This window comes from Antechinus flavipes, chromosome 5, assembly GCF_016432865.1.
Source record: "Antechinus flavipes isolate AdamAnt ecotype Samford, QLD, Australia chromosome 5, AdamAnt_v2, whole genome shotgun sequence".
NCBI classification, from domain to species: domain Eukaryota; kingdom Metazoa; phylum Chordata; class Mammalia; order Dasyuromorphia; family Dasyuridae; genus Antechinus; species Antechinus flavipes.
Window position 1 is genome coordinate 262,417,074 of NC_067402.1, and position 288,358 is coordinate 262,705,431.

At 35.5% G+C, this 288,358-nt stretch overlaps 1 protein-coding gene across 3 annotated transcripts; it reads right to left on the reverse strand.

Moving 5' to 3' along the window:
• Positions 1–40,004: 40,004 nt before the first annotated feature.
• On the reverse strand, positions 40,005–166,873 carry ATP2B1 (ATPase plasma membrane Ca2+ transporting 1). Of its 3 annotated transcripts, none has more exons than XM_051963637.1 (22): positions 166,764–166,872; positions 98,050–98,488; positions 86,532–86,729; positions 80,071–80,325; positions 79,851–79,976; positions 77,433–77,573; positions 75,134–75,172; positions 71,056–71,217; positions 69,363–69,577; positions 65,130–65,372; positions 63,793–64,034; positions 57,034–57,271; positions 55,416–55,595; positions 54,689–54,776; positions 54,221–54,327; positions 52,965–53,156; positions 52,539–52,752; positions 52,070–52,281; positions 49,729–49,836; positions 47,849–48,031; positions 47,403–47,489; positions 40,005–41,451 (listed from the first exon to the last, which is right to left on the reverse strand). In XM_051963637.1, the coding sequence occupies exons 2-22, from the start codon at positions 98,255–98,257 to the stop codon at positions 41,140–41,142; spliced, it is 3,750 nt and encodes a 1,249-aa protein (XP_051819597.1). In that variant the 5' UTR covers positions 98,258–98,488; positions 166,764–166,872; the 3' UTR covers positions 40,005–41,139. The 3 variants fall into 3 exon arrangements, with proteins under 3 accessions (XP_051819597.1, XP_051819598.1, XP_051819599.1); XM_051963639.1 differs by having other exon boundaries at positions 41,346–41,451; positions 47,338–47,489; positions 166,764–166,873; XM_051963638.1 differs by lacking the exon at positions 47,403–47,489.
• Positions 166,874–288,358: the final 121,485 nt, after the last annotated feature.

A 288,358-nucleotide genomic window follows, 5' to 3' on the forward strand; every position in this document is an offset into this window, starting at 1 on the left:
ACCACAGTTGATAACCTTATTGTTACTGTGTACAGTATTCTCTTGGTTCTGCTCATTTCACTCAGGATTAGTTCATGTAAGTTATAAAGCACTTTTTCCATGTATTCTCTTATTTAATCCTCACAATAGCCCTGTAGGGTATCTCATTTAAGAGGGTACTGAGAGTAGAAAGGATTCTCCTGGAGTCAGCTCTTGTTAACTGAGGAGCCTATTGTTCAATTTTCAGTGTGAGCACATCTCCCTCTAAATTTGCCAAACACTACAAATGAGGACTTGGTTTCTTGTTTTATTGATTGCCTGAACTTGAGGAGAAAGTGAAAATGATGGAGAAAATGTTAATAATGTCTATTAAATTTAAAAGTGTGTCCTATATACAATTTTTTCCCTAGAGAGAGAGCTGATTGTCAAACATTTACTAGCACACCTCCGAGAGTAGGCCGTGGAGCCGTGAGACTGCTTCTAACACATCTGGGCTGTGTGATAGTGGGTAAATCATATAAAATCTCAGTGTCTAAACTTCTGACAAAGTATTCCTTTAGAAGAGGCAGGAGGGAAAAAGGGGTCCTTTCCTGGTCTCAATCTGTGACCTCACTGTAAATCCTGCTTCCAGCACTGACTGCACTTATGGCTCTGGGCCAGTCACTTAAATCTGTGGGCTTCAGTTTTCTGCTTTGTAAAAAGAGTCCATCTGATCTCCTTTCATAGCCAGAGCTATGATCCTGTACTTTCTTCACCACAGAGCCCAGGAGGCAAAAAAGATGACAGATAGTATTATCCCCACTTGACAGATGGGTAGACTAAGGCCAGGTTGAGTAAGTGATTTTCCACAATTGGCAGAGATGGGACCAGACCCCATGAATCATTTCTTATTCCTTCACTCCACTATGGATCAACCTGCCATTCTTCAGGGCTTGAAAAATAATTTGATGGGCAGATTTTTGTTCATTTTTTGATTAGCATCATTTAAATAACAATGGGCTGATTTTTGTTTCTTTTTCCCAGCACATCAATGAATCCTGTGATCATACACACACTCTGTCTCTGTCTTTCTGTATCTCTATTTTTCCTCTATGTCTCTTTGTGTTTTTCTCTGTCTCCTGTGTGTCTCTTTGTCTCTCTGTCTCTCTCTTTGTCTCTTTCTGTCTCTGTCTGATTACCTGATGGAGTTGTGTGTGTTGGCTTGATCCCAAATCATCCATACATAGATTTACAGTCTTGATTGCATAGGAATTAGCACAAGCTTTTAGTGGTCCATTCCTATTTCCCAAAGGCACTTAATCTTAATTTGTTGAATATGCCATTTTAGCCAGGGGCTTGTCTCTGGTGGACATAGAATAGATCTTCAATGGCTTCCTATTGCATGGAAGGAGATGGGAAAAGGAAGGAGAGGGAGGAGAGATGGAGAAGAAGAAAAAGTCAGTAGGGGAGAAGAGAGAAATGGAGACTGTGAGATGGGTCATGCATGGATATTGAATAAATATCCAGGCTTCTACCAGAATCCTCTTAATTCCCATCTAGAATATTAGCTTTGGGCTATATACCGGGTTGGTCCAAACCATCCCACAGTAGCAGAGTGTGGTCAAACTCCAAGAGAAATCTGTGGGCTGTATTTTGACTTAGAAGACTACAAATTAATATTATCTGTCATATTTTATTTTTGTTTTGTTAAACATTGAAATTACATTTTAATCTGGCTTGGGCCATATTAGGGAGTTTTCGCTGCTGGATTTTGACACTTTTTGCTCTACATTTAAAATCTAAAATTACCTGAGTTCAAATCTTGCTCTAGATGCTTATTAGCTATGTGAAAGTGGATGAGTCACAACCTCCCAGCCTCAGTTTCTTCCACTATAAAATGAAGATAATAATCGTTGTTCAGCATGCCCAATTCTTTATGATCCCATGGAATGCCAGTAATGTTTATGGGATTTTCTTGGCAAAAAGGAGTAGTTTGCCATTTCTTTGTCTAGTGGATTGAAGCAGACACAGTTGAGTGACTTGACTAAGGTCACATGGCTAGTAAGTAACTGGGGCTGTATTTGAACTCAAATCTTCCTGACTCCAGTGCTCTATCCTCTGAGTCATGGAGCTGCTTCCACAGGTAAGAATAGCGTCTCCAAAATAGGGATAATAATAGCAACTGCTTCAGAAGTTTGTTGTGAGTACAAAGTGGTCTGCAGACTTTAAAGCTTTATATAAATATTAGCTGTGTTTATTTGTAAGCCTCAAAGCCCTATCATTTGGTATTTGCTATCATTGTTATGGCAACATTTTTTCTGATAGCAAAAAAAAATTCCAAATCTGGAAACAAAATGGCTGCTCATCATTTGGAGGATGGTTATAGAAGAATATCATGTGATATTTATTACCTTATAAGCAATGACAAATATGAGGAATTCAGAAAATTCAGGGCAAAGAAAACATGCACTGTGAAACTTTTAAACAAGGAAGATGCTAAAAAATAAATTGAATTCAGATTAAATTCACTGAGCAGTTTTGGGACTAGAGAACTGATGATGGAGCTCCCCAGATCTAAGAGCTCCCCAGGATAATCATTAAAATTTTCAATAGGAGAACTTGTGCCTCAGAAATGAGCAAATAAGGCCTGATTTCTTCTTCTATTGATTGTCTAGACTTAAGAAAGTGGTGGAGAGAATGTTAATATGTTGGTAAAACTTAAAAGTGTGTTACATGTACAATTTCCCTCCAAGAGAGACCTGGTTATTAAACATTTACTAGCACACCCTTGTATTTCTCTATGAACATTGCTTGAGCTCATCAGGAGGACAGTAGAAGGCTTAGGGAATGAAGTCATCCCTAGACTAGAGAGGCATGATGCTGTCTTTCAAGGACTACTTTCTCAATCTCACTGGATTAACAAATTGGATTCCCAGAGGAGGCTAATTACTAACTGCTTCTCCTTCCACGGTTCTAGGGATACCCTGGAGGGGCTGGGGGTATTCTCTGATATGTCACTCACTCTCAGCCCTACCTTGCTGAGCATGCCTGTAGAGAGGCTCAATCGATGAAATAAGCCGCATTTGGTAATAGCTCCTTTTCAGAATTTTCCAAGGACTAAAGCTCAGCTTTATGGCACCCCAAGTTCCATGTTATATCTTTATTAAATGTGGCAGTGTAAATTCATTCTCCCATCTCCTGTGTCAATCACTCAGCAGGCTTAATTGCCTAAAATGGAGAGCATTGTATTATGAGGAACTTCTAATTTACCAGGGGATTCAGTGCACAAAATTCAACGCAGAAGAAACAAGTAACAAGAAATAGGTAAAGACCTAGTAAAAGGAACATATATATCAGCCCTGCCTTTGCCTGCCTCCATGATCTTTACAGAACTTTGGATCATTCCCTGCTTCCCTCCAAGAAAATGGAAAATTAAGATTTCCTCATCTCTTTTTTATCCCAGTTAGATACTGTTACTTTTAACTTCTTAAAATAAGATAATTTCCCAACTTTTCTGATATCTAGAAGGATGAAGGGAAGCAATAGCAGTATGGAAAGAAATAAGCAGCATGGTCCAGTTTAGGGGAAGAAAAAAAAAAAAAGAATTCTGAATCTCAAGCCTGGAATTTGAATCCTGGTGTTTTCATGGGACCTTGGTCATCACTTGACCTCCTCCTCTGTAAAATGGGAGAGTGGGGGGTTTGACTGGATACCTCTGGGTCCCTTTCCAGCTCTGGAGAACTTGGATCTGGGTCCCTAGCTCTGTCACTGACTAAAATCATAGCTTCTCAATTCCTGTATCTACAGGATTAAAAAAAGGGGAGTAGGTAACTTCTAAAGTCCTTTCCAGCTGTAACTGTATGCATTGAAAAAACCCAAGGCATTGATATATCATCCCGGCCCACTTAATTAAGTTATACTTGGCTCCTCAGGGAACTTCAGGGTGAAGGAAGAGCCCAGCCCTCTCCAGGAGCCCAGAAAACTGCCACATGCGAGGAATCTGCTCAAATGGCCTGAGCCGCCTCCCTCCAGTTCCTGTACACCACCTACCCTTTGGGTCTGGGCCAGAGACCCCTCCCAGCCTCCCCCGGGACGTGGGGCGTGGCCTGCTGTCCCCACTCATCTCCTGTCCGCCGCTGGGGAAGGGTGAGTCACTTGGGGATGACTAGGACCGGCCTGCTTTCCATTAGAGCCTCCCCCTGGCAGAGGCAAAGTCGCCTTGTCTGGCAGCTAGCAAGGAAACGGGGGATACTTGGGGATAAATGTGCAGATTTCAGATTAGACCTCAAATCCTAGTGATTTCTTTCTCTGTTCCATTCTCTCATTCTCTTACGCTACTTTCTCATTTTCTCACTGTCTTTCTTTCAGTTTCCCATCTCCTACTTTCTTTTTCACTCACATTTATTCTGTATTACTGCTTCTTACTCTGTGTTCTTTCTGTCTCTGCCTCCCTCCCTCCTTCCCTCTCTTTCCTCCTTTTCCTCCTACTTCTACCCTTCTATTACTTCTTCTTCCATCCCCTCCTTCTCCCCACCCTTCTTCCTGGTCCTTCTCTCTCTCTGTGTCTCTTCTCTTCTTTGCTTCCTCTTTGTTTTCCTCTCTCTTTTTCTCTCCCCATCTCCATATCCTCTATCTCTCTTCCTTCTCCAGTCTTCACTCCCATCCCCAGTTCTTTCTGTTTGGGTCTCTCTTGATCCGTTTCTGTCCGTCTGTTTCTGTTCTTTGTCTCTGTCTCTGCTTTCTGTCTGTCTCTGCTCTCTGTCTCTCTGCCCTATATATCTGTGTATCTTTCTTCTTAGGGTCTGTCTGTCTGTCTATGTATGGATCTCTGTTTCTGTTTGTATCTTTCTCTTTATCTCTTTTTCTCTCTTTCGCTCTCTCTCTCTGTCTCTATCTTTATGTATGTATGTTTATGGGTCTCTGCCTCTGTCTCTCTGTCTCTGTCTCTTTCTCTGTCTCTCTCTGTCTCTGTCTCTGTCTCTATGTCTGGGTCTCTGCCTCTCTTTGTCTCTTTCTTTCTCTCTCTCTTTTTTTTAATAACTTTTTATTGACAGAACTCATGCCAGGGTAATTTTTTACAACATTATCCCTTGCACTCACTTCTGTTCCGATTTTTCCCCTCCCTCTTTTCACCCCCTTCCCCCCTCCACCCCCTCCCCAAGATGGCAAGCAGTCCTTTGCATGTTGAATAGTGTCTCTTTCTTTCTCTCTCTCTCTCTAGCTCCTTCTCTCCATCTCTCTGTCTCTTTATCTTTGTCTCTCTGTCTCTTTGTTTTTGTCTCTGTCTCTCTATGTCTTTCTGTCTCTGTCTCTTTCTCCCTCTCTGTGTCTCTATCTCTCTGTCTCCTGTCTCTCTTTCCCCTCTCCTTTCATCACATCAGTTGGAAGTTTTGTTAGGTAAACAAGTCCATATTTAGACTGAAGTCCTTTGATGAATGAAAACAATAATAACTGGCATTGACATGGAGCTTAAAGTTTTTCCAAGCCCTTCTTCATCTCCATAATCTCATTTGAGCCTCATAACAGCCTGTGAAGAAGGCAGCATAAAGGGCAAGGAAAAGAATATTAACCCTGGGTCAGAAACCCTCAGACCCCCGTGTGACTTCCTGTACCTGTAGTGGGGCTGTCTGGGCTAGCAGATTTCCAGGGTTTCCCCACATTGAAATCTAATCTGTGTCCTTATCTGAAACATAAGCGAGAACTCTGAGAGGAAATGCTGGGTTCCACATGGGCTCAGATCCCTTAACCTCTCTGAGCCTCGGTTTCCAACTCCGTGGCCTCTAAGTGTCCCCCAGCTCTCACTGTGATCCCTAGTTTTTCTCACAGTCATGGTCTCATAGCCGTAAGAGCAAGGGGTGGAATTGAATCCAGGGGTACGCCTAACTCCAAGTGCAGAATGCTAACAACTACGTCACCATATCTCTCAAGGAAGATGGTGGCTGAAAAGAAATGATGGAAAAGGAATTTAATAGAGTCTTCTTTATGAAGCTGGAACTCTTGATTATGTTCTGATTCTGCAAGGTGGGTGAATATAGTCACATATACACATGCAAACATACATATAAATGCACAGAGAAACACATACATATTCACACACAAACACAATCCACACAAACGTGCATATATACAAACACAGATTTAAAACATTGTACACATGCAGGACACATACGCAAACATAAACACATGTAAAACACATACTATGTTCAATTTTTTCTTTTTCTTCTTTTTTTTTTCTCTTATGGTTTTTCCCCTATTGTTTGGATTTTTCTCTCCCAACATGATTTGTAAGGAAATATGTAAAAAAAAAAATGAATGTACATATATAACCCCCCAAAATGTTGTTTTTGCATGTAATTGGGGAAAAGAAAAATTAAAAAGCACATTTGCACAATACAAAAATATATACAAACAGAGAAACACAGGCACACAAATATATAGATGAACCTAAACAAAAATACCTATAAACAGAGAAACACGTGCACAAAATACATACATGCATAGAGAAACACATGTGCACAAAACAAAAATACATATAAACAGAACACAAACACAGAAATATTATGATGCACAGAGAAATACACAAACACAATACACATATGCACATATACATACAAACATAGAAATACATATGTATATAGCCACACATGCAGAAACCCATTTGCATACACAAACATACAATATTCATGCATATTCATATTGTGTATATTTATATACAAACACAGAAACACACAAGCACATGTAGAAACACTACCCAGAAGTACACTTTCATATATATATATCATGTACATTCATATACAAATACAGAAACATAGAAGCATATATTGCAACTGTAGAAACATATACATGCATAGTCATATATATGTATATATATTTATCATGTACATTCATCTATAAACACAGAAACATAGAAGCACATATTGCAAATGTAGAAACACTATACAGAAATACACTTGCATACATGTATATTCATATATACATATACATATTACACATATTAATATACAAACACAGAAATACAAGTCTATATTGTAGCTATAGAAATGCTACATAGAAATATACTTAGATACATACTCATATAACATTTACATATTATGCCCGTGCATATACATAAGCACATAACGCATACACAGAAACACTCTGGTACACTAAAATGTACACGTATGCATCCACACATACTCATATACACCCATAATTAGCTTCGGAGCTAGGTGAAACCAGGTTAGCACAATGCCTCCACTGTATTGAAGACAACCTATCCTGCAGCATTATGCTATGGAATATGTGGAAATGTGAGCTCTGTTCCACCACCCACCAAAGCAGAAAAGGGCTTACATCAGACAAAAGGGTGAAGGGTTAGAAAGTGCTGTGGCAATTGGAAGAGAGGAAGGAGAATGGGCGCTTTTTGAACTGTTCCTAGGTAGATTTCATTCCTGTCTCAAGTGAAGGCTTATGGGAACCCGAGTTTCAGTTCTTTGTGGCAGCTTGGGAGCATGGTAAATGGAAAAAACAAATTCCTGGCAAGCAGCAACTTGGAGATGGGACAAAAAAAAAAAAAAAAAAAAAAAAGCCTAAGCCCTCAAACCTATAGCATTATTTCCTTCTTTGCTGAATCCATCTGAACTTGTCCCTGGAGGGAAGAACCAAACCCAACTTTCTTTAATCCTTTACTGATTCCCAAACTTATTTTTAATTTCTGCCTTTCACTTTTTATTTCCTCCACCACAGATGGCACCAGGGACAACAGAAGCCTGTAAAAGTGAGACTTAAAAGGCTTTCTTTTCTTTTTTTGGCTTTTAAAACGTTGCGCGTGATTCCATGCTAGTCCCACATCCTCCTCCCACTCTTACATTTTTCCTCCTGGTGCATTAATAGGACGCAGCTTTGGGGAAAGCAGGAAACTGAGTAGAGACTTCATCAATCATACTGCTTGCTGCCTATTAAAAAAAGCTTTGAAATAATCCTGAAGATGGCACCACTCTTTAAAAAAAAAACTTAAAAGCCACCTAGGAGAATATAGCTTTTATTCAATTTTCCTCTTTATTATACCTGAGGCAGCAAAACTGTTTAAGTAATGGCGTGGACCATTTAATGTCACTATTGTTTGCTCGTGGCTAACCGACACAGCGGGACCCATGAAACCCGAGTCTTACTGATCTGGAACAGATAGCTCAGTGGAGAGGAGAGGCTATCACAGAGCTAATGGCTTAGCCTAACCCTATTATTTAAAGGAACAAAGAGGACATTCAACCCTTAATGGCAGTATTCAGTCAGTGAGACAAAGGAGACACGCTATATTTTTAATCAGCCTTTCCTGAGTCATGTTCCAAGGTTTTTGCCATGTGAGTACAGGAGGATGTGTTTAAAGGACCGCATCCGCTGACTCTGAGGTCCTTGGGCCACAATCAGATTACAGATTTACAGCTGGAACAGACTTAGAGTCCATCCCCTTTCTTTTGCTGAAGAGGAGGCAGAGGCTGAGAGAATTTAAAGGGCTTGACCAACACCTAGAACATGTATTAGTGCCTCACGCACAAGAAGTGCTTAATAGATGCTTGTTGAGTTGACTAGATCTGCCCAAGATCACCTAAGTTATAAGTGATAGAAGTACGATTTGTCCTTTGATTTCAATTGATTTGTTGTACCCTTAGAAGCAACTCACTTGGAGGCCCCTTCAGAAGAGCTAAGAGAAGAATTGTCCCTCCAGAAGAGCTCAACAAACAAGAGTGCAGGGTCCTGACTTCAAATCCTCTACCCAGAATCATTGGGACACCCCTTCCCTTCTTAGGATAGTATGCTATTTCTTTCATTCATAGTAGTAATTTGAGGCTCTCTAGTTCCTCAGATTTGTTTGGCAGCCAAAGGGCAGGGAACAGAAAGAGAGATAGAAATAAGAACGTAGTTGGTAGAATGTTTTCAGGATCAAGGCATTCAATGCCAGAAAGGGAAAACAAAAATAAAAATATCAGCTTGCTTAAGTTGGTCTCCAGGCATCTCAGCTGAGATTCAATCGGATTGCTTTTAGAGGTTGGCCAAGGACAGGGGTGATAGGTGAGGGAGACAGGGAGCAAAGAGATCCCTGGACCGTAGGGAAGCATCATTTGATAGCAGCAGGAGTAGTTCTGCACCTACTCTGGGGATGCCAGTGAAGGAAGTGCCAGGGGAAGTCTAAGCTTTACCCAAGACCCTACCCCTGCCCTTAAGATCGGTTGGCTGTCTGCCAGGAAACAGGTAGGAGAAATTTGTGCTTTGGAGAAATATCTGGATTAGGTGACTTTTAGCTTATAGCCTAACAGTGCCAGATTTATCGATAAGGACAGAGATTTTAAAATTGACATTAGCTGTGATAAGGCAAAGTTCAATGGAAATAAACGTTCACTATGTGTACACTGTGGGTTTATGCTATCTCTGTTTCTGTTTTTGGTAATCAATCACTACACAAAAAATAAATATTTATCTTCTAGCAGGAAGGACCCCTTTCATGCATGTCCTGCCACCTCATGGCATGGGCTACCTCAATTTTAAGGAATGTTTTGGGTCAGCATCTACTCAAAATCAAAGACTAAAAGCCCCCACTGGTGTTTTTCTTTTGCCGGTCAACCAGAATGAACCAATAGTTTAAACACTTGATTAAACAGTGAAACAAAATAAAAGACAAAGGAAGGCCATCCATACACCAGGTTGTACTCTCTTCCATGGGTTAGCGTGACATCTGGAGAGGGCACAAAAATAGGAAACTAGCCTAGCCAGGGTAATTAATGAGAGTAGGCTGTTTGTGCCTGCTAGGACACATCCCTGGCTTTAAGCTATTTACTTATTTCCCTGAAGCTCCCTGGATGGCATCTGCCGGTCTGCTGAGGTCATCTGATTGTGAGCTGCTTTTTTGCTACTGTACAACTGGTTTGCAGTTCTGTTCTCTCTGCTAGGTAGCTGGAAGTCATGAGTTCAAATCTGGCCCCAGATATTTAGTAGCTGTGTGATCCTGAGCAAATCACTTAACCCTATTCCCTCATTTGTAAAATGTGGATAATAATAGCAGCAACTCCTTATTGTAAGGATCAAATGCAATAACATATATATATATATACATACATATATATGTATATATATATATATAAAATGCTTGTAAGTTTTAAATTGTTATAGAAATGCTAGCTATTATTATTATTATTTGTGACTCAGATCCCATGTCCAAGCAACCAACTTGTTGCTAGGCATCTGAGAGAAGCCTTGAGGCAGTAAATCTGTCTTTTGAACTCCCTTTCTTCTACTTCAAGTGAAACACTAAATTTATTTTACTCTTCAACTTAGGGTGAAAAAATCTCTTTTAACTTATATCATGTCCTGCTTATTCTAAGGATCCATGAAAATCACTTTTCATCAATTTCACATCATAAGTTGAAGGAGGTGAGGATGGAGCTAAAAAAAACCTATGTATTCCTGCTGGCAATAAAATTGTTGTTCTGTCTAAACCTATATCTCTATCTGTATCCATATCGGTATCAGTATTCATATATCTTTTTGTTTAAAAAAAAAGAATTTCTAAATTAATCTTTCTTCTTTGTCTTACACCAACCACAATGTATTTGTTATATACAACAGTTGTTTTGCTTTCTTCATAAAGCCTTCTAACTGCCTTGTTTAATAAGTTTTTCAGTCCTGGACAATTCTTTGTTACTTCATTTGACTTTTTCTTGGCAAAGATACTAGAGTAGTCTACCATTTCCTTGACTTGCTCATTTTACAGATGAGGAAACTGAGGCAAACAAAATTAAGTGACTTGCCCAAGGTTATACAGCTAGTAACTGAAGTTGGATTTGAACTCAGATCCTCCTGACTCCAAGCCCAAGCCTCTTTCCACTGAGCCAGCTAGCTGCCCTGGTCCATGCTGATTTCTCCTGGCTCTAAATTTCTCTTGTTTTTAGTCCAGGTCTCTCTATTTAAGTACTTAGAATCAGCAGTGACCTTAGAGGCAATCCAGTCTAAACACATCTCTGGCCTGTATACCCTGCCTCTGATGGAGATCTCGCTTATGACGTGACCTGACAGATAATCATGGAACATATGTTTTAATATTTCTAGTGATTAAGAATGACAACCTCATAAAGAAACTCATTTCATTTTGAGATCATTGTAATTGTAGTAAACTTCCCTATTTATAGCCAAGAGAAGACTATTGATTGCTGGTATAGCTTTCCAAGTCCCTTCCAGTCTTGTCTGTCTGTCTCTTCTCTGTCATCTTTCCATTAAGCAATCAATTAATAGATGTCTGAGAAGAGAGAGAGGCTGATGATTCTGTACAGTTCTGCTTTACTTAAATCCAACTCACTTGCAAGTCAAGACCTCATCATCATGATGTCATTGGTCCCCTTTGAGAAGAACAATAACAACAGATAGATAGATAGATAGCTAACTCCTCGAAAAAAGCAGGAGACATTCTATATCATGTCGTGGGTATAGAGTTGTTACAACTTACCAAAGGAGGAATTTCTAGAAGACCACAGAAGCCTGTGGTCATCATGGAATATAGGCTGCATAGGCTAGATCCGAGACCACTTTGTATTTGTTTTATCATGATAGCTAGAGATGATAATCATACAAAATTCCTTGAAAGATATAGCACCACAGATAACTTTGTTAGGCAACTCTGATTATTAATATTTAATGAGGCACAAAACAGGGAGATCCTGCCCACCGAAAATCTTCCACCGCCAGCATGGAAGACATCCGACAGAATCGAAGCTGAAGTTGGTGAGCGAGTTTTCAGAAGTGATGAATTCCTCCCTTCTGAAGACGATATTGTGGCTGGCTGTGTGGAACCCTCAAATCTTCTAAAGGAGATCCATGATCACTAAAATGAAAACCAACCTGACTCTTCACATTAGAAAAGGTGAATAGATGAATGGAAATTGTTTCAGACTCTTTGATATGGAGTTGGATGGATAATCCACAGAGCTCATCCATTTATACACACACACACACACACACACACACACACACACACACTCAGTTTGGATTAAGTGTTTTATTTCATTCATAATTGATGATAAGGCTTGACTCTTCTCAGCAATTCAGTGATCCAAGGCAATTCCAATAAACTTTGGATGGAAAATGACATCCGTATCCAGAGAGAGAACTATGGAGACTGAATACAGATTGAAGCATACTAATACTGGGTTCCAATCCTGGCTTTCTCATTTACTATTTGTGTGACCTAGTAAACTTTCTGGGTAAATGAAATCTAAATGACCTTGAAAATCTTTCTCAGCTCTCCATCTTTATTCAGATAATAAACCCTATCTAAGGTAAGCCTGAGGGTGGAGGAGAGAGCATGATTTAATGTGAGTTTATGGTTATAAAATCTGTGATTTGGAGCTGGAAGATCCCACTGGACTCATGATGTTCCACCCTCTTGTTTTACAAATCAGGAAAATTGAGACCTTGAAAGGTTCAGCAAATTACTTGAAGTCACACAAGGACTCTAATGAAGGCTTTCTGATGATCAAACCCATTGTTCTTTTTAATTTTCTTTTTCCTTTCAATTAATAATATCCATAAATGGAAATGTTTAAACTTCTAGCTGGTGCTGCAATGGATGGAGCACTGGGCCTGAAGTCAGGAAGAGCAGTGCTCAAATAGGGCCTCCACACTTATTAGTTGTGTGACCCTAGGCAAGACACTTTATTTTTGCCTCAATTCCCAACTGTAAAATGAGAATACTTAAAAGTACCTACTTTGCAGAGTTGTTGTGAAGATCAAATAAGATAGTAATTGTAAAGCATTTAGCATGGTATCTGGGATATAGTAGGTGCCACATAAATGCTTATTTCCTCCCCTGAGGCTTCGAATACCCCTTCACTGATGATTTCATATTTCACTGGCTCTGTGCCTTCATTGGTATGGATTTAAGAGGAAAGTGTCATAGAGATGATCAAAGATAGATGATGGAGTACCTTTAATCAAATATTAGGAAAGCTAATCTTTTAGCAACCGGGAGCATGATCTGCTGAAAAACCAGAATATGGAATATATTCCCTAGAAACTGAAGTCAAGGAGACTACTTGGTAAACTATTGCAGTATCCCAGGTGATAAGAATTTGGCATAAAGGAGATTATATTCTTAGTATAAAGGGGAATTTTATTTCTTTCCAACTAAAATGATTGTAATAACAAGTAAAGAGGTGTTAATGTGTTAACAGTGAGTTCCCAGGTGATTCTTTTATGATATGCAAACAAGCTGCTTTTGAGAATTAAAGGGAGCAACCGCATTGGTTAAGCAAACAAATTAGCCACACCCTTGAGGTCTCTAAATGACTAAACCTTTGGGATTGGAATGAATGGCGAGGTGAGCCATAGTGCCTAGCCTGTGGGGTCTGGTGTCAGGACTTCAGTGTGGTCTCAGACACTAATTGGGTGGCCCTGCTCAAGTCGTTTTACTCTACTTACTTTAATTTTCTCATCTATAAAGTGAGCTGAAGAAGGAAAAGACAAATCACTTCAAAGTCATTGCCAAGAAAACCCTAAATGGGATCATGAAAACAAAACAAAACCTGGGAGGAAGTATGGGCAGTATGGATGGCTTGTGGAGTAGATCCCAAAAGGGCCAGGAAAAGTAGGATTTCTCTTCCTTTTCCTCCCCTAGCCCAACCCTGGCCGTGGTATCCAGCCACCGAGTGGGGAAATATACCCATTTCTCTTATCCAGCAGTTTGAAGAAGTTCAAGACACACTTAAGCAAATAGAAACAGATGTAGAAAAAAGCCATGGTTTCAAGGAATGACCCCTGTCTGCAGAGAGGAGAGCCAAGTTTGGAGAAGAGGGGAATTCAGTTCTACAGCCAGCCCAGCCGAGATGCTTCCCTCAGAGAGAGCTGCTGGAGGACTCTGAACTGAGAAAGGACTTCTGGAACTGCTGTACCCTAAGTCATGAGTTACCTTTGCCACAGATGTCTCCACACACATTAACCTACACTCTAAGTTAGAACCCACTCTCCCCTGACATTGTGTATATACATTGGTAGATGTGCAGCTACTGACTGATTGCTAATGGAAAACACATGGGTGGTAGACCATAAACTTAAGTATTAAGAGTTCAAACAGCCAGGGTTACTCATGGAATCTACCTTTGTAGATCCAACCCATAAAGTTGAATGTCCATTGGGGAAATAATCTAGATGAGATGTTACATTGATTTTCATTCTCAGTGGATTATTTTGAAAAGTTGCCTTAAAAAAAAGATAAAAATATGGATAAATATTTTTTCTAAAAAATGTTCTGGGAAAAATGTGTATGTGTGTTTTTAATATATCATTCCCTAGTCAAATATATAATCTCTGGTGTGAATTATGTGAGCCCCATCTGGTTATATCACTTAGCAGCTCAATAGATCGTAAACCTTTTGAGAGCAGGGCTCATAGTAGCAAATATTTCTTAAGCACCTATTATGTGCTGTTTACTTTTTTTTTAGATTTCTATCTCACACAGCAGAACCTCGAGTATATGTTGGTGATCAACAAATAATTCAATAAATTCAATAAAAAGATAAAATATTTATTTGAACAAATAGATGCAGTTGCATTGCTTGCAGTTTTATCAGGCTCTTAGTTTTAACTTTCTTTCATTTGTGAGGAAGTGAATTGAAGGGGAAACTCAATTTAAAAAACATTAATGATCAAAATTTTGTGCTTAGAAATTTTTATTTAAATCCTCAATGACTGACATGGGGAAAATATAGATGTGGGGATCATCCTTTTTATTAGCAATTTATAAAGAAGTAGGATTTTACTCAGCTGTGTAAACCACAAAGATGGGCTAAGCAAAAAATAAATTTTTGACCCACAAATTTTCATATAATTCAGAAAGCATGGGCAGGAGATACTTGGAAAGGAAATGAAGCTCTCCTCCGCTATGGAGAATTAATAGATAATTTAATAGAGTAGGCTACTGAGTAGAGCAAAAAGAAGGCCTGAACAGTAACACTAGGGCTGGGATTCCTTATCTTTTTTTTTTTTTTTTTTTTTTTTTTTGGTGGCAGGGGTCATGGATTCCTTTGACAATGTGGTGGAGCCGATAGAGTTTTCTTAGAATAATGGTTTTGTATTATTAAAGGAAATATTAAATTTCAGTTGGAGAGTAATGAAAATAAAGATGTCCCATTTTCCCCCCATCCAAATTCACTGATCCTTTGAAATATATTCACAGATTTTTTGAAAGTCTATGGTTTTCAGATTACGTACCCTTGGTTTGGTTAAATGGAGATTTTGAATCAAAGGGAAAAAAATCAAATCTTGGCTCTGTCATTTATTACTGATGTGATTTTTAACATATCATATAACTTGTTTCTTCATTAGAGAGGGTGGCCCTCTAGGAAGGGAAGGAAAGAGGGATATATTTGGAGATGAAGGTGATGTTATTATTCAGTCGTATTTGACTGTGACTTCATTTGGGATTTTCTTGGTAAAGATTCTAATGTGGTTTTCCATTCCTTCTCCAGCTCATTTTACAAATGAGGAAACTGAGGTAAACACAGTAAAAAGACTCATCCAGAGTCACACAGTTAGTTATTTGAGACTGGATTTGAACTCAATTGAGTCTTTTGGACTTCAGGATGAGTGCTCTACTTTGTCACCTAGCTGCCCCCTAAAACAAAACAAAATATTATACATTTACCAAAAAAAGGGTTGTTGTTTTTTTTAGTGAGTTGAGATAGGTTTGTAGAAGTGAAACATTTCATATCCCTGATAGAACCATTCAGAATTTTGAATGCTCTAACTTGCATTCTACAGTTCCCGCTATCCATTCCTTTCCAACTTCTTGACTGACTGTTTGTAGCCAAATATTTATGTTAGACTCAGGCCTTGGCATCAAATCCAAAGAAAAACAATTAAGGCTGCCCAGAGCTTCTGTATCGGGGGCCTGATATTTTAGGTCTCAATTAACCTTTTGAAAAGGTTAGGAACAGAAAGCCCTTCTTGAAAAATAACTGTAAGAGGCAAAGGAAAGGGGAGTCTGTGAGTCTGTTTGCCTTTTTGAGAATGCTTGACAAAGAAATAAACAGGCCATGTGTAAATTATGAAATGAGATGCTGCCTCTATTTCACAAAGTTGGCTCACTGGGGTAGGGGTGGAGGTGGGGAGCTAGCTCTCCTATGTAATTAGAATGCTTGGAGTAAAAGTAATCAGGAAACAATTTGAATTAAGCAGTGATCCAGACTCCTGTGTAATGAGTTGTGTAGGCATTGAACAAAGGGCTACTTTTAGAAACTGCTGTTTGATCTACATGTGGACTCAGGCATCAGGAACCAGAGGGGAGAGCTCGAGGGAATGGCTTCCCAGACTCCCTTCTTCAAAGATCAAGCATCATTCCTCCTCCCGAGGAAAAACACCAGGAAGACTTGGCCAGGGATGCCAGCCACCCCTGACGCTCGCCTCAATGGCACCAGCAGCCAACTTTGTTCATTCCCATCCTTTCCTTCAGGTTGCACTAACAGGGTGGAGGAGGGGCCTTGTAGGATGTAGTGCAAAAAGATTTGGAGTCTCAATCAGCTGCGAGGGATCCCAGAGACCATCTCACTCAACTCCTCATTTTACATTATTTTTACATTCATTTACATTATTAACAAATTAACAATAATTTACATTATTTGGGGAAATGCTAGGGGCATTCAGGAACTTTCCCTAAGGCTATAGGGTAAGATGATAGGATTTTAATTTAATTTTTTTAAGAATAGCTTTTTATTTCCAAAATATACAGCAAAAATAGTTTTCAAACTCCACCTTTGCAAGACCTTGCTTTCCAATTTTTTCCCTCTTTTCCCCAGCCCCCTCCCCTAGATAGCAAATAATCCAATATAGATTAAACATGTGCAATTCTTCTAAACATATTTCCACATTTATTATGCTGAACAAGAAAAATGGAATTTTAACTTTAAAGTTGGAGGGTTTCTCCTAAAGGTATATATATGAGGAAAGTGAGGGATTTATTCAGTCATACAGGTAGAAAGGGGGTGGTGTATTTTCTTCCCCTTACTGCATCCCATGGTCTGACTATGCTACTGAAGGCCTGTTTGACCATTTCATTTGTAAACTAAGGGTAAAGTTGGATCGTGGGATCCTCCATTTAGAGCTCCAGAGGTCCTCAGAAACCATTTTACAGATGAGGCAACTGAGGGACTTAACCCTCAATTTAGAACTAAAAGGCACTTCAGAGCCCATCCTTCTCTTTTACAGACAAGGAAACTGAGTCCCAGATACTCTTAGGTGACTTGTCCAAAATCACCCAGGTCAGTCAGTGACAGAGGCAAAAGCCAAGGTCCCAAGTTGTTGTTAGCACAATAAGGCAGGTCAGAGGCAAATTCAGGACTGACTGAGCACTTTTAATGGCCCAGCGTGGGCTTTGTGGTCCTACTACCTAGGACCCGGGCATCCTGCTGAACTGATGGAGAGCTGCCACCCAGGCTGTCTACTTCTGCTTAATTGGCAAATTAGAAGTGAAAAGTTGCAAGAGGAATTTTTAAAATAATTGAAAGCAAACTGTTTTCAATCATCCTAAGCACTTTAGAAATACTCATTTTGTGAACTTACTGCTGATACGCTAATAACAGTTTCTTTTGATTTAAAGCAAGTTGCCTATGGTTACCTATTAGGCAATATCCAGTTGCTCTAACTAGTCTGAATGCCCCTGTGTATTGGAACACAATAGTTACCATCCTCTAAAAATATTTTAATTCTAGCTTTTCATTGATAATTTAGTTAGAAGAATTAGTGGTGATTTTTTTGCAATTTCATTTCTAACAGGGGAGTCCCCTTGAACTGCTGATTTTTCTTGAAGGGTCGATGTTTGATTTCTTTCTAAAAGACTTGTCTGATGTAGCAATCCCTAATCTATCTGTCGGTCCTTGTCATTGGGGTGTTTTGGAGATGATTGGCAGCTGAGTAAGGAAAAATCTCTCCCCTCAGGCTATAAATGCTCTGCAAAAGTTTGTCTTTTTTTTTTTTTTAATAGAGTTGTAAGATTCCTGACAGCAAGAGTGTGCCAGAGCCAGCTTTAACCGGCTTATAATTGATTGTTCTCTTTTCCATTCAGCATTTACACCTCTCCTACAAACCAGGGCTTGATTTATTATTTTCTTGATTGTCTAGGGTTAAGAAAGTGTTAATGATGCAGACTGAACTGAAAAGTGCTTTTGCATACTTTTTTTTTTCTTTTCTGAGAGTCTAATTGTTTAACATTTAATGACATACTCCTGCTGCCCGCTCTCCCTTAGACTTTTGGTACCTACCTACCTCAGCAATAATGGCCACCACACATCCATCCAAGAAGCGGATACTGTTCTGACTTAGTCTGGCTGAATTTGGATCTCCAGTCCCCAACTTTGTCTTCTGCTTTATGTTTCTTTCCCTAGTTATAGGGTTGTAACCAGCATTAAATGAGGAGTGATCACTTTAGTGGTCACTTCAGGTGGTCACAGCAGTGACCACTTCAGTGGTCGATTTAGGTGGTCACTGTGAGTACTTCAGTGATCACTTCAGTGGTCACAGCAGTGGTCATTTCAGTGGTCGTTTCAGATGGTCACTTCATTGGTCACTTCAGTGGTCACCTGATGGCTATCTCCTGAGTTTGAGAGGTTCTTAAACCTTGAGTCTGGTGCTGAATAACCCTTCCTCTTCCTCAGAGGCCAAGGTAAACAATGCAAATTGTTACTCACCCTTTGTTCTCAAAGAGCACCAATGACATCCATCAGGAAGGTGATACCTTGACAAGCTCCGGAACTGGATTTCAGTGATGTAGAGCTGCAGCAAAGGTATCAGAGTTACTGAAGGTCAGTGATGGAACAAAAGTCAGAACAACTAGCAATAATGGCCCGTAGAGTGCGCTCAGGAAAGACATTTCTGTGCCTCCGTTTCTTCATTTTTAAAGTGAGGACAATGAGAACAGCTACCTCACAGGATTCTTGGCAGGAGCAAATGAGTTTGTATTTGTATATGTATATCCTATGTACATGTTAGCTGATTAACCGTGAAGATGGCCCTTTGGACAGGATCCTTCTAATCCTGAAGGGATTAAAGTGCCATGCCCAGCTAGACTTGGTGAGCTCCTTCCTATGTATGTGACATATCCCTACCACAATTCCACAGAGTTGTTCTTGCCTTCCAGAAAAAAATAAAGGTATATCGGGTTTTTTGTTTTATGTCATAAGCATTTATTAATGCACATCTATAAATCTTATATCTTAAACCTTTCTTTTGTGGGGGAGGACATAAGTAACTGTCCTGTGATACCTTTTCTAGATTGAGCATTTTTCCCACTGACGCCTTCCAAAACCCCAGGCTGTATCTCCACAAGGGTTGGATGATGCATGAGGGCACTGGACTGGAAGCATTGCTATTGCCAAGATTCTTGGAATAAGGGTTCTGAGCTGTCCCCATTAGGTTTGAGAGAGATGGTCATTGGGGATTATATTATTTTTTATTTGCCTGACATATGCTGCCTCATGTCTCTTCCTCAGGATACCCTGCTGCTTCCACTAGTTTGATTTGTGTGTCTCGGTGATGAAGGACAGCAGTTGGGCAGACCTAATAATATATTCAAATAGTTGATGAGCGATTACTGTATGTAGGATACCATGCTAAACACTGAGGTAATAGACGTGTGAGACATATCATGAACTTAAGTGGCTTAACAGAGTGCAAGGGGATCACAAGATATAGTATAGTAGAGCTATAATAAATTAATTTGTTCAATTAAGCATTTATTTTTTCTCATTCTTCTTGGCCACATAATCAAGCAAGACAAATTCCCACATTGGGTGTCTAAAAATGTCTCTACTTCTTGACTCAGTTTCTTTAACTGAGGATTAAAAAGTTAATATTGCAAAGTGCTTAACAGTGCCTGGCACATAGAAGGTATTTAACACATGCTTATTTGTTTGTTTTCATTCTACATTTTGAGTCTAATCACCTTTTTGCCAGGAGGATGGTCAGTATGTCTCATGGTTCCTCTAGAATTGTGATTGCTCATTGTGTTTTAAAGTCTTCCACGGTATGTTCATTTTTACAACATAGTTGTTATATAAAATGTTCTTTTGATTCTGCTCAATTGTCTTTGCATCAGTTTCTATGAGTCTTCCCAGGTTTCTCTGAAGCCTCTCATCATTTCTTACAGCTCAATGTTATTTCATCATATTCTTATACCATTATTGTAAAGCCTTTGCCCCATTGATCCGCAGTCCTGAAATCCACTTTCTTATGGAGCCCCAGGCTGACCTGACCAGACCTGGTTGGGCTAATGGAAGAGCCCTTATTGGGGTCTTTGGAGCAGATCCAGATTGCCTAGAATGGAATCTTTTTTATTTAGATACTTTTATGCAATATAAGTTGAATTCAACAGCTTTTTTTTTTTTTTAATTCAGTATCCTGGTTATTTTAAATGTAGTATTGAGTTTACTGCCACATTATAAGTTTAGATTTCCAAGACCAGCCCGGAGGAAGCTGTTAATTATCTCCAAGTTATTTTGCATGAAATCAGCCTTTGTTACTCCTAGATGAAGTGTAGTATCTTGATTATGACCTATTGCTTAAAATAGTCAAACCTCCCAAAGGCATCATTAACAGAATGGCACATTTCTTAGCTAAAATAAAGAAATAAATAGGGCTTTATTTGATACAGCTGTTAAAACACTAGCTTATACTACCAGTCACTGGTTATGTGAAATACTCACTGACAGCAAATTTCAAAAAAATCAAACAATTTAGATACCAGTTAGTACCTTTCTCTCTAATACTCAACAAGTTACAATCACTTAATTTTTTCTTTAAATTCTCAGACTGGTGTATAGCCTTTCTAAGTCCTCAGCCTTTTCCTAATAGCAAAAGTCTTTAATATTTCTATCTATGGCTTCTTCTGTATAAGGAATTATTCCCATAATATCAGATGAGATACCATGAAAACCTTAAATCCATCTGCTTGTTGTTCAGTAATTTTTCAGTCATGTCTGAGACCTTATAAGTTTTTTTTTCATTTTTGTCTTCTTTTGTTTTTTGCAAAGATACTGGAGTATGTGCCATTTCCTTCTCTGTCTTATTTTCCAGAAGAGGAAACTGAAGCAGACAAGGTGAAATGAGTTGCCGAAAGTCACACAGCTAGGAAGTGACTGAAACCCAGTTTGAACTCAGGAAGATGAGTCTTTGCTGTTATTATGGTAGTCCCCTTTTATAGCCTACCAATGCAGTGATTTCTGCACAATTTAACTTTCATTTTTTTTCTGCAAACACTTCCTTTCTATCCCACATAAAATCATAGATTTAGAACTGAAAGGGATCTTAAAGATCATTGAATCCAACTCTCCTATTTTATAGATGATAGTATTGAGTTCCAAGAAGGCTAAGGGACTTGCTTGAGAACTACAATTGAGAACCACAGTATAGAGAACAGAATCCGAACCCATCTTTTTTAGGATCCCTCCCTCCTCCCTTTGAATCCCTTCCCCTATTACTTTTTCCTTTTCTCTTTTTCTCTTCCACTTTTTAATGAGGTGAGAGAAGATTCTCTGTAAAACAAATATGTCGATTATTTTCTCTTTGAGCCAACTCTGATGAGAGTAAGATTCACACAATGTTTCTCCCCCTCTCTAAGTTCCCTCAGATATGCTAGGTTCCTTTGTCTCATTGTGGGATGTAGTTTCCCTCTTTTTATCTCCCCTTTTCTCTTTTTCTGACACTATCCCCTTTCCTTTTTTAAAAATATTATATCAGTAAAATCAAATACATATGGTTTTTATGTATACCCACAACAGAAATACATTTCTCTTTTTTTTTTTTAATTTATATATAAATTTTATTTTATTTAATAATAACTTCGCATTGACAGAATCCATGCCAGGATAATTTCTACACGACATTATCCCTTGCAATCACTTATGTTTCGTTTTTTCCCCTCCCTCTCTCCTCCCCCCCCCCCCCCAGGATGGCAAGCAGTCCTATATATGCTAAACATGTTGCAGTATATCCTAGATACAATACATATTTGCAGAACCGAACAGTTCTCTTGTTGCACAGGGAGAATTGGATTCAGAAGGTAAAAATAACTCGGGAAGAAAATCAAAAATGCAAATAGTTCACATTCATTTCCCAGTATTCCTTCTTTGGGTGTAGCTGTTTCTGTCCATCATTTCTCCAATGAAACTCAGTTAAGTCTCTTTGTCAGAGAAATCCACTTCCATCAGAATACATCCTCATACAATATCGTTGTCAAAGTGTATAATGATCTCCTGGTTCTGCTCATCTCACTTAGCATCAGTCCATGTAGGTCTCTCCAAGCCTCTCTGTATTCATCCTGCTGGTCATTCCTTACAGAGCAATAATATTCCATAACATTCATATACCACAATTTACCCAGCCATTCTCCAATTGATGGGCATCCATTCATTTTCCAGTTTCTAGCCACTACAAACAGGGCTGCTACAAACATTTTGGCACATACAGGTCCCCTTCCCTTTTTTAGTATCTCTTTGGGGTATAAGCCCAATAGAAACACTGCTGGATCAAAGGGTATGCACAGTTTGATAACTTTTTGGGCATAATTCCAGATCGCTCTCCAGAATGGCTGGATTCGTTCACAACTCCACCAACAATGCATCAGTGTCCCCGTTTTCCCGCATCCCCTCCAACACAGAAATACATTTCTCAAGAGTTCCTTTTACCTTTTTCTGCTTCTCTTGAGTCCTATGGTTGGAGATCAAATTTTTTGTTTAGATCTGTTTTTTTCCTTAGAAACAAATGGAATTCCTTTGTTTCATTAATTGTCCATCTTCTTCCCTGGAAAAAAAATGCTCAGCTTAGCTGGGTAGTTTATTCTTGGCTGCATTCCAAGTTCTTTTGCTTTTCGGAATATCAGATTCCAGGCCCTTTGATCCTTTAATGTTGAGGCAGCTAGATCTTGAATGACCCTTATTGTGGCACCTCAGTATTTGATTTGTTTTTTCCTGGCTGCTTGTAACATTTTTTCTTTAGTCTGATAGTTCTGAAATTTGGCCACAATATTCCTTGGAGTTTTTATTTTAGGGTCTTTTTCAGAAGGTGTTCGATGAATTCTTTCAATGCCTATTTTACTTTCTGGTTCTATTACTTCTGAGCAGTTCTCTTTGATAATTTCCTGTAAAATCTAGGCTCTTTTTTTCATCATAATTTTCAGGAAATCTAATGATCCTCAGGTTATCTCTCCTAGATCTATTTTCCAGGTCTGTTGTTTTTCCAAGTAAATATTTGACATTTTTTTTCTAATCTTTCATTTTTTTTTTTTTTTTTGGTTTTGCTTGACTGATTCTTGATATCTCAATGAATCAGTCAGTCATTTCTATTTGTTCAGTTCTGATTTTTAGTGAGTTATTTTCTTCATTAGCTTTTTTTACTTCTTTTTGTATATATTCAATTGAGTTTTTAAATGAGTTGTTTTGCTCTATGGAATTTTTTTCCATTTCACTAATTTTTTTTTTTTTTAGTGAGTTATTTTCTTTTTCCAATTCACAAATCCTACTTTCTTGGAAATTCTTAATCTTTTCCAATTCATAAATTCTGTTTCCCTGCACTTCTTGGGACTTTTTACCTTTTCCAATTCACATTTCAGGAAGTTGTTGCTCTCTTGCATAGCTTCTCTTTTCTTTTCCCATTTTTCTTCTAATTCTCTTTTAAGGTTTTTAATAGTCTCTTCTAGGAGAGCCTTTTGTGTTGGGGTCCAATAATTGTCTGGAGATTGTCTGCTATTAGTCTCCTCGGGGTTGAAAACCTGCTCTCTTTCTGTATAGAAGCTATAGATCTTTCTTTTGATTTTTTTACTCATTTTTTAAAAAACCTGTAGGGCCTGCCTTCAGGGCCAGAAAGTTACCAGCTTCCTCTGCAGAGCAAGGGTAGGTGTATGGACAGGTAGCTGTCCTGCCAACCAGCTACAAAGAGCAGGGAGGCACAGGAGTTCTCTGGGAAAGAGTTCCCCACAGGAAGTAGCTCAGGCTCAAGTGCCCTTCAAAGAACCCTGCTGTGTGGGTTAATGACTGTCCTGGGGGTAGAAGCTGAGCAGTGAAAGTGTCACCACCCCAGGCCAAAGCCCGCCCTGGGGCTGTGGGTCTCAGTGGCTGCCTAGTGAATAGCCCCATCAGAAGTGTCCTGCCCAGGGAAGCACAGTGGGCTGTGAAAGTTCTATTGCCCCTGGCTAAGCCCCACTCTGTGCAGATTAGAGGCTGCCCGGGGCTGTTTCTCCTTGCTGTGCAGATTTGTAACTGCTGCCTCCTCCTCCTCCTCCCCCCTGCACAAAAGCCCCGTACTGCAGGATGTGGCTGTGCTGAGTCACTTCCGGTTTGTTTTGTTTTTGTCTGGGTGTTTATAGCCAGATCTCGTTAGATTCTGGCGTTTTTTAGAGAGTACCCTCTGAATTTGGCTTTAATTTCTCTGCCAGTTTACTGCTTTATAATTAAGGCAGAGCTGTTAGCCTATAGCAGAGTTGTCTCTAGCCGCAGAGATCACCCCCACCCCTGGTCTGCTCAGGACGCTAGTCTCTCCCTACCTGTGCTGGTCTGTTCCTGGCCCCTGAGGACAAACCTTTCCTGGCAATCTTCCAGATTATCTTCGGCTGGTGAGTTCTTGTGCTTCTGAACTTCGTAGGTTTTACCAGTCAAGTGCTCCTTTTGAGGCTGAATTTAATAGTTGGTTGTGAGGGCATGAGAGGAGCTTAGAAAGTCGCGTGGGCTTTCTCCGCCATCTTGGCTTCGCCCCCCAAACCCATCTTTTGATTCCTACTCCAGTATCTCTCCTATTGTGGCAGAAGTAAAAAAAGAGAAAAATAAGAGATATTTAGGAGTTCATATTGATAGCATTGTCTACCCTGCTTTCTTTTCCCCAGTCAATCAACATTTACTAAGCTTCTAATAGATGCAGAGGACTGTGCTAAGTGCCAGGGATCCAAAGAAAAGTCATAGACATTCCCTACTCGTCCTCAAGGAGCTTACAATCAAATGGAAGAAGATACCAAACCAACAAATAAAAAAGCCATGACAGAGGGAGTGGGATGAGGGTGGAGATGATCAAAGTCCAGAGAAGTACAGTCTGGTGGGAAATGCAGGGATACCTGGCCTAGGCACCTTCCTAAAATGCAGATTCTGGGAGGAACTCCCTCCAACAGAGGCAGAGCAGAGAATACTAATGCAGGTTCTTGTAGGATGAAAAGTCTCCTAGGGCACAATGCAAAAGCGCAGAGGATGACAGCCAGGGTGACATCAGAAGATTGTTTCAACCTGACTCCTTGTTTTTCCCCATTTTCTTGTTCTCTTTTTCTTTTCTTTGTTTTTTGAGACTGTTTCAAGCTTTTCTACTTCCCTTCTAATCTTCTGGGTAGAGTATGAAATAACATTTGCATTAAATATTCCCATAGCAACCATCACACATAGTACTTCATACATCTGTCCTCTGATGTAGATTGTTGGCTGAAAAAAGCTTGCAGTTACAAAATCTTGATGCACACCAGAGCATAAAATTCAAAAAGAAAAAAAAGAAAAGAAAACTCCAACACTTTCAAACATAAAATGGCATAATTATGCCCTGCTTAGGAAAGAGATTAGATGACTCAATATTACTTAAGGAATAGAGACATCCCCCCAAGGTATGTGAGGAACTTTTTTCTTTGGAAGCAGCTACTGCTATATCTCCATGCTCCACAAATCCCTCTCAAATAAATCAATTAATAAGCATTTATTAAGTGCTTTCTGTGTGCCAGCACTGAGAGAATCCTTGTCAGACTAATAAACACCAGAGATCTGTGGTTTCCATGTGTGGTCTCATATGTAGGTTACTCTTTAATTAGGAAATTTGGAAAGGATGAGAGAATTCTAAAGATGTTTCTGGATATTTTAAACTAATTTGGGAGTCCTGGTTTAATCTGGCAATCCTCTTATTTGCCCCTGTGTCAGAAGGTCTTTGGGCTAATTCATTCATTAGCTCAAGAACTTTGCTTAATAACAAGTTCTTCCCCTAAAGTCAATGGAATTATCACATTTGGACATTAACAGCTTGGATTTGCTTATGGAGCCAATAGAAGTGGAATTAAGGAGAAACAAACAAACAAAAAAAAAAGATAGGAAAAGCAATCAAATTTGACCATGCATAAATGGAAGAGGTATGTGTTGGGGATAATACAATTGTGAGGGTGTGGAGAGACCAATGTACAAAGTATCTGAAGAAAGGAAGATATCAAAGTTGTAGAGAAGACCTTATCAGTGACTAAGAGGACATTAATAACAATTGAGCAATATGCCTATTCTTCCATATATGCAAAATCATCATGAGAATCAGCTCCATGTGAATCTAGGGCATCCTTAATGAGGGCAGTATAAAGGGAAAAGCAGGTTTATTGCAAGTGATGTTTGACAATGCATTCTTTTTTTTTTTTTTTTTTTGTCATTTCACAATTGATGAAAAGATGTACAGAACGTGGAGTTCCATTGTGCTTATTATTTGTTGAATTAAAAAAAACAAGTCAGAAGAGAAATTATGGCTAGAGATACAATTGAGGCCATGTTCATCATGTTTAAAACTGAGAGAAGGAAGGAGTTGATTGAGGGATTACAAAAAGAACATAATGTTAAGAATAAGCTTATCAAAGGATATCTAGAGTTAAGGAGCCCCAAGATACAAAAAGGGGATACAGCAAAAGTAAAGAATGATAGCCAGGGCAGTGGTCCAGAAAAACAACATCATGGAAGTCAAGATAATAATAATAATAATAATAATAATAATAATAATAATAATAATAATAATAATAATAATAGTTGTTGTGCTTTAAGGCTTTAAGGCTTATAATATAATTATCATAAGATAATTGACTGCATAGTGGGGATGGGGTAAGGGAGTGGGATGGATTTCTAATCACGGTAGGGGAACTCCCTGTATGGAACTCCCTCTGCCAATGCATATTGACAACTCATTTATAATTCATCATTAATGCATAAGGCATTGAAAGGTTACTTATTATGCCCATGGTTGCATAGGTGGCACATAGCAAAGAAAGCACTTCCAGATTCTAAGGCCAACCCTCTCTCCATTCACTCTGCTATGATTCTTCTCATCCTCATTTAATAAATGAGAAAACTGAAGCTCAAAATGGTTATTTCAGGACAGAATTTCAAGGAAGGGGCATCTAAGCCTCAAAAGACTCAAAATGATACTTATTTAGGACTATAGAAACCTCAGTTTTGGTCACATAATTACAGAACTTGAGAGCCAGGACCTTAGTGACTATTAAGTCTAACCCATACATGAAAGGAATCTTCACTATAATATATCCCCAAAGTCCCATCCTTGTCACTAATTAGCTCTGTGATCTTGGGCAAATCATCCCTCAAAATTTTGTCTTAGATGTCATTATTGTCCTATACAATATTTGACACTATGGCCACACCCTCCTCTCTTAGTTTTTGTGATGTTGTTCTTTCTTTTTTTCTTCCCATTTTTCTTATCTCCTCATCCTTAGCTTTATCAACCTATTTGTCCTACCCTCTAGCTCAAGGTTGTTTGGTTTCCTTCCTTCCTTCCTTCCTTCCTTCTTTTCTTCTTTCCTTCCTTTCTTCCTTCCTTCCTTCCTTCCTTCCTTCCTTCCTTCCTTCCTTCCTTCCTTCCTTCCTTCCTTCCTTCCTTCCTTCCTCCCTTCCTCCCTCCATTCTTTCTATTACTCTTTCTCTTTTCCTCCCTCTCTTCCTTTCTGAAATTTTATTTTTTCAATTAGCAAAAATTCTACTTCCTTCTTTCCTGCTATTTAACTTCTTTTCCTCCACACTAAGAAAAATGAAAAGCAAAATCCCTGTTAGAAACCACATAGAATCAAGCAAAACAAATTTCTGTTTTGGTCAAGTCCAAAAAATATGTTTCATTTTGTACTCTGAGTCCTTCTCTTTTCTGTCAGGAGGTGAATAGCATGTTTCATTAGTCCTCTGAAATTATGGTTGGTTATTTTGCTGATCTGTGTTTCTATTTTTTCAACTGTTTATCTTTATTATATTATTGTCATTGTATAAATTATTCTCCTGGCTCTCCACTTCATTCTGCATTAGTTCATGTCTTTCCAAGTTTCTCTTAAACAGTCTGGTCCCCTTCATTATTTCTTGTAGCACAAAAGTATTCACGTTTATATACTGCCACTTTTCTAGCCATTCATTTCCTTATTTATGGGAAGGCACTGCAGGCTTTCACTGCTCTCAAAGTGATCTAATTCAGAGCAAAGTCTGATTGCTCTTCCCATGCTTTGTAAGTTTCTATCCTGGGGTTTGGGTCAGAGCAACAGCAAAAGCAGGATAGTTAGACTTGGCCACTATTAGCCAGCTGGAAGTTTTGCTACTTCTGAGCTACAGAACTTCAGAGTCCTTTTAGTCAAGAATTCTTGCCCTGATTATTTCTCTGTAGGCTTCAGATTGGGTTAGAAATTGGAACTGAAGCCCTGATCTGCTCCTGGGATGGGGACTGTTTGCTTCTGAACTTTCTCCTCTCCACCAATGGCCTGTAGGAGCTTCCAACTGCCCTTCTCAGTCTGCCCTGAATCTGGGACTCAGTAGGCAACAAATCCAGATAGCACCTGTCCCTATGGAGATGCTGGGAGGCCGATTAGAAGTTTATGTGGTACATGGCCTCATCTTCCCTGTCCAAACTTCACTGTCTCCCTATTCAGACCTGGGCTAGAAAAGTATCTCTGATTTTTTTCTTTATAATTCTAAATTTATAAAGGATTTCTTCTTTATAATTCAGCCTAGTGCATTTTCTAAATGTGTTTGGAGGCCTTATAGAGGGAAAGAGGGAACAGTGTCCACCATACTCACTGCTACTGAATCATTTTGGTTCCCTTTCTTCTCTTTTTCTATATCCTCTATCAGTGATCCCATCATTTTCCACAGATTCACATATTATCTCTATGCAGATGACTTCCAGATCTGTATTCACAGTCTATCTTTAAGTTCCAGTCTGTTATCAGTTTGGCTCTTGGGCATTTCCAGCTAGACAGGTTGTCCTTTGGGCATTTCAAAGTAACCTGTCCAAAACAGAAGTCATCCCCCATTCCTTTTCATGCTTCATTATTATAGTCAAGCTTACAAACTCAGGGAATCATCCTTGCCTGTGCATCCCTTTCCTATCCCCTTCATTCCTTACCCTGAACCACTAATATAATACATTATATTGATTTCCTTTTTTCACAAGGTCACTACCCTAGTTCAGCTGGGGAACTTAGGGTATGTTATAGAGGAGATTTTTTTTGTCCTCTCTTGCTTCCTAATTAGTCCTTCTGCTTCAAATTTCTTCACAGAGCTGCCAAAATATTTTCTCTAAGGCACTAGTCTGATTGTTATTTTCCTGACCAACAACCATCAGTGGCTCCCTGTTGCCTCTTAGATAAACTATAAACTGCTCTGCTTGGCATTTAAAACTTCAAAATGTTGCTCTGCCTATCTTTCCAAACTTATTTCACATTATTTCCACTTCATACATTCTTATGTTTCAGCCAGACTGGCCACTTGCTCTTCCTCAAACTCAGAAATCCATCTCTTGGGGAACACAAGAATTTCATGTTTGGAATACTTCCCTTTTTCCCCTCCCAGTTTGTTAGAATCCTATTTTCTTTTAAGGCCCAGCTCATGTGGAAGCTACCATATCCTCCCTAAAAGTTTGGGATTCTCTCTTGTTTACACTCGAAATATCATATACTTATCTTTTTTTACACCTGGTGTTCTTCCAGTAGAATGTAAACTGCCTGCTGTCTCTTTTTCCTGCTTGATATAGCATATAAATACTTCCCTTTTTGAACTTGGTATTTCTCTAGAACTGGCATTCCTCCAGTAAATTTTGGAACTGGAATTCCTCCAGTAAACTGCCTGAGGTCAGAGACTAGTGTTGTTTTTTGTAGTCCTAGCATCTAACAAAATGTCTTGTACATAGTAGGTGTTTAATATTAATTCATCTATGCATTTATTAGATGCTTGCTGAATTGGAATAATTTCCTTATCTGAAAAATGAATAACAAGTTCATAACAAAAAGGGAAATTTAAAAATAATGAAACCCAGGATTGGAGTACATGACATTTCAGTTTTCTCTTAGCTCTAAAACTCTGATTGTGTGAAAAGATCATTGACTTTTTGCAATTAATCAGATTCTGGTGCCCATGGGGAGTAGTTTTGTTAAAGTTGATAGGGGAGAAATCAGATTAGTTTTGAACAATGAAGAAATGGATGGTGAATGCAATCCACTGGCAAAAGGAAGGATTGAAATAGGACAAAAGCTTGCTGGTTACTAGATTTTAAAATAAAGATTTCTTTCTTTCTTTCTTTCTTTTTTAATAGAGGGGACAAGCATATTTATGAACCGAGAGGAAAGAGCCACTTAAAAGGAGTTGATGAGAGTGAAGGTAACCAGTTTTTACCTCCTACCTACAAATCTTTCTTCTCTGTGCTAAATATCTCCAAATCTATTCATCCATTTCCAAAAGACACAGATTTAAGACCACTGACCATCCTGGCTGTTCTTCCTATAGATATATGAGTAACAGTGGAGTCATTTCCAGAACTCATCATAAAAGGTGGAAATAAGTTGAGAGCAGTCGATGAAATGCAATAGAAAGGCTGGTATAAGGAGATAATACATATTTATTGAAGTTGAGTGACAGAAGCAGAATGTGATCTGGAATGACCCTGGAGAGCAATAGATGGACTTCTGCCCTTTTCTTATGGAGGAAAGAATAGGAATTGAGGTTTCTCCTGCAAGGCATTGTGGGAGGGGCTCTGGAGAGTCAATTGTTAAATTTTTTTTCAGTGTGATCATTTCCGCTTTTGGTGAAATTGGTTGAAAGCTACACATCAGGGCTTGAATTACTGTTTTACTGATTGTCTAGTGGTAAGAAAATGATAGAATGTTAATAATAATGCAGATTGAACCTTTAAATGTGTCATTTTCTGAAATCAGCTGCTAAACATTTAACAGGTGCCCCTGGATATGGGTCATCTGCAGAAATCAAGATTTTAGTTCTGTGAGTGAGGGATTAGGTTAAAAAAAAAAAAAAGCCTAGGATAAAGGAATTTTGCACATTTGTAAATTTGGCTCAGGAAGGACCGGAGATCCAGTAGAAGAGGTGAGAATTTTAAGGGAGGGGATAGTAGATTTGGATAATAAAGATAAAGGAAGCAGTTTGGTGGGAAGCTGACTTGCATTGGGCTGTTGATGAGAGGAAGAGGAAAAATTGTTGTCATCAGGCAAGATTAAAGTTATTTCAGTGGGACTGGTGAAGAGGATAGACCATTGTTCCCTTTTTTCACCCTGTGGTTCAGGGACTTAGCTGGTAAACAGATAATAAACATTTCCTTAGGGCCAAGAGGATTCATTTTTTTTTTTTTAATAGTGTACCATCCTCTTTTTTTCCCCACCCCTTAAAGTATACTATTGTCTGATCCCAACATTACAATTTAATAATATGTAATCAGAATATTCTGATTTCTAATTTGAGTTTCTTGGGAAATCTTGTTATCTTTTGGACTCCTTGATCTACTTTTCCTCTTGACAGCATAAACATATCAAGTTTGTAAAGCACTTGTTTTTGGACATGGCTTTCTTCTGATTTCTTTGAACTTCTGGGAAGGAAACTACCAACTAGGGCAGTACTTGCTTTGCAAGTTATAATCTGAGTGAGTTACCTGGATCACTGACAGGTTAAATGAATTGTCCCACATGAGGCAGGACCACCCAAGTTTTGACACTAAAGCTAGCTACCACTTAGCTTAGGCCACATTACTTCTTCACTATTAACACTTCCATTTTACCTGGGAGGAATTGAAGTTTAAGCATCAGAGGCAGAATTTAAAATAACAATTTATCAATTAATAGACATCTATTAAATGCCTACTATGGGCCAGGCACTGTGATAAGTGCTGCTCTAGTTCTCCAGGCTTCACTGTTGAATCTGCCTCCCTCACCTTCCCCAAGAGAAGGCCAAATTTGGTCTCCCAAAGCCAAATTTACAAATGTGCAAAATTTTCCTTTATCCTTGGCCTTTTTTTTTCTTTTCTTTTCTTTTTAAACTTAGCCCTTCCACTCACGGAACTAAAGCTTGATTTCTGCAGATGACCCATATCCAGCGGCACCTGTTAAATTGCCAAGTCTGGTCTGTTCTGCCCTATTGTCTGGCTCGCACATTGTCCCTGTTCTACTCCTTGCAATTGTTAGTAATAGCTTGCATCTTAATATTAAAGTGTTTTCCCTGGGTTATCTTACGGGGCCTGTATAACACATGAAGTAGATGCTATTTTTTACCATCTTACATCTGAGTAAGTTGAGGTTTAAAATAATTAGGGGTTTGCTCAGAGTCATGATGCTAAAGTCTGAGCACTCCAGCTACATCTACAATTCTAATAATCAAAAGACAGGAATTCTTAATTTGGAAAGAAGGTTTTGTTTGTAGATGGATTCCAAGAGGTAGTTGTACTTGATGGGATCTAATAAAATGAACGATCAATCAACAAGTATTTGAATAATCATTGTGCACCAGGCACTATTAGGTGCTGAGGATATGAAGCCAAAATGAAGGCCTTGCCTTCAAGGGATTCATGTTTTATTGGGGAAGCAATGTGTATACACAGCCTGAGTACAAAGTGATTTTAAAGGGGAAGCATCTTTTAGAGGCTCAGCGAAGACGTAACATCTTCAAAGGTGGCTTGTTATCTTCAGACGGGTAGAAGGGAGGACATTTTAGCAGTAAAGTGGGACAGCAGTCACTGGATGTGTGACTTTGGGCAAGTCACAACTACTGTAGGCCTTAGCTTTATCATTTGTAAAATGGGGAGAATAACAGCACCTGCGTCACTGGAGTTTTGAGTGGATGTAAAGTACTTTGCAAATTGTAGAGCTGTAAATAAATGCTAGCCCTTATTGTGAAGGAGGCACAAATAGGAAGTAAGCCAGTTTGGGAGGTAGAATTCCTGGTGGGGAATGGTATAGAGTAAGGTTTGGAAATGGAGCTCAGAATCAGAGCAGGAAGAACTTAAAAGATCAGAGTATTTGCATTTGATGCTAGAGGCAAAAGGGAGGAACATTTTTGGAGCTTTGACCTGTGCTTTAAGAAAATCATTTGAAGGGATACTTATGCATCCCAATTCAGGTGAGAGGTAATGAAGGTCTGGGCCACGGTGATGGCCACGTGAAAAGGGAACAGATGTAAAAAATATTATATAAGTGGAATCAATAAGGTAAAAAAAAATTAGCTAAAAGTGGGGAAGAGGTAGGTGGGAGAACAAAATTTGCAGGGGACTCCAACGCTGCAACCATGGGTGAAAGGGAGGATGATGTTCTAGTAGGATTAAATTAGATAGGAAGAAATAAGGACAGTCATAAAACCAAGTGAATGAAGAATTTCAGATTATGATATGCAGTTGAAAACACCATTTTTGGAGCTTGTCCAGCAATACTTAAGTGGTTCAATGTTTTTCCTGGAGTCAGGAAGATCTGAGTTCAAATCCAGTCTCAGACACTTATTAGCTGGGTGCCTTAACTGCTCTATACCTCAACTGTAAAATGGGGATGACTAATAATAGTACCTACAGGTTTGATGAGGATCAAACAAGTTATTTGCAAAGTGCTTTGAAATGCTAGTTGCTATTATTGTTGAATACCGGCAGATGAGCACAGTATTGGATAGAACGATGGCCTAGGTTGCTTCTCAAAAACTGCCAAGTTCTTTTATTGACCTGGAGCTTCTCACTGAAATACAAGTACTCAATTTGGGCAGGAATTATTCCAGTATTGCCTTCTGACTGCAAATCATGGTATCCTGTTGTTCTAAGAACTGAAATTGATCATCTGAAGTTCAATGGAGAAGCTCATGGTGGACAGGACCAGGCCTCATCACATTATAAACCAGGGAAGAGTGGAGCAGCAGTATAGGAAAAGTCATCAGAGATACAGTATAGAAACTGAGGAAGCCCTGGTCCAAGAGAGAGGGGTAACTGGTGAACAGCCATGTGCTCCACTGGCACCCTCCCACGCAAATGGAGGCTCCTAGCACCAGTGCTGACGGGAGATACGGGAGAACGTGGAAGAGTTGACAGGCAGACATGGAGCAACAATTCCAACATCACTGAACCACAGACCTGCCTTATTGCTGCTCCCCACCTATGACCCTCCCATCTTCTGACCCCTCATTCCTGGAATGCTATTCCCTCCTCACTCCTACCTATTGGTTTCCTTCAAACCTCAAACAAAACTCGACCTTCTGCAGGTCATTATAATGCTGCTCCCCAAGTATGTTCCTCTGCGATTACTATTATCTACTCTATCTTGTATGCTGTCTCTGTTATCCTGCCTATTAGAATGCCAGCTCCTTGAGGGTAAGAATCTTATTTTTTCCTTTTTGTATCCCTAGTATCTAGCACAGTAACTGCTATAAGACTAAGTTTACAGTGCTTTTTACTGACTTGACAAGATCCAACATCCAGGATCACTGGAGAACTTGGATAAATGTAAATAACTGATATTTTTAGAAGCTAGCCACCCAACAGAAGACAGAACATGTACTGTTGTAAATATACCACAGAATATATAAAATTTATAACTCAGGAAAACAATCCCTTAAGAAAATTGAAGGAGGCAAAAATGCCTTTTAGCTGACAAGATGAAAAATCTCCTTTAAAGAAGATGGCAAAAGGTAGGCCTTCAAGGAAGAGGATTTTGAGGGACGAAAAACAAAATGTAGAGAGCATGTATCCCAGGCATCGGGAGCAAGCTATAATCAGTGGTGGAGGAAAGGACAAGAACAGAGGGAAATCAATAGTCTGTCTTGAAATGTAGCATTTGCAAAAGGAAACAATAGTAAGTAATAAGGCTAGAAAGGTAGAATTGAGGGCCTTAAATACCATGTTAAGAAGGGTTTATTAAAAGATTTTTGAATTTCATTCTTAAAAACTCAAGCATGGGAAAAGTCAGAAACAGGGACACTTTATATGAAAGATGAATGGGTAAAGGGTGAATAATACAGGGTCTTCCATTTTTGGAGTACTATAACTGTAGTCCAATTGAGTGGTGATGACTATGTTGGGGAGAGAGGGGAGGTGAGTGATATGAGAAGGGCAAGTTTTGAGTTCAGTTTTCAGTAATTCAGTATGCAGTCAACCAAGGTGGTAGTGTCCCATAGTTGGAAACACAGAACTGTGTGTTTAATAGAAATCATCTTTAAAGAGAGAAATGAATCAAAGCAGCAAGAGAGCTTAGAAAAAGAGAGCAATATTTCTGAAATGGAGGGAGGAGATAAGAAGAAAGGAATGGAAAAACTTTCAAATGATTCAGAAGCTTCAAGGAGGAAGGCTGGGAAATTCTCATCATACTCATTATTGGTGGTCAGACTCAAAAGAAGTGGAGACTAAATCCAAACTATAACAATTTGAGGTATTTCTCCATTACTGGAAATCTTCAAGAGGCTGTGAAATAACCACTTATCAGGGATAAGAGCATCTTTTCCACCTATCATATTCTGTCTTTTCCAATAATTATTTGTGTACATCTAATGTCTTAACTCCTTGAAGGCTGTTAACTGACTTAAAACCAGTTCTGGCCCTTATCAGTCACTTTAAATGTAGTTATCTCTGCATTTGTCTACAATTCAGAGCAAATACTTGTTTTTTAAAAGAGTCCTGTGAATTTAAAAAATGACGGCTTTGAAAACACTACTCATTTTTGACAAAAATGTAACTTGGAACTCAAGGAAACATTTAAGTTTTAAATATCTAATTTCCATATTCTATAACAAACATGATAATTCACAAACTAACAAATACTAACATGAACGTTGCTTAAACAATAGACCTAAATGATGGCTGTAATTGTTCATTCTCTCAAATGGATAATTTGAAAAATTATGTACAAGTCAGCCCTCCAATTAAAATCATTATAAAGCACCCAGAATTTGAATTAAGGAAAACATTACTAAATTGACCAAAAAAAAAAAAAAAACTTAATTGAAGATTTCAGTGCACAGAATGTTCTAAATACAAAGAACCATTCTTTTAGTTCATTAAGTAAATATTACCAAATAACTTCAAAGGCAAAAACCCTAGTTGTAAGGCACCTTCTAAATAGGGTAATATCAAACATTTTCCTTCAAAATTTGACAACAAGCCTGGGTTGTTAATGTGCCCTGGGTTATATCAGGTGGGATCCTAAACAAGCTTAGCTTTACTCTTGCTCTTTTTGTTGGCTGATAACTTTCCCTTCTTCATTCCCACCCTATACCTTCTCCCCCACCTTTCCTGTTCTAGAGAGAGAGGGACAGAGCCTGGAACTGTGAATAGACATGGAACTCCCAGGTAACACTATTCTTTTTTTTTTTTTTACCATGGCAGACTGGCACCTTTAGCTCTGAAAAATTGTGACTTGTCTTACTTAGGTAACACAGTCACTATGTATCAGAGAGAATTCAAACTTCCTAGGTTTGAGGCTAGCTGCCCACTAAGCAAAACTACCTTTCTAGCTTTGGAATCACGGTCACATACCAATCTGTTCCCCAAATGGCCCCACTCTCCATCTTGGTCAATTTCCAAACCAAAATACTTGTTTTTCCCTTTAGTTCTTCCTCATATGGAACCATCTTCCCCTTTTAGAATGTAAACTCTTCTCTGTGGAGCCAAACTTGCTTGAACCTCAGATTTATGCTAACAAAATAAAGATGCACTAGTATGTTCAGTGTAGCTTGTAATTAATAAGCAATTATTGCTTGCCCACCAAATGGGAATGCCATAATCTTTAACAGGATAAAAGGCTCAACAAAAGAAATTACTAAAAAGGGAGTGAAGTAAGCAACCTTTTGAAAAGAACGTTTTGTTAAAAAGTTACATCTATAAATCTCTCTCTATATAAAAAAAAAAATATATATATCTATACACACACACACACACACACACACACACACACATATATATACAAAAGCCATCTCACTTATTTCAGAATCTCTCAAAATAAAAAAGAGTACAAAGCAAACTAAACTAGCAGACCACCTTTTTTTAAAAAAATTTATTTTTAACCAGGCTCATTCTAATAGCATGTTGGATACATCCTTGGCAAGATATTTGGAAGTTAAGATTGTGAAATTACTCTTATATATACTTGATAAATATCTTATTCTGCAATCTACAAATACATACAACATAGCCATCAAAATAGATTGCAGTGGCCCATTCACTGATGCCAAAATGCCACCTGGCCTATAAAGTTTAGGGAGGAAAAACAGAAAGGCAAAAGGCAGAAGTTTACAATAGAATTACAATTCACAATATGTAATAAATAAAACACATTGCCATGAGATAACAATTAATGGTTTTTGATTTTTTTAAATTCTCATTTTCTTAATCTAATAAGCTCTCAAAAGAAATTTCATTTTTAAATTCCAAATGAATTGTGTGAAGTGTACATACAAATTCTAACTGGACAGAATAGAAAAATATCTTATTAGGATGATAAGAGCAGCTGATATATTTTTTTTTTAAATAATTTTGTGGTTTATAAAGCAGTTTACACAAGTACTCCTTTGAGCCTCACAACAACCCTGTGAGGTAGGCAGGGCAGATATCATTATCTCCATTTACAGATGAGGAAACAAGAGGTTGAATAATGTGCCCAGGATCATGGCAGTATATGCCAGAGCTGGGGTTCAAACCTGGTCTTCTGAATCCAAATATAATGCTTATTCCCTCAGACAACAGGGCAACCAGAAACAGCTTTATGACCAATTTCTGCTTCTTGCATGTATTCAGAAGAAACCCTCAGATTCATATAACATACTATATAATATGAAAAGTTGAGCCCATTTAAGAATTACGAACATAAAAAAATACTATTGCCACAAAGCTGCTAGCTAGGTGAATTATGCATAAGCAGAGCTTATAAGATAAATTTGTTAAAATTTTTTTACAGAAAGACCAGCTACTTACTGTTGTATGAATTTTATAACCTTTCAGCATTAGTTAAATGAGAAAATATATTCTTTCAAGCTTATAACACTAAACACTAAAATCCAAGTTGCAGTAGCAAGGAGAGCAGAACTGTGCTACCCAGGAGTGAGGACAGTGCTTGTGATGGAAGGTATACTAATATTTTAACCTGGACTTAGCTGACATTGTGGTTTCACTACAGTGTGAATTATTATACATTTCAATGCTGTGACCCATGGATTTTTCATATGGCTGATTAAAAAAACCTGAAGATTTCAGCAGGAAAATTGTTTGACTTCAAAATTTGATATATAAATTCTAACATTTAAAAAGGTTAGTCCCCATTCACAAAGATAGCAGATTTATGAAATTAAAATGAATTGACAACTTTTACAAAGAGGTAAAAACCAAAAGGCTCAAGTGGCAAAAATAGATGGTAAGCATCATTAAAAAAAATCTCAACATCATTATGACAGTTCAGTTGGCTTGTACATATCAAAAGAAACCATGAGAGTAATAGAAAGAATGCATAAATGCTTAGAAATAATCGCTATTTCTCAATTGAGCATTAATGTGTCATGAAAATTACCATATGAGGCATTATTAAGATGGTGATGACTCATGCTTGACATACTCCCCCTTTCCCTAACTTCCATACAAACACTAGGAAATGCATGAGAAAATTAAAAAAATATATAGGAATAATTCAAAATATTCAGCATGCAAAATTGTTTGTTGTTTGTTTGTTTTTTGGTAGGGGTGATTAGAAGATGAGATAAAACAGCTGAGTTTCAGTTGTTTTCAGCTCTAGGTATTGTCTTTCTCCAGCCCACTTGCATTTTTCTGGTTGATACATTGCTCTCGGAAGCTCTAGCAGAAAACACTGAGTTAGAGAGAACGACATATATACCAAGAAGAAATGTCTTGCCCCTGCAACAAGACAGTCATAAATCTGATTATTAGGAAAGGCTATTGTCTCAAATTTAAAAAATCTGAATATTTGCATAAGAGCTGAATACAAATCTTCCTCAGAAGTAGATGCATTGCTAAGCCTGTGGAACTGCGGATATCACCTCCAGCCGATTCAGATTGAAGCAGAACAACTAATTTTTCCTTTCTGTCTTGTTTCCTAGACTTGACGCTTTCAGTAAGTAAGTAGAAGTGCCAGAAGAGACTCTGGAGATCATCTAGTCCATCACCTCATTTTCCAGAAAAGGAAAGAGGAGAGAAGGTGAAATGATTGGTCTGTCCAAAGTCTCACAGAAGTTAGCAGAAGAGGTGACTGAGAACTTGGCTTTTCTCATTACAACTCCAGGGTTCTTTCTACCATAGCCTGCAGCATCGTTCTGCATTATTGTTGTCAGTAAAACTTTCTGAAGGAAGATAGGCTTATACAAAGTGGCAGAGCCAATGTATTTCCAGGACCTGAGGATGGTGATTACATAGGTTTGATGAAATACAAATCCTATTCTAACGAGTCCTCATAATTGCAAGCACCAGAAGTTGAGCTATTCATCAGCTCCATCAGTTGTGGTAATTCTTGTAAACAATGGCAGCTGACAATGCTTTCATGGATACCTCTGCCCTGAGCACCAACATTGGCTCACAAATGGTGAAGAGTGAGATGTGAGGGGGTGGGGATGGGGAGGGAAAGAGAGGGGGACCTGGCAGAAAAGACCTACTAGGTAGGTAGAAGAAAATAGGTTTAAGAAATTAACATCCACTTAGATTGTCAAATCTGTTCAGCCAGACTCACTGTCCACTTACTGGTGATATTTAACATAACAAAAGAAAAGGCTTTTCATTACTTAAACAAAAAAACAAACCAAACATGAGTTGATTTTAGGTAAAAATGAATTGTCAGAAAATCATGTCAAATGATGAACTCTGTACACCTTTACTTCCTTCAGACTCTAGCATGTGTTTATACTTAAAGTACTTCACAGGGCTGCTGGCTGCTATCATAATGCTATTATGTCAATGAGGTTAATGAATCACATTCTGAAGAACTAACTTTTCGGAACTGTTCCCATAAAAAAGCTGAAAATTGTGTAAAAAAACATTGCTACATATTTATTTAATAAAAGGGCGTGTTTATTTATGTTTACAAACAGGTTTCAAAAACAAAAGGAAAACATGTATGCTACTACTAACCTTTTTTTTCAAAATGCCAACAGCCCTCATGCCGTATGAAGGTTTCTTAAGATTTATTAGAAAAATCAACACAATTCACTCACAGTTCACCAAGACATCACTAAACTAACAGGTTTAGACAAAAACAAAAAGGACTAAGGTTTTGTTGTATTTTGATTTAATTCAATTTGCCTGAAATAACAAAAGCATTTCAAGCAACTTTCATTACGTAATTGATGTCCCGCATTAAACAATCTACTAAATTCTGAACAAAAAGTTATTTAGCAAGTTTTTCAAAATCTTTAAAAATTAAACAGTTGTTTTCAAAACCATTAAGTAGTAAATGTATTTAAGAAACTAATTAGGACAGAGGCCATAACTTCATTAGGACACCGCTGCTCATGTTTTCACAAAGCATTAGTGTTATCTATTTGGCTATCAGTATTAGCAATTTATCTACAATATTTAACAAGGTAAATTGTAGGCAAAAATTTAGTACAGTTTCAATAGAAACACCCTTTTTCCTGAAAATACAGCAGTATTTGAAGGACTAATTTTTCTCTGCATCAGTTATAAGGAAGCTTCCCATCTATGAACAGGAACAATAAAGTATCTACAAACCTTGTAAACAGATCTGTATCATTTATAAACATAAATAATCCAAATTATTAACAGCCAACAGCAGAAATTAAAGTATCAATCAATGATCCAGGGCTCCATTGTCTCTCAGCTTTCCTCCTCCCTCACCCCCTACAAGGATCAAGAGAAACTAAAGCTTTGCTAAACACACCTTTCAGGACCATTCTTAAGTACGATCGATGATCCACAGGTCACTTATGCCGAGTTACTGTTTTTTATCAGTCAGAGTTCATTACTCCCCACCCCCCAAAAAGCACCCTCAAAGTCTGGCGGAAAGCTTTTTTGTTTTAAAAAAATAAATCTACATTCGTACAAGTATGTCTTCTGTTGAAGTCCAAGACAAGAATACTATCTTGTCCATCACAATGTGTGAAAAGACCCAGTTTCAATTGGTTTCTTTACAATGCAGCTAGTGTGTTAACATTCAGCTTACGATCAGAGTGATGTTTCCAAGCTATGTAGTGGGCTTCCTGGGGATGAAGAGGTAGCAGACTTGTTCATTTCTATTATAAGATGAATTCCGCTGTCCACGGCATTATTATTTTTGTTGGGAGAGGGTGGAGGACTTGAGTTACGCTTTGTGGGGGCATCGTCTTCAGCATCAGTGTCATCAATAAGGGGAATATGAGGCTCAGAGTCCTCTATCCTAAACTCAGGATGTGTCATAAAGTTGTGAATTGAACTTCGTGACTCTGGTTTTTCTAGCCCTTCATATAAGGAACTACGAAATGCATTCACCACTCGAATCTGCAAGGAGAGCAAAGAGAGAGTGGTATTAGAAGATTACATATGGCTGCCATGGAAAATGGCTTATTTATGAGTCTGAATCCACAAACAGCAAGGTATGAGTGAGTCATATTTGCATGTAATGTGCAGTGGGACTTGCAATAACACTGTAAAAAAACCAAACATTTTAGTAAGACACTGCAAGAACAACAAAACTACACACTCTAACAATCAAGATGTCTAGAGTTTAAAATTGTGTTAAAATAATCACATCATTGGCCAATGGCTAAGACTTTAAAAGTCAATGTCAGAATGAAGCCATTTAAAAAAGAGATTAAAAAAAAAAAAAAAGCACAACAAAAACTTAACTATACATAAGCTTAGCCCATTTTTATTACAATGCTTACTGGAAACCAATCAGAAAATGCTGAACAAACTCAAGCACAAAGGGTTACTATTCATCATGCTAGGAATTGGGGGGGCACCAACTATGAAAAAGCCAAGCAAATATTAGCTGAATGCAACAATGAATAGACATCTATTCCTCTTTGCCCTTAACTTGAAAAAAAGAAAAAGAAAACAAATCCCTTTAAAATATGCAAAATGTGCCATATTAACAGATATAAATATTTGAGTATATGCCCATTTCCCTAATGAGTTTGAATATTTCATTCAAGAAACACATCCTAAACAGCAAACATAGGAAGAAAAAAGATTAATGTAAAATGCACTGTGTTTTCTCTCTCTGGCACAATCTTGCTTTTTTTTTTTTTGAAAGAACAATATATAAGTAAACTTTTCTATCACTTTTTTTCACTGAACCCAAAAAATAAGGCTATGTTACAAACTAAGTGACAAATTTAGCAAAATTCTTATTCCATAAGGTTTTCTGAGAAGAATTAAAGCAGGTTTTAACATGAAAAGAATTTGACCATCTTATTAGCCAAGTCTCAGCGTGGCTTTCAATAAAAGAAAATTTTCAAACACTTTATTTTTCATTATATCTTAAATAAAAGCAACCTAATTTAAAAGATATCCTTTAACATCAGGTTTTTCCTCTCTAAAAGTCTTTCCCCCAAAACTCCAAATTAATACAATTCTGTAATGATTAGATACAATACTCCATGCAGTCTCAACAATTAAATATACAATGCTATATCAATTTACATTTGTGTTTACTGCTTTATAAATTATTCTCTAGCTGATATGCCCTATCATCATTATTGTTTTTATTTCTTCTAAGATGAGGCACTATACACTCTTGTGCATGCAATAATTTGTTTCCTGAATGAATAAGGATAATGATTACAAATATATATATATATATATATATATATATATATATATATATATATATATATATATATATATATATATATATATATGCCAGGTGACTAACATTACAGAACAATACAAAATTTTCTAGTCAAGGTTTAAGATTGGCTTAAATTCTATAAGCCTACAGGCTTTCAAATACCAATCAGAATTGCACCTTTCTTTCAACTACATATCCAAATGGTTTGTACACTACAATCTTTGGTAAAGCTAGATGAAATTATTAATAATTACAAAGGACTTAGCACACTTTCTGGCACATAGTAGGTGCTATAGAAATGTTAGCTTTTATTTATTATAAAGAACATTTACATAAAGATAAGAAAGTAGAGGAAAAAAACCACTAAATTTTCATAATACAGTACAAAAAAAAAGCAAAAAGGTAGATTTACAAATTAAAATTAATTATAAATAAAATAATGTGCTCTGTTCAATAAAAAAAATTAATGGATTGTCACTGGAGCAAGTTCATGGTTTGAAATTTAATATTTCCTTCGAGAGAGGCAATGCATTTATTCTTGGTTGTATTCAGGGATTAGAAATTAGGATCCCTTAATTCCAGGGATTATTAAAGAAGAACCTAAAATTTGTTTAGGTTTTCTTTTGAAAAGCATACTTTTTTAATGTAATACTGCATTTCAAGTACTAATTATGGTATTTCTTTTACAGAATCTTGATGATGCTTTGAAGGTAAGGAACCTTTTGAGTGGAATATATTGTTTAATGAAAAGTATGGCAGTATGGCCAAGTGTAGTGTGGGAGCCCAATTTATCAGTGAGAATGGCTAACAGAGGACGAGATCCTCCAGGGATGAAAGAAAGGCCTACAGACTGAAAAGTCTCTAACAAGGAAGTGGAGGAAATTCTTTTGTAAAAATAAAGCACTTTAAAGGCTGTGCCACCTAGCATGTCATGGGGCCAGGGCATTTACCTTAACCATCATGTCATCCGAAGTTACCAAAATTTCAGTGTTAAAGATTTCTTCTATGGAATCATTTTTCAATTTCAAGTCCAAAGTCAATGGAAAAAATGAAAAAAAAAAAAAAATATATATATATATATATATATATATATATATATATATATAAAAAAAATTTGGTAGCTGTGATTACCAAAAACATTGGTAGCTGTGATTACCAAAAACAGAAGTCTATTTCCTAAGCGATTATGTAGCTTGTTTTTCCTCCAAAGGTCATAAAGAGGAACCAAATATAGCACAATCATTAGTGCCTTTCATCTGATTACTTTTGACTTTTTAATACTTCCCCTCCCCACTCTCCTCTCATCTCTGAATCACCTGAGAGCCAGAATTTTGGTGTTGAAGTTCTTCAAACTTAACAATGCTAGCCCTTTCCAGATGGTGAGGTCCTGCCAGAGCTTGGTTCTGTTGGCCTAGCTTCTGATAACCCAGGCCTACTGACACAAAGATGCAGAGTAGAAGTTCATAGGAAGGCTGTGTTTCACATATTACAGTGATAGTTGCGTCACATAGCCATTTGTGTTATGCTGAGTTTGAAGACAACAAAAATTCTTACCAATTGGGCTGATTAAAGCAGGCCTCTTGCATCCTTTATAGGGTAGTGCTTTTTATCTCTATTCAATTTCTTGTTAATTTGGGTATATTTTCCCCTCCTGTCAAGATCATCTTGGATCCTAATTTTGTCACCAAGTACATTAGTTCTCTCTCTCACCTCTCTGTCATCAGCAAAACATGCCTCATTGAGTCTTTGTCACAGGTAAAACTGTTACACAAACAGTGTTTAAAATAGTGCCCTGTGGCAAGTTACTAATGAACTCCTTACTGATTAATAGTGATCTATAATTTACGATTATGGCTATTCAATTAATATAAATACAATGAAATTACCATTATCCACTCTCTAATTATAAAAAATATTATAAAAGACAAATGTGATGTTAAAAACCTAGAAGTGTTTGTAGCATTGTCTTGGTCTCCCCACTTAGCAACTCTTATTAAAAAAAAGTGAAAAGTTAGTTTGGATCTTTGGTAAGTTGTGCAAACTCCCCCTGGTCACTATTTCACTAACTGCTGAGAAATCACTATTAGAATTTTGACTAGTATCAAAGGTTAGTCAGTGGTCCAGTTTCTATAATTTCCCATCTTTTTCCACTTCTTGCAAAAGTGGCATCTGCTCGTCTCTAGTCTCTTGGAAGCTTTTTGGTTTCCATAACCTTTTGGAGGGTTGCTCAAGCAAGTGAATAATCAGAGGAAGACCTTTTCCATTCTATGGAAAATAACTCATTGGACCTTTTTGAGATATGTATTTGAAGCAATTCTCTTAGTATTCCTTTACTACCTTGGGCTTTTTTCTCTCTTCATCATTTATATTCCGCTCTTTTTAGTTTGAAGGTCATCTTAACAGAAAGGATACAAGCAAAGTAGGGGGTCTGAGGAAGAAACTTAACACACACACAAGAGAAGGCTTACCACTACCTAGAGAAATTCCTGAATTGCTTAAGATCTTAGAGAAGGCCCCAATAAAAGATTATGCCATTTATCACAAAAGTTGGTGTATGATGTACAAAAATCAGGGATACCTTTCATCTTAGTAGCCAAAATGTGTATAAAACATTTTTCAAACATTTAGGTGCTATACATACAGATGTTGACTATCAGCCTTATTTTCAATAGTGAATAGAATTTTGATTTCTTAAATGAAATATTCAAGTGGTGACAATCTAGGAAAGCTTTATTTTACTTGACCTAGATGAAAATTCTATAATCCTTGAGTTTGCTTATGCTGGAAGAATATACAAAAATAAACTTTGAGTATATTAATTAGTGATAGGTACTGTTAAAAAAAAAAAAAAGTAAGGAAGAAGACCATAATGGGGAAAAGATGTGTTAAACTTGTAGCTGAAGGTCTTGCTGAGGACATCTAGAGCCTTTGGACTAAGATGGCTTATTAAAGTCATAATGCATCTAAGATTTTATTTGTAAGAATGGAATGAATTTCAAAGAAAAAAATTAGAAAAACACTGTCATTTGTAATTATGCTAGCTGTCTTAAATGCATTCAGCTTTAGAAACATTACAGTTATCACTAAATTCTCTTTGAGAAGGCCAATCTTCACAACACTCCCAAATAAAAAAAGTAAAAATGCTTTTTTTGATAAGACAGTTATTAACATGGAATGTTCCCTATGAAGGGAAGCACACAAGATCCCACAGGGTGGCAGCATGATACAGTGCAAAGTGGATTTAGGGGAGTAGGTTTGGATCTTGGCTCTTATTAAATGTGACTGAGGTAGTCATTGAATCTCACTTTTGCTTGTTTCCTCTCCATGGTAAATGGGGGAATAATAGTATTTTACTTTAATGAGAATAATATATGTGAAGCATTTTAAAAATAAGTATAAACTATTGAACAAAATACTAATATGCTCCTCCTCTCATTTCTAGATGTACTTTTGAGCTCTGCTAATAGAAATAGGGAGAACATTAAAAAGTGCAGTGCTCAAACAGAACAATCTCCTCTCTCTCCTTCAACTCTCCATCACTTTTCGCCTCCCCTCCTCTAGTGCTTCTGGCCCTTTGGCAAGAGAAGAAAAGATTTTTGCCCCAGATTGAACAGAATCCATTAGAAGTCAAGAACTTCTTTGGGATGAATGTGAGTAAGAAGGATGTTAAATATTTGTGAAATAATCTTAATTTCTCAATATCTTGAGGACAATTCACCATGAAATCTGGACACCAGGAATTCACTGCAAAGGTGAAATAATTAAATCACAAGATTTTTAAAAAGAGTTTGTTACTTTCTGAAACCCTGGGGGGAGGAAGGGAACAATTATAGAAATATAATTGTCAATGAAAAGTCCATAAAAATTTAGCATATTTTAACCTTCTAATCTATTGTATCATTTGAAATGACTTTAAATAAGATCATTCAAATGAAATAAACATATCAATACTACAGAACCCTGAAGTTTAGAAAAACATAAAAATACCTCAAATAGACCCAGCAAGAGTACTTTTCAGAAGCCACTCATGTTCAACTGGCTCTTTTATTCCAGTTGGCTAAGGACTCCAATCCCCAAAGTGAGCAACTTAAAAAAAAAAAAAAAAAAAAAAAAAGATCCCATTGATTTTCAATTTTTAAAATGCTCTTTCTTGGAACAGTGGGATCAGTTTTAGATTGTATGCTTCTGGGAACAGTGCAGTATAAACATGTTTAAAGGCATATACTCAAACACTTATAGCAGTTTTTTTTTTAAAAACACTAATTTCATACCCCCAAATTATTCCCTATGTGAATAAAGCAAGGTTCAGCACATAGGGAAACTCACAAGTTTCATACTCAGTCTCACAGTTGATTGTAACTGTTTTATCTTTTATCTAAGTCATGAAAAAATTGCCACCCCCTCCAAAAACAAACAAAACAAAACAAAAAACCTTGAATTCTCAAATCACTTTATGAAAAAAAATAAATAAATAAATAAAGCTTTATGAAAGGCCTGAACAATGAGTTTAAACATTAAGGAGAAAATGAGAAACGTCAGGTGTGTGAAGGAGGAAATGTTAATTTCATGCACTTAGGAACACACACTCACACCCCACAGTAGTAGAAGCGGTAGTAGAGGAAAACACTACATGTGTAGGGGTAGAAATATTTGTTACATCATGGTGCTGGCTGGCGATGGAGGGTTGCCGCCTTAGAGCCCCCTGAATGGTACTTCCACTCTGGAAAGCATTCACTACATCCATCTGCAAGGAATCAGAGATTGTGACAGCTTGCTCAGCAAGAGAGAGAGAGAACAAGAGAAAGGACCATCCCATCTATAAACACATAAAAGTAAAGAAAAAGGCACTTTTTATAGAGCAAAAGGCAAAAGTAGCATTTAGAGAAGAAGAAAATGAAAAATAAATAAACAAAGGAGCATGAGGGATAGACACAACTGCACACCAGCAATACATCTGAGTAATCTTAGACTCTTCTTCCAAGGCCCGAGTACCATGGCATGGGAAGGTCAGAGTGAGCGAGGGGCACATTCTAATCCCCTCCCCCAGGTGGAGCAGCCCACACCTCCTTCCTAGCAGCCCACAGTTCTCCTTCCCGCCCATACCTGAGTTTGTATTCGGTTCAGACCCCTAAACCACAAGATTTGTCCTCGTCGTAATTCTCGTTCAGCATGATCAATCTCTTCAACATCTTCGGCTAATTCTTCCTCAGGTATTTCTTCTTTCTGTGTTCCATGACCAGCTTCTTTAAGGAATTTTAAACGGCTAGTTGGAATTGTTGAAATGAGCTATGAAGTAGGGGGAAGATCTCTAAGAATAACTCAAGTACATAATTAAACTGGTCAACTTTACATAGGAGATACTTTTAAAATGACAAATGTAAGCCAACTGATCAGATTAGTATCTTAACAATCAAGTTATACATTTATCATTAATTAAAAATATTTACTATTATCTTTTCTAAATGGGTAGAAATATGATTACAAGTTTAGTATTTTACTTAATTGAGCATTTCAGTCTAGTTTCAAACTCAACAAATATACTATAACAACATCACATTTTGTTTTCAAATAAAACAATTTTAGTTTTAGTCCTATTTGCTGTAGATGAAAACAAATGTATACATATAAGTTCAACAGCAGAAGAAAATTATGATTTAGCAAGCAGTGGAATAGAAGATAAAAACTAAGATTGGTAAATAACATTATACATAAAATAGATTCATGCTCCTGTCACACTTCAAAGCAAAGAGAACAGTAAATATATGTGATATTTGATATAGTAAGGTCACTAGAACTCATTCAGTAATAACCTTAAGGAAGATCAGAGGAAGAGTCTTCTTTGTAAGATGATGTTATGTATAGAGGATTTGTGGAGAACTACCAGGATAGTGACCCAAAGCAAAAAGAAAAACTAAAAAAAATTTAGCTCCAACTTAAGGATAGGTTATCTGAAAATAGATTTTAAAATTATTTTTTAAAAAGGGCAAACCATGATGAATAGAGATTATTTCATATGGATATGTGCTTGTATGTTAAATATGTATCCATGCATGGCTGTATGCAAGCTTATGTTAAAGGCCTCTGAAGAAAAGTGAGCTAAAACTATAAATGCTGGTGGAGGGCAGCAGATAAGTACTGCAAGAATAAGTTCAATCATACTACTTATAACCTATGTATATTGTTATATTGATAACACATTATGCTTATAATTTATGCATTAACATCACCCTTAAATTTTTATATGTTGAGAAAATAGGATACTGATTAAACATTAAGAATAAATACTAATTACAAATAGATTTCACCTCTGCGAAGGGGGAGCGGCGGAGGGAAGGAAAGAGAGTGACAAGCAATGATATCACAAAAACACATTAAAATGTTTATCATGGCTTGGCATTTCTGTTTAGGTTTCCCAGACTAGAGACATTAATTCTATATTCATTATTATTTCTGTAAAGGAAAAAAACCTGTCATTGAAACAAAATCATCAGCAAGTTGAGTGTTATAGGTATCCAGGAGCTCATCTTCAATAATTTTCAATAAGGCTTGTTCCATAAACTGCTTTTAGCTTCTCACAAGAGAAGTTTAGAAAGTTTTATAATATAGATAAATTTGTGAAGCAGTGGGGCCTTATGATTAGAAAGATGGTGGTGGCCAACACCAGCTGGCCCATTGGTAAATCACAACCTCTCTCTCTTCTCCAGGAGTGGCGGAGAATGGGCTGACCTGCACTGGAGGGGGGACTTCTGTCATCTGCAGAGTTCCCCACAACAATAAAACTGGGTCCAATTCCTACATAGGTATATTTCTCGTCAAGATAAAGTGAGAAACTGAAACAGACCTTAAATCTTTGTGAAAGATTCCCAGAATGACACCTACCTGGAATCAAGTAGCAGACAGTTAATGTAAAAAACAAAACAAAGATACAAGCAAAAAACTTTAAATGATTTTAAGACTTAGTCAAATAAAAGTGAGATTTTTACCTGGCCCCAGAGTAATGTTCCCATTCCTAGGAATATTGACCACAGCCATTGTTCTATTGAAAGTTCTGAACAACTGAAAGGTTTTCCACCAAATTGCACAATTATTATCTGGGGAAGTAATAAGAGTAAATTCACTGAGTAATGAAAGTTCTCTTCTTAAAGGAATATTTAACTCTTTAAAATAAGTAATTACTTTCCTTGTAATTCTAAATTGGAAAAAAAAACCCAACTTTTCTTAAAATCTTTCCAAAAACAATATGCTAATTATAATAAAGTGGTTTGTTATTTGCTGTAGGTGGTTACCGATGTAATTTGCAAAAGCATTTGAGAAAAAACATATTTGTAATGAACTTTTGCGATAACGCTCTTTTGCCAAGTTGAGTTACATGCCTATTTTAATAAGTGTTTAAAAAGAAATGAAAATCTAATTCTTAGTAATTAAATCAAGACTAGATCAAAATATACATCTAAACAAAATCCTAAATAACAACTCTTTGTTACATTTGTGGAACTTTAAACTAAACACAGCATATTTTCTACTGAGTTTTTTTTAAAATATAAAATATACAAAGAAATGGCTATGTTTATAGATTGAACCTATTAAAGTACATAAGAAAAACGGAATAGGACATAAAAGTTTTATAGTTTTTTGTTCAAAAATTGCTCACATTTAAGTATTAGAATGTGTCAAAAGGGCTTATAATTTCAATGATATGGAAACTCTCAAAATGAGAACTCATATCTAGATAAAAACTTTACACCATTATTTAGGAAAGGAGACTGAGGTTCCCAAAGATTAAATGATATACGAATACTTGCACAGCCTTCTTAACATTTTAAACAACCTAATGCCCAATAGCACCTCATGTGATCCTCATGATACCTAGGGAAGGCAGGAAGTACCGAGAGCTTAACTAAAACTCAGAGAAATAACTAGAGCAAGCATTCTTATCCTAATTTGACAGATGGGGAAACAGAAGCTCAGAGGTGCTCAGTGTCTTGCCAAAAGTTATCTGGCTCCTAAGTGACTAGGGGAGAATTTGAAATCAGGTCTTTTGGCTTCAGGCCCATTGTTAGATCTCCTGAACCATAACTGCTATTGCATGGTGGTTTTTTAATTGCACAGCTGACTAATGGCAGAAGAAATGAACCTCATTTCAAAAATTAACTTCATAAGTGTATTTGGAGTATGTTTTAGATTTTGTTATGTTTTTGCATAATACATATTAACCACTGCAGGAAAACTAGATGCTAAATTTACACAATGACTTATATACATATCTAAATTTTATAGTTCTTATGATAAAAACAAATTTTAAAAAATTAAAACTTAAATTTAAACATAAAAGTTTTGTCATGTCAAGAAACAAATTCAAAATTTATGATGATGTATACATGAATTGTTCTAAAACTTATAGGGTAATATTTTCAGAAAGAAGCAATACCTCCTTCATGTTGTTTGATACAAGTCCAAATTATTATTAAATAGAGTTGTATAAAACTATTTTCCAGTGCCCAAATTACAAAAGTAAATGGTATATAAACAGTCAAAAGCTTTTAAAATTTTATTTTTAATTACTTAGTATTATTGGTAATCACTGAGAATACTGGTTCTATGGCTGAAAATGCTCACTTTTTAATTCTAAATCTTACTGTGTTCACTGACTTCCTGTGTGATCATGCACAATTCACTTAATATTTGTCTTGGTCCCAGATTCTGTCATCTATAAAACAGAACAGCACTACTAATAATCATTTGCAAAAAAAGCCACAGGGCCAAATGCTACAAAGACATACACAATCTATATCAGTAAATGGTATCCCTTACAAAGTCATCTGACATTTTGATTATCTCAGAATTTCCCCTGAAAAATGAAGTTTCTACTTTTCCTATTAAAACATTTCCCTTTAAAAAAAAAAAAAAGCATTTTATTTTAAAATGGCATTTTAAAATCTAAAATATACTGACAACTTAAAAAATTATCTTGAAGGTACTGAATATAACAAAAATGTAAAACTATAATAATTAAAAAAAAATACTGATGCAGAACATATTAAGCTAGGCTTACTAATGAGAGCATCAGATATTTTGTGCCAGCACTGCAATTAAGATTCATTTTGCACTTATAATACCTAAACAAATTTGACTCTACTTTTAAAAATGTGAAATTTCAGACTAGGTCAAATCTCTAAATTTACAAACGTAAAGCAGCCTTTTGGTACAATGAAGGATTTGATAAGAAGGGCGTGGCTATCATCTCTAGGTCATTTCTATGACAAGCCTAGCAATTAGCTATAACTGATACAATCATCAAATTTGGAATTGTCTTCAGTCACCTACCTGTACCACAAAAGTGCCCAGAACAATTGTACAGAAGATGGCATTATTGAAGATCCCTTCAAACACATTTCTTTCACCATGAATTTTTCGGGCATTTATTTCATTGAAAAGTTGCATGAGGACGAAGGTGTTAAACACAATAGTATAATGTTCTGAAGGTGGAGCATGCAAAGGGGCATTTCTTCCACTGTCAATATCGAAAAATTTTTCCCCTGAAATGATCAAAAATTGGCATTTTGCAATCATATATTAAACACACTGAATGCATTTAAATTAAGTGTATAAGTTATTTTAATAATCTTTTGTGTGGTTTCAAGGGAGATGGTGATAAGTTAACATTTTAAAAAGTGCCTGCTGTCTGAAAAAATTTTAAGGCTAACTGCCTGAGAAAATTTGTTACATCAAAAACATCAGGAATATTATAATGGAATAAGAACATTAACATATATTTGATAGTTCAATGTCTTACCAGCAAATAAGAGTGTAAAGACTACCACAAGTTGATAGAATGCATGACCCAAGATATTCTTCATCATTGTGCGAGAGATGAGCGGCTTATTTCTACCATAAGGTTTTCGAAGCAAGAGAGATTCAGTAGGTGGTTCAGTTGCCAAAGCCAGGGATGCCAGTGTGTCCATGATGAGATTTACCCACAGCATCTGCACAGCCTTAAGTGGTGAATCCTATTTTTTTTTTAAAAAAAGGTTTCTTTATAGATATTCAGAAATATTCAGTAACTTAGGAACGTACTGATGTTTTCCAGTATTTACAGATTAAGAAACAATACAGCCTCAAACCTGATGCTATGGTTATTGTATTTTTGTCTTTAACAAAAAACAAAACAAACAAAATCCCCCAACAAAAACAAAACCAGCAGACTGTCCTCCACACCTACCTGAGTAATACAGGCTCCTGTGAAGGCGACGATCACTGCTACAACATTGACTGTGAGTTGGAACTGAAGGAACTTGGAAATGCTATCATAAACATTTCTTCCCCACATGACTGCTTTGACAATGCTGGTGAAGTTATCATCTGTAAGAATGATATCCGATGCTTCTTTCGCAACATCAGTTCCAGCAATTCCCTAACAGGAAAAGCAACACAGTTGCACAACATTTCAGAGTGTTTTGTAAATTGGGCATTCTAGTTAAATGGTAAAAACTCAATAAAGACATTATTAGATAGCCAATGATGTTCGGGGAGGCAAACCTAGGGCTAGGTAACCTTTAGAAGACAACTATATTAGCCTCTATAGCGACTCCTTCTTAAAGACTCGAGGAACGCAGAGCCCCAGTCTCACTTCTGAACATTCCAAGACCATGTGGCAAAGCTTACTGTTATACTGCTGATACAAAAGAAAAGATGGCCACCTGCCTTTGGAAATGATCCTAACTGGACCCCAGGTTCTGTCAGTTAATGCTTGGGTGACTTCTGTCAAGTCACCAAAGATCCCCCACTCTAGGAGCCTATAAATTCAATCTCTTGGATCATACAGATCCATCTCCTTTCTGTTCATACATGCGAGTAAAATGCTAGACAAGCTATGGAAAAAGTCACATTTGATGCTCTGTTTGTAGAACTATGAACAGGAACAAACTTTATGGAAGGCCACCAGGCTCCAAGTTACCTAACTATGATAACTTTTTGACTGTGTCTCATGCTTGGAACTCTTTCTTTTATCATCACCTCCTGATTTTCTTCAAGTCTTAGTTGATATCTTACCATCTGGAAGAACTTTTCCCAGTGCTTTTCCTCTGATGTGACCCTCATTTTATCCTGCCCATATCTTATTTTATGCACAATGGCTTGCATGGTGTCTTGTATAGCAGACTGTGAGCTATCTGAGAACAGAAATGTTTGGGGGTAGGAGGGGTCTCTCTTTGTACAGCATGTCCTCAGCACAGTACTTGGCATATAGCAGATGCTGATATGTTAACTGACTAAATCACCAATATACAGAATGAGACGTATTTCTGGACATGCCTAATAGGAAGACTGGTTTTGCCAGACTATGCTTATTTATTACAAGGATTTTTTTAAAATATATTTTTCAAGTCGGGGAGGGAAAAGAAAAAATGTATGCTAATTGGAAAAAAATCCCCATTACAACCATTACATTTTATACCAAAATATCTTTTAAATTCCTACCATAGCAAATCCAACATCTGCTTTCTTTAGTGCAGGGCCATCATTTGTACCATCACCAGTCACAGCCACAACTTGTCGTTGTTCTGAGACAGTGCTGTCAATTATACCTGAAATCAAACAAAAACTATTTTCTTTACTTTTCAAGATAAATCACCTTCCAACCTATAATGCAAAATGTTTTATGCTATCAGATAAACAGGAACTCAAAATGCTAAACAAATTCAAAGGTGAAATGGACAACACCACATTTTCAGAGCAAGCTATGATAATTAAAAATCACTATTAAGAACAACAGAATTCAGTTTATCAAAAAAAGGAATTGTTTATTTTGGACAGGAAAAGAAAAAAATAGTGTTAGTTTTATACAAGTCAACAACCTAATTTGTATGTAAAAAATGACTATTTTAGAAATGCTGTATTTTTTAATCACCTAAAAAGCTAAGCATTTTTAGTTAAAAACCTGATTACCTTTAACCAGTGTGTGCTTGTCAGTGGGAGATGATCTAGCAAGTACTCGAAGCTTTGGCCAAATCTTGTCTATACGTTCTTGTTCAATCTGTAAATTTAATCAGGGTTAAAACTAGCCAATGCTATTTTAGTAAGCGGTCATTCTGCCCATCCCCCCCCCCCCCCCCCCCTTTCAATCTACCTTCTATTCTCATTCCCGGAATAATAAAATACAGTCTGAGTCATTTCATTTCTCAGTTTCAAAAGCTTCAACTACAACATTTCAAATGCCTATTGAATAAAGTCCAATCTCAATAGGCCTGGCCTTTGGAGTCTTTGACAGCTTATCCCCAAACAGTATCCCTGGCTGTTGATTTCATGAATTACCTTTAACAAGTTTTTTTTGTTCATACTTCTTTTTCTTCCCTCCCCTATCCCTCCATATCTAGCAGTTGAGATCCCAAATGTCCTTCCCAGTTCAGCTCAAATGTCTCTGCCATGAAGCTCCTTTCCTGATTCCACAAGTTGTAATGGACTTTCCCACCTAAGCTAACGTAAAAGTTAGGCACAATAATATCCTTAGCATAGAACTTGCTAGAGAACAGAGATATGTTTCATTTATCTTTTTGACCCCTCTTGTGCCTGGGACAATGTACTGCTCATAGGCGGCAATAAATATTTGCTAAATATTATTTCCTTAGCTGAAAAATATTAAGAATAAATTCAGTGAAGGAATCAAATAACATACCTCTCCTTTTTCATTCCTTATTCTTCTGTTGAAATCTTTACCTTCTAGGCACAGAAAATCTTCCCCAGGATGCAAAATACCACATTTAGTAGCAATAGCACGAGCAGTATTAATATTATCACCAGTGACCATCCGCACAGTAATTCCAGCCCGCTGGCATTTTCTTATTGCATCTGGTACCTGGTTTGCATGGAAGAATCTCATCATTACATATATATGTAGACAAATCTATTATAGGGAGTAACCCAATTCCATCTGAGATAATACGTCTACAAAATTATCAAAATATATGTGTGTATATCAACTGTACATAGGTGCTCACATGCACATGCCCACATTAAATATGTACAGAAGGATGCTGTACTTCCAAAGCAAAAATTCACTTATCTTAAAAAAAAAACTCTTTTGCAACATTCAAATAATGAAAATTTAAAACCAATCACTATATAGAAGCTTGGTTTTATAATAGAGAATAATTACTTCTTCAGGATCCTTGCTAGGGGAAAACTGTCCTGATTTTAGCTGATTTTTAAAATCTAAAACTTAAATGAAATTGATTCCCGGGTGTAGTTTAGCTCAGAGGCAAGTATTATGTTTATGGTTATAATGGTTAATTTTGGGGCAGTTTTCAAATTCAATTATCCACAACAATAAAGAATAATAAAACAGTAAAATAAAGAAAAAGTAAAGTAAAATAGATAATCAAAATCATCTCTATTTAGCTTCTGAAGAAATATGATTTTTGAGGGGTCGTTGTTGCATATTTAGCCTCCTGATAACTTAGGATGGAAAAACTATGATAAAATATTCAATTAATTTGCATTGCCTCAGAAAATTCTGAATTGGTAGTACCTCCACCCAGAACATGTTGGAGAGCAGGTAGGGAAGAAGGAAAATATAGCTTTCTGAATTAAAATCTCATAAATGATTCATTTATGAAGAGTGAGACTTTCCTTTCACCCACTAATACCCAATTTTCATATTCTAAAATGGTAAAGCAGAGAATTCACATAAACTTTTCATGTTAAAAATATATTCTGTAAAAAAAAAATGGAAGAACTTTCATTTTGCAATGCTAAATAAAATTCAAATGAACTTTAATGTTCCTTCCTAATATGAAGAACATGTCAGCAGTGCACCATCAACATAAAGGGCAAAGCAGGCAAAAACTGTCTGCACCTGTGAAACTTCGACAAGATTTCAATTTAGAGGGGGGAGGGAAGGAGGAGGAGAGAAAAAGTTAGAATGGTTTTCCTTTACAAAGAACTGGTTTGAGAGGGAAAAAGAGTCAATAGGATGTATGTGTATTCATAATCCATGGAACAAAGATCATGAATACAAGAAATAACCTGAGAAAGCTAAGAAGTATATGTATGTCAATACCTCAAACAGAAACAATCTGCTTAACTCTCTGAAAACATATCAACATGTTTAAAAGATGGAACTTTTTGCCAACAATCTCCCAATCATTCTTTACCTAAGTACAAAGAAATAATAGCTTTAAATAGTTATATTCCCAAATACTTTAAAATGAATTATTCAATTATGTTCTTTGATTTCCTCTCAAGGAAGCAAAAACACTATGCAGTTTAACTAAACTGACAGAAGCATTCTCTACCTCAGGTCTCACGGGATCTTCTATCCCTACAACAGCAATGCATGTTAGGCCTGTGACAATATCATTTTCATTATCCCACTCTGGTTCAGGCTCTCCTGCTGGGAAATCTCTGAATGCAAGACATATAGTTCTTAGTCCTTCAGATGCCATTGGTTCAATCACAGTTTTAACAATATCATCTCGGTCTCTTGGTCTGAATACCTTTGCTTCACCATTAGCACTCAAGATTTTGAAGCATCTGCAAAGAAATGTAGAAGAATCACAAATAAATAAAAGCAAAAGCCAAACCCTCCATGTTAGGTAAATTTTAAGGAATGTGTTAAACTATTAATGAATTATGTGCCCTTGGAACAAATTATTCAAAACTTCTGAATATCAGCTTTTTCACCAATAAACGCCACGAAAAAGGCTTCTTTTACCTCTGGAATTCTATCCTTTTATGAAATTGGTTTTATTTGGATCATGCCTGAAATATACTGGGCCTGGGATTATGTAAAATTCTTTTAAGCAACACAGTTTAGGTCAAGTTTTTTTTTTTTTTTTAAATTGGAGTTTCTTTTCTAAAAGAGATATTCTGTTTATACCACTGACACATCTTAAGGATGACAATCACCCTCACTGTAACCAAATTCTATTGGTCAGTTGTTTTTTTTTTCAGTCAATCCCAATTCTTTGTTATCTCACTTAGGGTTTTCTTGGCAAGGATACTAGAGCAGTTTACCATTTCTTTCTCCAGCTCATTGACAGATGAGGACTTGTCCAGAGTCACACAATCAATGTCTTGAGCTGGTTTTGAATTGAGGAAAATGACTCTTCCTGACTCTAGGCTCTATTCTTCATCTATTATGCCTCCAAGCTGCTCCCAGCAATGATAAGTAACCAAGTATTTTTATTCATTCATTCATGCATTCATTCATTCATTTACTTGTTTTGCTGAGACAACTGAAGTTAAGTGACATCTGAGGTCAAATTTAACTCAAGATCTCCTGACTTCAGGGCTGGTGCTCTATCCACTGTGCCACTAGCTGCCTCATGACCAAGTATTTTTAAACAAAACCAACTGTCCACTGCCTATATTTGAAAATATATGAAATTTATTTTCTAAGGATGTCAATCTAATAATGAGCTCTATTTTCTCCAGTACTTTATTAAGACAGTAAGGGCTCATTCACTTTCATATCATTTGGAAAAGAACAAGATGATGAAAGTTATTTTGCCATATGAACTTTCGGGTCCATCTGGCCTAGAATTGTTCCAATCTCTTCTTTATCAGGTGAGGATGATCACTCCTGGTTTGCTGAAGGCCTGGTTATAATCTCTGGAGTCTTAATAACAGATCCTTCTGCCTTTTTACTTTTGTGTTTCTGGTCATCGGGTTTTCTCTTCCATCACCATGAAGCCAGGGCTTATGTTCAGAGTTAATTTTCTGCCTAAATAGTAAAAATCTTCAGGGTTTGGGAATCTTGACTGTAGAATTCTAGGGAGTGACCCTCAAGGAATGGCTTAGTAAGTTGTGCCTATGTATGCAATAGCTTGTTATCACACTGTAAGATATGATGAAAGGGATGAAATCAGATAAACCTGGGGAAAGTGAAATGAGCAGAACTAAGAGAATGATTTATATGATAACACTGAAAAGAATGAATAAATAAAAAAAGCACTTATTAAGCTAAGTGCAAGGGATCTAAATATAAAAAGAAGCCTGTTCTCTAGCAGCTGATACTCTAAAAGGGAGAGAACACATAAAGGTTTCATCTTCAAGTCATGCAAAAGCCCCATGATCCTGCAGGTGTAAGGGCAAGGCAGACTATGCTTTATCTTCTATGTTGGTTCCACTGCTAAAACCATGGACAGAGATGAACCACTTTCTTTTCACCATGCCCAGTAGCTTTGGGTGCTGAGAAAGCAGATGCTGTGACTTTTGAAAAGCAGATTCTAGGTGACATTGCAATAAAAGCAGATTCCCTGGCTGATGGCTACAGGGGTTGGCATAGTCTCCAAGGTTTTTTGGCTCAGGAACTTGGTCCTTCTCTCCTCAGGTCTGAAGGGAGGTAGTGGTGGTGGCTGGACATTCCTAGCACAGGCTGCCTTCTGTTTCTCCTCTTTCGATGCTCTGAGGCTTTAGCTAGCCTGATTTATCTGTCTTATTGGTAGCAATTGGCCCACAATTAGCAGGGCTAGCAAGCTCCTTCTCTAAACAAGGTATTCTCTCTCTCTCTCTCTCTCTTTTTAAAATAACTTTTTATTGATAGAACCCATGCCAGGGTAATTTTTTACAGCCATTATCCCTTGCATTCACTTCTGTTCTAATTTTTCCCCTCCCTGAGATGGCAAGCAGTCCTTTACATGTTGAATATGCTACAGTATATCCTTGATACAATATATGTGTGCAGAACCGAACAGTTTTCTTGTTGCACAGGGAGAATTGAATTCAGAAGGTATAAATAACCCGGGAAGAAAAACAAAAATGCAAGCAGTTTATATTCATCTCCCAGTGTTCTTTCTTTGGGTGTAGCTGCTTCTGTCCATCCTTGATCAATTGAAACTGAATTAGCTCTCTTTATCGAAGAGATCCACTTCCATCAGAATGCATCCTCAAACAGTATCGTTGTTGAAGTGTATAATGATCTCCTGGTTCTACTCATTTCACTTAGCATCAGTTCATGTAAGTCTCGCCAATCCTCTCTGTATTCATCCTGCTGGTCATTCCTAACAGAACAATAATAGTCCATAACGTTCACATACCACAATTTACTCAATCATTCTCCAATTGATGGGCATCCATTTATTTTCCAGCTTCTAGCCACTACAAACAAGCCTTCCACAAACATTTTAGCACATACAGGTCCCCCTTTCCCTTCTTTAGTATCTCTTTGGGGTATAAGCCCAGTAGAAACACTGCTGGATCAAAGGGTATGCACAGTTTCATAACTTTTTGAGATAGTTCCAAATTGCTCTCCAGAATGGCTGAAACAAGGTAGTCTCTTAAGTAGAAGGCATCATCAGTGGTCTGAAGGGGGACTACTTGTCCATCAATGATAACTGATCAGTGAATGCTGGTGGTAGGGTTGATGGATTTATTCTCCAGAAGGTTTGGTATTCTCAATTACAGCTATCTGGGATGGATTGGAAGCAAATGTTATAATCTGGAGGGACTGCTCCAAGGGTTTGTTGCCTTTCAGTTCAAGGCTGGGAAGTAGAGATATGGCAGGAGAGGTATAACTTAACTGGTCCATACCATCTCTTTTTTTCTCTCACAAGATAGCTTTCCACTTCAGTTTGGCTGCTTGCCTACAGGTAGCAACTGGTCCACATTTGAAGAAGTAGCTGATCCTTTTTCCACAAATGTGTTTACTGTAAAGAACCTTCAGGTTCAGAAACTTAAGGCCTACAATCCATGAAATGAAGACTAACAATGAAGCATGCTATCTGGCTCCTATAAGAATGGTGACTGGCTAAAGATGAAGAATAAGACATGCATTTCTGGACATGGCCAAGATGTGAATTTATTTTGCTTATCTATATTACATTTGCTATAATGGATAACTTCTTTTAGCGGGGGGAAGAGCAGGAGACGAGAAAGATAAAGTTTTGGAGAGGGGAAAAGATGATAGCCAATGAAGAAGATCCCAATAAGTCACTGAAACATTAAAAAAAAAAAAGTGGAAGCACAGTCAAATGGCACAACTTTGAAACTAATGTGTTGAATTTATTATAATTTTACAAATACAAGCTTTAAGTATTAGATTGTGTTCCTCATATATAGAAATGTTCATGTTTCTTAATACCAGTTGGTACCATATTTGTTAGAATAATTTTTTTTTTAAGTGAATGTACCACTAACTACTTTGAAGCCTGTCCCTAGATGACACCATAGATATAAAAAGTGAAAATTAACTGTAAAAATGCAGTGCTCATTCCATAATCATGAATGGGGGAGAAATTATCTAAGTGTCCCAGGACACACTCTAGCAGTCTTCACATTAAAAATAAACATTCTTTAAATCTTATCAGTTTTCCTCAAAACGCTCATAAGTAAATCACTCTCTTGAATGAGGATCCCTCTAAAAAAAAGTAGTTGAACCTGACTTGCAACAATTGTATTTATGAAGATTTTTTAAAAAGAAAAATGCTACATATCAGTTTGTGTATAAAGCACAAAAGGAGAAAGATATTGATGGAATAACCATCTGGGTTTGATAAGTAAGAAAATTTCCCTTTGTAATTTTCTATGATTTAATAAGATGCCAGCAGACAAGAATCACCACACAAAAGAAAAAACAAAAACATGTTTATATGAGGAAGAGGGAACTTGCAGTAGACTTGATGTGACCTAAAAATTATCTAATATACAATCATTCAATGATCTAAATATAAAAGTACAAAAAGTGAATAATTACTTTTAGGGACAAAGACAACAGTTTATTTAAGCTACAAGCTCCTACCATAGTAGCTTAACGTAAAAATATTTCAAAACGCTTTCCACAATGTTGTTGGTGTTTCACAATAATCTACTGAGACAGTTGATATAATAAAGGACTTTCCAAGGATCATCCAGCTAAAGATCCAAGGCAGGATGCATATGTAGCCTTCCTGATTCCAAGTCTAACACTACTTCTCCCTTTTATGGCCTACTGTGTCTTAAATCTTTATACAATAAAGGTAAGCATATCTATCTATTAGTAAATATAAATATAGAATTTAGAGACACAACAAACTTTCTGTGAAATGTTTTGAATGCCTCTGTTGCAAGGAATGTTGGTCTCCCATACAAAAATCCAACTTTAATGCAATGCTAAAATGGAAATGAGCTTTTGTTAGAGTTTGGGATAATTAATACTTCATTTGGATGATGAAATTCATGTTGGTATTCCCAGCAACAGGACATCGCTCAGTACTCATCCTGGGTGGCTCTTGTGGGGATGTTAGAAGTCTTTTGATAGTTCTGGATTAATAGTGAACACAATCAAGCTGTCAATCCAGCTGTTATTTCTCACACTACATGGCCAGAGCACCTTCCTTTCTCAGTCATATGATAATATCAGTTAAATCAAATGAAGCAAAATACAAAAAGCCTTTTACAAATCTCAACAACCCTGGGCAACAAAGTCCTTTTTTTGGGTTGATCAGATCTGTGATTTAATCAATGGGAGGGAACTCCCTTTACCTATGCAGACCAACACAGTTCTACTACCTGCAATTACTCAGGGCACTGAGTTAAGTAACTTGCCCAGAGTCACACAGCTGGCAAGCAGGAGTTGGGTTTGTCTGAAGTCAGCCTGCTATCTCTTACATCTTGTTGCTTCTGAATTCATCGTTGTTATGCCCATTATGCAGATGGAAAAACCCCCAAGATTCACCATACAGGTTAATGATATCAGAGGGAGATTTGATCCAAAGTTCTCTGTGAATCACACCATGACAATGTCCTTTGTGCCCATTTTTCACATGCAAGTGCAATGAACCCTATTTATAACTTCAATCTAATTGTATTTTCCATTCCATTTAGCTCAGCAAAGCTGAACTCTTTCAAGTTATCACAGATTTCACTAAGGATGTCATAGAGGTCTAGGAATATCTGAATGCAAATCTAGTTTCAAATCTCTCTAGAAGCAACAAGTAATTCTCAGGTTTATCTCCTAAGTTCCAACTCCCATAAAAATCTTAATGTATTGGTGTGTGCGCAAGGAGCCATGTGAAGCAATTTCTCTACTGACAGAAAGAATCCTCATTTATTTGGACATAGCTCAGGACTTTTTCCATGACTCCAATAAGAAATGCTGACTCTGTGTACTTACTGGTTTATACTTCATTTGATGCTGATACACAAAGCATCCAAAAGAGAGAGGGACAGTATATCACCATGCTTTCATGTATCAGAATTTCATATGACTTTACCATATGTATGGGCAAGAGATCTTTCTGGAAGTCTTTAAAGCTACATTTTGCTGAATTTGCTTATTTTTCAATAAATAATAGCTATAGTAGGACAGGGAGAGGGAGTGTGTGTGTGCACGGCGCATGCATGCATACATGACTACACATAGCCTACTATTCATCAACTCTATATGTCTTATACATTTTTTTAAGAGCTTGGTAGTCTCAAATGCTATTATAAGGATTTACTTCAGTATCTTCTCAGTGGTTTTTGCGATAATGATACTGATAGTTTTCCCTCTTAATATTTCTCTTTTTGAAGTATAACTAAAATTTCAAAGTCTCCACTTTATATTTCTTCCAAAATAATGAATCAAATTTATCTATCTTCTCAACAGTCTTAAATTCTAAGTCTAATCTTCAAAATAAGTAAAAAGATTATCTAAGAAGAGGTCACTAATATGATGCTGGTTGAACTTGTCTATTTCACACCAGAAATAGAAATAAACATTTATAAAATGCACAACAGTGGTATTAAATTCAAATACACATTGAGGCTATTAAACTGTATATCAAGATTTCTGTGGATACACGATGATTTAGAAAACCACATAGTAATGCTATCTCTGTTCTAGTACATTTATTTTATTAAATATTACCCAGTTATATTATAATCAGGTTTGGGCCATTCTCAGGATTATTGTGGGCCCTATGTTTGACACCTCTGGTATGGTCCTTAAATGATAGTAAATAATAAAATACTGAGATATAAAAAGTACTGAATTATCAAACAACCAATGTACACAAACAGTACCAACCCAGTAATTCATATTACATCATGCCATCATAATTAGCAAGTGATTAATCCTATGCTGGTCTTACTTTTTAAGAATGATCTCTGATGCACCTTTGCTGAATATTCTATAGCTTCCATCTGAATTTTTCAAGACAGTGCTCATGGATTTCCTAACAGAGTTGAATGTGTAGACTTTGTACAGAGCTTCTTCAGGGATTTCATTCCTTACATCCTGATAATCTCGTTTTAAATCCAAAACAAGTCCCAGCAAGGCACATTCAGTTTTATTGCCGACATGACGTGGTAATCCACCTTCTCTCTCTGGTGGCTGTAAGAGAAGGAAAAAAGTCAGAACCTAGTTTTTGTCAAGAGTCTTTGTTTCTTTATCAAAGGAAATATAAAAGATTACTATTTAAAAAACAACACTAATAAAAACCAAAATCAAAAAAATTCTCAAATTTTCAGAGAGTACAACAGTTGCTATTGAATATTATATAAATTTACAAGTTCATAATAAAAGTCACTTAAACATATATAAGATAAGCATCTTATTTGCAATATACTTGTAAATAGACTGAAACTGTTGGCAAATATCAGGGCTGAAAAAGGAGTAGTCTCTTACACTTTAATCTGTTACTCCTACTCTTTATAATAACACTGTTTTTATTTTTATAAAGAAATAACAAAGAAAAAAGAAGTTTAAAATCCAAATCATTGTCTTGCATTATTCAGTTAAATGATTCTTTGGGAAGGTAAGTCATTTGTAGTTTTTTGTGTCCAAGAGCCAGCTAGTGCAGATGGTATAAGGTCTAAGACAGATAGGTTTATATCCAAAATATTGTAAATATTATTACAATGAGTTTTTAATGCATTTTTCTTTTAAATAAAAACTACTGTCTAGCCTCAAAATTTTCTTAAAAAACAAAACAAAACAAATCATTATTAGACAACTAAAAATTGAGCTTTTCATAAAGCTTATTTAAGAAAAAAAAATGATGAGAAATTAAATTTACCAAAATTTTTTAAGCAGGTGAAATTAAGAATAAAAGTTGAGAAATAAGCACTATGTATTATGGAAAATATATTCTGATTTATGAAAACAAATCTATTAAAAGACAAATAAAATAGATTTCATACTTACTTGTCTTTAAATTTCAAAAAAGTAAGACTATCAATTTCTTAAAGCGTTTGGATGACAGTTCCAGAAAGTTGTATGGCTGCATTTTATTTAATACTAAGGCTTCAAGGCCCTCTAAGGTCCCTTCCACTACTATATCTACAATTCTATTAAATGTGCAAATGTGATATTAGCCTGTTTGCAATATCCTTAGGTTTGATATAACATACATTTGAAAACTCACTTTTTAATGACTCATAGAAACACACACATTATACACACATATATGTATATAATAATTCTTACCAATATTTTTGATGTATAAGCACAGTTCACAGAAATTCCAGTTACAAGACAGGACAAAATATTTGCTGGAATAGCATCAGGATCAGGAACTTTTTTATAATGCTTTTCATTTATGTATGCTTGGACAACTGTCATTCTATTCATAGTCAGTGTCCCTGTTTTATCTGAACAAATGGCTGTTGCATTTCCCATTGTTTCACAAGCATCCAAATGTCTTACAAGGTTATTATCTTTCATCATTTTCTAAAGAGTAAAAAACAAAATAAGTAAATTTATAAATTCATCATTACATTTCAAATATGAAAACTAAACATTGTCATTTAATATTCTTAAGTATGCAATATCAAATATTGCATTTGCAAATATTGCAAATACAGCAAGACTTTAACTTGATAGCAGGAGATAATGACTTTGGCCTACTGAAGAATATGACATGAAATCCTTCGTTTTGTTGCATCTATCATTTGCTACTCCGTAAAAACCTACTTTAATTTCTTGCTATTTTAACCCATGTTATTTTATTATAATACAATAATAATATAATAATTAATATAAATATAATAATGTGTAAACAAAGAAATTAAACACACTGGAGAAAAGAAGGATCTGTAATACAAGTTCATATCACTTTATGATGAACTTTACAAACTAATTAATTTCCAATAAAGAATTGTGTTAAACCAAAAAATAAGCACCTATATGAATAAATTGCTGCAATGATATAGTAATTCAGCTTTATTAAATTTTTTAAAAACTTAAACAAAAAAAGGTACAGCTGTATAATACCAAATGTTTGTGCTAACAGTTCTTGTATGAAGTCATTTGATATCTGGCAAGTTAGCAATTAAAACTCAAAAAATAAAAAAATAAAGAAGATTTATACATTCTAAGGCCTCTCATTTATTTAATGAAATATTTATTTTCAATAATTATTCCCTGGTATATGAAAAACATGCTGCTACTAGGCCAGGGTACAAAAAACCCTCATAATCACTGCCCTCCAGAAATGAATACTCTTAAGAGCCAAGAGAAAGGGGAGGAAAGGAGAATTAGAAGAGCAATCAGAAATCACTTCATTGTGAAGCTCTAAGTCACAAAGAAAGGCATGAGCCTGAAAGTTGGCAGGAGTTGAAGAATTGCCTTCTAGGAATTAGATGGTCTGTGTGATTTCATGGAGGTGAGATAAAAAGATCACATTCAGGGAATAATTAAAAGTTTAGTTGGTTGATAAATAACATACACAAAAGAGAATAATGTGAAAATGTAATCTATAGTTAAGGTATTGCAGGGTTGGAGAAAGCCAGGTTAAAGATTTTGTATTTTGTCTTAAGGGCAACAGGAATCTAATGAGGAGTTTGGAGCAGCCATTATGTTACAATCAGATCTTAGAAAGACTATTTGGGCAATTATCAGAAGGATAGATCAGATGAGTGTTAAGACTAAATGTAAGTATATTGTATTTAACATACATTTTAAACATATTTAACATGTACTGGATTCCCTGCCATCTGGGGGGCAGGGGGAGAAGGGAAAAATTTGGAACAGAAAGTTTTGCAAGAGTCAATGTTGAAAAATTACCCATGCATATGTTTTGTTAATAATAAAAAAAAAGATTAAATGTAAGGAGAATAAATAGCAAATTGTTATCACAGTTCAGATAAAAGGTTGATTAAAGATCCTTTCAAATTCTAAAATCTTTATCTTATAATATAGACAGACTGCTATGCTTGAAACTTGAAGGATGGCTAAATCACTTTTAACTTGGTGAGGGAACTTTTTTTCCAGACTGGAGATAATTCTACATTGAGCCTTAAAACAGAAATCAGAGCAAAGTGAATCCATGCATAGATTAAGTAGAATAGAGTAGTGAGAGACAGCTGGAGAGCAACATATGCCTTCAAGGACTGATTCAATGGTTTCTCCCTTGTCAGGTGTGAGTTTTTCAAGCAAAGGAGTGACAATCAGGGGCAGTGAATTAGGAAGGAAGATTTTTGTGGGTAGCAATATGAGTGCTGTATTACTGAGGGGATGGGCTTGAAAAAGAGGAAGTTTTTTGGGTGTGAGAAATTAAAGTTCAGTGTGGAAAAAGATGTGGAAACATCTAAGTTATGTGATTTGCTGAGGTCCTCAGTCTTTGGCATATATATATATATATATATATGTGTGTGTGTGTGTGTATAAATTTTCTTTATTATCTTCTGTAATTATTTGCTGTATGTGTATATATATATATATATATATATATACACACATACAGCAAATAATTACAGAAGATAATAAAGACAATTTCTAACATTGACCTTATTCAAATAATACAGAATTCAGTTAATTTTAACCAATGGGCATATACACCATGAAGAAAAATAGCATAGAAAACTTGGAAGATATATGGGAATTAGATACCATATAAAGCTCATTATTAAAAATGACTAGTTTGGAAGGAAAATGGTTTTAAATTCCTTTTGTGATACTCAATAACACATGTTAACTGTTGTCTTCTCCAACCCCCATCATCTACAAAATCAATCTCTTTTTTACTGTACATCAGACAAACATTGGATTGGCTTAAATGCTCAGATGTTTAAAACTTTAATAACTAAACTTTCATATCCTTAAGTAGAATGAAATTAAATTACATCTCTAATTCATCATCTTTCCCATTTTCATTTTAAAGCAACACAAAATTAATATATTTGGAAAAAAAAATTTTAAAGGAGATTCCTCCCATGTCAGGACTTACTATAAACATGTTAGATTTTAAATTATAGAATCACAAGGGAGAAGTTATAATTATTTTTATATCACATTGTTATCACTTAAATTTTAAGGAGAAAATACTGATAATTATTCAGGTGTCAAATACACATATGTCATTTTTCTAATAACAAAATTTAGGTTACAAAGATTTCTTCCTAATCATCCTTTTCAATATATCAAATATTTGTGTAACTATTGTGTGCAACTACATTATATGCAAAGATAAGTGAGAGAGATTGGATTCCTGTTTATAATCTGGCATGTGCAATCTAGTACGGATAAGATATACTTAACATAATAACATAATGCAAAGGGGACTATGGACTATAACATAAAAGGGAGCAAATGCTAGGAGAGATCAGGAGAAGAAGAGTGTTCTTTCAACATATATCTTTACCTTTAGCAAATGACAAACAGGACAGTTACAAAGTCCACAATAAAAGTAAAGAACAAACCTGGAATTTTTTTTTTTTTGAGGCAATTGGTGTTAAGTGACCTGCCCAGGATCACACAGCTAGGAAGCAAGCCTGGAATTTTAAAGCAATTCTTTTCACTTCTAGATTTTTTCCCCCAGTTCTTATTGGTAGGGAGAGATGTGTGTCAGGTTCTTTACAATAATTATTTAATCTTTATAATATTCTCACACAATAATGACTCTATGACAGAGAAGCAAGAACACCTCCCAGGAGACCTGAGCAAGCTTCGGGAGAATCCAGCGCTTGTCTTATCTTATAAGACAACATTGATAGGTCCTCTCTAAATGAAACATAGAATATATATTTCCAAGTAGACTATTAATAATATAGATTATTAATAGTCCAGTTCAGCATGAAAAGAACAAAAGCTTAAGATAAAAATCACATCTTATTCAGTGTTCTCAGATTTCCAAAACCATTTCAGGAAGTCAAAATCCTTTTGAAATACAAGACTATGTGTCAGGGAGACAGCATAGCACAGAGGAAAGATAGCACAAATGACTTGGGAGTCATTGGAACTTACTAACTTCTCCTACTGACCTTGAGCTAATCACAACCACTCTAAGGCTCAATTACCCAACCTGTAAAATGGGAGAGGGAAGAGAAGAAAAAGTGGGCTATCTCAGATCTTCTCAAATTTTTTGGTGTCATGACTTTGTACAATCTTAAAAAATACTGAGGGCACCTCCCTCACAAAGAGATTATATTAATGTGGATCAAAGCTATTGTTATTTACCAAATTTGGAAAATAAAAAAAAAAAATCTTATAGCCCCCCTGTAAGAGTCTTGATGGACTGACACATCAGCAGTTCAGGGATCATGCTTTGAGAACTACTGGACTAAATGACCTGTGCGGTCTCCTGCAGCTCTAAGTTCAGGTCCTGTGATTCAAAATCTAGAAAGGGTAAACTCGATTTATGAGTCTTTTACAAATAAATTTTACAAGTAAATTACAAATAAAAAAGATTTATCAATTCTAAGTCATTACTATAGTACTTACCTTTACAGAGTAAGCAAGTGAGATTGTTACTGCAAGTGGAAGACCTTCTGGCACTGCTACCACCAGGACTGTGACCCCAATAATGAAGAATTTCACAAAATATTGTATATAAATAGGTGTACATTCAGCAAGCCATGGTCGTTTCTGAACCCAGAATGTGTCGATTACAAAATATAACACAAGGATGATAACTGTGATCGCAGACATCAATAGGCCTTTAATTTAAAAGAGTCACAGAATTACTTAAAGAAATAAGACATTTAAAAAACATAACTCTCTCTCGATATCTGCTCTATCTCGATAGTAAGTTAGCACTCTGTGATGTGCATGTTAAGCTTCAAAGCTTGAAACCATCTCAAGCTATTTTCTTGAACTTCTGATTTGTTCAGTTTATTTACACATCCCCAAAAGGGAAGGGGAGAAAGTTCCTAAAGCAAGTCACTTTTCTCTTCTGTTTTTCAGAAAGCAAATGACACAAAAAACAGCAGAAAGAGAACATCGGCAAAGTCTTCAGTTTTATCTCTCTCTCTCTAACAAGAACTAAAAGTCATGAAAATGAAAAGAATACAATGGGAGAAATGTAAGGCAAAACAAAATTTCTTGGCGTTCTCTTGTAATTATGTTTTCCAGATTATTTCATTATTTTATAGATTGGGAAATCTTAGTTGAAAAAATTCTATATTGAAGTTCATTTCAACATACAAAATTAAACAAAGCATGACTTATTTGTAATTTTAGAGTCACACATTTAAGTGATATGGAATTTCCTCTCAGATCCAAGTTTTCAATTCAAATCCATCCTCTCATTTAGAACTCTGAATTACTGCATCCAAGTACACATGTTTATATAAATTAGTTCCTTCCAAAGAACTCCATGAGAAAAAATGCTTTTTAACCCCAAAGCACTATTCAAATGACTTATGTAGTATTCATATTCAAAGGTGACATTAAGATGGCTTTGTATTAAGCATCTTTCTGCTTCAATATGGTCCCTCTTTTGATATCAAATATTTTCAAAATTATAACCAGGGCTAGGAATACAGTGTATTACTGATATAAACTAATGTGACCAAACCAGGGACTGAAATAAAAATCTTATCTTCATGCCAAAAATGGCCCAGTCTGGGGAATGGGGATGGCAAGGGAGAGGACCAAATCTGAATCATGTGAGGAAAGCAGGTTGTAGCGACTGTCTTTTTGGTTACCTTTTGTGGCTAGCTTTAGCTCTGTGAGGTACATCAATCACTCTTAAGCAACTCAAAAGGCCGTAAGAGAGTGCATTGAGCACAGAAAAATTAAGACTTGCCAACAGTTAGTCATATTATCACTGTGTCTCAGAGGCAGGGTTTAAATCCAGCCTTCCGTAAGCCTTTATGTGAAGTTAAGTCTCAATTACAAATCAAGCAGAAAAAAAATAACGGTGAAATCTTTTTTTTAATTCAATATAATTAGAGGGCCTACACAGGTACACAAAGAGTTTTGAAACACCCTATATATGGCTATTTCCTCTAGTTGAGAAGGGAAATAAAAAAAAAAAAATGAGTATAACAGGCACATTCATTCTAAGTTTTTTTTTTTATATCCTCAACATAGAACAGTTGGCTCCAAAAAGGAAGTGAAACAAGCAATTTTTAAAAAGAACAAAATAGATACAACATTAAAAAAAAATCTTAGTTTTTCCATTACTTCATACCTGCTTTTCCAATCTGAACTGCCAATTTTGTAAGTTTCCCTTGTAAAACTGACTTTTCTTTCTTTGGCAAATTTGCTTTCTTTTTATCTTTTTCATCCCCATCTCCTCCTTCCTCACTCTTCAATGGCTGCATTTCCATGGCTGCTCCATCCTGAGCTTTTGCTAAGATTAAAAGTAAACAAATTTAAAAAGCATTATAATCATGTTAATAGAATTTTTAATTATTTCTTATAATTAATCTAGAAATGAAATATAATTATATATTCTACTCATATATAAAAATTATATAATTATTCAATACATATACAAATATAAGTAACATAGATTCATATAATCAAATAATTAATATAGAAATGAAATCTAGAAAATGCTAGAGTTCTGATTAATAATCTACTCCTTTTGCATGAAATACAATAAATGAACATTTATCATGCAACTATTATGTGCAGATTACTGTTCAAGTCACAGGGAAAGATACATTTAAATGAAACCCACCCTCAAGGAATCCATGTCTAGTAAGATCTCCTTCCTGCTCCCCTATCAATTTCCCAAAGGACCTTGTATAGTATCCTATTTAAGTCCAATAGGACAAAACACAAATATTATTTAAATATATTAAATTACTACAAAGCAAAATGGTAAGTCCTAAGGAAAAAGGCCATTACTAGGGCAAGGGAAAAAATTTAAATGAGAAAAGATTACTTTCAGGAAGTGATGGATTTCAATAAGCAAAAAGAGACAATAAAAGCATACAGGAATGAAAAGCATATTGGTATATCAAATAAAATAATGTTAGTGAATGTTCAGAAGGCAGACTTACCCCATTTTTAGCTAAGGGATATGGAGGATGTAATGGAGGTAAAGTAATAAAAATTAAGTCTGGGAGGATGATATGGTATCAGGGAATACTGGGCTTTAACAGCCAATAGAGAAAACTGAAGAATTTTTTTAGCAGAAGGGTGACATTTATCTGACCTATAGTGTCAGCCACTATAAAATGGAGAACTTCTTTAGGATTTGAAATGATGCCAGTGCCACCTAATTTAACTCATGTCCAAAAAAGAATCCCTTATAAAAACACATCCTAATAAGAAATCATCTGGTATTTCTGCTTGAAGATCTCCACAAGGGAAGGCGTCCCTGAGTCAGTTCCTTCCCCTTTCAGTCCAAATTTGCTTTTCTGAAATTTTTACCTGTTGCCTCTTGGTAGCTATCTTGTCAAACTATACTCAGAAGAATTCTCTCTACATAGTATAAAATAGCTCCCTAGTCTTGGCCCAAGGTCCGGCCTATTCCAGGCATAGGGAATCCAACTAAGTAGGTCCTTTCTTTTAAGTAGGCTTGTTAGATGTTATTTCTTACATTAATCTGCCTTCTATCTGTTGTTTCAAGTTCTGTCTTTGGAAGCCACAAAATAGCCTTTGAACTACTTGATAATATCTCCATCCACTTCAATCTTCTTATCTCCAGTGTGAGACTCTCTAGTTTCTCCTGCTAACTGACTAAATATGAGAGACACCAAATTTAAAAATCATTCCAAGTGAGTGTATGAGATAGGAACAGAACCTAATAGAACATCACTATTAAAAAGCAATGAAGAAAAGGAGGAAACAGGAGTTCATAATGGGGAGGTAAGAGACTAGAAAAATATATAATTAATAGTGTATTTCCCCCAAAAAGGAGTCAACATAAGCTAGGGAGGCAGCAAGAAAGAATAAGAATTTTTCAGTCTACTGGACTTGGCAATTGTATGATTGGTAAGAGCCAACTTCTATTTTCAAGGGATGGAGAAGAAAGTGGGGAATGAAGAAGTAAAAATATAGGTTACAGATATCTTTTCTAAGTAAAAGGGAAGACTAACTAGATGGGACGAAAGGAAGATTTTCCTTTTTTGCAACAGAGAACAAAGCATGTAATAAATAGATGAGAAGGAGCCAGAGACGAGTAAGTAATTTAAAATACAATGGAGGGAAAGGCAAGTTATGAGATCAGGGACACAAGGAAAGGGTATAACCTGAGTTAGGAATAAAAATTCCACTGTGACTGTAAGCAAGAAAAAGAGTTTAGTCAATGAGGGAGTGTGTGGAATGACAGAAGTGGAGGGAGTTTGTATGTATATTCTGATCAAAATCTTTGTGAATTAGGATTCAGAGTTTCCTTTTCTAATCAAGAGTGCTGAAGAAATAGTTGAAGCAAGAGAAGATAAGAGCTGGGATGTGAAGCCAAGATGGCAACTTGACAGGAAGCAAGCAGATCAGCTGCCCCTTACCCACTCATGCAAAATCCTGAACAATGCGTTAGACTGAATAATGACCAAGAAATCCAGTGGGATGCTACAGGAAGTGATTTCTTTCAACCCAGAACTCCCCAAAAGTCAACTAGAAGTCCGCAGACAAAAGGAGGAGCTGCCAGCAAAGCCAGAGTCAGCTCGGGCAAGCAAGCCAGCCATCTCCCAGAATGGCGGGGATGGGCCAAAGATATGTGTGCGCTACAGAGCTCTCAGGTGAAAGGCAGGAAGAACAGAGGAGAGCTTCCAGGAAGGATCCCAGTGTAAGGATATAAACCCACAGTAGGGTATGCTGGAAGCTATCAGGCGGCAACTTGGGCAGGAACACTCAGACCAGAATACATCCTAGCAGTCTGAATCTCAAAGATCAGGTGGCCTCAACTCCAAGAGAAAGAGGTCAGCACAGAAACCCTGGTCCCTTAAATCAAGGCCTATCAAGGCTGACCATTCCAGAAGACAGCAAATACACACATAGTTTGGTAGAGGAATATACCAAATTTAATAGAAAAACAGGTGGGAATTGAGAGGAGGGCAAAGAGAAAAGATAATACTGTGAAAGAAAAAGTCACAGGCAGGCAAAACAAACATCCTAATCATGAAGAAGGGATTAAACTAGGGGAAAAAGTCAAAGGACTGAAATCTAAGGGGATCCTATCAAGTGGAAGAATGTCTGAAGAAACTATGACATATAAATGTAATGGAACAGTATTGTGCCAGAAGAGAAACTTTGGAATATGATGCAGATAATGAAGTGAATAAAACCTGGAGAATCATTTATCTAAGGACAACATTGTACAGGAAAATAACTCTGAAAGACACTGCAACACTGACCAAACAATGTGCAGCCAGCCCTCCAGAGGGCCTATGATGAAGTCTGTCACTGCCCTGAAGTCAGAGAGCATTGGATTCAAGATAGAGACTTTTTGTTTGTGGAAATAGCCATTGTAGGAATTTAAGGTCTTTTGTTTTTTCTTTAATTGGGGAGAGGGAGTAACAATAGGGATTTCTTCAAAAAGAGGGCCACAAAAGCAATTTACAAATGTAAAAATTACAAAATGTACAGAAAAGAACAGAAGAAATTCAGAAGAAAGAAAAGATAAACATGGACATTTCCAAAGAAATGTGTGGAATTTATTATATAATATTTTAAAAGAAGTGGTATTAAGCAGAAACTCCTGGCTTTGTGTATAATTCTATTCCTTGTATTCTCCTGTGTATACGAAAAGGCTTTTTTATGGCATTTAAGTCCAGAATTAAAAAAAAAAAAAAGATTTGAAAAATACTTTGTGATTATTAGATATACAGAAATGAGAGTAAGATTAGAGGACTGATAAACAGAATAGAAAGTATGGGTAAAGTTGTATCTCATGAAATCTGGATGAGTAAAATTAGCCCAGATTCTTTTAACAACGGAGCCTAGAGTGAGAGTAGGTTACACCCAAGGAAAATGATTTATAAGGTGAGAAGAGTATATGGTCAGAGGGCAAGGAACAGACAGCTGATGTATTAAAAGGATAGATCAGTTCAAAATTGGGCAGTTAAATATATAATCCTAGAGGTGAATTTACAAAAAGATAACAATCTGAAAACATATTTATACTGATTAAGCCACCAACTACTTCAAAAACCCTAGCTTTTGTTGACCTTCCCATTCTCATGATTAATAATGTGTTGGTTAAGAGACATTGTTCAGTGCTGTATGTTGAGATTTAAATATATATATAAACTAAATGTATTTCTAAAGATGATATGGCAAATAACTGCTTGGTTGCATTAGGCTTCGAAGTTTACCTTTGTTGCGGTTCTCAACAGCTCCATCTTGTTTCTTATCTGTAAGGGAAAAAATGAAAATTAAGCTTTTCAAGAAGCAGTATTTGCAAACACAAACTACAAACACAAACAGTAACATAAAATTCTTCCTATAACAGCATTATCATTTTAATAAGAGTACTCACATATTTTGCTTTATGTCTTAGTATGACATTTTGCTAAAAAAAAAAAATGACTGATCTGCTGGTCATTTTCTAGATTTGAATTAATGAAAATATATTATCTCTTGTTATCTATAATTCTTCACACTTTTTTCAAGTTTTTGATGTTCTATATTTATTTCTTTCCTATGTTTTAGAAATCTTCTGTACTGCACATATACTTGTATATCTAAAAGTCTAATTACACAGATAATTGTAAAAAAGCTAGACGGGATCTTAGAAATCACCTAATTCAAATTCCTCTTATTATCGATCAGGGCACTGAGTCCAAAGCAGAAGTGTCTTTTCCAAAGTCAAACAACTAGTCAAGAAAAGAACCAGTTTTCCTAAATCCCAATCCAGTAATCTTTCTGCCTACCTACTCTATTTCAACTGTAGGTTGATCAATATTTTAATTGCTATAACTTTAAATGGTACAAATTTACACTGCCATAGTTGATTGTATACTACCTTAACAACTGCTAGATTTCAAACACTGCCAGAGATGGCTTAACAATTCCTATGAAAAAATTAAACGAAATATTCCTTAAAAAAAAAAAAAAGTTCTGAATTTAACAGCAATAATCATTTCAATATACTGTCCATTAAGTGGACTGTACAGAATATGCCTGTTCTACAGCTGACTTTAAAAAAAAGACAAATTCCCTGTTATTCTCAAAACTGTCCTGTTTGCTTGTGATTCCTTAGGAAAGAAATGTTCTCTTCTATGCTTTATGTAATAGCTCTTTTCTTCCTTGGGCAGTTTTCATTTTTGAATTCTTGAAATCTAGTTCCTGGCTTCCCACTGAATTTAAACTGTCACTGTTCAAAGTTGAGGCTCTGAGATTTTTTCCAGGAATCAAAAAGATTTCAAAGGCTATGTAGTCTAGTCTTATTTTACAGATGAAAAACTCAACCTTGAGAGGCTAAATGACTTGTCTAAAGTAGCACAGAGGCAAAATTCAAACCAAGGTTTTTTATTACCATTCTGAAGAAATAAAGTATCAGGGATCAAAGGATAAAAAATACAATATAAATTATGACTTGCTCATGCATTTGTCTTTTCTTAATAGCTATCTTTTTACTTATTCCCCAGCCTCAGGCCTCTCTTTTTAAACATGAGGCCTGACAGGTCACTTCTTTATTCAAACTCTAGTAGCTCCAAGTCACCTCTAGGAGCAAATATAAATTCCATTACTAGCAACTGAAAGTGTTTCAAGATCTGTCTGATTCCAATATACCCTTTGACCTTTATTACTCTCATTCCCAGATGATCTGACCAAACTGGTCTTTTTACTGTTCTATGGTTGAAGATCCTGAAAAGTCCACTATGGAGTAGTCAAATAAATGGGAAGAAAAGAGAGAGTGGTGTTATAAGAACAAAGGAGAGGAGATTCAGAAAGAAAAGGGTAGTCAACAGCAAAAGAAAAAAAATGTTGCATAGAGATCAAGAAAGATAAAGATTGGAAAAAAGTCAATAGAACTGACAATTATGAGATCAATGGTACCTCTGGAAAAAGCACTTTTACAGCTGAAAGATGAAGTGTGAAGGCAAATAGCAAGGTGTAGGTGAGAAAGGAAAAGAAAGGAAGTAGAAGCAACAAAAACAGACAGCTTTTTGGCAAAGAAAAGTGAACCCAGACAGGAGGATAGCATGAGGGAGGAGAGGAAGGAAGAAGGAAAGAAGGTGAAGTGAATGCTTTTTAATGGGCTGGGGAAACTCTGGGCAACAGGGAAGGAATGAATAAACAGGGAAAGACTAAAAACGAGAGAGAAGAGAGGGAGGGGTCAGGAAGGATGATTTTGGGGACAATTTGATAGCGACAAGGGAGGATGAGCTGAAGGGTTATAGAGAGGTATTTCCTTGATAAGAAAGTACCCCCTTCTCCTCCTGCCTAATTTGCCTTCTATATTAAAATTTCATATTAAAATGTTTAATGGGTCCTTCTTCAGTTCTATATTCAAAAGAAATTACTGTGCATTTTATAAAATATGAATACTAAAAGGCATTTTAATTTGATGCATCAATTTTAAAAGTAAATCCAGTTTCCACAACTATTTTCAAATATAAACAAGTTTTTTTTTTTTTTTTAAGATTGAAATCAAATTACTGCATTTACTTTTCTTTTCTTTTTTCTTTTCATCTTTCTTTTCTTCTTCTTCACCTCCAGCTCCAAGTAAAGTAAAAATAATTCCAGTTTGGGAGTTGACACCCACAGCTGTAACTACCATTCTCCCAGAGCCTTCCATCACATGGGTACCTAAAACATAAAAGTTTCCTCTTTGTAAATAATGCTATTAAATAAGAACTGTTAAACTAACATTTTACTAAAAAACAAAAAAATGTAATTACTAAAGAACTTTACAGATGAGTAGTCAAGATAAAGCTATCAAAAGTAGGCACTTAATCCTCAAGAAAGTTTTTATGAAAAACAGATATATTATTAAAAGTACTTTCAACCAGACACTTATTTCAATAGTGATATAGTTTCCTGATTAGTTAAACACAAAAATTAATGACAGGTATAAGACTCTTTGTATAAAAGCATTAATAGGTGAATTTTAGCACAAATAGCATGGCAATTCTTATAGCTTCTAAAAAATTTCATGGAACATATCTATTAAATCTGACTAACTGGTCACTATAAAAGAAAGTCAAATTAAAGTGACTTAAATTATTTCTCTTAAGTGAAAAAGGCTTAGCCACTCTTTTTATTTAGATCCAAGTAACCTTGTCGATTCTATATATGTTTAGTAAATATTTGTGACATTAAGTTACACTTATATAACAAATTATCTATCTTGGGAAAGTAATAGGTGATAGTAACTATTCATCATCTGCAAAATGAATGGGGAGAGTGATAGGTTGGATGTGTGCAGAGATCTCTGATGGTTCTCAGTCTGTGATTGAAGGATTCCACTCTAAATTCCTGAAAGCTCACACAGATGACCCATGTCCCTTCTCTCTGCTGGTAACCTTCCCTTCTCAAGTTCCTAAATGTGCTTCTTCAAACTAAAAAAAAGTCCCCTCTTGAAACTTCTCCCCCCACCAAGTTATTATTCTGGATTGGTTTTCCTCAATCAGTGCTGAAATTTATAGAGGAACTGCCAATTCTTCACCCCCTCCCTACTCTTCAGACATTTGCAATCCAGCCTCAGTCCTCCCCAACCCACTCTCAGCCAAGAAACAAGTACTTGACAGAAAGAAACAATGTATCTTCTCAAGAAGTCAAAATCTACTGAGATGCTAAAGATCTAAATCAGAGCCTCCTTATACTTAAACTAATATAAAATCCTCCTAAATTCATAAAGCTTCAATCTTTTTCTTTCAAATTACAATTTTACATACCAGACAACAATCAATCTTCTGGATGTGAAAAATATGTATTGCTCTCTAAGACAGCAGTAAGCTCTGGGTTTCAATAAGCTCAAGGTACCGTACCTCACACACAGCCTCTGCATATGCACAAAGACCATTCCACAGAGCTGAATCGGACCAGCCCCATTTCTCTGCCAGTGATTGAAAAACCTTCTGCAGTGAATACTGATAGAAGTTCCCTGAAGGGAAGAACTTTTATTTCTTATTTTCTTATCTTTATACTTCTAATAATTAGTACAGTATCTGATATATAGTATTTAATAAATATTGAATTATCTTTTTCCCCCAATACTCAATGCAAATGCCATTTAGTTCATGCAAACCTTCCCTTATCCTATCATCTTCAAAGATCTCACCTTCATTCAATTTTTAAAAGAACTTTATCTTCTTCGCAGCAGATTTATGTGTATGTTTTAATTGTCCTATTTGATGTTAAGCTTTCTTAAGGCAGAAAGAGAATGCTCAGTTTTTGTCTCTATAATTTCAGAATGTGCTTAAAATAATTGCTGAATTTGTTTAATTGGATAGATTCATATTTGGACACTCAAATACATGTCCAAAAATGAGAAGAAAAATACAAAAATTTAAAATAGGTTAGAAAAAAAATTTAGATAAATTTTTTGGCCTGGACCTTCTCATATCTTCATCCCACAATACTCTGTTCTCTGTTCCTCAAAGATAGTGCCCCATGTTTCATTTCGTGCCTTGGTTTTGGCTTCTAAACATACAGCATCCTTTATGCTTCCTTTAAAACATAGCTCAAGCAAGCACCATTTTCCATGTGAAAATGATTCTTTCACCTCAAACACTATGAATTTCTTGCTTAACTACCTTACAAGGTATATGTGGCTTCCCTGAAAGGATATTAATCTCAGCTCCTTAAGAGTAGTAACTGTTTTGTGTTTCATACTGGTATCCTAAATGCTTGGCTCACAGTAGACGTTTAAATGTTTGTTAACTGCTTTTCTAATGTTGGTCAATGCAATGGATTCTTGGAGAGCTGGGCTGAGCCCTGAGAGAGTAAGTGACTTGAATTCAGGTTTTCCTGCGACTGTAACCAACTCTATACTGACTAGACTACACTTCTTTTAAGTCATGACAGTTTAACATCATCATCTAACACTTTTAAATTTATATAGCCTTTATAAAGAATGCAGACCTGATAAAAGCAAGGGATCTTTATCCAATGTCTTTTTAACATGATCAGATTCTCCAGTCAGTGAACTTTCATCAATTTTGAGATCATTTCCTTGAATAAGTATACCATCGGCTGGAAGAAGATCACCTATAACATCAAGCAAAGAAGGAATGCTTTGTAAATGAGATCGATACTCAGAAAAAAGCCCAGGGTGAAGCTCTCTTTGGCTGAAGACGCTTACCATATTTCACTTGAGCAATATCCCCAACAGTAATGTCAGCTACCGGTATCTGAATGACTTGTCCACCTCTTATGACTGTGAACTTCTGTTCTTGTTCAATTCGACTCTGCAGACCTCGAAACTGCTTCTCTTTACTCCAGTCATTGAAAGCCGTCACTAACACAACACACACTACTGACAAAAGGATGGCAGCTCCTTCAATCCAGCCAGTTTCACCTTCACCTTCTTCCTCACCAACAGAAACTTCTCCACAAACTATCGGGAAGAAAATATATTGAGAGAGGCAAAATTAATTGGTGTTGTTATCATGGCAATATATCAGTCAGTAAATAAACTGAGACAGCTAGGGAAACTATAATGCACAGAGCACTAGGTCTGGAATCAGGAAAACCTGAGTTCAAATCCTTCCTCAAACACTTCCAAGCTCTGTAACACAGGGCAAGTTACTTAAACTGTGTCTGCCTCACAGACTATAAAATGAGAATAACAGCTCCTACCTCCCTACAAAATTGCTGAGGATCAAATGAAATAATAATTGGAAAGCATTTAGCACGGTGCCTGGCACATGGCAAATGCTATATAATTTTTTAACTATTGTTATTGTTAAATTCCTATCATGTGCCAGGCACTGTGCTAAATGCTAGGGATACAAAAAGGGCAAAAACAGTCTCTATCTCATAAAATAATCTAAAGTGGAAGTACTTATTTGGTAGCATGATATTCTATACTAAATAAAACTTGTTAAAAAAAATCATTTTCTGAAAATTTATTAGTTTCCTCTGATTTGTATAACATACACCACTTAGAGAGATTTTGTGAGGATACAAGAAAAAAAAGAAAAATCCCAGACTTGAAAGATCTTTCTTTTCCCCCAAACTGTAAAAACAAGAAATAGGAAAAAGATCACATATATAATTAAACTTACCTCCACTCCCCCAACCCATAAAATGAAGCTCCTGGTAAGGAATTTCTAGATGGGTAGATTGTTCCCTTTTCTGTCCTGGGACCTTTAAAAGTTCAGTGAATAACAGAGGACCACATCATTTGTCTATGTCAGAGGCAAGGCTTGAAGCCAGGGTTTACAAGACCAGCCCTTTCTATATGACATCCAAATGTATGTACATAATTAATGGCAATGGGACTAGACCTGGGGTTCATTCAAGGGCATAGGAAACTCCCTTTAGCAGTGCTCACCCATATTAAAGAGCTAAAAAGAGAGGATCTAGACCTGGGATTTCACTGATTTATGAACTTTTGGTTCAGCAAAGTCCCTCTACTCAAGCAGACTGGCATCTTCTCTTCCAATATGTAGTCACAGTGCTGCCCAGAGTTGAATATTCAGGGTCACACAACCAGTACATATCTGAGGTGGGATTTAAATCTAGTCTTTCCTAATTGGAGAGCAGCTTTCCATCCACAATGTCATACTGCCTCCAAAAACTAGATGTACACAATACAGAGAGTATGTAACTTTAGAGATTACAGTGTCCTTTCAGCCAAGGAAGAATTGAGATCAACACTGAATAGTATAGATGCTGGGCACTACAGAGTAAATAGTCAGGAAGAATGAATGCTAGTGGGATTTGGTGATAAGAGCAGTCCTTGGCAACTATGGGGAAAGCAGTTTGAGTAGAATGTAGGAGAGAGAAGCCAAACTCCAGATGTCTGAAGAGAGAGACAGGTGAGGCTGAGCGGGGTAGAGAGATGAAGAGATTTTTTTTTTTTAAATAGGAAAGATCTCAAAACAATCAAGAAGAGTAACAGAATAGTCACGGACTGGCTTATTAACATTATTTTTGAAAAAGAAAAAAAACAACAAAGAATAGAATTGGTAAAGCAGAAACCATATACCCCATTTAATGAAAGTGATTGTGTTGGCAAAGCACAGGATATTTAGAGAACAAGGCTGCAACAGCTTGAGATTTACTTGAAAAAAGCAGATTTTTAAAGTTGGGTGATAACAGATTATGTTCCCAATGTCTGAGGCTCTAAAAGGTAATTAATGTCATTGTCTGGAATGTGTTCTATCCATTTAGGTTGCTTTTCAATAATCCCTGAAAATCTATTAAAATCCTAATCTACCTTCTAAATAAAATCTTTAAACAATAATATCCCCTAAATGATCAACAACCGTGCTTTGTATTTTGCCAATACAGTGACATAAAGTTACTTGGGGTGTGTCATCCCTCCAGAAGAGCAACAATTAGTTACATGAAATCAGTGACCAGCTCTCATATATATTTTACATGTATTGGACCCACTCTTGTTTCCTATTTGTTGTAATTAATCTAGCTCATGAGACAGACAAGAGATTCCCAAGAAAGATTTTGATAATGAAAGTGATTCAGATTAGAAGAATAGGGCCTGGAACAGAGGAAATAGTTAATGAAACCAATATGCATGGGGAAAATCTGAAGAGCAGAGATTTCAAAAAGGAATTTTTAGACGATAAGGGGGCACAACACCAAGAATGAGAGAAATTCTATAATCAAGATGATTAATCCTTGTGAAAAATGTAATGAACAATAATGTGGGTTTTTCAAAGTTTCGTTACAAAAAAACAAAATGGTAATGGATAAATAAGGAGAACTATCAAATTCTTATTTGGCTTCTGTCTTCTTGATCTAAGAGGATTATTCTAAAACTAGGCAGGACAGTACAGAGACAAATGAAATTCAAACTAAGGTAACTCATAATTCTCTTCCATGAGTTCTAATCACCTGTTCCTAACAACTGCAATCAGGATCTTTGAAGCAGTTTGTACAAGGAGCTGTTGAAACGACGGCAATCTTTTTGCCAAACCATGGAGAATAGGAGAAGGATGCCAAGACAGAAAAATTCATGTGGTTTTTCAAAAAGATTGCTGAAAACTTTCAGACCAGTGATCCTGACATTCCAATCAAAATCCTAGGAAGGGACTATCAAAAGAACAATTTATAAGTACTCAGAAAGAGGAAGAAGATGGTCATCATTAGCAAGTATGCGTCTGTCAATAAAATTAATCCATGCCAACCTAACTTCCTTTGTTTGACAGGATTACTAGCAGAGTACAGACACAGGCATGCTACAAACACAGTATTGTTAGATTTCAGCAAGGTACATGACAAAGGCTCTTATGATATTCTTGTGAACAAGAAAAAGAGATTCAACTAGTTGTACGTAGAACTAACTAACTGGTTGCCTGACTCAAAGAGTAGGATTAGTATTTTTATCCAAGACTTGAAGACAGATGGCATGTCAATCAAATATGTAAATGATAGTTAAGTGATTTAGGCGGCATTAATCAAAGCAGTGATTATAATGAGGAAAGGGAAAGTCTCTACTATAATCTGCCCAGGTCAGATTTTATCTCAAAATGTCAGATTGGGAATACCATATTTTAGAAGGGACATCAACAATTTGGAACACATCCAGAAGAGGACAATGAAAATGGTAAAAGCACTTAAACCATGCCATGAGGACTGGTTAAAGGAATCAGAGATGTTTAATCCAGAGCTAAGAAAATCATAATTTTTAAATACCTGCAGATTTGTCATGAGGATGGATTAATTGACCACAGAGGAAAGAGGACCTTTTGTGCAGTTCTATTCAGATTTAAGATCAGAGATTAATGTAAAGGAACAACTTCATAACAAAGTAATCCTCAAATAGAATATAATCTTACTGGGGAAAGGAACAATATTCTGACATTAAATATCCAACCTATATTTCAGATTTCCCATTTATCAGCCCAACCTTAAGTTAGGCATCAATGAGATGACTCCTAAGGTCCCTTCATATCCTAACCCTATGATTCCATTATTTCTGAGCACTAGGTTCTAATATGCTTTCAAGATCTTAAGAATATGGCAGTTATTTGGGACCAATATAATTGGAGAAAACAAAGCTTGAAAAGAAAATAAGAGAGGCAGAGTACACTTGTTCAAAAGACTCATTCCTGCCCAATTTCTATGTAATGTTCTAGTAATAACACTATCTTGGTTTTAACCTGGCGGTGGTAAATAAGAAGAAATGGGAGAGAGCTAGTGTAAAACTATACCAAAATGATGAACAGAACCTTTCATAAAGTAATTTTGTTTTTTTACTATACATAATAACATGATTGTAGTCAACATAGCTAATTATCTTCTTTATGTACAAAATGCATGGAATATAAAAATAATTTCATAGGTGGAAGAAGAAAACGAACAATCCTGAAGGAGGATCAAAAAAAGGCAATGGAAAGTAGTTCTTGAGTTGGATCTGAAGAACGCTAGGTGGAGGTAAGAAGGGAATACATTTCAGGCATGCAGACAGAGACACAAAGGTGGAATGAAGTATATAGGGTATTTAGCAAATAACACAGTTGGCTGGAAAACACATCAAAGGAAGGGGATAATGTAAAAGTGGCCTGAAAATACGGTTTTAACCTGGATTGTGAAGAGATAGAAATACAGATGCCATCAGTAATCTAAGATTGCTAAGTAAAGGGATGGAATAGTCGAGCTGTTCTCTAAGCGGAAATGTTGAAGATGCATTGGTTAGGGAAGTAACTAGGGGCTCAATTGTAGACTGCTACAATGATCCAAGTTAATTAGGCTGGTGTCTGTTTGAACAGAGAGAAAGGCAGAGATGTGAGAAGTGATGTGGACAAAGAATTAACAGCACTGGGTAACTAATCAAACATGAATAGGAAACAAGGGACGGTGAAGTATAGGATGATTCCAAGACTGTGAGCCTGGGTGACCAAACTGACTGTGGTATCCTCAAGAGAGTGGGTTTCACTGGGAAGATAATAAAGTCTTTTTTTTTTTTTTTTTTGGAAATATCTGTGGTTATCTAGGTAGTGATATTTAGGAGATAAATGGGTAATGTGGGAAAGGAATGAAAGAAATAAGGGCTAGAAATGTGAATTTACATTTAAGGTAACAACTAAATTCCACAGGAGTTTACTGTAATCAAGAGAGAGACATTAGTCCAGGTAGAAATTCTGGGCTACAGCCAAGAAAAAAAGAACACAGATCACAGATGACAATGCTACAAAGAAAACTTGACAGCAGGGAAACAGTTAAGATAGGGAAAAGCTCCCTGAAGAATGAGTATCCAAAAGGAAGAAGTAGTCAACAGTGCCACATGAGAAATCAAGAAAGATAATTGAGTAAAAGGTCATTGGATTTAGCAATAAAAGAGATTATTGGTAATCTGGAGAAAAGTTTGTAAACTTGCTGGATTGGGATTGCAAGAGGTTGGAAAGTATGAGGTGAGGGTAAGGAAGCTTTTTGAGGACTTTATAGAGTGAAAGGAAAAAAGAATATAAAACAACAGTTTGAGGAAATGGCAGGGTGAAGTAAAGATTTATTTTTAAGTCTGGCTATGTTTGTGGGAAATAAGGAAAAAGCCAGAGGATAAAAACTTGAAGGTCAGGAAGACAGAGGAGATACAGAAGGGATAATTTCCCAGAGCAGATGCAAGAATAATGTTCAGAACACAAGTCTTCAAATTGGTTTTGGCAGAGAGAAAAAGCATCTTTCCAATCAATACTGTAACAAAAACAGACAACAGGTAGGTTGCTGAGATGAACTGAGATATAGGATATGAGGGAAAAAGGAGTAACAGAAAAATCTCAATTTATTTGGCAAATTATGAAACAAAGGGTAGGGAATAGTTTCAGAAGAGAAGAGAATGTTTGGGAAAAAATAGTGTGGGGAATATAACAGGTATTCAATCAGGGAAAGAATAAAATAATGTATGAAAATAATCAATATTGTAATCTCTTTAACAAAGTTAATTTCTTAAATTACAAAATATAAAGAAAGTTTTAAAACGTCTAACAATTTCTTTCTTTTTGCTGAGGCTATTAGGGTTAAGTGTTGCCCAGGGTCACACTGCTAGGAAGTATTAAGTGTTTGAGACCAGATTTGAACTCAAGTACTCCTGACTTCAGGGCTGGTGCTCTATCCAATGTGTCACCTAGCTGCTCTTTTATTTTTTAAAGGAAACAAGAATCACTAAATGATAAACAGTCAAAGGCCATAAAGAGGAAATTTTCCAAGCAAGCAATAATCATAGCTTTAAAATCTTCCAAAAGCACCAATAAGTGGAAAAAGGAAATTAAAATAACGCTAGAGGGGTTCCATGTCATATCCATCAGATAGGCAAAGTTGACAAAAAAAATTGGAGGGATTGTGGGAAAATAGGTACATTAAAACATTTTTGGTAGAACAGTGAACCAGTGCATCCATTCTGGAAAGCAAGTAAAACTACATCTCTACAATGGCTTTGCTACAAGAATACCATTACTATTTCCCGAAAAGATCAAATAAAGAGAACAAAGACTCATACACACAAAAATACTTATGAAAACAACTGTCCCTCTACTTTATATTCTTTAGTAAAACACTCAGCACTCAGTATTCTATGTAATAATTACTTATTAAAGGTAACACTAGATTTTAAGTAATTTTGGAGGGTAGTTCACTTACGTGCATTATTTCCTTCAGGAGGTCGGTAAAAAGAAAGGCCCAATGATACTATGGCTGCAATTTCTAATATAATTAATGTAACATCTTGTAATGCTTCCCATACTAATTGAAGAAATGTTTTTGGCTTTTTGGGAGGTATAAAGTTCTTCCCAAACACTGCTTGCCTCCTCTCTATATCTGCAGGATTTCCACTTAAACCTGTTAAAAAAAAAAGAAAGAAAAAAGAAGAAGCAAACATGTATGTCAACAGTTGTGATATTTGCCAGTTTAAAAAATTAATTTCATTTCTATTATTTGTACCTCCTCAAACTCAAATTTATAAGGCTCTAAAGCTCTAATAAAAATCATTTATCAATAACAGACCAAAGCAACAGCCACATAAATACCTGTAAGGAAAATTTTGACTATGTGATTCAAGAAAACTAAATATAAGCTTCTAGTTCATACTGAATTTTTCAGCATTTTTTTCTTTTGCACTTTCTAGAATTGTCCAAATTAGAAGTAGTGGAGTCTAATGGATAAATGGTGCCTTGGAGTAAGAATGATGCCTTGGAGTAAGAAAGACCTTTTAAATAAAGGAAGATTTAAATAATCTTCTCTCTGACACTTACTAGCTGTGTTACAGGAGACAAGCTAGTTAACTTCTCAGGTTACTAAAGCAACTAAGACAGTTGCAACTAAATTACAGATGAATTAGAGATCTGTATTAATGAAAGGAGTTACCCCACCAGGAGCAGTCCACACCAATGGAATCACATGTCTGTACCAAAAACAGAAAGAAAAAGAAATTATCTATGTAAAATCAACACAGCATATAGTGAATAAGTGCCAGGACTGGAGTAGAGAATATCTATGTTCAAATCCTCTGACATGGCTTTCTAGTTCTGGGCATATCACTAAACCTCAATGTTTTAGGAACTCTCTAGGACTTATTCCCTGTACCAAACCTAATAATTCTTTTCATTTGGGACTTAATTCAGAGAAGACTGTCTGTCAGCTACTGCAGCTTGGCTCATTATTGCTTAGTCCACTTGGGGCTGGAGAAGCAGTAGAGTTTTAAACAATTATTCAGTCAGGGATAATAAATGCCAGACAAAAATCTAAGAAGAGAAAGGAGGTTCCAATGCTACAACTTAAAATGCAGCAGCTTTTTTCTGATTTAACACGAAGTCTGACTTTACAAGGAAAATGAAATTCCACTCAAAGATGTCTTTGCTGGTCATGGATTCTGTATTAGTTTTTTTGATCTTGCCATTATCAATATTAAACTAGCATAGCATCAATATAGTATAATGCAAGTGGTACTGACAATTAGTATAATTGTTTATATAAATTTATATAAATTAACACATCACAATCACAAAAGTTGAGAATTATATCTTTATTACTTACTGAAAAGCTCTTGTGGATATGGTAAACTAAGAAAAACGTACATAGAGAAACAGACCTGTGAGCAAGAATTTATGCCAGAGGCATGAAAGAAGAAAGAAGCAATCAGATACCACCCACGGTTGGAAATATACAGAGGTAAGAGCTGGCAGTTTACTCTTTAAAAAACAAGGGCAAATAAGCTAACATAAAGGTACATAATAATAGTTGAGGGGCTTAACCAAAGAAGAAACTACTGTATTTTTTAAAAATTCTAAGGAAATTAAACCAATTGTTTACTGTATAAGAGATTAAAAAAGAATTTTAGTTACTACCAAACAAACTAGATTACACCTTCAGCTGAATGGTACTGAAAAGAAAAATTCAAGGGTTCCTAAAACTTATTTGAGAAATCTTCAGTGTAATGTATGTCTTAAAAAGTGAAAACCACTGGCTGGAAAGAATGACTGGAAAGAATAGTGGTAGTTATAGGGGAAAGAAGAAAAAGAAATGAAGGATTACAGTGGCTACAGAAAAGTGTTAAAAATTCATAAATAGAAGAGATAACTAACAAGGTGAGAGACCAAACTAAGATCTGAACTTAAGAAAACCAATAATTTTAAGAGCCAAATTCTCCTACATTCTGAGTTAATATAATAAAGCATATGTTAAGTGATAAGTAATATTAATGTTTATATTGCTAGAACTAAGATTACAAAATTGGCCACTGGTAATATATAATATATGCAAAATATTTTTCAAAATACACTGGTGGGTACATGGTTGACTACAAAATGAAGGACTGAAACCCAGCAGGGAAGAAATGAAAATTCCATTCAAAATACTTATAAAATGCATTTTTTTTTTTGGTGGGTCAAGGGTGGCGTTCTATCTACTAAGAAACACCAAGAAACAAAGAGAGTTGCAAAACATTTTGGTTTTTTTAAACAAATGAAAGACAGAACTAAGTCATGAGAGAAATATTAATTGCTCAAGGACAATTCCTGTCAATATGACAAAGACTATACTAATTGGATTAATTTACTTAAGCCATACCAATCAAATTATCAAAGGATTACATTAGAAGGCTAGCAAAATAAAGAAATGCAACCATAGGGACAAAAAGATTTTAATATCAAGTAATGTGGAGGATGGGGAAGATGACAAAGAAGGAGATCCAGTAATAGCAGATCTCAAACAACACTACAAAATAGTAATCATCAAAACTATTTGACACGGGTGAAAAAAAAGAAAGAGATCAGTGGAACTGATATACACTATAAAAAAGGGAAAAGGAAAAATATAGGAGCATAATTTTTAATAAACCCAAAGATACCAGTTAAACATAACCTATACAAAAGTAACTAGACAGTGAGTTCATCAAATACAAAGTCTGGAATACCTAAGTTAAAATGCTCCCTTAAACCATTACTGTGTGACCCTAGGCAAGTCAATGAAGCTCTCTTCCATCTCCATTTCCTCTGTAAAATGGGGACCTAATAGCGGCTACCACATAGTGTTTTTATAAGGATCAAGTCAAACTGTAAAATGCTTTGCAAATCTTAAAATCCTATATAAATGCTAGCAATCATTACTTTTAATTATCATATAACATTTGTTGGAAAACTGGAAAGTAATTTAATATAAATTAGGTAAAGTAATTTCAAACTATGCTCCCTGAGTAAGAAAACTGCATACTTTGACTGAGGGATACAAATACTAGGTGATTTTATCAGCTCCCGTGATTCTCAATTCTATTCCCATGATTTCTATTCTTCTGTAAACTCTCAGATGACCGTCAGTCTCATTGACTGCTCTTTAGAGATCTTGAATGAGATGTCCATCAGATACTTTAAACTCATCCAAAACAGACCTATTATCTTTCCCTCAATCCTTTCCCATTTTTTACTTTCCTTGTTAGAGAAAAGGGCAACATCATCCTCCCAGTCTATCAGGCTTATAATCTCAGAGACATCCTGGACTTCACAGGCTCTTTCACCCTCCTCTTCCCCACCATCAAATCTGTTGCTAAGGTCTGTTGATTTCACCTTCACGACATCTCTCAAATAAACTTTTTTCTCTCCTCTGACACTACCACCACTCTAGTGTAGACCTGAACTTCATCATCTCACACCCTGTACTGCAACAGCATGCTGGAGTGTGGTGGGAGTATGCCTGCCTCAAATCCACCCCCTTCAGTCATTCCTCCATTCAGCCTCCAAAGTGATTTAGCATTTAAAGCCAGCTAACTTAGAATCTTCCCAACCTTTCCAATTTTTTTCCACCTTATTCCTGGACATGTCTTCTTCATTCCAGAGACACTGGCCCGCTGGACTATCCCACAAAAACAAAAAACAAACAAACAAAAAAAAAACACTCTCAACTCCAAACATTTTCTCTAACCACTGAATCCCCTACCTGCCAGGAATGCTCTCCTTCCTCATACCTATTACTGGTTTACTTGGCTTCCTTGAATGCCCAACACTTCTGAATTCTAGGTCTCTGCCTTCTCTTCTTTATTCTATGTATTCCTCAATCAATAACTACCATGTGCTCATTGTCTCCCTCATGGGATGGTGAGCTCCTTGAGAGCAGGAACTGTCATTTTCCTTTCTTGTTATCCCCAGTGATAAGCACAGAGTTTAGCATATAGTGGGTGCTTAATAAATGTTTATTGACTGATTGTATAAATATCAAAGAGATCATGGATGCACTGTAGAAAAAATAATCAAAGGAACAATTTCTGGGAAACTTGGGAAAATTAATATTAACAAATATCTAGTTTTTCCTCAATTCTGAAACCTACTCTTCTAACATCATGAGTTCTTGTCAGGCTATGTCCTGTGTCTTCTCACATTAGAAATCCTAAAATATATTTACTACCCATGATATATGCTAGTTAGCATTTATAAAGATCTTTAAGGGTTGTGAAACACTTTACATGTTAATTTGTTCAAGTAGGTAATATTATCTTCATTTTAAAAATGGGGAAACTGAGATGAGAAGTTAAGTGGCTTGTTCTGAAGTGGGGCATCTGAACTCAGGTCTTTGTGAAAGATCTGGCAGATGGGCATATTCAAAGAAGACCAGGAGAAATAAGAAATGATTAAGGAGGGCCAGCTGTTCTGATGCCAACCTCCTAAAATGGAGAATGGAATTCTCAAACAAGTCTGAAAAACATGACTTATAACTACTATTTTTTACTAAAATCCAGAATAGGACTCTAAAGGCCAGTCAGTCAGCATTTAAACACTATTTATGGCTATACCAGGCACTATACACATAGGGATATAAAGAATGGCAATATCAGCCACTCCTGTCCATAAAAGTATATATATAATAAACAATACAGTATCAGTGGAAAGCATCAGGGGAGGCTGAGAAAGGTCAGCAGGAAATCTCAAGAAGGTAGATGAGCAGTCTTGAAGGAAGTTAGGGAAGTTGTGAGTCAGAAGGGGAGAAAGCATTTTGGACATGGAGGACAACTAGTGAATAGGTATAAATTTAGGAGATGGAATTCTTTGCAAGGATCCCAAGTAAGCCAGTGTAGCTTAAAATGTTGGAAGGGAATGAAGTATAAGAAATAGGAGGGGTAGGCAGGGTTTTATATAGTTGATACCAGAAGTAATAGGGAAGCACAGGAGTTTAGAAGGGGTAACTTCATAAGATTAGAGCTGCACTTTAGGAAAAGGTACCTGAGATGATGAAGGCCTGCCCCAGTGTGGCTGATATCTAACAATAAGACCAGTGAGAGTTGGAGAGGAGTGTTTTTATTTTCATGTTTTGTACTGTATGACTAGAATTCCTACTGGTAGTAACAACAGAGTAAAAGGTACCTTTACTGCACAGCAGTTTACCACCATGAAATGTGAAGTCTTAGCACACTGTTCCTCACAATGCACTATATATACATTATTGGTACAAGGGCCTATTTGCCCCTCTTCACATATGATTCAGGCCTCCACTGCTCAAATTATTCCTCCATAGTCTTTAACTTCCAGCAAAAGTATCTTCCACAAAAGCTAAAAGTAATTTCTCACTCATCCTGTCAAATATGTACATTTACATACTTGTGTCTTGTGTTTCCCCATAGGAGTCTTTAAACTCCTCTTGGGCAGGAATGGTAGTTTATTTCTTTGTATCATCTTCAATACTGAGGAAGTAGGGGAGACAAGCAAAACCAAATTATAGTACATGGGCATTTAATATTTGTTGAATGGATAATTACAATCATGACCTTTAAAATATGCTTCAGTACAAAAGATAAAAGTATGACCTATTTCAAGCTTATTCTAAACAAATAGATTCATATAGGCTTTTTTAAAAGTTCTGATGATTTAGAAATATTATGTCTGGCTCTAATCACAGCATAAAGTAATAAATAATGCCACTTAATTTGTCACTGGGCTACTGAAAATCAGACCTGAAGTAAAATGTACATTTAACTAGATGATTTCTAAAGTCCCTTTCAGACATAAAATATTATATTTCAGAGTATAGCCTAATGAAAACCCATATCTGCTGTCTTTCCATAGTTTTAAAAAGTTTTCTTTTTTAATTTCATGGTGCACACTGAAACTTGTGCATGTTCATCAAAAAATTAGCCTTATATTTTATTAGCAGACCATAAGTATATATGAGTTGCTATTCACAACGCATATATAGTGTTGGAAGTCAAAAAATTAGCCTTATATTTTACTAGAAGACCATAAGTATATATGAGTTGCTATTCACAATGCATATATAGTGTTGGAAGTCAAAAAAATAGCCTTATATTTTACTAGCAGACCATAAGTACATATGCGTTACTATACACAATGCATAGTGTTGGAAGTATATACTGCCAACCAAAATGAAGAATGTGGGGAGATGGAAATTATTGACCATTAAATTTTTTGACTACAAAAACTGGCCTGAGCCTAAAATACAGATAACACATCCATATTCTGTCAATATAGTTACAAGAGAGTCAAATTCTCTCGAAACAAGATCCTCCAAGAAATGTTCTCATCAAATTCTAAACCACAGTGGCAGTGGAAGGTTTATTTAGGTGCTCAGAGAGCAAATGCTTTGAGCTAAGATAAGTGTCATCTTAAATTTCAAATTCTTTGTACATCATTTACTGTCTTCCCATACCTAGAGTTGCCTTTGCTCTCTGGATAAATCTTCCTGGCTGGACTGGGCTTGACTGGCTGGAAGCATGTTCCTAATCACACAGTTGTGTTTTACTTACTTAGCTAGGGATAAATAACGCTTCCTTGGCTATTTTTACATTAGTTATCTTAAAGTCACTCTGAACTTTATAGTACCCCAGAATGGCTACTACCTTTAGAAACATGCATTTAAAACTATTTAACTTGAATTTTGTCAAAGATAATTTAATGCACTATCATGGTGACAAATTTAGTATTTCTGATTATTTTTGCTTTAAATTTTAAATCATAAATTGGAAGGAAGAGAACACTATGTCAAGCATTGCAGATAATCAAAAGATCAAATAGACCTTTTAGAAAGCCAATACCACTTTCAATTACAGTCGCACTACTAAGCAGACTTGCCTCGAAAGAATATTAAGAAAAATATTTATTTTCAGCTTAACATAAAAGTATTTTTCTTGAAGATGGAGGAAATTACTTACTGTAGAGATATTTGGGGCCTATTTACACCAAAAGAGACTGAATCTCAGAATTAGACACAAGATGTTTTAAATGAATAATACATTTTAATCTTTCAGGAAATCCTAGCGTAACTATATATACATACGTGTATGTGTGCGCGCGTGCATGTAGTGACAAAAGAGACGAAAACTGCAAATGCTTACTTGACAATCAAAATTATTCTAGAAAACAATTAAGGAAAAAATGGAAAAACTTTTCTTTACAGACACTAGCAACTGCTATCTTCAAGTGGTATATTAAAAGAAATGTGATAGTACTTTTTAAAGTAAGAGGATCAAATTCTTAAGCTAAGTAATTCATCTAAAAGTAGAGTTGTACTGATTTTTATTCTTATTAAATTTAGGAAGTAACTGAGGTACAGAATTTCTAGATAGCTTCACAGATATCTCTGGCAATTTTACAAATTAAAAAAAAACTAATGAAAAATCAAATCTATAAAAACAAAGACATGTTAGAAACAAATGGCAATGTTCAAGCATTAGAACACTGATTAATTAAAATTTGATGAATAAATCACTGATGGACACGACCATTGTAAGCTGAATTTGGATGTGCTGCTGCAAATTAATGTAATACTCTTAAAACCAAGATCTCAGGAACAGTTAGGTGGTGCAGTGGATAGATAACCAGGCCTGAAGTCAGGAAGGTGTGAGTTCAAATTTGGCCTCAGACTACTCAATACTTCTCAGCTGTGTGATCCTAAGCAAGTCACTTAAACCCAATAGCCTCAGCAAAAAACAAAAAAAAACCCTGATTTTGTTATTGAAAAGTTTTGAGAAAAGGCTACAATCCTATGCAACTTTAAACTTTAACTTTAAAAACTTAAAAAAAAAAAAAGCAACTTCCAATAATTTAGTTGTAGTTAAGCTTATTCAGTTATAATACTCTTTAGATTAAAAAGCAATACAGTACTAATTTGACATAGGATATTACAATGTAAGTATGATGTCAATTTGGGTCACTTTGAAGACAAAAACAGGATTTTTCTTGGACTACGGATCCTACCATTTATAAGGACTCTCACAAAAAAAAAAAAAAAAAAAAAAAAAAAAAAAAAAAAAATTCCAGTTCCCCTCATTATTGAGCATTCCTTCAAGTGTTCAAGGCCTATTTCTCACTTTTATGACATTACATAAGGCGATGTGAACACCTAAAATTCTATGCCAATCAGTCACAAGCATTTATTAAATGCTTACTTTGTGTCAGACACAGTGCTAAATGTTTGTGATATAAAGAAAGACAAAACCAGGGTTTCCACTTGTAAGCAGTTCCCATTCTAGTGGGAGAACATCCAAATAACTATGTATATACAGGATATATAAAGTATAAATGGAAAAAGTCTCAAAAGGGAGAGGATTAGGAGTCATGGAGCAGGAAAAAGCTTTTGCAAGAAGTGAGATATGAGCCAGATGTTAAACAGAAATTTCCTATTATTCTCCTAATGGACTAGAAGCTCCACATGGGTAAAGACTTCTGTGAAATATCCAGGTCTTAGCTTAGGATCTGGCATCTAGTAAGTGTTCAATAAATGTTTGTTTTTCTTAGCTACCAAGATTCTATAGAGGCAGACAAATTGTAAAAATATATACAAAATGCATTCACAATAACTCAAAGGTGGGGGTGAAGATGGGGTAAAACAAGTTGTTCTCTGCCAAATCCCACTTCTCCACTGAAATTGCTTGCTGAACACTGCTACTTGGTTGATTCACAAGCATCTCAAACTTCACACATATCCAAAGAACTTTGATTGAGGGCTTCAGCACCTTTCCATCCCTTGATTTCAGGACTTTGGGGTTATCCTCATCCCATATACTGTCAAAGATCACTAAATATTCTCAACTTTATCTCTGTTAATAAATCTTGCACCTATATTCTTCTGTCTCTTTACTCACACAAAGTTATTATAAACTTAGTTTAGATCCTTATTACATCTCCTATGGAACAAATTGTCAAACTGATATTACAAGTCTGGCAATATTACTGATATGCTCCAAAAGTTTCAGTGATTCCCTAGTGAATAAAAAACAAAAAAAGACGGAGAGAAAGAATTCCTCAGTTTGGCATTTAAACCCTTTTACGACCTTGCTTCAACTTCTCTTTCTAGACTGTTTCATTCTACATTCAAATCAAACTGAACTCATAAATCCATGACTCTTGTCTCCATGTTCTAGAGAAGACCATCCCCATGAATGGAAAGCTTTTTTTACTTCTCTACATTATCCAATCCTTTACTTCACTTAAAACTCTATTCTACTCATGTTTGAGCTCTTACTTAAGGTTTTTCCTGATTTCCAAAAACTGCTCTCTCCTGAGTCCCTTAAATTATTTTCGTTTTAACTATTTGTTTTTATCATCTGATATACGTATAGGTTTTTCCTCAGTAGAACATAAACTCCTAGACATAAGAGTATGTACCACTAGCACCAGACTGGGAAGTCATTGCTTGATAAAAGCCTGCTGAATTAGCTGAATAGAGAGACAAGGAGGAAGAGGCAAAGAAGAAATCAAGATTATGAAGATGGAAAATCATATCCAGTGCTCTTATCCTTTATGTTCATACCTTTGAGCTCATCTCTGACTCTTCTTCCATTTATTTAATGGTGAATAATGTTTAATATACAAATAAAGTTGTCAAAATTACGGAGATTTGGGAGGGAGATAAAGCTTATTTTAAGGCCTACTGAATTTGATGAAAAATCCAAGCTGAGATATTTTTAATTGGGTACCAGAAGGAATAGCTGGGAAACAGTAAGTCTTTTTCAAATAAAGATGAGGACTTAAAACAACAACAACTGAATAAACAAAACCAAATCCTCAATTTAAAAATAATTACAGGATCACAGGTGTAGCACAAAAAGGGACCAACCCTAAGCTTGAAACCTAGAGCTTCTGAGAAAGAATCTAGTGACCTTTCCAAATTGCTATGCTAACTGTGAAGTGAACACTGGTGATTTCTGAGAAAAGCAGGATGTTCTAGGATCATTAATTTAAATCATTATTTCTAATGCATGAGGATAATGAATATGGAAAATGGGTATGATTTCTAGCTCTGGAACTACCTAGCTGTATGAATTTATACAAATCCTTTAATGCTTCTATACCTCAGCTCCTTTATTTGCAGAATGAAAAAGATGGGCTGGATGATTGTGGTGGTCCTAAGAAACCTAAAGAAATGATTTAAAAACCCATCATATTGGGCTACGAAAGCAGGGGAAATTAGAGAAACTTCAAAAAGTGCAGGTTAATGGTAAATTGTAAAGGAATGAGAAAAAGATGGGGTAAGAATAGACAACTTCTTCATTTAACCTGGTTATATAGAAGAGTGAGATGAATTTTGTTTGAGGAGATAGAAAACTAATAGAAAACTTTTTCTTTTATAGAATAATTCAACATATCAAAGAGATAGGAAAGATTGGATATATTTATAAATAGATGAGAAGTGTGTAGACTGAAGATGTATGTGAGAAACAATTACTGTCAAGAAGATAGGAAATAATGAAATCAAAGGGACAAGTTGAAGAAAGTCTGAGGATTGAAAAATATTTCCTGATAACGCAATGAAGAATAGGTGACAATGCTTTAAAAAAAGTTTCAAGGTATGGAAAAGAGAAGTTAATAAAGCTTTTATCAAATGTTCTAAATCTTTTCCAATGTCTTCTCTAAGACCAAAATATGGACTTTGAGGACTATTATTTCAAAAATAGTTCTTCCATGTAAGACAACATTTAATAAAATAACTAAGTAATAATGATATTGTACAGAGTAACCAGAAGTCTTTTAAAGGTCTTTCTGTGTGAATTATCCAACCATGCTTTTCCTAAATTAAGTTTTTACTAATTATAATGGTTGAATTAATTTTATAACTTTTTTTTTCTAAAATTTTACTATTACTTTCTGTTTATTATAAATAACAGTGACAGGTAGTGAAATCAACAGTAATATTTTAACTGCTTTAAAAGGTTTGTGAAGTGCTTTATAAATCATTTGATTCTTACAACTACCTAGAAGGTAGGTGTTATTATCCCCATTTTACAGAGGAGGAAAATTGTGGCATGAAGAGATTAAAAGACTTGCCCAAGGTCACATAGCTGGAAAGTTTCTGGGGCTAGATTGTAAGTCAGGTTTTCCTGACTATAGGCCCAGCACTCTCTCCATTGTACCTAGCTACATTAAAAATACATAGAAAATGACAACAAAATATAAAAATGTATGTGGGAATAATCTTACATATATGGAACACATAAATGCAAAATGCAATTTTAAGATATATTACAACAATAATTAAATGATTCTAACCTTGTTGAATGATTACATTATTCCTTGAGTTATGCAAACATTTATTATTCACCAAAATTTTTGTGAAATCACACTCCTTCTAATAGGAAAAAATACATTTTAAATTTATGAATCAAAGACAAAATGTTGCTTTTGTAGAAAAGACTAATCAAAAGAAGTCAAAATAAAACTCTTACCTTCATTGGGAGAGGTTTTCAACTTTGTACAAATTCCATACACATCTCCATAACTTTCTTGTATTTTACGTAATGCATCTGTGGACCTGAGCTCCATGAGAGCCCGGAGCTCAGCAAGTGTAATTCCAAAATCTCCATCATGATTAGCTTCTTTCAAAGAGTTTTTCACACCACTGTATGCAACAGAGTTGTTGGCCATATCGCCCATTACAGGAATAATCTTTATTATGAGGAAACTGTTTCCAAAAAGAATAAATTTCTTTCACTTGATATATTTCCAAGATGAAAATCGTTTAAATATGAAAATCATCCTCAAAATAGACACTCATCATGTGAATTTGCAAAGTAGCATCAGCAGCAATGTTTTCCATGGAGGTCTCTTGAACTTTGGTCCATGGCTAGTTTCTTTTCTTCACCTAAATCATAAGAGATGTATAATCTGAAAAATAAAAGATTTAACATCATTAATAAAAGCATTTTCAAGTAAAGCAAAAGTTAGCAACTTTTAAGGGTCATTTTAAGTAAAAGATAAATCTGAGTAAATATATTGTGTATATCACCCCCTCCCCATAATCAGCTGTTTAGTTTCACAACCTATTAATAGACAAATGAAACACTGCTTTAAATCACTAATAAGAGAAAAGTGAATGGAAACTAAGGTTTACTTCATAACCAATAAACTGGTAAGGATAAAAAAAAGACAGGAACTATCACTGTTGGATGGGTTTTGGAAAGATAAGTACACTGATGTACTGCTGAGAGAGCTTTGAATTGTTGTCCTACTACTCAAGAAAACAATCTGGAATTATGCTAAGATAATGATTAAACCATCTATAAGTTTTCATCTAGAAATTCCACTGCTGAGCATGTATTAAAAAATTAAAAAAAAAAAAAAAAAACAGGTGTCATATGCTTCCAAAATATCCATGGCAACATTTTTTTAAGGAGACAAAAAAAGAATAAAGATGCTCACTGGTGAATGGTTAACCAAAATGTGGTACAGGAATGTAAGAGAATATACAGTATACATTGAAAAATGATTACGAATCCTGAATGTCTACCAAATGATACCAAAGGAACTAGAACCAGGAAAAAACATATTGACTAACAAAGTACAACAACAAAATAGAAAGCTATGATTATAATGACCCAGTGATAATGAACAAGTGCTCATGAACCTCAATAAATCCTTTACCAACTAGAAGAAAAGGAAGGAAAACTGGACAAAATGGAAAAGGACAAGCTGTAGAGAAGAGTCAGTTTAGGCTTATATAACGAGTTTGTTTGGAGTTAGAAAAATGGGATTGGAGTTCAGGAGAGTTATTTGGGAGTCATATGCATCACTGTGAAAATTAATTCAATTCATTAAAAGCAGACAATATCAAGAAAAGAGAAAAGGACTCAGGCCAGTCTTGGAGAACAGTTGTAAAACTGAATAATCTAAGGAGAATGAAAAGACAAAAGAATCAAAGGAGTAAAGTATAGCCAAGAAGAATTGGCAATCAAATCTAACTCTATAAAATTGAAGGTAATTACAATATTTTAAAATTTTCACAATAAATCACTATTTATTGACATCAAAATTCATGGAAACATGAATTTAGTCTCAGAGGTAAAACACACAATTTTACATGCTATGTTTACTGGGCAAATACTTATCTATGGTAAGTATGGTAAGTCAGAGATACTATTCATCTTTTGCATTTCTATGGTAAAAAGCACATAGTACCATAGAATCTTGAAGTAGGGAAAGGCCTTAGGGGCTATTCTGTCCAAAATATAATCCATCAAGAAACACAACTAACAAGTAATTATCAAGTCTTTTCTGGAAAGACCTCCAGTAAAGGGAAACTGCTATTTCCAAAGAAATCAATTCCATCTTTGAAGAGCTCTATCAAATTTGGCTAAGCTTTAATTTACCTAGTTTCAATTTGCTTCTGCAAATTCTATCCATTGCCTCTAGTTCTAAATTCAGTGAACCAAACAGAAATAGTTTAATCCTTCTGCAAGAAAGAACTCCAACTTCTTGGAATTTAGTCCCACAAAATCCCAAGTGCCTTCAACTAAACCTCACCCAGCATGTTCTTGAAGTCTTTTTTCCTGCTACTTGTTCTTTTCCAGTTTGCTAATGTTTTTCTTAAAATTTAGTGCCCAGAGCTGAATGGAACACTGCAAATGTACATCTCTGATTACTTTAATACATTCCTGACATTCGATTAAGCATATATAGTCTTTCTTCTTCCTCTTTCTGGATAATTTCTATATTCCCCCTCCCCCCATCTTGTTCCTAAGGTGGCTTTATTTTTAATAGCCTTTTCTTTTCAATTTATTGTATTTGAAAAAAAAAAAGTAAGAAAAAAAGAAAAGGAATACAAAATAAAATAAAGCAAAACAACACTGTCATATGCGCAGAAGAACATCAAGGATTCAAAATATATAACAAATTGTCAGACCAAAAAAGTATATGTATATGTATTAGTCCATCTTTCTTTACTTCCTTGTAAATTGTTCTTTCATTCTTTGCTGCACACTTTCTTTTCTTTCCTTTTATCCTCCCCCAGCCCAAGGAAGCTACAGTTAAGAAAAGATATAATTATGTATACATATGTGGATATGCACATACATACACAACTCACACATATACCCCACATCTTTCCTATTCCTGCTGACTCTAAATTCTGCTCCATTCCTCCCCGCTTATTTCTTCATAGATTTTGGAGGGTGCTATACCTTCATACTATATATATGTAGTGTTGCCTGTTGAATCCATTCCTGATGTGAGTAGGTTTTCAGAACTATGTTCTGTGTCTGTTCTTCCGCACCTCATTTGTATAACATGATTACTATTTTTACCTTAAATGCCAATCTTTCTGTTGATTATTGATGTGGATCTTAAACATATGTTTGGAAAACATATGTTTAAGATCCACATCAATAATCAACAGAAAGATTGGCATTTAAGGTAAAAACAGTTTGTCCATGTTGAGTTCCTTAAAAAAATCTTTGATAATGGCTTTTATGTTAAATTTTCTGTTAAGTGTTTGATTGATAGCACAATGTTGACTTAAAAAGAATGCCATTGAGCCACTTTAAATTAGTGGCTAAAATCTTTGTAAACTATCTATTGCAAACTCCTGGTCAATTCTGTCATGACAATGGGTAGAATCCTAGATATGTTTCTGAAAGGGAAACATTGAAATCTAGCAAAAAGTCTTGCACAAATTCTCAAGAGCTTTAACTTGTCATATGGTCATTCATAGATTGAATGTGGGCCAGAAATTACATCTTCATACTTGTTAGAATACAAGCTGTGACTGTTAGGTGCCATTGAAAATAAATTCAATATGGGTATTACCTGAATGGAGGAAATACAGGAAAACTGGAATCAGAAATGCCAGTAAGGAAGCTATTACAACGGTATGAAATTCAGCTCGAGTTTTTAATACCTAACCAGATCTTCCCTAACTGCTACTATACTTCCCACTAAAATCTTCAATTATTGTATACGCTTTACCCCTCTTCCCTCTGGAATTATAATTCAAATTCTCAGATGTCAGGACTTATTTTGGTTTTAAGTTCCACAAACTTGAAGACTAAGCCACAATGCTTTAGCTGCCTTCTTGACCTGAAAGATCCTACCATCTCTGTGTGTCTCTCTTATTGATAAGTTCTTCCTAGGTCCTCCATTTTGAAGAGGTGACCAGCCAGGTCAATCATGTTGCCTCATTTATTCCTTTCCAGACTGCATTTCAGAAACTTCACATATCACCACTTCTCCCACCTCTAGATAACTGCTTCCCTTTATATATGGTCTTCCCATTAGAATATAAAGTTTTTGAGGCTAGGGTCTTTCTATTTGTATTCCTAGAACTGAGCATAGAGTCAACTTACACAAAAAGAAGCAGAAATGATAAGACATTGCATAGCGGATTGGAAGTGAATAGGTAAGCATCAAAGAAGCCTCCAAGTTAAAATTTTAATGATTGAGACAATGGTGCCAAAAGAAAGAAGTTAAAATTCCTGCAATCTCTTCTTGATTTGATGTTACTCAGAGATGCTAATAACTAGAATGAGTCTTACGTCTTAAAAGAGAATCCACAGAAAAAAAGGAGGTTCAAAACAAAATTTAACTTCAGAGATAACTTTTATGAAAATAGACATTCTGTTAAGAAATAAGATTTTAAAATGATCATAAAACTGCTATGTAGGCACTTATAAAATAAGCCATTTAGGAGGGTTGCATGAACTCCTGAGTGAGGTGAATAGAACCATTTATACAATGACTACAAAGACTTAAAGACTTAAATCTTTAAAAGAAATTACCAACCATGCCTCCAGAGTTTTATGTCTTTACGTAGATTCTGAAAAATTCTTCTTGTTACAAAGAAGTGATAGACTCATGATTCAAAGTATATTTTTGGACATGCCTACTGTGAAAATTTGTTTTTGCTTAATTGTGCTTATTGGTTAAAAGAGAGGGTTTTGATTTTTCTGTTTTTTAAATATGAGGGAATAAAATTGGGAGAAAGGAAAGCAATATGAAAAAAAAAAAGGACTGAAATATTTTTAAAAGGTACAGAACAAGATCTTTCAGATGTCTAATGTATTGAATTTATTACAGACTTCCAGAAAAAGCATTATGTAATGGAGGTTCTCATTTCAATATAATTTTTTTCTGTTCCTTATGTATGCTGGTTATTTGTCAAAATTAAAATTTCATGCACATTATCAGAATATTTTTTTGCAAATCACTTGCCAGACTGGAAAATCCTTTGTGTTCTATTAATATTGGAAAAAATTCTGAGTATGTTTCATACATCCATTTTAATATTTATATAACAAAGTTATATGTGCGCTTTAGTTTCCTTATTAGCAGGAAGATTAAAAGTAAACTTAATGTTGGGGTGGTCTTAATATCTGTAGAGTCTAGCATGGTATTTTGCATATTATAGATGCTAAATGAATAAATGTTGAATGGAAGTTTTATTTTAAATCTCTGGGTTACTGTACTTTTCCAAATATTAGGTTTGAGAGAGTCAACTTGTATCTAGTATATGGGACAGTGATGAACCCAACCACCCTCCCCCCAGATCTTTGTTACATCTGGGACAAAAAAAGCATTATCACAGGTAAAAGGAATGATGACAAGCTAAAGCAAGCCTAGTACAAAGTTAAAAAAGGGGAATGAAGTAACAGATCGTCATTACAAGATAGAAATGTAGGGTTTCTGTAACAACAAAAACAGAAGCTTCTAAGGAAGTATTTTTCTATATACCATAAACAAATGATGGAATAGTACCAGTGTTTTTTATTCACCAAAGGACAAGCATTTGGTGCTATATATGGGTGTTCACATGTTTATAGGACTATATGATATGAAAAATTCTTTAAAAGCTTACATAAATAACAATCGCATGATTAAATCTGCACATATATGCATAAAAACATTTTGAAAAATTATAGCATTTATTTCTTTTGAAAATAAGCATATAAGACTTTTCTGGTTATGGCAAATTACATCTAAAACTATCAGTTAAAATTATATTTAAGAGAAATAAGCTGTCTTTCCAATAATATTGGGGATTCTAAAAAGAGGACATTATCACCACTATAGAAATACTGGCAACTTCATTATGAAGTTTTAAAAATTGCCAGACTGGAAAGGAAGTAAGTTTAGGAAAAGAAAAGAAATATAAAAGACTATATGAATGTAACTACAAAACAAACTTTACAGAAAAATAAATAAGTAGAGAAATTAGCTGCCTCTATTTGGGCATTGCCAAATTCTGTCTATTTATTCTACACCATATCAAACTATGAAATAATTATTTTTAGAGAACTAGAAAAAATAAGATTCACCTGGAAGAAGAAAATGAGTCATGGAAAAATAAGGACCATCCAACCCAAAAAAAGGAAAATAAGGGGATCTAGCAGTAATAGATATCAAAGTACATGTACGCTGAAAAACAGTAGTCACCAAAACTTTCTAGCATTGATTTAAAAGAAAAAGAAAAAAAAAAGAGAAAAGTTTTTCAGTAGAACAGATAAAAGTATGTAACACAGAAGCAAATGCTCTATAAACTCAAAGAATATAAAAATTCCTGAGGAAATTGAAAAAAAATCTGGTAGCAATTAAGTTTTGGCTAAAATTTTACAGTACCTACCACAATAAAATGGCATAGAGATGTGAGACCTAGATATAGAGGCTAATATGAACAAGAAAAGAAGGAGTAAGAAAATATCTTTGATTATGGATTAAGGGATGAGTTCATAATCATTAAAAGAGATTACTGAAAAGGAAATAGACAATCTTTATTACATAAAATTGAAATTTTTGCACATAAAATTGATGAAGATTGGAAGAGAAACATTTGACTGAGGGGGAAAAAAACTCTTGCAGCAAGTTTCTTTGATAACTATCTCATCCAAAATATATAAGGAACTAGTTTAAAAATATATCAAGAGCCATTTCCCCCCAAAATGGTCAAAGAATATGAAGTTATTTTTCAAAGGAAAAAAGTCAAACAATCAACAGCCAACTAACAAATGCTCAAAGTATCAAGAAAAGTACCAGATTAAAAGAACTGGGGTTCTATTTCAAACTTTTTAGATTGGCAAAAATAGAAAAAAAGACAACCTTTGCAGGGATTGTAGAAAGATAAGACATTCCAATGTATTGTTGGTAAAGCTGTGAATATAATAAATATATATTTACATAAAATAAATAAAATGCTATTGTCTTGCTTCAGTTAATTTTTGTACCTTATTGTAACTCTGTATGAACCTTCATATTTCAAATGTTGGCTGAATTTGATTTCCTACTCTATCTTTCTCTCCCCTTCTATTTTACATTCATCCCATTCCCAATTATTATTCTTAATGATGTAATTTCCCTCTATTGTTTTCTTATGCTTCTTCCTCTATTTGTCCTCATTTACCTTTCTTCACAAAAAGTTGGAAGGATATAAGAATTTGTGTGGTATCAGTGCTCTAGTTTGATGCAACCTGCTTCTATATCATTTTCCCTCTTCTGTTTCCTCCACTCAGACCTCAAATACAAGTTTCACCCTTTCTTTCCCTCTCACTTCTTAAAATCTCTCTTAATAATCCACCTTGCATCTACCTTTTCTCTCTGACAACCCTCCTCCATTCTGTTCTTCTGCTTGCATTAAGTTGAATGCATTTTGACAAAGCTGTGTATTTTGGGAGGGAGGGGGGGGAGGGAGAGAAAGAGGTTGTGTATATATTTTAGTTCCCTTCTTCTGGTTTAAATAAAAGTAAGATTCAAGTAACACCTGTTCTTTGTTAATTTTTTTTTTCCTTGCTTGCATATCCTCTTATTTTAGCTAGCGAGTACTTTCTTGTACTTGTCTTGTCCCTTTCTTCCCAAGTGTATTTCTTTTTCCTCTCTTTTCTTTCTTCTTTTAAATTAGTAAGGCATACAAAAAAGTACACTGGGGTTCTGTCTTATTTCACTCCTTCTATGACATTAGGGTTCTGTGAGGATATATCACCTCCCTCTATAAGAATGTATTTATCCTTGAATATAAATACCTTACCCCTGTCTACTCATACATATCTCTTTTTAGATTTATTCTGACTTTATTATTGAAAATACAAGATATAAATATATTCTAAGCTTAGGGGTGCTTTATCAAATTAGAGATTTATTTTCCTCCTTGTAACATTTATTCTTAAGTTTTTTTTTATCTTAATAAGTAAGTTAACCCTGGTTAATAAGTAAGTTAAGCCCACAATTTTTGCCTTCTGAAACAGTTTTCCATACTTTCTGCTCCTTGATAGTTACAACTTCAAAATCTCGTATAAGCCTTACTGACTTCTTGGTATAACAGATCTGAACAGTTTTAATTCACAATTTCTTGAAATATGATATACAGAACTTTTTGAGATCATAGAGACCTTTGACTTTCAGTGTGTCAAATTATTCTTAAATCATTCTCAACTCAATCAAAACTCAACATTCTTACCTTTGTGACTTTAAGGATTCCTGTGATTTTAGTAATCTCATGTTCACTTTTGCAATGGCAACTACACACACTGGTGTGTACATGAGCAGTAGAGAGAGAGAGAGAGAGAGAGAGAGAGAGAGAGAGAGAGAGAGAGAGAGAGAGAGAGAGAGGTGCTTCATATGCAAGTTTATATGTGCAAAAAGGAGGGAAGTATTTGTACAGGTGTTTGTGAATCTGCTCAAGAAAGTACTAAAGTAGTTCCTCAAGTGTTTGATGAGAGAACTGAAAAAATATAAAAATGGTTAAGTTTGTAGGTAAATGAGAGGTGTCACCCTGCTCTTACCAATAAGCATCTCAGTCCATTTAGAAGAAAGCTGTGGAGCCAGTAAGTGCAGAGTACGAGTCCCCTAGACATGTTTTTCACTAGAGAACAGTTTAATTATGGAACTGAAAAGGAAGATTAGAAATGACAAGATGTTACACCTTTGCTTTTTTTTTTTTATCTCAGGGTTCTTCTGACAGTACAGTCCCTGAACCCCTACCCAACCCAGTCCCTTCCAGTATTTGACTCTCTTCTCCTCTGCATTTCTTAGGTTAATTTTCCTAGTTACAATGCTAGGAAAATGTTCATATTATCAGAACTAATGTTTTGTTATCAAGAACTGCTAATGAAGAAAGTTGTGTTCTCAGCAAACTCTGGTGAAAGATTAATTTTTGGTGTTTGTGGGAACCTAACCTTTTATTTCTCCTAAATTCAATGATCAAAATGGGCATTTTAAAAATTTTGAGCCATTTTCTAGGAACATTACCCCCTACAGAAGTTGAAGACTATCTCTTATTAGCCTGTTTTTTCAGATCAATGCTTTTTCTAGACTTTTAGTATATCTTTGGAAACTGTAGCTCTTTAAGTAGATATGATGTCTTAAGTATAATTTTAATTCTATTTTTATCATCGGTATGGCATTTTTAGTGAAACTATGAGAATGGAAAAAATAATCTTAGGGCAGATAAAGATGACTTATACTATGGCAAACTGTAACAACAAATGTCCTGGAGAGTTTTTCTTTGGCTAACTTTTTACATGGACAGAGTGACCTATATAAACTAAGATAGAAGCAGGATTTAATTTCACTCAAGCTTGCAAGTGAAAGAAAAGAAGATTTAAGTTTCCTGACTACTGGGTTCTTCCGCTCTGATCACTGGTCAATGCCCAGTTTCCTAAAACATGTAACTATTCTTAAATTAACTTTTCTTTTACAAAGGTCACAAAAACATAGCAGTACTAATTCACTGGTCATAAAGATACTAATCAAATGTTCAATAATGATGGGAACAATTACAGATTATTTTTATACAAGTGTTAATTTGAAAAAAATTACTAATAAACAAAAAACCTCACCCATAAATAACATACGCAAAAGTAAAAATGCAATTCTATTAAGTTTCCAAAATAAGCTGGGCTAGATCTATGAATTTGTTTTGTATTTTTATTGTTTAGTGGTTAAAGTATAATCCATAACACTAGTATTTTAATTCTTACAGGGTACAAGATCCCTTTGACATCTAGTGTAATTTTTAAGGATCAAATACCAAGAAGCATTGTAAAAGAGAAAGAGCTCCTCAGAGGCAAATTCATTGTGCTTCTAATTTCATTAGCCTTCCTCCAGCATTGTGACATTTCAGGTGTAGACAAGATAATAACTAAGTATAATAACTCCATTTCAGAGACTGTACTGGAGCACTAAACACACTAAAACTAAAATTTCTTATTTCCATCTCCCTCATGCAAATCCTTTAACTTGATCAAGAATATTTGAATGATTTTTTAAATATTCGTTTCTCTTTTCAAGAAAAAAGTCAGTCCAAGGATAAAGCACCTGTTGGTTTATAAAGGAATGTTCTCTCTTAGATCATAAAATCCTTTAGCACAGTTACCTATCTTGTCTTAACCAGAAACTAGCACAGATGATAGGAGAAATGTAGGTAGGTATAAAAAGAAGGATTAATAAAAACTCATTTCTAAGAAAACAATATAAAATATTAGCTATTAGCATTATTAGTAAAGTATCTAACATATATAGGGTATCAATAATTTGTTGGGAAGATTTTTTTTTAATAAAGTCTTTGTCAAAATTGCTTTTAGGACAAAAAGAGAAGAGGAATTTAAATCAGTGAAAGCTCAATGGACACTTTTACTTGGTATTTTTTAAGGTAAGGCTCAAATGGAAGGTCATGGAACTCAAAGGAAGCAGAAACAAGGAACAAGAAGAGATGGGTTCTAGGTCAACCCACTAACTCTTTGATTTATGCTGAGGTCAAAATTGACACCTTCCAAGTGGGACTACAGAGGAGGTAAAAGTAGGGGGTCAGTATGCCCTTCCCTTTGGCATCACAATTTTCAGGTTGATGGTAAGAAGAATGTGTTAATGATGTTCTCTGGGTCAGTGCTTCAAAGCACAACTCTTTAATTCTCCTAAATTTTAGCTTAATTTAGCTGAGGGTATGGATTTGGGGGGGAAGGGAAAGTCATAGCAGCTACTTCAAGGCTATCTGGGTATTTTGTGGGGAGGAAAAGAGTCCTAGATAGAGTTTTTAAGGTATCAAACATCTAGAAAAGGAAACTGCAAATTTCTACCACTAAAAGTTTCTGGATATGGGAGCAAATATTTCAGAAGAGAAACAGAGTAAGTGCAAAGTATACAGCTAGGGAATGAAGAACCTGCACAAGAGAAAGATCTGGCTGGAAAAACTGGGGATTAAAGAAAAATTCTCTGTAAGGTATTACTGATTTCATTTTCTCTCAATAGTACATAACTGAATTGTATTCAAAAACTCCAATAATGAGCTATTTGCTTAAGTGTTTTTAAATTGACAATAGACTTTTCAGAAGGGGAGGACTCTGGGAAGATAAAGTTAATAAATTTCAAGCTTTCCAGATTTCCCCCACAAACAACAAATTTGCACTTCAGGATGAACATGACAAGTGAAAAATCAGGAAGACTTAGAACAGAAGAAGGTCCTCCTGATATAACCCAAAAAAGACTCCAGACTAAAGAGTAATTACTGTGAAGTGGAAACACCTCCAGGATGGCTCCTTAGAAACAGCAATTGGGAAGCCCCTAGCTGGATTTGGCAGGAGCCTCAGTAGGAACCACAGGAATTTTCACTTCCCAGACAGTATAGAGAATACCTGGAAGACTGAAGGAACCTTGGCTGATTAGGATAACCAGGCCCAACTGTGCTTCAGAGATTCAGCCCTCGGCAAGAAGGAATTCAATATTGTACTAGTTTCTTCTCTTATTACTGCAGTAGATTTCTAGTGTTACTATCATTCAATGCCCAGTGAAACCATCAATTCCACTAACAATTACAGTTCTAATTGTTCTGTTTCATGGTTAAATCACAAATATAAAGAATACTATTGGGTATTCTTAATTGATAGGCCTTCCACCACTTTTGAATAGGAAGCAAATAAAATTTAATCCAATGTAACGCTAGTTTAGTAAATTTCTAAAGTTATAATTTCACCATTAGGAAATTAGGTGGAAGAAAGTCCATTTAGTATTCATTCCAAAAATAATTTTCATATGATGGGGAAATTGTAGAGCCTATGAGTAGCATAATATATCACTGTTCACAAGAACAGTTCTTTGGAATTCAGATTTTTGTTGACTCCTCTGGCAAAACCAGTCCATTATAATAACCATTAAACAAACTCTGTGGCTCCTGCCATAAGTCCAAAAAGTTGGGTCCGTTCTTGCCTATTAGTAAGGTGCAGAGTTCTGAAGTCCAGCCTTCACTATCCAATCACCCTGAGGATTAATTCAGTGGAAAAGGAGTTACCTTGTCTTTACCAGCACCAGTCTAAAGTTTTCTTTTTTTCTGCCTTGCCAGTTGTGTGCCACCAAGAATTTCCAAAACATAATGTACTGCCTTTGCACTGAGAACCTATTCTCAGTAATTTGTAATTCTTTTCCTTAACAATTATAAAAAGCTATATCAGATAATCCCCATTACTTCATAGTTGTACCGACTATTTTCCCATCACCATTAACCTGAATATACCCCTCTACATTTCTTGAATTAATTACTCCGGAATCACTACCACTCTTATCTTGTTGTGATTGGAAAATGACTTCAATTACTTCAAAATCTTCTTAAATCACAAGGCAATCTATAGGTATTACTGGTTACACTGAAAATCCAAATAAATGCCTGTTCAACTTAATTGATAATAATAACTCCATGTTATTGCAACTTATACATGATGAATCTATTACTTTCATATCCAAGCTTGGGAGATTGCTTTAGTCTCACTCAAAATCATGCCTCAAATTTAGAACTTCCTGTTTCAGTCCTTACTTCCCCTTCATCATTTTTTAAAGCTTTTGGTCCACCTGTTGTGCTTTTTTTCCTTTGAATTCTTGGAAAGGGCTCAGAAATCTTATCCAGACTTTTCTGTCCAGTTGAGAAAAACCATGTTTTGGAATGCCTCTCTCCCTACCTTCTTTAAAAAAACAAACAAAAAAAACTACTCAGATAAAAATGGCAGAAGAACTGTTAGGTAGCTTCCTGGGCAACTGTACATCCTAGGAAAGAGCACAGAAAAAAGAGAATACCCAATAACTTGGGTCAACAGAACATAAGCAAGTCTGGCAACATTGAAAATTAACTGAATTTAAAGGTATTAGAGTATAATTTGTTCTAATACTAATTATCCCATTTCACTAAAAGGAATTTGTTTAGGGTAAGGAAGTGAGAGATGATTTTTTTTTTTTTAAAAGGGAGAAGCATAAATTCTTTTAAAATAACAAAAATGAAATATGAAATAGACAAAAGCCACACAGAATAAGGTAACATTGTGAGTCATCAGTACTCAGTGCCATCCAAATACTGATAATTACAGAAGAATGAATTTAAAGTTGAAAGACAGGACCTTGGGGGTTAGGCAAAGAAAGGCACAAAAGATCAACTGATTTTTGTCCAAGGTAATGCAGAAAGTGCCCCAGAAGTTTTAGTGCAGACTATTAATGCTGGGAGAGCCAGCCAGACTCCCAAACCGAGTCTCTCAAGTCCAAATCCAAGGCTCTTCCCACTACACTAGTTTTGCCTGGAAGCTTGCTAATTAATTACCCTGTTGTATCATTCATCAGATGGTTAATGGAAGGAGATCTTTTTAAGCTTCGCACTTTAAATGGCCTGAAATTATTATTCTAAAACTACAAAGCTCTGAGTAATAACTTCCAAATACCACAAAAGTCAAATAGTAAAACTGAAATATAGGAGAAAACTACTGCCTTTGCAACTTCTGTTTCTACCAGGAGGTACATTAAGATAGCACTTGTAACCTCTTTCTTCCAGTGACAAGCCCCCCATCCCCTTTGGATAAGAATGCTGATTACTCCCATCTTCTGGCTCTCCTATTCCATGCCAGGACCTACATTAATCAAGCTAACCTTGGAGACACCACGTCAAATAATGTTACTACTCTTGAGGATGGTATGAATGGATACAATTCTACCCTCTAATTCCTGAAGGGGATAATATCAGAAGGCAAACTGTATCCAACTAAGCAGAAAAACCTAAAGCATGTTTTGTAATTCCCTAATTAAGTTTTGGCAAGCCAAAGAAGGTTGAAATTAGAGCCCCCTCTTAATTACCAAAATAACTGGTAATGGCTAAGAAATAGAATAGGATCAATATAATAGATTAAGTACAAATTACACTCTAATAAATGACCACTGTAACCTAGCATGTGATAAACCCAAACATCCAAGTTTTTGGAACAAACATTCTTTATTTGAAAAGACTGGAAAGGAGTATGACAGATACTAGGTATAGATCAACATCCCTTACAACATCCTATATACATTTGAGAATAAGGCCTTTATCAGAGATACATGTTGTAAAGAAAATTTTCCCATTTTCTGCTTTCCTTATAATTTTGGTTGCACTGGTCTTATTTTTGCACAAACTTTTAAATTATAATCAAAGTTATTTTACATTTTATAATGCTCTGTGTCTCTTTTGATCCTAAATTCTTCCTTTATCCACAAATCTGACAGATAAACTATTCCATCCTCTCAATTCACTTATGATTATCACCCTTTTTATATAAATCAAAGTGAAGTGAACAGAACCATAAGAATGTTGTACTTGGTATACCAATACTCTTCAATGAAGAACTATGAATGACTTGACTATTCAGAGCAATACAATGATTCAAGAAAATCCCAAAGGACTAATGATGAAGTACACTATCCACCTCAAGAGAAAGAACTGATACTGTTTGAATACAGAAAGAAGCATGTTGTGTTTCACTTTTTTTCATTTTTTCCTCCTTCTAAGTCTTCTTGTACAAAATGACTAATATGGAAATGTTATCTATAATTATACATACATAACCTATATATGATTGCTTTCCTGAGGGTAGTGGGGAGGAATGGAATTTGAAACTCCAAAGTTCAAATAAAAATGATCTTTTTAAAAAAAAGAGCCCCCTCTTCAGGAGATAAAAGCAAATGTGAACATAAATGTCAAATCACTTATTCTGTCAGACTAAAATCATGATCTACTTAAACCCTGACAATTCAAACAGATTTAAACTTAAATGCTTCAGCTAACAGGATGCTCAAAATGTCATTGTACCAGCTTACAAAGATAAAGTTAGTAATATAATATAAAAAAGATTTTAAGACAAACCAACCTTTTCTATTTGGTGTTTTATTCTTCTGGTTGAAAAAACATTAATTTTATTAATTTATTTAATTTTATTTTCAGATTTTTAAAAATGACTAATTCCAGCATTTGAACCTTTTGGAAAACACAGGAGAGAAGCATACAGGGTGAGGAATGAGAATTTATTAAGCCCTTATGCTGTGTGTCAGGCACTATGCTAAAGGCGTAATACAAACAAAGACAAAACAATCCCAACACTCAAAGAACTTAACATTCTAATGGGGGGGGGGGGGGGGAAGGGGAATACATGACTAAAGAGATAAATATAATATACATAAAGTAATCTTAGATACTCCAGTATCAGAAGTGTGACTAAAAAGTCTGCTGAAGGGCTCTGGTGTGAAAAATGGAGGAAGCCAAGGATTCTAAGAGGTAGAAGTAAAGCTAGGAAGCATTATAAGTGTGAGAGCCAATAGTCAAAGGCATAGAGATGAGAGAGGGAGAGTATTTTATGAAGAGCAGAAAATTGGCCGGAATACTGTACGGCTGGATCACAGAATGCATGGAAGGGGAGTCAAACACAGGAAGGTGCACAAGCAGCAATCTCATTTCAGAACAAGTCATTCATTTTTGAAGATTAGACTTTTCACTAAAGTCTAAGAAGGAGATGGCAAGGGAACAGGTTTGAGATACAAACCAGATTCTGATTTGGACTTGGACTATTGCTGATGGGTTACTTCTGATCTCAGAGCAGAATAATCTATAATTTATTCCACCTCAGAAGGATGTTTTGTAACTTCTTTGCCTTTTTCTAATTTATGAATTATGAAATGAGTTGGCTGGGTTTTTTTGTGCCATTTTAAACAGTTGTAACACAATTGATAAGACTAAAGTTCAAAAATATAATCCAAATAGATGCTTCTGGGACAACATTGACTCACTATTCAAAGTAAATGGCAAATACAAAACAAGTAAATCATACAGTCAGGATACACCAGTCAAGATATTTCTCCAATAGAAGGAACCACCCCCTTGACAAAAATGATATTTAGACGAATATCTTACATTCTATATATGACAACTTACTCATATTGGATATATAACTAATATTAACAATCACAGGAAAAGTTAGATAACTTTTACAGATATGGCTAGAGAAGGAATTCTTCAATCAACAAAAAATGGTGGTACTTATAAAAATACTTTAATTGCATGAAAATGAAAAACTTACAAAATAAAATCAATACAGTGAGTTTAGAGGAAACAATACACTGGAGAAAATATATCAACTACCTATGAAAAAGTTCTGACATCCAAAATACATCCACATCACATGTGCATTTCCTACACATATTTATGTATACATATATAAAAGATAAAAGTGCCAAATTCCAATGGATAAATGGTGAAAGGATACCAACAGTTCTCAAAAGAATAGAAGTTATTAACAACCATATGAAAGGAAGTGCCAAATCACTAAAAATAAGATAAAGGAAAATTAAAACAGCATTGAAGTTTTGCCTTATATCCAGAGAATTAGCAAAAATAACAAAAGATAGTAGGGGATGTAGAAAGACAGGCATGGACACTAATGCACTATTTGTGCAACTTTATAACTGAATCAACTATTCTGGAAAACAATGTGGAATAACAGTCACTTAACTGTATCTGTCCTTTGTTCTAGCAATACTAAAGACATGTACTTTCAAGTGTATCAAGAAAACAGTGATATATGTGAGAATATTTATAGCAGTATCTTTTTTTGTTTTGAGCACAAAAGTAGAAATAAAATAGATAATCATCAATAGAGAGATGGATATACAAAATGTGAAATATTAATGTATGGGAAATTTACTGAGGTAAAATAAAAAAATGATCATTGTCACAGAGAAATTTGGGAAAACTTATATGAAAGCATGCTAAAGGGAATGAGTAGTACCAAGAGATCAATATACATGATACTCACAATATTGTGAGGAAAACAACTCTGGAAGATTTTAAGAACTTAATCTTTTTCATCAGATTTAGAGCTGGCAGGGAACTTTAGGGCCATCAAATCAAATCCTCTCATTTTATAAGTGAGGACACTGAGGCACAAAGGCAAAATAATCTGCCTGGACTTTCATAGTGAGAAGGCTATAGCCTCATATAGGATGAGGATGAAACTAGTGGCTCAAACATGGTCATTTCTGCTTAAATATAAATGTTTCAGTTTTTCAAAGAAGGACACATTAGTGGGTAGTGAGATGTCAAAACAAGAACATCAAAACATTTTTTGAAATGTATAGAAGAAAAAAGTATAGAATATAATAATAATAATAAAATAATAAAACTGATCTCTACATATTTTTAAATTAATAGAATTCTGTAAAGTCCTCGTTTTTCCTATCTTGAAATATCTGTTGATAATTAAATTTAATAAAAAGAAAAATAAAGATTCAATGATACTGCTGTTGAAGTTATGAATTGGTCAATCAAAAGTAATTTTGAATTATATCCAAAAGAATCTCTAAACTGTTCATAGTAAAGCCTTTAATGTCTGGAAAAGGAGGAGAGAAAGGATAGAGAAGAGGGGAGGGATGGAGAGAAAGAGAGACAATAAGAGGGAGAATACATTTGAGAGGAAAAAAAGGATTCATACTTTTTACTGCAGCAAGGAACTAGGAATTAAGGTGCTATTCTAGGGCATTACGAAGTTCAAAGACTTGCCATTGGAACCACAATCAATGTAGCAGAAGAAGGATTTGAAACCCAGCCTTCCTAGCAGGCTGTATTGTTATTGTCATTTTAGATAAAATATACACTTTAAAAAATTATGTACAAAAGTTCAGTTTCATGTATAATTCTTTTTTTGTATATCAATATATTAATTTTGATATATATACATATATATATATTTGCCAAGCTCATAATATTTTTGAAAAAATTAAATTTTGGAATGTGGAGGTTTTGCTCATATCCAGCAAAGTGGAAAAGATCACAAAATATGGAAATGGTCAGAGCCAGAGAGACTATATAATAATAATGGCATTTATATAATGCCTGCTATATACCAGGCATTAAACTAAGCATTTTAAAGTGCTTAAACTTTAAAGCACTTGAAAACTATTATCTAATTTGATCATCACACTAACTCTGGGAAATAGATGCTAGTATTCCCATTTTACTGTTGGGTAAATTGAGGCAAAAGATGAAGGGGGCTTGCCTTCTTCTGAGTCTCTGGTCTGAGGCTGAATTTGAACTCAGATCTGTCTGACTGCAGGGATAAGTGTTCTATTCACTATGGCTGCTTTAGAGTTGGGAAGAGATACTGTTGGCAGAACAGGATGCAAATGTTTTGTAAAGCAATTTTAGAATTATGCTAACAAAGTGAAGTAAAATATACCTTTTGACCCCAATGCTAGATCTACAGGTTCCACATACAAAGGTTCCATAAATATCAAATAGATTTACAACATCACTTGTGTTAGAGGGAAAAACAAAAAGAAAACGTGTCTATCATGTGGAAAATAGCTAAACAAATTACAATAAATTTGTAAATAAAGAAATATTGCTGTGCTGTAACAAACAGCTGATATAAAGAATATGAGGTAGATAGCAAGAGAAGATTAACTTACATGAATTTAGAGTGAAGGAGAACCAGGAAAACAATATGCACATGACTAGGACCATATAAGTGGAAATAACAAGCAAATCAGAACAGAATGTCTTGTAATTATAACAAGAAGCTTGATTTCAAATTAAATAGGAAATTACACTTCCTTGCAGAAGTAGGAAACTATAGATATGGAATGTTGATGGACTTGGCTGATGTGTTAAACTTGCTCATGTGCATTTATTTCCTTTTCCCCTTTTTATTCTTTAAAGAGATGGCTCTGCCAAGAATATACTGAGAAATTAAGTTTAGTGATTATCAGTAAAAATCTTTCAAAAGTGGGTAGCGGTTGGTGAATATTAGTCTTAGGCTAGAATTTTACATAATTCTTAAAGTAGGGAGTGTAACTTTCTTTTTTGAGGGGAGAGGAGGAGATGGTTAATGTATTTCAATATAAGTTATTTCCTTTGTAATCCTATGAATTTCATTTTGTACCTTTATTTTGTGAGGAAGGCTACAGGCTTTAAGTGATTGCCAAAGCAGGCTAAGATTAAGAACCCCTGAGCTAGATGATGTTCAAATTCCCTGCTCTTTCCAATGAATCCTAAAGCTTAACCTGAGAAACTACCACGGGGTAAAGAAAGATACATAGTATCAAAAACAAATTATGCAAGGAAATTTAAAAATATGCTATCTACTTTTTAGGGAAATGCAATTGGGGTTAAGTGACTTGCCAGGTTCATCAAACGACTATGAAGGATCTGAAGTTGGATTTGAACTCAGATTCTTCAAGGCCAGTGTTCGATCTACTGCATCACCTAGCTGCATTGCAGCTAGAATGAAAAAGGAAAGAAAAACAAATTCAGTAATTCCAAAGTCTAGCTTATGAAAATAGCTCCAAAAAAGGGAAAATCACCAAGTTCCTTGGGAGGTCCCTTCCAAGAAATCTCTTCCAGATCACTTAAGTCCAATGATAAGACAAAAGTCAAAATGACTGGCAATGGCCCAGGATGCAGTAAATGATCTTGCCATCTTTTATGTTCAACAAAGCTTCAAGTCCTCCATAATACCTTCATAATCACTTCCACTGAGGAAGATCTTCATACGCTTGAGTAGAAATTGCAGGAGACACTGCCCTAATTTTCCAATAGACTTGAGAATCATTGCTTACCCTTAAATTGGTTCAGACAATCCACTGAAATAGTTTTACCCAGGTGTCTCTACTACTCATATTACAGTTGAGAGTGGGGTGAAGATGAACACCAAAGATAGATGAGCAGCACTGAAAAGAACATGGCAAGCCCTCACACCAGAGGTGCTAGTTCTCTCTGGACACCCCATACACACCAGTGTCTAGTACACATCAATGTTTGCTGATTAAATATATGTGACATTCTCTTCTAGGAAATGTTACTGTAGCTCTCTTTTCCCCTTTTCTTTCATAGGTCATATGACTCACAACTAGATGATTTGGAGCATGACAAAGGAATAGCAAACGTACCCCAATGGTTACTCCTAATACAACATTCTTGACCAACTGGCTCTTTCCTAAATCAAACATTCTACTGCCCATTCTTCAAAAGGCAGGTAGCATTTCAGTGTCTTTCTTTTCTTCAAAGCTTGACTCGAGAGCCTCCCACTTTATTTATTTGTTTGTTTTGTTATGGTTTTTTATTTACAAAACACATGCATGGATAATTTTTTCAACATTGACCCTTGCAAAACTTTGTTCCAAATTTTCCCCTCCTTCCCTCTACCCCTACATAGTAGGCAGTCCAATACATGTTAAATATGCCATCCAATTTAGAGTATATATTCCTGCCACTGTGAGACCATCAGTTCCATGGATGTAAAGGTTGTCCTTCTGAATCCCCAAGGCTTTACACAGCCAACTCTCAAATGTTATCTTGAATTGCAGAGGGCATAACTTGTCCAGTACCATTTTAGCTGTATCCATGAGGTAGCTGAGGAAATACTTTTCCATACCAACAGTAAAGTTCCCTTTTCTCAGCACTGAAGCACAAACCAACATGATAGCCTACCACAAAACCTTATAGTCAAACATAAAACAGAAAGAATGAGTAACCTCTCTCAGGGTCTTCTAACAAACAAGAAAGTTCATAGAATAGACAGAGGAGAAAATGGAGAGCCATTGTCTGTCTTAGAAAACACACAGATCATTAATCAGAAAGGGCTCAAGATCAAAAAATGGTTAGGAGGCCAAGTTACTCTTTGGATCCATCTATTTGGATAGAGAAAGAAACAGCAAAGTGTGGGCTTTTTTCACTTTTAGTTTTCAATAGATTTAAAAATTTTATAATATTCTCCCAGAATAGATTAGGTTCACAGGACAAAATAGTCAATTAACTACAGCAATCTAGTGTTTAACAAACCCAAAGATTCCAACTTTTGGGATAAGAATTTATTATTTGACAAAAACTGCTGGGAAAAATGAAAATTAGGATGGCAGAAATTAGGCAGGACCCACACTTAACACTGTATACCAAGATAAGATCAAAGTGGGTCCATGATTTAGGCATAAAGAACGAGATTATAAATTAGAGATACATAGGATAGTTTAACTCTCAGACTTGTGGAGGAGGAAGGAATTTGTGACCAAAGAAAAACTAGAGATCATTATTGATAACAAAATAGAAAATTTTGATTATATCAAATTAAAAAGCCTTTGTACAAACAAAACTAAGGCAAACAAGATTAGAAGAGAAGCAACAAACTGGGAAAACATTTTTACAGTTAAAGGTAATGATAAAGGCCTCATTTCCAAAATATATAGAGAACTCACTCTAATTTATAAGAAATCAAGCCATTCTCTAATTGATAAATGGTCAAAGGATATGAACAGACAATTTTCAGATGATGAAATTGAAACTATTTCTACCCATATGAAAGGGTGTTCCAAATTTTTCACTATTGATCAGAGAAATGCAAATTAAGACAAGTCTGAGATACCACTACACACCTGATTGACTAAGATGACAGGAAAAAATAATGATGAATGTCGGAAGTGATGCAGGAAAAGTGGGACACTGGTGCATTGTTGGTGGAGTTGTGAACGAATCCAACCATTCTGGAGAGCAATCTGGAATTATGCCCAAAAAGTTATCAAACTATGCATACTCTTTGATGTAGCAGTTGTTACTACATACCCCCAAGAAATACTAAAAAAGGGAAAGGGACTTGTATGTGCCAAAATGTTTGTGGCAGCCCTGTTTGTAGTGGCTAGAAACTGGAAAATGAATGGATGCCCATCAATTGGAGAATGGTTGGGTAAATTGTGGTATACAAATGTTATAGAATATTATTGTTCTGTAAGAAATGACCAGCAGGGGCTTGGAGAGACTTACATGAACTGATGCTAAGTGAAATGAGCAGAACCAGGAGCTCATTATGTAATTCAACAATGATACTGTATGAGGATGTATTCTGATGGAAGTGGATTTCTTTGACAAAGAGAAGATCTAATTCAGTTGCAATTGATCAATGATGGACAGAATCAGCTACACCCAGAGAAAGAACACTGGGAAATGAGTGTGATCTATTTGCATTTTTTGTTTTTCTTCCCAGGTTATTTTTACCTTCTGAATCCAATTCTTCCTATGCAACAAGAGAACTGTTTGGTTCTGCACACGTATATTGTACCTAGGATATACTATAGCATATTTGACATGTGTGGGGCTACCTACCATCTAAGGGAGGGAGTGAAAAGAGGAAGGGGAAAGGTCAGAGTGGAGGTGAGTGCAGGGGATAATATTGTAAAAAATTACCCATGCATATGTTCTGTCAATGAAACGTTATAATAATAAAAAAATATATAATATTCTCCCAAGAATCATCTCTCTGTGGTTGGAAGAGCTTTAGATATTTTCTAGACCAACCTCTTCATTTTTTCAGATTAAGGGAACTAAGAAGTGTACAGTTCTCTCATGCCAATCCAAGTTTCTTTCAACCACAGTCACATTTCATGTGTACCAAAGATTCAAATGCAATCAGAAAAAGAGCCACATGACTACTGTAAATGCTGTAAAAATAATATTTTGAAAAAAAAAGTAAAGAGCCTGGCTTGGAGCCAAGTTCTGCTTCTGACACGTACTGTATGACCTTGGACAAGTAACATTTCAGTAAAAAAAATCAACTATCTGAACCTTAAATTCTGAACTGATTGAGGGCATTTCCTCATCAGGTGTTCCCTATATCAAGAAAATGACATTCTCATTGATACAGTTGAACAAAATCTTAAGTTTGTCAAGTTTGACTCCTCATTTTGGATAGCAGTGATGTCACTTGCAGAGTGTCACACAACTACTGAGTTTTGAGGCAGGCAGATGCTGCATATGATAACATGCCAAACAGCTGGGAAGCTGACTATCCTTACTGTCTCTAACTTGAGGCTAAGTAATTTAGAAACAGACCCCCAAAACCCACATCATTTCTGCCCATGATCATCCAATCTGAAACATTTCAGTGACCTTTAAATTTTTCCCCACCATATCTTTGTCTGTCGTCAGTCATTTTTACCTTAATATTCTTTCCTGAATGTTCCTTTTATTATTCCACCAATGTCCAATAAAGCCCCAAAATATGTAATCTGAACTACTGTATATATGTAATGGAAAAAAAAATACATATGTAACCAATTCAAAAGTAGAAATAATGCCAAAGAATAAAAGTATATCACCTGCCATCCATATTTTTGGTGCTGTCAATGGAGAAAAAAATTTAATTTGAGGAGGATGAGTCAGATCAAGATATTTGCAGAGATTCTGGTGATACTTTGAACTTATATAGGCTGATAGCAACTATAATTCTTTGATTTCAAAGCATATAGGGTGATCCAGGTGTGTTATTAATATTACTTCCATGCTTATCAGACATAATATACAGAGGAAGAATAAAGAATAAACATTTGGTAAAACAAGCAATGATAGAGGGAAGAAGGTGGTGGAGAAAAGACACAGGTTTGGGCAATTTCTTACAGCAATGGAAGAGTAAAATCAAATAAACAACAATGTTCATTCAGTTATAGACTTTACACAAAAAAGTTTAAAATTATCAGGTGCTATCAGCTCAAGAGGTTTATATGCAGCAGTGAGGGACTAGCAGCATATAATTGATATGCTATATAGTAACAACCAGAAGTTGAATTTCATTTTAGAATATTTTAAATATGTAAATCTATATATATCAAATACACACACACACACACACACACACACACACACACACACCCATGAATATGTCATGCCCCTGTTAAAAAATGAAAAAAATAAATCATTTATTAAACACCTGATGCAATGTGCTGGGGATATAAAGAGAAAAGATAGTACTTGCTCTCCAGGAGCTTGCATTCTAATAGGAGAGATGATACAGAAGGAAGGTTTCAGCAGCAGATCAGAAGGAAAGGTCTACTGGTCCTTGGAGTGCAGAAACAAAAACAGATGATAACATTCTGTCTTCAGTGTCATTTCCCCTGATAAAATGTTATCAGTTTCTGATGTTGAATAATCTGATAGTACTGGTATCTTTGTTTTCTGGTTATTCAGGACTGTGGCTGTACAGTATTCACAGAATTAGTCACCAGACTGCGTCTCCCTAGCTTCCCAGTATGATGGCACTGCAAGAGAAGTATTACTGGTCCAAAGGTTCTTGATTTAGGAATCCCAGGCTATCTAGATCAAGGTCTGGCCAAGGAAGTGGTGGCAATGGTTTGTCTTGCCTGGTACATGTCATGTCCTGGCTTTCCCTTAGGATGAACTGGTGCTTCAGGGAGGTTAATGTGTGGGTTGGCAGCTAGTCTCTTCTCCACAGAAGCTGCTTCCCCAGATAACAGCTTTGAGGGTTGGGCTAGAAGCAAACACAGTGTCCTGCCACTCCCAGGATCTCCTGTGCCCTCTCTCTAGCAGACTGGCAGCAGTTGTTGCTGGTTATGAGGAAGGTGGGGCCTCCATCCATAATGATTTCTCCCTTCAATGAATATGGGGGCTGAACTGGAACCAGCCAATCTGTCTTGTCATTTGGAAGATAGAGTGATGCCCAAAGCTCTGGGGTCAGAACCTTGAGACAGATGTCTCTATCAGGGTCTACAAAAGGACAGTGTTCAAGGTACTGGTGGTTTAACTTGTGTGATACTTGCTTCTCCTGTCTTTAGTGGTTCCCCTATTCCCTTAAGAGAAAACAAAACACAAATTCTTCAGTCTAGCATTTAAGTAAGTCCTCTACTTCTTGGTTCCGACCTGTTTCCAGGCTGATTTCATATTATTCTTCTTTAAGCACTATCAAACTGGCCTACAGGCAGTTTCTTAACCTTAGCAATTCATTTCTTATCATTCTCCCTCACACAAGCTGAGCTTTCTCATGTGGGCTTCTTAGAATCAAATACTGTCAAAGGGCAGTTCAAATGTAGTGACAGTTGAGGATGCCTTTGGGGTGTTATGGTTATTAGATGCTCTCTTCTTTCTCGAATTCTCTTGCCTTTACTCATTTGTGTATAGGATCTGTCCCCTACTAGAACATAATTTCTTGGAGGGCAATGGCTATTACCATTCTTGTTTCTGAATGTTCAGCAATGTCCTCAGCCCCTTCAACACACACAGCACTTGTGTGTATGTTGTCAACATTTTTTAAATACTCATTTTACATTCATATATGAACATATTCATACTCACACTCCTGTCTTCCCAATCACTAAATTATTAACATTTTGACCTTGGGGTCAAAAGACCCCAGCTCTTTTGAGGTTTTGGTTCAATCAGATGGCCAAGTTCTGTTCAGCATTGCAATAAATGAACATTCCAGTATTTAGTTAAAAGATACAGAGTGAATATCACATGTTATTACTTTTTGAGCTATTACAATTTTACTTTGTCAATATTATGTTTGCAGCTGTGGTGAAATGACTAAAGGGCTAAATATGGGTCTATAAAATGAGTTCAAATCAAGTCTCTGCTATATATTGTGACTCTTGACAAATCAAAACCTTACCAGCAAGTTTTTTCACACACAGATGAAATCACAAACTTGGTCCAAGATATTAAGTAGCTCCCAATATGTGCCATTAAGGAAAACTTGACTATCTCTGACAAATATCCTAACATAGAAACAAGTTTCATTTTCCCCAGGGCTCATATTGTCTAGTCCAAGCCACAATATTTATCTGAGTATACTGGAAACACTTCCTTAATAATATGTTAATCTGATCACCAGCTGATTCTAAACCACAAATTCCTCTGCATGAGAAACTAGAGAAAGAAATTTTTTCTCTTCAGGGACAATCAAGAGTCTAACATACATTTTTACAAGAGGGAAATAAGGACTGAAAAACACCACTGGAACTCAGAAGCACTATTTACAGAAATGAGAAAATGAACAACCAATTTCTAATGAATTTCACAAAGAAGGATATTTAATCACAAAAATAAAGGAGAAGCTTCAACCCTTCCAGTGAAGGGAATCATTACCTTTCAGATTAGGATATCACCAATTATCAGTGTCTGGTGCACAGTGAACCTTTCCTCCTCACATAAAAGTCTAAATTTATTTCTCTGCCATGTCCACTCATCACTCCTAGTTACATCCTTAGGGAAGAGAAGGAGAAAAAAATATATATTTTTGTATTTATTCATCAAGAGGGCAGAGCCCTGGCACTGGAGTCAGAGAAGCCTAGTTCAATCCAAATTCTGGTCCTTTCTGTCTCTGACTGGACTGAATTAGATGGCTTCTTAAGTCCTTTCCAGCTTCAGAGAAAAATGAAATGTTCTTTTTCAACCAGCTCAAGCATCATGTTGTGGACTCCTTGACTTTGGGCTTCACAGCCACTAAAACTGGCAGATCATGATCATAGCTAACTTCATGGTAAATACAAATAGTAATAATACTAGCTAACATACCACATTTACTTTGTGCCAGGCACTATGCTAAGACCTTCATAATTATTATCTCATTTGATCCTCACGACTCTGAAGGGCTGGGTGCTGTTGTTATTCTCATTTTACAGATCAGGAAACTGAGGAAGACAGCGGTTAAATGACTTGCTCAGGGTCACAAAGCTTATTAAATTCAAATGCCAAACTTGAACTTTGACCTTCCTGACTCCAGGCCCAGCATTTTATTTGCTGCATCACCTAACTACCCCAATAATTATATTATTGATGTGAAAGAGGAGTAACCCACTCAAAAAAGAAATGAAATTAATCTGGAATAACTATGCTGGCTCCTTTGTGATCACTACTTTCCTTTCCTTTATGGATGTCCACTAACCATTCTTTCAACAACATGTTCTGAGATTTTGCCAGCAACTAAATTCAGGCTGTTATAGAATTTGCAGATTCTCTTTTCAGTGCCTCTTTCTTCTCTCCGGTGTTTGATTCCTTCCGTCTTCCCCTATTTCCTTAAGAGAAAACACAAATTCCTTCATCTAACATTTAAAGTTCACAAACTCCTTCATCTAACATTTAAAGTTCTCTACTTTTTGGTTCTGATCTGTCTCTAGGCCTTGTCCAATTCTGTGGTGCTTCTTTTTTCTATAATCTTTCCATCCCCTGACAATAGGTCTGCAATCAAATTTGCCTGTTACTTTTGTGCCTGGGATCTACATCTCCACAATATGTCACAGATGAGGAAACAAGGCTCAAAAAAATTGACTCCTCCAAGAACACCCAAGGGACCGACCGAACTGCTACTCAAATCTAAGTCCTCTGACTTTTATCCCCCACATAAGAACTGCCCAGAATCCCTTTCCAGTCAGTATTCAAAGATATAACCATCTTAAAGGTTATAGATTACCAAAAAGGAAAGAAAAACCTAACATAGCTTGGCATCCCCTTCTAACCAACTCCCCCAGCAATAGTAATAACTAGTTACCTGGAAATCCATCAGGATCCAGTCAGTCCAGAAAATGGAAGCATGGCTATTCCAGAATCCAAAACGTGATAGATGGAAAATTTCCTTTCCTGCTTGCTCATAGTTTGCTATCTATTTATCATGGGTTTTGGCCATCATTTATGTTTTATACTTTCCAGTTAAAAATTATTTCCTTGGCAGAGACCATAGAAGCATATCCAGAAGTGGGTAGCTCTTCTCTCAACAGTGGTCTTCTGTTCCCCTTTTTTTTTTCTTTTCCCCACCAGGGCTTTTAAAAACAAAATCTTATTTGCTATCGGGAGTTTCAGCATTCCTGACATTTTTCTTAAAAAGTCATCTTCATATGTTATTGGTTTTAGGCATCACTTAAAAAAAAATTATCCTTTGCATTATGTGTCCTTGATTCCACTTTCTCTGTCTTTTAAAAATGGAATTTCACCTATGAACTCTCTATACCCCATTATAAAGACCTTAGTCTTTTTGGGAAAATCTCCCAATTTCTGGTCAGAATTATCTGTAGCTATATTCTATTTCTCCTGGGATGTTTTTCCCAAAGAAATAGAGAACACTTTTCATTAATATCTATGAAACTAGAGTCCTTGCATTAGGATCTGAGGCCATATTTCTTAATGATGACCCCATTTCTTGGTTTTTCAATGAACTGCTCAGGCAAGGAGATGGGATATGTGAAAGAGTAAAGAAAAATGGGAGCTGGAAAGGTTTTCTTTCTTTCTCTCTCTCCCTCCTTTTTCCCTCCCCCATTAGAATTCCATTCTATCTAGAAACCAAAAAGAACCAAATCTTCTCTCAATGAAAAATAAGATCAAAGACAGGAAGAAACTTGTAAGGAAGACAATGTGTTTCATGTACATTTCACCAACTACAAATTAATTTGGGTTCATAAAACTACTTTTTAAAAAGGTAAGATACACATATCTATGAAAGAGTAATCCAAATATTCTATGAGGTGAATTGCTTGTATAACAGAATTTGGAATACTCAAGACAATTATGGAGTAAAGGATCCTTTAAGGAGAGCAGAAGGATTCAAGGCAAGATGCTATATTGAAAGTCATTAAATAGTCAAGAGTAGAAAGAAATTCTGGTAAGGTAAAAATTATTTCTAAGATTAAACAACTCTGCCTATGGCTTTTGTAGTATCTGATAATCAAAATTATCTTAATCTGTTTTTATATAAACAACATAGTTTATTATGTATTAGTTATCATCAATATAGTTTGAGACTACAGAAAAATCTCTGTCCCCAGGATTTAGAGGTAGAAGGGTCCTTAGAGATAGTCCAAACCCCTGAAAATCTCAGATGAGGAATGAAAGGCTTAATAATATCAGACAGGTAATAAATAACAGAGGGGGTTTTGAAAACAGGTTTTCCAAATTTAGGGATCATTCCATTATGTCATGCTAGTAGAGGAGGAAAAAAAGATCAATAGTAACTTATAGTTTATAGTCTATTATGGAAATGTGAAGCAAGAAAATACAACTTGAAATATCAGTCATACAATATAAACACATTTATATAATAGCATTGTGTGGTGGTGGTAGTGGTGGGGAGCCTCTAAACAAAAAACTGGAAACTAAATGCTTATCCATGAATGGGAACAAACAAAATGGAGATATTTGAAAGTAATAAATTATAAGAAATGATAAAGAATTCAGAAAAACACAGGAAACTTATTTAAACTGACACATAGGAAAAGAACTAGGAAAAAACATGTAACTACAATAATTTTAATCAACAAGACACTAAAAGACATCTAATTGATATTATCTTAAAATACCAATATCAGGGTAAAGAAATAAGGAGTAGCTCTGGTGTACTTTTTAAACTTTTTTAAAAATCTAAATATAGTTCTCCCATGAAAATATAAGAGATCCTATGAACTTCAGTTATTTTGTTAAGCAAATATGGCAATATAGCGGATCAGCTAGTGTAACTTGATATGTTTTAGTTTTTAAAAGATGAAAAAGTATGCTAAATCAGAATCTGAGCTCTGTCTCATATTACCTATATCACCATCTGGGTTTTGCATGTACCTATAAAATGTAATTGGACTGTATGATCTCTAAAGTTCATTCTAGCTCTAAATCTATAACTTTTTATCTAAAAGTATTCCCTAAAATGGTCCATTTTCAAAGTTTCCAAAAGAAAAACGAACTGTCAATAACCATGTAAATATTTAAAACCACTAATAAAAAAACTTATTATTTAGCTGAAAATAGTTGATATTGGGGTTTAGATAGTATTATGAAAAGACAAGCACATTAACACAATGATAGTAAGTTTTTAATTAGTAAAACTCTCCCGGGGGGAAAAATTGGAATTAAAGTTATACAATTGTTACCTTTTGATCCAGTAACCCCATGCAGGAGGGGGAAAAGAATTATTGGGGAGCAACTGAGTTGTTTAAAAAAAAAAAAAAGGCAGATTTCAGGAAAGCCTGGAAAAACTTATATGAAGTGGTATTGAGTGAAGTGAGCAGAACTAAAAGAACATTATACATAGTAACAAGATGATCAGCTATGATGGATTTGATGCTTCCTAACAATGTGTGATTTAAGGCAATTTCAATAGACTTAAAATGGAAAATCTTCATCCTCATCCAGAGAGAATTATAGAGACTGAATGTGAACTGAAACATAGTATTTTCATCCTTTTTGTTGTTTTCTTTCTCATGTTTTCCCCTCTTTTGATTTTTCTTGTACAACATGACTTACTAAGATTGCATATATTTAACTTATATTCCTCTTGAATATAGAGGAGAGAGAGGTAAGGAGAAAAATTTGGAACACAGTATCTTATAAAAATGAAAACTATCTTTACATGTATTTGGGAAAATAAAATATTATTGAGGGGGAAAACATTTTTTTTTCCAAGTTAGCACTAATAGTTTAGATTTTAAAGAGGATAATTTTTTTGGGAGGGAGGGGTTAGGGTGGGCATGGAGCATAAATTCTTTATAGATTAAACAGAAACAAGATATATAATGTTGTTGAAAAAGATAAGACACCATTTTTTTTTAAAATCTCTATTTAAAAAAAATTATGAAAAAAATTCACTGATTTCCCCTCAGGGAACCTGGAAATATCTTAAAGTACACAGAAATAAAAAAGCATGGAAAAATATATAAATAAAAAAGTAAGAAAATTTGTAAAATTTTAGTAATTTCAAATTAGAGAAGCTAATTCCGGGAAATTAAAAAATGTTCAGTAAAAATCCTAAGAGTACTGGCCTACCTGTAGTGAGATATATAAAAAAGAAACAGAAGGAAATTAAGACTTTATTTGATGTACAATTGGATTGCAAAAGGAGTATAATTGAAGAGCACTTACAAAAAAAAAAAAGTGTTGAGAGAAACAAAAGTCAAGATAGGATCTGTCAAGTGAGACTAATCATAGTCCTTGGGGAATTGTGAGGGCAATATAGGAAAGGAAGAATTTGAAGCATTAAGAGAATTGACCACATAAAAGGACAAGATAAAAGTAACAAATTAGCTAGGAGATGATAAGCAGATTTACTTGGCTTAAATTAAGAAAATGTAGGTAAGACAAGAAAAGCAAGATTGAAATTGAAGGACAACAGAAAGAAAATATTGAAAGGACAAGCTAAGGAGTTTCAGGTCTGATATAATGGATATTAGAAAGTCACTACAGACTTATCTAAATGGATTTTTTTTTTAGTTTATTTTATCTAAATTTTCAACAGTGAAAATGGTGTTTGAGGCATGTTATTTATGTACCTAGAAATCTACATTTGGAAAGGACCTTGAAGAATACAGTTCATAACTCTTATCTCATATGAAGAAATTAAGGGTCCACAGATTTGTCCAAAGTCACAGAACTAGAGGGTGGCAGCAGAAGGATTAGACCTCAAATTCCTTCCTCCCATATATGATTCGGATTACATGTGGGACATTTAAATAATAGGAGAATTGCATATTTTTAAAAAATCCAATTACTGCCTGGAACAATGTGTTATACAAAGTAGGTATCTGACATTTATGAAACTTAACTTCAAAACTCATAAAAATGAAAATTCAATTCCACAGAAATAAAAATTTATGTGCCATACCATTTATAATATCTTGTACTATATACTATATATATATAATACATATAGTACTATATACTATTATATAATTATATATACACTTAATTTACAAAAATAGTACAATTCCAGAAACTATATTAAAATTCACAATTACTGAAAAAAAATATTTTGGACATACAATATAAAAACAAAGTCAATATAAACTGAAGGGAAAATTGAATGGTTGGATTTTTTTTTTAAGTCACTTTTACAAGGAATTGCTATAACATTATGATTTTCAGTAAAGTAAACAGTAGAGTGTTTTTCTTATTACCTATTTATGCAAACCATTTTTCTAGGCCTATTTCAATAATTATTTTCTCCAAAATGTTTCTTTCAACTAATATTAGATTTGACTTCTCTTGAGCTTCTATGGTATTTAGTCAGGACCATGAAGTTTGGTTATCAGACATAATGATTTTATTATTTGGCAATAAGATGGTATACTCCTTGATAGCAGGAAATCAAGTCTCCTGTATTCCCTACAATAAGGATCTGAAACAATGCTGAAATGTAGATGACATTCAAATACTTCTTAATGGAGTCATTACAAATAGCTATCCCCCTTAAGTCAGTAAAAGATTCACCTTAGTTAAAAACAAAACACAAAAACAAACCTAAAATAAAAAAAAGATTTAATCACTATCTCTTCCTCCCAACTCTTTTTTCCCCTTGGTCCTCAAAGAATTAGTCTTTAAATTATTTTCCCCTAGAAAGAAAAAAGCTACATGAACTATACTTACTACATAACACCAAGCAAAGTGGCAAGCTCATATTACACATTCAAATGTTTTGAGTGATAATTCTATTTTTGAGGCACCTGTTACAACACAATCTTCAGCTAAAAGCACTAAGTGCCCTCCTTGGACCATTAGTAAATAATCATTTTCCTCCTACCTCCTCAATAGTGCCTACAGCAATCCCACAGGATAAATGCCTTAATATTTTCTAAAGTAATCTGGCCATTATTACGGTGAAATGAGTTGTCTAAATTAATTAATCTTGAAGTTACTTAATTTTGGACCTAGAAGAACTCTTAGAGAACAGAGTTGTAAAATCTTTTTTGTGCTTTGGCCCCTTCTGACAGTCTGGTGAAGCCTATATATATTTTTCCTCAGAAAATTTGTTGCCCTATGATCATATTTAAAGGAATGTTTAATTTCAGTGAGAAGGGTACAAATAAAAGATGGAATCTTTTTCCCATTCAAATTCAAGGATCCCTTGGAGTCCTCTGGGTCCCCAGTTTATATACTCTTAATCTAATGTAGCTCCCTCACTTTATGAACAATAAAGGGGAAATGATAAATAGCTTGTCCAAGATGACAAAGCTGATCAGAAAGTTGATGGCAAAATTAATACTCTCTCAAATAACAAGCTTTCTTTAGTCAACATTTGCTGTATTGCTCCTTTACTAAGTCTAGCACCTACTCTAATAGATATGCTGAAAAGTGAGAAAAGGTATTTTTTCTTAGTCTATACTCTAGTTTAAGATATAAAATACCTTCCAAACATATCTCATCCACTTACTTTTGGACAACAGTAACTAGCTATGTCAATGAAATGACTTTTCACAATAAAGGATGAGAGCAGAAACCTGCTTGTTACAGGTTATATTCATGTTTCTGTAGATCTGGTATGTGGCTAATGAACTCATGGAGGTTTAAAATGCAAACCACTAATTCACATAATTTAAGGGAGCCACAAGTCTACCTAGAAAGTGCCTACTATGTGCAAGGCCCTGTGCTTAGCACTGGAGATACAGAGAAAGGCAAAAGTCCAGTCCTTCAGAAGTTTACTAATCTAATGACAGAAACAACATGTAAACAACTCAGTACAAACAATATAAAAGGTAATAGAAAGTAATCTAAAGAAAGAAGGCATCAGAATTGTGAAATTTTAGTTTGTACTTGAACTAAGTCAGGGAAGCCAGGAAGTAGACAGGAAAAGGGAAAGCATTACATGCTTTCCTGGACAGCTAATGAAATATGCCCAGTCAGGGAGAGAATAGTTTTACTCAAGGAGGAGTAAGGAAGGTTTTTTTTTTAATCACTGGATTAGAATATACGTACAATGGGGAGTATAGGGTGTAAGAAGACTAAAAAAGTGGGGAGGGTTGGAGCTAAGTTATTAAGGACTCAAAATGCCGAAAAGAAGACTGTGTATTTGATCCTAGAGGTCATGGGAAGCCTCTGGATTTAATAAATATCTGAGCGAACAGTTGGAGCTGCACTTTCGGAAAACTCACCATAACAAATGATTGGAGGATGAGGGAGTAGGGAGTAAGGAGAGACTTGTGGCAGGCAGACTAAACATTTGGCCACTGTGTCAGTTCAGAATGAAGAAATGAGGGACTTCATTGGTAGCAGAATCAGAGAAGACTTCCTAAAATATTACAAAGGTACAACTGGGAGACTGGAAACTGATCTGGGTAATGAGAGATAGTTGTGAACCTGGGGATTAGGAAGATAAAGGTATTCTAGTCAGTAATTAGGAGAGTTTGGAAAGTATTTATTTAATAAACATTTAAGAAGCTCCTACTAAATATCAGCCATAGTGCAAAGCTCAGAGATTTAAACAGGCAGAAGACAATCCCTGCCCTCAAGGACTTTAGTTCTAAGACCTTTGTGAATTAGATGAGATAGTTCAAGGACCACAGATTTCAAGTTAGGAAGTGCCTTAGAGGGAAATAAAGAGAACATCTAGTCCAGCCTCTTCAGTTTACAGGCAAGTAAACAGAAGTCTAGAAAGCAACTGGCATGGCTGAGGTTTCAATCCTCTCTCCTCTACAAACTGACTCCACCTTGGCAATATCATACATTCCCATAGCTTCATTGAGCACCTTTGACAGAATTCAAATGAAATAATTCATGTAAGGTGTTCTGTAAACCTTAAAAGGACTATAGCAGCATTTATTAATCTAAATCCCAGCTTCTTAAAACTCAAGTTTTAATATGAAGTCTCATACCTGAATATTGTGGTCATGAAATTACGATTATCAGTAAATGTTTGACTTGTACATCTATTTTATATACATATATATCCAGGGTCATGTAAAAATTTCTTGAGCAGAAAGGGATCAAGAGTAGAAAAATTTTAAGAAGCCCTTAGTTAGAAGGTTCAAATTAACTATTAGTTTTATTTTTTGGGTTTTTTATGTCAACTTCATTTTGGATTTATCTTGAAAAGTGTAATCTACCTCATGTAGAGGTCTCTATACTGTAAAAATGATTGTATTGAAATGATATTATGACCTATTAAAGTCATTCTCTTATTGAAAACAATGAATACTAGGACCCATATTTAATTAGTAATCCATAAGATCAGGTATTAAACACAAGATCTGCAGCATGTAGCTGAATCGGATAAAAATAATATTAAAAAAATATTTAACAAAATAAATAAAAATACATGAGAGAAAGTGTATTTGTGGTTTTCTTAGTTAATATGCAGAGTGCTGGGATCCTTTTGTATGATTCAGTGGCCTTCATTTCTATTTGAGTTGACATCACTGCTTTATACTTCGTAGCATTTTAACTTTTAGAATGGGTTTTGGTTTACCCAACTATAAACACAGTTTTGCTTAAAATTTGTATAAAATTTATTTGGATGCCTAAAAAAAGTTTTGAAGAGAACAAATCAAAAAACTTAGAAGAAAAAAAGTTTTAATGATAAACTGAAGTTCTATATTTTTATGTATCAGATGCTGGGTTCTCAAATCATAAGTATCTACAATAGACCATTTTGTTAGAGACACATGGGCTACTTCCCTAAGTTTTCCCTAAGCTTCCTGATCTCTCTAGTGATCTTTTCTTACTTCCTTTTCACTTAGAGACAAATACTGTCTTATCCCATCCATGAGTCCATGACTAATTTTTGTTGTAACCTCTTTAGTCAATTTGCTCCAAATGCTCCTACTGACATACACATAAAATGACTGGTAGACTAAAATATTTACTATTAATGCATTATCTGACAGCAATAACATTATTATACCATCATTAACAAAAATAAAAGCAAGCAATGTTACAAGTGGGAAAGGGATTGAAATAAATCACAGCAAAAGATTTAGTTCTGCCACTAACTAGCAAGAAAAACTTAGTCAAACATCATTTATGAGACAAAACACAATCTCTTTGACTCCGTTTTCTTAGTCCATAAATAAAGGAGTTGGTCCATCTTCTAAAGTCCCCTTCAGCTCTAAAATTCTCCAAATTTATATGACAGTAACAATCAGATATGGTTACAAGAAAAGATAAATGGAGACAAGACATAAAAAACAAAGAGTGGCTTATTCCAAAGGAGAAAAGGTAATTTATTTTATGCTAAGTATCATTAAGTATATAACTAACATTCTCTTCATCTGGAAGCTCACATTAGGCCATTGTCTGTGATTTAACTTTTGGGGGTTTAGATCTTACTTCCCTCCCTGCCTAGAAAAAATATTCAAAACAGCTTCTAACTTCCCTTTCTAACTCACTAATATAATCATTAAGGTTCAAGCAAACTAATAGACCTAAAGACCACAGCAGGCTTCTGGCCAAGATCAGCAGCAAAACCCCAGACTACTGGCCCTGTTTCTAGAGCAGGATTTCCCATGTACCACCCAGGGAAGCAATCCTTATGATGGGATAATACCTGGCACCTGAATTCTGTCAAGGCTGCAGTGTCTTCATCAGGTACAGCTACAACTATTAAGGACCAGAAACAAAAGGTTTTGCAGATCCCTGCTCTGGTCAAATTGCTCAACATTTGTGTGTTTTAAGAAAAACAAAGTGAGCTTAAAGTCAGATTGCAGTCAGCAAAGTGTCCCTGGAGCACCGAGACAGCAATCAGCTTACAAGGCAAGTCAGTTAACAGAGGCAACAATATGCATCCCTTTGATCTTAAAACTACACAGGTAATTCATTCCCATAGCAGAGTAAGCATGGTTTGGGAGAGAGAGAAAAAATTGGAAACATCAGGCTGCCAGAGAGAGTCACAGTAAACTGAGTGTTCATGTTTTTTCCTTTTGTGTCCGGATTGAGCTCCGCAGAAACTGCCTTCTCCTTCATTTGTCCCTCCATCCCCCTAAAGCTACCTTGTTTCTCCTTTTCCCGAATTCCTAGAAAGGTGTTTTTTTTTTTTTTTTATTAAAACATTTCTCAACTCCATTTTTTCATAGCACATTTACTTCTGAGTCCACAGTTCTATGCTCAATACTTATCAACTTTCTCAATAACGAAATGTCAAGGTCTTTTCCCAACCTATGTATACTTTCTTCTATGGATTCAATGACCCCATGCTCCATTACTCTGGTTCTCTTCCTTTTGTCTCCTTTGATAGATAATCATCCTGTTCAAGTGCTGGTGTCCCCCAAGGCTCTATTCTGGGCAACTCACTTGTCGCTCTACTCTTTTATGTTGATTTCATCTGCTCCCAGAGGGTTCATTCGTCACTACATGGATTTTTCCAAAGTCTACATATATAGCAGTAATCTCCTTCCGGTCAGAAAACTAGACCTATATATTCATCTTTCTTGTAAACATCCCTTAAGCAGCACAAAACCAGGATGTTAGAAACTAAGCTCTCTCCCCTCAAAAAAAAAAAAAAAAGAAATCCTCCCCCCTTTCACAAGATTTCCCTGTAGTCACTAAGTTCATAACCTCAAAAACTTTCTGACCCTTCTTGCAAGTCTAGATATCCAAATAATTGCCAAGTCTTAATTGACTCATATTTGTTCCCTTACTATTCACTCATAAATGTCACCACTATACTTGAGGTTATCACCTCTTATATGGCTTCCTGTATAGCTATCTATTATCTACACATCTGCTAAAGTAATATTCCTAAAACTTTGTCAAACTTCAACACTTCTTTCTCTGCTTAAAAATTTTTCATCGGTCTTTACTGTCTTTACTCCTAAGTCTGTCAGTTGAGGCTTCAAACTATTCCATCTTATTTGATGTCATTCCCTTTTGGGCAGTTTTTATATACAAACTATATACTGTTACTAGATACTGCCTTATCTGACTCCACTTATTTGTATAACCAATGTACTAGATCCCCATCTCTGCCTCTATGAAAATTCCTTCAAAGCACAAGCTCAAATTAACACCCCTTTGTAGAAAATCCTTCTTTGCCATTCATTTCTGGTTGTTCTAAGTGTTCATATCTTCTCAATTTAGCTTATATTTACTTACTTGTATACATGTTCACCATCACCCAGCAAACAAAGGTCAAAAGCTCCTTTTCCCTCTTTTCCTCCACTAGTAACCTGACTCTAATATTTGCTGAATTAAGTCAGATATGTTCAAACTGTTGAAGGCTTTGGACAGAAAGAACTCTCTGAGAACTAGTTATGAAGCGCGTAAAAGTCAGTCAGAGCTATAACCCTCACAGCTTCTCTGTCAAAAAGGACTTTGTCTTATTAATGCACACACCCCTTTGTCAGACATAGAGATTGAAAATATCTCCTACTTAGTTCTTAAATTTAGACACTACAGAAAACCCTTTTTGGATTGGGACCAGAGAAGGATGAAAAAGAGGATTGGTCTGAGTTAAGGGTAGAATTAAAGTATCAATTAGAGCATCATGGAAGCAATGGGTGCTTGGAAAAAGGTATTATGTCAAAGAAAAAGGAGAATTCATTCAACATTATACATAGGATTATAATGTCTAGGAAACAGGACTGAAAACTCATCAATTTCTTTCCCACTCTCTTTTCCATAACTCAGGTTGCTATTATCTCCATCATGAAGATAAAGTTATTTATTATGCCCTTACTATGTACCAAGAATTGTACTGAGCACCGAGGATGCCAACAAAAGAGTAACACAATCTCTGTTCCCAAATAGTAGGAATCCTTTAGAATTCTGTCCTGGATCTTCTTCCCCTCTCCCTCTGTATTACTTCACCTAGTGATCTCATCAGCTCCCAAGGATTTAATTTACCATCTCCATATTTCTCAAATCCATAGATTCTGCCCTCAAACTTGCAGCTAACCTCCAATTATTGCATCTCCAAAATGCCTTTTCAAATTAGAACTGATGTCCGGTTTATGTCCAAAATGGACATTATTATCCTTAAACTTTCCCTACCCTTCCCTGTTATTGCAGAATACAACACTGTCTGGCTAACTCCTCAGATTCACAACTTAAGTCATCCTAAATGCCTCTCTCACCTTCCATATCCAACCTGTTATCAAGGACTATTCATTTCATATTCCTTTCCCTTGACACTGCCATCATTCTGGTACAGGCCTTCTTCACCTCACATCTAGTTTAATGCATTATCTTGCTGAGGAAAGAGGGGGTCTGCCTGCCTTGAGATTCTCTCTATTAGGGTCCATTCTCCATTCAAATGTCAACGTGATCATATCACTCCTATAACTTACTCTTTGAGACACATATTACTTGATGCAGTGACACTGCCTCCTTCTGTTCCATAAATATGACACTCCCATCTCTTGAATCCTGGTATTCTCTCTGGCTGTCCCCTATTCCTAGAATGCTCTCCTGCCTCTGTTCCAGCTACAGATTTCTCTGGCTTCCTTTAAGAATCAACTAAAATCCCACCTTTTACAGAAAGCTTTCTGTAACTACTTTTTCCCCCCTCTAACAGCATTTTGTTTTCTCAAATACATGCAAAGACAGTTCTCAACACTCACTCCTACAAAACTCTGTGCTTTTTCTTCCTCTCCCCCTCAACACCCTCTCCTCAAGACAGCAAGCAATCCGATTTAGGCCAAACACATGCAACTCTTTCAAACATACTTCCATATTTGCCATGCTGCGCAAGAAAAAGCAGATCAAAAGGAAAACAAAACACACACAAAAAAACAAGCAAACAAACAACAAAAAAAGGTGCAAATATCATGCTTCAATCCACACCCAGGCTCCACGTTCTCTCTCAGGATGTGGAAGGCACCTTCCATGGACAAGTCCACTGGAATTGCCTCTAATCACCTCATTGACAAAAAAAGCCAAGTCTATCATAGTCGATCCCCACTCTTTTAAATTTCAGTGCTTTCCCTCTTATAATTAAAAATCCCTACTTATCCTATGTATCTTGCTTTTTATATATCTGATTGCATGTGTTTCCCCCATTAGAATGTAAGTTCCTTGAGGACAAGGACTCTCTTTTTATATCCTAATGCCTGGGACATGGTTATTAAATGACTGACCTAATAAACAGACAAAAACAAATTAGCACTGATCCAATCTTCTGGAAATCAATTTGAAACTGTGCCCAGAGGACTGAGTTAAAGTACCCCAGCAGTATGACTGCTAGGTCTTTATAACAAAGAGATATTAAAGGGGAGGAAGAAAGGGGAAAACCTATTTGCACAAAAAAATTTATAGTAGCTTTTTTTTTGGAAGTTAAGAACTGGAAATTCTGAAGGGATCTAAGGGATACCCAACAAGGCTGAACAAACTACGTAGCATATGATTGCAATGAAATACTATTGTCCATAAATGAAAAGGAGGGAGATTTCAGAAAACCTGGAAAGACTTATATGAACTGATACAAAGTGAAGTGGGTAGAACCAGGAAAACACTATACACAGCAACAGCAATACTGTTTGATAAAGAACTGTGAATGACTTTGTTGTTCTCAGCAATACAATGAACAAAGAAAATCTCAAAGAACTCAAGTTGAAAAATGCTCTCTGTCTCCAGAGAAAAAACTGATGTTGCCTGAATACAAGTGGAAGCTTTCTTTTCTTTCTTGTTCTTTTTGCACCAAAATGACTAATATGGTTATGTTTTACAAGACCACACATGTATAACCTATATCAGATTGTTTACCATGAGGTGTGGGGATGGGAGAAACACAAAATTTTAAAAAATAAAAATAAAAATCAACAAATGCTAAAAATTGTTTTACCTGTAATTTGGGGAGAAACTAATTTTTTTTTTTTTTTTGGTAAAGAGAAGACATATACAGGTAAGTACCAAAGCTCAGTGGCCCTCCCTCTAATCAGAAAGATCAGAATTGGTGATTTCCTGCTCATTCAAAAAATCTAAAAAGCCTTTCTTAGAGATATGGGAGATATGGAAAGAAAATAGTAGTTATTCAGGAAGTGGAAAGGAGATAAAGAGCAATGGCAGAAAATTGGGGCAGTAAGGGCATTCCAAAGGGCCCAATTCCTGGTGCCCTTCCTAAGCTAGCCACCTACCCCCATTCTGGGATTCTGAAGTCTTTAGTTTAGTCTAGGAGCCAAACTACTAGTGCAAACAGTAAACTTATTTTAATAACACATTTGTAAACCAGAGTTTGCCTGTGCTTCACTTTTATGGTTATGTTACCCAGGTATTTACAATCTTCTATTGTCTTTCTCCACTGAATTCACACTTTCAATATTGAATGATACTTACCGAATTTCAATTTCTATACTGTCGGCCCTTACTTTCTAATCCCTTTAAAGATATGTATTCAACATTCTGGTCTGTGGAGAAAATTTGTGAATGTTGTCTTGTTGGCATCCTAGTGATAACTCAACTTGAAACAAGGTGATAACTCAAGGGAGATGTTAGAATCCTAGTGTTAACTCAATGTAATTGATACAATGCTTGTGTTCACACTTTTACTTATTGGAGTTCACATGTTTGGGAAACTTCAGGGTTTAGTATGAGATATCCAAATTCACACCTCCTTTGAAGCTCTTAGGGCCAGAGAGCATGCTGGGAGATATCCCATAATCCTACTCTCTGATATATAAGAAGAAAGCAGAGGTTCAATTAGGAAAATTCAGCTGAATTACATGGAGAGGGGAGTGTCAAGTCAGAAGAAGTTACGAGTCAAGAGTGGAGCTGAATTTAGATTGAGAAGGGAGCGTCAAGTGAGTTCAGCCAGAAGCCTTCTCTGAGTGAGGAGTTTTACTTCGGAACATTGACTGGAGAGGAGCACTCTGGGAGATTGAGAGTCAGAAGCCCTCTCTCAGAGGCAAGACAGATTCAACTTGGTGCTGGCTCTGGAGGCTGAAGAAAGCAGAGGGAGAAACAAAGGACAAAGCTGCAAGAGCTCTTAGAAACAAGCCTTAACTGACCGGGCTATTTTGGAAGGAGAAAATAAACATTTGCATTTTTACCAGCTGGTTGCATTTTGGGTGATTATTTCTTTCAACTGCAACTAAAGCTGCCTCCAGAAAACCTCCCTTGAGAAACCTGCTTACTCCCAGAGAGAACCATCATATATTATATTTTAAAAGAAATGAGATTCCAAATATACAGTACAAAAAACTTGAGGGATCAACTCATATGATTTCATGACCACAGCACTGAAATTCCTAACACTCTTAACTAACACTCTCAGTAAGACCACTCTTACTCTCTCGAAGTTAAAACCTCAGAAAGTTAATTGGGCATCAAGAAGAGAGAGTCAGTACTAAGAACCCAGGTCTTTCTTTCTGACCTTAAGGCAGAACCTCTATCCACTATGTCATCCATCCCTGCATATAAAACTAACATTAAACAGATTTTCAGCAGTATTTTTTAACATTTCCTTCAGAAGAAAATATTGTATTCACTAACATCAGTTTTTCGTAATCCCCATCATGTTTCTAGTCATTGTGTTTTCCCTGATTTAACTACAATGTCATCTTAATAACAAATGTTACAGATAGAAAGGCAGTGTTTTTTGAAATCTTGGCAACAGATTCAAGAGATCCCTCATAATTCTAAGTTACTAAGTATACAAAAGTTCCATAAGTCTCACCTTAAATAATAATACCATATGATAATATGAAAACAATTATATATCAAACCTGATTTCTAAACAAGTCAGGTTTTTCAGATCATACAGCCTAAGTTTGGCCCAACAAGGTATTTAAATCTGACTGAATGATATTCCTGTAAAAGGAATTCTGGATAAACAAAAGTTACAGATAGTAAATACAACCAACTTTTCCTTTCATATGATGATACACCAATACTTTCATTCATCACAGGAATGTTTAGAATTCTTTAGTTCAGACTGGATAGGTATTTCCAAGTAATACTTAAATGTGCTTCATCCTGATGGTACTGTCTCCTCCTATCCCCTCCTCAGTGTCCTGTCCAACTTTTCTTGAAAGACCCTGTCTTCTATTTATATTGAACATGCAATCTGGATCATCATGTTCAAATTTCCTTGCAAATGAATCTGCCTCAAAATTATAACTTTTCATCCATCGTTTTAGCTTACCATCTAACAGTAACCAAAAAAAAATTATTTTCTAATTGGTGTCTTGGGTGATATAACCATTATTTTATGACTTGTATAAACATCATTCCTACATTCCTCAAAAATGTAATAAAAGTTAAAAAAAAAAAAGTCATATCTGCTCTTTATATGAATTCATAGAAACCTAAAAATGCCCACTTGCAAGATTTTTTATATTCAACACATATTATATCTTTCCTAAAAACTGTAAAAACAGTCATTTTTATGTTGCCACAAAAGAAGATGCGCTTTTTCCTATGGCTGTTACCATTAATTTAACTAGCCTTAACTCTCCCTTCAAGTATTATCTTTTCAAATTAAGCACTTGCCAAACTTCAAACAGTAAAAAATATCTGCTATTATTTCTAATTGCCATTATACTTCGATAGTTATTCATCCCTCTATAGAAAGCTGCTCTAGAGAATTCAAAACTTATGTAATTAATGACTGCAAAAAAGTTCCATGCAATTACCTAATCTTTCAACCTATTCTCATTTCTCCCTATTTCTTCTGGGCTTGCTGCTATCTTGTCTCATTTGCAAAGTAAAATAATGCCGCCAACACCATTTCTGCTATTAATACTTCTTCCAGGGCTTCCAGGACCTGCAATTCTTAATATTTTGTAGAAAAGAATGACTACATTTCGACCCTTGAATCTCATCAATTGTCTTTTTTTCTTTTCCTTGTTTTTTTTTTTTTTTTTTTCCCAAAGGTGTACAGGCACTTCTGGGGATTCCTAAGTACTAGACTTACTGCTGTGTGAATGGATTAGGGTAGAGACTTCTTTAAAGTTTTTTTTTTCCCCATTTAACCAAGAAATGAATGCCAACTGCAGAATACATTTCTAACTTTTAAAACAAATGTCTTTGCAAAAATAGCTGGGAACAATTTATCTAAGTGTTCAGATGGGGAAGGGAGAGAAAGGTATAGCATGGTAACATCTATGGGCACCATTGGCTAATTCATGTATCTTTTTTAAGATGGTCAAATTTCTATCTAAAATGAGATTTCAAATAGACAGTACAAAAAACTTTTTTTTGAGGGGTCAATCTGTGATTTCATGTCCACAGCACTGAGTCAGATCAAAAGGAAAAACAATAGCAAAGTTAGGATAAAGATTATACGTTATTGTGGGGCAGCTTCTTATTTCTTGTCAACTTCTTACATGTTTTACCAATTCCAATTCACCCAATTTAAAAACCAAAGTTGGAAGGTTATTTTTTTTTCCCCAAGAGGAGGCTGTCTTCTAAAATATCAGGTAAAAGAATCAAAAATACTAACCACCTAATGAAAACTGTTAAAAAGCAGGTCACTTTACTAAAAGCTACTTAAATCCTACACCCAAATCCTTCATGTGATATAAGATAGAAGGCTAGCTAGTGAATGAAGAAATGGCAAAGCATTTATTGTGTATGAAGCACTCTGCTGATCTGTGAGGATACAAACAGTGCTTGCTCTCAAGGAGCTCACATTTTGACTGTGGAGCCAACACATAATTGGAAGCTTTGATAACCAGTTCAGATGGAGTAGGTTCCACAGTCCTTTGGGAGCTATGGCAAAGCAGACAGTAATATATCTTTTTTAGTGGAATTTCCTTTTATAAAATAAGTTCTAATAATGAACTATTTGAGAGTGGCACTTGCCAGGGTGCATTTCCATTCAAGTTACAAGGGTTGAGTTGGAAGCAGCACCAGGAGTCTGCTAACTGTTGCCATTCCCAGACTATGTATTCTTTGGTGACCAATGGTCAGCAGTTGGTATTAATGGTGGCAAGGAAGGGCTCTTTTTACAATGACTTCTCCCTTCAGTGACTGATGGCTGCAAGGCTAAGGGTAAAACAAATTTACTCCTAAGACTTTTGGGTCCAGGGTCTTGGGCTATCTCCAACAGAGTCTAAAGAGAAATAAAGGTACAAACTCTGACAGGTAATCTGATGACAAAGTAGGTCTATCTTGTGAAAATTAGCATAGCTCTATTTGGAAAGGTTTACAATTATGAACTTTTTTTGGGCTACAGCAATTAATATGGACCATAAACAAAGGAATGATTATGATCTATACTGGTAGAAAGTTCTCATGAAATCAACAAATCCTTAAAGAAAGAAAGAACATTTGAGTTAAAAATTTATATCTGTTGGCCAAGTGCTCATAGGCAAGTCCCTAACCTCAATGAAGTTCAGTTTCTCTATCTCCAAAATGGTGACAATACTTGCATACACATATGTTCTAAGCTACAAACATAAATGCAACTCATCTTTGCATAGCACATTACAACTAGTTCAACAGAAAGTTAATTGATAACTTTAAGCTTAACATTTAAAAATAATTTGGGTGTTAAATTTATATGAAGTTTTTCCTTTCATATTAAAAAAAGTAAATTGTCTAATTAATGAAATTTTAAAATAGGCTTGACAATTATAAATTGCAACCACCCTTTTATACCTCGTATCTTTATCAACTATTATCAATCCTACTTTCATATTTGGCAAATTTTGATATCCTTAGAAAACATCTAAAGCAGTAATTTGTTGGGTGAGAGTTTAAATTTATATGGCATATTTTATCAAAATGTCTATACTCCAATAATATCATTTCAACTGCCAAAAACAAACTTTGGTGGTATGGTAAAAAGGGCATGAAGGCAAAAGATGCAGGTGTGAATATCTTTTCAGATACCTAATGCTCTGTGACCCTGGCTAAATCTATTATCATCTTAGGGCCTAATTTCCTCATCTGTAAAATAGGATCCCTAACCCTAAAAACTGTGGGGTCATACTGACCAACTACTTCACCCTAAATAGTAGACAATGCAGTATAACACAAAGAACCATGACACTTGGTAGTCAGGAGAAACTCAAAAACAAACAAAAAATACCCTACATGTGTGAGCTATCCAATACGATTTCTGAAGACCAAAAACATTTCACAGATGCTGGATCCCAAATAGGTATAAGTATCATAAAGGCAGAGAACTGCCTCAAAAACCACAACAAGAAGGAACTCAGAGAATAGATTAGCTAAGGAAGATAGAATGAGGATGGCAAAATAGTAAAACTCTGTAGAACAAGTACTGGAAAGAATCATTCAATCTACACTAGCTGAGTTAGGCAATGAGAAAGATGATGAGTTCAGGTTATTATTTCAGCGCATGCTCTGGAGGAATAAAGCAAAGATTGAATCAGCTCCAAGAGGCACTGATGGGACTCCAAGGAGAGAAACTCATTCAAGAGACACCAGGGAAGATCTGAAGAGGGAAGAGGTCAACAAGCCTGCAGTTTAGATGGCTTCCAAGGTAGTTTTTATTTCAAATCAAGGGCTGAACCTGGAGGCAAAAAAAAACCCCAAAACCAAAAAAGAAACAAATGAAGTATTCCTTAGGGTTTAGTGTAAGTTGCCACGCCTGAGAGAAAAATGTTAAAACTGATTAAAACAGATGTGTTAGGTATTCCAAGGGAATTAAGTAACTATGTATTTGTAACTTATCAACCTGCAGAGAATTTTAGAGTTAGAGACAAGGCAGGCCACTCCGTTCGAGCCTTTCATTTTACGATAAGAAGCCTCAATGACATGTTCCAAATCACATAGCTAATTAAGTGGGGACAGCTAGGACATGAACCAAAAGCTGAAGAAATCCAATGTTCTTTCTAGTACATGACATTTCCTTACTGTGTGGTAAAGAAGCTTCCAACTCTAACAACTAATGTGCCAATAAGACATATCCCAAACTATCCTCTGCAGGAACACTCCCTTTCCTATTTATGTGGTTGGTGGCAGTGACCAACCAGAGATTACAATGGGGTGTGCCTTGTTTCAGGAATTTTGGAAAGCTTTTTGTCATACTTCTCATCTCAAACTAATTGAAATATGTAAATAGATCAAAACCAAAAAATTTCATCAAAAATCAAATCATTTTACTAGGAATAGGAAGTCTGCCACAGAGGTTGGGTTTTTTCCTTTCAAGCTCCACTGGATCTCTAAAGTCCTTCTTGATTCTACCAGTTACTGGAGTGATTTCCCTTTCCATATCTTATATCATTGCTTGATCTTTCCTATAACTTATCCTATAACTGATTTTTGATAACATTTATAGCATAGTTGAGAGATAAAACTATACATAGTTTTATCTCTCAACTATGCTATAAATGTTATCAAAAATCAGTTCCTTGAGAATTGTTTTTCCATCTTTATTTACTCTGCAATTATCTACAAGATATTATATCAGAGACAAAATCAATATTGAATTTAGTAAAACTTTTTTTTTCATTCTTTTCCTATTTCAAAATGTAATTCAACTCAAATTCAACAAATGTTATTAAGCACCTACTCTCACAGGCCTAAAAGCTGTCCTGGCACTGGGAAACTTAACATGTAAACAGATAAAGTAAATAAAAGTTAATTTGAGGAAGATAATGAAGATCAGGGAAAAATTCCTGGGACAGGTAGCACCAGAGCTTGGACATGAGGGAAATTAAGTATATTCCAAAAGATTTAGGGGAAAGAATACATTTTAGGCATGGATAACATCTTCTACAAAGGCACAACACAGGAGATGGAATGCTGAGCTTAGGCAACAGCAGAAAGCAGATGAGTTTGCTTGGAAGAAAGTAGATTAGGGTGTAATATAGACATAGAATTGGTTGGAACTGACATACAAATGCCTTTAAATGCCAAGCTAAGGAATTATTCTAAAGGAAAGAGGGAACCAAAGGAAAGAGGGAACCAACGAAAATGTTTCCAGAGAGAGTAATCAACACTATTAACCTGAATATAGAAAAATAAGGAAAAAAAAATTGAAAATTTGTGGATTTTTCAGTAATTTCAGAGAACATACCTTACTTTCAACTATTTCTAAAAGTGCGTCAAAATTGTTTCATCACTTCTTAAATTTTTTGGAACAATCATAAAATTCCGTTCAGAAATTAGACTCAAAAAAATCTTTTAAAAAATCAGCATGGGGAAATAAAAATTAATTCCTTCTGTATGGTTCTCTTGTCTCTGAAGGCAATAGAAAAACAAGTACAGCTGAAAGTACAATTATAAATCACAGTATGGAAGAAAAAATGCTAGATTTGTGGGTCAGTGATCTAAGTTCAATTTTTTATTTCCTACTTATTGTTTGTGACTTAAGCTCCTTGAGCCCTATTAAATAAAGGGTTAGGCCAGACAAAGGTCTCAATAAAATCTAGAACTAAGAATCTGTAATGTCTTGAAACACTCCATGCTCCCAAAATATGTATAAACCTGTGCTAGGATAAGGAAGAAATATATATGTTTAAAAAACATTTTACTTGACTTTTGAGCATCATTTTTTTCTTTTAAAGAAAATTATAAAGCTAGATGCAGTGAAGAGATATAAGTTTGCATAAAATTCAATCCTTGTCTTCATGGAGTTTATAGATTAACAATACCTAGATGCAGTACCCAGAAAAAATTAGTCATCATACCATTCTAGGGGGTGGGGAATTAATGAGTTGTTTATCTTAGACAATGGCAAGACAAGAGATCATATAGTTCAAATCTGTTTTTTTCTTGTTTTTTTTTCTTTTAATTATTCAACATCCCAAATAAATCAACACCCCCCCAAAAAAATGTTCCAAAATGGATTGGTTTTATGTCACGAAAGGAAGAGATGGATAACTTAATATCTTGCTGTCACTCGGATATCAAAAAAAAGTGAGTCCATACTATACTGTAAACTCCAAGCAGTAGAAATGGTTAGAGTTCAGAGAAAAACCTTCACCTCAGAGTCAGGAAAGAGAATATTTGAATTCCAAATCAGAACTTTGCTAGGCAAAGTCACATGACCTCACTGAGCAGCAACTTTAAAATAAAGATACCAAGACTAGTACTGAGACTGCTTCAAAGGATTGTTTTTCAAAAAGTTGTTTATAAAACTTTTATATGTAGGAGGCAGGAGGTGCATTTATTCAGGACCCATGATTTTTCAAGTATGAAGAACAACTCTCAATGTGAAAACTCCCATGTTCTCTATCTATCAACTTCGTTAGCTTCCTTTAAGTCCCAACTAGAATCTTATCTTTTACAAAAAACCTTCCCCAACTTCTCTAAATTCTAGTGCTTTCTTTCTCAACTATTTCCCATTTATACTATATATAACTTGTATATTTGTTTACATGGTATCTCCCCTATTATATAAGCTGGAGAACAAAAACTATTTTCTGTCTCTTAGCATCTCCAGTGCTTATTATTAGGACACTGCTTGACACACAGTTAGTGCTTAGTAAGTTTTTGTTTATTGATGTGCTGGTAAATGTTTAACAACTGGCTCTCCAGGGGGGGAAATGCAAGCATAGTATGCTTTTATAGGTTTTACCTGAATTATTAATATTTTCTCCATCACTTTTCTTAAGCTTAGACAATGAACAACACAAGAAATCAAGCCTTGATTTATAGGTTGCTGATTTCTTTGATATAATGTTCACACTGAAAATTTAACAGTCTGCTTAAAACAGAGCTCGCTCTAGCACAGATCTGAAAAAAAGCACAGGATAAGCAGTCATGAAGGGACTGAAACCTGCACCATTTGAATTAATATGTGAAAACACAAATATCTTTGAATGAATATTTGAAAAAACATTTCTTTTTCTTTATTTTTTCCCACAACTCACTTTTTACTAGTTAATACAGTTTCTTTCTTCCATAACACCATCCTGGAGTTCTAGGAAATCCAAGTAAAATGTTATGGCCCTTTTTTTCAAAGTGTGAATATTTCTTTTTCTTTGATAAGGTGCTTACAATACCTTATTGCAATTATTGTATTGGCTTTCATAAAACTGCCCCAAATTTCTCATTTAATTTCTTATGCCAACCCACAATATATTGAAACCATGATGTGGAAGTAGTCACTATAATTGTGAAACAAAATTTTGAAGTATATTTCAGAGTAGCAAACTGTTCCTGAGAAACTAATTAGAAATAGCTCATAAAATTACATTTGAAACCAACAGATCACAAATTAATATATCATGGTTCCATTTGTTTACCATATAAATTGAATGTAGTTTAAGAAAAATGGAAATGCTGATAATTAAATACTTTATAAAAACCCACAACATATAATTGGAAGGAAAGAGAAACTGGGGGGGAGAGGGGGAGAAAAAGAGAGGGAGACACACCTAGCTGATTCCTACAAAAACAGAGGGAGATAACTGGAGACATTTTACAAACTCAAGTTTGGACTATGAAAATAAAACATGAAAAACCACCTAAATTAATTTACAAATTTAGTACTACGCTAAATTATCAAGGTGATATATTTTTTGAACTAGACAAAATAACAAAATTCACTAGCTAGAAAAATAAGGCTGAGAATCTCAAGGAAAACAAGGAGAAAAAATATGAAGAAGGCAACTCAACTCAATCTGTTACCAAATAGCAATCATTAAAATAACTTGAAACTGGTTAAAAAAGAAGTATGCCATTGGAATAGACCACATACAACTAAATACACTAGTCCAGTGTTTGATAAACTCAAGTATATAAATCACTGGGAAAATAACTGCTTTTTGACAAGAAGTGCTTGGAAAAAGCAATTTGGCAAAAAATTAGTTTTAGAGCAATATATTACATCATATACCACAATAAGCTCAAAATGAATACATTTTCTGTATTTAAAGAACAAGATCAGGTAACCTCTCACCATGACAAAAATTATTTAAAATAAATTTTTATTCTTTGTTTTTAATATTACCTATTTCCCAATAGGTCCTTTTCCCTTCTCTCCCCCAACCAGCCATATCCTACAAGAATAAAAAAAGGGGTGAAAAACAGTCTAGGAAAACAGTCAAAAAAAGTCTGACATCATACCATAGCCAACAAACTTTACAAAGAAGAAAAGGCATGGTAAGGGAGGTGCCTTCTCTTATTTCTTCTTTAGGGCCAAATCTGGTCATCGTAATTTCTTAGCTATTGTTCATTTAAATTGTTGTAGTTCTTGTGTATACTATTTTCCTAGTTCTGTTTATTTAACTTGGCATTAAACTCATAAAAATCTTCCCATATTTCTCTATATTCCTTATATTCATCATTTCTTACTAATATTTCACTGCATGTACCACGAGATGGTTAGTCATTCTAGGGTAGAAAATTCTTAGCCAAAGGAAAAGATTCATAAATCCGTTTTGGCTACATCAAATTAAGAGCTTTTACACAAATAAAATCAACACAGAAGTAAAGAACTGGTCAAGGTCCTATTTACATAAATATGAACACAAGTGTTTCAAAAGAACTTGAAACTATAAATGACCACATTGAGAACATGCTTCAAAAAAATCACCTGAAAACACCAGCAGGTCTGAGCACTGCAATCATTATTGGTCCCACCACATGTGTGTGCTCAAATGTCCCCTATGTGCCTTATCTACGATTCTTACATTGTGTTACATTTTATCTTCTCTAATTAATGTGTATATTTGTGGAAGTGCATGCTTCAGCTGTATGGGGGAGAATATCACAGAACTTAACACATTCCTATATTTCATTAAATGTGGAAAGGAAGAAAGGGAGTAACGAAGGAAAAGGATAAGGGCAGGGAGAGGGAACAAGAGTTTATTTATTAAGCATCTAGTATGGGCCAGGTTATTATGCTATATGTTTTCAAATATCTCATGATAGATGCTAACATGACTCCCAGATGAGGAAACTGAGGAAGACAATTAAGTGACAAGCCCCACTGTCATACATATGCCTGAGGCAGGATCTGAATTTCCTAACTACAGGTTCAGCATTCTATCCATAGTACACCCAGTAAGAGAGACAAATCCTTTTAGATAAGGACAAAGACAGGGAGATAGAGAAAAAGAAACTCTAAATCACTTATAGGTAGACATACGAAGATCAAAATAACTGGCATGTTACTTTATTTTGTGCAAATGGACAAAAATGCAAAAGACAGAAACAGTCGATGTTGGAAGGACTGTGGGAAAACAGGAAACCAATGCACTACTGGTGGAGATCCTAAGTGCTCAATATAGCTCAAATTTTAATTAAAGGGAAATGACTCAATTGGCCATTCCATTTAACAATCGTACTAAAGGACGTATATCCCAAGCAAATCACAGACAGGAACAAAGTCCAATATGACCCCAAATGTCCGGAGGATCATTTTTTTAACTAGCAAAGAATTGAAAAAAAGTGAATGCCATTGATTGAGAAATGCTTGAAAAAACTATGGTATATGAATATAAATACAAAGCTTCTAGGGGAAGCTTTTCTCAATCCCTCTTAACTCTAGTGCCTTCCTTTTAGTGATTATTTCTGATTGATATAATTGGAAGGAAAGAGAAACTGGGGGGGGGGGGGAGAGGAGGGAGGAGGAATCAGTTGTAGCTGATTCCTACAACTATAACTTGTTTATAGAGAATAGTTCGAATATGGTTTTTCCTCATTACTGTGAGTTCCTTGAAAGGACTCTTCTCCCCCCCCCCCTTTTTTAATCTCCAGCATACAGTGCATCCTATTTTGTAGTTAAGAAACAAAAGATAAGAAGTCATAGAGAAACATGAGAAGATTTGGAAATAAACTACAGTGAAATGAGCAGAATCAAGAAAAATTTCTCTTCTACTCGCCTTGTTGCTGCAGCCCTGGTATAGACCCTCACTTTATAACCACTACCCATAATACTGAAGTATCTTCCCTTTGGCTAGTTTAGTCCAGTCCAACCTCAACTCAGTTGCTAAAGCAACCTTTCTAAAGCACAGGCTGGACCTCAGGGATCCTTATCACCTCCAAGATCAAACAGAAAATCTTGGGCTTTCAGAGACCTTCCCAGATGTCCTATTCTCTTCCTTTTCAATCATTTCATGTTTTTATTCTCGGCTCACAACTCTACTACCCTCAGACATTGACAACATAGCTGACGTGTCCTACAGGCCTGGAATATTTCTTGGCTTTCTTCAAGGTTCTTCCCATCTTCTATAAGAGTCCTTTCCCAGATTCCATGGGCCTGTCCACCCTTCCCTCCGAGACTAATTCCCATTTATTTTGTTATAGATTTTTATATATGCATGGGTAATTTTTCAGCATTGGTCTTTGCAAAACCTTCTGTCCCAACTTTCCCCCTCCCTTCCCTACCTCCTGATGGCAGGCAGACCAACACATGTTAAATATGTTAAAGTATATGTTAAATATGATATATGTATACATATCCATACAGTTATTTTGCTTTCACCAATAATGTATCAGTGTCCCAGTTTTCCCACACCCCCTCCAAAATCCAGCATTATTTTTTCCTGTCATCCTAGCCAATCTGACAGGTGTGTAGTGGTATCTCAGAGTTGTCTTAATTTGCATTTCTCTGATTAACAATGATTTTTAGTATCTTTTCATGTGGCTAGAAATAGTTTCTATTTCATCTGAAAATGTCTATTCATATCCTTTGACCATTTCTGATTCCCATTTATACAACATCTATTTTTTTTTTTGGAACACCTATTTTCATCCTATATCCACCGGTTTAAAAAAAAAAAAAAAAGACTAGTTTTTGCTTTTCTTTGTAGTCTTAGTACTTTGTATAGTGCTGACACACAGTAAACACTTAACAAAGGCTTATAGACAGACTGTCACAAATGCACAAAATTACAAAAATGTAAATGAACAGATCACTAAAAGGAAGTTGAAATCTAAGTAACAGAAAACTCTAGGAAAGTCCCAAAGAAAAGATAATGAAGCTGAACTCTTCCTTTAAGGTAGGATAAAAAATTCCTCTCTCTAGTTAGACTCAGTCTATATATTTGTATGAATTGATTTTGCTTACTGGTTTTGTCACAAGGGTGTTTTCTCTAGGATGGGAAATGATTATGATGTGTGCACAAAAAATATCAAGATATCTAGACATGTTAACATATTACTAATCCCTTCATGCCCTGTATTATTTCCACTTCTAGCAATAACATTTCTGAAATGAAGATGAAACATATCCTCTTTGTTAACAGTGTAATTAGTTTAGCTTTTTATTTATGTTGCCAAAGAAGTATTTACCAGAATTTGTACTTTTATTAGAATTTGATAGCGATTTTTACTGAGTATCCTACCAAATGACATTAACCTTATCCAAACTGTGGAATATGGAGTTATCTTTAATGAATTCTAATATATTTTCTGAAAACCTACTGCTTTGCTCACATCCATAATATCCTTATCAGAAATGGAAGCTAACTATAGGATTATCTAGTCCAATATCCCCATTTTATAGATGATCAAACTAAGGTTAAGAGAGGGAGTGTCTTGCCCAAAGTCACACATAATAAGTTACAAAGCCAAGATGCAAACTCAGATCCCCATCCTCCAAATCTAGGCCTCACCTCATGATGATTTGGTACACAAATTCATTCCTTTTCTTCCAGACTACAAAAGAAAGTGGCTCCCTCTTTTGTTCCCACTTCCCTCAGCAACCAATAACCAGACAGGACTAGCTTGATTCCTTCTGATGACATAGAGGACTGCCAGGTTTTGCCAAGTTAACCCCCTCTGTGCCCTCCAAATTAGCCACAACTTAAGAATATCAAGTGCTCATAACACACTCCCTGGAGTGAGAAGGGCAAAGGACATAAAGAAAAGCAAAAATTCAGACTGAGCAAAAACAGATCTAATTTTAAAAAATAAGGAAACTACATATTGCTAAAAGGTACCATAGATAAAGAAATGATATCAATATTAGCCACATATGAACCAAGTAGTAATAACATCCAAATTCCTAGAGAAATTAAGAGAGCTGCAAGAAGAAATAGACAGCAAAACTATACCAGTGGGGGATCTCAACCTTGTTCTATCAGAACTAGATTAACTGAACCACAAAATAAATAAGAAAGAAGTTAAGGAGGTAAATAGAATTTTAGAAAAGTTAGGTATGATAGACCTTTGGAGAAAATTGAATGGAGACAAAGTAATATGCTTTTTTCTTGGTGATCAGTGAAACCTACACAAAAACTGACCATTAGGGTATAAAACCCTCAAAATCAAATGCAGAAAGGCATAGAAATAGTAAATGCATCTTTTTCAGCTCGTGATGCAATAACAATTACATGCAATAAAGGGCCAGGGGAAAACAGAGCAAAAATTAATGGGAAACTAAAAAAATATAATCCTAAAAAATGAATGAGTGAGACAACATAGACACAATCAATAATTATATCCAAGAGAATGACAATAAGACAAAATGCTAAAATATACAGCCAAAGCAATTCTTAGAGGAAATTTTCTATCTCAAGAAAAGGAAAAATAGACCCTGTCCTTGAGAAGTTTACATTCTAACAGAGAAACAGCATATAGTTAGCTAGGTAAATACCAAGAGGTGTAAGAGTAAGTAAAAGAGAACCTAAGAGGGAAAATCTTTAGCAGCCAAGGGACATGGAAAAGATTTCATGAAGATAGGATGGATTTATTAAGCTGAGTCTTAAAGATGTCCAGGAAAGTAGGGGAGGGCAGAGCCTTCCAGAAGAGTTAAAACAGCTTGTCCTAGATGAATATGGGAGATAGGAAGTGTGGTTTAAGCAACTATACGGTATATAAAGAAGAGTAAATGTAAGACGGAGGACAGGTTATGAAGAGGCTGAAATGCCAAACAAAGGGATTTACATTTGATTTTTTAGATAACAAGAAGCCAGGGAAAGACATTGAGTAGGGGGTACAATTCCTTTAGAAAAATCACCCAGAAGATGAGTAGAAAATGGATAAAAATAACTTGAGGCAGAGAGATCAGTTAGGTCAGTTCAATTAAGAGTCATAATAAGGGCCTGAAGCAAGGGGTTGTATTATATGAGTGGAAAAAAGATGAGAGATGTTATGAAGGCAGCCTTGGCAACCAATTGGATATGAAGGGTGAGAGTGAAGAGTTGAGAATAACAATGAAGTTGGGTGACTGAGAAGATAGTTGTATACTAGACAGGAACGAGGTAGTTGGGAAGAGAGACAGGAAATGAGTTCTGTTATGGATTTGCTGAGTTTGGGAAACCACAAGGACCTCCAATTCACAGGGTATAAAAAGCAAATTAGGCAGCTAAGTGGTTATAGTGGAAAGAGAACCAGGCCTGGAGTCAGGAAGACCTGAGTTCAAATCTGACCTCACCATTTACTAGCCTGTGTGACTCTGGGCAAGTCACTTAACCCTATTTGTCTCAGTTTCCTCACCTGTAAAATAGGCTGGAGGAGGAAATGGCAAACCATTTCAGTATCTTTGCTAAAAAAAAATTTCAATTGGAGTCATAAATGAAATTAACAGAGAAACAGCATATAGTTAGCTAGATAAGAACCAAGATATGTAAGAGTAAATAAAAGAGAACCCTAGCAGGAAAATCATTAGCAGCTGAGGGACATGGAAAAGATTTCCTGAAGATAGGATGGATATATTACGCCGAGTCTTAAAAGATGTCCAGGAAAGTAGGAAAAGACTAAACAAAAAAAAAAACAAAACAAAAAAAGCATCTAGTGATGTATGACTAGAGCTCAGGAGAAATAAGGACTGGCTATATACATCTGGGAATAATTTGCACAGAGATGATAACTGAATCTATGGAAGCTGATGAGATCATCAAGTGGATTCTATAGAGGGAAATGAAAAGAGGGCCCAAGGTAGAGTAAAAGGGAATGCCATCTATGGTCAGGAGGAACAACATGGATCAGCCAAAATGAATGAGCAGTTAGATAGAAAGGTGAGGGAAAGCAGTATTATGAAAACCAAGTGAGGATTCTCCTTTTAATAAGGAGAAGGTAACCAACAGTTTTAAATGCTGCCTGGAAGCCAAGAAGAATAAAGATTGTTCAAACACCTGACAATGTCATATGACCTACTGATGCAACCTAAGGACCATTGGGTCTGTCATTGGTCCAGGACCTAAACGTGTATGTGTGTATGTGTGTGTGTGTGTGTGTGTGTGTGTGTGTGTGTGTGTGTATGTGTTGTCTTCTCCAATTAAGAGTGTGACTTCTAGAGAGCAGACGTTCTCAATTTTTCTAATGGCAGAACCAGCACTTAGCATAGTGTCTGGCATAAAGCAAAAACCTAATAAATGCTTATTTATTCATTCATAGAGGATCATGGAATGAAAAGTGGGATTTATAAGGTTTACATTGTATAATCCCTAGGTTCTAAATTACTAGACTAATTTCCTATGACCACTAGAAATTTTATGCCTAAATCAATAATCAGTTCTCTCCTGCTGCCTCTGGCTATCTTACATGGGGACATAAGCTTTTTGTCAGTTCATTTCCAGTTCATGAAAAAGATCTTCTATAGCAATGTTTTCCAAATGAATTTTTACCACAGAAAAGTTGTAATCAAGAAAGCCACTGATAGAACCCTAAAATGTTTCTCTGTGGGGTATGGCTGGGAGAGGGGAGTTACAAAGGGGTATCCTTCGGGTTTAAAGATCAAGGCAAATTCACAGCAAAATTCGAGAAAATTAACCTTATTTTCATTTTTTAAAAAGGCACATTAAGTATTTCTGAAATAGGTATTTCAAAGAGGAAAATCACTATGATAACAAATTTCTCACAGGAATACCTACACATACACTGCACAGGAAAAGAGCTTAGGAAAAATTGCTCTAGGGAGTAAGTACTAAAAAGTATGCTCTTAAGGCTAGAATATAGCAATTAGCCCTGGTCTAACTATCCACCCAGCACATCCCTGAATTACAATGTAAATTCTTTTAGGTAAACATTTGAATGCCAACTAGATACATCTTGTGTCAGGAAGATAAAAAATACCTTCCTTCAAAAAACTTAAATTTACAAAGACATAGGATCTGCTCTTAAAGGAAAAATAAAGGAAAAGTTCTATAGGCCCAATTTTTAAACACCAAATAATTTCAAAGAAGAGGTAGAGCCTAAACTTGATCTTGAATTCAAGAATTTTACTGAATGAAGATGTGTAAGTCACAGAGACAGAAGGATATAGATATAGATATAGAGTTCTATGCAAAAGCCCCTGCTATAAAGTAAGATAATACTGGATTAGACATTTTTGAAATAAATTCTAACTTTGATAGCATCATTCTTTATTACAATCAGACTTGTAGAACAGCTTAATTGATAATTTTGCTGAAATTTTTAAGAGAAAAAGGAAGGTAGTAATCTATCAGATGCAAAAGTTAACCCCATGGTCTGAGGAATGTTCTTTAAAAGAGTTAAATTCAGAAGTGAAATTGCCTTTCATCCAAATCTGTCCAGAACACGTTTAAAAGTAAGCGTTGGGAGACAGCTAGGTGGCGCAATGGCTAGAGCGTCAACCCTTTAGTCAGGAGGACCTGAGTTCAAATAAGATCAGACACTTTGCACTTCCTAGCTGTGTGACCACCCTCCCCCACTCCTCCCTCGGCAAGTCAGTTAACCCCAACTGCCTCAGCAAAAATAAATAAACACATGAATAAATAAAGTAAGGTTTGGTTTTTAAGATCATTATTTAAATAAGAAAGGTGTTTTAAAAATCTGTTGACTTTTTGAAATAATCCATTAATTAATGTCACTAATCAATCAGCCAAAAAGTTTTGAGTTTAGCAATGGGCTAAATAGCATAGAGGATACAGAAGTTGCCTAAGACATAGAAAGAGATGCGTAGTTAAATGCTAAACTGTGTGATAGTTATTGAAATTTAGTTATGTTGCAACAACAAAGGGTTTATTTATGGAAAAGATAGGTGTTAAGGGATGTGCAGGATTTGAGTTTCCCCAAGTATAAAAGGAATGAGTTAAGACTAGTGGATTTCTAATCTCCCTCTAATCCAACCCTATGAATGGGCCAGGTAGCCCACAAAAAGCAGAGCATTACAAGTAAAAAGAACAGTATTAATACAAAGCTATAAAAGTGGAAACGGGCACAGAAAGTTTGTGAGACAAAGAGCAGATTAATCCTAATTAGATAATTAGGACAATTGTACTGAGTAAAAAATATGGTGGTGGTCGCGGAAAGGATGGTATGAGAGATGACATGGTATCTAGAGTCTGAGAAAATGGGTTTGAATTCTAGACCTATGATTAAATCAGTTAATAAACATTTATTAATTATGTCAGATACTATGCTAAGTGCTAGAAGTACAAAGAAAAGCAAAACTCCCTGCTCTTGAGAAGCTCACAGCTTGATGAGGGAACGGTAACATGCCAACAGCAAAGTGCAAAACAAACTCTAAATAGGATAAACAGAAAATAATCCAGAGGAAAGGTTTCCTATAGAAGGTGGGATTTTTGCTGGACCTTTAAGACCTTTAAAGAAAGCCAGGACAAACTTGACAAGTGAGTGCAGAAGGAGTGCTCCCATGAAGGGACTATAAGGAAACCCATTCACATTACACTCAAGAACATTTTGGAAGCAGTGCTTCAGGGAATATAATTCTCAAAATAGTCTTCAAACTACTCAACACCTTACACAGTTCACTTAACTCAATGCTCAATTTCTCTATTTCTACATGGGGCAGTTGGCACATGGACAGAATGCTGGACTTGAGAGTCAAAAATTCTAATTTGTTTGCTAATCCTTTCTAGTTTGTGACCCTGGGCAAATCACTTCTGGCTCAGTTTCTTTACTGTAAAATGAAGGTGATCAAAGTAACTACCCATAAAATAAAATAGATAAGGCCCTTTGCAAACTTCCAGTGTTATATAAATGCAGTTATTAAGATGTTTTCTAGGATCTCTTTCAACTTTTAAATCTTGTGACATATCATAAAAGGTGGGGGGAGAAAAAGGGGTTGGATCAAGAAGAGCCTTGAAAATCAAGCAAGAGGGTTTAGATATAATGTATTTATTATTATACTGAAAGGTCCTTGAAGTCAGGTCAAGAACCAACTACATTGTCAATATTGGTCATTACTCAATGCCTGGCACACAGTAGGAACTTAACAAGTGTTCAAAGGAATGTAGTAGAACAGGAACAGCGCAGAATAACAGCCAAATAAATCTGTCTCAGCAAAATATAAGAGAAAAATTCTTTTGGGAACTGTTCTGACTTAAGACTAATCTGGCTATTGAATTGAATAAAAGTTTCTTATACTATTTGGAGTCAAGTTGTTGTTAGTATCACAGGTAAGCAAACATTTGCAGTCAATTAATTTTGGAAACCATAAGTAACATTATTTCCAAATTTATCAAGTCTTTATGTTATTTATGCAAATATGGGTTGTGCAATTTCAGATTTTGCAAAGTCTAAGATCATTCAACGTAGTGGGAAATTATTTAACAGAAAACAAATGCCCCCAAATGTGAGGAACTAAATATTCAAAATAAAATTCTAAAAAGAACGTTTTAAAAGAATACTCTAATCGTAAGATTATTTTCAAAAGCACTCCATACTCAAAAATTAATAGTATTTTACACAGAAATAAAAAGGAATAATGGAAAAGGAAACTTCATTCAAAATAACTACAAATTGCAGAAAATATCTAAGAGTAATCCATTAAGCAATCCCCAATATCTCTACAGCTACAATAACAGATGAGTTATAAAGTAATAGAGAATGACTTAAAAGAGAGCCCAGTACATGCTCATGGCTAGGCCATGCCAATGTAAAGGAAAGGCAACAATATGACTAAAATTTATGAACAAATTTAATGCTATACCAAACTACCAAGGGGACACTTTACAGAACCAAACAAAATAATCCAAAATTCATAGAAGATCAAAAAATGAAAGAATATTAAGGGAAATAATAGAAAATACAGAAATAAAGAGAAAAACATGTTCAGACCTCAAAATATTATAAATCAATTGGGGGGAAAAAAGATCACAAAAACTTTTTGGTACAGGTTAAAAAACAGAAGTGTATATCAATGAAACATACTAACAAACAAGCAGAAACAAGCGAACTCAATTCAATTACTCTGTGCTTGATAATTCTTAAACCATAAATTACCTAGGAAGGTAGTATCATATTTAGCAAGAATTCCTTGGGGAAACTGGAAGGTTGCCTGGCAAACAATTCGGCTTAAACCACTATCTTTATTTAAACAAGAAGTATTAGGGCCAGTCACCTATATAAATCCTTCTTCATAAACAAAGGCAAACAATCCCAAACAGTCTGCTAAAACAAGTATTTACTACCCCTTGGCTGTGATATCCCATCTCTCAACCAAAGGGGAGAGAAGTGACTTGCATCATTTCTGGAATCAAAATAAGTCCCAGCAATTTTACAGCTAATCTGAGTTCCGATGCCTCTCTTGTTCTTATCTATGTTCTTTAAAGGCTGAATGGGTAGCTGGTAGAGTGCAAGATTTGGAAGGAAGACCTGGGCTCAAATCCTGCTCCAAACAAATACAAGTTGTGTAGTTGTGTGACTCTGAGCAAATTAGACCAATATCTTACATGCAGACCACCGTAAACTAAAAACAGAAACGTGACCAGAATATTAAAGCTCATCTCATTTAAAAAAAAAAAAATCAGAAGAGAACCAGGTCATGGTATTCACAGCTATATTGTGTTCTTGACCAAAATGGAGAGAGGCAATCACCAAAGACAACTAGATAATTTTTAACATTAAATCAAAAAAGTTTTGCAGGTGCAAAATTAATATGATTACAAACTGAAATCTGCTAATTAATTATAAAAGTTTTGTATTTGTAACAGAAAGTAGTTTAAGGAGAATATCAGCTTTGGGTGTTGATGGTGGGATGTAATACCTTCTTCCTGATGTATCCCAGGAAGGAGTATTCCTTCATTGCTGGCTTACAAGACCAAGGGAAGTTAACTGGGGAAATAAATCTGTATGTCTCTCTGAAGGGTTTGATATCTAAAACATACAGACAACTAACAAATTCTTGGGCTAAAAGCCATTTAGTAACAATAAGAATGGCATGTGCTAACTACATTAAAAATAAAATTTCATCTGATCCTCACAACCTTCCTGGGAGGTAGGTGCTACCATTACTCCCATTTTGCAAATGAGAGAACCAAGGCAAACAGAAGTTAAGTGACTTGCTTAAAGTCTTACATCTAATCAGTATCTGAGGCTGGATTTGAACTTAGGTTTTCCTTACTCCAGACCTGGCACTTGGTCCGCTGACCACCCCATGCCTATACTTCACAATAGATTAAAATCAAAGGATATAAAGACTTGTCAAAAGAATAAAAACTTCGAAATTTTATCTCAAACCTAGTAAAAATTGGCAAGGATGATTTTTTTTTTTTTTTAAAGGGAAGTGATTCTTGGAAATGTCATAGGAATAATGCCATGTATATTAATACATGCTTGATGAAAGAGTGATATGATTTAAAAAATAATAGAATCATGCCACAGAAAGAGACTAAATAACTCATAATCTCTGACTCAAAAATTTTACAACTAGTTACAGCCTCCCTCTCATTTCACCATCCCAGGAAGCTCAATGACAAAAGCTAAGGATCCCTACACATAATGTTTAGTTTTATTTTTGAAAATGGCCAAGAATTGGTCAGGAAATATTCATTAACTGGGAAATAACTTAAGCAAATTGTGGCACATGAATGTAACAGAATATCACTATGCTTATATGAAGTAATTATGCTAAATATAGAAGCAGTATGAGGAGACTCAGATGTACTGATGCAAAGTACAGAAAGCAGAAACAGAAGAACACAAAGTAAATCCTATGTAAATGGAGAAAACAACCAAAACTGGTGCTAACCTTAGTTCCCAAAGTCACCCAGTGAGCAGTGAGCACCTGCATCTTCCCTCTCTTTTCCTTTTTTGCAGGGAGGGTAGAAGAACCACAGGAATATCATATGATCAGGTTAGTTTTCTTTAAGGTTTCTTCTCCACCCGTCTTCCTCTTGGGATGGCATATAACTATGAAAAGGTTCCCATTTCACTTACTACAATAAAAGAGCACTCATTTGACCAAAGTTCTCCCATTAATCGAAACTTCCATAAAGTAATAATTGACAGTTTCTAGTAATAAAACTGAAGTATATCTAAAGAAAAAGGAAAGAATGTATGTAAAGTTTAATGTTTGGTAAAATTATTACTACAAATTAAAGCTTAAGTTCAGTAATTTTAAATATTACAATGTTATTTTTTCCTAATTCACTGAAAACAGCTAATATACATACTTTATGTGATAATTATTAAACACAGTATTTTTGAAAAAGTACAAGTATCCTTACCTCAACTACGACAGACAAAATTTATCATGTATTTATGTGGTGACTAATTTCTCCTTCAAAATAAAGCCTAACAACTTCTGTTTGTAATTGCAAAGATGAAAGATCAATACCATATGTGTAAAATAATCAATGATTCTTATAAACATAGGTTATTATTTGCCATTAAATCTGCTTTCTACAGGCAATAATAGATGCTCCATGCTAATCATGACCATTACCTCCCTATTCCTAGACAACATGTAGCAATTTTAAGACAGCATTTCTTTTCTGCACTACTGATTCACTGAATTTGCAAAGTTTTTCAAGGGAATTTTTTTTTAGTCCAAATCTAAGATTCTAAGAACTATCTCTATTCCATCTTGTTGAGATTAGAACTCTAATCGGTCAAGCTTGTCTTGGGTCCTGTTACCCAATGTGCCTATGAATTAGCTTTCCTTCTATGCTGCACCCTAATCAGACTACATCTAGGTGATAGTGATCAGTTCTGAGTGCCCCAAAATTCAGGAAGGACAGTGATATAAGTTAAAGAGCATCCAGTAGAAGGCAATGAAGAATGGTAATGAGTCTCAAGCTCATGTAGTATAAGGACTGGTTGAAAAAACTGGGAAGGACTGGTTGAAGAAACTGGGAATATTTAAACATGATAAATTCAGCTTTGGGGGCGATATGATAGCTGTTTTAAACAGCTTTTCTGTAAAAAGTAAAGGACTTGTTTAGGTTAGCTTCAAGGGGTAAAACCAGCAGGAATAGGAAGTAAGGAATAGGCCAACTGAGGTCTGATGTAAGAGCTAATTATACAGGGCTAAATGTTATTTTATATATATAAATATTATATAAGCATATATTACATATATAAATACATATAATACAGACACGATAATGATAAATGTGTCTACAATGTGTCTGATATAAGGGCTAATAATTAAAACTATCCAAAAGTAGGATATTTCTGCATCTAGAATCTAGAGTCTCCCTTACTCCAGGGTTTCTGGCAAATATTGGATAACCAATCATTCAGTGGAAGAAGGCTTTCTTCTCCAGAAAGAGATCAGAAAAAATAGTCTTTGAGGTAACTTTGAACTCTGAGATTTTTATTCCCTTCCTAACATTGAAGAAACTAGCAATCACCATAATAAACACAGAACAGAATTTGCTTTTAAATATTATATTCTAAAACAAACAATAGAGTTCCAAATTTAATTATTTTTGAATTGGCTGAATTTTGACAAAGACTTTAGCAATCCTAAATAAATACAAATACGAGGGTCTTCAGAAAAGAAAGCATATAGATTACTTTTTTTTTTTTACTTAAGTTATTTTACTTAAGTTATTTCTATATGATCAACAAGGGCCAAAATTAGAAAGCCATGAGAGCTGTTGCACAAAATCAACTTCTAACCTATGAGGATTACTATACTGTCTGCAAGCTAAATTAATTCTGTTTTAAGCCACCTGTGATTTCTGACATATCAATATTTCACTCTAATTTGCAGTCTTCACCTAATGTTGTCCTTAGATCCATGTCATAAAATCACCTTCTGAGTGAGACTGAAGGTCATTCCAGAATATCAATAACTAACATCTCCTGGATGGGCCCATATCAAAAATGGATCTGCTTCACAACAAATTTGATTACATCAAAGTTCTAGTAAAACTCCAATATTTGTAGCATCTTCTATCAACAAAGTGAAAATATGTGCCTCTGAAATAAAATGAAAGAGGTGCTTAAAGGGAAAAATAAGGAGAAAACTTCATTTTCAATATAGACTAAAGACAAGAGTATTCACCTCCTATTCACTTCATGTACTAATGGGCAGAAAGAAAATAGAAAATTCTTGTGTCTGGGAATTTAAACTAAAAGATCAAAAGTAGTTTAATATTGCAAGGATGTTCAATCTTATTTAAACAGCACCTAAAATTTAGGGAAACAACCAATTAATAATAATATTAATAAAAATGCAGGCATTTATTTGAAATGAAATGCTCATACTTATATGCCTACAGCTAAACAAAATCTGTATTATGCTATTTAATTTGCTCATGTTAGAAATTGATTTTCATTAAACTATAAGAAAAATTAAAGGAATATATCTTTTGAGGTATATTAATTATGAGTAGCATCTGTGCTGAGAGATTTGTTCACAAAATAAATTAGTAAGTAAAAATATATTCATCCTATTTAAACAAAAATTCATTAAAAAAGCTTTAAAATCAGGCACATAAATTGTGTATATTTACATATGTGGATGTATATTAAAACCAAGAAACATCAGAATGGAAGATATCTATTTATTAAATTACCATATTTATGTTTGTCCCAGCAGATATATATAGATACATACATATTCCAATACAGTGTATCCTTCTGCCCATTCTGAAGAGAAGTTATCTTCCTTTACATCCTTTCAAATATGAATTATACCCACAATTTTAATAAATTAATACAAGTCTAAATCTCTCAAATATCAAAGCACACTATCATCTTATAATAACAAAAATAGGAACACATATTTTAGCACTCATACTTCTCTATCTGTACCATAAGTATTTACAAACTATTTCTTCTAACCCCCCCAGAAAATGCAATCTTACTCAGGTTGAAAATATTCAGGTTTTAGTTATGCTTTTAGTCTTTTCCCTATCCTTCCTCAGTGTTTTTGTTTTTTTTTAAAATGTATTTCAATATCTTAAACAGAAGAAATTTTAAACCACCAAGCTTATATATCTGTAAAAATGTAAAGACTACTAGAAAACTATAACAGAATAGTAAACCATGTTTAGGATGAGGTTTCTGAAATTATTCTTATCCAAAATATTATCATGTATGAATCAGTAAAATATTGTGCATGTACATATTTACATGTGAATTATATGCAAAAACGTATTTTGATGCCAGTATATATAGTTAAAATAGTTAAAATGTGCTACCAGCTTTATAAACAAAACTAATTCTATCCCTGTCGCTATCTTCGGCTTACATAAACTATCTTTCCATTCAACAAATGTCTATTCGGTGCTTCTTTCAAGAAGCCAGTGCTAACAAGGCTAAGATCCGGATTGCAAATTCCAGGTATGACAAGGGGCTTGGCCTCATAAAGCTTAAAATCTAATTGGGGGGGGGGGGGGAGGGGGAGGGAGGAGGTGAGAAGGTTGGCCCCCAGAGGCACAAAGATAGAAATTAATTGTGATTTTACATAAGTGCATTAAAAAGTATTGTAAAACAAAATGTTATGAAAGGTCTGACTAGGAAGGTCATACTCAATAATGCATATTATAATATAATGCTCCTTATAACACAAGAGGTGGACGAAACTAATCTTTTACCTAAGTTATCAAATGAGGGGAGCAAAATTTTACCCATGAGATAAAGACTGAGGTTGTATAGGTATTTATGGTTTTGAAAGCCAATGAATAGTTTAAAAATGTAAATATATTGATAGCAAAATATAAAAATACAGACATGACTTTTTTTTTTGTCAGCTCTAGAATGAACAGAATTATTTAAGAACTGTACATATATAACATGAGTAAACAAGTGCTTAATTACAATTCACGTATTCCCAAAAGCAGTGAGGAATAGGGAAAAAGAGTTGGGCTTGGATGACTTCTGACTGTGTGATCAAGGGCAAGTCATTTAATCTTTTGTAAGCCTCAATTTCCTTCCTCTGTATATGGGGAAGATAACATTTCTTGCCCTATTTATACCTTCACAAGTCTGTAGAGAGGAAAAGTGTTTCTGTACTCCATATACTGTGATGTATTATTTAAAAATATATATTGAAGTTGACAGTGCAAATTCTAACTTTGGACCTTCCTCTAATTCAGGATTTTTTGATGGGGACCTCCTCTCTACCTAACCATGAAATTCAATTGTAATAAAACTAGCAATTTCTAAAACTTAAGTTGGGGGGGAAAAAAAAAAACTATTTCAGTCTGTAACCCTAAATACATACATACATACATACACACACACACACACACACACACACACAATATGGAAAGCATAACTTAGGATGCAATTTTAAATAAATAAAACTATCCCAATTAAATGTGATTTCTCTTGTGAACAAAAGTTAAATTTTTTAAAATGAAAATTTCTGTAGAAATCTTGAAAAAATTGTCATTTTGTCTATATGCATACCAAACAACTAAAAAAAAAAAAAAAAAAAAACTGAGCCCCAGTAACAATGCTGATAAAGATTTCTAAAGTATTTCACCTTTATGATGCAGCTAATTTCTTTTTTGCTTCTCCTCAAAACTAGTACACCCTTTGCCCCCAAAGATAAAAATTATATATATGTAATAATCAAACAAACCGAACACGATGCAGCCTAGAACCTATTCTTACACTCTAGTTAACAACCTGGCTTCACTAGCATTTCACATAAACCTACAGGTCTGAGCCACAATTCCTCCCGCCCCCCATGGAAAAAACAGGGAATAAAAATAGGAACACATATTTTAGCACCTATGAAACAAAAGAATTACTTCTCTATAACCACTTATGTATATTTACAATGAAATTTCAGTAGTCAGAAAGTTTTTTATAAGTAAAAAAGCTCAATAGCATAAACTCAAACTGAAGCTCAACATCGGCAACCATGAAACCAATTGATTCTCAAAAGCTCCTACTCAGAAATTAACATTCTAGTTAAAAGGAAATTATATTGTCAAGAATAGCACTCTGAAGGCAGGGAATTTTCGGTTAAAGGTGGAGTTTTGTCCTTAACTCACCCATCTGTGACTCATTTTTGCAGAGCGAATGGTGAGAAATAACAGTGACTGTTCGAGGATCCTTGCAGTTAACACCCAAAACAAAATCACAGCAGAAATCCACCCAGAACGATGCCTATCTCTCGGTATCTTCCAAAGCAAGGTTAAAAATCCGCAAGTTCCCTGAAGTAATAACGTTCCAGAAAGCCCATTTCATCTCTTATCTACGAGCCCTCCAAGGCGCCGTCCCCGGAGCGCAGCGCCAACCGCGCCCTAGCTGTCCGCGACTGCCTGGCCCGGGTGTCCGGCTCGCTGGCCGCCCAGGCCGGTAGCACTGCTCCGGGGCCGCCGCGCACCTCTGGCCATCGCTGAGGCCCCGCATCCCCTCACGTGGCTGGGCCGCCCCCAGTTACAGCCCAGTGGGCAGATGACAGTTTCGCCCGGGCCAGGCCGCGGGCGGGCTCCGCTCTCCGGCAGCACAAAGGCAGGGATCCCGCAGGATGGCCCACAGGTGGGGAGCCTTCCCGGCACGGCCTCCGCTGCGCCGGCAGGGGCGACGCTCCTACCGCACAACGACTTTATCCTAATACCGAGTGACACAAACACAAGTCACACATGTCACGGAGAAGGAGAGGCGGAGGACGGGAGAGAAGGAGCAAGGAGAATGTGCAGCCGGGGGAGGGGGGGGCGGGCCGCAAGGAGGGGGGCCGCCGCGGGGTCGGCCAAGGAGCTCTGGCCGCGCCCGGGGTCTGGAGGCTCGCGGGCCCCGAGCAGGACACCCCTCCCCCGAGAATGCCCCACAGCCCCCGCGCCCAATCTCGTCTCCGAACTGGCCCGGGCGCGACAGTCGGCGCGGGCTCACTCTACAGGTTCTCAGCAGCAGTAGGGGGCCCCGGGGGCTGTTCCCCCGGAAGGATGGAGCCTTTCTCCGTACCCACCAAAGCCAAGGGCGCGCGTGACAAGAGGGAATAAGGGGGAGGTCGTCAAATAAAGAGGCCGGGAAGGAAGACTAGAGGAGACAACCGAAACTCTGCCCCCCCAACCCGGGGACTGGGGGTCCCGGAGCTCTCTCAAGGTCACGGTCGGGGGGCGCTCACCTGTCCCGCCCCTGGCCCCAAGGCGCGGGGAGCAGCTCCGAGAACCGCCCGCGGTCCGGCGTGGGCAGCTAGAGGGGAGGCGACGCCTACCCGGCCCCGGCCCCGGCCCCGGTCCCGGCTGCACGAGCTCACTGCCTGCCCGAGTAGAGCCCGAGAAGGGGGCAGCGCGGCCCGGCCCGACCCGGCCCGGCGCGCGCCCGCAACCCCGCGAGGCGGCCGGCCCGGGGCGCGCCGCCGCTGCCGCCGGGGCCGCCTCGGCGATCTTCGGGCTCGGGGCGGGGCCGCGGCCCCGGGGCTCCGAGGGACTCAGGAGGAGAACGGGGAAGCAAGACGGGGAAGCAAGACGGGGAAGCAGGGCATGCGACAGGAGCGCGGCCCGGCCACCCACCCGGCCCGAAGGGACGGACGCTCACCCAGCTGCCGGCCCGGCGCTCCCTCCCGGCTCTCGGCACAAGCACGCGCTCCACGCGGGCCACCGCCGCTCCGGCTCTGGCCGCCGCCGCCGCCGCTGCCGCCGCTGCCTCGGCTGGGCGCGGTCACGTGACGGGCCCCGCGGTCCGCGCGGGGCGGGGGGGCGGGGGTGGGGACAGGGGACGGGGGCGCCCGCGCTCCGCTCGCTAGCGCCGCTCGGACCGCCGAGGGTGGGGCGGGCGCGCTGCGGCGGAGGGCGGGAGGGGGCCTCCCGGCCGGCGCGCGGAGGCTAAAGGGTGGGCAGACCCACGGAGGGGCGGAGGCGGGGACCTAGCCCCGCCCTCTTTTCCTTCCCCCTCTGCTTCCTTGCTTGACGCTCCCCTCCCCTCCTCTCACCCCCCCCTTCCCTTTCGCGACGCCTCTGATTGGCTGGGCCTCTCTGACGTATGTGTTTCCATGACGTGTGGGGGAGGAGGAGGAGGAGGAGGAGGAGGAGGAGGAGGAGGAGGAGGAAAGGGAGGATGAAGAGAGGGAGGAGGAGATGGAGGAGGAGGAGGAGGAGGAGGAGGAGAAGAAGAAGAGGGAGGAGAGGGAAGAGAGGGAGAAGGACTGAAAGGGGCGGTGGGGGGGGAGGTGGCGCTGTATGGGAAATACGGGGTGGTGACATTGTTCGGGCCGCTGACTTGGCTCGGGGGCCGGACCGGTGCGGAGCGGGGGGGGGGGGGGGGGAAAAGGGGGGAAAAGGGGGAAGTGGGGAGGGAGGGGAGCAACCTGCGGAGAAAGGAGAGCAGCTAAACGGGGCACCTAGCACCTGGGGAGGGGCAGCGAGTAAAGGACGCTGCGCGAGCAGACGGTTTAACGGCTACTCCTTCCTCCCAATCCTGCCCCGGGGGCGTGACGCGCCTGGGGCTGGGGGCGGGTTTGTGTGTGGGTATGGGTTTGGGTGTGGGGGGTTCCCTCCAGGCTGGAGGGGGGAGCTCCCCAGCGTTGCTGGGGGAGGGGGAGTTCTACTTCACTTCACACCCCTCCCCCCCAGCGTGAGCTCGGGCTCCCGGCTTTGGGTCGGCAAGCGCTAGTCAAGCTGCACTGTAGTGCCCAAGGGGTTAAAGGAAAACCAGCGCAGTCCCCAGTCCAGATGCAAACGGGCTGAGCGGGATCTACCCCTGAAATCTCGGAGCTTCATTGTCCCTCTGCCCATGTGCCGACCTGTCTGGGTCGGGTGCACTTGTAGCATCTCTACGGTCTACAGAGTCCCTTTTTTGAGAAAAAAGGGGCCGGGGATGGGGTAGGTGTGGCACTGGGGAGGGAAGTGGAGAGACTGCATAGGGTACTGGTTTGGGAATGAACAGAACACCTGCTGTAAAAAACAAAAATGTGCATATATAACCAGAAATGCAGCGTTCTCTGCAGTTAAGAGAGTTTGGGGTTAACAAAAAATCACCAGTTGCATTTTTTTTTTTGGGGGGGGGGAGTTGCTCTAAAACACGGTTGATTTTTTTTTCCTTAATATTCTCAATCTGTCTGCCTTCCTGCCTGCCTGTCTATCTGTCTCTCCTCTCTCTCTGTCAGAAAATATCTATCCATATCTATATACATGCATATATACATATATCCATACACACATCCAGCCAGCCGACGTAATACGGTTTTCTATAAAACCTACACATATATAGATTTTCAAAAAACCTCCCCCCACCACCACCCTCTTCCCCAAATACTGCATTTTGTCTCCAGTTCATTACCTTCGATTGCACTTAAAGCATCATTGCCCAGCCCTTGTCTTCGCGACTCTCGGCAGCAGCGAAATTCGTGTACGGATGTGATACACAGCCCCGTTTTATGAGAGCCTGAAGATGAGTTCTGCAGAGTTTCCTCCTTTTTTTTTTTTTTTCCTTAGCTGCAGGGCAGACAAAATTGATATTGGCAACACCTTCTAAAAAGCTACATACATAAAGTATTGTATTATCCTCATCTACACAAAAGACCATTTTTTTCTTTAAAACAGCTGTGCCAGGGTAGCGGAGATAGGTTTTTAAAATGCCCAGCGACTTTAGAATTTAACTCTCCTTAGGTTTATTCTATTGGAATAATGCATGTTGTATTTTCAATGCAGTTTTCTTGTCTCACCAAGTTGAGTCCAGTGTTCACCCAAGACAGCACCAGTCTCCAGAATTTTGTCCTTGACTTTGAAAATTGGCATTGACCAGAATAATATAGCCCCTCTTTCCCTTTGATCACTTTAAGGAAATTGTTGGGTATAGTCTAGTATATTACTATCCCCTCATAATGCTGTTTCAAAGCTTGGCAGGAAAATAGATTAGTTAAATATATTGTTGCTTTAGTAAACCAGGATTTTCATCCCCTGAAAATTAAAAGGGTTCTGAGACATTTCAGAATCTTTGGCTTTCCTCCTGCTTTTCTCCAAGAAACTCTCTGAGGAAAATTCAATTATATATTTTACTTTAATCAAGTATTTGACATTAAAGTTATGTCTGAATCATTGCTTCAGTACACTGGCAAAATGGATAATGAGTTAACTAGAATCTGTTCATTTTGTTAGTCTGTTACAGTCTAAATTTATTTATTACGTGCACTTGAAGTTCTGTGGTCAAGAAAATGACCCAAAGTTCTAATTTTAGAACATGCTTTATACAGAGTCTCTATTGGTAATCATTTAAGTCCATTATATTTCATATATATCAAAATAATCGTGTGCCTTAGAAGATTACATTTTCATGTAAGTTTTTAACAATTTATTCAGACAATATTGAAAATACAGTTCTGTAGAAAATATTAAAATAATCATAAAATTCCTGTAGAAATGCAAAATTTTTAAATGCCATATAAGTGTTAGTCATTTTTAGTAGTGTTTTTCCAAAGGATTAATACACAAAATTAGTAGTATTTGGTGAAGATTGTGGATGGAATACTGGGTGTGGAGTCAGGAAAACTCAGTTTTCATAAGTTCAAGTTCAGCCTCATACATTTACTAGTTGTATAAATCCAAGCAAGTCATTTAACCCTATTTGCCTCACTTCCTCATCTGTAAATGATCTAGAGAAAAAAAATTGTAAACTATTTAGTGTCTTTCCTAAAAAACCTCAAAATGTGGTCATGGAGAGTCCATGACTGAACAATTTTTCTCTACCATTGACTGAGAAAATATTCTTTGTCTTAATTTTTCTCCTTGGTCATTATGCAACATAGCAGCAGTGATTTGAACAAGCTGAATTTTACAATACCTCTATATCACAAATATATAAATGGGTATATCTTTATAATCTTAAAAGTTAGGTTGCTTTTTTTATGGTGATCTTAATGCATACTATAATTTTTTTTTGAATGAATGATAAAAACTTCTTTTATTATTTGGTCCTTAAGTACCAAATCAATATTTTAACAGACTTGATTTTAAATTCTATAACATGATTATCAGAACAGAAATATAATGCAAGATCATATGCACCAAATCATATATTTGAATTTTTAAAAATTTATTTGGTGAAAAGCATGAAGAAACTTAACATTTTAGCATAATTGTTGCAAATTCTATCAATTTAAGACCAAGTATACTCATATGACTAAGAGCATATTTTTGAAGAAAGTTTCCTATTATTCTAAAAATGGTTGAGACTTGAGGCCTGCAGCATCAAGTACCTGACACTGATAGACATTCTTCTGTATACCATGTTCTACCAACTTGAGTCTGGCAAAATTAGAACATAAGTATAAATTCATCCAATATACCAGTAAACTCTAAACTACATTTTCATGCTCTTTGATTACTGCTATTCCCTACAACAAACATATCCTTATATAGAAGGTCATTTTATTTTAGAGAGGGCATGTTATTTTTGAGAATGTTAAAGACAATATATTAGAAAGAGAAAAGAATGGAATTCTTCAGAAGATATCATATAATTACAGAAAGTTCCACTGGTCCATATCCCCAGAGTGAGGTAGCAGAAGCAATACTTTGCTAAAAAATAAAATAGAAATAATCAATATGCGTCATTGCATGGAAAAACATTTTTCCAATGAATTTAATATCAGTCTAAAGGTTTTCTAGAATTAAAATTCAAAAGAAAAATGTGTTTTTACCATTCATTCAAAAAAAAAAAATTTAGTGAGCTCCTAAGTATTCACATTAGGACATAAAAAATCTAAAAACTACTCCACACCCCGCTCCCAAGTCCATATATTCATACACAAAGAACTTGTAATTTATCCAAGAAAGAAAAAAAATCCAAAACCAACCGACATTTATCTAACAGAACAGTTAAATGCTCAACCATTTGGAGAGGTAATTGTGGTTATAGTTCTTGAAGAATTAAACATAAAGGAAGTGGGCCTTGAAGAGTGAGTAGGACTTAATCAGGAAAAAGACTTGCTGGGGTTGGAGGAGGAAGAAGGGGAGAGGAAGAGAATGAGCTAAAGCAGAGTACTTAGGATAATAAATATGGCATGTTCCCATTTTCTTATTTTCTATAGGAAGACAATTATATATACATACACACATTCATACATGGCATAAATATATACACATACACATGTAAAATATTTGAAAAGTATCATTTTACTTATAATGCATTAATATTTGTATATTTTGATTATATAAGGTTGTCACTACCCTCTTTCCATAAGTGAGATTTTCACTTAAAAGATCTTTTTTCCCCCAACAGTGGTGGTAATTTGGGTTTTAACTTCCATTTCAAAAAACAATTTCTAAGTGTTTATTATATATAAGGGAGATTTAAGAGTTTGTATAGCATAGTGGATGGGGGACTAGCCCTGGAATCAGATAGACTTGTTTTCAAGTCCTATTCTGACACGTACTAGGTATATAATCCTGAGAAAGTCACAATCTCTCAGTTGAGATTTTCAACTTTGCAAGATTGTAAATGATAGAACATTAGCTAATCTACATTGGCAGAGGGATTTTCACATCAAAGAAGTTCCCATCCAAATGAAATTATAGACCTAGACTCATTTCAAGTCTCTGTAAGTAAAAAGGAGGAAGAAAAGGAGAAAGAGGAGGAGAATGAGAAGAAAAGAAGGGGGGGGAGAGGGACAAGGATAAGAACAAGAACAAGATGATGACTTTGCTAAATGCTACAAATGCAAAGATATTCAAATAATCCACAAACATATATTCTATGCCCCTTATTATTAAGATTATGCATCTTCAAGTATGAGTAAACATTTTCGAAAGGTGGGCTACTATTCTGGGGATAGATACCGATAGTTTTTCCCCCTCTATAGGAAGTTATCTGGTTCAAACTAAAATTGAGTCTTAAGAGCTTGGTTCCACATTCTATGGAAGATAGCAGATTTTGAATTTGATGAGGACTACCTTGCTATAGACTTACTAGACCACAGAGAGGGCTAACTTCGCTGAAGTATATACATCCTACTGGATCTTAGTCCACCAATTATTTTAGAGGCAGTTCTACATTTGAAATTCAATTAAAAAGGCACCAGTGGGCATGTTCATACTCTATGTGCCCTTAAGATGCACGCTGTGAAGAGCTATGGGAAAGAAAAGCTCTAGTCTAGCTGGTACCAAGATCCACTTGCATAGATGATTCAGCTGTGATCTGAGGGAACATGGAGAGGTTCTGATTGCTGAACTTTCCACTGGCTGAGAAAACAAGAAATCAAATTATTTTCTAGTCCTTCATCCTTTGTATCTAAGAGGCCAGAACTTACTTTAAAGATGTTTACTGTTTTAATTACTGTCAAAAAGTCAACTCAGTATAGATAAAATGCAGCCTATTTTAACTTTGTTTCTTAATTGTAAATAGAGAACATAGCTGGGAGAAATAGTGCTTGTTTTTGGAAATATAGAGATATAGAAAGCAACAAAATTCAAATCCAGGTCACTATCGGGCTTTCTTCTGAGTGAGCATGGAACTAAACTGAGAATATTATAATTTGGGTTTATTGGTTATAGTTAAACTTCCCAAAAAGAATTTTAATTGGATATGAGATTTTCATTTTGCTCCTTAGTTTAAAATGATTCAGAGTACTTATTTTGTTGTCATAGGCAAGGCTAGGCTGTTAAGTTGTATAGCCTTACTCATTCATCTTTCTCACTACTCCCACTAATAGAGAGAAAGCTCTTTGCAGAGGATGAGTTCATAGAGATAACCAAAAAGTGGGAACTTCCCCTGAGAGGAACAAAAAAGTTGTGACTCATCCTGGTTGGCAACATTCCAAAGGTGGGGACCAAAGGAGGGAATACTTTTTTCTCCCCTCTTTTGGCTTCACCTTCAATTTCACACTCAGACTGATATATTATTTTGGTATATATGTGTGTCTTTGATCTCCTTGTATAAACCCAATCTTGAGAATGCTGGGTAAGGTAAGTGGATCATAGGATTATATAGCAAGAGCTAAAAGATCATCTCATTTAACTTCCTTATTTTAGGGGTGAGGGAATTAAGGTCTAGGTGATTTGTCCAAAGTCACACTACAAAATTGTGTCAGACAAAAGTTGGAATTAAAACTCTAGAACTTGTTCTCTTTCTGCTGCACTAGAACTTCTTTCCTAAGCTTCCTTTTGCAGGAACTCATTACTGAAGCACATCACAATTGGTTAAAATTTTATGCTTGGTTTCTACTCTTGAGATGGCAAGATCATATTGGTGAAGCCAAAGAGTGATCATGAGCCAGTCAAACTAAAGTGGTCCAAAAATAAATGGTAGTTGTAGAGGCAGAGTTAAGCCCTATATAAGGAAAAAGTTCTTAACCATCAGAAATGCTTACAAGTGAAATGGGTAATGGTACTGCTACTCATTTGGTGCTTTTAAAGCAAGGACTGGGTAATCATTTGGAAATGTTGAAAAGAAATTTGACTTCAGGTACAGATTGGTCTAGATGACTTCTGAAGTCTTCTAACTCTGAGATCCTATAATTACAGGATCTTAAAATTAGCAAACTCCTATATTTGTACCTATTAGACACAATTTTATAATTTCTGTGTTTTTCAGATGTTTACTGTTTTTGTCTTAATTCTCCAACTCGGCCACAATTTCTTTGTGGATAAGAACTATTGTTTAATACTTCATGTGTATTTTATGAAGAGGGGATACAATTTAGGAGGATTTTCCTCTTTTTATTTAGAAAGTTACACAAAGAAAGTGCCCACTCAAGTGAAGAGCAAGAAAGTTCTACATCATTTCTTTCTCTGATTTTCTCCTGAAATCAGTGTTTTTTTTAGCAATGCACTTTATATTATTTGAAAATCAGGGGAAAGATTTCTCATTCAGGATATGTAGTAGTACATTTGTTGATTAGATAGTACGTATATACAAGAGTTACTTTATTACCAATGATACAGCTACACTATTAGTAGCAGACTATTTCGAGAGTTATACATTATTTAATTTATACTTTAACATATTTAACATGTTTTGATTAACCTGCCATCTTGGGAAGGGGATGGGGGTAAGAAGGGGAAAAATTGGAACAAAAGGTTTGGCAATTGTCAATGCTGTAAAATTATCCATGCATATAACTTGTAAATAAAAAGCTATAATAAAAAAAAAGTTATATATTACTGGAGTCTGCCTATCACTTTATACTTTTGATAAATCCCATCCCCATTTTTAGATAGGTACATTCTTTTCTATATTCTATGGAAACCAGGAATAGAGAGACACAGGAAGAACCATATGTAGGCAAATGATCTAAGTGCTATCTTCCTGCTTTTGCCCTAGCACACCCCTATGCCTAGAAGATACTCCTTAAAATCCTTAGCATCAATTCTGAGCCCAGCCTTTCATAATACCCCCAAATTATGTCTATTTTGTAAAAATTTGTGTAAAACTATGCCTGTATAGATATATTTATATATACACACAAATATCTATAGATAAATATGGGAATAGGGAATCTTGCCCTTTCCCTCGTAACTCAGGGCCTCTTTGTTTCTTGATTCTCATATGCTGCCAAACTGCCTTCAGTCCTGAAAGAGCCTACTCACCTAAAAGAAAGGTCAATCTCTTTATTTCCACACTCTTTATTATATAACCACATGGGAGCTCTTGGGGAAACTGAACTTAAAGCTTACATTTAGCTCATGTCTGGAATCTACTCAAAAAGAGAAGGGACTATTCAATATGGATCTAACTCAACTTTCTCTACTTTTCTCAAAGGGAGACCCTGAGAAGTCTCTTGGACAATCAGTAAGTTGCCCTGATTACAAAGATTATATGTAGCAGAATACTTAAATCCCAGTTTTTCAATTTTTGACATCTCACTGCTCCTCAAAAAGAATGTCCTGCTGTGACTCAGATGCTACTGTGTAGAAAACATCTTTGATATTGTTGTGACGCTCTTTTTTTCCCTCCCTGCTCATAGTAGAGGCACTTTGCCTGGAACTGGGAAGCCAGAGAGTTAATATACAAAAATATATGAGATATGGCAAGAACAGAGAGGTGCCTGTAGGCATTTTGACAGGACTTAGAAGAATGGAAACAGGAATGGGTATGGTAGTAGCAGACTTCCCCCTGAACTATGGGTAATGAGCAGTCAGAGATTCTTGTCAGTGACAGGGAAAGGAACGTAAAAGTTCAAAGATATCAAAACCATACCTTTGCTCTGAGCAAGGGCTGAAATCCTGGGTCCAGAGTTTCCAATTCTTTTAAAGACTGCTCTTGGTGGATGTGTGAATTGAACATCTATTGCAAACTATTTTTTATTATCTATAGTTCTTCACCTGCTTATTGGAGAGTGACCTTATATCCTAAGCAAATTGAAGTGTACATTTTTTAGAACTCTTGGGGTTGGAATGGCCTATGTACTACCTGGAAACTACCTAGATCTGGGGAGAAGCTATGGGTATACAATTATATAGTGTTTTATTATGTATTTTACTACTTTTATTGACTCTCTGCAAAGAGTAATACTGCATACAACTTTTAAAAGAGAGTGTAGAAACTCACTGTAAACTATGATTCAGGTATGGGACAGCTATTCATTTCCTCTCCACAAAAGAAATGTTTGACATGCATAATAACGATAAGCACACATTGACAGATTTAAAATATGATTCAGTAATTTATAACAACTACTCTACTTTCCTGGGAGACTGAGACTTAAAACCATCATAACAAAGTATTGGTGGCATTGCAAAATCAGTGCTTCACATTTTGCTTCACATTTCACTTTGGCTTTGTACTGCCTAAAAATTACATCCATTGTGAACGAATCCAACCATTCTGGAGAGCAATCTGGAATTATGCCCAAAAAGTTATCAAACTGTGCATACCCTTTGATCCAGCAGTGTTTCTATTGGGCTTATATCCCAAAGAAATACTAAAGAAGGGAAAGGGACCTGTATGTGCAAGAATATTTGTGGCAGCCCTGTTTGTAGTGGCTAGAAATTGGAAATTGAATGGATGCCCATCAATTGGAAAATGGCTGGGTAAATTGTGGTATATGAATGTTATGGAATATTATTGTTCTGTAAGGAATGACCAGCAGGATGAATACAGAGGCTTGGAGAGACCTACATGAACTGATGCTAAGTGAAATGAGCAGAACCAGGAGATCATTATACACTTCGACAACGATATTGTATGAGGATGTATTCTGATGGAAGTGGATTTCTTTGACAAAGAGACCTAACTGAGTTTCAATGGATAAATGATGGACAGAAACAACTACACCCAAAGAAAGAACACTGGGAAACGAATATGAACTAGTTGCATTTTTTATTTTCTTCCCGAGTTATTTTTACCTTCTGAATCCAATTCTCCCTGTGCAACAAGGGAACTGTTTGGTTCTGCAAACATATATTGTATCTAGGATATACTGCAACATATCTAACATATATAGGACTGCTTGCCATCTAGGGGAGGGGGTGGAGGGAGGGAGGGGAAAAATCGAAACAGAAGCGAGTGCAAGGGATAATGTTGTAAAAAATTACCCTGGCATGGATTCTGTCAATATAAAGTAATTATTAAATAAAATAAAATTTAAAAAAATAATAAAAAAATAAAAATTACATCCAGGTCCATATATTTTGGCAAGGCAGAAATTTACCCTGTTGCCAATCAACCCTGACCAAGAGACCCAGGATTTTGGAACCTCTCAAACTTACAAGATGATTTCCAATGCTAGAAACATATATCTTAGTATTGCTACCACCCTTAGTTGCTACCATATGGCCATGGTTGTGGGGAATAGTAGCTCTTTTCTCCACCTCTAATGGGAAAGGCTCTAATAATCTTGTTGCTAATTGCAAGTAGGAAGAGAATAGAAGGTGAATAATTTCCTTTTAAATCTCCACTGAATTGGAGACTCTTCCTGTTTAGTAATGTATAGTGATAGTATAAGTATACTAATAGTATAAGGTACTGCAACATTGAGTCAAGTATGCCTACTATCTCTGAAATTTTTTAAGAATGCCTCATGTTCCCTAGCATGGTCCCTAATGAATCTTTCCCCATGCAAACTCTGCACCATCCCTAATACATATATATCTTGTTTTTATGCTCTACACTATATTTTCTTGAAGGAAGGTGCTTTCATTTTTATCTCTTTTCATAGAACTTACTGCTGTGCCTGGAACATTATAGGAAGATGTTGACTGATTGACGGGAGGCCTATTTCTCAGGGAGAAAGCAATGCATATAAGTTCTTCTTGTCTTGCTTCACCTCACCTAGTTTCTTACTTACTGCTCACCTATTTTCTGTGTCAATCTTCTCTACAGTTCATGGTTTGCCAACCAAAAGTTCACTACAAAAAATAAAGTTTTCAAAGTTCTGACAGACTACAATAGTACTTTGTTTATATGGTCACTTCAAAATTCTTGACTGTAAATAAACCTTTTCAAGTGTTTTTGGGGGGGTTTAATGGTTACATATATTTAGACAGGCTTATTTCTTGCTTACCTACCATTGTTTTAAGTAATTTGATTATACACCTTTATGACTTTCTAGACTCTATAAACAAGGATTTGGTGTTCCTTCTATTCCAACTGGATTGTTTTCTAAATATTCATGAGTCTTCACGTTGATTCTTTTGTTGATTATATAGATCTCTCCTCTTTTTTTTCCTTCTCAATAATTGTATGAATTTACTTGTATAATATTTTTTTCTGTTTTTCCCCCCTAACTCATATCTGTTATGTCTCTCCCATTTGCAGTTTCTTTGTATTTGCTATAAAATATTGTCATACCTGTTGGATGTTTAATTAGCCTATTATGCTATTTTTGTTCCATCTGACTGAATGTGTTCTTTTATAACTTAAGCTGCTTTCCTTAGAAAAGTAAGAATAACCTTCGATTCATTTATTCATTGAACAAATATTGTGTTTTGTATGTGTGAGGCACTTAGCTTACTCCATTTACTCTGCAGTTGGTGTCGACATATTTGCCTCCTTCAGACCATTGGCTTTTATTATTAACTCCTTGTAATTTACAGTACATCGGTAGTACTGGAAAAAAGAAATGATGGAATTGGGATGATTATTTTCAAGTGTTTATTCCTGCATACTTGACCTTAAAAATTATCTCTTCCTTCTATGGCTTTTATTTTACATCATATAACTGCAGTGTTGCTAGTACCTATGTGCCCTACCCAATGTCTTAATAATTCTCTTTGTTTTTCCTTGTGCTAGCCTATTTTATGTACATGGAGGGGAGAATAGGATCAGTAGGTCAATAATGAACTCACTTTTAATCTTTTTTTTTAATCATTTTGCATAAATAAGAAAAAATGGTATATTTCCATTTGCTAATTAGTAGTCACTTAATATTTATTTGGTGAAGTAGGAATGGAGACTGGTAGAGAAAACTCTTGGGAGAGGAAGCACTTTCTCATCTTTTAGAGAGCTATCTAGAGCAGAAGTATAAAACAACCACCCCAACTAGATTAAAATATAATTGGGAAAAGTTTGGCAAAATAAGATATGTCGATATGAAACCCACAGGAATCTCTTTCTTTTTGAGTTGATACTTCGAGTTGAAGTAATCTAGAAGGTATTTAGCCTAGGATCATATGATCTTTATATTTCAGAAATAGGCCTTTACTTGAGGTCTCCTTGGCTACAAGGCCTGCTCTCTAATCACAGCACCATGCTCCTTTTGTTAATGTTAAATAAAATCACCATTTATGAAATAGAAGTCAAGTAAATTATCTTTCTCTGCCTAGAAATATTCCCTTCTCTTCCTTCTTTCTGAATTACTCTATCTGCCCCTATCTGTCTACATTCCCCACCAAGAACTATGTATACTCTATGGACTGTGCCATCACCATTTACAAATATAGAGCTAAGAATTATATTGATTAGAAGCCGATAATGATCATATATATTATATTGTCTTTGTATTTTATAAGTATATTGGACTTTGATAAGTTATTTATACCAGGAAACTAAGATCATCTAACATTTTCATGTGCTAAAAGTTAATCATGACAGAAGGCCATTAGATTAAATAGCTTTAAAGGAGGGAAAAAATGTATAAACAGAAGGATTATTCATTACTTTGTTAATTGTGCTTTCTTGCTATGGACATCAATCTATGATGGCTGTTTAGGTGTGAACACTCTTCTATTATTTCCATTCTTGTACCTCATAATGAGCAAGAAAATTATTATTAGAGACTAATCAAATATATTTTACATAGCCAAGCCTGGAGTTACTTTCTCACCACAAGGCTTTCTCTGAGTTAGAGTAATTATCCTTACTTTTAACACCCTCTACTAACACAAGGGAGAATCTACTCTCATTCCATATTATTGTTTGCTATTGGAGATAACATGTCTTGTTTTATCATTAGTATTTTTATTCAGTAAAGGATTTCTATAAATTTTATTTAAAAATCAAATTTAATATGCTTCAAAATATAAGATATATGCTATGTAACAATTCTATTACATTCAATAATTAAGTATATGAGGTAAGCAGAAAATTGATTTATATTTTATGTGTATTTCAAACTGACTCAGTAATTTTCTTGACTTGTCACCAGTTTGTAGAATTTGTTGTAGTGTCTAGAACTATTTAAGCATTGTCAATTTTCCTTTTAAGGAATATACTACAAAAATATATTTTTGTACAAATTAATTACAATTTCCCTTGCCATCTTCTTTGCCACTGAACTCTTAGGATTTTCAGAACCTTTCCTTTGACCCTACAGATGAACTTTTTTTAATGCAATGTCTCTCCTGATTAGATTATGAGTTCCTTGAAAGGAAGTGTCATCTTTTTCTTAATCTATGAATATTTGGCATGTGGAAAGTACTTAGTATGACTTTTTCATTCATTCATCGGCCATCATTAGTTATTTTTTTTTGTTTTGTTGTGATTAGTTATAGATTTGCTAAAATGATGTCCCAGAAAATTAGCACAAGATCTAGTTTTAAAAAAATGTTATGATTAGGGACATATGAGCTTTCCTTTTTGTTTTATATAACTCTGAGGAAATATTGTATTCTAGGCCATGCTGTGAATTACTTACTTGTTTTTGGCACAAGAGGATTTGGCCATAATGAATCTATACCACCAGGACAGCAATAACAAAAGACAAGATCACTCTAGTGAATGGGCTTTGGGAGTGTCTAAGTGTCTCAGGTTAATGATGTCAGCAATGTGTTAGGTAAAATGATAGAGCTGGTAGCAACTAGCTTGATCAGTGCTATGGCTAACAATGACCAAAGCTGGGCAGAGTTGCCATTATGAGTGTGCATGGCAGAAAGATTTAAAAGAACATTGATGTTCTAACTAGACTGACTGTAATTATGGAATCTTTGGGCAGATTCAGTTGTTGGCAGAGGAATGTTTTCAGGAATCAAGAAACATGTAATCATGTTTTTTGGGATGCCTAAAATACTTTCCTAATGGAAATGGATATTCCCCTATGAGTCTCTCTCAATATATTGACCCTTGGGAAAACAACCAAGGAAGGTATATGTTATGGCGTTTTTTCCCTCTCCATATGCATCTTGTGTGCTCTGGTTCTTCATGGTAGTTTCTGGGTAGCTATATCTCAGCCTTGCCATACAGTTGAGATTATGATGATAAAGGTTTTCTGCAACACTCAGTTTAGGCTGCATCTCAAAAATGGCAACTCTGAGATTTTTCCACTTCAAACTTCGAGAGAAATGGAGCTAAGATGATGGAGTAAAGGCAGGAACTTGGCCCTCTCTCACCCAAATTGCTCCAAATTCTTTTAAATAATGACTCCAAATTTGGAGCTAATTTAAGAATTCCGTTATAACACATGGAGTCATAGAATTACTGTGTACAAGGCATTGTGTTGGTGACACAAAGATAAAAATCAAACCTTGTCTACTTTTAGGAGTGCCTGTATTTTACTGGAGAGACAGAATTTATTCAAATAGATAAATACAAGGTAATTTGAAGAGGACACAATACCAATATTTGGGAGTAAGCCATTAGGAAAATTATCACATAGGAAGTAACATCTGAGCTGAGTCTTAAAATTCTAGGAGCAGAAGAAGGCAATTGTAATGGTCTAGGTGAAAGATAAATGAGTTTGAACTGGAGAGGGTAGACACTCTGCCTCAGACCACATCAGATACTGTATTCAGTTTGGGGCAGAATATTTTAGGAAGGACATTGATAAATTGAAGATGTCCTTTGGAATAATGAGAAGTTGTAAAATTATACCAATTGATAATTGTTTGAAGGAAATGGGAAGAAGAAGGGATTTGAAGTCGGGTATGATAGCAAGAAATTAGATTTCTGCTTTGTTCTAGAGGGCAAAGGTGGGAGTGTTCGGGATGAAGACATCTACCCAAATTGACTACTCAGAGATCACTTATAGAAAGCAGAAAATTTATTAGAATCTCGAGAAGCAGACCATCCTGTTCTGTGAGCTGAAGTTCACAGCAGGAGGGCTATTCCCTTGAGCATGGTCACAGTTTTTATACATTTCAGACAAAGAACCCCAAAAATGCTACCCTCTATATGCTGTGATTGGTTATATAAGTCTCTATCCCCTATTTGGTCAGTGAAATGAAGTAGATAAGGTGATGTATAGCTTCTTTGGCCACGTATACTTTTTTAATCCCTTCTTTGGGCAATAGAATGTAGTCCAGGCCTTATCTAAAATCTCCCGACTCTGGAGAAGCCAAAACTGAGGCCTTGAGGCTTCAATTAATTTAGCTAACAGTCTCTGATCAATATGTGCTTGATCTGTAAGTTCTTCACCTTTTTCACACAGATTTGGTGGAGAAAATGCAGAGTCTGATTTAGGTTTTGTATCAGGAAAAGCTTCTGAACAATTAGATCTATCCCCAAGTGGCCTGTGCTATCTGAAGATGTAGTGGATTCTCCCTTGCTAGTGTGATTAAGAAAATAATAACAGACATTTTGTATGGTCCTTTAAAGTTTACAAAGTAGTTTAACACAATCTCATTGGAACCTCAAAACTCTGTGGAGTAGAGACAACAGATATTATTCTCATAACATATATGAGTAAAACCTGAAGGTCAGAATAACTAAATGATTTTCTCATGATCATATAGCTACTAAGTGCTGGACATATCTACTTGATTTCCAACATTCTATGCAGTAGTCTGCCTATTTTTGGGGTGGATAATGGATGAAAAAATTATAGTTTATGAACATAAAGGACTCCTTTTGTGCTATAAGAAAAGATTAGAGTGATTGTTTCAGAGAAACCTATGAAAATTTGCTGAAATTTGAATAAATATTGCTTTTAGAACTATTTATACAATAACAATATTGTCAGGTCAAACACATTTGAAAGATGTAAGGATTCTAAGCAATGATCAACCATGATATCAGAGGATTGATGAAAAAAAGAATGTCACTCACTTTCTGTTAAAGAGTGATGGACTCAAAATATATATTCATTTTGGGATGTGACCAATATAGAGATTTGTTTTATTTGAACATTTGTTACAAAAATTTTTGGACTTCATTTTTTTCCCAATAGAGAAGGAAGGCTAAAAGAAGAGAAAATAGTTAATAATTTTTTTTAAAGTTAAAAAAAAAGGTGAATCCTTGGTAGCATCTCAGATATTCTCTATTCTCTTGGGTTAGTTCTATGACATTGCCATTCATTCATTCAGAAACACATTTACTAAAATTAATAAACAAGTACTTTATTGGTAATTCCTTCTTGCCTAATATTTGAAGGAGGAATGTAATGAGAAGAAAAGGAAGAGAAAGAAGGGCAAGGAAAAGATGAAGAGGAAAAGGAGGAAGAAGAGAAAAAAGAAGAGGCAGAAGAGGAAAGGAGGAGGAGAAGAAGGTAAAAAAAGAAGAAGGAAGAAGGAGGAGGAGGAGGAGGAGAGAAAGGAGAAAGAGGAGAAGGAGGAAAAGGAAGAAGAGGAGAAGGAGGAGGAGAAGGAAAAGAAAAAGGAGAAGAGAAGGAGAAGGAGCAGGAGCAGGAGAAGAAGGAGGAAGAGGAGGAGAAGAAGCAACAACAAAAATTAGGAGCAGGAGGAAAAGAATGAAAAGAATAAAAAGGAGGAGAGAAGGAAGAAGAGGATGAAGAGGAGTAGAAGAGAGAAAAATAAAAGGAAAGAAGAGTTTAGAATATATTCCTGACCAAGGAATCTGAAAATTCTCTGGAGAAAGAAAACATAACACACATGGATCAATTATAGAAAAGAATGGGGGCTACTTTACATGATAAAGTGCTCAATTTCACAGTTCAGACAATTAAAAGAATAGCAATATACAATAAAATACTCATTTTGTGGGATAGCAGATAAATGAAATAAGGGTTAGAGAAGAAAAAGAAAAAGATTCATGTGATTTTGGAATCTCTGGAGAGGACTTCACAAAGAAGACAGAGTTTAGGTTGGTAGTGGGAAGAGTGGACAGGATTTGTAGAATAGAGGAGAGGATAAAGCATTTCATCTCAGGACAGCACAATTTAAAGTGTGGAAGGACAGATGAATTTAAACTGTGGGATAGATAAACAAAGGGAAACTGTCCCAAATTTAATCTTACTATGTTCATAGTGTTCCTCTGGGAATACAAAGGAAGCAGACAACATGGGTCCCTGCTCTCAAAAAGTTTACAGATACAGTTTGAGAAATTTAGACCTCAAAACATAAAAAGCCTAGAGAAGCATTCTAAGTAGTTGTATATGTGCGATGTAGACTAAAATAAGTTAGCAGGGAGGAAATTTAAGCAAAGTGAAAGCTCATCATGGGCTTTAATCACTTTAGAAAATCTTCATGGAGATGGTGAGATGATATGGAATAAAGTTTAAGAACATAATTATCTGGACTATACATGTTTCCAGGCTGTGGATTGGCTCTGAAGTCAAAAACTTGAGTTTAAATCCCTCTTCCTCTAATACTACTATATGATCTTGGACAATAATTCAATTTCCTTGGGCTTTATTTTACTCATATGGAAAAGAGGATTACAATAGATAGTGAGGTCATATCAGTATCTAGATTTCCTATCCTTAGAGGTTCTTCAAGGTCTAAACTAAGGCCAAGGATAATCTATTTAAAAAAAATTGTTGTATCTCCAATGTCTAGCCTTACACATGTTAAATGCCTAATAAACAATTTATTCAAATGTGTTTAAATATTGCCGTATTTCCAAAATTTTTCTTTATGTTCCATCATGTCTATGTAGAATTCATTGCATTTTCTGGTATATTTGAAATTTAATTCACTATGATAATATAGAAAAGAAGCTTAAAATTAACAGTTTCAGAAAGAATTTGTTATAAACAGATAACTCTTAATTATGTTCACTGATGAAGTGGGCACTTGAAATGCTTATGGGATCTATTCTATTCTGAAACAGTGAAGAACCTGGGACTAGAGCCAAGTCCAGATAATCTAAATAACTACATAATGGCATAGGTTATTTTGTCTGTCATAGTGACCCAAAAGAATGGCTACATGATCTGTCTAGGCAATCACTATACACAAAATCTTGAAGATAATTAAAAACACCTGGCTGTCCATATTATAACCAATTCAATCCATTTCCTGGACAAGACAGCAAATCTATCATTTGTATTGGAGAAATGGTCAAGCAGTAAGACATATGGTCATTCTTAAAAATACCTAAGAGAACATTTTCTTAAGAATTTAAAATGACCATTGAATTCAGTTGCAGAGCCCAAATAGAGATTCCACTCCCAATTGTCCCATAGAGGTTGCATTGTGGACTAGGAATATTATCCAAGCAGTGCAGCTGCTAACTAATTAAACAACCCAGATCACAAGACTGAACTTTTAGTACCACATTTATAGAATTAATTCAGAGAACATGTTATTAAAGTCCTGGATTTATCAGAAGTAGACAGCCTTTTTTTTTCTTTTTCTTTTGAGAAGCATCTTGAAAATTAACATACAGGATAAGCTGCTTATTAGAGATGTAGGTCTATGAGATTCCTTATAAAGATGCACAAACTTAGCCATAAATTTCCAAGTAAAAATAATGAGATTGTTTTATTGTGACACTAATAACTAAAAATATTAAATGTGCTTTGGTACGAATGCTTCCAAAAGTAAAATCCAATTCTTTCAGAAAATATTTTTAAAGAGCTTAGAAGACCTTTCTTGATGACCACCAATATGTTGAATGGCCCTTGTACTACTTCTTGGTTATGTGGCACTTTCAAGTTTAATAAGTTAAAATTAGTTTAAAGCCAACAAGTGGAGTATATAAAGGCTGATTAACTCAAATTATAATACAATATGCTATAATTTACTTTCTAATTAACCTTCTTAAACTTATCTTCAAAATTAATATCTAGAAATCTGAACAACAAAATAGATTTTTTTTTAGCTGTAAGAGATGAAAGCTATCATTGTTTAGGTTATAGGAATGTGAAGAAAGAGATCAATAACTGGAAAATTGGTTTTTTGAACAGTTATAGATCACTAAGAAATCTAACCATTGTGAGACAAAGTCCTTGTGGTCATTAGTGTTGCTTTCTTTTGTTTTATTTTCTTAGTTTTGATTTACAATTAAAAGGTACCCAGAATACTAACTCTGACATAAAAAGTTCTATGAAATTTGGGTGGGAAAGACAGAATAGAGAATTAACTAATCCTTCTTAGCATTGGGAACTTTTTAAAAGCCTTTTTAGACTATTTGGTGTCTCTTTGAAAAGTAATTTAGAATTCATTAGATCTTACTTTCAGTTCAAACCGTGGATAATCTCACTTTCCTAGCACTATCATATATATATACATATACATGCACACACATGTATATATGTGCACATACATATATGCATACTATTCATATATACATTTTTAATATCAATTGTTGATTCTTTTTTTTTTTAAACATTGATTTAGTCAAACAAAATACAGGTTTTTAGGCTCTCCTTGAAGTATCTTCTAAATGATTGCAAAAAAAATTCTGTAACAGATCCAAATATAAAAATGTTGTTAAACAAGTTCTGAGAGTAAGGGTCAATAAAGGCTTTAGTCCTTGATGCCTAAGGTTCTCTGTGGTTTCATGGAGAATGTTCAACAAGAAGCCAAGTAGATGAATTCCTTGTAGATTTGGATTTCTTGGCTTCTGGATGACTTTATGTTGATTACATCAAACCTTGGAAGATTATAGGGCCCATTCAATGAAATCCATATTTGTTTGAAAGAGATGGCAGCATAGCCATCCACAGGGCAAAACGAAGTGATTAAAAAGTTCACAAAATTCACATTGGTAAATTGGGTTGCATCATTAGCATATAGACATTGACCTAAAAGAACATAAAGACATAAAGATAAAGACAGATGTAGATAGAGATAAAATTATAAATATAAATATAAGATTAGTATTATTTCATTTTTGCAAAGTCTTGAAAGTATAGTAAATACCTCACATATAAAGAAGATGTTATTATTCAGGAGATCTGCTAACTCTAATAGAGATGTTCCCTAAACAAGAAATCTGCTTGATTTAATTCTCTCCTGAGTGTTAAATTAACTGATCCCCCTAAATTTTTGGCATGGTTTCCAAAAGCTTTTTCAGTCTAGTTCATGTTCCTTAAAAGCATAATTCTGAAAGTCATTCTTTGCATGCGATCACTAAACCATAAGGATCTCTCTTTCTCTAACTCCTATTGCTTTAATTCTCTATCACATGATCAAATGAGATAGCCTGTAAACAATGCTTTGCAAATTTTAGAACATTACACAAATACTGGGGTGGTATTGAATATTGTCATTCTATATCTTTATTGAATATTGTCATTCTATAATAAAGCTATAGCTATGAAATAGGGATAGGAACTCAATATTAGCATAAGAAACTATACATTTGTATAGGGGAATTAATTAGGAATTAACATAATGAATTATTAAATGAGGAGAATGTTTTTTCAGTGAAGATCAGCATTTTATCTACAGATTAAAGCCTTAGTTGTCTTGAGCACTAAGAGGTTCAGTGACTTGTCCAGAATCATGCATCAGTATATGTCTGAAGCAGGACTTGAACCCAGAACTTCCTGGGTGCAAGGCTAATTTTCATTATACCATACTTCCTTTGTTATCTATCCACATCTGTAACTCTATCCTTATCTTACTTAGGTCATCTTATATATTTATATCATATCTATATATGTATATATGTGTGTATGTATATATTATATATATATTTCTGTGTATACATAATATGTCTATGTTATGTCATCTAGAATGAGAGGTAAATGATATAGATAATTTAGGCTTATCTGTACATAAATACTTATGGGGGGATAGAGATCAATAAATTGATAGATTGATCAATAGATAGATGAGTAACTAGATAAATAGATGTGATGCAGGGCCTAGAGTGGCAGAGTAGCTATCATTAAGACCTGAGTTCAAATCCTACCACAGACATTTATTATAGGTATCCCTTCCACATGGAAGAAGTTAGGGGCACAGCACCCCACAATCTGGAAAATGCTCATAAAATGTTTTGGCCTTTTCTTTGTACCAGAAAACAAGGCTGATTTTTCTTTTTCTTTTATGGGGTGTTTACAGTTGAATTATTATAAAATTTGGATTGATATAATACTTTATTTCTATGTTATACTTTTCTGAATTTCTAAACTTTTTCTGTGTTGTCTGCTGGCCTTCACTTGTCATCTGTGATTTCCACAACCCCCCACCCCAATTCTTTAATTTAATTTTTTATGCCAAATTGCTATATATCAAAACCAAGATGGGGAAAATCACAATGTGACCCTGGAGAGATCACTTTAACTTTGTTCTACCTTAATTTCTTCATCTTTAAATGGGGATAATAATAGCTACCTCCAAGAATTGTTTTGAGAATCAAATGAAATAATACAATTTAAGCAATTTGTGGAACTTAATATGTTGTATAAAGCTATTATTACTGTTATATCTATGTCTATGACTATATTCTTGTCAATCAATCAATCTATGGCTATATATAGATATAGAAAGATATATAGATATAAATATATCTTTCTGTCTCTGTAACTTTACTTTTGACAGGCACTATCAGTAGACATTAAACTGGGACAAGAATTACAAATGAATAGGCAATCTGGTGTCATTACATCTGTGAGTTGCCTATTGTGTCCAATGAACCCCCAAACAAAATTTTATTGTTAACACTGTATATCTCTGAGTCATAGCATATAATAATCTCAGAAGTGATAAATATATAGATCAACCAAAGGATGAAAAAATGGGAAGACGGGTCTATAAGAAGTTTTCACATATTATTAGTTAAGGTGATTTGTATGTTATAAGATACATATGACTGGAAAACAAGATGAGTTAGTTGTCCATGCTATAAAAGTATGGAAGAACACATGGGCAGTATCAAAAAAGACGGTCTCTAGCATCATCATTATCACCACTGCCACCATTATTGTCATTGTAACTGCTAGAATTTATTATATGGCAGTTTAACATTCCTATAACTCTTTTGTTATGTTATCTCATATTAAATTTTTTTACCTATCAAATTATATGGAGAACAATCTTCTTCAAGATTTTGAGTGGATAGGCTGGGATTTGCACTGGAAGTCGAGGAAGTCCAACCTAGACGATTGATTAACTGACCAAAATATAGAAGAAAATAATGTATTATGATATACTTTTGATTCACTTTTTTATGTTTCTGTTAATATACTAAAATATTCACTTGCAAACATACTTTGCTCATTTGAATAAACTACAATCAATGTTCTATCTCACCATTCAAAAGCAAATGGAGTTAGTGGGGGATAACCTGCTCAAGATATACTGTAAATAGAAAGTTGTGTGGTACTCTTTCACTTAGGAAAAAAAAATAAGAAAAGTAGTTCAAAAATGTAAAAAATAAGGTTAGAGTCCTAGTACGCTAGTGCACATGTGAAATATATGAAATACAGTCTTCAGCTACATTTAGAGAAGTAGCTTTTTTTTTTTTTCAGATCAAAGGAAGTAAAACTCCCTTTACTACAACCAGTATTAACTTCTTGGTGCCACATCTCAAGAGGAGTACTAATAATATAGACTATATGGAAGTAGATGAATAGATTGATTAGGGGTTTGGAAACAATATCCTTTGCAGAAAATTTGGAGCTGAGGATGGTTAACATATAGAAAAGGAAATCTGGAGAGAACATGATAATTTTAAAATAAATATGAATAAATAAAAATAAACATGTTCCATTGGTGCCAAGAGAACTCAAGTTAGGCCCCTCATTTGCTGGGACCCCCCGTAATTAAAGGGGAAGACATAGATGAAAAATAGCTCAGGATGGGCAAGCATAGATTGGATACATTCTACACAAAAAAAGTATTTGTTTTAAGGAATGGATGGGAGGAGAAAAGAGGAGATATGTAGAGAGAAATATAGGTGAAATTAAAAAAGATAGTAATAAAATATTTTTATTTTGGAGGAATATTTGGAGGAAATCTCATAGATTCATTGGAGTATAGAAGAATGTCAAAGGAATGCAGCTTCATTTTGTGGGCACAGAGTGTAGAACTATAGGAATGATGTAGTAAAATTTGTAGTGAGGTCGATTTTTTTTCTCAACATAAAGACTTTCTAGCAATAAGAACTATTTAACAGTGGAAGAAACTTGAAAAGGAATGAGTATCGCAATATTATAAGTATCTAGTCTGAACCTGTATAGCCATCTGGGCAGCAGCACAATGGAGAGTACTAGATTTGGAGTCAGAAAATCTGAGTTCAGATCCTGCCTGAGATACTTATTAGCTGTATTATCCCAGGCAAATGACTTAACATTTCTGTATCTCGGTTTCCTCATCTGTAAAATGAGAAAGATAGACCTGGTGATCCCCTAAATTTCCTTACAACTCTAAATCAATGATCCTAAGATTTTTCAGGGGTGATGAATGGCAGATTCATTCATTATGTGGGAAATTGGGTTTAATAATCTTGAGGGCCACTTGCAACTGTGGTATTCTCATTCTTTAATAACAAAAATGTGGCTGAAAATACCTGTAACTAACTATAAAGTAATTCATTAGCTACCACATAGTTAAATCAAAATTTCATTTGCAAGTAGAAATAGTAATATTTCTATTTCTTATATTTCCTTACTGACTAAGAATGGACAGGGAATTTCTAATCAATTTTGCTACCTTCTAACATGATAATCAGTGATACAGACAAGTTAATGTATATGTAACTTGAAGGAGATAGGAGGAACTACTAGCCAGTGTGGGGAAGGTATGCAGTCCTCAGAATATATTTGGGGGGATTCATCTGTTGCCAGCTGACGTGGGATGGGACAGCTGGTGACTACTTCTGAAAGTGCATTATGATGGATTAAAATATTTAAAAGTTTAAAATTTTAGGTTCAAATTCTTATATCAAATTTTAAAGATTTATGTTAAAATATGGCTTGAATCTGGACTGATATAAATCTATATAGATTTAGACATTAAGTCCATATCAACATGGAAGTTGTCATACTTTATAAATAACCATTAATTGTGATTAGTAAGACATGAAGTAAGAGGTGAAAAAATGCCAAGTAGGCAAAAAATACTTATTGAAAGGAAATGAAGCATTCTTGAATGAATAAATAAACATGACCCAAAGAGCAGCAAAAATCAAAAGGGTAAAAATGACCTATTCCTTAAATAAGGTAAAAACAGAGGAAGCGCCAACCACCATTTTCTTCTTAGGCTGGCCCTTGTACAAATGTCATCAGAGCCTCTCCATTTTGTTCTGTACTCCCTGATTTTTCTGTACTTCACCATTGGTGACAGATGCTGCCTACTTACTGGGTCAGGACTTTCCTGTCACGCTCTGCCAGGTCTAACCATCCTGACATCACTTTGTGTTCTAGACTTTTTTTTTCTTTCCTGGTTCATCCAATAGAACTTATTCCCTATTCTTTTATAGTTTCAATCTCTGATGGCTAATTGAGTAAAGTCATTCAAACTGAATTATTAAAGGCTGGTGGTGACTTAGTTTTTTATTCTTTCCATATTTATTTAGTATGATAAATCACAGAAATGACTCTTTAAAAATATTTTATTGCTATCTTCTGTTTTTAATTTCACCTATATTTTTCTCTACATATCTCCTTTTTTCTCCTCCCAGCCATTTTGTAAAATAAATACTTTTCTTAAAGAAAGGATAGAAAGAAAATCAGAAAAACTGATTAATACATTGGGAAAATTTTTGAATTATATACAATGTTCCATATCCATGGACTCTACCATGCCAAAGGAACAGGTATTTTTTGTTCTTGTATTTTTTTTTTTTCTGTCAGGACAATGTTCTCCATAATTTTGTAGCATTGTTGTCTCTATTTAGGGATTTTCTTTGCATTTATATTATTGTAGTTATGTATAGAAATGTAACTTATCCAATAGGAAAACGGGAGGGAAAGGGGATGAGAAAAAGAGATGGAATGATAAAAAAAAAGGAGGAAGATAAATAAGACAGTGGTTAGAAGCAAAATGGACTTTTGGGGAAGGAATGGCTACAAACAGTGAAGAAAAGACAGAAGATAATAGGATATAAGGAAACACAAAGTTAGGACTCATAATTGTGAATGTGAATGGGATGAGCTCACTCATAAAAGGGAAGCAGATAGCAGAATAGATTAGATTAGAAATCCGAATCTTGTTGTTTACAAGAGATATGCTTGAAATAGAAAGACACATAGAGTTAAAATAAAAGGCTGGAGAAGAATCTAACATGCTGCTTTAGAAGTAAAAAAAGGAAGGGATAGAAATCATGATCTCAAAGCAAAACCTAAATAAAAGGGATAATCAGAGAAACTGCATTTTGCTAACAGGCATCATAGACAAATAAAATTTTAAAAATCTTACAGTAAGTTTCTCTGCTAAAAATCTGATTTTTCAAATACATAGAGAACTGAGTCAAAATTATAAAAAATAAGAGTCATTCCCCAATTGATAACTAGTCAAAGGATATGAACAGGCAATTTTCAGAAGAAAAAATTAAAAATATCTTTGGCCACGTGAAAAAAAATGCTCTAAATCACTACTGATTAAAGAAATGCAAATCAAAACTACTCTGAGGTACTAGCTCACATCTATCAGATTTGCTAACATAACAGAAAAGGAAAATGACAAATGGAGGAGATATAGAAAACAGGCATTGTTTTTTTTTTTTTTTTATTTTTTTATTATAGCTTTTTATTTACAAGATATAGGCATGGGCAATTTTTCAGCACTGACCCTTGCAAAGCCTTCTGTTCCAAATTTCCCTCTTCTTTCCCCTACCCCCTCCCTCAGATGGCAGGTAGACCAATATATGTTAAATATGTTAAAGTATATGTTAAATACAATATACGTATACATATCCATACAGTTATTTTGCTGCACCAGAAGAATCGGACTTTGAAATAAAGTAAAATTAACCTGAGAAGGAAATAAAAAATGCAAGTGGATAAAAACAGAGGGATTGGAAATGCTATGTTGTGGTTCACACTCATTTCCCAGAGTTCTTTCATTGGGTGTAACTGGTTCTATTCATTATTGAACAAATGGAACTGATTTGGTTCATCTCATTGTTGAAGAGAGCCCCGTCCATCAGAATTGATCATCATATAGTATTGTTGTTGAAGTATATAATGATCTCTTGGCTGCTCATTTCACTCACCATCAGTTCATGTAAGTATCTCCAGGCCTGAAATCTTTCTGCTGGTCATTTCTTACAAAACAATAATATTCCATAACATTCATATGCCATTTATTCAACAATTCAATTTCCAGTTTCTGGCCATTACAGAGAGGGCTGCCACAAACATTTTGGCACATACAGGTCCCTTTCCCTTCTTTAGTATCTCTTTGGGATATAAGCCCAGTAATAACACTGCTGGATCAAAGGGTGTGCACAGTTTGATAACTTTTTGAGCATAGTTCCAAATTGCTCTCCAGAATGGCTGGATGTATTCACAATTCCACCAACAAAGTATTAGTGTCTCAGGAAAACAGGCATTGTTGATGGAGTTGCAACTGATTTAACCATCTTGGAGAACAATTTGGAATTATGCCCAGAGGGCTATAAAAAATTACATATATCCTTTGATCCATCAGTGCCGCTACTAGGTCTATACCACAAAGACATCAGAGAAAAAGGGAAAAGGATGCATATGAGCAAAAATATTTATAGTTTTGTTTTTTTTTGTGATGACAAAGAATTGGAAAATGAAAGGATGTTCATCAATTGGGCAATGACTGAACAAGTTGTGGTATTGTGATGGAGGACTATTATGCTGTGGGAAATAATAAAAGGAATGGTTTCAGAAAAACATAATAGAGATGTTTTTTATGAACTGATGATCCATTTCAAAATGAAGTGAGAAGAACTGGGAGATTATTGTGCAAAGTTATAGTGTTGTAATAACGAGCAACTGTGAAAGACTTGTCTATTCTGATCAATATAATAATTTAAGTAAAATCTAAAGGATTTATGATGAAAAAAATTTATCTGCCTCCAAAGAGAAAACTGATGAACTTTGAGTACAAATTGAAGCATAATTTTCTCCCTTTTTTTGCTTTTTAAAAAATAATATGGCTAATAAGGAAATATACACATACCTTAATAGAAGACTGTAATTTTCTTATAAGTCCTTATTTAGTGGAAAGCTTATGCAGTAATAAGATATCTATTCTGTTTTTCAAATTATACTATAATTACATATCTATTGTTAATAGCACTATTTTATCATTAGAGAGTTTTCTTTCTGTAATTTCTTGAAATTGTTACTATTACTCTATTTCAGATGTTACATTGATTTTGCTTTTTCAAATAGATGTAACAGAAGCTGAATTTGTTAAGAGGATAAATACATTTAATTTTTGAAATATCTTGCCTCCTTTTCCTTATCTCAGACAAAAGTCTTCTAAAGGATGTATATGAGGTCCTATGCAAAATCCAAATGAAAAAGGCATTCCATTCTCCAAAAAGTTCAGATTGAAGGAATGGGGTACAAAATGACTCTGATAGAAGATATGAATAAAATGCACTAAAAAAATTCCAAGAATATATGAATAGTAAATGCCTATTTCTCAGACTATGATATTCAGGTGGATGAGCAAACTCATTGAGTTAGTTCAATTGTGCATATATTTAGAACAAGCATTATAGACAGCAAGCTGGAGTTGAGGCACTTTTAAAGATCCTGGATTGTTTTCTGATGCAAAACACATTTTTAACAGTAATATTTTTCTGGTAATGCTATATGGCTGGGAAATCCTGAAATAGAAATAAATTTCTAAAGTATCAGAGTTGTGAGTAAACCAAAGAGCAGTATACATCATAATTTAAGCAGGTTGTAACATATTACCAGTGGTGATTTACATTCAAGAAGTGCCATAAAAAAAAAAAATCCAAAAAAATGTGTAATTGGGAACAAAAAATGTCTACTAAATGTTGGGTATACAAAAAAAGAAGCAATATGTAGTCCCTGCCCTCAAGAAGCTTACAATCTAATGTAAATAAATATATACAGTTCAAACTTTATGCGGGTTAAATAGGAGATAATTAAAAGAGGGAAAGCATAGGAATTATGAGGGGTTAGTGATGACTTCTTATAGAAGATAGGATTTTAGTTGGGATTTAAGGGAAGCCAGGGAAGTAAAAAATTGGAGCAGAGGAAGGAGAATGTTATAGGCTGGGGGTCCATAGATGAAGCCCAGAGATCAGAGATGGAGTTTCTTATTGGTAGAACATCCAGAAGGCCAATATCACTGAATCAAAGAATACTTGTTGAGGATTAAGGTATAATATGACTAGAAAAATTATGAATGGCTTTGAATATCAAATAGAGTACTTTGTATTTGCTCCTGAAGGCAATAGGAATTCATTGGAATTTATTGACTGAAAGTGGAGTAGGGTGACATGATTAGACCTGTGCTTTTTAGGAAATTCACTTCACTGTCTAAATGAAGAATTGGGAATGAGGAGAGACTAGAGACAGGAAGATCCATCACTAGGTTATTGTACTAATCAAGGAGTGAGGGAAGGAGGGTTTGCAGCAAAGTGGTGGCAGTTGGGGGAGAGAATAGAACTTACTTGAAAAATGTGGCAAAGGGGAAAACAGAAGGCCGTGACAACGCCTTAGATATGGAGGAATGAGGAATGGTGAGGAATCCAAATTTTAAGACTGACGGACTGGGAGAATGGTGTTGCCTTCTATAGTGATAGTGAAAATGAGGGTGGGTGATGGGTGGGAAGGGTTTGGAGAAAGAAAAATGAATTCTGTTTTGAATATATCAAGTTTAAGATGTCTCCTGGAAATCTAGTTCAAGATCTTTGATAGGCATGGCTTCCCTTCACATATATTCAATTTTAGCCAATCTTAGAGACCCTTTTTTCTGTCTCTGTTTCTGTGCTCACTCTATCCTTCATATCTTGAAAAGACTCCTGTCCCACCTTAACTCTTAATCTTCAATTGTTAAAGACTTTCCTTCAGATAGTGATTCAGGTGCCATTTCTTGGAAGATTTTTGATTACTTTAGATCAAAATTATCTCTCCCTTATCAAATTTCCCATACTTCTTTGTCCTGATAATCGAATATGCATTTAACTCATTTCTTTTAATAGCTTTGTTATTTGTATATTTGTCATTCTTCCTCTCCGTCCCATCCCCTCCCTCCCAGATTATAAATCCTTAAGGGGTTTCCAGTGTTTATTGTGGTTCCTTGAACAAAGGAAGTAGTTAATAAATGTTTGTTGAATTGAATTTTCAATTACCCTGCTACCCTCTCACACTGATATTTGTGACTGCAGCAAAGCTCACACAACAATACATGAGGGCTCATTTTTTCTTTTACTTTTTAAATTAAATTTTCTTTATTTTTTTAATGAACAAGCATTTATTTTCTCTTCCTCTCACCTTCTCCCTCTACTTAAAAAAAAAATCAAAGAAAAACAAAACTCTTGTTATGAATATGCATAGTCAAGCCAAATAGATTTCTATATTAGTCATGAACAAAAAAGTCACATTTTTCATTTTGGGGTAATCACATATCTGTCTGGAGGTGAGTACATTATAGATCTACATCATAGTTCCTCTAGAATTATTGTTGGTCATTGTTGATCAGGGTTTTCAAGTCTTTCGAAGTTGTTTATTTTTACATTGTTGTTGTTAATAGTTTAAATCGTTCTCTCTTTATAAATATCTTCATTTCCTTTCAATTGTAAATCATTAAACATTCCAAGGAAAACCAACCAATATACTGATCAGATCTAAAGAGAGTAGCCTGCCTGGGTTGTGTTTGGGAACTTGAACATAGCTCTTTTTATGGATGCCAGACACATACAAAAATAACCTTTTTCATACCAATATTCTCTCTGTGGAGCTTATAAGATTGTGAATCAAGGAACATCAAAATTTCCAAAGATAAAAGCTGTGAGTGATCTAAAGGGCAATGGAGATATATATATGGTGGGCATAAATAAGTTGGATCTCATTACAAATGAAAACTTATACGGCAGAAGTGGCATAAAACCCAGTAAGTGTCTGATCCTGAAGGGAGCTGAGTAGGCCATGCAGCAAAAGTGAGCAAGAGTAGATAATCCTCTTGTATCCATAAAATGTCAAAATATTGCACTCATGCACATAGTACTATTGTACAGTAGATAGAATGTTGAGTTTAATTCCTGCTTCTGACTCTTTCTAGCCATGTGACCGTAAGCCAATCACTTAACATCTCTTAAGTCTCAGTTTTCTCTTTTGTAAAATCATAGTTGGTCTAGAGAGCTTCTAAGTGTCTTATGGCTCTAAGATGCCAAAAAGCTCGAATACTAGATTGAGTGCATTAAATTAAAAAAAAAAAGTCTAAATTTGTTATTTCAGCGATAGAAGAAACTCCTGGTGAGAAAAATCCTACTATTAGGGCAGTTAGAGGCACCGAGAGGTTTAGTGATTTGCCTACAGTGAGTATGTGTCAGAACTTGAAATTAGGTATTCCTAATTCTCAGGATAGTTCTATGGACTATACCACACTATGGATTGTTTGAAAAATTCTGGAAAGCAATTGGGATTATAATAAGTGGAGAGAATGACTAAAGTGTCCATATCCTTAACTCAGAGACATTACTGCTAGAAACCTCAAGAAGATAGTTTATAGTTTATATAGAGCTAAGATCCTTTTTGTAGCATATTTTGCAGTAACAAAACAGCCAGAATTTATACAGCACTTTAAGGTTTGCAAAACACTTCACAAATATCTCATTTGAGCCTTGCAACAACCTTAGGTGTTAAGTGCTCTTATTATTCCCATTTTATAGGTGAGAAAAAGGCCAACAGTGCTTAAGTAACTCATCCAAGGTCACATAGCTATTGTCTGAAGCAAAATTTAAATTCCATTCTTCCCGAATCCATGTTCACTGCTCTATCCTCTGTGTCATCCAGCTACCTAACGAGTACCTAAAGCTACTCTTTAGATCCAATTATTCAGCCAACTCTAAGCCAATGCAACTACATACCTCTTCAATTTTGCTCCAAGATTATCAAGATTTGATAATACTGACTTTGTCAAATACCTTGCTGAAATCAAGCACTTAGGGCCAGGAATCACCCCAACCATTTGCATCTCCAGTATGAGTAATGGAGGTATCTAAACCCCATTTCTCTCTTCCCAAATCATCATACAACTGAATCCCTAAATATGGTTTGCCTATTCAGGAAGAAAGAAAAATTTTGAACTTATTAATCCAATATAGCAAATCCCTGTCCAATTAAGAAGTAGGTGAGTATAAGCAGTTAAACCACAGATCCAATAATGACCCATCAGAATAGGTTGTTCCCTCAAAAATATGACTGAACTATTCCTTGTAAAATGGCAATATTGCTGGTCTCTCATCCCTAGGGGGCCTTCCCCTACAAAGGTGACATACTGACATTTCCATAAACCCTGATCCTTCCTCTTACAATTGGCAACTGGCCATTGACCTATTAGGTTAGAGGTATTCCAAAATGTGGGAAACAGAGTCCCATGTTTCTCAGGTGTCCCTGGGGTGACATGGTACCAACCCCATTGATATCTAGACAGGTAAAAATTTAAGTTTTCCAAGTCTTTGCAGCCTCCCTCACGTCTCCTAGAGACAGAGCAGACAAAGAAAGTCCTTTGTCGATCCGCAGCAATTCCTCAGGAATTGTGCCAGAGCTCCCAAGAGCTCCAAACAACGACTGTAATGTCCACTACAAGATAAGGAAAGAAAAAGTCTTTTACCTTGTCCAGAGTTCACTCCACTCACATACAGTATTTCCCAGCTTCAAACTTTGTCCTGTTTAACAAATCCTATCTTCTGTCAATGGCCACTGATGTTTCTCTTCTAAGTTCCAGAAACCAGTCCCATTATGAATTTGGGATCAGTTACTAAGAATCCAGGCTGGGCTTAAGGGGATAGATACCCATGGCCATTAGCTCAGTCATTGGAATCCACCACAGATCCAACAATTTGATAAGTTAAAAGTTCTCCCTATATTCTGCATGAGCAGGAGGAGCTGGTTCTCATCTCTGGAAGATAAAGGTCTGGTTTCTATGGCTATCATGAGGAATTAGGCAGACTCAAAGCTCAGGGAAAGCTCAACGAGAGTTTCCCAAAGTAATTCCCAAAGTAATTAATGTAAGAAAAGTCATACAGTTACAATGCACTGGATTCAGAATTTGTGTCCCATTCAGTGGAAGTCCCCTCCTCAAATGTAATTTGAGGTCTCCCCATCTTCAACTGTCCACTTGGGTAAAGGTGGCGCCACAGGTCCTTTTGTTCTGGTGTGGTGTGTCCAGCCTCGTTCCTGGGTGCAAATTACAGTGTCCGAGAGGTCAGTATTATCTGGTAGGGTCCGTCAGGGTCCATCCCAGCACAGTGTCAGCTTCTCATCCTTCCAGGAATGGCTCAACACCCAATCTCCACCTGAATTCTATGAACAGGGAAACCTAGAGGAGTCTGAGCTATTAACCCTTTTGTTGAAGTCCTTGTAAATGTCTTAGCAATGATTTAACATCTTTTAAGAAATAAATCCTTTGTCTCTAAGATAGGGTCCCAGTTTCCCATAGGACAAGCCTAAAGAGGATGACCGTACAATAATTCATAAGGTGAAAGCTCAATTTCTCTACGTGGCTTGGTTCTGATTCTGACCAATCAGAGTAAGAGGAAGACATTTAGTCCAAGGTAGTTGGGTCTCTAAATATAATTTAGTCAGTTGCCATTTTATTTCCTGATTCATCCTTTCTACTTTCCCAGAAGAGGGAGGATGCCAAGGGGTGTGGAGATCCCAAGTGATTTCTAAAGTCCCATCATATTCTGCAACACCTGGGCAGAAAAATGTGTTCCCTGATCCGAGTCTAGCCTCTCCACTATTCCATATCTAGGAATGATTTGTTCTAATAAGACCTTACTGTCAAGGCAGTTGCTTGGGCTGAGGGGAATATCTTCACCCATGAGGTCAGATGGTCCACTATGACCAGCAAGTATTTGAGGTGACCCACTGGTGGCAGCTCAGTGAAGTCCACCTGGATGCTTTGGAATGGTCCGATTCCCAGAGGTCACCCCCTTTTGGGATCTGGCATTGAGCAGCCTTGTTAGGCCTTCGACAAATGAGACAGCTGTCCACCAGTTGTCGGGCCATTGTACATAGGCCAGGAGTAACATACCTTGTCAGCACAGCATCACACAGGTTTTGGATATCCCAGAGACTGTCCTGGTGCAGTTGCTGAAGGACCTGCCTCATACTTGCTTTGGTCAGTACCTCTCTGCCATCAGGTAAGAGCCATCGTCCTTCCAAGTTCCCAACTGCTCCAAGAGTCGAGGCCTTCTCTTTTTCCTTCGGGGTAAAGCTGGGAGAGGGTAGACTAGGGGGAAGTACAGGTGTCAGAGCCATTATATGAGAAATCTCCTGGTCTCCAGCTCCCTTGGCCTCCTCATCTGCTAATCTATTTCCCCTTGCCTCAAAAGAGCTTCCCATCTGATGTCCCTCAATAACTTCAAGGTTTGATTTAAGGCAAACAATTCACAAGTTTGAGCTAACCAATGGGCAGGTAGACTGCCCCTGGTAACAGTGGAAGTCCTATCTCCATCCACAATAGCAAACCCATTTTTCCTTTTCCCATCTACCACTCTAGAGATCCATCTATAAACCAATTTACTCCCCCAGGCATTGGGGAATCTTGTGAATCCTCTTACTTTCATTTGAAAATCGATTTAACTCTAAACAACAATATTCCTCTGCAGGGGTGGTTCTGTTCCAGGGGATAGGAAGCAGGATTAAGATTATCAACATTCTGAAATCTGTGAGCTATTTCCCAGCCCTCTGATTTAATATAGTTCTTACTTGGTGTGGGAGACTTACTCTAATACTGCCTCCAAGGGTGAGCTTCCTACTCTCTTCTACCAAGAGAGTGGTAGCAGCTACTGCTGGTACACAGATCAGCATCCTTTGGCTACCGGATCTAATACTTTAGAAAGGAAAGCCACTAGTCAGGAGTCTTTGCTCTAGCAATGCAACATGGGCAGCTGATCCTATAAGCCTCCTTCCCTTCACCTAGAGTGAATTCCCCTTCATTTCATTTTCTCCGCCTATATAATGGGGAATTGTGTGGGTGTCAAATGCTCTCTTCCCATATAGCCCCTGCCATGATCATGCAAAAATCTGACGACAATATAGATCTTTGATAAGTAACTCAGGGGCCTAGGATTGGGGTTCCAGAGATAGCCCTGCATTATGAGATTCCCAGCTTTCTCAAAAGGCAAGGTGGGAGTGGCCCCAAGTACTTGGGCGAAGTAAATCTTTAGATAAAGAAACTCTAGTTGGGGCAGCTAGGTGGCTCAGTGGATAGAGCACCAGCCCTGAAGTCAGGAGGACCCGAGTTCAAATCTGGTCTCAGACACTGTCTAGCTGTGTGACCCTGGGCAAGTCACTTAACCCCAATTGCCTCAAAAAAAAAAAAAAAAAAAAAACTCTAGCCCCAGGAAGTAAAAAGGTTAAAAGATTAATAGCAGCAACCAAACTCTGGCCGCCAATTAAAATATCTATTTAAGGCAGTTTTACTTCAGGTAACTGTCCTTAAGTTTTAACCATTCCACCTTATGACCTATGCAGTCACACCTGAATTCAAATCTCCCAGCAAATATTAGCTACAGTCCCAAAGGATTTTATCTTCTACAGCAATTATCATTAATCAAGGGCTTCAGATGAAATCTAGTTCTCAAGAATCACAGTAAAGGGTTTACAGCTTATACAGCTATCTTTCTTATCTAAGTAGACAGTTCTAAATTTAACATTACAAAGATCATTTGTCTTTAAAATACTCAAATACAAAGAAAAAAAATTCTAAATCGCATGTTGTGTATCCCTTTCCACATAAAAGAAACTTTTAAATCTTTCAGATTTAACATTAATACTCTCTTCATTCTAAAAAAAAGAATTTTTGGAAATAACCCTATCAAATTATCAGATCAAATTAAAATCCTGCTCTAGATTTGTTATCATCTTCCTTAAACAAGGAGACTACCATGCACGTAAATAAGCATTAAATGATTTGCTTTAGACAGATGAAATCTTAGTAGAAATAAATTACTTTCAGATAACTTACAGTTCCAACAAACTTCTTAGAGCAGACTTGAAAAATAAAAATAAAACATTATGTTATTAACACCATATAAATGTAAGCTGTTCCTTTAAACAGTAGAAGCAATTGATATCCAAACCAGCAAAGTGTTGCAGCCCCCATACTTCATGGGGAAGGGGGATTAGATCATTTGACAAGGTCCCTCTCCATATGGTCACCCTTCCCCCACTCCACCATGCTTCCCAACCCTAACTTATCACAGTTAACTTTTTAGGGTGCCATTTCCCCAGGAGCCAATCTGCCAGCTCAAGACAGGTCCCAACCTCATGGGATATATCTCTTTTTCCCATGGCAAATGGTAGATTCACTAGGGAACTTGCCTTTTTCTTCCCCATTTCTGGAGAGCTATTTTCCTCTCTTTTTCTCTCTCACCATCTCTTCCTGTCCCATCTCTCTCCTTCCAAAGCTTATTTGCTTAAACCTTCTCCGACATATGTTAAACACTCCCAAACCAATACTAGATGCTCCATTTAAATTATTGATTGCTTTTGCAAATCAATCTTTCTTGTCTCTTGTCTTTAAGTTAAGGAAAAAAAATTTTTTTAAACTTCAAGATTCTCAAATAACTGAACCAAATTTCATAAAACTTATAATTGCCCAACAGAGATGACAAATTTTAAGGCATAACTCAGTTACAAATTACCCAATACCTCTAGAAAACACACACCATCTAAGTAGGGAGATACAACCCCAACCTCCCCTAAGGTAAACTACCAGCATTTTGTTTTAATAACCTATATTTTAACTTAAAATCCCAAACACAGCTTTAAATTCCCAATAATATAAAACCACTTTTGCCATCATATTTAAAATAATGAATTTCACCAAATAGCAGTTTCTTTCCCTTGGTCCCACATGGCCCTACTGCACGTCAGAACACATGGGAGGGAAAGGAAAGAAGCCACGTCTTCACTCTCTCGATCCCACATACTTCCCAATGTACAGGGTGAGTGTGTTCCCAATTGGGATCTGCTAACGGTATTTCTGGTTAGCTGAAACTACTCCTGCAGCTGGAGGGTTTCTCCTGTCCCACTCCATAGCTGCACCTCTAATTAGTCCCTTCTCCTGTAATAAGAGGAGAGAATTCAAAATAGACCAAGTTCTCCTCCCGGCCCGATGGACCTTGGAGGAGCTAATGGAATTCAATCCTTTCCTTCTCTTTCAGGTACAAATTCAGGCTTTGGCACCCCAGTCTTCAATAGTGCCTTCACCAATATCTGTCACCCCAGACAAAACAGCAATACCTTATCATCTTTTTCTTTTTCCTTATATATTTTGGCAGTTCGTTTCAATTACTTAATTTATTTTCCAAGGGACTATCTACTGGCATTTTCTGATCATTTTTCTCATTTCTCTCTGTGAGGGCTGGCTGGGACTGGGCCACACCCATTGAATTTGGATGGAATCTAAATTCCAAAACACCCAAACAGGCCAATTGTTGCCAATTGACTCCAGTCACCCTAGAAGGCCTAGCCAAGCCTATCCTGTCCAGAGAGCAAGAGTTTAAGACTCCAGGCCTCACAGGCTCCTGTCCAGAGACCCCTCCAGAGTTTATGACTCAAGGGTCTCACAGGGGTCTTACCTCTGGGTTGTTGCGCAATAAATTGCTTGACTGATACCTGTCTTCCACCAACCGGTTGGGATTTCTACTTTTTACCGTGGAGTTTCTCCCTTTGCTTTGCTCTGAGTTTCTCCACTTCGGGCCCACTTTACCTTGGGGAGTAAGGAGAAGCCCTGGACGCTGGCGGGCTGCCTAAATTAGGGCAGGGCGCCACCTCGCCAGCACCCCAAGGGTTTACCTACTCACCACAAGTAGTGTAATCCCGGACGAGCCCCCAAGACTGTGTGGGTCAGAAACCATTAATAAAAAAAAAAAAAAAAAAAAAAAGACTGGATAGATCTCTAGAAGCAAAGCAAAGTTTGTTATACATTCTCGTGAGAATTGGGTGTCCTACTCCTTGAACAGACAATTGAAGGGAGGAAGCACCTTAGGGGGCAGGGTCAAGGCTTTTAATCCCTAACGCAAATTCCCCCTCCCACCACTGACCCTCATCCTTATTGGCTGAGGATCTTACATTCTAAATGCACGAACTACCCAAGAAATTGAACTTGACCAATAAGTACACAGTTGCCTATATTTGGTCGAAATAGGGACGATAACAAGAAGGGGGCTTAAGTATGCCCTTAGTGGGGTAACAGGGAGGAGACTTTAAGTCTGTCCTTAGGAGGATGGCAGGGAGGAGACTTTAAGTATGCCCTTAGGAGAATAGCAGGGAGGAGATACTTTAAGTATGCCCTTGACTTAATGCTTAAAGTCCTTCAGGCCTACTCAAACTCTGAAACAGATGAAGCCTTACTCGATTTTCACAACTGTCTTGAAAGAGCTCACCTTATCTCGTTCAGTATATAGAAGGAGAAGGAACAGCTCATTGACAAAGGCATCAGAAAAAGCTACCCATTAGTTACCTAATTCTATCAGTCAAAGTAGTTCAATCTTAACCAATGTTGACCAAATGAAAACCATTTGGTAGGTTTTAAGGAGTGGGTGAATGGTGCAACTGCTTCCTTCCCAAATAAACTCTTTTCTACTTTTTTGAGTAATTTGAGGATCAAATGAGGTAGTAATTATAAAGCACTTAGCACAGTACTTGATTACTAATATATATATATATATATATAAATGTTATTATTAATAGCAATTAAATTGAAAATCACACCAAGAAAACAATTTCTTGCCTTCCTTTCTATAAGGACAAAAGTGGAAAGTGGAGTGCCCTTACCCTCTTCCTTTTGCTCTCCTTTATCTCTCTTCCTTTGGCTCTCTCTAGAGTCTCATAGCTTCCAAGCCTCCTGTTTCCCCTCACTCAGTACTCAGGAATCACTAATAGTGATTATGATCACTCATGTAGGTCCTCACGGTAGGAGACTATGTGCAGTAGGAAGTACACTAAGGAGTCTGAGGGGAATAGAACCTTTTCTCCTGATACAGCAGAAAGTGCCATCACCAGAAAATAAACTCCTGAAGCAGAAGAGACCTTTTGGCTGTGAAAATACACTTCTTGCCTTCCTTTGGATTGTATTATACCAGGTAGCGGCCATTTGTGTAGTCTCTTACCCTCAAAATTGTTTTGTATCTTTGGAAAGAAATGGAGTTAAAGCAACTTTGTTAATTGATGTAAGTCTGGTTCTTCAGAAATAAAACTAGTCCAGCTTTTAATTTTATTAAATGAAGGCAGCTAGGTAGTACAAGTGGATAAAGCACTAGCTCCTAGTTACCAAGACTAAGTTCAAATATAGCTCAGACACTTATTGAACTGTGTGATTATGAGTTTAACAATTAACTTGTTGGCCTCAGTTTCTTCATCTTTATAATGATACCAACTCCCAGGTTCTTATGAGAATCAAATGAGATAATAGTTATAAAGTGCTAAGTACATAGTAAATGCTATATAAATGTTAGCTGTTATTATCATCATTATCATCATCATCCTATCTTATTTAATTAACTCTTGCCTTTCATGAATTTTCTGCCACAAAAATCTTTCTTTTTTTCATATCTTGAAAATTTCAATCAGTTTCCTTGTGGATTCTGCATTTTTTTTAGAAAGTTTTTTGTTTGTTGTCTATTTTAGTTAAGAACAGGCACTCCATTTTTGCTTTTTTTTTTTATATTTCCAGAGCTTAGTGCAGTGCCTGGAACATAGTGATGGCATAGTGAAAGCTCGTTGATGGATTAATTGTGGGTATGAGATTGAGGGAAAATAGAGAGGAGTAAATGAAAGGTGAAATGGATAGAGAATGGAGTGTAGCTGGATGGCGCAAAGCCTCAAGGTTGTACTATGGTACAGCAGAAGATTGCTTTGGAATCAGAGGACCTGGGTTCAAATTCTCTTACCTGTGTGACCTTGGACAAGTGACTTAGTTTACCTGGGCCTCAGTCTCCTGATTTGTAAAATGAAAGGGTAGTTCTCATTGGTCTGTAAGGTCTCTTGTAAGGTCTCTAGATTCTAGTCCTAAATCCACCACTACTAGCTATGAGATACTCTTCTTGGACCTGGGATCTCTTCATTATGCATACTCCCTCCAATCATGACAAAGAGAATCCATTCATGTGCTCAATTGTGCACTTCTTGTCTATGGAATCCTCTATATCTACTGTTGGGGATCCTTAGTGTGATCACGAATGGTTTGGCATAAGAGAGAGAGAACTGGATTGGAATCAGAAAGAACTGAGTTTCAATTCTAGCTCAGACACTTTAGTAGCTGCATGACTCTGGCCAAATTATTTAACCTCTGTCTATATTAGTTTCCTCCTATTCAGAATGAAGGAGCTTAACTGGATGACCTCTAAGGTTTCATATGATCTGATGAAATCACTTAATCTTTTGGGGCTGATGTGACATGGATTGGAGTAAAATTCCTTCCAATTATAAAATTGTCTCCCATTATTTGTTGTTGTTGTTGTTGTTGTTGTCTTGTTCCTCCTGAACTCTCTTCTCTTCCTTCACTATGCTCTCTGAAAATCCACTTCTTTCCCCTTGTCAGTCTAAGAGAAGAGTTTTGGAAATGGTAAGGTAGATTTTACTTTAAGGCATTTGAGTGTTTTCAGTTCACCTTATCACGTGAGGAAAACAGAAGTGGTACTCAGAAGACATCTAAAGGATGTCAACTTCATATCCCAAAAAGCTTTGTTGGTGGCAGGAATGGTAATATAAATAGAGCACTGAGACTGGAGTTAAGAAAATTTAAAATCCAGCCTCAGATATTTACTTGCCTTGTGACCTAGAATAAATCACTTCATTTCTCTTTTCCTCAGTTTCCTTAACTGTAAAATGGGAATAATAATTGCACCTACTTCTCAGGGTTCTTGTGAGAATTAAATTAAAGAATATTTGTAAAGTACATAGTACAGTGCTTGGTACATAGTAGTCACTACATAAATGCTAGTTATACTTTTTAAAGTATAGTCTCATTATTCCAAATGATTTTTCTTTTTGATGATCCAACATGTCTGCTGAAAAACTTTGAAAAAGTAAATGGGTCTCCCCATCCCTTTACTTTTTTTTTTCTTAATAGATGCTAACCACATTTTAGCACTGCGGTTTCATGTAAGCAAGCCTACAGATTCTTCACATGCATCCTAGGAAAAATGTATTCAAGATATGGAAAAAGATGAGCGGGGATACCCTATATTTCAGGAAATGTGTATTTAACCACTCAAAGAATACTGATGTTCCTATGGTAACATGAGATAATGGATTTTCCTTTCCAAATGCTCCAAAACTATTTCCTGTTGCTACTTCCTCTCTAACCCTGAGCTATTCCAAAGCAACTTCTGTTTGTTTGGTTGTTGGGCAGTTAATACATCAATGTTATTCTTTGTACCTCTATGGAGTAAAGATTAAAAAAAAAAATTACCCTGATCTAACTTGGCTTTTATTTGCAAAAACTATTATCAAAATGGACCTTATCACTTGTCACTTGATTATTCAAGCAAACAAAAACCCAACCAGATAAATAAGTGAATTAATGAAAAAATAAACAATAGTAACAATGAGAGATCAATTATCAAGCTATTAGAAGAGAAGATACCAAAGGCATAGAAAGACTATTATTATTAAAAATGTAACTGAGAGAAATTTAATAACTACCAGCCCACTTGCCTACTTTCCTATATTTACAATGAATGAATATAAGAGAGAGAAAAATATTTATTAAGTGCTTTGTATATGCTAAGTGCTATAGTAAGCAAAGTAAATCAGGCTTCTCTGTCCTTAAGGAATTTATATTCTAATAGAAGACAACACTCATTGGGAAATGATAGCTAATGAGGAGTGATAGAAATAGTAGTTAGAGTAAATGGTGATAGAAATAGTATGGTAATTGATTGACACAGTTTTACTGGCAATTAGTTTGTTTTCATAACTAGAGCTGGATGGAGCTGGGAAGTAGATAAATACTAAGGCATGGCATGAAAGTGACCAGGAAGTAAGTCTGGTGAACTTGAGACCAACAAATAAGGTGAAATACTCACTAATCAGAATCTATAATCACAGGGACTGGGTCTTCTGTACCAGATTAAAACGGAAACACATCGTATGGTTCAAAGATGACATGTTTACAAAATATTTATGAAAGTAATATTATCAAGCATGAAGAGTATATTTAATGAAGATGTGAACAGAAAATGAACAGGCAACCTCAGACACTATTCTAGAGTAGAAAACCACTACATAATTGACGGGAAGGCATAAAGAATACTTTATATATAAATATATAAATACATTGTGCTTTATTGTTTTCTGACTCTAGAAATAATTGAGTCAATAGTTAGCTCATGCTATCTAGACCTTTAAGTTCTGCAAAGTGCTTTACATTTCAGGGTATCATTTTTTTACATGCTGCTCTGTTAGATTTGTTCCTGTTGTAGGTAAGGAAACAATCTCAGAGGGAGTAGAGATCAGGTGAATTGATGCGAGTTTCACTAGTAAGTGTCTGAGGTGGGATGCAAACCCAGATTTTCCTGACAGTTGCTATCAGTGCGATTAAATAGTAGGATGTAATTTTCATTCTTTTCTTCCTCTGAAGCATCACAGAAACTTAATGGAAACCTAACATTTTATTTTTGTCTGACGGCAAAAGAAAAAAAAAAAAGCTGACATTTATTTAAATTTACTTTCCTGACCCCCAAATATCAGTGTGCATGCAATTTTTAATGAATTTTAAATAATGGCCTTCCAGTCAAGTGATATTTTATGCAATGGGATTAGAAACAATCCTTTGTATTTTTACATTAAGAGCACTTAATATTTCATTTTAACATCCATATATTAATCAGCATCATGACTCAGATACTTTGATTATCTGTAGTTTGATTTTGAAAGCAGTCTGTCTGAGGCCTTGGAAATTCCAGAACCAAGAGAAAGGATTAGCAACTGAAATCTGTTGTGTTCCCCTTCCAACATCTGGTACCTGCATTTTTGGAATTTCAGATCTTGTTAAGAAAAAATACTTAGCAAAATGTTTACTGTGATTTTGTTCAGAGGCAACTGCTATGTCATGGAACATTTTACATTGTGTTAGTTTTTCTGCCAGCAAAATCAGAGCTTGTGGGATTACACAGACATCAAAATGTATAAGAAACTGACAAGATGTTCCAAATGAGAAAGAAAACCAGGAATGGCAGTCAGGTGCCTTGTGATATTTCTTCCAAGAGAAAAATAAGTCAATTTTGAAGATCTTTTCTGTTGTGGGTTCCTATATTATTATCATATATAGGATAGTGATATAGATATCATGCTTAAATACTATGCTATTAAAGACAAAGGAAATGTTTATCAGAGAGTAGTCATCTGGGAAAGAAGGCTAGAGACATTTCCAAGTCATTTACTTTCCCAGAGCTTCACTTTCATACTTTTTAAAACTGTCTTAGTAATACTTGCATGACCTATCTTGCAGTGGAAAAGTAAAACATAAAGCACTATAGTATCTTTGTCTTCAAGTTTAGCTTCAATCTTCTTTATATCTGTCTTATATACACACACATAATTATATTATTATATTGTAGTATATATCATTATATTATATATGTTATACCATTATATTATTATCTATATGATATATTTCATATATTGTTATAAATACAACATATTAGATAGGTAGATAATCTTAAATTAAAATGTAACCTTCTTGAAGACAGACCCTATTTGGCTTTTGTTTTTGTTTCCTCTCAGCACAGTACCCAGCTCCTGGTAATTGCTTAATAAATGCTTGCTGATAAATTAATTCATCCAGAATTCATGAAGTATCTAATATGGTAAGTAATTGCCATTAATCAATTCAATTAGCAAACATTTATTAAGCACTTAGTATGTGTCAGTCATTGTGCTAATGGTTGGGGATACAAAGAGAGGCAAAACTAAAAAAGGACTTTGCATTCCGAAGGGGGGAAACAACATGTTTTAAAAAAGATTTTATATAAAGAGTGCATGGCAGGTAACATTAAAACATTAGGCATTAAAAGGCCTAATACAAAAAGCAACCTTTGAGCTGAGTTTTGAAAGAAACCAATTATTCTTTAAATTTGTATTTTATTTTATTATTATAACTTTTTATTGACAAAACATATGCATGGGTATTTTTTCAACATTCACCCTTACAAACACTTCTGATCCAACTTTTCCTTTCTTCCCTTCACCCTCTCCCCTAGATGGCAGGTAGTCTCATACATGTTAAACATGTTAAAGTGTATCTTAAATACAATATAATACATATTTATACAATTCTCTTGTTGCACAAGAAAAATCAGATTTAGAAAGGTAAAAATAATCTGGGAAGAAAAACACAAATGTAAGCAAACAACACCAGAAAGGGTATAAATGCTATGTTGTGGTCCACACTCATTTCCCAGTGTTTTTTCTCTGGGCGTAGCTAGTTCTGTTCATCACTATCAATTGGAACTGAATTGGATCCTCTCATTGCTGAAGATAACCACTTCCATCAGAATTGATCCTCATATAGTATTGATGTTGAAGTGATAATGATTTCCTGGTTCTGCTCATTTCACTTAGCATCAGTTCATGTAAGTCTCTCAAGCCTCTTTGTATTCATCCTGCTGGTCATTTCTTATGGAACAATAATATTCCATAGCATTCATATACCATAATTTACTCAGTCATTCTCCAATTGATGGGTATCCATTCAATTTCCAGTTTTTAGCCACTATGAAAAGGACTGCCAAAAACATTTTTGCACATGTGGGTCTCTTTCTCGTCTGTAATATCTCTTTGGGGTATAAGCCCAGTAGTAACACTTCTGGATCAAAGGGTATGCACAGTTTGATAACTTTTTGAGTATATTTCCAAATTGCTCTCCAGAATGGGTAGATCCATTTCCACCAACAATGCATCAGTGTCCCAGTTTTCCCACATCCTCTCCAACATTTGTCATTATCTTTTCCTGTCATCTTAGCCAATCTGAGAGGTATGTAGTGATATCTCAGAGTTGTCTTAATTTGCATTTCTCTAATTAATAATGATTTGGAACACCTTTTCATATGAGTACAAATAGTTTTAATTTCATCATCTGAAAATTGTCTGTTGAAATCCTTTGACCATTTATCAATTGGAGAATGACTTGATTTCTTATAAATTAAAGTCAATTCTCTATATATTTTGGAAATGAGGCCTTTATCAGAACCTTTAACTAAAAAATGTTTTCCCAGTTTACTGATTCCCTTCTAATCTTGTCTGCATTAGTTTTGTTTATACAAAAGCTTTTTAACTTGATATAATCAAAATTTTCTATTTTGTGATCAATAATGATCTCTAGTTCTTCTTTGGTCACAAATTCCTTCCCCCACAAGTCTGAGAGGTAAACTATCCTATATTCTTCTAATTTATTTATAATCTCATTCATTATGCCTAAATCTTGACCCATTTTGATCTTATCTTGGTGTATGGTGTTAAATGTGGGTCCATGTCTAGTTTCTGCCATACTAATTTTCAATTTTCCTGGCCGTTTTTATCAAATAGTGAATTTTTATCCCCAAAGTTGGAATCTTTGGGTTTGTCAAACACTAGATTGCCATAGTTATTGACTATTTTGTCCTGTGAACCTAACTAGCCAATTCTTAGTCAATACCAAATGGTTTTGGTGACTGCTACTTTATCATAGAAACCAAGTATTCTAAGAAGCAAAGATGAAGAAGAATGTTCTAGGAATACAATCATGAGCATAGGAAGTAGAATATTGAGAAGCATTGCTTTGGTATATGGATTGGGCCACGTGGTGGCAAAAGTACCTTGCAACTTTTAAGTTTTGAGATTCTGTAACTCTGGGAATGGCAAGAAGGCCAATATAACTGCTTCTATAGAGAGTATGTGGGATAATATAATTACATGAAGGCTGGAAAGGACCAACTTGTGAAGAGTTTCAAGTACAAAACAAAGGATTTTATATTTGATCTTGGGGATTCTTGGATTGCCTCAGTTTCCTCTTTTAGAAAATAAGACGATTGAACCCTTCTAGTTCTAAATTTATGGCCTCTATGATACTATGAACAAAACATTGTGAATCTTTTAAGAAAATGTCTCCTAAGTCTATCCGCAGAAATTTCCCCTGAATTGCAAGAGTTGCAATTACCATCTCTCTAAATAGGTTAAACCAACAGTTGATCAGACATAGGGCAAATGAAAAATTGAATTGAATTGACTCTTTTGAAGCCCAACTTCCAAGGAGGCTCAGGGAGAGTTATATTGAAAGGTTGGCCTGGTTTGCATGTGAACTATGCCTGGAATTTACCACTGCCCAATTGCACAGCAGATTGCCTGGAGGTGCATATTTAGGAATGAAAGCCTTTTTTGTAGTTCCCCTGAAGCAGGGCTTGCTCCTCTTGGTGGTCAAGTCCTCCTTATCAGAGTGCACATTTAAAAAATTTCTATTGCAAAACTATAACTATTTCCATGCTGGAGAAAGCTCACTAAGGGACTATTTAGAGACTGCTTATAATTTTCTGGGGGAGCCACAAGCCAGTGAAGAACTCTGCTGTGAATTATTTCTTCTCTAAGATGCAAATCTGGACAGAAATAACTCCTACCTGTTAAACTGTTTTAAAATGGCCCATTAAAACAGCTGAACTGCTTTGTTGAAGAGGGTCTTTATTAAGTAACAATTGAATCCTCAGAAGAGATCTTTCCGTTTTTTATTTTACTTTTTCTAATACTGCCTGGGTGGGGGGTAGATACAGAAAAATTTATTCTATGAACCAAGGGCTACCTTGACTTCAGAGAGATGAGCTAAGAATAGCATTTTGTCCTGTGAACCTAACTAGCCAATTCTTAGCCAATACCAAATGGTTTTGGTGACTGCTACTTTATCATAGAAACCAAGTATTCTAAGAAGCAAAGATGAAGAAGAATGTTTTAGGAATACAATCATGAGCATAGGAAGTAGAATATTGAGAAGCAAAAGCTGCCAAATAGGTTTCTTCTTCTTCTGACAATATTAAGGGTACAATAGAATGAAGGCTAAAGCTTGAAGGAACTTCAAGAGATCATTTTATGCTTTGGTACATGATTCCTTCAAAACAGTGATGGTTGAGAACAAAGAACTCACTCTTAACCTGTTCCAGATTGAGAGAAAAAGATCAACAGTCACTTAACTGTCAGCTAGTCAATAAATGGGTATTATGTGCCTACTATGTGCCAGGACCATGCTAAGATTCAAAGAAAGGCAAAAGATAGTTTCTGTTCTCAAATTGCTCACAGGAGGAGGGAATGGTGTTGAGAGATGGGAGACAACAAGCAAGTAATTATGTTAGAATAAGACATATACAGGGTAAATTAGAGATCATTATCAGAAGGAAGGCACTAGAAGTAAGGTGGAGTGTGGTTGGTAAAGGCTGACTGATTTACCAGGGATAAATAATCTCTCTTTTTGGATCTTAGTTTTTCTTTTCTATAAATTATGAATGAAGATATTGACAAATCCCACACATAGTCACCTAAGAAAGTTTAGAAGTAGCTTTAGCAAAAGGCTAATGATTCATTTGGAATTTTAAGTCCTTTTCAATGTTGTTGCTGTCTACCTTTCCAGACTCTTGTAACTAGAGTTAAACTAAAATAGCCTATTGGATCTCAACTTCAGGACTTCTTAAACTCTTTCTACTTATGACCCCATTTTGCAGGAGAAATTTTTACATGACCCTGGGTACACAGGCACATAAAATAGATATACAAGCTAAACAGTTACTGATAATAAATCATAAAGAAATTTATTTTAAAGACAAAAGCAAATTTGCTTACTAATGAGATGGATGTGCTTGTTTATTTTTACCTAAAGAATTAAATCTTGGCAGATTATTTGCAATGCAGAATGTAGAGCATTCAGAAACTTTTTACTGTTGCCAAAACTTTCACGACCCCCACATTCAGTTACATAAGAAACATTGCTCTATCTCCTCCTCTGTACCTTTGTTTGTTGTTTCTCCCTTCATAAAGTAAGTGCCTTGAAGCAAGGGACTATTTTTAGCTTTCTTTAAATCTTTTACTAGCGTAACAATTGACTCTTAGTGCCTGTCTCCCAAATCTGGATTGTGTGCATACATGTGTGTATGTTCACTCACATACATATATACATATATGTATGTATTTTATATTTATATTTAATTATATTGAAATTCCTTTGTCCTTGGCCCCAACTCAAATGCAGTTTATTTTGTGAAACCTTCTCTGATTCCCATCCCCCATGGGATATTTGTTCAATTGGTATTATAGAGATAATATGTACTTGCTAAAAAATCATCATAAAAATAATTCACTGGATGGACCAACATGTATTGCAGAAAATGAGATGGTAGAGAAATGCTATCAAGGATTCACTAAAACTCAATAGATTGAATCAATGAGCATTGAATACTCACTAAATTCAATACAAAAAGCAGGTGCAGGAGAAGATGGTAAACAATATATTGAAAAGCATGGCCCTGAATTAAGAAACTAAACAGACCAAAGATCTCTACGATGAAGCCTCATACTCATTTTATTATTTTCTTTAAGAAAAGAGTTGGGGGAAAAAAAAGAGTTGGAAGGAACCAGACCTGGTAAAAACCAAATCATATCACATTCTTGTCCCCTTAACAAGACCTTTTAGGAGACAAAACATTTAAGCAAAGCAGACACTGTATCTAAATAGTAAACATTGTATTCCACATCCATAGTCCACGCCTCTCTACTTACCTAAGGGTCTGAGAGCTCATAATGGAAGAACAAATATTTGAACCTGGGTCCTCAATTACAAATCTGGGCTTCTATCTATCTCTGTTATCTAGTCTATCTCTTTTATTCTGACCTCACTTGAACCACTTTTTAGTCTCAACTTGTAATTGTTTTTGGTTTTTGAATCCCTGGACCTCTGTCCTTCCATTTTTCTTCCATGGGCTACTGTAGAAGTCAATGCCAGACACAAGATTTGATCCTGGGCCCTTTGACTCCTGAACAAGAGTTAATCAATTTGTCAAAAGTTACAAATAGGATTATTGACCTAGAGTTGGAAGGTTTGAAACAGGGACCTTCAGAAATTAAATTGCTAATGATCTTTCTAATGTATCCTATCCGGTTTAGCCACTGTATTCATATTCAGCAGATGAATAAGGGAGGGGAAAAGAGGTAAATTGGGGTAAATGACTTGTCCAGGGTCATGTAGCTAAGTAAATATTAAGTGTCTGAGCTTGGATTTAAACTCAGATCCTCCTGACTCAAGGGCTGGTACTTTATCCTCTGTATCATCTAGCTACCTTGAGGAAGAAGACTCTTTATCATAACTAAACGAGGGGATGTAGTGTGGTAGATAGAACATTGGACTTAAGGAGTCAGGAAGACCTGAGATCAACTTCTACCTCAAACACTGACTATGTGGGTGATTGTGGAGAAATCACTTAAATACACATCACCTTCCTCATCTTTTAAATGAGGGGGTTTGGACTCAATAGTTACTAAGGTTCCTTCCAGCTTTAAACTAATGGCCCTATGGAGGCTATTATCAACACTGAGGTTATCCTTACCATTCACTTTATACTCTCCTTCTAAAAAATTGAACATGACTCAGGAAATCACTTAAACGTACCAGTTTATTTTCCCACAGCTTCATATTATCTGATCTCAATTTGGTCCTTGTGATGACATGACAACCCTTTTATTCACCTTTGAATTTTTTTAAAAATTATTTTTATTGCTATCTTTTTATTTTACTTTATCTAAATATTCCCCAATGTCCTGTTCTCTCCTACGATCATTCCACATAAGAAAGAATGTTTTTAAAGAAAAAGGAGAGAAAAAAATCTGCAAAGCTAATTAATTGAAAAAAAAAACTTTAAATATATTCAGTGTTTCACATTTCTGGGCCTTCTACCTGCTCAAAGACATTGGGAGAAGTACCTTCTTGGATTTCCTCTTTGAGGCTATGCTGGCTCTATTTAATTTACTTTCAGTCATTTTGTTTTTGTTTTTTTTCAATTTGTTGTTTAATTGTATATATTGTTTTCCTGGCTCTCCTTACTTCTCTGTATCAGTTGATGGAATTCTTTCAATATTTCTCTATATTCCTTATATTCTTCATTTCCAATAATACAACAATATTGTATTATGCTCAGGTATCATAATTTGATTAGCCGTTTCCTAATCAGTGAGCATCTACTTTATTTCTGGTTCTTTGCTGCTATAAAATATGCTGCTATAAATAATTTGACATATATGGGTACTTATCTATGCCTTCTTGGTATATATAAAGAACTATGCTAGCAAATATTTAAAACTTGATTTCTTGTAGAAAATGTATTAATGACACACATAAATTTAATCTGCATTATTATAATTTTCTCTATCACTTTATTGGTCTACACAATCAATGAATAAACTCTTGATTTGTAGCATTTATTCACAATAAAAATTTAGTAATTGGCTCATGAATGCAGGTATGGACTAGGCTGAGCATACCATAGATGTTTACCACAACTAGAAAGACATTGGATTAGCTCTACTCTTCTGTGCCTTATTTAGGATTATAATATAAAATCTCATCCTTGGAACTGGAAGAGACTTTAGAGGACTAGTAGTTTAATCCTCTCATTTTATATAGATGAAGAAATGAAGCTCAGAGAGTTGAGTATATACTTTTCAATGGAATCTCTATCAAAAAATATGGTAATTTTACTGTGTTTGCAAAATTTCAAGTCATGTTGGTAAGGAGGCCAACTTGGTTAGAGCATAGTGTCAACTACCCAGATGACTATCAAATCTAACCTTTTCTTGAGCTCCAACATATCTGATCCAACTTCAGACTCAGTATATATATAAAATGTCAATTTAGTATCTTCCTCTCTCTTTCAAACTTCTTTATTCCTATTGAAGGCACCCCCATCCTCCCAATCCACCTAGATATTTTTGTATCTTCTTGAATACAAGATGTCTTTGTATCTTCCCCCTCCCTCACCATCTACTCTATTACTTTCATAGCCAATCATTTCATAAATCTAGGTTGATTCTATTCACTCCGAGAGCCACTTCTCTCAGGGCTACCTCTCAGTTTCCTAAGTAATTTGCCTGACTCCTGTCTCCAATCCACTCTTGGCATAGCTGCCAAAATAATCTCCCTATGGGTTGGATCTGGCCATATCATTCCTCAGCTCAAAAGCATTTTCCTGGCTCTCTATTGCTTTTGGCATATTAATAAATAATACCTAGCATTTTATATAGTACTTTAAGTTTGCAAAGTGCTTTACAAGATTATCTCATTTGATCCCCAAGACAACTCTAGGAGTTGGTGCTTTATTGTTGTTCAGTTATTTCAGTCATGTTCAACTCTTTATGATCCCATTTGAGGTTTCCTTTTTATAGATACTGGAGTGATTTGATATTTCTTTCTCCAGCTCATTTTTACAGATGAGGGAACTGAGGCAGACAGGATTAAATCACTTGCCCAGGATCACACAAGCTACTAAGTGTCTGAGATTAGATTTGAGGCAAGTATTCCTAACTCTAGGTCTATATTAACCACTTTGTTATCTAAATGCTCCTTCATTTGGTATCAAGACAATCAGAATCCAATTTATCTTTTCAGTATTGTCACATTACCCTTTCCTTTTCTCCTTTCATGTACTCTACATTCCAGCCATATCAGACTTTTGGCTGAGTCCTGAACTCAACATCATTTCTTGCCTCTATGCATTGTGTATGCCATACATACATTTCCTCCTTTTCAGAATCCTCACCTTCCTTTGGCCTCTAGTGACTTTTTCCTAGGAAAGCTTATTGATATCCTCCAATTATTATTGTTTTTTCTTCTGTCACATCTTTCTAGAGCAATTGTCTGATACTTCTTTTTTTCCCTCACTCTTTACCTAGTGTAAGTTATTTATCCAAGTTTGAAGCTAAATTTCTTGGGATCATAGGATCACTAGATTGTAAATAGGAGTCTGAAAGGAACCTTAGAAGGCCACTGAGTCCAATCTCCTTATTTTATAGATGAGGAATCCAAAGCATAGAGTGGTAAGTAATTTGTTCTGCCCCAGTATCTGAAGTAGAATTTGATTCTAAAGTCTTCCTAATTCAAGTCCAAGGTCTTAAATACTACCCAGGAACTGGTTCCTTTTTGTTTTTATACTGTGAGGGCCAGCAAAATGTCTGGCCTAGGCCTGAATAAATGTTTGTTAAATTGAATTAAATGCTATGTTTCCAGATTACATATTCATTTAAATAGGAGGTTTTAAAGCAAATGATCTTAACCTAGGGTCCATGAACTTGTTTTAAAACTTATTTTGATTATTGTAATTCAATATATTTGGTTTTTAGCCTTACTAATTTGTTATGCATTTAAAAACATTATCACGAGAAGGGGTCCATAGGCTTCACAAGACCTAAAGCTCCATGGCACAAAAAAGGTCATTGACTCTTGCTTTAAAGCCTAAATTTAAGGGACTGGATAAAATGAAAGTTCAGATGTTTAGGGCTGCTGTAAGAAATATGCATGTAGGGCTCAAAAAAGCTTTCAACTTCTCTATAATTTTTTCAAGACATTGAGAAATCTAGTTATCTTGAGGCAACATATCCAAATTTATGGGATACAGTCAAACCAGTTCTTAAGGCAAATTTTATATCTCTAGATGCTTACTTGAATAAAACAGAGAAAGAGAAGATGAATGAATTGGGCATGCAACTTAAAAAATTTAGAAAAAGAACAAATTAAAAAAAAACACAATTAAATACCAAATTTGAAATTCTGAAAACAAAAGGAAAGATTAATAAAACTGAAAGTAAAAAAAACTATTGAACTAATAAAACTAAAAGTTTATGAAAAACCCAACAAAATAGATAAATCTTTAGTGAAAGGAAAGGAGAAATCTAGTGACTTGTCCAGGATTACATGACCATCGGTTATCTATTCTAACATTCCTGTCTACACATCAAGACCTACCTCCATGTAACATTAACAAATGTCAGTCTCCAGAAGGCTAACTTTGTATGCATTAAACAGAAAAGAATAATTTGTTCAGTAAATGTGAAGAAAAAAGGAATTTAAAGGCCAGGAAATGCAAATAGGAACTATATTCATAAGCATAAGAGAAAGTTGTGCAAAGACAATGACCCCAAGTGGGAAAGTTTGTATAGAGTCTCATACTCATTCCTTGCCGTCAAGAGGAAGATGAATGATCCAATACTAAAATGGAAAATTTCATGAAAGATATTTAATTTGGAAGAATTTTCTCCCTCCCCCACCCTATTATCTTTTTGGAAACCACTAAAAATGTTTTAAACCTTCGTTCTTTCTGAAATATCAGGTGGAAAGCAAATTATGAATATTTTTACACCTCCTCCATGGGTTTCCTAAAATAGTAAGCCCAAGCTTTTTTCTTTTTCTTTTTTTCTTTTGGTGGAATTTTGTTTAACTCTCCATTCTTAATGAGAAATCTGTTAAGCATATCCATTCATTCTTCTTTCTATTTTTATTAAACATCAGGGAAAAATTTACACTTAGCAGATGGTTACATCCAAGGAACAATATCAGGGAATCCATACATGTCAACGATCTCTTGAAGAAAGTATAACAGAGAAAGCAACTACAAGTAGCAAGGGTATTGCTATGGACAGCAGAGTGGACTAATGGGAAACATATTGGCTGTAGAAATCAAACATCTTAATTTAAATAGCATTTCTGGTACTTAAAACCTCTATGATTTTGTACAAATCACCTGTGTCTGAGTTTCCTCATCTACATAATGAGGGCATTAGATTTTAGATGACCTTTGAGACCCCTTAAAGTTCTACATTTAAGAACATTTCTTAAGCAAACTGTAGTTTTCTAAATGCAAATCTAAATGTCAGAATGGGTCTTAGTATTTTAAATATTATTGGGGGAAAGTTACAAGGTAGTTAGTACCCACAAATAGCTACACTGAGGATATTTTTGCATTTGAACCAAGTCATTACTACTTTATATCACAAGAAGAAACCTACCATTTTGTATAACTTGGATTCTTTGGAATCTTAATCCTTGGAGTTAAAAGTCCTATGAGTTTTTAATGCAGGGATATTTTGAACCAATGATACTAGATTCAAATAGGGGCTACTAAATTGCGCAAAAAGATCCTTTTGGGTTGTTAAAATGTAATACTTTTTATATTCTTTTATATTTTTATTTATTTTGCTAAATATTTCCCAACTATATTTTATTCTGACCTGGGATCCACTCAGTACATAAGGTCATGGATACATATCTGACACCTCTGTTTTAGATTACTTGAAAATCTAACATAATGTAATGACTATTACAAGTCAGATCCAGAAAACAACATGAGACAAACACTCACATAGAACTTACATTTTATTAGGCATTTATAGAGGGTTTAGAAGGTTTTAAACTTATTTACACATTTTATTTCACCTGAACCTCATGATAAATTTGGGAGGTAGGAGGTATTATTAACTCATTATATGATGGGGAGGAAATAGGAACTTAGAAGTCTCTAATAAGATGGGCTTAAGAGTAGAAAAATACCACAAATGAAGAAAAGTTATTGGAATGGAATGAAATATTTTGACCAAGAGATGACCTAATTAGATGTTTTAGAAGATATGAAAGATTATTAAAAGCAGGTGGCAATGGTGAGCTTTTACCCTTATTTTTACCATTACAATTTACCCTTTGAAGAACAGAAAAAGAAATGATTTAGAACTGTAGCAAGAGAGATTTTAGGTTAGACAAGAGGAATAATTTCCTAATTAAAAAGAGGAATAATTCTAAAATTATTTATTACTGGGAGTTGATTAAAGGAAATCAGAGAATTTCTCTCTTTCTATATCTTTGAAACTAAGTATTTGGCCAGGATGAATTAAGAATGGAATTATGAAGTTAGAAGAAACTTGTCAGAGGCCTAATTCATTTTCTTTTTCTTAGAGAAGTGAATTCCCTCCAAGGAAATGACTTTTTCATTTTCTCCCCATCCTTACCTTAAAAACAAAACCAAACATTTTATTGATGACTTTTGTTTTTTATATCATTGTTATATACAAGTAACTATCTCCCTCGATCCTAACCTGCCAAAGATCTTATAACAACAACAAAAAAGGTTTGGCAAAACCAACGAAGAGACTTCAACTATGACTGAAAATGTATGCAAAAATCTCTATCTGCATTCTCTTATGTAGAAAGTATGTTTCATCACCACTTATTTGGAACTGAGATTAAACACTGAGTACAAGTTCAATTTGGATATCTTTTAGTGTTATTTTTGTTTATATTTTTGTAATCCCTGTATATGTGTCTTTCTTTTAGTGGTTGCTTTTTTTGTATCTGTTCATATAATTCTTTATTTGTCTCTCAGAAGTATTGGTATTTGTCTTAATCCCCTTTCCTAGTAAGGGAGGCAAATCAATGACAAATTTAATAATAGTCAGTCTTATCTTTTCACTAAGGTCTATAATCTTGTTGTTTTTTTTTAGGTATAATATTTAAATTCTATGATTCTTGAATTATGATTTATTAACCAAATTCAGTATGTAATTTTTAAAAAAATTAAATTTTTTCCCTAAAATTAATTTGACTAACTGTTCTAACTCCCAAATATAGGAAGTCCAGAAATCTTAATCCAACTTTAAATTTTAATAGTATAACCATGAATTCCTCCTTCCCCCATTCCATAAAAACAGAATATTTCATCTTAGATTAAAGAGATAAAGAAAAAGAATGGCATAGTCACCATAATCACCATCCCTGTCAAAGGCACAAGCCACTAAGAAACATAAAATTTCCCACTTGGATACAGACTGATTTGCACAAAATTGAAGATGGATTAACTGATTGGCAAAACAATAAATTTAAAGGTCACCAACTCTAATCTCATTTTACAGATGAGGAAATTGAGTTTCAGAAAGATTAATTGAATTGTTCAGTCACACAAACAATAAGTGGTAGAGCTGAAATTCAAACCAAGATTGTTTGAATCCAGATTTCATACTTTTTCCACTGGACAGTGTTGCCTTTTAGTCTTTACAATGTGACCATTGGATATTAAAGTTCTCTATTGCTAAAAATCAGTAGGATGAGATGTGGGAGGGAAGCCTTGAATAATTCCAAATCCCTCTTAAAACTGATGAGAACATAGATTTAAAACTGGAAAGGACTTTGGAGATTACCTAGACAACATCCTCATTTTATAAATAATTGAGCTCTTGAGAAATTAAGTGACTTCCTTATGATCACAAAGGTATTCAATATCTGGATAGGATTTGAACTCAGGTACTTTAAATCCACACTTAAAGTTTTTCTCATTTATTTTTTATTTTCTTTAGTTGCAATTGTATCTTAGGATATGAAGCAGAAAATATTTTTTCTTAAGAGTAAAAAAAAAAAAAAAAGCTGAGATGTATAATATACCGGCTATGTGTATATTATTGACAAGACATACATCATGTCTGTATACAATGATATTGCCATGTTCATTTGATTAGTTTAATTAATTTCCAAGAAAGGTGAGCATAGCTATTGCTGGAAGAGGCAGGTATCCCTTGTTATTATCTTAACTCTTTTTAAATTCAGTCATCAGAACCTGACACCATGTCTCATTTTCAAACTCCTCTTCTTTGTGAGGATGAGCTGAAGGATAGTGAGTTGATTTATTGATTAGAACACATGCAACCAGTTCCAAAGGTGTGTTGGATATACTGTCAATAGGTTGTATTCAAATGTGTTTTTTTTTCCATTGGTACCAACATGTGATATTGGTGAATTGAATCACCAATTCTTACATATAAGAAGAGAAAACAATACAGTTATGTACATGTAAATTCAGAGCTTAGATTTTGAAATTGTAAACATTCTATTGAATGAAACATTGGATAAACATATAATTGTTCTTCATATATAGAGTGGGAATTCAACACAGCATATTTATTAAGTGTGTAGTATGAAGAATCCATATTTTTTCCTTTTCGAAACATTTTTTAAAAATCTGAACTTAGCAAACACCAAACAAAATGAGCATTTCATATATGTTGTAAAATGGGAAAAGAGGTTAATATATGAAACTGTAGGTACCTCTTAGATATAGCTTGCTTTTGTTTTAAATATAACAATGCATTGAACCTAGGTCAGATGCATGAAAGACAATGTATGTATATTTTTTCTGTACTATATTGATTCCTTTTAAGGATATCATAAATAAAAGATTTGTAATTCATTCAACGTGTAACTTTCAAAGTGCTATTCTTGCCTTAGTTTTATTTTGGATTTTCTTCTTTCTATGTAATTTTTAAAAAGAGTTGCTTCAATGGCCCTTTCTCCCCCTTCTTTTTTCCCCTTTTCATTTCTTTTTGCTTTCATAGTTTTATTCTATTTTCCTCCTCTTCATCTCCCTTCCCCATTGTATTAAAAAAAAAAAAGGAAGAACAAAGCTTTTGTGACAAATAGGCATAGTCAAGCAAAATAAGATCTGCCATTGGTAATGGTCAAAACATATATGGTAGATACTATATTTCCTGACCAAGAGTGAAACAACTTTGAGTACTAAATATTTTAATAATCAGTGTGATAAAGTAGGATGTTTTAATATAAAGAGAAATGGACTAAGACTTAGGACACTTTGATTTGAGTCTGTGCTTGCTACTAATAGGCTTTATGAATTTAGGCAATTCACCTAATATTTCTGAGCAACAATATTTATAAACTAAGGGAGTTACATTAATTAACCACCAAGTTCCCTTCTAGAACTATAATTTTATAATCATTTAACTTTTGGCTCAGTGATGATTGAAGATCATCTTTTAAATGTCCCAAATCATTGCAAGATTTCTTTTATTTATATTTATTTATAGTATCCTTATGGTACAGGGAATCAATATGGTACAGAGAAAATACGCATTATCTTTCTTGCATCTGAACCAGGTTCAAGCTTTTACTTTCTTTAATGGAAAGAAAACTGCAGAAGTTGTAAATTTCATTTTATCCCCTATTGTTTCTTTTTTTGTGCATATTCCTCCAGAAAATGATCTCACAGCACTATTGAGAGTGTTGGAATTGGAGTCAAAAAGATTTGGGTTTGAATATCAACTTTTGACACTTACTATGCAACTTTTATCAAATCACTTGTTAAGTCTATGGCATTCAGTTATCCAGATTATATCTTTGAAGTATTCAAATATTATTTAATAAAGATACCCTTAAAGGACAGAACATACTATACATGAGCAAATATTTATGAAAAAAAAAAGTGAGTTTTCACTTTATTTCTCTGTTAAGCTATAGATGGGTTGCAATTTGCGTCAGTGGAGGGAGTTCCCACACCAAGGAGCTCACAGATCTTGGGTGTATTGACGTAATTCAGTAAGCAACACAAGGCAATCGTGTTATATAATTCTTACGTGGAATATAGGTTTCTTAAACACAATATACAATGAAAGTATATGTAAAAAGAATACAACAGTATTTTTTTTTATTCCAATGTTGGCATTAAAACAAACAAAACAAAACAATAACAGGATGGTGGCCCAATAAATAGCACCTTTGGTCTTATTAAATTTAGAGTGTTTCACTGGTTTTAATTTACATCTTTGTCACATGGCTTAATATTGGTGTCATTTCCTCTAGCGAGGAGTTAGCCCAAGGGGAGCTGTAAATGAACTGAGTATGATTTCCTAAGATGCATCACTTGGCTCTCCTCCAGAAAAAAGAAAAATACTACTTTCATTTCAAATATGCTACAATTTTCTTTGAGCTGAAGTATTTGAGTCATGTTCATGTGTTCATGACTTTTCTCTTTATCTCAATATGAGGACCAATCTTGATTTTCATCTCTACGTGGTTAGAAAGGAACAGGAGAGTACATTTTCCCTTTGAAATTTTACTATTAGCACTTTACAGGATTAACAAAAAAAGAAGAGATTTTAGATTTCATCTATTCCAACCCATTCTTGAATAGGAATATACTGTTCAACATCTCATATGTTCAACATCATGAATTCCGAGCCCTCCTTATTGTCCTTAGAATTTGTTGTTAGCTTCAGTTTATTTTGAGCTTTCAGACTCATAAATCTTTGACCTGATGTTGGGAGGACTTCAGAAATTACTAAATTAAGCCCCTTTTATTTTATAAACAAGGAAAACGCCAAAAGTTAGGCAATTAATTGTAGGCCATCCAGATAATAATAATCAGGAGCAGTTTTTGAACTCAGATCTTCTAATTTTAGAGACATTACTCTTTCTAGAGTATCATGGACATCTCAGACATATTTTAAAATTTGAATTGGTCAGTGACCATCCATTGTGATTTTATTATCTATTTCTTTAAACAACTCCCTTTTTTTCTTCACTGGAAATTTTATTTTGCATTTCTATCATCAGAATTTCATTCTTTAGAATTTCTCATTGTTTTGGAGGTAACTTTTTCTGTAGAATTTAATTAGCTCCCTGGGTTTTAACTACTCTTTTTCTAAACTCTGAAATATGTTCTCCCCAAATCTAAGGTGTTTGTCAGACTACAACTAACTTGCCTTTCTTAAAAAATTTTTTTAAATAGAATTTTATATTTTCTCCCATTTTGATGAGACAATTATGTTGAGATAAATTTTCAGTTTTTGAGTTTCAAATTTTTCTCCCATGTAGGCAATTTGATATTTTATATGTGTACTATCATGTAAAACATTTTCATATAGTCATAATTGTGAAAGGAGAAACAGATCAAAAGAAAAAGCTCACAAAAAACATAAAGTGAAATAAGTATGCTTCAATATGCATTCAGATTCTGTCAGCTTTTTAACTCATGGATAGTGTTTTCTTTTGTAAGTCCTTTGTTTTGGATCATTGTATTGCTGAGAAGAATTGAGTCATTTGTAGTTGATTATCATACAGTGTTTCTGATACAATGTACAATGGTTTTACTCATTTGACTCAGCATCAATTCATACAAGTCTTTCCAAGTTTTTCTGAAATTTGCCTGTTTACTATTTCTTATGGCTAAATAGTATTTCATTACTTATATATACCATAGTTTGTTCGGCCATTCCCCAATTGATGGGCATCCCTCAATTTCAAATATTTTGCCACCACAAAAAGAGCTACTATAGACATTTTTGCATACGTGGATCCTTTTAAATTATCTCTTTGGGATACAGGGTTAATGGTGGTATTGCTGGATCAATGAGTATGCATGGTTTGGTTACTTTTTGGGCATAGTTCCAAATTGTTCTCCAGAATGGTTGCATCAGTTCACAACTCCATAATACATCAGTGCCACAATTTCTCATATCATTTCCAACATTTATCATTTTCCTTTTTTATATCATATTAGCCAATCTAATAAGTGTAGGGTGGTACCTCAGAGTTGTTCTAATTTGCATTTCTCTAATCAAGTGATTTAGTGCACTTCCTCATATACTTATAGATAGCTTTGATTTCTTCATCTGAAAACCGCTTGTTCATATCCTTTGATTATCAATTGGGGAATTATAAATTTGATTCGGTTCTCTATATATTTGAGAGATGAAGCCTTTATCAGAAACCCTTGCTGTAAAGATTGTTTTTAGCTTTCTGCTTTCCTTCTAATCTTCAATGCATTGGTTTTGTTTGTGTAAAAGCTTTTCAATTTAATATAATGAAAAAGACCTATTTTACATTTTAAAATACTCTCTATCTCTTGTTTGGTCATGGACTTGTAATTTAACTTCTCCTTTAAGAATTTGAATGCTAAGGGAGGGGAAAAATCGGAACAGAAGTGAGTGCAAGGGATAATGCTGTAAAAAATTACCCTAGCATGGATTCTGTCAATAAAAAGTTATTAAAAAAAAAAAAGAATTTGAATGCTATACCTCTCAATACATATATGTTTAATATTGATTTTACTTCACTGTCTATGATACCTTATTTCTTTTAATTAGGTCTGTTTTTGCTTTTTGCTTTGTCTGAGATCAGGATAGTTACCTCTGCTTTTTTTTTTTTTTTTATACTTGATCTGAAGTACAGTAGATTCTGCTTTACCCCTTACTTTTACTTTGAGTGTTTGTCTGTTTTAACTGTGTTTCCTATAAACAATACATTGTAGGAATCTCTGATATTTGCTTCTGTTTCATGGGAGAGTTCATCCCATTTATATTCACAGTTATGATTACCAACTGTATTTTTCTTCAAGTTTGTCTTCTCTCTCCTTTCATCCTTCTCCCTAATAGTGTTTTGCTTCTATCTCCATCTTTTTGGAGTAAGATGCATTTCTATATTTAACTGATTGTGTGTATTACTCCCTCTTAGAGTCAATTCTGGGGAGAATTAGATCCAAACAATGCCCATTGCTCACTTTCCCATCTTTCCTCCCATTGTAATAAGTTTTTTGAGCCTTTTAATGTGAAATGATTTGCCTCATTTTACTTCTCTCTTCCTTCTGAACCCTTTTTAATGTCATTTCTTCAGATTGACTTTATATCAATACTTTCTGCCTATATATATTCTTTCTAGTTGTGCTATTAGTGATATAATTTTTAAGAATTATAAGTATCATCTTCCCATGCAAGGATGGAAACAGTTCAGCTCCATTGAATCCCTTATGTTTTCTTTTCCTTTTTTTCAGCTCCTCTTGATCTTGAATATCAAGCTTTTTATGAAAACAGAACAAAAAATTTGATAGAAGATCTTACCATTTTTTCCCTTGAAGTATTATACTTAATTTCACCAGATAGGTAATTCTTGGTTGTAATCACTAGGACTAATCGAAAGTTTCTTTGCCTTCCAGAATATTATATTCCATGAATTTTGATCCTTTTACATTGCAACTTTTCATATAATCCTGATTGTAACTCTCTGATATTTAAATGGTTTTTTTCTGACACTTGCAGTAGTTTTTCCTTGATCTGATAGGTTCATAATTTTCCTTTAATGTTCCTCAAAGTTTTTATTTTGGAATCTCTTTCCTGATGTGGTCAATGGATTCTTTTAATGTCTATTTTGGCCTCTGGGTTCAGGATATTAGGGCAGTTTTCCTGATAATTTCTTGAAAAATGCTGTCTCCTTTTGATTTTGGTTTTCAGGTAATCCAATGATTATGACAGTTATCTCTCCCAATCTGTTTTTCAGATTAATTGTTTTTCCAATGAAGTATTTTATACTTTCTTCTATTTTTTCCATTATTTTGGATTTATTTGATTGATTCTTGATGTTTTATATACCCATCAAATTTACTTGCCCAAAAACTTCTTTTAAGAAGTTGTTTCACTTAGCCTTTATACTTCCTTTTTTGTGATGACCGCATATTTTAAAATCAGCTGGAGTCAGGAATATCAGGATAAGGGAAAATCCTTGATCTTTATTCTTTGCAGAGGTGAAGGAGAATGGCTATATGAAGTGAGAGCAATCTCGACACAAATACGGCCAGCAGTGCCTCTGCCTCTCACACTCCACCCACCAAATCCTCTATACAATCTCCTATACAACACATCAAACTTGCACAGAGTGGGCAGGGCCATTCTTTCTCCGAGCATATATTAATAGAGTATTGTCCAATTGCTAATTAGCCTCAAGTGCTTGGGACCTCAGTGCAATGACTCAAGAGCTTCAGCCCATTACACTTTTCTATCAGTTGTACTTTTTAAGGAGTTGTTCTCCCCCTCCTCCCAGAGTGGATTTTTGTATCTTTTTTTCCATTTGGCCAATTCTACTTTTTAAGCAATTGTTTTCTTTTTCCAAGCTGCCAAGTCTTTTTTTATGATTCTTTTGCATTGCTTTCTTTTCTTTTCCCAATTTTTCTTCTAGCTCTCTTATGTGATTTTTAAAATAACAGATGGCAAATAGATAATAGCATGTAGATAGATATTAGTAGACTTTTTATTTATTATTATTATTATTTTGGAGGTAATTGGGATTAAGTGATTTGTCCAGGGTCATACAGCTAGTAAGTGTTAAGTGTCTGAGTTTTCCAGACTCCAGAACCAATGTCCTATCTACTACATCATCTAGTTATCCCATGAGTTTGTGTCTTGTTCTTCCCTGTCACCATAATAACTTTCTAAGGTCAGATTCTTGTGTGTGTGTGTGTGTGTGTGTGTGTGTGTGTGTGTGTGTGTGTTTCTCATTTTGGAGGTCTTTTTTCCTTCTTTTAATTTTAACTCTGGAGGCAACTAGGTGATTCAATAAATAGAGCACTGGCCTTGGGGTCAGGAGGACTAGTTCATATTCAGCCTCAGACATTTAACACTGGGCAAGTCAATTAACCCCAACTGCTTTGCCTCCCATCTCCTCCCAATGAATTCTGCTTCCTGGACTAGAAGGGCTACTGCCTCAAGCTTCTTATACTAGTGGCTACAGTCCCTGGATATTTATCCTGGGCTCCTTTGATGTTGTCCTGAGTTCTATAGGGGACCTTCATGTGTGGTGCTATGCTGAGTATATGCGTGTGTGTGTGTGTGTGGTTGGTGCTACTGGATGCCATAAGGATTTGGCCTTACATGCTACTGATTGGGGGTCCTAGTGAAAATGTCTACCATGTACTAAAAGCTGGTGGTTTGGTTCTGTGTTTCTCTAAATCTACATTGCAGTATCGGGAATTCTGGCTACTGGCAGCTGCCTGTTTCCTTAGGGGTATACTGAAGCATTTGGCAGTTGTCAGAGTTTGAATCTGATTCTTCCTCTAGCTATCCTGAGGCACATGAAGAAGGGGGAGTATCCTGGTGTTGGTGTGTGCCTGCTCCACTGCAATTGGGCTCAGGATTTCCTACTGGTTTGCTGAGGTGAGGCTTGTTGCTGACTTGCTGGGATGCTTCCTACCCTGGAACGTACTTCCCTTTTACCTAAGTGAGACAGACAATTCTTCTGATCTTCCAAGTTTCTTGAGCTAAAGGATTGTTTAAATCTGACTTTTTGCTAATTCTGCTATTCCAGGATTTGTTCCAGGGGCACTATTTTATGATTGTTTGGAAGTGAATCTGGGAGAATTATAGTGATTTACTGTTTGTTTTGCCATCTTGTCTCCCAGAAGTCTTCCCTTTCCTTCTTTTTCAAAAATTGCAATGTTTTTTTCAGCATACTAAAATTCATGTTATTGATTTGTTTTTGATCTTCAATGGCCCACTGTATCCAGCCTTCTTTAATTTGCCTGACTTTAAGGAGCTCTATAATTTCTTCCCTTCCTATGCAATTTTATTTTACACTGCTCTAATGTAACCACTCTAATCAGATCGATTACTCCAGTTAGAGCAATCTCCTCACTTTCCCATAAATATGCTATGATTAGTCTCACTCTATGACTTACACTGCTCTTCTTGTCTAGATTATCCATACTCTGAATCTTTATCTGAATCTTACTCATTTTTGATAGCTTAGATCTCATTCATCTTAGGAGATATCTAGCGGTTCTACATTCTAAACTTTTAGTAGCTAAGTAGTCTATACCAGTAACATTTAAGCATATAGTGACATTCAGCCTTGTATTATTTGCTACAATTTGATATATGTAAGTTTTATTTTCCTTATCACATTGTCAACTTCTTGAAGAAGTAGGAATTCAAAGTTATGGAGTGTCTATATCCCCAACACTTATATCCTATTTATTTATATCCTAAGACTTTATATCAAGCTCTGAGACACTTAAGCACTAGCCATAAACACTCAAAGAGGTTTACTTTAGCTATCAACAAAGGAAAAACCAAGTGGATGAAGAATGTCTATTGTTCAGATTATGATATGCAGTTTGATGAACAGACCATAGAACTCATCCATTAGTAAAGATATCTTGGAAAGACACTGTAAATGGATAATGGACTGAATTTAGAATTGAATATAAGGTGAATGGCCTGAATTGCCTTTAAGCAATTACCAAATTCTTTTATCGATCTCTAAGGTTCTCTTTGAATATATTTCTTTTCTCTCTTTTTACATTACTGTTCGTTCTTTCAGTGAGAAGCAGTATAGCACTCCAGAGAGATAGCCTGGTGTAGTGGATAGAAAATCAGTCTTAGAATCACGAAGAGGACTAATGGTAGTGATCTCTAGGGTGAGAGGAAGGGGAAAAATTTATATGATAACTTTATAATATATTTAAAAGGAATAGCAAGTTGAACACAAAAGATTTAGTTTCATATGCAAACATCTTTTACTATATTATAGAAATGCTTGTTTTATTCCATAAATAAAAATAAGATTAAAGAAAAAAGAATCGAGAAGGAAAAGTTCAAATCTCATCTTGATACAAATTGTGTGTTATTAAATAAAAGATTTAATTTATTAGCTCTGGGAAACTTTCTAAAGACATTAGTTGAAGAGCAGATGATAACTTGGATTAATACAGGTAGGGGTCCTCATTGGAAATCTCCTACTGAAATTGTAGTTCCAATTAAAAATATTCTAGGGATGATGCATGATTATGAGAATATAGTATTTGAAGAATTGAAGTTGAGAATGTTCTAATGGACAACAGAGAAGCTCATGATGGACATAAATAGGCTATAATACCTTATACATAAGGAATTTGGAATGGGGATGAGAACCATGATTTTATTATATAGGGAACTCCAGAAAGGGGAAATTCCACCAACAGTGCAGATTGGCACTTTCTCTACAAGTTAATCTCAGAGAATCAAGACTAGAGAATCAAATACATATTTGACAGATTAATTAATTAATTAACTTGCCCAGGGTCACATGGTATTGCAATGGGAATTGAATCTGAATTCCTGTGTCTTCAAGATAAGTTTTCTATTCATTATACCACATTGCCTCTTAAGAAATTATATAGGAAAAATTATTATATAATATCATTCTAGAAGTATATAATCAAAAAAGAAGATAGGTCAGGCACATAGCATGAGCAAGTCTTGGAAACCCATGCACTCCATTGATATTACTGTAGCATCATGAGAATGGATGGAATCCCAGATCCTTTGAGATCATAAAGTAATCATCTTTAAGGCCAATTTGATGATTGTAGTCTTTAAAGAAAATGTAATGCTGTCTCCTATGACCAGAGGCATGCTAATAATACATGTTAAACAACCAGTGTTCCCCCCACCTCCTCATGTACTCATGACAAACTTTTAAGTTTAATCTTCATTATTAACATTTTCTTTATTAATAGTTAGAGTCTAGACAATCAACAAAAAATAAATCCTACCTTGATTTGTAGTGTTAGCCATTTTCTAAGATATAAATGCTCACATTGAAAATATTACAATTTGCTCATGAGGACAAGTATGAGCCAGCTTTACCATACATCTGCCTGTAACTGTTAATGATTATGGACTATAAGAAAGTAAATTTAGAGTTGGAAGGAGGCTTTCTAATCCAATTCTTTGATTTAACAAATGAGGAAACTAAAGCTTAAAGATAAAGATAGGTTAAGTGATTTACCTAGGTTCATACAATTAGAATGTATCTGATGTAGAATTTGAATTGAAATCTTCCTGGATCCAAGCCCAATCCTTTTTATAGTTTGATATGATTGTGGTTGACATTATAAAGGGATGGAGCAAATTTATACCAAGTTTATATTCTTAGATAGTAACTGAAAAACTTCAAAAAGGAAAAAAAAATTAGAATCTACCTCCAGAAAAGAGGAGCAATGCTTGAAGAGACCAAATATAATCTATTCTCTGTCATGGTGTTAATGAAAATAAACACACTTTACCTTCAGAACTTGGCTAAGGAGCTGCCCCCCACTGGAATGTGGGATGTGATCAGAGGAAGTACCCAGCGAGGAGCACACCATGTCAACATCCTGTCTGATGAGAGAGGAAAGAAAGAATGCTCAGTTTGAGAATGAAGCCTGAAGTATAATATTTGAGTAATGAAATTCCACAAATATCTACAGAAAAGATATTCTTTGAAAATGAATTTCACACATCTCCAATTCCATACTTGGGCATATTCTGCAAGTGGCTCCTGGATTTCAATGATGATTTGCCATGTAATCATGATAAAGTTTGCTTTTGGCAATGAAAGAAGCAATTGAGTTGTAAGGAAGAATATCCTAAGCAGCTAGGTCATGCATAGATAGAGCACTGACTTAGTATCTCATTTTCCTGAGTTTAAATCTGGCCTCAGATACTTACTAACTGTGTGATCATAGGCAAGTCACTTAACCTTGTTTGCCTCAGTTTATTTATTTGTAAAATGATCTGGAGAAGGAAATAGCAAGTTACATTCGATTCTTTGCCAAGAAAATCCAAATGGGATTATGTAAAATTGGATATGACTGAAACAACAATAAAAAGAATATCCCATTACTTAACAATATTAAAAGAGCTATTTCCCATCTATAAGGATGATATTCTTGAGCTGTTTACAGAAAATTTACACTCACAATTTTTCTAGTAATAGCAGTAATGGGTTATTTTGTGCTGATTATGTTTTTATTTCTTTTTTCTTTTTTGATAAGTGGCACTTTATCCTTGCATGGCTGTAGGCTAATGTGGTAGTTCATATTTGAGCTTGGAATGAAAGGATCATTTATAAAGACATTTATAAACTTGCTAAGAGTTAATAAAAAGAGAATGATCATTAAATAGCATGGAAAAGATAGTTTGTTAATAGTCAACTTTTATTTATTAATCATTTATTAAGTGCCTACTATGTGTCAGGCATTGTATTAGATGGTGGGAATACAAAGAAAGATTTAAGATAATTCTTGTTTTCAAGAAACTTATAGTTCAATGAGTTAGCCAGGATACAGTATTGGTTCATGCCATCAGTATGGCTCTCCTTAATTTCCATGCAGAAATGCTTCTGGTCTACAAGAAATGGTTATTTACATAGTAGAAGGACATCTGTCAAGTAAGGGAAAATGATTCCTCGTGAGCTGACCTCTTTTATTCCTATAAATGACCAGAAAACCGTATCATTTTTAAGCTTTAGCCCCAAGCTAGTGAAGTCTTGGAGAAAACTTTCTTATCTTTTAGGGAAAAATTGAGTCTGGTCAATATGGTGGGGATCCTAAAAGATAGAAACTATTATAACTACTGTGGATTAGTAAGACATTTTTCCTATGGGAGATGCTTCCTACTCAAGGCAGTTAAGTTGGGGAGATCAAGGGATCACCATGGAGAAGCAATGTTTCTTCTTCCTCTATATATGTGCTCTATTGGGAAGAAATCATTATATTCTCCCATATAGGGTTATGCTGGTAAATGTTTAACAACCAGCTCTGGGGAGAAAAAAAATGTACTCATAAGTACAATTTGCCCCCTGGTATACCTGATCCATATACAAAATCTTTTCCTCATCTTAATTCTTTTCTTATTCCTTCTGTTGGCTAGCATTTATTGAAGCTTTTCCGCTCTTGACACAACTACCTTTGGTAATTACTCTTACTGAAAAGATGATTATCTTTTCAGTACTGGGTGCATCTTTATTCATTCTCCTTGGTTCACTGATCAAGGCAAGAGATTGGAATGTTTCTTTACCTCCAAGTGGCATTTCCAGGTTTTCTCTCCCTTCCTTTATTCATCTTTCTTCCTTTTGGATCCCACTACTGATTACCTTCATTCCTACATATGTGCTACTGAATGAAGTTGGAAAAAAATCATATAGTTGCTCTGACAATTCACTACAGATCTGTTATACAACCTCAGTTGGGCTTTTTACTGCTGGTAGGCAATGCTACTATACTTCACTTATCAATTGGCTACCCTACTCTCCACATTGGCTCTTTCAAACTTTTCTTTCCATTCTTAAACCTGCCAGAGCTCTGCCCTCCCCCCACTCTCGCAGCTGAGAACCTTGCCTCAATGTTGCCCAAATGCGGGGCATAAGAAACACAAGAAACAAAGAAGCAGAAGGACTTCAGAGCTGTTCATGAATAGGATCTTCCCAGAGTTCCTTTGGTAACATTTGGTGAAGGAAATGGAGAAGACTTTTTTAGTCAGGGCAATTAAATGGACCAACATATCAGAGGGTCGAGCCAGGAGACTGATGAGAGACTTCTGAAAAATGCTTGTTCTAACTATAGTCCTCTTTTCTGTTTGAAAGTTTGCCTCCATAACATCTCACAAGCTTCAACACCTGCTATAGTGCTGTTTGCACTCCCTAGCATGAGGACTCATACTTGAGCATGTAGACTTAGATAACAGCTAATGCATAAACTTACTGACCATGTTATGGAGGAAAAATAATCATATTCCTGTAATGTTCTCCTTCGTTTTCTGGAGATCTTGAGTAATCACCATAAGAGTAGCCAGGTGTTAAAGTCCAAATCTTTTATTATCTCCTTCACAATCTTGTCTCTTTGCCTAGGGCCCGGGCTAGCTTTCTTAGAGGCCTTCTGGAATCTTGATTTCAGGGAGAAGTGTAGGAGGCCAGGCCAGCCACCACGAGGCTGATGAAGATGGAATGAATCTCTCTGAGTCCGAGGGCTTGTGCTCTTTCAGCCTCCAGCCACCACAAAGGTGGACGATGGAATCAATCTGTCTCTGTGTTCCCTCTGAGTCTATATCTGGTCCTTCTGAGTCTGTCTCTGGTTCTGACAGGCCTTGTTCTCATTGGGGGAAGTGCAGGAAGCCAGGTCAGCCAACTGGAAGCTGATGAAGATGGAAATCAATCTCTGAGTCCGAGGGCTTGAGCTCCTGTCTCCAGTCCGCTTGGCTTCTCTGGCTTTGACTCTGGCTGAGTTTGTCCCAGCTTATATGCTCTTTTATAATTACATTATCATAGGTATGAATCTTGTAGAACTATATTAAGTACTAAGTACATGTACTGAACTAGAGAACTATTAAGCACCATGCTAAACTAGATAACCATTGTCTTTATCAATTCCACTGACAACACCTTGAAAGAATCCTTGTTTATAAGTTCAGAGTTCTGGCCCATAACACACTCCTACAAAACAAAAAAATTGGGGAATTGTTAAAGACCATGCCAAAGTGTAGGGGCAGATCAATTCTCCAAGAGTCTCCATAGGTGTGGATCATAATACTTAAAGGAGTTGCAAAGCAGCCTTTGCAGATGTTCTTTGTGGATTGGGAATGAAATAAATTGGAAGCAAGAGGGAAGAGGAGAGAGGTCGGAGAAAGCAACTGCCTCTCAGTCTCCTTGTATCATCATCAGCTTCTCAAGTGAAGAGATCCATTCTACACATCTGAGTTGTACCTCTAGCAGCCACTGGCAAGTAACTCCTGTATTATAACACCTCAAATTTTACAGAAAAAAAATGATGTCATTCTTTGTGAACTCTTCTCCCTTCTTCTTTATCTCCTATCATTCAGGTACCTTCTGACATGTTTTCCTCCTTCATCCCTGTCTCACATGATGAAGTGGTCTAACTCCTTACCAAAGCTAACCCCATATTAGGAGAGATTGTTCAAGATATTACATTCCAGCTAATCTTCTCCAATGGATTCCTCACTCTATTATCCCTACTCTTATTTATTTTTCCTTCTTTCCTTTCTACTGACTCATTTCCTACTGCCTAAAAACTATGTTCATGTGTTCTTAAACCTGAAAATAAACCTTACTCCATCCTTCCATTGCCCTCTAACTACTGTCCTATATCTCCTTTGCCTTTTGCAACTAAATTCTTTAAATAGGACATCTACAATAAATGCTTTCACTTTCTTTCCTCTTGTTTATTTTTTCCTGAACTCTTTACAATATAGCTTTTGAACTATGCATACTCTCTGATCCAGCTATATCTCTACTGGGTCTGTATCCCAAAGAGATCATAAAAGAAGGAAAATGATCCACTTGTGCAAAAACATTTGTAGAAGCTCTTTTTGTAGTGGCAAAGAATTGGAAATTGAGATGGGGAAATTCCCAATAAGTTGGGGAATGGGTGAATAAGTTATGGTATGTGAATATAATAGAATATTATTATTTTATAACAAAGGATAAGCAGGCTAATTTCAGAAAATCCTAGAAAGATTTACATGAATTGATGCTGAGTGAAGTGAGCAAGCAGAATAAAGAGACTATTGTGCACAGTAACAGTAAGATTATGTGGTGATCAACTGTGATAGACTTGACTCTTCTTAACAATGCAGTGATTCAAGTCAATTTGAATAGACTTGAGATGGAAAATACCATCCCACATCTGTAGAGGAAACTATGGAGATTGGATGTGGATCAGAGAATAGTATTTTTATCTTTTTGTTTTGTTTTGTTTTTTTTCCTCATTTTCCCCCCATTTGACTGATTTTTCTTGTACAATATGACAAATATGGAAGTATGTTTAAAAAGATTGTACGTGTTTAGTCTATATCATATTGCTTGTTGTGTTGATGCTAGGGAAGGGGGAGGTGGGGTGGAAGAAAAAATCTGGAACTCAAAATCTTACAAAAAGAATAATAAAAACTATCTATCCATGTATTTGGGAAAATAAAATATTATTGAGGGAAAATATATGGCTTTTGACATTTTGCAAAAACTGATCTTTCCAAAGGTACTAGTGATCTCTTATTTGTCTAGTCCAATGGCTTTTTATCAATTTTCAGGTTCCTTGACCTCTTCATAGCTAATCATTCTCCTTTTTGATACTCATTTCTTGATAGGTTTTTGGGACATCACTCTTTCCAAATTTTCCTTCTATCCATCTGATTACTCCTCTTTATTTATTTATTTTTTTTGCTAGCTCCTCTTCAAGATCATGCCTTTTAACTTTAGGTGTCTCTCATGATTCTGTCCTGCATAGTCTTTTTTTTTTTTTTAAATGCCTTTCTACTATTTCACTTGGTGATTTCATCAGCTCCTATGGATTTAATTACCATTGTTGTACTGATGATTTCAAATCTGCCCAATGTGTCCTGATTCCTTTGTTGATCTCCAATCTCTCATTTCATTCTCTTTTAGTCTTGAAATGGATATCCAGTACACATCTTAAACTCAATATTTATGAAACAGAATTCATCTTTCCCCCCAAAATCTCTCTCCTGCCTGCCTTCCATTTTACTGCAGAAATCAACATCATTCTCCTAGTTCCTCAGGCTCATAACCTAGATATCATACTGGACTTTTCACTATTTCTCATCCCCACTCTGACATCTAATATATTGTCAAAGCCAGTTGATTTCATCTTTGCAACATCTCTTGAATATATCCCCTTCTCTCCTATAACACTACCATCACTTTATGCCTTTTCTTTCCTTTTTAGCCTTTCTTACCCATCGGATCTACCGATTTCCCCCTGAAAGTCATGCTATAGCATTTGCTGGATGAATTTACTGCAAGGTTTAATGACTGTATTTAAAGTATTCCTTTCCCAAGAGAATCAGCATTTTAAAATAGGACAGAGAAGAAATTATGCCTCTCGTTACCTGAATAAAGCAGATATATTTTTGATTAAGAAACTTGCTGAAGTACTTGAAATCACATCAAAAAGGTTACAGTATATAATCATCATAATTATTACCATAATCAATCAGTAGATCAGTCAACAAACATTAATTGGAGGCTTATCAATTTTGTGCCAGGCATTGTTCATTGCACACATGATATAAAGACAGAAAAGAAATAGTTCTTACCTTCAAGACAATTACACTCCACTGGGGAAGAAGGGAAGAGGTAACATAAACATACACATATGTAAAATACAGAAAAGCATATACATTATCATTTTTTTAGGAGCATGGGAGACACTAGAAGCTGGAGCTGGCAGGAGAGGTCCTCTGGAGAAGACATGGATTGAACTAAACTTTGAAGAAAGCTAGAAATTCAATGAGGCTAAGATGATGAGGAAGGACATTTCAGGCATAAGAGACAACCAGTCGAACAACTTGGAGATAGTAGATGGACTATTGGATATGATACAGCATGAAGTCCATTTTTACCGGACATTAGATGCTGACATTTACAAGGATTCAGTCAGTTGATCAGTAAACAATTATTAAGTGCTTGCTATGTGCTAGGCACTGTAATAAGTCCTGGGGATACAAAGAAAGGAAAAAGACACTTTCTGTACCTGAGGATCTCAGGCCAATGGAGGGAGAAAGCATAGAAACAAATACATATAAACAAACCATATATAAGATAAACTATATATATATGCATATATATATGTATATATACTAGAAATATATTTACATATATACACACATTATATATATATATAATATCAACTGAACAAAAGCACTAGAATTAAAGGGAATTGGGAAAGATTTCCTGGAGAAGATGGGAGTTTAGCTAGGACAAGGAGTAAGTCAAGAGAGTCAGGAAGTGAAGATGATCCAAGAGGACATTTTAGACATGAAATAGGTTTATCTACACAAAACATACATGATTCTAATTGATACTGTCATGTTCTAACCAGGTAAACTATACATTATCAGGATGGGAATAACAGGAATCTGATTTTTCATTTCTTAACTGGAATAACCTCAGAAGTGAATTGCACACTTTCTTTTTGCTTTTGTTTTATTTATCTATCCGTCTGTCTGCCTATTTATTTATTTATTTGTGTTAGAAGGAATGTTTCAGGAATATGAACTGCAAAGAGTTCAATGTCTGCCTATTTATTTATTTATTTGTGTTAGAAGGAATGTTTCAGGAATATGAACTGCAAAGAGTTCAATCTAGAAACCTAGATTCTGGTGTGACTCTGCTATGTGACCTTTGCAAGGGAGGATGCTCTAATTCTCTCCTCTCTCCAACTCAACTAACGACATGTAATTAATATAAGAATCTGAGGGAGTTTTAAATATGTAAATAAGAAGATTTGTACTCTGTGATCTTTGTGTGAGATGTGAATTACTCTTTGAATGGGAGAAGGAGGGATTGACATGATTGGATAAACAAGTGGGCTTGTCATCTAACTGAGGGTTTTATTATGCATGGGAAGTTCAGCAGTTGACTCATACCAGAAGGATTCAGGTCAGTGGTGGAGCATTTCAGTTTGAGGCAAGCCCCTGAGAGAAAATACTCTTGAGAGGAGGAAAACATTTGCTATGTTATTATAGAGACTGGACCAGTAGTTAGACAATGCATCCAAATGGGAGCAGAGGGATAGCCATGTATAATCACAGATGCAAACTAGAATTATAGACACTTGAGGAAGAAGCAGCTTCAGAGAGTGTGGCCCTCTAATAATACAGAGAATTGCAGCTATGGACTTTAATAAATAACCATTGATCTTCAGAGCCCAGCAGAGAGCTACACCTAAGGGGAATTCCATGAGTATTCTATAAAGATAAAAAGATTTCCAGTAACCAGGAATTGTGAATTATTCATTTGTTACATGAGTTCCTTATATATGTGTTTTACTACTTTTGAACTCTTAAGTGTGAAGCCGCTGTACCAAGGGACTTTATGGTAAATTATGCCCCAAATTTTGGTGATGTAGAAGAGGGGGATAGTTTATTCTTGCACAATAGAAATATCCTTTCTTTCTTTTTAAAATTTAATAGCTTTTTATTTTTTCAAATACATACAAAGATAGTTTTCAACATTCTTCTTTGCAAAACCTTTTGTTCCAAATTTTTCTCCTTTCTTTCCCCCTTTTACCCTCTCCTAGACAGCAAGCAATCCAATATAGGTTAAATTCTTCTAAACATATTTCCATATTTGCCATTCTGCACAAGAAAATCAGATCAAAAGGGAAGAAATAAAACATAAGAGAAAAAAAAACAAGCAAACAAACATCAACAACAAAAAATGGTGAAAATACTCTGCTTTGGAAATATTCTTTCTACTCTGGCTGATAAAAAATGAAAGCCAAATCATATAGGGACTCATGACTGACATTATTGAAATTTCCATTCATTTAAGATTGTCCCCAAATCTGAAGAGAGCAATAGTCAATCACCCTCTGGGGACCCAACCAAACAATGCTGGTAGCAATTAGGGAAGTTGCCTCAAAGGGAATGTTACACTTTAAAGAGTTCGCTTTATTTCCCTGAATCTCAATTTCCTCATCTGTAAGAGGGGTTAGAATCTCTATTCCCTTCCAACTCTAAAGTTTCATACTTAATGACTCCTGTGTGCTTACCTATTTTTCTAGACACTCAATGTCTCATAGGCAGTAGCAGCTTTTACTGTTGGCTTGAAAAACTTGTCTGAGTAACTCTGAAAGCAGCCAGGGCTAATTATACATCCTAGGGAACATGAAAGAGGAATAATTACATGGAGAAATTCCCTGCTTTTCTGGAAGGGGCCATGCATTCTTACTTTATTTAAACCTTAGAAAAGTATTATAATATAGTAAATAGAAGTTTTGAAGTCCGAAAGACTTGGATTTCTGCCTTACTACTTGGATGATCTTGGGCAAATCAATTAATATCTGAGCTCAGTTTCCTCACCTGTAAAATAAGAGGATTGCACTCAATGACCTCTATGAGTATCTAAACTCTAAATCTGTGCATTGTGAACTTAATGATAAACCCTGTGCTCACTCTTTTTTTTTTTTTTTTTTTTTCTTGGCAGAAGAATTAAACTCAGTGTTATTGAATTGTCTTTACAGGAAGAGAGAGCATAAGCTTAAACCATAGAAAAAATTCCCCAAGTGAATGAAATATTCTCTAATAGAAGATCCATTCAAGTTAAATATACTGCTCACATTTTAGCATAGCTTTTAAATAAGTACATGGGGAGGACAGCAAAGAAAGTCTGCATAATCATAATTTCATCCTTTAGGAAGTGCGGGTACCATTAAGAGGTGAGTATTCTTCTGGATCTGATTCTCATTAATAAGGAAGAATTGGTTTCTGGAGTGGAAATGATAAGAACCTTGTCAGAAAAACAGAGGAATGATTGGAATATCTCAGAATTTATGCTAGGAAGGGAGAGGAAAGCCAAGACAATAAGCATTTAACCATTTATTAGATAACAGGTAGCTTGCTAAACACAGGTAGTTTATTGGACCGAAAGTCAGGAAGAGCAAAGTTCAAATCCTATCTCAGACCCTTGTTGGCTATATGGCTCTGGACACTTAAAATTATTCTGCCCTAGTTTTTTCATATGTAAAATGGTGATAATAACAATGATATCCACCTTTACAGGTTCAAATAAGATAACAGATATATAAAAGGATCGACAAATCTTATAGAATAGGATTGCAAACCTTATGGAATATGACTACCAGAACATTTCACTATCCCATAACAGTACTTTGAACATAGTAAGTGCTTTTTCATTCATTCATTTGTTTGTTTGTTTATCCAATCATGTTAAGAGTTCTAAAGTGAAGAATGTGCTAAGCCTGGCCAGTAAATTCAAGACTAATCCAAAGGTTTTTTTTTTTTTTTTTTTTTTTAAATTATATCAGGGAAAAGAAGAATATCATAGAAGAGATAGTACCATAGCTTGATTTGTACAGGAGGATGATAAATGGATGGCAGAAATATAGAGGAACTAAGAAAAATCTTATTTTGCTTCTGTTTTCTTTGCAAAAGAGAAGGAGCTTTGGTCTGGAGAGCACAGAATATCCTAGAGAACATAAAAGGGAAATAATTAAATGTAGAAATTCTACATTCTTACTTTATTTAAACCTTAGAGAGATACTGTAATATAATACATAGAACACTAGTTTTGGAGTCAGAAAGATTGGTTGATTCCTGCCTTAATAGCTGGGTGACTTTGGGCAAATCACTTAATATTTTTGGGCTTTAGTTTTCTTATCTGTAAAATAAGAGGGCTGTACTCAAAAGATCTTTTCTCTCTGTCACATATTCAATAGCTATCATGGAATTTGTTACCCAAGATGAGAAGATACAGTAAAAGAAAACCTATCTTTCATTAATGAATTCAAGTTGCCATTTTTATATGAATTGCACACTTGCACATTGGAAGAATGAATACATGTGAGTCATTGTCAGTATTCTCTGAAAGATCATGGAAAATGGAATAAGGGCTCATAAACCTAGATAAGGACAAATGTTATCTTAGTTTATTTAAAAGATTAAAAAAAGAAAAAAAAGAGAGAGGTTTACAAACTAGAGATCAGTGAGTTTGATTTTGACCACTGGCACAATTCTAGAATATCTTATGAAAGCCACAGTTAGTGCACACTCAGAAAAGGAAGTGTTGATCACAAAAAAAACCCACAAAACTTCTGTGAGGTCAGGCCAGACTAATCCCATTTCCCTTTTTGATAGGATTGTTTTTTTCTCCTCTTGATAGACCAGGAGAATACTATAGATGTTATTTACCCAAGTTTTTAGCAAAGTATTTAACAAAGTCTCTTGTGCTATTCTTGTGGAAAGGATGAAGAGATGTAGTTTAGATGATTATAAAATTAAGTGTATTTGACACTGGTCAAATGACTGACCTAAATAATAATTATTATTGCTCTTATGTCAAATTGGAAAAGAATCTGTAGTCAAATGTCTCAGAGATCTTGTTGGACTCTGTACTGTATAACATTCTTATTGATGTATTAGATAATGGGATACTTATATATACATATATGTGCATATAAAGAAGGCATACTTATCAAATTTGAAATAAAAAAAATCTAAAGGTAATAGCTTATTTATTAAATGGCAAAGTTGGATTCCAAAAAGCCTTGGCTGGTTTTAGCTAAATCAAATGAGATGAAACAATAAAGAGAAATGTGAGATCTTATATTTGGATTCAAAATATCAATTTTTCCATGTACACAATATAGAAGGCATGGCTGTTTATTTTAAAAAATGTCTAGAGATTTAATGGGATGTAGACTTGATCTGTCATTAGAATATGGGAAGAGCCTCTCCTCCCAAAAAATCCCAACCAATCAAGTAATTACCAATGAAATAAAAATAAATTGAAAAAAATCCAACACACAATGAGAAATGTGAGACTTTAAAAAACAAAGTCTCCAGAAAAAAAAATTGGACTTGTGTTGTCCTGATACAATAATAGGAGCACTGACTCTGGAGCCAATGGCCAGGGATTTAGTTCCTATCTTTGATCCTTACCATTTTGTATAACTTTGGGCACAATTTCAGTTTCTTCATTTGCAAAATAAGGGGCCCCAAGATTCTTTCTACTTCTAGACCTAATATCATATGGACTCAAGTGACCTTAGGTGATGTCAAATGTCCAAGACTGGAGAGGTGATTATCTACTAGATTCCCTGTTGTCTTCTACCCCAGTCAGATCAGATCTGGTGGATTGTGTTCAATTATGGGTGTTGTGTTTTAAGAAGGTCTTGAATAACTTGGAGAGTGCTAAGAGGAGGGAATCCAATATTGGGAAAGGGAATGAGGTCACAACATAAAACAATCAGTTGAAGAAGACTTAGAAATATTTAGCCTAGAGAAGAGAAGACTCCACAGGAATATGAGAGCTGTTTAAAAGTCTTTCATGTCAAAAAGAGTCCAGACTTGTTCTTTTTGGAATCTAAAGTTAGAAGTCAGAATAATGAGTGAAAATTGCAGAGAGACAAATCTAGGCTCAATGAGCTATAAACCTTCCTAACAATTAGAGATATCCAAAATTGGAATGGGCTGCTTTGGGAGGAGATGAGCTTGTTGGTAGTCTCCAAGAAGAATCAGTATGACCACTTCTCAGGGAATTTCTTGTTCAGGCTGTGGTTGGAGGAAGTGGTATCTGGGTGTATTCCAATCTTGAGAGCTTGGATTTTATGACTCCAAAGTCTGTGCTCATGCACTACACTGAGCTGCTTAGAAGATGCTTTACTTGGAGTTAGGATAAATTTGGAGCTAAATGATGCTTGCCAAGTTGTATGATCACTGGCAAGTGATCTAACCTCTATAAGCTTCAGTTTTCCCATTTGAAAAAAAATTGAGATAATAATTTTCTGTCTGTCCCTCAGAGTAACTGTGAAGATCAATGAAACAAATAGAAGTAAAGAGCTTTATGTGTTATATAATATATAATTATAGAAATCTATTATGAACATTACATACCATGTTATATATAAACATATAACATATAACTACATTTAAATATGAAATTTTAAGGCAAAATATAAATGTCAACTATCTTTTTTTTTACTGTTCACTGGAATGAGTGATGTAGCATGCTATTACACTGATAGCAGAAAGGCCTGGATTCCTTTGAATATATTGGCCTGGGCAAGGTTCTCAACTTTCTAGTTCTCCAGGCAACTCTTCAAGACTCTTGAGTTTCAGAGGAGGTCCTGACTTATATAAGAGAAGGGGATTTCCTCGCTTGGGAATTCTCTATACTAAAGAAATCACGAATCTAGGCCCTAGCCTCCTCCTTATAAGGGTCAATATGAGGAAGGCAACAGGAACATGGCTACTGTATCATTCTAGCTTTTATGTAGCCTTTAGGGCATCTTTGTTACTTTGTAGGATATGAAAGAACCACTGTCTCTAAAGAACTCATGTCCTAAAAAGAGAAATGAAAAGAGAGCACTCTTACATGGCAAATATAAACACACTTCATTTATTTCCCTATTTCCAGTTTTTTTTTGAAATAATTACCTCCTTTGATGGTGACATTCCTATGAGTTGGGAAGGAGTTATTGTCTCCATTTTATAGATGAAAAAAAATTGAGATTTAGAAAGGTCAAGTGTTTTGCCCACAGAATTAATTATATAACAGTTGGGTTTTGTCTCATGACATGGATTTTTAGAGAATACAAGAATTTAACCCACAAGCTCTTTTAGCAGCTTGAAGCCACTATAATAACTCTTCTTCCTTACCATCTTCCACTCAAAGGAATTTTTGAAAAAAATTTGTATTATTTTCATGTTACAGATTAAAAGTTGATTTTACAAGGGTATTGTGTTGTTTGCATAGGAGTCAAAATTTCTAGTTATATCTCATTTGTGTATCATCTTTTAGCTGATAACTGGCAAAATCAGAATTAGAAAACAGATCTTTAAATACATTTTCAGTGCTTTTGCATTGCCACAAGAGTCTTGAGAATAATATATATTCAAACTCTAGACTATTAGTAATGGTAAAACAATTTTAAATTAGTCATTTTTTGTTCCATTGACTTTCGAGCTCACATCTTTTATTTGAACAATGTAGTTATTCATATGTTTTATTTCTTGGATTTAATTTAAAAACTAGGAAAAGAGGAAACATGGTGTAATGGAAAGAGACATGAATTCTCCAAGTTCTACCAATTATGATCTTAGATCAGTCATTTACTCTTTCTGAACCTCAGTTTCTCTGTCTGTAACATGATGTAACTAAATGATCTTAGGTCCCTCATACATCTATGATCCTAGTAAAAGATGCTTGTCATGTAAACTATATGGTAAAACTATAGCATAATTATTACTACATATTGGCAAAAACGATAGGGCAATACAGCTAGGTGGCTCAATGGATACAGAAGACTTCTTTTTGAGTTCAAACTTCAGACACTTACTAGCTGTGTGACTTGTCTAAAGTCGCCTAACCCCATTTACTTCAATTTCCTTGTCTGTAAAATGAACTGGAGAAGGAAATGACAAACCACTCCAGTATCTTTCTTTGCCCCAAATGCAGTTAGAAAGAGTCAGACTGAGATGACAAACAACAAAATTGGCAAAAATATGCTTACTAATTCTCACTCACCTGGGGCCTAGGATATCATGAGATTCTGGGCTCACATGAACTGGGTCAAATTCTGGAGCATAAACTCTTCCCTCCTCTACCCCCAATAAGAACTATTCCCTCTTTTCAGCTCATTGCCCTCATTTGGAATTGTTCCAAGAAAATATCTTAACTCTAGCTTTTTAAACTTAGTCTAACTTTCTTATGGCAGAGAGAAAGTATTAGTATCTAATGTGTTATTTTCCATCCATACAATTGATAGCATTGACCTGCTTGCAGAAAATATGTGGTCTGAGTCTTTCTAGAAGTGAAAATTTGTTTTGAGCTGATGGTACTCTCTTTCCTGATCTGCCTTTTGATAAATATCATGCAAGCAGAGCCTTAACTTCTTGGGCATTTTTCCAGGGTGCATACATTGGAGAAGAGTTCTTCATCGAGGAGGATTTAGGGACAGAGAATCAGCCCTGTTGATGTATCCCTCTTGCCATGATTTGTCCCCTTCTCCCCCACAGCTCTTTCCCTCTACTGTAACCTTGACATGACTGTATCCAAACTTATTCTTAACAGGTGACTATATAAAGCATTGAATTCCAATGTTTTTTTTTTTTTTCTTAAGTCTCTTACCCACAAAAGTACTTGTTCTGACTCTGTGTGGTTCAAGTCTCTATGACCTGAGTTAGATAACATATATGATATAGACATTTCCCCTAACTAATCCCAGTTTCTACACAACAGAACCTCATTCTATCTTCCATCATTTTAATTATATGATTCATAAAGTTGATTTGACGTAGGTTTTCTGCTTTTGCCCTATACACCTAAGGTTTTGTTATATGTGTAATCAAAGTCCTTGGATGCCAAACTAGATTCCTACAGAAAAATTTTCTCCAGGGTTTTCAGGGTAATCATGGGGAAACCCGAATGCTAAATGAATGTTTTTGAATTAAGGAGAACAGGGCACTCAGAGCTGTAACTGAACTATATGTGGTTCCCACATTGCAAAGGGGATAATGTTTTAAAAGCTTTAGATCACAGATCTACAGCTGGAAGAGAATGTCATTTCTGCTTGCTTTCTTGGGACAGGGATTTCTCCTTTTACCTTCTCATTAAGTAGTATAAATAGAGATTATTCCCCTGCCTCAAGCTATTGGCAATGACTCCCACCTGTAAGTGGGTGGTTGTTTTAGGTAATATTATCCTGATATTTGGCAATAGGGAAATAAAGCATAGGAATACGTGATCTGTCTAGGTTTTTGGAGGGAAAGAGCTGTGTGAAGTTGGGTTTCCTTGCCAGGATAAACCTCTAGAGATACTTATCTGTCCCAGCAAATTCCCTAGTTACATCATATTTTTATTTCATGGCCTTCAGGAATATAAATAAAATCTACTGCTTCTCTTTTCATTGCTATCAGTATTTCTGACCTTATTTATTTCCTCTCAGGCCCATTGAGGAAAATAACAAGCACACAGACCTGAAAAAAACAAACTGTAAACAATGGCCTACTTTATTACTATAAAACATCCATATAGAATAGTTATAATCTGTTTTCATGTTTTTTACTGAAGATAGTATACCATAAGCTTCTTGAGGGTGGAACTTCATTTTTGTTTATGTTGTTATAGATATTGTATAAATTATTCCTGTTTCTGTCTGCTTCACTATGTATTTAGTTCATACAATTCTTCTAGGTATTCTTTGCACTCCTAATTTCTTATGGCATAGAGACTGTTTCTTTAATTCCTTTCTATATATCCCTTGTACTAAGCACAATGCCAGGCACATGGAGTGCTTAATAAATCCTTATCAAATTGAATCAGCTTCCTATTTTTCGTTGTTTATAATCTGTTTAAATGAAACAGATTAGAGGTGTTTTGTTTTTTTTTTTTTTTACTCTCTAGCATGGTTTTTTTTTTTTTTTTTCATTAAAATTTTTTCTTCTATCCTTGGGTTAATTTTGATCTAATAAACAGAGGAGGAAAATAAAAGGATAAAAGGTTTCCTTTGCATTGCTTGTTTTCTCCCTAACCCTTATCCCAAGCTACAGATGCCTCTTCCTGGAAAGACAAAGCCACCCACAGGGGTGCCAAATGGAACACAAAAGACTAAAGCAAGATGTATTTACACTTCAGAGGGAAATACTCTGTCACAGATGGTAAAGACTCTGAGATGAGGAGCAGGTGACTCTGGGTGGGGAGAGAGGAGATTGCATGGTGCCTGGGGACTCTCCTTATGAGAGACATGCTATAATTGAGGGACTCAGTGGTAAGACTAATAATAGAATGAAATTTCAATATCAATAACAATCCCCATTTTTATAGATCTTTAAGATGAACAAAATACTTTTTAAATCAATAGTATAGATAGCTAATATGTAAGATCTATGTAGATGTGGCTGACCATCCATAAGGTCTTGGCTGGCGTATATATATTTTATATAGATGTGATATGGTATTTGACCAATCCCAAAGGAGGTTATGGAGAGAAATAAGACAGCTGTTCAAGTACTGACAGTATTTTACTGTGGGATGGGAAAGAAGTATACAGGATCACACTAGAGGGACTATTTTTCTTTCACTCTCCTATCTCCAAGAAAGAGAATGGAGACAATTAACAAAATGATCATGTAAGTCTAGACAGTAAGCATTTTAATAACCCAAGTCCTAACTTTTAATTTTTGCTGATTTGCAAGATGAAAATATTCACAATGAAAATACAACAATCTGCTCTCTAGATCTAATAGCAGCTAGTTCCAGCTAACTCTATGTATTTAATGCACCTCAAATATTTTTACTCCTATGGTAGAAGAAGTTCAGAATAAAAGGCACTTCTAATTGTTCTCAAGAGGATAGTGGCAATTACTTTACTCTTAATAGCTTAGTTCCCTTTCACCAAACACTAGTTATACAAAAGATTATCCTGAGTAGCTAACAAAGTAAACTTCTTTGTCAAATTGAGTAGTAAATAGAAATTGTGCAAGTAACGTAGCTTAGAACAGATCAAATTATACATAAGAATAAGTGAACTCTTTGGGAGGAAGATAATAGTTCAACTCAGCTAAGGAGAAAACAATCTTGTAAAGAAAGAGGAATCTGTACTTAGCAATCTCTTGGGTTGCAAGTATTGGAAATCAGGAGATACATGGAGGTAGGAATAGTTTCTATATATGTTTGTAGATTCAGGAATTGAAAAGTTTACATTTGCCTCTTTTCACTACCTTTCTACAACTAGTTCTCTGAAATGTATCTACCTTAGCAGAGCCCCAATTCACATTGATCTCTTCACTAATCAGGAATGATGCCCCGTTATACTTACCTACAGAGCATAGAATATAAGATCACAGGGCTATCCTTTTTGGGAACTATTCAAACTGTGACAAGTAGAACAGATATTTTGGGCTATTAACTTAAGAGTGGTCACTTAAGTAGCCCAATGTATAGTGTGCTGAGCTTGGAATCAGGAAGACTCTATCTTCATAAGTTCAAATTTGGCCTCAGACACTTATTAGCTGTGTGATCCTAGTTACTCAGTTTCCTCATGTAGCAAATGAACTGGAGAAGAAAATAACAAACCACTCCAATATCTTTGCAAAGAGAATTCTAAAATGGGGTCATGATTGAAATGATTCAACAACAACAAAAGCTAAGAGTAGAGGAAGAGGGGATGTAGGATGGGGGATACCTTCTTCTCTCTCTCCAACCCTTTCACTACCTTTAATTATGACAGTGACTTCCCCTATCCATCATCCTACATCCTAGACCAGTCCTGAGTTGTGATGAGAAGCAGAGACAAAGGATTTGGTAAGGAAAAGAATGATCCCAGAATGAGAAGAGAGAGAAAAGAGGAGAGCAAGGAAATCCCAACCAATTGTAACTAGTATAGAAGGGTTGTGCTTGCCCATATTTTCAGGGTTGTAAGGGACATATATAAATTGAGTGTTGCTAAGTCAGTGATTGTCTGCACTATAATATAGTATTTCTATATGAAAAAAATGGTGAAAGGCATGTATAAATAAGGAAAGATTTTAGTAGGATGGGGAACAACCTTTTGTTTGGATGGAAACATCCTTTGCTAATATCACATAAATCTAGTGAGGTTCTTGAAGCACAGAAAGATTAAGGGAAAAACTCAGGGTCCCACCCTTCAGGTGGAAGAGGGAAGGAACAAATATTTGTTAAATACTTAGTATGAACTATTTAGTGTGCTAAGCACTTTTTGAATATTATATTCATTATTTAATACTAAGTGACAGGATCTTAGATTTTATAGTTGGAAGTATCCTTAGAGGCCATCAAATTTAACCCCATCATTTTACCAATGAGAAAACTGAAACCATTAAAGTTTAAATGACTTTTCTAGAGCCATAGTTCATAAGAAATTGAGGCAAAACTGAACCCCATTCATTCTGACTCCGAGCCCAGTACTTTACTCATCACCACAGGCTGTATCTTGCATGTGATCCCAAGAGAAATAGAATGTGTATGAAAACAAAGGGAGACAGATGGACAGCTTACAGTGGGATTGTAGTGAGTGTGAGGGGCAACAGATGGACAGTCCAAGTTTGAGCCTAGCCCTCATGAAATGCAAAAAGACTTAAAGGAAGTCCTTTGATACTTTAGATGCTGTGTAGCATTTATGGGATGATAGTGACAAGGAATGCACAGGATAAAAAAGTATAGTCTGATTTGTCTACTCTGATAGAATTGGGAGAACTATCTGCATTGATGGGATCCTGAGTCTCATAGTAAACATTCTAACAAATTTTATAAATCTTCAAAGATTGTCTGGCCATTTTCTGTGAATTATTCCATTGGATACTGATAGTAATGGCTGCTCTCTTTTATAGATCTCCCACAGTCAAAGCAGCTGGTTTTCTAAAACCAAATAATTTCTGCCTCAATAGATGTTAATGGAGACAGAAGACAAAAATTTCCTCTTTTAAAAACATGATGTGCATCTAATATGTATCAAATTGCCATGAATATAAGGATAATTGAGTTTAGGGAAAATTTATTGAGAATTTACAGTGTACAAGATTTATTAAAACTTTCATGCACTTATTAAAAATTTTTTTAAATAGCATCTAAGTCTCTGGACCTATAGTCAAAAAAACTTAACTTGGAGTCCCAACTCTGATATGTAGTAGTTTTATGACATGAAAGGAATTATTAGCTTTGTTTTGCAGTTTTGTTTTGGAATAATAACTCAGCTCACAGGGTAATTGTGACAAAGACAATTTGTAAGTCTTAAAAGTTTGGAGATGTAGAATGAGACCTATATTTTAAGTCATAATCACTGTAAGAATTTGATTTGCTACAAGAGAGTTTTTTCTTTTTTTGGTAAAAAAAAATTGAGAAAATTTGGAAAGAAGAGGAGAATAATGTTAATGATATCACAAGAAAGAAGAAAAGAAACAAAATTTTAAAAATCATCACTCTTTAACACATTTTACATGCTAATTGTTTTGTTAGTAGATACTTTACATTTTCTTCTAATTTTAGTCTTTTGATTTTGTTTGAATATTTCTTGTTTCATGGAATCATTGAGTTCTATTTGCTCCATTTTTTTTTTATGGATTCAATAACTTGTGTAAGATTTTATATGTTCTGTATATTCATCTCAAGCTTCCTACACAGACCTCCTTTTACTGATGTCTGTTACTGAATTGGTTCTGTAAGAGTGTGACTTCATTTTCCTTATTCCACTTCCTCTTTCTGTTCTCACAAACCTGGGCCAGGATCGGACTTCAGGTCTTTGAGTATGAGAATTGGCACTGTTTTGTAGCATTCAGGGAGTTAGCTGGCTTCAACTCTGTTTGTGGGAATCTAAGAGGGATTTCTCTTTCTACCTTTTCTGGCTTTTGGCTTATTTCCTAGAATTCAAACTAGCTTGCCGATGTCACTTTTTTTTTTACCAGTTTATACCAACTTTTGGTTATCTTTTTGTACAGTTTTAGACTGAGAAAATAATCTTCTGTGTCTGTTTGTTTTTCTTTACCATGGTCTTTCTGGATCCCTTTTCAGATGTTTGCTGGCCTTATCTTTGATTTTATACAATTTCCATCTTAACCAAAAGTGTTCAGTGAGGCACTTTGAGAAAGAATAGTAATTAAAATAAATTTTTAAAAAAGGATCCTAGGAAACAAAATGGGCTGTTCATAAGGTAAGAATGATGAGTGGTATAAATATATATTATTAAAAAGAATTTCCAAATCAACTACATCACAAATCTATTTAATATTTCTAGTATTTGGTTATATCCAGTGCCTAAGATAAAGTAAACAATAATTTCTTGTTGATTAGCTAATTGGTCAATCAAGAGTCCCAGGGAAACACAGACGCTATACAGCATTTATTGACTAACCTCCCATATGTGGAGCAATCAGAGCCACATAAAATAATACCAGAATGGACAGTGGGGTGAAATATAAGACCACAATGAATGACTGCAAGCTTCTTGATATCCACCTCTACATTCTCTCAGATGTTTACAAAAACCCATACAATATATATGTAAATGACGCAATATAAAATGAATCATTTTAATCAAAAAACAGCAGCATTGAAGGCAGTACAGACCTGATTTATATTTTAACTATATGCAAATAGAAATCTCAGTGCAAAGAAAAAGACTATCTTATCTTTTTTCTCATGTTTGCATCAAATATGTACTTGGTATATAGACAGACCATTTTTACAAAGATATTATAGATATGAAACAGTAGGTAGATAAGCCAATAGTTCCTGGTGAATTCTTTATTAATGCTTCAATTAATCAATCAATAAGCATTATTTATTTATTTATTATGGCTTTTTATATACAAAGCATAGGCATGGGTAATTTTTCAACATTGACCTGTGCAAAAACTTCTATTTCAACTTTCCCCCTCCTTTCCTCCACCTCCTCCCCTAAATGGCAGGTAGTCCCGTTCATGTTAAATATGTTAAAATATATGTTAAATACAATATATGTATACATATTTATACAATTAACTGCTAATTGTTAACAAGATAACTGTTTTCTTGTTGCACAAGAAAGATCGGATTTATAAAGAGGGCAAAAATAACCTGAGAAGAAAAAAAATGCAAGCAAATAATAACAGAGTGGAAATGTTATATTGTGGTCCATACTCATTTCCCAATGTTCTTTCTCTCGGGGTAGCTGGTTCTGTTCATTACAAATCAATTGGAACTGTTTTGGATCCTCTCATTGTTGAAGAGTGCCACTTTCATTAGAATTGATCATCAAATCATATAGTATTCTTGTTGAAGTGTATAATGATCTCCTGGTTCTGGTCTCAATAAGTATTTTTAAAGTCCCTACTATGTACCAATATTTTTGTTAGGTGCTGAGAAAGACTGAACCATCTGTCAATAAAAAGTTATTAAAAAAAAAAAAAGACTGAACCAATCTCTACTCACAATGAACTTACATTCTAATGGGGGAGACAAGAATGGCATATTAAAAAATATAAACTGCATGATCTACATTCTTTTGAAATTTTATCTATCTTTTTGTTATTTTGATAACTGATCATTTAAAAATTGTTACTTCTTACATGAATTTTTAATGTATTTAGTTAGGTCAAGCTATTTTTCCTTTCTTTATATTAGATGTTATTGCCATTTTCTTTTATACACTATTGGGTATTCAGATAGTAGGATCTAAAAGTAGCCATCTACTCTTATTTCCAAATGACAATAGATACTATAGAAATACCAGAAATTCTGTTCTATTTTATGCTCATTTGAAGTTCTCTTTTCTGCTTAATTTTTAGTTTATTAATTTTTAATTTTCAGTTCAAATTCTCTCTTTCCTTTCCTCAGGCCCATCAAAAAGACAAGAAATCTGATGTTCATTAGACATACAAAGTCATGTAAAATATTTCCACATTTTTCAAGTTTTTTTTAAAAAGCAAAAAAGATTTTTTAAAAAGCCTCTTTTGGGCTTCAATAATGAACTCTATCTAGTTGAGTTAGCTTAATTGTGTCTTAGGTCAACTTCCTTCCCCCCCTCCCTCCCCCGCCCCTGCCAATATTGGTCCTACCAAAAAAAAAAAAAAAGAACAAGTTTTAGAAAAGTGGACAGAAATGGGTCAAGTGATTATACTAAGAAAATGACTTTCTATTGTCAACAGAGTTGAACCTTAAAAGTTTTAAAACTGACATTTTTTTTGAAGGCAGTACCATCAGTGATCCTCAACTCTGACCAAAATCTTGGGGTATAGAAAGCATGATTTTTGTTTTCATTTATCAAATGAAACTAAGGAAAAAAAAATTTTGAGATTCTAGAAGGTGGATTGCCAAAAATAACCATCATGGAAGAAGTTGGAATCACACAGGGAAAGAGCATACAGTACTTTTGTTTTCTTTCAGGAGTTTTCAGTTTTTTCTTACAATCTAATTGAGAGACCACATTGCCATTTTGGTCACTCTCTTCTGGAAGCTTTTTGTATTTCTCATTTCTCTCTTTTGGCCTCAACTCTCTTGGGAAATGAAAAGAGCTTTTAGAAACAGCATTTTCCTTTATTTATCTGGAACCATTACAATTGTTTGTTCTTTATTTATCTCTTTTTCTTGGTGCCATCTTTCTTTTCTGATAGAGTTGCAGCCAACACCAAGATTGGCAATCTAATTTCATTTTTTTTTTTCAGGAATGTCTGGGTATCTGTGCCTTTTATATTATTGCTAAGAATTATCTCTTGAATTTAGAGTAGCCATTTTTTATAATTTGCTTCTTTGTATTAAATTAGATAGTTTCTCCCAAACTGTGCCCTTACTAGTACATTTCTCAAAGCTGCATCTGTTTTATTGAGTCAGAATCAGTCAATCCTCTTCTCAACAACTACTTGCTAATGACTCTAAGAGCTGCTATCTGGGAAAAAAGTCACTTTTACTCCTGATTTTTATTTTCCTTAAAACCTAAAAAATATATTTTGAGAGAAATAATGAAATAATGTTAAGCACAGAAGGAATACAATAGCTAGTGATGATGACCAATCCTTTTCTCTAGCTTGTATCATAAGGTTGTCAAACTTGGGTTTTTTTTACTGTTATATTTGAGGAATATATTAATTTAACTGAACACGTTCATGTTTCATGTTCTCTTCCTAGAACATCCATTTTTTTTTTGTTGGCATTTAGCATTTTAAGTAAAGTCTGTTAATATGTGTGTGAGTAAGAGAGACAAAGACAGACACATACAGATGGGGGGAAATGGGAGGAGAAAGAGAGAGAGTGACAGAGATACACACACATACAGAGAGAGATTGAGAGAGAGAGGTAGAGAGAGAGACACACAGAGACACACACATATACAGAGAGAGATTGAGAGCGAGAGTGAGAGAGAGAAGAAGATCCATTTTCTACTTTGTCTAGATGATTCATTAACCAGTATGGCACAATATAATATGAAGCTTAAAGACTGTTGCTTGGATTTGTCCTGTTGTCAGGGTCACTATTTGATGGTCTGCATTATCTGACTTATATAAAACAAGTTGGTGATCTCAGTCCATTTCCTAATGGAATGATGTTTATTTATGTTACAGTTGATACTTATAGGTACTCTCAGTATAGATGCCAAGAACAGCACTTCAATAGAACCTAAATTAATCTTACAATCCTAAAGATATTCCTTTTAGGTCAGGATGGAGGCCAATTAATGGCACTCCACTGCCATATTTCTTTCACCTGGTCTGTGTACTGAAATGTTTTTCAAGACCTGAAATACTTGAAAAGAAAATGTTGGGAAGACAGATTCCAAATAACTATCAGTTAACAATAAGCATTTATTAATCACCTCCTATGTGTCAGACACTGCTAAGTGCTAAGGATACAAGGAAAGTCAAAAGGCAGTCCTTGCCCTCAAGGGATTACAATCTAATGAAGGAGATAATATGCAAACAAGCAATAAGGGAGTGGGGGAGGGGGATATTAGAGATAGTTTCAAAGGGGAGACACTGAGATTAAGGAATACTAAAAAAGTTTCCTTGCAGAAAGTGGGACTTTACATTATTAATCAGATAAATGCAAATTAAGACAACTTTGAGATACCACTACACACTTGTCAGATTGGCTAGGATGACAGAGAAAGATAATGCGGAATGTTGGAGGGGATGTGGGAAAACAAGGACACTAATACATTTTTGATGGAATTGTGAACACATCCAGCCATTCTGGAGAGCAATTAGGAACTATGCTCAAAAAGTTATCAAACTGTGCATACCCTTTGATCCAGCAGTGTTATTACTGGGCTTATATCCCAAAGAAATCTTAAAGAAGGGAAAATGGACCTGTATGTGCACAAATGTTTGTGGCAGCCCTGTTTGTAGTGGCCAGAAACTGGAAACTGAGTGGATGCCCACCAATTGGAGAATGGCTGAATAAATTGTGGTATATGACTATTATGGAATATTATTGTTCTGTAAGAAATGACCAGCAGAGAATTTCAGAAAAGCCTGGAGAGACTTACATGAACTGATGCTGAGTGAAATGAGTAGGGCCAGAAGATAATTATACACTTCAACAACAATACTAAATGATGATCAATTCTGATGGAAGTGATCCTCTTCAACAATGAGATGAACCAAATCAGTTCCAATAAAGCACTAATGAATTGAACCAGCTACACCCAGTGAAAGAACTCTGGGAGATGACTAAGAACCATTAATAGAATTCCCAATCCCTATATTTTTGTCCACCTGCATTTTTGATTTCCTTCACAGGCTAATTGTACACTATTTCAGAGTCCAATTCTTTTTGTACAACAAAATAACTGTTAGGACATGTATATATATATATATATATATATATATATATATATATATATATATATTGTATTTAATTTATACTTTAACATACTTAACATGTATTGGTCAACCTGCCATCAGGGGGAGGGGATGGGGGGAAGGAAGGGAAAAATTGGAACAAAAGATTTGGTAATTGTCAATGCTGTAAAATTACCCGTGCATATATCTTGTAAATAAAAAGCTATAATAAAAAAAAAAAAGAAAAAAAAAAGAAAGTGGAACTTTAGCAGAGACTTGAAGGAAGGGCAATTGGACAAATTTAGTTTTAGCATCGTGTGTTACTTTTAATCATATATGCTAACCCTGTAGCTTTCCCTATAGTAAATCATAGTTAATTGTGTGTATAGGTATGTAGGCAGGTATGATGTATATATCCTATCTATCCATCCATTCTACATACTTATCAATCTTTCTATCATTTATCTAATTTATCTCTCTGTCTCTGACTGTTTCTATCTGTTGATCTTATTCTACCTGTTTCTTGTAAATAGAATCATGCAATAATAGACTTTTAGAAAGTGAAGGAACCTTGGAAATTTGGTGATGAAGCTAAGATCCTTCTCAATAGAGAGGGAAAGCAAAGTAAAAGGGAATGGGGGATATGAATTTTGGGGGTTTTGCTTAACTATTTTTCTTACAAGGGAAGGTTCAATTAGGATCCAATTATATCCCAAAATAGCCTATTTGTAGGAAAATGAATGACATTAATAGAACAACTTTTTAAAAGAATTCATAATTAAGAAAAATGGGAAGTGATTATAGAACTTCTTGATACAATGCTATCATTATACAAATAAGGAAAATGAGACCTGGAGAGGTTAATTGATGTCCAATGCCCCATGGTGCTACAATTTTCTGCCACCATAAGAAAAGGAGACTGAAAAGTGATTGAATGATATTGTAATTCTGCTTGCAGGCATGTTAATAAAATCTGTTGGCCTAAAATATGTCAGTATCTGGTTCTGTTTTCACTGATGATGTATGTGATGACTATGCCAAAGGGGCACAGGACTACTGCAATAGTAGACTTGTTTTTTTTTCCCCTATTTTTCTATTTTCATTAGCATTTCTACTTGCTCTCTGCCTCATTTATTTTATCCTGATCTAATTTCTTTTTTATAGCCCTTTAACTGTGGCCCAATTCTATTTAATATAGAAAGGCAAGTGAAAAAAAATAGAAAGGAACCTCAAACTTAATGAACTTTGGACTTCTCTAAATAACAGCTTTCTCTAGTAATGCAAATCAATCTGTTGGTTGAAAGCACTGTGTCCATAACTTTGCCTCCAACTAAAATGTAGCTGTGGCCAGAGGCAGAAAAGAGTATCAGCTGATTTTCAGAAAATTTTATTTCTGCTCTTATGCCTGAAAATCTCCAAATGGACCAAAAGCAAGGAGAATACTTTCACGTTTCTTTAAACTTCCTTCCTGGCTCCTACTTACCAGGATGAGAGGTCCAGAGCTGGAAGGGTTCTCACCTTTCAACTCATCCATCCTCCTCATTTAACCTATAGGAAACCAAGACCCAATGGGGTTGTGATTTGCCTAAGGCCATATAGGAAATTAAGTATATTTAAACTCAGGTTCTTTGGCCCAAGCCAGAACTCCTTCCCTCCTCTCCGCTGTCCTATAAAGGGACTCTGCTAAGTTGCCCCTCTTGTCTCATCTCAACCAAGATGAGTCAAGCACAATATGGATTGTTAAAGATTTTCCTTAAGTAAATGACAACCACTCCTTTCCAGCACCTGCAAATGGAAAAAACAACTTAAAAAAAAGAATCCATAGTTGCCACAACAAAGTTTGTAATTGGACACTGGTACAGAGACAAGAAAATCAATATCCTCAAATTAGTGAAGTGAGGCTACTTGAAGAAGTCTCCCTGATGATGCATGGGAGGTCTTAGAAACCGGTGGTACTGACCCAATTTCAAGGGGAGAAAAGTCTGAGACTCATGAAGAGGCAATACTTTGGGTCAGATTGACCTGGACCACAGCTGCTCTAACTAGATCATAGATTTATAGCTGGAATCTAGGCATCAGTAACAAAGCAAAAAAATAAAGCCATTTATGGATAAGATGCAACCGTTGGCTCTTGGTATTACTTAAGGAATTAAACTCCAAGAGAATTAAAGTAGCAGTTGATTTGGTTCCCCTAAATGAAGTCTACAAAGTAGCTTGTAGCTTTGAATTACTTTGAACCAATGGTGATTATATGGTGCCTGGAAATGTGTTTTCACTCTTCAAAGGGAGCTGATGTAGATATGCCTTAGATATTTTTCTGCCTGCCTCATTTGTCTTATCAACCAGCCTCCCATGGAACAGACTTTAATTGGTGATAGTGGGGCCATTGTGCTTTTGAGATCAGTTGCAAGCTGGACCCAGAGAACAGTTTGGCTTTATTAGCATACTGTTGATAGGGAGGCCCCATCTTCCTCACTATCTCTCCATGACTGAGCTCAACTGTTTAGGAAATGCTAAAGTTTCTTAGCCTCTGAACATAAATTTCATGTCCCTCAATAATTTCAATGGTTTCTGAAAATACAGGTTTTTAAAAACTAAATAGATTTGAATGCAATTATTTCCTTCCCAAAGTTTATTATTTGCTAAGTAAAACAGACCTAATTAAAAATGGCCAATTATTTTGAAAAGGCACTATGATGACAAATAGTGGGGTCATAGGATTAAGTGATTTGCTCATGGTCACATAGTTAAAAAGCATCTAAGATTATATTTGAACTCAGGCCTTCCTGACTTCAGGATTGGCATACTATCCACTGTCCCATCTTAGCTGCCCTAGTCAAAAACCCTAGTTGGGTTTATAACCTGCTTCTGATATTTTCTACCCATGTAGTCTTAGCCAAGTCACTTAACCTCTATGAATCTCAGTTTCTTCATCTATAAAATAGTATTATACAGAGACAGCATAAATGTTATAGTGTTAGGGTATAGCTTTTACTAGCTTCTTCTAGATTATTAGACATAATCTTAGTCTAATCTTTTAAATCAGAAGATATAACTTATGAATGTTTTGTACAACATGCATGCGTGTGTAAGTATTCCTTAAATATTGTTATATTTTAGTACTTAATAAGTTATATCTTCTGATTTAAAAGATTAGACTAAGATTATGTCGAAGAAGCTAGTAAAATGTTTTGCAAGTAGTTTATTTGCCATCATGAAACATTTGAGTCAATAATTATCCCTAAAATCATCCAGTTTCTCAGAGAAATTGTTTCAATTACTTTTGTCCATTTAAATATACTGATCTTTTTTATTAAAAATATGTAGGCTTTCAAAAAAATAGTGTTATGATGGGGATTTGGTGCTTGTGAAAGCCTTATCAACTTGTTTAGTTGATACAGCTCTTTCCCAGAATTACACTATCATTCAGTATTTTTCTCACCTCCTCTCTTAAGGTAGCAGTATGTTACACAGCCCTGTGACCTTGGGCATAAATTGAATCAAGCAGTTCTAAAGTCACAGGTCTGATAACCAGTGGTTGATTGGGAGTCTCTATGATTGTCTGTAGAGGCATTTGAAAGACCTTAATGGTCTTCAGCCTTGGCTATCTGACCAGTCAGTCTCTTGGAGCTTGGATCTTTATTGACTGTTTCCCCCTATCTATCTTTGCTCCTTGGGGCTTTAATGCTGGGCTAGATGTGAGATCCAATTTCCACTGTGGACATCCTAGTCTCTGTGCCTCAATCTTGACTTAGAGAAGCTCACAAGTTCAGAAACTCAACTCCCTTTACCTAGTGCAGATAAGAGCCTTCCTCCCCACCACAAATAACTCAGAGGTTTGTTTGGGAGGGCTATCTCTTACCTTAGGCACATAGTTCATCATTGAGTAAGTTATTGAACAACAAACAGAGAAGTTGAAAGGACTGAGCCCAGAACCATGACAGAAATTCACTACAACCTTGGGAAAGTACCTGAAGACAAACCAAAGAGCCTTCCATTCACCAAGTGGTTAGCAGACCAGAATCAGTAACAAAAAGTCTTTATATGTTCCACAATGTCTCCAAGACATTGCCCTTGCACATTATCATGACTCTTCTGTAAGCAGCTTAACTCCTCCTCCTCCTACTGATAGCTAATATTTATATTTATAAGTGCTTTATAATTATGATCTCATTTGATCCTCACAACAACCCTGGGACATAACTATTATTGTCTCCATTTTATGAAAGAAGAAATAGAAGCTGAGAGAGATTCAATGACTTGCCCAAGAACATGCAGTTAGGAAAAGTACCTGAGATGGAATTTAGCTCAGGTCTTTCTCATTTTTGTCTAGTACTCTTATCCATTAATCAATACTTGTCTATCATCATTCATTCATTGATTTATTTGTCTTTACATGGGTAAATCCATTTAATCATTCATTCATATATTCATTTATTTATTTGTGTTTACATGCATGGATTCATTCATTCATTCATTCATTCATGTATTCATTTATTTGTGCTTACATATATAGATTCATTCATTTAATTATTCATTCATTCATTTGTATTTACATGCATGGATTAATTTATTTAATTATTTATTTGTGGTTACATGTGTGAATTCATTCATTCATTTGTTTGTTTAAACTTACCTGTATTATTACAACCACTTATATAATATAACTACCATTAGCTTGAGCTTCCTGAAAGAAAATATACACATAATGATTTCCTATTTGTGGTCTATTGCATTGTTTTGATTTTGGTCACCATTTTATCTTAAAGAAAACAATGTCTTCTGTAGGCTAGAGTAAAGAATTGAAAATCATGAGCAGTACTGGAAAGGATGGCTTGTATTCACAATATTGTTTTTGTTATTGTTATAAAACTATATTTTACTGATGATATTTAAAATGGGATAGGAAGACATAGATGCATGACAGAATCTCAGATCACAGAGACTGATCAGAACCTAATAAATAGAATTTAAGAAAATGTAGTCTCAGGCTTTCTACCAAAGGATTTACTGTAAAATTGACCATTCATCTGATAATTTATGGGCATTAACATTGCTATTCATAGATTTCTGAAGCATATTCAAGTGTGGTTTTCCTGTATTTTAGTGATGTTTGTGGTCCCTAAAAGCTTTTCACTATTTTCCCATAAGCATGGTTTTCTTGTCTGGTGTGTAATACTTCTATTACCAATGGCTCCATTCAGCCTCCTTCCTTAATCTCTCTGAATAGTCTTATTTCCATCCTCTTCCCCTCTTTGATAAAAATACTTATTGAGATTACTGAGAAGTTAGAATAAATGTAGGAAAAGCTCTTGGAGATATCTGTCTTTTTTAAAATTTGCTCTCAATGGCTGTGGTGATATGGCCGCTGAAGAATGGAACAAAATTTGACTTTAAAAAAAAAGTTGTCCAATATATTAATCTTTTGCAATCTTTGGGGGGGGGTGTGACATTGTATGTGAGGGAGGGTCAAGGACTAAGGTGAATTTAAACACATTTTTATATTAGTTTATTTCAGAAATGAAACAAAGATGTTGCAAATCTTAGGTTGCAAAAATTCTAAGCACTACTTTTTCAGATATAACAGGAAAAGGTAATACAAATATAGATGAATGAATTTAAAAGTGAAATGTCACCTTTAGTTATTCACTTTCCTTAGTAAGTTAAATTATAGACATTAATGTTATTTGACCAAAGATGAGAGTTATACTCAGTTCCACATAGTCTATAAAGCAGTGGCATTGCTTCATGAAAGGTATTCCATCTCCTAGATGGGGTATTTTCTCCAGCTGTTCCCCATAACTCCCTCATATTTCCTGCTGAATTTCTTGGCTTCCTTAAAATTTAAACTAAAGTCCTACTTTCAGCAAAAGCACCTTTCAGTTCTTCTTAATGCTTATGCCTTTCCTCTGAGATTATCTCCAATTTATCCTTTCTCTACCTTATTTGTACTTAGTAGTTTATTATTGCCTCTATTAAATTGTGAACTTGAGGGCAGGGACTGCTTTTGCTTCTTTTTGAATCTCCAGCACTTAGTACAATATCTGGAACATAATGAGTGTTTACTTGTTGATAATTTTTAAATAGAGGAATCTATTACTTGAGCAATGGAGTGTTCCAAGTTCTTAGATGTCACTATCTAATACTTTTCTTGTATCTGTGATGCTTACTAAACTCTATAATAGAATAAATTACATCTGTCTTCCATCAGTGATTAGCTTTTCATATCCAACGTAAGGGAAATTATTCATTTTAATGATTCATTGCATCAGAAAATGGGACAATATTTGAAATAACTGTGGTTGTTTAAAATCTCATCTCCCATGAGTCTTTTGCTAGTCCAATAAATTGTATCCTTTATTTGTATTGTTAGGTCATACTTCACTTGGGAATATAAGGACACTGCTCAGAAGTCTAGAAGGACAGGAATATAAATAATAAGAAATGTTATAAATATTTTGTTCACCCTTACAATTAAAAGAGAAAACGTTGTTATTGGTTTCTCTTCTTGCCCAAATTATTGAGCCAACAATAGCAAAATAGAGGTCCCAATTCCCTTTCCACTATAATGTCTGAATAGAACAAATGTTTTCCATTTTGGCACCTATTATGAAGAACCACAATGAGAATTATGGTAAAGAGAGTTCTTTAAAGCATCCCTTTCAAAAAGTTAAGTCTAAATTTAGTGGTGGCCTCTGAAAAATCTGAAGGGTGAAGAGAAATGATTTTTGTATCTCTGATGAATCTATTTGATGGTGGGATCGTAGATTTGGCAATTGAAGGGAATTAGAGATCATCCCCTTCATTTTATAAGCATTTCATGTATAGATAAGGGAACTGAAAACTGGAAAAGTTAATAAAATTTTCCCCTTTGTGTGGTCCAAATTTTCCCTCAAAGGAGACAAAGTTATTTTTTGATTGACCAGTACTTGAGAGTCAGCTGGGGCAAGGTTAAATCCTTGAGACATTGATAGCTTGCTTGTATTCACGTGCTTTTCCAATAACATAAAGACATTAAAAGGATACCCTTAAGATAAGATAGGTTTTTTAACCTGTTGACCAGATAGTTTTTCATTTGGGTTTGCATTTACTAAAGCTATGGGTTATTGTATCCTTGTTGAATATCCTTGCTATGTTAGGGCTAAATATACCTTCTTTTGTTAGCTATACAAAGACCCATGAGTGTCTCATTTCTTTCCAACATTCAGATCTGAATAAACAGGATGATCAGCATCAACCCTGCCCCTAATAGTGACAAAGAATATCTGTTTTAAATGAAAGAAACAGTGCATGTGGACTAAAGACTTTGCTATTTATACTGACTGGATTTGGCTGTTTGATTTTAGTCTGATGCTTATGGGGGGAAAAAGCATCGTCAATGCACACAATCAAAGGAATGGCTTAATAATGGACAGATAGGAAACCTCATTGACCATCTTGGGAAGAGTGGGAATTTGCTCTGGAGAAAAAAAAAAAGCCCTTTCTACTCATTCACTCCTTCACTAACTGAGTCAAACAAACAACAAAAATTCATTAAGCATTTTTTTCTTAGTCATTTCTGTCATATCTGACACTTTGTGAAACCACTTGAAGTTTTCTTGGCAGAGATACTGGAGTGATTTGCTATTTTGCTTCTCTAGCTCATATTACAGGGAAGGAAACAGGCAAACAGGGTTAAGTGACTTATCCAGGGTCACACAGCTAGGAAGTATCTGAGGTTAAATTTGAAGTTTTCCTGACTCCAGGCCTGGAAGTCCACTTTCCCACTTCATTGCCAGCTACTATGCTACACACTGGGGAAATAAAGATGTAAATTAAATAATGAGTTACATGTAAATGAATTAATATAAATGAATTAAAAATCAAGATAGGAGGCACAAAAAAGAATTTTTTTAATTTAAGGAAAAATATAATTTTCAAATAAAAATCTTTTTAAAAGTCCAGTTCTTCTGGCTAGTTTAAGAGGGGATGATTTTTCTGGAGAAAAAGTAAAATGAATGAAGAAAGCTTGCTTCAAGTAAATTCTTATAGATTTGGCAGGTCTTTTCATGTCCCTGGTCAACTGAGAAGGAACTCATGCACTAATGATGGATCAGCAGCGAAACTAAATATCTTTGCTACCCAGGTTACTATCTCAGTGGGCATTAGTGCTTGCCTATACATGAGGAATGATAGGAGGCATAGTTAAGTACATACACCTCAATGTAATTAAAGTTTTCTTTTGTCTAGCCAAGGCTTTTTCTGCAACTGTAAGCAAATTACTTAACCTGTCAAAGTCTCTAACATTTCATAGAATGGGAATGATAATGACAGCTTTCTTCATTTTGGAAATGCCTAGAAACTTGTTAATTTTGGATTAGCTAGAATACCTAACTCAAGGTCATGTCAACATAGTTATATATAGGTGTTATTTCATATCAAATGAGATATGTGTAAGGCTTTTTAAACCTTGTGCTATTGTTGTTTATTGTTGTGCTAATTGTTGTGTAATTAGTTGTGTTTGATTCTTTAAAAACTTATTTGGGATTTTCATGGCAAAGATTTTTTTCTCCTTCAGGTCATTTTAAAATGAGGAACTGAGGCAAAAAGGGTTCAGTGACTTGCCCAGAATCACACAGCTTATTTTGTGAAGTCAGATCTGAATTCAGGTCCTTCTGACTCTAGGGCACCCTATTCCCTGTATCACCTAGGTGTCCTTTGCAAACCTTACACAACTCTCTAAATGTTGTTGTGTTGTTTTTGTTATCATTTTGTATTATATAGCAACCTATTAAGTATTATTTGACCTTTTTATTGTTGCCATGGAAATGGGTACTATTTGTCAGTGAGACAAGAGCACATATATAATGTGTTGAAAATACCTTTCAAAAGACTTGAGATGTCTAAAAATAACTGACACGCAGAATTCATATTAGCCCCCTTGTATCTCAAAGAGTGCTTTGCTTTGTAACTCATACAAGTGCTTTTAAAAATGTTACTGATGCTTTTTATTTATATATAGATTACCACCCTCTTTCCCCTCCCAGTCACGTTAAACCTTTCCTTATAAAAGGAAAAAAAAAAAAAAAGCAATTAAGGGAATCCAAATGATGCAGAGACTGTATCTGACAGTATATGTACCATTCTTCCCCTATAATTTCTCGCTTCTCTGCCAAGAGGATCATAAGGTCATAAGTGTCATCTTTTCTCCAGAACCAAGATTATTTGACTTACTGGGAGGTTAACTTCCTTTTAATGCTCTTTCCCTTTATTGAATATGTTTTATCTTTTAATATTAAGTATTAGAGTTACCTGCTTAGGTCACATCCTCTTATAAAATGCTAGTTCCATGGAGACAGGGCCTTTGTTTTATCTAAACACTGTATCTCCTTCAGCAACAGTGTCTCCACTAAGTACTTAATTTGTTATGTTGAACAGAATTGCATTGTACTGTGTTGTGTTATTTTACATTTTATTACTATTTTTTCCTCCTGGATAGTCTGATCTTCTTCTGGTTTTTATTATGCTATAAAGGTAAGAATTGGAAATATCTCCATGTGGTTGAAACACTCATAATTCTCCCCAGCTTCCATAAAACCCCAAAACACACACAAAAGGATACTTTTAGACACCCGCTGTCTGATTTCCTTTTGGCTCACTTTGATTTCTTTAAGGTACTACCCATGGGTCCAGGGCTTATTCTCATGACGCACATAAATTATGCATTGCAAGTGTTACAGTATTTAGAAATCCAAGTACTCTGTCCACTGTGGCTCTGTCCTTACATGGTCTTCTAAACACAGACATTAATGATAAAATAAAGCAGTGTCTGCTTACTATTTATCAGAAAATGAATCATATTTCCTTTCCATCCTCCTCCACCCTCCTTTAGTCTATAGATGTGGTTTTTGACTCAGAGATAGTTAAAGAAAAAACAAGGTAACTCATCTCTTATTCAAAAGCTCTCTTTCTCTTTGAAAGCTGAAAATTTCCTTCTGTGCCTTTTTTGACTGCAAAAATCACTTGCTTGTCTAATTAACACTTTGAATCCTAGTCAATAAATCCTTAACCAATAAGTTGCATGTTAAACAGATCTTTTGTGCCTCAGACTGTTAGAAACTGAGGGTGGTAACATAAGAATATTTTTCTGCCTTCAAGGCCATAATTTCACTGGGAGACAAAATATACACAACCATACCCGTGAAACATACAAAAGGTAATAATATTGAATTTCCTTGAGCTTTAGGAGAGGGCTGTATTACTAATACCACTGAGCTTGAATTGTAGTGTTTTATTTTTCCAAAACCTTAAAGTGATCACATTCAACATAAATGTTGGAACTAGGCTGCAAAACAAGGCTACTACTCTGACTTTACAGTCTGTACTTTTAAAACATATGCCAACATGTTCCTTTTCCCCCTCCAGTCCTCCTACATAGCCCAGATGGCATCAATCCTGCTCTCTCTCAAAGTTCTGTTCTCCTCTTTTACTTTTACATTCCAAACATCTTCTTCCTGGGTGTGGATTGTGAGGAACTGAGGTACCCTAGTAATAAACCCAATTCGAGACGCAGGTGTTCACATATTCCAAAATACAATCAGCTTGAACATGCTAACTTTGTTCTTTTCACATCATCTAATGTCGACATGACAGCACCTGCAGTTTATGACACAGTAGATTGGGCAGGGTTGGTTTTAATCCCTTTTGAAAAGCAGTTATAGGAAGTCACTCCAGAAAGACAACACATGTTTTTTTTCCATTGCCCTATCTAATTGTTTGAGGTCTCTCTGTGTTCCTATCTGATCGCCCGGACCATTCTTATGTTATGTCATCTTGATTTTATTTTGACAATGAATCTAAAAAAAAAAAAAAAAAAAAAAAAAAAAAGATTAAAGCAACCTTGCGGTCACTATTAAGTTTTCAACTCAATGACTACTGAAAAGTAATACAAATGTGAAACATGCTTTGGAGTACCGTGGAAAGAATGTTAAATGTGTAGGTCAAAGAACCCTTAGTTTTAATAAAGACTCTCACTTGTGACTTACATAACTGTGGAGAATTCACTTAAATCTCAGATCCTCACTTTCTTGAAGGGATTGGACTAGGTGACCTCTAACATTCACAAATATGCTGAAGGCAGCTCTAATCAGCTTTTGGGAACCAATTTTTTCCTTCCTTCGTTCCTTCCTTCCTTCCTTCCTTCTTTCTTTCCTTCCTTCCTTCCTTCCTTCCTTCTTTCCCTTCTTCTTTCTCCTCCCTTCTTTCTTCTCTTCCTCTTCCTCCTCCTCCTGCTCCTCCTTTTTCTTTTTCTTCTCCTTCTCTTTCTCCTCTTCCCTCTCTTCCTCATTCCTTTCCTCCTTATCCTTCTCTTTCTTCTTTTTCTCTAACACAGCAATGTTTTACGTAACTGCACATGTATAATTTATGCTAAATTGGGAACAGGTAGGTGGTGTAGTGGATAGAGCACCAGCCCTGAACTCAGAAGGACTAAGTTCAAATTTGATCTCAGACACAACACTTCCTTGCTATGTAGCCCTGGGCAAATCACTTAATCCCAATTGCCTCAACAACAACAACAACAAAAATAAAAATAATTTATACTAAATTGTTACCTTCTGAAGGAGAGCAGAGAGGAAGGAGGAAGAAAATTTGGCACTCAAAATTAAAAAAAACCAAATGTTAAATATTTTTGTTTACAGGTAATTGAGACACAAAGAAAAAAAATATTATATCATGCATATATTCCCCGGCCCCTCCTCCCCCTCTCCACCCCGAGGTTTGGTGTTAAACTTTACTAATACACTCCTGACTCTGAGGTCTCTTCCAACTATCTATAATACTATGATGGTTTTTCCTGATAGACAGATGGTGGACAACACTTAAGGAATGAGGAATACTGCTAATGGCATGCTTGATTATTTTGCTTTGTAACAAGGGAACGCTCACCAAATGGGAACAATATAGAAATGTTTGTAATATAAAAAAATTTTAAAATCCTTTAAAAATAAACTTTAAAAAATAAAAAAAAAGATAAGTAAAATAAGCTTAAATGAAACAAAAAAAAAACAGAAAAAAGAAAACTTTCATTGCTTCTTTGATCCAATAAAAAGTAAGTTCCTTGAGGCAAGGACATTTTTTTCTTTCTTTTTTTTTTTTTTTTTTTTTATATTTGTAGATACATGCTTTTTGAATTGAGCTCAATCTGCCTTGGTCTCACTTATCTTTGAGGATAAATTTTTATTTCTATCTATTTCTATTCAGGCATTTCCTCAAACTTCAGCTCATCATAAGAAGATCAGTGAGTTTTCCACAAATTAAATTTTTACATCTTTTAAAGGAAAAAAAATCCTCCTAAATAATAAATAACTTTATGTGCTGAGTAGTATTTCTAGGACCAGAATTTGGAAAGCAGAGGCTCACATTACTTCTGCTCAAGAAAGGACAATGAAGAGACATCTAAAACATCAAATTGGCTTTATCTTGGAGAGCTCTGGGATTTACCCAAAACCCGTGTCCCATAGACAAAAGAAATGATATTTAACTGTAAGATGCATTTAAGAAAAAGACCATCAATTCAAAGAAAAAGAATAATTGAGTACCTACTCTGTGCCACACACTGCTAAGTATTGGGCATATATACCTAAAAAAGGCAAAACCATTCTCACTGTTCTTTTCTGATACTCTTTGATCACCAACAAAGCCATGTATAGTCAAGAACCTCTTGGGCTAATAGCCCATTTTCCACAGAAAGACTTTGGCTATATAAGGAAGACTTGGACTTTCTGTGTCCCTGGCAGTCTTTTTGGTTGTCCCTTGCAAGGTGTTTTTAGTTCTTTCTTGAGACTTCAAAGGAATATTCAGGGTCCAGTATTAGTCACTGGTAGTATTATAGGAGAGGAAAAGCAAGTTGGATATGTTTTAGTGAGTATCCTGAGTCTTAAAAAAAACCTGGGTGTGTGAAATTTTACTAGTTGTAATACCTGAACCATGGGGTGGAGATGAATAGAATTCATCAAGAATTATGGACTGAGATGTTTCCTATAAAGGCCACATAATTCCTCTTCAGATGCTTTATGTCCCGACCAAATTGTCTTGTTTATTTTGCAAACAATATATTCCATCTCTTACCTCTATCTCTTTGTATGAGTTGCCTTCATCTCCATACCTGCAAGGTGGGTGCTCCTTTCTTTCCTTTGAATCCTCACCTCATTTCTTCCAATGCTTGGCTTACATGGTACTGCTTATATTCTGCCAGTGTCCTCATGATTCTCTCTACATCTTCTCTTTCATGGCTAAACTCCCCCAGAAAGTTGTTTTCCAATTGGCATCTATTTAGACTCCTCTTACTTAATTCTAAACTCTCTGAAATCCAATTTTTGGCCTCATCATTTGCCTGAAATTGTTCTCTTCCAAGCCTTATCAGGATCTCTTAATTACCAAATGTAATGACTTCTTTTCAGTGCTTATCCTTCTTGACTTCTCTACAACCTTTGACACTGTTGATCACTTTTTTCTCCTTTGTCCTTGATTTTTTCCTCCTATGCTGCTTCTATGCTTGATGATTTTATCAGTTTCCATGTGTTCAATTATCTTCTCTATACTATGATTCTCAGGTCTATATATTTAGCTCCAACTTTTTTCCTGAGCTCCAATCTCATATATCCAGTAACCTCTTAGACAGAAATCAAACTAGAATTCCCATTGGCATTTCAAACTTAATTCAAAATAGAATTCATTAACTTTTTCCCTAACATCTTCCTCACTTAAAACTTTCCTATTACTGTTGAGGGAATCAATATCATTCATTCATTGATCCAAGTGGGGAAACTGTGTCATTGAGTCTTGTATCACACTCCTTTACATCCTATATACTGCCAAATATTATGGTTTCTATCTTTACAACATCTTTTATATTTTGTTCCTTTTTTTCTACTTATACGGCTGCCACTCTCAACCCCTCATGCCTAGGTTATTATAATAGCCTGCTGATTGTTCTTCCTGCTTCTAGTCTCTTTCTATTCTAATCCATACTGTGCTCAGCTGCCAAAGAGATTTCCCTAAAGCATAGAACTGTCAACCTGCTACTCAATAAACTCCAGTGGTCCTTATTACCTTCAGGATCAAAAATAAATTCCTCTGTCTCATATTTAAACCCGTTAGAATCTGGCCCCTTCCTATATTTCTGATCTACTTACATTTCTTCAGGCATTTACATTTCTCTAATAACTGCCTTCTTACACTCACTCATACATGACACTCCATCTTCCAATTCCTTGCTTTTCCAAATGCTGTCCTTCATATTTTGGATTCTCTTCCTGTCTATCTGTACCAATTAGCTTCCCTCAAGATTCAGTTTAAATCCTACTTTCTTCAGAAGACCTTTTCTGAAATGCAAATTAAGACAACTCTGAGATACCACTACACACCTATCAGACTGGCTAGAATGATGGAAAGACAATTCGGAATATTGGAGGGGATGTGGGAAAACAGGGACACTAATACATTGTTGGTGGAATTGTGAACACATCCAACCATTCTGGAGAGCAATTTGGAACTATGCTCAAAAAGTTATCAAACTGTGCATACCCTTTGATCTAGCAGTGTTACTACTGGGCTTATACCCCAAAGAGACACTAAAGAAAGGAAAGGGACCTGTATGTGCCAAAATGTTTGTGGCAGCGCTGTTTGTAGTGGCCAGAAACTGGAAACTGAGTAGATGCCCATCAATTGGAGAATGGCTGAATAAATTGTGGTACATGAATATTATGGAATATTATTGTTCGGTAAGAAATGACCAGCAGGATGATTTCAGAAAGTCCTGGAAAGACTTACACGAACTGATGCTGAGTGAAATAAGCAGGACCAGGAGATCATTATATACCTCAACAACAATACTATATGATGATCAATTCTGATGGACGTGGCCATCTTCAGCAATGAGATGAACCAAATCTGTTCCAATAGAGCAGTAATGAACTGGACCAGTTACACCCAGTGAAAGAACTCTGGGAGATGACTAAGAACAATTAATAGAATTCCCAATCCCTATATTTTTGCCCACTTGCATTTTTGATTTTCTTCACAGGCTAATTGTACAATATTTCAGAATCCGATTCTTTTTGTACAGCAAAATAGCGGTTTGGACATGTATACTTATTTTGTATTTAATTTATACTTTGATATATTTAACATGTATTGATCAATCTGCCATCAGGGGGAGGGGATGGGGGAAAGAAGGGGAAAAATTGGAACAAAAGGTTGGCAATTGTCAATGCTGCAAAATTACTCATGCATATAACTTGTAAATAAAAAGCTATTAAAAAAAAAAAAAGACCTTTCCTGATCCACTCCTTTACTAGTGCCTGCCCCTTGAAATGACCTTTATTTCACTCAGTTGTTATACTGACTTTCATATAGAGATGCTGATTTACATATTGTGTCCTCAGTAGGCAGCAAACTCTATTTTTTTTATATGTCCAGCACTTTGGATGGTGCCTTGTACACAGAATAAGAGCTTAATAAATGTTTATTGTCTGACTAATGATAATATATATTAGTACCTCAGTAAAGCATTACTGTGATCCATCAAGCTTATGAAAAAGGAAAATTCACCTTTGTTGTTGACAAATTCCTTAGTTATTACTCCTGATAATACCTTTCATTTATATAGTGTTTAAGATTTTCAGAATGCTTTCTATACATTCTTTCATTTGATCCTCCTAGCATTTCTATAAGGTTGTTGCTATCCCTTTTTGCAGATTCAGAAACTAAGACAGAGTGAATGACCTGTCTACATTTATACTAGTACATACATGAGGTGGGGAGCATGGAGGTGGGTCTTCCTACTTCCAAGTCTAATTTATCTCCTATATTCTGCTACTTCTGTAATGAAACCTATTAGAATTTTAAACTAATTCTTCTCATTTTAAAACTCATTTATGATGGGTAAAAACAATCGTCGTTTCCCCAGCTGGTTACTAAGCACCTAAGAAAAGCTGTTTTATCTTTATCCTTCACATTTCCATGATTGCTTCCTATATGAAAATGACTCTGACTTGTGTAGCAGACATTTTGGCATAGTTTTGGTTAGAATATGTGAAAAATGTGGCATCTTAAGCCATTAATCAACCGGAACCTTTTCTCTCCATCATCCCTAACATAGAAAACAATTAAGTTTAACTGTATCTTGAGGCAGGGAAGCTGATACCATGTACAGTCATTTCTCCAAGATAAGGTTTCATGCCCCTCTTTGCTTTGGGAATAAGGTAGGTATCATCAGACCTCGTGGAGTTTTGTGATTTCTGTAGCAGTTGGTTTTCAAAATGTTAATGAAAGGGATAACAGGAAATCCAAAGGATGAGACAGGAGACATAGGTCTCCAAATATCCCATATACTTAAATAGCACTTTAAAAAATTAAATACTGCTTGGTACGTTTTGACCATTGGCAGAGTTGAGGCTTAAGGTATATATAATGGAAATGTTAATTAGTAATTGGAGTAAGACTGAAGGTTATTTGAAAAACTCAAGATTTCAAACACTGCTCAAACAAACTGTGTACTCATTTACCTAGGCCCTGAGTGTGCTAAATACGAGACCCAAAGGGGACATTAAAGTCTGGATTTATCTTTAAGGACTGATTAAAAAGTAACTACCATTCACTTAAAAATTATGTTAATTAGTGTCCAGCTAAATGGTGAGAGACATACAAGTAATAAGAATAATAAGGAATAAATGTCTGTGACCTATTTTATTAAAAATGTTCTCTTGGGAATATTTGACCCTTCTTGTTTTCTTGATGATCAGCTTTGCCCTCATTTTTCTTTTTAGTGCTTTCCTTATTTATGATTTGATATTCTTGACTCAATAGTACCACAGTCATCACAATAGCCATTGTGAAGTTCACCCATCCTATACTGTATAAGAGTTACATAATATGTCAAGTAGATCCCTATTAAGCCTTGCCTATTTAATTATAATGAGTCCAACTCCTTGAAGAACACATGTTTCTGTCTCATGTAACTAATTAATGAAGACTGAAATAATTGATGGTGAATGTAACAGAAGTATTCCAGTAGATACTGAAGTTTATCTCCCTTTTCACCATCGATTCCTTATCTGTGGTACTGATATTAATTGAGTAATTTGACAAATCAAGAGGTTTGTTTGCTGTTTATCCAAATGATGAGCCATTTCTATCAACCACTACTGATTATATGATTGGTGACTCTAATTTTTTTTTTAAAGAAATCTATGAATTCTTGTAGAATGGAATGTGGCAATTATGTTCAGTACAAAAATGGTTTTCTTAAATCTCTTTCTCAACATCTTAGTTTATAGAATTACATTTTTATGATTGAAAAAAGTAACTAAGATTCTTGTTATAAAGAAACATTTATTTTTAAATGAATGGAATATTTGATTTATTAAAGATGACATGCAAATTGCATTGATTTATATTTACAGAAGTGGAATAAATTTGACTTCCATAATCTATGAATCTAAAGAAATATGGAAAACTTCCTTGTTCTCCTTAGGTATACTTTGTGGGAACAGAATAGTGCCAATTACTTTTCTGAGTCTATTTGTATCCACATACTAAAAGGTTTTTGAAAACAAGTTAGATTAAGATCAATAATGACTTCTAAATACTTTTATTATTGCCTTTTGTTCTCCATCAAAATAAATTTCTCTCATGCAAGTACATATTCCCTTTTGGAAAAAAAAAATCTAAGCAAAATTAACCAACACAGCAACTACCTTTGATAGTGCATATATCACATTGTACATCTACAATCCTTGAGAGGAAAGTCATGGTACATTATTAGTCTTTGGGTACTAAAATTGGTCATTACAATCTTTTAGGTCCTATAGGTTTAGGACCCATTGGTTAGATCTTATTGGATAGCATTTGGGTGCTAGATGAAAGTGATATGTAGATCACTGAGGTGTAGATGAAAATAATAAGTTAGAACACATAATGGCTAAATGGGAAAGAAGAGTGAAAGGAATACTTTTTTTTGCGGGGGGGGGGCAGAGAGGAAAATTGTTAAGTCATATTAAAAAGTGAACAGATTTGGAGACCTGGAAAACAGGAAGAGGAGGAGCATATAGTTGCTTGTAAAGAAATGTAATAAAGATGATATTTTTGCTTATTCTCTACAGAGCAACAAAAAGCCACATGGACCAATAAGAGCAAAAAGACCTCTGCCAGCAGAGCAATGTTCTGCATTTTCTGATAATGTGTCTACATGTGAGATACATTTCCCTCTTTCATATTTGTTTTTCTCCCCTCCTCCTCAACTAACTTTCTTGATAGGAAAACCACATTTCTTCAGGGACATTTAGGCTTTCCAAATCCTTAGTCTATTGATGATTCAGAGCTTTTTGCAAAGATGCCACATTATTACTGAAAAACCAAGATGCTTGTCTTAAAAATTATTGTGGGTCATATTGGGATTCCAGCTTTTCCCCCTGTTAGATTTTTTGGGAATTTTTCAAAGCCATGTAATAATTTGAAATGATAAATTTTTATGCAAGAAAACTTTTTTCATGAGATCTTTCAGAGTTACAGTGAATTTTTATTTTTTCTGCATTAACATCTCACCATTTTGTCACTTTGTTTTCCTATATATTTTTCTCTTTTACAAAAATAGATCTCTCTGGCTGTCTCTCTCCTTTCTTGCTCCTCTTCTGTCTTTTCCTTTCTCCATTTCTCCCCTTTCCTCCTCCTCCTCCTCCTCCTTTTCCTCCTCTTCCTCCTCCTCCTCCTCTTCCTCCTTCTCCTCCTCCTTTCCTTCTCCTCTTTCTCTTTTTCCCTCTGAGAATTTCTATATTTGTTCTTTTACTTATAGTACAAAAATGATGAATCTTTTTTCCTAACTTTACTTTTTAAAGGTAGCCAAGAATAAGTAATAAAGGAAAGTTTCCTTTAGTCTTGCATGGAGATATATGAGGATGCATGAATACATGTTGTGGAAAGCAAATGGTAAAAATCAATTGCTACGCTTTAATGACAATGTCTAGTAGGGCTAGGAGAGTAAAGGAAATACTCTACTAGAGATGCTCATCTTAAAATGGAGAGCCTGAAGCTTATTTCAGATTTGATTTGATGTGTAAACAACATAGATTTCTGTACTTATGTCTTTAGATTTTAAATGTATTTTCTTAAGGGGTTCGGTGAGTTACCAGGCTACTATTCTTTAAATTGTGTACAATAAAGTAAATTGTATAAAATAAGGCAACTCCTTCCTGCCAAAAAAAAAAAAAAAAACCAACAAAAAAAAACCCAAAACCCAACCCTCTACTATTTGGGCATCTAGATGAAACAACAGATGGAGAAATCTGGGCTTGGAATCAGGAAGACCTGAATTCAAATCTGGCCTCAGACAGTCACTAGCTGGGTGACCTTACCTCAGTTTCCTCATTTTTAAATGAGTTGGAGAAGTAAATGGCAAACTTTTCCAGTACCCTTGCCAAGAAAATCCCAAATGGGGTCACTAAGAGTCGGACAGAACTGAAAGTGAACAAAGAACAACAGCTGTCCATGGGGTAAATTGGAAAGGACCATTGGATTTGGAGTATGTAGACTTGGAGCTGAATCCTGGTTATTAGTACTTTTTGATCCTGGGCAAGTGAGTTTATTTCTCCCAAGCTTGATTTCCTCATCTGTTAAATAGGGAGGTTGAACAATGTGATATTTTAGGTCCATTCCTGTTCTACATCTGTGCTTCTATGATCCCAAGGATGTGGCAAGAATTAGATAAACAACACAAGACTTTGAGATCTTTGGAATTACCCCTCCCCCCCATACACTACATTTAATGACTATTGGAGTTATACTTAACATTCTGAACATGAGTTACATATTCTTTTTAGTCCAAATCCCATTTCGCCAAGCACATATACAGTGTCATAGTAGATAAGTAGCCTGTTAAATTTTTTTTTTTTCCAGATCAGTTTACATACTGTAACCAAAGCTTTATATTATCTACCTTTAAACTCAATTCACCCAACAGTAAAGGATCTGAACTGGTAACATTGCCTAGATAACAGATAAGATTGTGTCTGTCACATGGTATAAATGGAGGCTTCATTCTCTCTTTTTTTTTTTTTTAAAGAAACCTTTTTAGACAGGCACTTGACTCAAAGCCATTTTTTTTTTCTCTTTTTGCATGCTGCATGCCCAAGGCACAGAATATAACTTACCAGAGATAAAAATAAGTTGTCTCAAACTGAGAAACATTTTCTCATGCAGCAAAAAAAATCTCTCTTTTATTCTTGGGTGAAATACCCTAAGGATGGATTTCATAATCATACCACCTATTACTGTAGCCATCCTGAAGCACATAACATCCAGCGCCAATCAATGGATGATGAGCACTAGAAAAGAGAATAGAAAGCCAGCTAATGGGGCAGTGAATGATGTTCACTCTTCTATACTGGTAGGTTGAAAAAAAATCATGCTTTGTGACGCCACTGAAAAATCTCATAGTGTTTTAGAGGCTTGATGTTTCTCTAGATTTTTGTCAACTAAGTAAGCAAATATATGTGTCTGTCTTCTTCCTTTGTTTCTCTTTATTTTCCAGGGAAGGAGACTATATATGGCAACCATTGAGTAATGACTAATAATCATAAATGGCAAGCATATGTTTTTCTCACTCAGGAAAGGAAATAACATGTTTGAATTTGCATTTTACATTATGACTTTTGGATGGGGACCATCATTATTTGCTCTCTGAAGTATCCTCAGAATTCAATAGTTTGAGTACACTGGAGTGTGGATTCAAAGTTGATTTGGGCTGTCTCAAGTTCTCCTAGGTTGTGGTCAGTCCTAATCAGTTAATCAACAAGCATTTATTAAGCACCTACTATGTGTCAGGCACTGGGCTAAGAACTAGGAATACAAACAAAGGTAAAAGACAATTCCTGCCCTTAAGGAGCTTATAGTCTAATGAAGATTACATGAAAATAAGGGGATATAAACAAGATGTACTCAGGACAAACTGAATATAATCAACAAAGGAAAGGCATTAGCAGTAAGGAAGATTAGGAGTTAAAATACAACAGAGATGGAACCCAAAATTGGTAGCATCAGGATCAGCATGAGGTAGTAGGAAAAATCACGGTTCTGCAATTAGAGGAAATGGGCTCAAATCATGCCTTTCATGCATATTTATCTGTGTGACTACACTCTGTGTGACTACTGGTAACTACTACTCTGAACTTCAATTTCTTCAACTATAAAATCAAGTTGTTAATGTCCTCTTAAGTTCCTTTCAGCTCTAGAATTTTGATCCTATACTTGAGTTCAAATCCTAATTTAGCTATTTGTCAAATAATTTCTTTTGCCTTTCTAGGGTACTGAAATTTCTGCATCCATAAAATGAGAGGGACTAGATAACTTTTGAGGTTCTTCTTGCTGGAAGTCTGTGATTTTAATATTCTATGATTCAAGTACTTAGGAAGCCCAGATTAACATGAAAGTATCCTTGGATCCTTCTTTCTTCCCTCCTTTCCTCTCTTTCTTCCTCCTTTTCTTCTCTCCCTCACTTCTTCCAACTCTCCTCTCCAACCGTCTATCTCTCCCTCTCTTCCTTCCTTCCTTCCTTCCTTCCTTCCTTCCTTCCTTCCTTCCTTCCTTCCTTCCTTCCTTCCTTCCTTCCTTCCTTCCTCTCTCCTTCCCTTCTTTCCTTCCTTTCTTTCATAAAGCTGAAGGGAGAATTCAGCATTCTCTGCTCTACAGGGCCATACTACTTAATTCTACTTATGTACTCTCTACTTTTGCAAATCATCTACAAGGGTGTGACTTGGGGGAAAGGAGGGAGATATACAAATAACAATTCTGGTGCTGCAGGCCCATTTTTCCTCATCAGATGACAAGCATAAAATTGGATCTAGAGGAGAATAGTGGAAACTGAAAGAAGAATGCTTTTCTTAGAGACCAAGGAAGTAAATAATAAACACCGTCTTTGTCTTCAAAGAGAAAATTTAGCTCACATAGATTATGTAAGAGACCCAGCTCAAAAATATTTGGTCTAATCTTTCAATTCAATGAAAAAAAAAGTCAGTTCAGATGATTATGTATGTGTGTGTATTTTTTTGTTTATATGTGTATATCTATCTGTTTCTCTCTCTCACTCTTTTTCTGTATCTATATATCTATATTATATATATATATATAATCTATAGTTATTCTTTCCTTCTTTCCTTCCTTCCTTTCTCCCTCCATATCTCCTTCCTTTCTCCCTGCCTCCCTCCTTTACCCTTCCTTCCTTCCTTTCCCCCTTCTTCCCTTTCCCTCTTCCCCTGTTTTCTCCTTCCCTCCTTCCTTCCCCCTTCCTTCCTTCCTTCCTTCTTTCCTTTTATAGCATTGTCATTTCTCTATGACTTTCTCCAACTCTCCCATACATTCCATTACTGCCTCCCCCCACACCACTTGCAACAATGTAGGACATTTAAGTAAAGCAAATAAAATGCTCTTTGACTAGGTAGGTCTTCTTCAGCACCACTTCTTCCTGCTTCCTTTCACAAACCTCAAACACAGGTGGAAGGCATACTTTACCCTCTCTCCTTTGAAGCCATTTGATTGGTCACTTCTTTTTCAATATTGCCTTGCTTCATATTATCCTGGTCAGTGTTGAAATTTCTCTGGTTGGGTTTTTTTTTTTTCTTTATTAGTTCTGAGAAGTCTTCCCAAGATTCTCTGAATGCATCATATTTATTATTTCTCTTGGGGGAGGGGAAGAATATTGCATTCCATAATTTATTTAGCCATTCTCCCATGAGTCACTTTTCACTTTCCTCATGGTTATTTCAGGATTGAAAAAAAAAAAGTGCTGATTAAAATACTTTTGAATCTCTGTGACTTTTCCTTGTGTCTTTGATTTTCTCTGTGTAGGTATCTAGAGGTAGCATCACTGTTCTACTATAATCCCAGGAGAGAGCACATGGCAAAGATCATTCAGGATTTAAAACTGAATGGCAGTAGAGCCAAATGAGGTGCAAGCCATTTTATGGTTTCATAAATCTAGAAACCATGACATGGCTTTTCAGAATTTAAACAACCACAAGGCATTGCCCAACTTGCTAATGGCTGTGTTTCAAAAATTCATTGTCAAGTCTACTGATTGAAACTTGAAATGTGTTTTTGCGTTGAAACCATGCTATAAATGGTGGTTAAAGTCTCAGGTCAGCCTGCAAAAACCTATTTCAACCCTAATGCAATTGAAGCACAGTATTATGGCCATAAAGAAAACTGGGAAATAATATGGTAGCATGCTTTTTTCCTTTCTAACATAATGAAATTGGCTTAAAGATAGGAACAGGTATAGGGACTTGACCTATGATTTCCTTGGTATAAGGACCTCTCAGATGAGGAAACTCCCTCTTCCAGTGCAGGTTGGCACCTCTTCTGTAACTTACAATTTTAGAGAGTTTTCTGGAGCATTGAGAGGTTAAAAGTGTGTAAAAGTGCTTAAAAATAGAATATACAGCACCAGTCCTGACAAAGATCTGAGTTCACATCTGGCCTAGGACACTTAACATCTTCTAACTGTGTGACCCTGGGCAAGTCACTTAATCCCAATTGCCTCAGGGAAAAAAAAAAGAATATACGAGAATGTAATTAAATCATATGAATTTGCAAGCATGTTACCAAACTAGTAATTTGATAAAAATGAAAAGCAATATAATTGAATAAAAAATGACTTTTTAAATGTTGATGGGAAATCAGGTTTAATTAGAAGAATGAGAGAAGATTAGATGAACATGAAAATTCCAGTTACTTTCATGGAATGTAGAGACAGATGGAATTGGTCTTTGTGTAAATTTTGCTTCCAAACTTCAACAAATTTTATAAATGTTTATTAAGCATAAGCCTATTATATGTGTATGTGTATATGTGTGTACACACACACACACACACACACACACACACACACACACAAAAAAAATACCCCACGCATATATAGGTGAGGCAATCCAGGTTAATGACTTGTCCAGGGTCTACTAAGTATTAAGTGGGTGAGGTCACATTTGAACTCAGATCTACCTGATTCCAGTGCTGATGCTCTATCCACTGCACCACCTAACTACCCCTTGCAATATAAATATAATGTTAAAAGCAGTATGACATAGATGAACCTTCATTTTAAAGAGCCAGGCAAACCATATGTCATTCCTCTTCAAGATGAGTTCCTAACTCTTCATATAACTTTTTCTACCATACTTTCAGGATAGATACCTTCATTCCTTTGCTTTCCATCCTCCCCACTCCACTTTTCAGCTCCCTTTGAGGTTATCTTCTCCAATTATATTAGAATATAAGCTCCTTGAAGATATGGACTGTCTTTCTGCTTGCATTTATATTCTCAGTGCTTGGCACATAGTAATCATTTAATAAATGTTTTTTTGACTTGAGTGAGGCTAGAAGATCTCTCTGTCAGACACATACTAGTAAAGTGGCACAGAGCAATTCACTTAATCTTTCATTGCCCCAGGAAACTTTTGATCAGCTAATCATAAAGTATTTATTAAGTATCTACTAAGTGCCAAATACTGTGTTAAGTGTTGTAAGATCAAAAGTTGTGTACCAAATTCCAAATTGCATTGGGGAAGGGAGTTTTTCCATCAGGAGTTCCGATGAAATCTCATGTCCAATCCAAAATTAAATTGCACACCTTGATACTAGGCACTAGAGACCCAAAAATGAAAAAAAAAAGTCCTTCCTCAGAAAGAACTTATAATTTACTAAGGGAAATAGGGCAGATACTCAAAAAATCCCAAAATATTAGAGTTTGTCAACAGCTAATGGAAAGATCCTTTTAACTATGTTAGGATGCGAGCCCCTAGGAAGCAGAATTGTTTCTTTATTTGTACTTGTAACCTTGATTGGTTGGTTGTTCAGATATTTCAATTGTGTCTAACTCTTCATGACCTCATTTGGGGTTTTCTTGACAAAGATACTAAGTGGTTTTCCACCTTATTTTATAAATGAGGTAATTGAGGCAAACAGGATTAAGAATTTGTCTAGGGTCACACAGCTAGCAAATGTCTGAGGCTAGATTTGAACTCAGAAAGATGAGTTTTTCTGACTTCGGGGTTGGCATTCTATCCATTGTACTATCTCGCTGCCCTTCTTGTATCCATGTGGCTTATGTATCTGCTACAAAGCAAGGTCTCTAAACACTTGTTAATGGATATATATATATAAACATATATAAATATGTTTCTTTTTCTTTAATGCAGAAATATCCCTATTGCTATTCTTCACATACCAGTCATATTTAGTGTAATGAAATGAATAAAGCACAATATTTTCCTCAAGAAGGCAACACAATTTCTCTACCACCCTCCCAAAGTAAAATTATGTTCATAGTTTGCTTTGGATTCTTTCTTTCTGTCTATGTTTTAGTCATTATTATTTCCACTCTTTGTCTTTTTCTCTTTGATTCACTGTCTCTTGCTGAAGAATAAAAATCAACAGTTTTACTGATAACATGTCAAAGAACAAATGTCCATTTCTTTCAGAAGAAGAAAAGATATTGTTGTGAATTCAAGTAGTTTCCCACCTGGGTAACTTTAATGTCTTTGAAAAACTGTTATTTTAGGCTAGAATGGAGCGGCCTGGTTGTCAAAATCATCTCACTTTTTTACTGACGCTGACAGAGACTTATTGTATTTTTGTCCAGTTTTAGCAGTGTGGCTCCATAGGCTCTGTGTATTTTTGTAGATGAAGGCTCCTGGAAGGCAGAAATTCATGACTTTGTATCTTTAGTATGTAGCAAAGAGTCTTACATATAGTAGGTGCTTAATAAACACATTCTAGATTGTTTTGAAGTCATTATTATTATTATTATTATTTTGTTGAGGCAATTGGGGTTAAGTGACTTGCTCAGAGTCCCACAGCTAGGAAATGTTAAGTGTCTGAGAGCAGATTTTGAACTCAGGTTCTCCTGACTTAAAGGCTACTTCTCTATCAATTGTGCCGCCTAGCTGCCCCTTGAAGTCATTATTTTAACCAGATTCATCCTAAAGCCTGGACTTCATAGTTTATAGAAGTGATAGGGTTCTTCAGCTGATGGGGATGCATATTCATTCTGCTTAACTTTATACTTAATAAAGAGTCCCACATGGAATTGATAGGTGCCACACTTTCAATGGGCTTTGTTTGATATTTCTGACCCTGAACTCTTTGGGTCAAAACTGGGATTAATTTCATTACTTAATCCTCCAGTTTGGTTGGAGAAGGTCTCAGTCTGAATTCACTCTCTCCACTCACAGAGGTATTAGTCTTTCCATTGGGAGAATGAAGAGCTAGATGGTAGAGTTCAATGGGGATGGCTTAAGTGAAAAAACTAATGGACAACCAGTTGGTAAAGCTTCTCCCATTTGGCCATCAGGCAGGAGCTAGTGATGAAGATGAAGGACTCCCTGGGATCAAGAGAGGCACCAGGTACAAAGGGAAAAATTCATTTATGAGATCTTCCTAAATCAGATATTCAGAACACTGAGTTTATTCCTTGATATTTTGATGATCTGTGCTCTCATTAATGTAAATATTTCCTTCACTTATGCAGATAATATCTCAGACATATTTTCTTCTACTGTGTGATTCTTATCTATGTCCTCTTACAAAAAAATGCAGAGGAAGTCCTATAAACCATGCAAACAGAGTCAAACCAGCCTGAGAATATTTTTCTTGATTTCTTGGCATTGTATGAATATCAATATAAAATATAGAATCTTCATTCATTATTCGAAGACCATCTTATTTTCTTTCCCCATCATATATCTTCCTGACATTTATGTTGGCAATGTATTATTTGCCTCTTTATAGTCACTATGCACCTCTTCATTTCCTCTGGGCTTAACTATTGTCTACCTATTGTGCTTATTCAAGATAAATGTACTGGTGGAAGAACTCTGTGAGCTGTCCATTCAACTGCATAGGTTGACTACCTGAACATTAAAATGGAGTCTTCAATTATTCTCATTACAATTATTTTTGATGGTCATCAAATTTGGGACTAAATTCTGCTAAATGGTTTTTGGATGAAATTTTACCAAGTAGAAGAGAGAGGTGCTAATTAAATATAAAACATATATGAAATCACTGAAAATAAAATGTAATAGATCAGCTAGCATTTATTTTAAAGGGTTTAAAAATTTACAAGTGCTTTGTATATTCTCAGTTCTAAATTTCCCTCCCTCTTATCTTTTTCCTCACTTGTCGCGAAGACAAGAAATACAGTATCTACCATATATATGAAAACATGCAAAACCTTTGCTAGCCATGTTGACAAAAAAAGCAGAAAAATAAAGAGAAAAAATATTTCAGTCCATACTCGGTCTATGTTCATTATCTCGAGATAATGGAGAAAAATACTCTCAGAGTACTCTCAGAGTATTTTTCATCACAAATTCTTAGGAATTGTTATGGGTCATTGTTTTGCTAAGAGTTGCTAAGTCTTTCATGTTTGATTTTTGTTACAAAATTGTTACAAAAATTGTACCATGTACAATATTTTCTTGGTTTTAATCTGGTGTGAGAGCTTGTCAAGTACTTTTCAGGGCTACTTATCCACCTTTGGTGTCCATCTTTCCCCTAACTCTCACCTGTTCTTACCAAGAAACAGTAGCGCGTATAGTAGCCCCAACCCAGTAAAAACTGTCTTGGCAAATTGATTAAATCAAGTTGAGGGTAGTTCTATAGACCTGTCAGTGAGTTAGGAGGATGTTGACCCTAAACATGTGAAGACTTCCCCCAGCAGACTGGACAGAGGAGAACAATTTGTTCCAATGTCCATGAGGCCTTCTAAAGAACTTCTGTGGAGCATTGGAGCTTGGTCAGACACTGAAGATGCTAAAGTCATTCAGTCTATCTTAGTCCATCATCAGTCATCTTGACTTTTGTCTTACCAATAGACTTCAGTGACTCTGGGAGAGAGAATAAAGCTGACAACTTTGTGCAACTCTGCCTCTCTTACATCTAATTCCCATGCAAGTCAAGGCATCATTCCATGATGTCATTAGTCCTCTTTGAAAATGAAGGAACAACAACAATACTTTTTTAAAAATTTTTATTTTTAATTTGCAGAATAAAAAAACCATTTCTATAACATAGTACAATAAGAAAGATGATTGTACATGAATCTATAAATCTACAAAGCACAATTTTCTATCCTTTCAAATATACAACCAAATTATCATGTAAATTTCTTTGTTTTTCTTCCCTTTCTCCCAATTCTTGCCCCAGAGATGGTTACCATTACACACACACACACACACACACACACACACACAGACACACAGACACACACACACGTAAAATTATTCTATACATCTATTTTTCAGATATTTCTCTGGACGCAGATAGCATCTTTCTTTATATTTTCTTTATAATTAATCTGAGTATTTATAATAGTCAAAAATAACTTCTTTGCTCAAAGTTGTTTTTAAAACAAGATTCCTGTTACTGTATAAAATGGTTCTTTTGATTCTGTTCATTTTGCTCTCCATTATTCTGTGCAAGTCTTTTTCATGTTTTTCTAAAATCATCGAGCTCAAAAACAATAATTTCTTGACCACGGTCTCATCTGTCCTAGAAAAGTGTAAAATTGGGGCATCATTTTTTCCAGAAAGCTTACAACCTTATTTGAGAGTTGCTCGTTCATATCCTTTGCCTCTTTATTGGTGTTCAAGTAAATAATGAAAACTATACTTTATTCTCTGTTGAATACCATATTTCCCATGAAACCTAATGCAGTTAACAGGCAGATTGCTACTCTATATTTTATACATCCTTCTGAAGTGAAGCAAACTTCACTCTCTTACCCCAACATTCAATTAAATCTCATATTAAGTCTCCATCAAGACACAAATAGCCCTCCATTATTGTACTATCTGGGGACTTGGATTTTTCCTCTGGAAGAAAATGAACTTAGACTTGCTAGGCAACCTGCCTTCTGTACTCCCCAAATTGCTCTGAATAGCAAAGGGCAAAGTTCAGGTATCTTCATTCCTTATTTTAAGTTAGTTGATCTTCAAGTTTCAGGAACCACATACATTATTAGCCCTTTCTCTTTAAGAACGCCTCCTCTTGTTATTTTCTGTAATTCTCCAGGAAAGTGCTCCAAAAAACTAGGTTTGAGGAACTTCCATGACTTGTCACCCTCTCTAAGGATTCCATCTTTTTGATTGGAAGCTTATTCTACTATCTCTCCAAGTCTGAGTTAGGATCCAGGAGTGCTAGAACTCTTGTCTTGGGATATACAAGTTAAAAAAAATCATATTTGTTTACCACATGCATCTGAATCAAGTCAGCTCCTAGGAGTGGGCTATTGTGAACATACGTAGGCTTTTCCCTTTTGGAACCCAGGGCTCCTCTTAGCATTGTTGCTCTTTAATCTCCCCCTGTCCCCAAAAAGGGGGAAGGCAAAGGACTCTACAGTGAAGAGTCCCTTTTAGAAGCCAGGCACAGAAGGGTTATTTTGACTCACAAGATCTGAGCCAACTAATCCATCCACAATAGTCCAAACCAATTATTTCATTCTCAGTTGATTACTCATCCTCAATGAGGTATGGATATAGCTCTATAGGGGTCAGTGGGCACATTCACACTCCCCAGAGGGATAATCAAAGTCCTAAATAAAAGTGCACTTTCCCATAACACCCCTTCCCCAAGCACACTCAGATACTACAAGGCACTCTGATAAATATGGACAAGGCACTCTGATACATTTTGGAAAAGGTAAAGACATTTAATTTCTGGTGGAGACATGTTTGTAACTATTAAGTTGCTCTCTTTGTACTGTTTCAAAAATCAGAGCCTGAAGCTATTTTAGACATGACAGCTGATAGTTACTTGTGCAGAATTACCTCTGAAATATTGCTTTGTTCAGAAACCCTTGCTAACTGTGCCATATGCCTAGAATATCACACTCTACCCCGTATCTTGCCCTTTAAATCTTGCAATGACCTTTGTCAAAAAAGAAATAAAATTGGATCTATTCTTTGACTTGTGGTGTAGTGCAATGAAAATAACATTGTGGAGAAGTTAGGGTTTGCAAAGAGCTTTGTATGATTCAATGACACCAGCTTTGTCGTTTTTCATATAGGACACTGCCTTCAGACTCTGGGCTTGTTCAGCGGTTTCCCCCTATTTCTGAAATTCTTTCCCAATTCATCTTTGCCTCTTAGCTTCCTGCAAGACTCAAATCAAATCCCACCAACTACAAAAGGACTTTTTTTTAGTCTCTTCCTATCATGAGATTATATCCTATTGACTCTGGATATGTCTTGTATGTGCTATACACACATGTATGTAAATATACATATTGTTTACATATAATATGATTCAGCGTATGATAGAATATAAGATAATATTATATGTGGAGAGTGAGAAAGAGAGAGAGAGACAGAAAGAGACAGAGAAAGATAGAGACAGGGACAGAGGCAGAGACCCAGGGAATTGTTTATAAAAGAGAAAGCTTAAGTGAACCAAGTCATTATCCCTCTCCAAACTGCTCTGATGATTCATTTCCACAAGGTGAAATTTCTCAACCCTGGCCTTTTAAAGGGTACCTTATCTACCCCACCCTTTTCAGTTCCTTTTTATATATTGTTATTTCTAATTAGAATATAGACTCTCTCAGCACACTATCCAGCACATACTGTTTGATGAATTCTTTTTGGCTTACACACATGTGTATACACACATATATGTTGCAATACATAAATGTGTATACTCTCATATATATATATATATATATATGCATGTTGTTGTTTTTGGGTCATTTCCATCATCTGACTCTCCATGACCCATTTTTGTTTTTGTTTTTTGGCAGAGAAACTGGAATGGTCTTCCATATTCTTTTCTAGCTCATTTTACAGATGAGGAAACTGAGGCAGTTAGGGTTAAGTAACTTCTTCTGGGTCACATAGCTAATGAATGCCTGAGGCCAGATTTGAATTTAGGTCTTTCTGACCATGAGGCCAGCGAGTGTTTATCCACTGTATCACCCAGCAATTCCCTACTAGGTGCTAAGTGCTCTTATCAGACCCCTGGATACAAATACAAAAGTGATATCTACTTATCATGAAGGAAACTATATTATAATGGGGAAAATTTCACAAATATATACATATATAATATATGTAATAAGGCATTCTAAAGTTAGACATGACAGTATAGCACTGGACAGAAATGATCAGAATAAACTATTGTAATGATTTGATAATATAGTAGGGTAATTTTCAGAAAAGGGTTGCTACATTTGCTTCTGAAATCAGAGTTTTGTAATGACATCAGAATTTGCTAGGTAGGAAGCTTCTTGCATTCCTAGCCATATGTCATCTTCTTTTGAAATGAAGCATTTATTTTCCTGACATGTCAATAACAAAATTGTTCATTT

Coding starts and splice junctions, on each gene's coding strand:
- ATP2B1 (XM_051963637.1), bottom strand. CDS start 98,257: ATGGGCGATATGGCCAACAACTCTGTTGCATACAGTGGTGTGAAAAAC. Junction 69,578..71,055: donor AGTTCAGATTGGAAAAGCAG/GTATGAAGTAAT, acceptor TTTAAATTAAAG/GCCTATTGATGTCTGCGATC. Junction 47,490..47,848: donor TGAACCGAATACAAACTCAG/GTATGGGCGGGA, acceptor GATTCCTTGCAG/ATGGATGTAGTGAATGCTTT.